Source organism: Zosterops lateralis (assembly GCF_965231275.1).
Source record: "Zosterops lateralis genome assembly, chromosome: Z".
Lineage (NCBI taxonomy): Eukaryota > Metazoa > Chordata > Aves > Passeriformes > Zosteropidae > Zosterops > Zosterops lateralis.
In genome coordinates this window covers 935,493-1,179,285 of record NC_139800.1, presented here as the reverse complement: position 1 = coordinate 1,179,285, position 243,793 = coordinate 935,493, and the positions used below count along the sequence as shown (strand labels likewise).

Here is a 243,793-nt window from a genome sequence, read left to right as displayed (position 1 = left end):
GGCTCCAGGCAGAGCTCACAGCCCCTGCCAGGGCCTCAAGGGGCTCCAGGAGAGCTGCACAGGCACTGGGGACAAGGCCTGCAGGGACAGGACACAGGCAGTGGCTTCCCAGGGCCAGAGGGCAGGGCCAGATGGGATGTGGGGCAGGAATTGGTGGCTGTGAGGGTGGGGAGGCCCTGGCACAGGGTGCCCAGAGCAGCTGTGGCTGCCCCTGGATCCCTGGCAGTGTCCAAGGCCAGGCTGGACAGGGCTTGGATCAATCTGGGACAGTGTAAGGTGTCCCTGCCCATGGCAGGGGGTGGCACTGGATGAGCTTTAATGTCTCTTCCAACCCAAACCATTCCAGGTTTCTGTGACATATGCACATGCACAAGGGGTGGCATTTCCCCCCCTTTTCTCCACTCATTTACAATGGCTCTCAGTGCCATAACATTCCACACACAGTGAATTTCTAATTAGCTGCCAATATTTCAGCAGCTCTGAAATCAAGTTATAACTCCTAAACCTTCCAGTGTCATAAGTCAAAGTGATTTGCCTAATTTCTGTTTATAAACTACTTAGAAATGCTCCCATTGGATGGAAATATATATTTAAAGGTGTTATTTTTTGCATTTTTGACCAAGAGCCATGATTACTTCAAAAGTGTTTATTTCACAAATTTTTTTTATCCCCAGCTGAATATTACAGTGACTATTACAAGCATTTTCTTATAAACAAAGGTGTAGTTTACAGATTTGTTCAAAATGGAAAAATATTTTATAAGCAGTAGTATTTCATCTACAGTATTCACTCATGTGTATCATTCAACTTTGACAGCAGCTATACCTTCTGCTCGTTAAGGTAATGACACTTCACACCACAAAAAAATAAAAATATCCCCAAAGATTTCAATATAGTAGCACTTTTTAAATATATTTTCCTTTTTCTAATTTCAAATTGATCTGAAAGTCTTTGTCCACTGGCATTCACACTTTGAAATAATTTGGATACTCATCAGGGTTATCTCTCCTGGATTGTTTTACTTAACATCTACCTTGCTAGAATTTCTCTCAGAAAAAGAAAAGATCAATTTATGACTGTAATATATATGTGAATCAATAGAGTTTGAGGAAAAAGCTTCACGGAACTTCATGCAATTAATTTTAATTCGGTTCTATTTATATTGCAATGATAAAATGCTGATTTTTTTCAGTTAATGGTCTGAAAGAATAAATTTGCACAATTTTATTCCTTTACTATTGACAATGGAGGAAAACAACCATTGTTTCAAGTGCAGCTTTTTCATTTGTACCTTTTGCAAACCACACAAATGAGGAGTCATGTCCTGCAAAGACTTCAGTGTTCAGGTTGCAGGGTGAGGAAAAGCAGTCACTATGCTTAAAACATGCCCACATTTTGGTACTCTTTCACTAATATGAAGAAACCCTCGTAGATCCAGTGGAATTAACTGCATGAGCAAAAACAATGTTTGTAATGTATGATTGCAAAAATTCAGTCTTGAGGCCTAATGTTCCTTTTCTACAGTCAACTACAGCAGCTTTATCAGATAAGATAAGCAATGTCAGCTACAAAATTCCAATTTAAAAAGAAGAAGAAAAGGAACTTTCTGGTGCAAACGAAACATGGATGTTGTCCTGGATGCTTCTTGTAGGTCAGCCAGCACATGCCTGAAACTCTTATTTGAAGTGTTGGTTCTGTAATGCTGGTGATTTGGGCATTTTGATGGTTTAATTTATTTATAAATTTAAATAGTGCTTTTCTGAGATATAAGCCATCATATTTGCAAAAATCACCATGGATCACTGTTGTTTGGGTTTTTTTCTCCAAGAACTTCAAAGTGTTTTTGCAGACCTCCTCAATGTAAGATTTTTTAAGTAGACTTTTATATCCATAGACAACTTTTTCCAAGACAGAAAAATAAAAATATTCCAGTGTTTTAATGCTTATTTCAGAGTGGTTGAGCTAAACAGCTAAAGGCACAGAGTGGGAAAATGCTAAACTTAATAATCAATATTTAAAAATAAAGACAGATCTGGAGAAGAGCCAGCTTTCTCTAAGCCATGCTTTGTGTTCACCTTGCTTTTTAAATAAAGAAGTGTAAATCTGAGGAAAGAAGGCATGCTTGAGCATAGCAATTTAACTAAATTAACATTTAAATACAAATTTTAAAAACTGCTAACAGAAAAGTGAACATATATTAAAGGTAAGTCATACAGTGTTTTTTTCTAGATGGATCTCACCGGATAAACTACGTGATCACGGATCAAGATGTGAAATCCCAGTTCCCATCTACACATACTAAGAGTTTTTAAGAAAGAATATATAAATTACGATCCTGAAAGTGCCAGTGAAGGACCATTATCCCCTAGAAGACCATTAAGCACATTTTACAATGGTAATCAGCAACAAAGCCGCTGCAGAAGAGGATTCTGCAGCAACCTGTCACTTAGTCTGAGTGATAAGCACAGGTTTAATCAATGCATTGGGAATTGTACTCCAAATAATTTATATCAGAAAGAGGTAGAGACCTGAACTGCCTGAAACCGCTGACCTAACGTGAATCCTGAGCAACAGCTCTCTGTTTAAACCACCTCACAGAAAGGCTGCATCCTGCTTTGAATTATTTATTTTTAAACCGTGACGACCGTTGGGAGCGTGGAAAGGAGGGAGAGGCGACAACTGAAAAAAAAGTCAGAGCACTGCAAAGACATTCGTTGTGAGAAGAGGTAGGTGAAAATAAATAAAGATATTGTGGATGAGTGGGTGGCAGGGCTTGCTGGGCACGGACAGCAGACTGGTGGCATGACCCTCATTGTATAGCAAGGGGAAATGAAGGCACTACTGAAGACACAGCAGAGGTGAGAGCTCAAGGACTGCAGTTTGGAGGCAGCCCTGGCTCTATACAAGCAAAATATCTATCATTTCATGGGTGGCAGTTAAGGGGGAAAAAATTTTACTTTTTAGTCTGAGGTCTGTCCTTCAGTGGTAACAGTTGCTCTAAACTGTAATCTCAGTTTGAAACAAAGTATTTTACCCACTGGAATAGACCTATATAATTCCGCACAGCACTCAACAGTTTATTTTTAAATGTGCTTTTTTTTTGGATAGTAGTATACATGTATAGTACATACAGGACTACTGCAGTTTGTATATACACCAATTATATACATGATGTCTAAATCACAACATGCCCCTTGCCTAGAAAGGAGACTGCAGCAGATAGGAGTTAGTGTACCTTCAAGAAACACATTCCACTTTCAATTTCTGAGCAGACAGCATACCTGGCCATAAATTTGCTGTTTGGATTTACACCAGCCAAAAAGAGTCAGATGGAGAGAGGGAATTTTTCTTTGAAAGCTCTTAGTCATGATGGAGCTGTGGGCCACAGAAGGAACCACAAAAGCAGGTGAGTTAAGATTGATTTAAACAAGATTATTGTGGGAGTGGAGAAGACAGAATGCTGGCAGCCACACATTGTGATTGCAGTTTGGCACATTGTGCTGTGGCAGAAGCATCCCCACATTGAGCAGCTGTGGAGCAACACTGACTATCAGGAATCCTCAGGAACCCACCAGGAACCCACCAGGAACGTTCTCCCCTGCTCAGTAGCCACCAAGAACTCAGCATGTGCTGGCAAGGACCAAAGAAAAAACAATGGCTGGTCTCCTTCAACATCTGTGTGGTGAGGTCAGAGGGTTGGTTTGGTTTAGTTTGTAAGTCTGATTAAAAAAAAAACAAAAAACCCCCTAACAAAGTCTGAATTTAAAGCAATTATTCATTTAAGGTTGTTGCAGACAAAGAGTTTGGGTTCACTCTTAAAGAAATGGCTTACATTATTAACATACCACCTGACAGCTTGTTTTTTTGTGTGTGTGTATGTTAGAACATTTAATCTCTTTTGGAACTTGTTCAATTTTTAAAGTATTCTTCATTTATCCAAGCCGTGTGTTTGCATGATTCTTAACATTTTGTATGGCTACTGAACTGAATGGAGTTTTTCCATGGACAGCTAGGATTAACCCACTGAACACAGGTAGGGTTGGATGGTTAAACTGGGTTGCCTTGGCATGATCTATGCATGGGATTCTGATACTGGCCATGTGAGAGGTCCAAGAACCTTGACAGCCACTGGATGAAAGTGTTTGACACTTGAAAGCACAAGGAAAGCCAACAGCAGGGATCAGGATGATGCTATACTGGAAGCAGAAGGCTTAAGGCAGTCCTTTGCATCATGATTATTTCACTGGGACAAAACCTTTGCTAACGTAAATTGGGTAATGTAAGAAAGTCCTGCCAATTTATTTAAATTTCCACAAAGCAGATGCACTGAATGTATTTAGGAGAAGCAACAGCATTTCTCAAACATACAATTTGTGACAAATTCCACATCAGTGGAAACAAGCAGCATCCCAGCCCTGTTACTTTTATGGTGTGATAAATATACACCTTCTGCAATTTACCTTTTCAATTCACTATTGTGAATGCAGTTACTAGCAAAAACTGAAGGCAGAACTGCATGTTCTGTTATTCATACACACAAGACCACCTGCTACTAAACAAATGACACATCCTTCAAGGCAGCACAAGTGTCTCAGATTTTGTTTTTGTCATAGACACCTATGAAGATCAAAACAAACTGTCTCCCACTTCCATCCTTTTTTGTTAGTGGCTTTTGGAGATGATTATGGGCTTTGAACTATGTCAACATAAAATCAAGCAGTAAAAAATAAACCTATTTTTCAAGTATCCTTATTTCCGAGCTGCAAATTACTAAAAGAAAATCACATACAGACCAGTGTCTTTTTTAGTGTACATTTTAGCATCCATTTGTTACTGTGTACTGGTTCTTCCATAAGCCTGTTTGGTCCATATTTAAAGAGCTCTTGAATTCTTTTTATGATTTTTTTTTTTCTTTCATTGCTGTAAGTCTCTGGGTGTGAGAGGTGAGCTTAATTCTACTTTCTTCAGACTTTATTGAGAAAATCCAAGTTGAGAGAAGCAGGGAGATGAATGGAGTCCATGGTGATGGCAGATGGGTTGAATGGGAACAGAACTGGGAACGTGTGCTTGAAGTCTAACAGCAGCTGTGGAGGGTCATTCCGTTCTTGCAACTGCTTCTGTGGGGTGTGGGAGAAGAAAACAAATTTAGCATCAGTTGTTCCCTTTTCTTGCTGTGTTTAACACCATCAAAGGTTTGAGAATGGGCATCATATTGGACATACTGCAGAGAACAGTGACAAGGACATATTTCGTTCTCTTCTGGAGCAGCTTTCTTTCTGAGCAAGTATTTACAGGAACTTCTATACAGACTGTAGGAAACACTCCTTCAGGAGAACCTGATTACATTTTCTACATGACCACAAAGAAAAATATAGGACCTGGAAACAAGATGACCCCCTTGGCACAGCAAAGCCAGGATTACAAGATACCAGCAGACCAGCTTTGATTCAGCTGCTCAGCCATGGTGATATGTTCTGGGAGTAGCTGGACACAGGTCCTTCCTTTTCCTCCCTGCTCCTTGTGACCATTAAAAGGCTTTAATTTGTTTATTTTTCTTTTAGCTGCCAATTTCTACCTCCTATCTCAGAAGCAACTCCATTTCACCAACACTTTGTTGACTCCTGCAATCTTAATCCTCAGTTGTGTTGCTGCTGAAGAGCTGAATTAGCTGATCTGGGGATTTGGGTGCTTATTGCCCTCTGTGATTAACAGCCTGGTTATCCCTGCAGCTGTGTGTTGTAAGTGTGTGTGCACACATAGAGCACTGAATTCAGGACAACCTGCAGCAGCATGCCTTTTATGAAATGGCTGAGCTAGCAGATTTAATACAGATGTCACTAGCACTACAGAGATGTCATTTGTGCCCTCCAATTAACAGCCCTTTAAATTTACCTGTATGTTTCGTATGAAAGCTACTGTCACACGTTCTTCAAACTCGTTCACAGGAGTGTAGAGATTAAGTATCTTTACAATCTGTTGAAAACAAAACACGGTTACAGTCGTGAGAAGACAAACTTTTCCAGAACCACCAGCAGTTTTTCATGATATGGCCACAACAAGTCTGCCATGACAAAACAGAGAAAAGAAGCAGCAGTGTTTTTCTTGGCCCGCTGTAAGGTATTGCAAGATCTGTGGACCTATCAAAAATCACTTCTTATGGGAACGTTTTTAAATTGGCAACAGACTTGGACAACAGGTTTATACAGGGACTCCACTTGGTTGGCACATGGTGACATGGATGACTTCTGATGTCACCTCTGAAATACCTCTCCTGATGCTCCCTCACTCCCACTCCTCCCCTCATTTTCGCACAAAATGTGTGTTCAGGACAGGGTGATACAGATACATTAGAATGGCTCTCCCAGAACCACTGGAAATCAGCTCACACCTCTCACTTCACCCTTCTACAATATTATCAAATTAAGGACAGGCAATCCAGCAGTAAGAAACGTGAGTTTATATCCTCCTGGAATGGAGTCTCAAAGTTCATAGTCATATCCAACCTAGGTTGGCACTTCTCACCCTCCTGGCCCAAACAGGAATCCCTGGTGGGCATCCTGCAGACAAAGCCAGTTTAAGACTTGGCAAAAGACAACAGGCAGGTTTAAAATGCAAAAAATCTGACTTGCACAACAAACTCCTCGGGGCTGGGTTTCACCTTTGCACATTTCTGGGGCTCCAGTGCCACCAGTGGCACTGTAAGAGTGGAGCCACCACAGTGACCACCTCTGAGAGGGGCCAAGATGTAACATCAGCCCTGAAAACCACCAGCTGTGCCCACTGAAGGAATGGACACTGAGGCTGGGCACTGAAGGGCTGGCAGCAGGAGAACACCCTTTCCCACTCCTTAATTACCCTGTGCTGTAATCCCCTGCCCTGCTCCCTTACCTGCTGGGTGGTGAGCGACGTGCACAGGGAGCAGATGGCCTCGGCATCCTCTGAGGTTTTCTTTTTCAGCTGCAGAAGCTGTGCTGCCTGAATCAAGGGCTCCAAAGTTTGTGCTGCTCCACTCTGCTGCAGATTCTTCCCACGCAGCCATTCCTCCAGCTGGCTTATGTTAAACCTGGATAAGCAACCAAGACAAGATGTGAGCTGAGAGATAAGAAGTAGCATCTTCCAAACTCCTCTTTGGGGCCCAAGATATGTTGCAGTGCTGATGTTGTGTGGCTTTTCGTGATGCATATTTGTGATACACGTGGCAAGAGACAATCAGGCCAAACTTAATACTCAACAACTCAGAGCAAAATACACACTCCAAGTACTTTACAAATAGATGAACCATGTAGCAGCCAAACAGCACAAGGGATGTGCTTTTCTACAGCATCCAGATTCCTCCAAGTTTCAGCTATTAAAATGAAGCTTTTAACCAGCTTTTAAATGGAAGCACCCAGATATCTTTGAGAATATCTATACAGAAAATGCTTTTGCTGTGCCCACTGTCCAGCTCAAGGGGAACACAGAAAGATCCAGAGTGGGAAGGAGAGAGGGTAGCAAAAGGCAGATTTAACTAATTTGCACTGACAAGTGCACTTTATTTTCCTATTCTCCACCAACTTACAACATTAATTAAACTTCCCTAAGCAGGCAGAGCCCTGCCCCAAGCCCCAGCCCCACCTCAGCTGCATGCCCGTGCTCCAGGAGCAGACATCCTTCCTCAGCAGGAGGTTGTTCAGGGCGATGGCATTGATCATGTAGAAGAGCTGCTTGAACACCTGCTGGATGATCTCTGGGTCCAGGCCCTGATCACACATGATGGTGTGGAATGTGTTCAGCTGGCGAATCATTTCATCCAAGCTGTAGGAACTGTCACCTTCTGCCGAGTTGGAGGAGTATTTCCTGTAGCCCATTGGTTTGACACCGGAAAGTCCTTGGATACTCTCATTTTCCAGCACAGCAGACACTGAAAAGAAGGGGGAAAATGGGCTAAAAAAGCCTGTATCCATCTATTTGTCATTAGAGAAAAAAACTGATCCCTCTGTGGGCTGCAATGAACACAGATCAATCTCAGTGATGCAACACCATGGATGGTGTGAGAACTGAGAGCAGGGCAGACCCATGAATGGCTGGTTTACTCTGACAATACAAAGCAGTTAAAAACACACAAATATCCTAGAATTATACAAGAGTTTGGTTTAGAAGAGGCCTTAAAGGCCATTTAGGTGCAACACCTCTGCCATGGGCAGGGACACCTTCCACTATCCCAGGTTGCTCCAAGCCCTGCCCAGCCTGGCCTGGGACACTGCCAGGGATGGGGCATTCCTCAGATGAATCTTCTGGGATTTGGCTGAAGAAGTAACTCTTCTCGTATCTTCTCTCACCCTCAAGAAACAAGGTCTTTATGAGTCTTTTTTTTCTTCTCAATCCTCTCCTCCCTCATAATGTACATTGCCATTCATAAAATGATTAACCACAAACCTGGTCTGGAGGGGAAAGCAGACCCTCCAGCACAACCTCCCCTCTTCCACTACCTCCCCAACAGAAATGACAGAGATATTTTCTGTAGTGGGAGGAAAAACTCTCATCCCTATTAGCTTCTATCACAGGGGAAGATAAAAACTCTCCTGGGTCCTGCTGGCACTGTGCAAAGGTGTGAAAAACAACTGGAACAAATAATCTGGGCCAAGGAAAAACCCTACTAAAGGGCAGCTGTGAGCTCACCGGTCATGGGCTGCAGGATGCCCCCTGCAATGTTGATGAGCTGCTGGTAGATCTGGATGGAGAGCTGCCCCAGCACCTGGCGGTACTCGGTCAGGTCGAAGTTCTTCAGGCAGTGCTCGTTCTGCTTCGCAGTGTTCTGGGTCATGAAAACCTGAACAGGAAATTGAAACACCCAGGCTCGTTATCCCACCCACTGACAGTCCATCACAATCACTGCATTGAAACACCTCTGCACCTTTACAGTACAATATACTAAAATATGTTATCAAAGTACGTTATAGAAAAGATCGAAACTCATAAATCACCTTTGATTTACTCAGCCATTTGTTCATAAATTATTACTAGAGGAATACCTTTTGAAGAGAATCATTAAACTACCAGTTTTTCATTTTATCCTTAGCAAGGATCTGCACATTTGTATTAACTGCAACACATAAGATTAGAAAATTACATTTCAGGCCCTCTAAACCTACATTTTTAGCTACATGCTTATCCCTTAGAGTTCCAACTGTTTACAGGAAACAAAATATTTTGAAATTAGGATTCTACAAAATTGAAAAAAAATGTCTGCATGTTATGTGTTTTGACAATATTTTAAATTGTTCTGAAATTCATAAATCTCCCCAAATTACTGAAATTGTTGCCTGCCTTTTGCTGATACAGCTGGTCTCTGATCCTACATTTGGCTGCTGTAAGCCCTCACTTCTGGGCTCAGATATTAATACCAGTTTTAGTGGCAGAAGCCAATGAGATGTTTTCAATAACACAGATCCTTTAATTGCCCAGTCATATGGTCTTATTTGGTGTGAAAATGAGAACCATGAAATTGTTTTTGTTGGTTGCTGACTAGCAAAATGCAAAAATACAACATGTACCAATTTGAGTTGATTTCACAATTTCCCCATTTTCCTGACTAATCAAAGAGCATCGTGCTTTTCATGTGACAGGACTACTTGTGGGTTGGGATTTTCTTTTAGACCTTCTCTTAAAAATAGGCTGGATTTAAAACTAAAGATAACCTTATCTCACAAACTGCTCAGAAATATTTCTCCTCTCTGTATTTTACACCAAGCTGCCAATGGAATTTGTAAACAGCTGGTTCATTTAACACAGTAAATCACAGCAAACCACATACAATTTAAGACTGTGTTTTAACCCAGCTGGTCTCCTGGGGATTTTCTTTAAATGCAGTATTACTATCCAGACAGAAGAGGGCAAACAAGAGCACAACTGCTAGTAAGTAGTCCCGAAAATATTTTTTAATTTAACTTTTAATTTTAAGCCTTCAAAGTCCAGTGCTGAAGTTTTACATGCAAATCATTATCTTTTGAATGACTGAATAGTTAATTTAACTTCATGGGTTTTTTCCTTACAGCCTGAATGCTCAATATCTAACAAAAATCAAGACTAAAATTACAAATAACACTATTTGGGTCTGTTGAAAATTTTAATATGCAGAATACGTAGCTGTAAGGACAGCAGTGTGTAATATTCTAGGAAAACTGTGATAATCCTATTTTTTTGAAAAGGATCAGCTTTAATAAAACTTATTCCAATATTTCCAATTAAATATTTTTCATGAAAAGCTGTGGGACCAACTACAACCAGGAGAACAGCCTTCAAAACAGCCCACCAGAAAGAGCATAGAGAAGCTGGCAGAGCTGGGGCTCTTCACCTGCACAAGAGAAGGCTCCAGGCAGAGCTCACAGCCCCTGCCAGGGCCTCAAGGGGCTCCAGGAGAGCTGCACAGGCACTGGGGACAAGGCCTGCAGGGACAGGACACAGGCAGTGGCTTCCCAGGGCCAGAGGGCAGGGCCAGATGGGATGTGGGGCAGGAATTGGTGGCTGTGAGGGTGGGGAGGCCCTGGCACAGGGTGCCCAGAGCAGCTGTGGCTGCCCCTGCATCCCTGGCAGTGTCCAAGGCCAGGCTGGACGGGGCTTGGAGCAGCCTGGGACAGTGGAAGGTGTCCCTGCCCATGGCAGGGAGTGGAACAAGATGATCTTTAAGGTCCCTTCCAACCTAAACCATTCTGTGCCTTTAGGAGCTTTTCCAGGAAAAGCTAGCCATGCTATACCCACAATAACCAAGGAGGAGAGGCTGAGTGTCCCCATCTGACACTACCAGGAGGATACAGGACTCTCTCTGCATGGATCCCCCCCAGGCTGGGCTCTCACCTCTTCCCCACTGTACTGCTTCAGGCAGTGCAGCAGGCGGCAGGTGTTGGCCAGCCAGAACGACGTCATCTCAAAGTCATCCTGGTGCTTCTGCAGACACAAAGTGAAAAAACGTGTGAGATCCACCCACCCCTCCCTTCCACCGTGGGGAGGTGATGGCATCACAAAACTAAACGATTTTGAGTTTCCCCACCCAGAATCAGGCAGTTTTCCCTCTGCAGCTGGGTAATGTTGGCTCTTTTCCCCTGCAAACTTTTTTTTAATCTCCAAATTCACACAGTTGTATTGCTAAAACCACAATTCTCCTTGCTCCTTTAAAAAGGGAAGCTTTACGAGTGATTTGGCTTGAAAGGCACCGTGAGAGCTGAGTGTCACACACTTGGACAGGGTGTATTACCATCTGACAGCCTCTCAACCCCGAGACAAGAGCAAATGGACACCTGCCTTCAGCACTTTCTTCACGCCGTTGATGCTGGAGGTGAGCAAGGAGTGCACCTTCTGGTCATCATTGATGTAATCTGCATGTCTGATGCACATGTAGAGGATGTAAGCAGGAAGGCAGGGAACGGTAGCAGACACTGCCTGGGGCTTGAGATCTAGAAAGAAGATTTGACAATTAAAAAATAATTTAAAAAAATCACAAAAAAGGCAAACTTAAATTTCCCCAATTGACAAGGAAAGCAGAGAATGCCAGAGCTGGAGTGTACCCAGGCAAAACCCTCTCCCCTCAGCTCTGAGGAAAATGATATTTTGGCTCTGCAACTTGCATCCCTCTCTGCAGAGTGGACAGAGCCAGAGGTTCAGCTGCAGGACAGAGGCACCTGCACTAGGGCTTAGGAAGACAGTCCTGCCTGCACTGAGGTTTGTGACACCACCCCACTTCTCCTTATGGATGCACACTAGAGCCAGAGCTTCTTTACCCTGTAAAACTCTACCCCAGCAGCACACAAACCACCTTAAAACAGCTCCCTGAAGCTTTCAGGAATACCTCCCACTATAAATCCTCTCTCTGAATTGATCACACATTAAGTCACTCTTTCCCTCAAGATACGGAATCCTAATGGCATCTGTGGGCATTTGGAGCCTCTAAAGAACAAGTTTGTCTGATTAGGGGCCCTTCAGTGCCCACAGCCATGGGCTAGCACTGCTCTGTGAACACATTTTGGATCCTCACCAGGCTCTGCTGGGGTTAGAGTCACAGTAAATACCAATACCTCGGGAGCCTGGCTTCTGAAACAGCACTGAGTGAGGGGATGCTGCAGCAACTCTGACCAGACTGTGCAGTGCAGAGGAACTCACAAGTTCATTATCTGTTGTCTGTTATTACCTCATGAACCAAACTACCTCTGTTCCACTGCTGTGCCAGATCCCAGGGGTCTATCCTTCTGCCACCCCCTCCCCATCTATCACTCAGCGAGTTACTGCCTGCTCTAAAAAACTGTAGCTTTGCTTTGCATTTCCCAGTTTTTTGTTATCCCTAAGGGATTGTATCCATACTGGTCTATCTGCTTAGTGTGGCACTACCTTACCTACCCAAACTGCCACCACCACAAACCTGCAGCCCCAGAAGGGATTAATTGAGAAGATCTATTTGTCTACCACAATTTTTTGATCTCAAGTCTACAAACTCCCCCAGGCACTCCTGGGAAGGAGCAGCCAGGCAGAGAAGCAGAGCAAGTTCCCCACCTGTAATGAGATTTCGGATGAGGAGGGGCTCATCTTCTTTGTAATATTCCAGCATGCCCTGAAAATCCTTCTCCTTCCTCTGGACAGCAACCTGCATGTTCCGCTCGTGCGGCCTCCTCTCCGCTGGCACCGTTGTCTGGGATGCTGTGGAGAGAAAAGATGATCAAAACCTGGCTGGCACCTGGAAATCAGCAACTATTCAGGCCCTCCACTGGCCTTCTTAGTGCAGACACCAAGTCAAAAAGTTATATATTAAATTCCCAATGATGCCATCAGCTTTGGCAGACTTATCAAAATACAAACATTCAGGTCCTGGATTACCAGTCCACAGAGTTCTGACTCTGAATGAAAGAAAAAGTGCAAAACTTGAACTTAAAAGAGGAAAAAGTGAAGCCATTTTTTATTTTCCAAGAGACCACAGGCTAGAAGGCAGCAACTCTAGTGTATGATTTTCATAGAGCAGGGTAAAAAGCAGGCAGGCAATGCAAAATCCCTAAGTGTGGCATCTTCTGTCTGCCTGCAAAGCTGCAAACCACGGTGGCACACTGCTGAAGTGTAATAAAGCAGAAGAGACCAGCATGCAAATACTGCAGCAAGCAGCATGCAAATCACACTGACAGAGAGCAGCTGGGCGAGCCGTGGAAACCCTCCAGTTATTCAGCTTAATTTCACTTAATGCCTGGTTTCCAGAAATTAACTCATGAGAACGGGGCTCTCTGATTAATCACGGCTTCTCCAGAGAACAGAAAGTGCTTTCTACACAACACAGATGCCACATTTAAGGTGCTTTCTCATTAAGCAGAATATACATACACATTTTAATACCAAAGGGTTATAATCCCCCTTTCAAAATTGACAGGTCAGAGAATTTTCCTGCTGGCCACTGGGCTCCTTTCTGAATCTCTGCCTGGGTCACTGCACTGACTGCAATGACAGCAAAAAACTTTCCTTAAATATCCTCCAAACCCTTGTTATAGGGTCAGTGTCACTCAGTGCCTGCTGCTAGTTCACTGCCAGAACAAGCAAAATCTTACTTTCATAGAAAGAAAAAGAGAAAAAAAAATTCCTTCAGCTCTCCAAGGCTGGCCAAAGGATTGAAACCCAAGTGCAGTTTCCCCAACCCAATGCACAAATCACCTTCAAAATCTTGGACCTTCTTCATGTAAATCTTCAGCTGCTTCTTCAGCTTCTTTTCATTCTTTTCCAACTTTTCCAGCAATTCTTTAAGATCCTGAAGGACAGAAGATGCATTTAAAAGAACTCCCAACATTAAACCCAAGAACAACTCATTTGGGGTGAGTTAGAGAGTGGAGTCTGGTCTGTGCATCACCAAGGCATGGTGTGAGCAGCTCAGTGGAAGAGGATCACTACCTACAGCATTTAACCCTGGCTGTTAATCACATTTAAACAGTTTTATTTAGATCATGGAGTTGTTGAAAAAAGGCAAAAACTCAGGAGGTGCCAACATTCCCTCCAGACTTTGCACATAGATACAGAAGGGGAGAAAGGGGAAAATTATGATTATCCAGGGCAAATTTTTGGAGTGGGAGGTGCCTTTCCACACTTCCAATAAAAGCAAGTAAGATGAAAGGCCTGTGCTGCCTCTGTGCCCAACACAGTAGAGGGGTCCTCAGTGATCTCATTTGGAAGGTGGTGACACAAAGCAGACAGGCTTAAAAAAACATTTAAAAAAATTTAAAATAGTGCACCTATGTGGTCACTAAAGTCATACAGCCATGGAAGATCAGCTCAAGGCCAAGTACCAACACTCCAAAATGCACCAGTGGGAGACACTGATGGATTCTGCAGAGTTTAGGAGGGGGTGAAAGAGATCCCAGTGCCCTTCCCTCCCTGTTAGGCTTCCTATCTCCTTTCTCTCAAACTGTTTTTTGCCCTCTTTCTGTGTTTTCAGCACAGCCTCTTACCAGGTTTTCATTGGTCAGACGTGTAATTTCTTGCTGAAGTCCTAACTCCACCTGGACCTCTGGAGAGAGCTGCAGAGTCTGCAGGAATGCCTGCTGCTGGTTCTCCAGCTCCTCTTGCATTAAATCCATCTGGTTTCTCAGAGCTTCCATCTCCTCCTCGTGCTCCCTCCTCTGGTCCTGGAGCTGTGCTTCCAGCAACCTGAGAACATGACCACACTAACTTTATAAAAGCATGCTTTCAGGGAAGATTCCTGGATGAAATGTACTAATCATTCCCTGGATTGTTTTGTGTGGTTGTTGTTCTTGTAGCCTTTAGAAAATTTAACAACACAATCTCTACTCCCACCTTCCAGCATAAGACAGAAAAGCATGTTTTCCACCTATAGAATCATGGGCAATAATGCAGTCAGCCTCATAATCCTGTCAGGATTTATATTCTTAATAGGCTTGGAAAATACAGACCACCATGAAATAAGTATTAAGTGCTTGATTTTCATTTTATTTCTTCATACTGGGATTAGTTTGGATTCAGTCTGGATAATCCATGAGACACCCTCAGAAGAACATGCTCCTTCTATGAACCTGGGGTCCTACTTTGCTTGGAAAAACACATGAAATAATCTCTGTTATTTCTTCCTGTCACTGTCACTGTCTGGTTTCACTCTGATACTTCTAGATGTGACCACTTGACACTACACACAACATTGAAATTTTTTCATCTCTTTAATGTCCTTAAAACTTTAATAAAAATCATATTTACTAGAGCCTCACAGCCACCAAGCACAGGGGTGATGCAGGATAAGAATCCAGGAGGGATATTTGCCCAGCAGAACAGGACCTGGGGAGAGCTGTGGAACGATGGCACCTCGTGTTCACCATGTGCCTTTCTCACCCACAGAAAACACATGGATGGGAGCACCAAATCCCCAAGATCATGCAAAGGTGACAGCACTGAGATACAAGGACAGGTCCTCCCCTTCCAACAGGTCAAGGATTGGGAGAAAACACTTCCAAGAGATGCCATGTCTTAGTGCAAGGGAAAAAAAAAAATAAAACAGGAGGGGTTTTTTTGCCTTCTTGGATATCCCAGCTTCCCAACCCCTTCATCACCCAATTTCCCATTGATGTCACATAATTCTTACTGGATCAAGCTCAGGCATTAGTGACAACAGCCACCACCAGCAACAGCCAGCTGGAACCATGACTCCTCTGAAAATCACAGGGGGGGTCTCAGTTCCTGCAGTTTGGAAATCCTGCCCCCAGCTGCTCCCAGAGAGGACAGAGGGCCCTGTCCAGGACCACGTGGCAACAGCAGAGCAAGAGAAAGAAACAAGAGGGGAAGGAAAAGGGAGGAGAAGGGAGAAGCAGCAGTGTGGAAAAAAATAAAGTGTTTGACCTGGCAACTTGCTTTAAACCTTGATAAGCCAAGCCGAGCTCTCCATCTTCATTGAGATACCCCCAGTCCTCAGTCTTGCTAGAAATAAAGGACAGAAAAAGGAAACAAGAGGACAGAGAAAGACAAAAGGTCAATTGAAAGAGAAGGCGGAAAGGTGCAGAACCCTTATTTATTTCATTCAGTATTACTTTTCAGAGGACACTTTCATCACATTGCATTTCTTTTTCCACCACAGGAAAGGAGAGCCCTGCCCTGGTTGTGCCCTGTACAACAATTTAAAAACAAGTTTCTCCATCTCTTTCCCACTGCAGCAATTCCAAATGTTCTAAAATAAATTCTCCTCCTTCTACTTCAGCCAAGGGTTTCCTCAGCATTTGAGTCAAACACATCAGTCTTTCCTCAGAGCAACCTTTGGTCCAGACACCACATGCATCCACACGAGATCCATCTCCTCTGTATACATCCAGGCAGAATAATGGCCAGAAAAATCTCATCTCACTTTAATACTTTTAGCAGATTGATTTTTTTTAGTCTCCTTTTAGCAGATTGTTTGGTTTTGTTTTTTTTTTTTTTTCAAGTTATATGAGGCAAGAAGCTGATTTATCTTTTTTAATGAGGTGCTGAACACGTTACAAGTGAGTGATGTCAGCTGATCAACTTGACCAGAAACACTTGTTAAAACAAGATTTTACGTGGCTCTGGTGTCAATTAGACAACAGAGTTTATTTTAAGCAACAACAATTTTAAAAGCAAGCAAGGAAACCATCAACTTAATATATCATCACATTTAAAAAAAAACCCCAAAAACCAAAACACAAGAAGAAGAAAGCCAACACACATTTTGAAAAGAGCTGTAGCAGATGCCATTCCCTGGCAAGGGCAATCTGCATATTTCAGTGGAAAAACACAACACACAAACATTCATGAGCGAATTTTCACACGAGGAAAGCAGTGAGAAATGTGGTGCTGCAGAACTGCTCTGAAAGGGCTCTGGAGGTGCCTCACCACCACAGACAGCTCGTGCACCCCTCTCATGCCAATGCTGGGGCCCAGCACTTCTCAAAACTAGCAAACATTTCAGGCACTGACATTTGCAAAGTTCATCTGTTAGAGCCACATATATGAATTTAAATTAAAGCCTTGTTGCTATCCCATGTGTAGCAGGTTTCCAAAAGGGTCTGCAGGCTGACAGATACAGGGAGGTTTACTGGTCTCATTTGCATGAACTTGTTAGTAAAGTCTTTTTTTTTTGGTACATATAATCTAAGCAGGACATGTCCTCAGGCACTGAAAACCAATGGAAAAAGCAGGAAGCATCTCCACTATTTATTGCACATCAGAAACCTGTGAAATCTCACATGATGAGCAGCATTTTTAAGAGATACTCTCCGTGGAAAAATAGCTTTCCTTCCTGTTTTAATCACAGGCATTGAGGTAAATGAGGAGAGCTGCTCAAGAAAGTGCCATTACAAGATAAATATATAAAAATGCTGATTTAAGGTAAACTTGCCCTGGGAAATAAGGACTCAGTCCACCTCCATCAACACAGCACTGACTCAGATATCACTGCACTCCCCCTTCTCCCAGAAGTTCATCTTGACCAAGACATAAAAAGGGATCCTTTAAATGTAATTAGAGTAATTGGCATGTGAAATATAATTTCCTAAAATGCTGGGTAAATCCTATTTTCAAATAAGGCTGGAGAGGAGTTGAAAGGGCTGACTCACAAAGTCGTGTTTCCCCTTTATCCTGATCTTGGAGGCACAGGTCTGGGGAGCAGCTGGGAACTGCAGGCAGCAAAAATGTCCTCATCAGAAGCAAAAAATTCCTGCCCAAACGCTTCCCTGCCCGGTGAAAGCAGCTTAAAGGAGCTGTATGTACCCTAAACCCAGATATGTTAATTTCGGCATCTTCAGTAAATTATCCTCTCTTGGTAAAGAAGAGGCATTTCACCTTCAGACACAGACACACCTTGTTGTTTTAGTTAAAAGGAAAAATAATGTGCATCACAGACTAGATATACATGAGTGTGGGAAGACACCCACTGGAGAGTGGGAAGCAGAGATATGATATGTCCACATGATGGCCTCTCCCAGCTGCAAAAACATCCCTCATGTGAAGCCAGCATCAGCTCCTGGCTTTGCACAGCAAGCTGCAGGTGGGACTTGCCCAACAGAATTTAAAAAAAAAATAAAAATCCATGTACTCAACAGAAATCACTTGGAAGCTATCATGGAAGCTAATTTTAAAGACACAGCCTCATTTACTTTGAGCTGCCAGGTATTATCTCTTAACATCATTACCTGGTCTCTCACTGGGTCTGCATTTCCAACAAAGGAAGATCTCAAGAAGTGAAATAGGGAACAAAAAGCCTACTTAGCTTCCAATTAAGTTATTGAAACAGACAATGAGGTAGGAACAAACTTGATGATTTTCCCCTTAGCAGCTGAAAATCAGCAGATTTTTTTTTTTTTTTTAGAAAAAAGAAAGAGAAAATATGAAAAATGGGGGTGCTTCTTTAATGCATCTATAAAGAAAGGGCTGCTTTCAGTTCAAACTTGCCCTTGACCTGGAGTCAAAGGGCTTTCCTCCAAAAGCTTTGTGGAGAGAGAATTGCTACATGGGCAGGGTTAGCAGCACCTGGCAGAGTTCTTCCTGGCTTCCTCCTGCTGTATTTACAAGTGCTGCATTATATAGACATGGGGAAAACGTTGATCTCCCAAAACAAAGCCATACTCTAACCTCAGACTAAATAGCTAAGACATGATGACTTGGAGCTGGGAACAACTGTTGGATGGAGCAAACTTTTACCACACCTGTCAGCCTGGGCTGGTAAAGAACCTCCACCTGGTCAAAAATCACCTCAGACTGGGGGGCAAAGAGCAGCTGACATTCCTCCAGGACTGGGCTACCCACAGGGTCCTGGACAAGCCCAAGCTTGGGTAGAACCTGATGAGGTTTAACCAGGCCAAGTGCTGGAGCTGCACCTGGGTCAGGGCAACCCCGGGGTCAATCCAGGCTGGGGATGAGCAGAGGGAACAGCCCTGGGAGAAAGAGCTGGGGGTGCTGTGGGGGAGAGCTGGACCTGCCCCAGCCTGAACCCCCCGTGCCCTGGGCTGATCCCCAGCGTGGGCAGCAGGACAGGAGGGGGATTGTGCCCCTGTGCCCCTGTGCTCAGGTCAGAGCCCACCTGCAGAGCTGCCCCAGCCCTGCCTCCAACAGCACAAGGACGTGGAGCTGCTGCAGCCAGGCCAGAGGAGGCCACGGAGATGCTGCCAGGGCTGGAGCTCCTCTGCTCTGGAGCCAGCCTGGGACACCTGGGGCTCTTCACCTGCACAAGAGAAGGCTCCAGGCAGAGCTCACAGCCCCTGCCAGGGCCTCAAGGGGCTCCAGGAGAGCTGCACAGGCACTGGGGACAAGGCCTGCAGGGACAGGACACAGGCAGTGGTCCCAGGGCCAGAGGGCAGGGCCAGATGGGATGTGGGGCAGGAATTGGTGGCTGTGAGGGTGGGGAGGCCCTGGCACAGGGTGCCCAGAGCAGCTGTGGCTGCCCCTGGATCCCTAGAGGTGTCTAAGGCCAGGCTGAACAAGGCTTGGAGCAACCTGGGATAGTGGAAGGATTCCCTGCCCATGGCAGGGGGTGGAACAAGATGATCGTTAAGGTCCCCTCCAACCCAAACCATTCTATGAAAGAGAAATGGGAGTGCTTCTTACAGAGAAGATGAGAAGAAGAGGTTCTTGCTTATAAATCCCACTTCAGAACTGCAACCCCACTAGAAAATTTCCCATTAAAATATTTATTGATCAAGATTAGAAAGGGAAAGCATTTCTGTTTCTCATGCTGACACCCTTGGGTATAGAGCTGTGTAAGTACAAATGCAAATTTGTGCTGGGGGAGGGAATGTTAATTTATGTCCATAAACACAACAATCCAGGCTCCCCAAGCGTTTGTCTTCATCCACTTTATTGCCATCAACACCAGCCTACAGCTTATAAACCAACCCAATAAACAGACAACTGCACAGGGAACCTTGTAATGGGGAGGCTGGTGGTGCTTAATGAGCCACTGGATAAATCACTGCAGAAAATCAGGGTGAGAGCATATAGAGCTACTGCTGCTCTATTTCAAGAGCCAAGCTCCAGTCAAGCTTCACAAGAGAGGCAGATGAGAGAATAATGAACTGACTCTGGAGACTGCAGATTTCCCCTCCCAAAACTTAAGAGGCCAAAAACCACCAAGGCCAGATCACATTAACTTCTTAAAATTGCAGCTCACCCTCGTGCAATTGCAAGGAAAGAGATTTGTATTCCTGTGGAAAATTAGATCCTGGGAACTTACAGGCTCTGGAGGGATTTAAAATCCATGTGGATGTGGCATATGGTTTAGCACTGGCCTTGGCAGTGCTGGGGAAAGAAGAGCTGGACCTCAAGACATCTTTTTGAACTTTAATTATTCTACTCTTCAATTCTTTCTGCAGAAGTGTGGAAACAAGAATGTCTGGAGGAGGACTGGAGCCTCCTGGCAGCTACAGAAGACAATGTGCACCAGTTTGGCCAGATAACCAATTAATACCAGTGACACCCCTGGGTCACACGTGTCCTAAAAAAGCAGCAACCCTTATTTTGACTCCTCTACCAACCCCTAAACACAACCTTCCCTACACATTCACACTGGAAAATTTAGGGAGTAATTAAAGTTGTGCCCAGTAATGGCACTTCACATCTTGTATGAGCACCCACAGCTCCAGGAGAATGTTGGAAAAAAGGAAAAAGAAGGAAAGAAGAGAAAATTCATAGAATTCATTAAGTCACCAAAACCCACTCCTTGCTGCAGGATGCACACTGAGCTCCAATGATTTACTGACAAGAAGGTGATGTGCAAATTAATCTCATCACCTCTGCTGCAGGAAGGGCAGAAACTTCATCAGCAAGCTCACTTCAGGAAAGCAAATATTCAACAGCAAATGGAAAAAAAAAACCCACTAAAATTAGTGTTTTAGATAGGCAGACATGATGCCCAGGTGAGAAACCAATGTCACCGGAGTCCTGGACCTAAACAATCCCCAGCTCCAGGCCTCCAGATCTGGTGAAAGCTGGCAGAACAGCCTGGGCAGAACCTCAGTCCAACCATCAGAGTCTGAGTTCCACTTAAATGGGGCCTTCCTCTTATTCATACAGGTGTGAATAAAATCCTCATTAAATCAGGTCCCAGCCTGGAATGTTAACAACCTTCTGCAACCACTCTACAAAGTAGCAAACCATATTGTGTTATTAAAAGCCATTAATCCACAATGGCTGGGTCTTTTTCCTTGTCTGAATGGAAATTATTTAAGGAAAAAAAAGCTTCAAACATCTGTATTTGTCAAGAGAAAAAAAAAAAAAAAAAGATAAACATTCAATTTCCTTGAAGTAAAATAAAAATTTACTTTTCATATTATCTTGCTGTTTAATCCATGTTATTTTTTCTTCTTGTAAGATATTGCTTTATTATTTTATATCCTCCTGGGCAGCTGCAAGGACTGATATAATGCTTGACAATATCAGCCCATTGTTACTGTCAGGACAGACACATGTTCAAAGCATTAATCCTCATTGAGGTAAACCTGCAATAAAACAGTTGCTCCTGACACTCAGTTTGGGTGCAAGAAAATCAATTATGTATTTCCAGGGCATACAGCATGTTTGTTAGTTCAGTTAACCACAACAGGCTTTTGCCTTTGGGAATATCAGATGGAAACGCTGGAGTCTTCCCAACACGGTGTGAGATACCCAAAACAAATACAAATACAATCCCAAATCTTACTCTTGCTGCTGGAAGCAAAGTCAAAACCCAGTTTTGCTCACTTCCATGTCTGCTTTTCCACTTGCTCAGTACCTGGCTGGAACTAGACGATCCTAAAGTTCTCTTTCAACCCAAACCATTCCGGGATTCTACAACTCCGTAAGATCTGTGTCTTTGGCTTCACCCTCCTGGCCCACCCTTGAGTCCGTAACACAATCCAGAGGCTGCTAAGCCCTCTAAAACACCCTGATTTTGGTGTGGATGCATCTGTCACACAGAACTCCCCTGGTGCTGGAGGGGTCTGTGCCACACTTACCGGTTGGTCTCGCACATGCCCTGGTAGGCTTCGATCGCGTCCTCCTGGTCAACGTGCCGGTCACTGTTGGGCCAGCTGGCGTTGGGGGAGATGTTCTCCTACAGACAACGTGCAAAACAGCCATGTGACATCCTGCTTTAAAACTCTGCCTGGCTCTAGAAGCTCCTGACACCAGACAACTCCCATTAAAAGCGTCCCTGGGGCATCCGCCACGCTACTGAGTTTCTATGAATCCACACACGTGCAGCAGGAGAGATAAGAGATGGAAGATGCAGTGATAAGAGATGGGAGAAGGATGTAGTGATAAGAGATGGAAGAAGGATGCAGTGAATTTTGGAAGAAGATAAAGCAGGGTGCTTGGCTTGGTCTGACATAAAAACCACACCAAAACCTTGAGGAATGATTAGACAGCGAATCAATAAATATTGAGTTTCTGGAAAACGTGTCCTTCCGTTGGAATGTGCTCTAAATACAAATCCCAACACAGCTGTTTGAGAGAGAGGCTCCCTTCTTGCCTGCATGTCAGAAAGAAACACAGCTGCACCAGCCCAAAGTGGTCTAGAAATTCTTTTTCCTCACGCCATTGGCTTGTAGAAAAAGATAATTTGCTGCAACATGTTACCAGGAACATGCTGAACCACACACACTGCTGCAGGGGTTGTGTGGGCTGGGTTATCCTCATCAGGTATGGGGGTAAGCATCCTAGGGCAGTACCATGGCACAGAGAGTCCTGGGCTGTCAGAAATGCCAGGGACTGCATCTTATCCCCAGGCAGGACCTCCTGTATCCCTGGACAACCTTCCACAACCTCCCTGTGCCATCCAGCCCACCAGAGCAGAAAGGGCACTGCTCAGCCAGCAAGCAAATCTCCACCAACAGAGAGGAAGAAGGAAGAAGAGAAAATCCATTACCCTCTCCTTTACCATGTTTTTCCCTGTCTCCTTCTGCTGGGCTGCCTTCATGATCTGTGACCTGAGGATGAGCACCTCCTCCTTGCGCACCTCCAGCTCCTCGTTGGCCGATTTCAGCTGGTTCAGCAGGAGGTTGTAGCTGTCCTGCACGTCATTGGAGGAGTTGTTCTGTGTGGCATGGTCTGCAATGGCCTTCCTCAGCTCATTGAGCTCATTCTTCAGCTTCTTGTTCTCCGACTCCAGCTCTTGCCTCTGCAAAACATCAAGCCATTAAGGAGTTTAGATAAACTGCCCTGTGGTGCCTCATCCTATTCTGAGATGCCTCTAAGGTGACTCTAAGTTATCGATGATTATAGATCAATGCAAGCCAGGATCTGGGTTTTGCTGCCAGCCCAGCCATCTGTGGTTCAGGGAAGGATTTTGCTTTAGTCAGCAGTTGCTATTTAATAACAACACCACAGGGTGACCTGGGGTATTTTTTTATTTCTTGACACTATTTCTAAACACAAAAGCAGGCTGTTAAAGAAGCCAAACATGCTCTTTTCTCCTTCACCTCTTTTTCTTCTGAATCAGTAAATCCCACAACCCCCACAACGTTCAGCTCACCTTTCATATTTATGAGATAAGCTGGAAGATGCTGATTTACACAAACCTTCATCATGGCAGGCATCCCTTAGGTGAGCCATGGATCTGTGAATTCCCTCTTCATTTCTCATACAGTTTATAATTCCCCTACCCCAGTGCATTGTTTATAGCTGGAGGATTTCCTCACCCTGATGTCTCCTCAGCCACTGGCATTTGACAGGCTGTGCTAGTTTGATGCCAGCTGATTCTCCTGAATAACAACATCTTTGCTGAGGCAACTGAAGGGTTTACTCGCTTTTGCACGGCAGCAGAAGACAGAAGAATAGAATTCTGGCAGCTGAGACAGTCTTTATTTTAGTCTGCCACCACAAAGCTTTATTTGCAGGTGGCAGCACAATGTTTGGCAGCTCTTTGCCACCACCCAAAGCCCACCTGGAGGATCCTTGCTGTTAAGAACAGCTTTGGTCCTGCACATGGTGCAATCACAGAATCATGGAATGGTGTGGGTTGGAATGGACCTTAAAGCTCATCCAGTCCCACCCCCCTGCCATGGGCAAGGACACCTTCCACTATCCCAGGTGGCTCCAAGAGCCATCCAACCTGGCCTTGGACACCTCCAGGGATCCAGGGGCAGCTTTTCTAGGTAACCTGTACCAGAGCCTCACCACCCTCACAGCCAAGACCTTCTTCCCAATATCCCACCTAAATCTACCCTCTTCAAGCTTAAAACCATCAGTCCTTGCAGTGGGTCACAGACTGGGTGGGAGCCAGACTCCTGGGGTCCTATTCACAACAACACACCCTCCCTTTGCCCTAACCCTCCACCTCTGGCTGCTGCAGGTGGCACCCAGGACCGCTCCCTCCTGTCCCCAAACTCCCAGACTTCTCAGGTAATGCCAAACCCCAACAAAACCCTTGTCCAGCATGGCACAAAACAACACCCCTGCACGTGAGCTGACAAATTCTGCTATCTGATGTGGGGTCAGCTCTTTCCCAGGGACCAACCCCCATCCATGTGGATTCTCCAGTGTCTACAACAGCACAAGATAATTCCCCACTGTGTCTCATCTCCCTGCTGCTTACTGAGCCTGTCCACAGCTTCCCTTCACAACCCCTCTTATCTCTGGGATATCTGCTTCATTATCAGCTTGGGCTGAGTCAAGCTAATGAATCCAAAAATGGCTGGGGGGGATGCAGGCAATTTATACAATTTACAAAGTGTGTAGTTAAGCACAGCTGTGTAAACCCCGTTTCCATAGGAAACGGGTGCTGTAATTATAAATCCTTACAAATTATAAATAGCATGGCTTATCACAGCAGAGGTGTGAACAGAATAGCTGATCTGGCATCTGGGCAGCATGCTCCTAGCTGAACAAACAACATCAGTAATGGGGCACATTCAGGTACTTTATACCATCTGTCATGAAAAAACCAAAAGGATAAGATATGCCTCAGATCCATCAATTCCTCCACATTAAGCACTGCAGAGGGAGTATATGAGACACGGGATTTTCTCTAACTGGCATTTAAAGGAGGAGTTGGAAGTGTGTGCATGGTGGGAATTGATAGCCAAACTGGGTTTAATTCTTCCTGCTATGTGGAGAAGCATCACTCCTCACTGATTGTGAAAGCAGTTACTTGCTTTTCTGCTAAAATAACTCTTCCGTGGGTTTTGTTATTTGCTGTGTAAGATCTTTGCTTTCATTTTCCTTAATCTTCCTCCTGCTCCTCTTTGTATCCCTTTCTCCCTCTCTTTTTTATCATAGGTCAGCCACACTACTAACTCCAAGGATTGGTCATTTCCAGCTCTGCTCTAGTGAGAAACAAGGTTATTGCTTTCTTTCCTGGTCTTCCTGGCTTTGTCTAACCTGGTTGTTTAACCAATAACCCTGCTCCAAGAGCCCCCACCATACACTACTTTCAAAGTTTACCTATAAATTTATTCCCTAGTCCTTTCTGTGTGGATTTCATGGAGCAGTGTTAAAACACCTTCTGTCCCCAGCTCATACACACTTTTTGCATCAGCACTTGCCATGGAAGATCAGAAGCTAAAATAAAATGCTACGGACGTGGAAAGAGATTTCTACTGGCAGAGTGAAAAATGCTCTTTCTTCAGCATGGTCCAGTCATGCTGACTTATTTGACAAATATCTGACAAACAAATTTCACCAAAAAATTTTGCAGTCAGGATGCACTGAACTTGAACTCACACTTGCCCCAACATATGCAGTGTTAAAGAGCTCTGACAGGGGTACCCAAGCACTAATGGTGATGGCAATAGCTTCAGTCTTTAGCAAAGGGCTTACAGAGCAGTGCTGGGGGAAGTGTCAGCCTGCTTAAGAGGTTAACACTGACATTCCAGGATTTTACCTCCTCTCCTCTTTGCTGGTACTCTGCTGGAAAAGAAAATTAAATCCTCCATGCAGCTCATTGTATGATGAGCTGCCAAGTCTAAGGGATGAAACAAACATCCCAGCTAAGCAACGAGTGAGAAACTGAATTATGCATCATGCTCCTGTTTGGAATCCAGGAATGTGTGAGTTAGGAAGGCCACTCTGTCCAGCTGCAGGCACAGCTTCCACTAGAACAGGTTGCTCAGAAACATGGAGTCAGAGCAAGAGCTCCTTGGTGCTTTCATTCCCACTGCCACTTTCCCAGCTTGAAAAAACAAGGAAAACACATTTTTCACTGGCGTGTCTGAGGCACATATCTCCCTGTTTTGCATTCCTGGATAATGATTAACCAAACATCTGTCTGGGTGTATTTTGGGACAGCATTTTCTGAGAAATGTATTTATCCATTACGAAGCACAGGTAACTTCTGTCTGTAAATTTATCAGCATTAGCTCAAGTTTCACACATTTGTTTTCAGCCTTACAAAATTAAAAAAAAAACAGATGAGCCTCTCTAACAGAGCACTGTGCCTCACTCACCTCCCTCCATCAAAACCTGCATCAAGAACAGGCTCCCCACCAGATGATATCCCCAAGGCAAATCCCTGCCATCATGGGTGTCATGACAGTAATAATTACAGTAATAATTACACCAAGACACCAAGCTGGAGGAGAGAAGATACCTATGAAGTATCAGACCATGTGCTGGTTGCAGAAGGCAAACCATCCAGCAACACCCACACCTTGTATTGCCCTGGTTGAGGGGCTGAGAGTGACAAAAATGTCTGAAATGGGACATGAAAGTATGGAATCTCACAACAGCAGAAATAGTTTGAGTTGGAAGTGACCTTAAAGCTCATCTTGTCCAAACTGAAAGACAGAAGGTTTAGATCAGAAAGGAGGAAAAAAATTCCTGGTTATGAGGGTGGAGAGGCCCTGCACAGGGTGGCCAGAGAAACTGTGGCTGCCCCTGGATCCCTGGCAGTGTCCAAGGCCAGGTGGGAGCAGTCTGGTCCAGAGGAAGGTGTGCCTATCCATGGCTGACTAACTGGTACCTCACAAGCCATCCAAGAAAGACTGCCCTGTGTGGAAGCTTTTAGGCACCTCGAGACTATTTCCTCGAGATCAAGTCTGTTCAAGTTGGTAAAAATTCATATTCACAAGCAGCTCCTAAAGGAGCCAGAGACAGCAGAAATATTTGAGATATATATTAACAGGAGAAAGAGAATAGAGGAATAGCTTTGTCATAGCCATGGAAGTAGCTGTCAAGGGGGAAGTAGGGAAAAGAAGCCCTCAAAATCAGCAGTAAGTCGCTCTTGCCTTGCAGATAGACTTGAGGCTGTATCCTATGTTCAGATGTGGGGAGAACAGCAGGGGAGTGCATTTTTCTCTTTTTTTCTGTGCTCCTTCTCAGGTAAACACTCCTACAGGGAATGTGAAATCCCTGCGGGTTCATTTTTCCACCTGTTTTAGACTAAAGTTTAAAGAACGCTGCATTTTTAGCAACACATGCCACCTATTTTTATGAAACAGTATTAAAATTAAATGGCAAAGTTTGTTATATATGTAGAACTATGAATGCTAGTATGTTAGTATGCAGGAAGTAGGAAAATCCAAAATTAGTATTTCCATTCTGAACTTCCACGGTTAAACCTTGAAGAAAATACGGTTTGTGAACTCACACAGAAGTCAGAACTCGGTGAGCCATTTAAGGAGCTGGTGGTTCTCACCTGCTGGGTTTTCCCCTTCCAAACTGCAACTCCATTTTTCTCTACAAGGTCAAGAAACTTAAACCTTCCACAAGGATGTTTAACCAACTGGAAGACACCTGGGCAGTGACCTTGCTTCTTCTCCAAAGGGCTATTCAGAGGTACTAAGGAAATTCAGGGGGGTTTCCCTCCATCACAAACAGCACATTTATCCAGAGCTACACCAATATCATGCTAGGAAAATAAAATTGGATTGATTAAGTGTCATAAAAAAATCTAATGCTAGAGATAAGAATTTAGTGAGGGCTGGACATCCTTTCCATCTCTAATTCCTGCTTTATTTTGCATCCTTCTGAGGAGATGATGCAGAAGCAAAATTTGATATTACTACTGACAGATGGTTTAGCATCATGTTGTTCTGGAAAACATATGTTCCTCTGGACTTCCCAGTTGCATTGCAATATTTGTTAAGGGGATAGAGAGAGAAGGAACATCAGAAAGGTAGGTCTGCACTGAAAAAACAAAAATTCCTTACTCTAGGAACTGGTTTTCTGGGGATAAGCAGGACATAAGAATTGGTCTAAAACCGTCAAGGCCAGAAGTGTTTGAATACAGTCAGAGCAGGAGGATAGAACACACAGAAGCTGCAATAGGAGCCCAGGAGGTTTCAGTTGCTTTGACTGTCACAGGGAGAAAGTGATGGGGACAGAAACTGTCAGGATTTAGAGCTTGGGGGAAAGACAAATTCTAGGGTAGGGAAATAACTGAGAAAAAACAGGATGACTGTGGTCAGACAGCACTTCTGCTGGGAGATACAGGCTAATACTGCATATCACACCACAGATTTATCTGAGTTTAACCTGAGTGGCACCTTGGGACAGCACAGAAAGTGGGTAAGAAGCACAGGTGGAGGCTGGAACAAGAAACAGCTGTAAGAATTTACACCTACTGCAAAGCTGACTGCTGAGACCTGCAGTGCCCCATCAAAGGGAGCCCAACAAAGTCCCAGAGGGAATACCTGCCATGGAAAAAGCCCCCTTCACCACGAGTGGGTTCGTTACCTCCATGGATTACTCAAGAGACAGGTAGATCAGCAGAGAACAGATGTTGCCCCAGAGAGAAACATCTGTGAGCAATCCCAGGCCCAGGAGCTGATGGAAAGCTGCAGCCTTCCAACTGCCCTCTCTAACAGAGCTGATTACAGCAGGTTTTGGATTATTATCACATTCACACCATTTGTTTGGGCTGCTGGAGCCATGCAATAGGTTCCAGCACTAAGCAGAAGCCTCTCACTCACCTTCAGGCTGTTGTACGCAAAATCTTCATGTTCCGAAGTCACTTCAGTCTTTGTTTCAATTACCTGTGCGGATTAAAGAGGTAAATTTGTATTTAGGAGCAGGCAGAGGAACTGGCACACAGCACGGGGTAGCTGGGCACGTCTCCATCAGCATTCAGCCCTGCCAGCCAGCTTAACCACAATAAAGTCATTAATTGCCATCAGAGAGCATCCCAGCAACACCAGTGGGGCAGAGGACACTCCAGGAGAAATGGGTTTAATCTCTCATTAATATCTTGACAACTGTGCCTCGCTGCGGCTTTCAAACAATGACAGTCATTAAGGGAACAATCTTCAACACAGCAGTTGGAAAACAGGTTTTTAATCCTCCTGCAGCAGGAACGAGAGGCTGGGGAAGTCTCCCATTTCATGCGCTCCCTGCAAATTGCTAGGGGTGATCAATAAGGATATCTAGTGAAGCAAGTAAATAATTACTGTTGATGATTTTGCTGAGTCTCTTACTGCATTTGTTCAAAGGTACACTGATCTCACACTGAAGAGCAATAACAAAAATAATTCCCAAACAAAGCAACAGAAGACCCAGAGATTTCAAATATGTAGGCAAGAGGGGTGGCATTTGCCAAACAATTTGTAAAAGAGCATCTTCAGTGCTTCAGGACACCAAGCACACGGCACTGCTGATTCACAGCACACAGAACCTTGGCTACAGATGGCAGGAAAAGCACATACAAGATATCTGCTATTAAAACCCCCCATCTCAGAAGTCAGCTCATCACGACCTAGGGAGTTGTTTTTCAGACTTACGATTCCTGTCCCCTGAGTTACCACTGAGCTGCCAGTAACCTTGATTTTTTTAAATATACATGTTTTTAATTTGCTTTCAAGCAAGCAACTCAAACTGCAGGAAGTTTGGTTTTGGTGGGGTTTTTTGACAAGAAAGGAAGAGATATCTTGATAGTTCTGATTTAATACACTACTTTTAACCTGTATTCCTCTCTAGGATCATTACTGAGAAAAAAAAAAAAAACCAAAAACATCCAAATCACATAGATGATAAAAAATAAAACCAAACTGAGGGCACCAGCCTGACTGACATGTGTCTGAAGTGCTTTTCAGCTCCTGCCACACACTGCTGGATGGGGAGGAAGCCAGGACAGCAAAGAAATGCTTGAACAACAGAAATCATGCAAAAGGGAGGGTTGTTGAACATGCAGGGAGCCACATGTGAGACACACAGGGTCAGTGTTGGTGGAATAACCTGTGCCAAAATTGATTCTACATTTCATTGCTTTCAAGAAGGTTAAGATATTGCCCCAAATATGTTTATAACCAGTGTTGTATATAATCAGTGTTGTATATAACCAGTGTTGTATATTACGAGTTTGTCTTAACAAATAAATAAAGCAGTTCTCCCGTCCAATTGTCCCTAGCTGACAAAAAAAAGGTTTATCTCCATTTTCCAGATGGATTTGTAGCCTCTTATGTTGAACTTGTCCCTCTCAAAGCTAAACTCCTACATCATGTGGCCTCAGGCAATCAAGGAAAGCCAGTTACAAATATGAAATATTAGTATCCATGAAAAGATGCCTCTTGCCTGGGATTTCTTGCTTTCTTGCTCCTTTTTCTCCAGCTGGGCTTGCAGCTTCTTCCTCTCCAGCTCAAGCTCCCTCACTCGTTTTTGTAGCTTTAGGAAGAGGGTCATGTCCATGGCTGCCTTCTCCATCCCAATCTCCTGGAAAAAACAGGAGGGAGGGGAAAAAAAGAGAAGACCTCAGTGTCAAGTTTTATAACTGTGCACAGTGCCAGATGCACCCTGACTGTACATCAGCCACAGCCAGGAACAGGAGCATCCTAAGAAACAAAGAGCAAATCTACATTTTAAACACCTATTTTTCATGTCAGTAAAATACCTGACTTGTTTTGATAAATCACTGAATGCTTAATAGCCCAATAGATGAGTAGGTGATGTTCTTAGGGGGCTAAGAACATCAAAAATGCCCTACTGGGTCCTTTTTAGTCAAGTGCTTATTTGGGGTTTTTTTTTTAACTGCCTTCACTCGGAATATTTTTATATCAAAGCACAGTCAATACTGATTATTTTGATTTCAGAAAATGGTTTCAGAGGAGTTTAGAAATACTAAAGTAATATAACACAGCAGCCAGCAAAGGGGGTTTCTGCAGATATGGTATCGGTACACAAAGTATGGTCTTGCCAGGGGGTGGCAGACCCCAAGAACATTCATCACCCACAAGTGCTTTCGAGTCAGGAAAGTGGAGTTTAAAAAGCAGCCTATTCTATCAGATGTAAGTAAAAAACACATTTCCCTTTTCCACAGGATTCCTGATAGCCAAGGAATAATTTGTGCTGCTCTTTTCTGCGTTAGGAGACTGTTGATTTGATTACAGGGGCTGTGCTGGCCAGCAAAGCATCTGTGAAGATGCATGGGAATGAAAACGCTCAGGGCAAGAGAGCAATGAATTCTGGTGTCCTTGCCCCCATCACACGGTCATGATCCATCAGTGCTGGGTGTTAACTGCTGTGATGAATTTTCATCAGTCTTTAAGCTGGTATGGCCCAAAGACAACACTGCGTTATTTTTAGAGCCCTGATGCTGCAAACAAGTAGAGTTTGCCAGAGCACCACAACCCTGCAGTCCCTCTGACACAAGTAATATTGTGTTTCTACAGCATAGAATCAATTTTATCCATCATGCCTTGTTACTCAACCTGGACTACCACCCTGTGCTACAAATCCTATACCAAATACCCCAAAACAGATCTTCTCTCCCCTCCCCTGATGGCCCCTTAAACCATTTACAAAAAGGGTTATTTTCTTCTGGGAAATGTGCAGCCTGGAGGCTCCTTCAGGTAGCAATACTCTCCCTCTGGGATTCTTCTGAAGAGATTTCTATCAAGCTCATGGTGAGCAAAGTGTGTCAAATCCATGAGCCTTTGCAAGACTATGTTAATTTGTTACTTCCCATTGGTTAGTTTCCCCAGTTCCCTGGTTTTTACTCCTGTTGATTGGTTCTTTTTGGATCCTCTCCTTGATTGGTCCCTTTCCCAGTTCCTTTCCCTATTGGCCAAGCTGTAAAACCCCACCCCCTGGCTACAGTATATAATCCCTGCTCCCTTGAGTTCTTTTAATTCTTCCTCCTTGAGGTTCTTCATTCTTTGGGCTTCACTGAATAAAGAAAGCTCCTGAAGACTTGAAAAGCCTGTCCTGTGGTTCTTTCTCCTGCATCACCTGGAGTGGCAATCACAGCCCTGCTGCCAAGGCAGCAGTCACAAGAGAGCTGATCACTCTGAGTGCCTGTTCCCGTGCTGAACAGGGTCTTTCTGAAGACACTCCTGGCCAGGAAGGTGACAGCTCCTTTCCCCCACCCAGCCCACGACACCCGCCCTGCTGGTTCACTGTACCTCCACCTGCTGTATCACATCCTCCGTGTCCCCGATCTCAGAGGTGCAGATGGATGGGTTATTGGAATCAGACTCCAGGCTGCTCTGGTTGGATGGGTTTCTCCTGTGCCCTGGTGTCTGCTGCCAAGAAATGATGTAGAACCAGTGTTAAAGGATTCCTTCTTGGAATGTTGCTTCTTTTGAGCAAATACGTGACTGTATACTTAAGCTACCTTACACATTTTAAGTTTTTATGCCCTACCCTTAAAATTCATATCAACACTTCAAAGTGCAAAAGTGATATAGAAGCTCGGTTTAAAAATTCTGCATTAATTAAAGGCTCTTCATGACACCAGATGCCTAGTAAGTGTGAACATGCAAATCAGAGCTCAGGGTTGTGCTGCTGACAGCACCCTCCAAGACCCTCTTTAAACACTCAGCCTTCCATCAAATCCAGCAGTACTCTGATTTTCAACAGTTTTTCTAACACTTTAGCAATGCTAAACCTAAAGAAATTCTGATTGGGTTTTGAAATTCTGAAGTCATATTGCTGGAGGGTTTTCTTTTTGTTTGTTTTTTTAACCCAACACCTACACATGAACATCACTGACACAAAAGCAAAACAAGAACAAGCATGAGCCAGCTTTTGCTGAGATTCACAAACATCTCTAAGCATTTCACAGAGTGCATGGAGGACCAAGCTCCTTTTTCAAGGCATGCAAATACCAGTGCAGAGAGGTATTCTTAGAAATATCAAACAAAAACTTCCCACTAATGGCAGCTCTAATTAATTTTTTGGGGGGTGAGTGAACCACATTATCCAGGCACCAACATCAGGTCCAGGGCACAAGAGAACAGGGATAATTCCAGTTTCATTACCTTAATAATAGTAATTTCATCCCTCAAGTTGTCATATCTCTGCTCCAGACTTGCATAGTCTTTCACCAGGTTCTGATAACGAGACCTCTCTTCTTCCAGCTCTTTCTTCATCTGGATATTTTCCTCGACTGTGTTTCGTGCAAATTCATCTTTAAAATAGGAAGGTTAAAAAAAAACCAAAGAAATTATGAACTTTAGGTCAGAAACGAGCTTCTTGTAAACATGTATAACAACAACTAATGAACAAAAATACTCTCAGCCAAGAAACTTTAAAATCCAAGTAAGCATTCACTAATATTTGGAGACCATTATAATCTGTATTTGTCTCCTCAAGATTTGAAACAGCTTGAGCTGTTCTGCTTTCAGAGCAGTCCTTTGCCTTGAGTTAAAGAGAAGTCTCCAGCACCAACAAACCATCATTTAAATGTGGCAGTTCCAACTCCCATAGGCCAGCCATAAATTGACTTAAGAAAAGACCAGCACAGTACAGAAATACATTCATGTTGAAGAAGTGATATTTCCTGCATATAAAAACTTCCCTGCCTGCTTCTCACCAGCAGCTTTGGCACGGGAGCAAATCAACAACAGCAGCTCCTTCTCATGTCATCACCAACCATTTACCGTGGGGCTTCAAAGAAGTTTATATTCAAATAAAATCAGCTATTTGTTGAAAATACCCCTTGGAAGCAAACCCATTCCTTCCTCTTCCTAAGGAACCAGGTAAATGTAGCCTGTGTGTTGTTTTAAATGGGTGAACAACAAACCAACCCCCTCTGCTTCCTTTCTCCCATCTTTGATGCTCCAAAAGCATCCTGTAAGGGATGAATAAATATTTGCAGCAATTTTCTTCTTAATATGTTATCTTCATTCCTTTATTTTGTGTTAGGCTAGGAGCAAAAGACACTTCACAAGTACCACAGAGCAGTGATAGCTACATCCACAGCATGTAAATCCTGCTGCAAAATCAAAGCTGAAAAGGATGACAAAAAATAGAAAAGCTCAATACACGCATGAGAGTCCCTTTTGTGAAATGAGTTGCTTCCCCTATGTATGACTTGTCAGCTATGTCTGTGCTTTTAAAAAACACTCACAGGCTCATGTCACACTATAGAAATCCTTTGGCACAGCTCAATAATGTGAATTTTACTACCCCTTGGATCCCTTATTAATCATTCTTGGGACACTGCTATTCCCTACTCCCTCAGCTTCACTGCCTCCCACAGCTTCTGCATGAAATGCTTTAACACAACTGAACCAAAAAGCCTTGCTAAGAACTTTTTTCTGTATTTCACCAATTAAATTGGCCTCTGGCCTATCACCCACTGGTAGGACAGCATGAACAGAACTACCTGCACAACAAAACAGAGACAAAGGCCACAAGGAAAGGGTGATGGGAAGATTAGCTCTTTTCAAAGCAGGGAAAACAAACTTCAGGGGAGAAGATTAAGGCCTTGTTTAATGGAGGCATGATGATGCTACAGGCAGTTTTTCCTACCTTCAGACTGACAGAGAATCCTGCTGTTCAGCTCCTCCTTTTCCTGCTTCAGGAGAGCGTTTTCTTCTTCCAGGTCGGAGATTCGCTACGGAACAAGGCAGAGAGTTACTGCTGGCTGCAGGGCAGAGCTCCTGCAGGGATTAATTTCACCTGGCAGGAGACAGGGGGCTTTGTTCGGCCTCTTTTTGCTCTTTAAAAGATCTGTTCCCCTGTGCTTTGTCCCTTATCCTTTGTACACCAGCAGCAGAAGCACAGGAGAAATGCACTGTTACAACTTTCCCTTTCCTGAGTGCACCTCTCCCTTAAATCAACGTTTTCAGCAGAATCTTACAAAATACTGTGCAGCTGGACTTGGTGGCCATGATCTGCAGGAGCAAAGTTCTTGCAAGTGATCAGGTCATCAAATCAGAGGTTTGTTTTTACATCTCAATGGGTTTCATCGTTGTCTTCAAGTGACAGCACTGAGTCACAGCTGCTGGGGAAATAAATCTGCTGATTGTTCCCAGAGATGCAGCACTTTGGGAGCTGAGATGGACACGGTGTATGTGAGCCGAGTGAACAGGTCAGGCTTTTTTTACTTCACTGTCCCCAGTCCATGCAGCACGATGAGTCACTTCAGTGCTTCCCACAACCACAGAACCTCTGGTACAGTGAGGAGTGACATGCACCAGGGCCCTTGGCAACACAGCAGCAGCACATTTAGCAGTTATTAACAACAACAACTGCCTCGTAAAAAATAATGAGAACAGGAACTAAATCCTGAAAAACGCTATTTTCACTTGTCACAACTGCAAGGCTGGACTGATGCAGACAGCAACCAATCCTGGGACATTACTCAGCTTCCTGAGTTCTGGTGTCATTCAACAGCGTTATCTCAACACACACCACCATCACATTGTCAAGTGAAATAGGCTGCCACAGCTAAGCAGGGTGATTCTGCTGCTGTCAGGTGGGAGAACACACATCCCCCCAGCACGTGTCATTCCCTATGCCTGCTCCTTCACTTCCTGTAGCCACTGCTTAAGGAAATGGCTACACACAGCAGAAGGATCTCAAGGCGCCAACGATAAACAACACTGCAAACACCATAATAAGAGTTTTCAAAGCCCAAGAGTAATAATTTTGCTGTCACCACTAGATTAAATTTATAGGCAGCCCAGCTAGTACGCATTCCTAGCACAGATTTCAGTCTTCCACACAAGCGTGTTCAAATTAAGGCATTTTATCAAACACTGGCTATGCCAGATACATACTAATGATGAGGACAAAAGCACAGTGAATATCTTCTTGTGAGTCACAACTGAATCAGTCCTGTTCCGTGCACAAAACTGAAAAACCTCCCCACTCATTACTCTCCCTGTTAATTTACTCCAGCTATCTGCATTACATCTGTCTGCACCTCTCCTAGAAGGCTGGATGTACAACCAGAAAGTGAAAAACCCCTCAATTTAAGTATACAGAGCTACTGGTGTTCTAAATGCTGTGAACTGAGCCATGATTTTAATATTCTGTGCCAAAATCAACTGCACTCCTTCACCATAAATCACATCTGCCATTAGATCAGCACTAGTGTCTTCAAGGTGGGAAGAATTCCTTAAAAATTGGAGAAGAGATACAGGAGTGGTGGAATGGAAAGAAAACCAGTGCTGCAATGGGACAGGAAGGAACTCTACTTGCTTGTCCCATCAGTGGGATTATTTTACTAATGCTTTTTATTGGGTCCTGATAAGGAATTCTCTGCCCAAAGCTATGATGGTTGGAAAACAAAACTGGACAAAAATCTTCAGTATTCTCAGCTGTGCTGAGAGGACATTCGGAAGAGAAAGACTTAACAGAATCTGTAACAATTATTCCCAGATTTTAAAATTTCTAATTCAGATTGGGTACAGTGGGAATGTGAATGGTCCACTACACACAGGGAGAGGCAAAGGGAGCAGCACCAACTCCATCCCTGGTACCTACACAGACAATTTTTGTACCTCCTGCTTATCTTTCCACAGGAAGCAGATCTTTAGAGGTGCTTCAAATGCAACAGCACCTGCTTGGAAAGATTTCTGTAGAATATGCTGTGCAGGTGACGGCTGCAGCTCTTATCTAAGTGTTACTCTGCTCATGAGATCTGCCTCCCCGTCCTCCCCCAGTCTTGTAAGGAAAGGATGATGGCATTTGGCACTTTCCTAATGAAATTCCTGGCCAGGCTGTGAATTATTCTAGCTCACCACATGAGAAGATTAGGTGCTACCAAAAGCCCTAGAAAGAGCTGTTGGTACTTACCCAGATGATTCAAACTATATCACAAAATTAAATAAGAAGAGCTATTCTAAAATTAAGGATTTGGAGAGAATAGCTATGACAAAGAGATTAAAGGACTTTCTTCCAGTAACTAAACATAACTGACATAGATTTGCAGGGGCTGCAGAAAAATTAAAGGCCCATCTCAGTCTCACTGAGAAGTGAGATGTCTTTGGGAATCTGTCCCACTACAACCATGTCCATGGTGTCATCTTGATACTGAAGGTGAAAACTGTTTCTCAACTGAATTTAGCTTCAAGACGCTTCCCAGCTTCTAGGAGATATTAGAACAACTCAAAAAACCTCTTCCCAGAATTTTTCTTGGGAATCGTTCTGGCTAAACTAATATTTTCAGAAAGGAAACAGGTCCTCTCCATCTTCCCACTTACAAGGAGCAGAAGGGAGCAATGCAAAGCTAATGCCAGAAATGGGAGCCTGAACTGCTCATTAGGAATGTTTTATAATTAAACTGTCTATTTTCATGGTGAAATGCACAGTATTTGCTCTGCTGTAGGCACTTTCACAACAAGGAAAAGCTTCTGCTTTGTTTTCATGCTTTTTAAAGCATTTCTTCAGTCATTAAGCCAACCTTCCATCCAAGTGCTCCAAGGGGATTCACAGTCAAGAACAGAGACACAGTTTATCCCCAGCTGCATCACCTTTAAAATCAAGCATCCTTTCAGGCCCTAAAAGCCTGTGCTGCACCCAGCTAATGAACAGAGAGCCCTGCACCAAAAAGAACCTTGTAATTTTAAAAGGAAGTCACTGATTTCACATATCCCTGTGTGGGTACAAGGAATGGAGTAAGTGATCTCTCAGCCCAGCCAAGGACAGCCAGTGTACAGACTGTCCACCTCTTTGAGAAGCACGCCCAAAAATGCATTTCAGTCCTGCCAGAGGTTCAGTCCTTCACCACAGCTTCTCAGCCAAACCCACCACCCTGAGGGCTCAGCCTTGAGGGGAGGTTGGCCACAGCAATGGTGCTGTGTGAAGTGCACTAGAAGGGCCTCATAAGACTATTCTACCACTGTAATAATAACACAGCTAATTCTAAGCTTTTTTTGTTTAAATTTCCAAAAATTACTCATCTTCAGGTTATCACACACCAAGTACTGTTCTAGAGTAACAGCTGCAAAACAGCTTTTTATTTGTGATTTATTGAGTAGAAAAGCCTTAAACTCTTTCCAATAGCAGGATCAAAGATTCAATTCAATTTCCGGTGCAGAAGAGGTATCACGGATTTAACTTGAGCAGCCACAAGCATTTGCAGAAGGAAACTGAACTCTCGTGTCAAGTGCCTCAGGTTAAGAGAACGGGTGTTACTCAGAATTAATCTGATCAGCAAACAAATTCAGGGCAAAAGGTCCATCTTTGCTATCTGCAAAACAAACTCTACACTCTGAAGTCTCTTTCTCCCACTAGAATGCCTTCTTGTACAATGGTGGCAGTGTGCACTTGCACCCCAAGGGATAAAGCACAGGAGCTGCACTTGATTGTCCTTGTGGTTCCCTTCCAAACCAGGATATTCTGGAGGTTTGCATGAAGAAGGAAGAAAAAAAAAATAAATCTGTTTTGTGTTGGGGGGGAGGTTGGTCCACACATAGGTGACCAATATTTACATCTTCCTAATATTTACAGCATCTGTGACAGCCCTCGCCAGTAATTTGCATTACACACCACGAGGAATCACTGCATACACTTGAAGCTATGGCATACATGAATCTTAGGACAAGAAAAGCAGCTCCAAGTTGTGCCAGGGCAGGTTTAAATTGGGTATTAGAGAAACTTTTCTCACTGAAAGGCTTGTAAAGCATTGAACAGACTGCTCAGGGCAGTGGAGAAGTCACCAGCCCTGGAAGTGTTCAAAAAATACAGGGATGTGGCACTTGAGGACATGGTTTAGTGCTGAACACCATGGTGCTGGGCTGATGGTTGGGCTTGGTGATTTTACAGGTCTTTTTGAACCTTTACAACTCTGTGATTCAATGATATTCAGGGTTACTATGCATCCTGATTTCCAGATGTGTTTGGGGTGTTTCCTTGAGGTTGGCAGCACTAAAGGCATCAGGTTGGGGTGCCCTGACACAGGGCAGCCACTGCTCCTGCAGGGACATCCACCTGTCCTTGCCACCCCCGTGAGCTGGCTGAAGATAACTCCTAGAGGACTTATCAGAGCAACTGAAAATAATAATTTCAGCAACAGAAATAATAACCAAAGGACAGACACTCCCCTCCAGAGCTGCAAAGAGCGAGCTGTCAGCAGTACGGCCCAGCTGCAGGAGGCAGCCTGAGGCAGACAGACAGACAGACAGACAGACAGACAGACAGACAGACAGACCTTCCTCAGCAGGTCCCTCTCCTTGCCGTGGCTGTCCTCCATGACCTCCCTCTCCCCGTGGGCTCTCTCCAGCTCCATCCGCAGCCGCTCCAGCTCCTCCTGCAGGCTGAGGAGCTGGTTGCCATCGCCCCGCCGGCTCTGCTGGAACTGCTGCAGCTCCTTCTTCAGCTTCTCCACCTCGGAGGAGTGGGCCGATGCCAGCATGGACAGCTGCTCGTTCAGAAGCTTGTTCTCCTTGTTCTGCAGCCAACATCCCAAAAAAGAAGGAAACAAGAGCACAGGTGACATCCTAGAAAAGTAACCACTCAAGTCCTCAAGCATGGTGGGGGACAGACCCCCAAAAACAAATGTTTCCATGCAAATGCTAATGAAGTTCATAAAGCTAAAAGCTATTTCTAAACTGTGACAAAAGCTCAATAATGTTTTGGCAATGATGACTGAAGAATTTGTCAAATTGGTATTATGCTGATACCACTCTGAGCAGAGGCAAACAACTCTTGGTAGCACTGGCAACCAAACCAAAATACTACACTTCTACTACAGCTAAATGTGATTGGTTTGCAATTTTGGGGGAGTTTGTAGTATTCCCTTTGCAGTTTACCCTTCTATTCCTGAATCCCATGCCTGCAGAAACCTGGAGTGACTATGCAGAACTGCAGCCTCAAGCACAAGGAGCTCCCAAACCTCCAGTTTTAAGTCATGTGCCAGCTCAGTCATCCTTTCTAAGCACTTAGCAGTGATTTGTTCCCCAGTTTTGAGAAGTGAAACATTCATCAGACTTAGCTGAGTTTTGGGCTTCAAATCAAAGTCAATGGGCACTACACTGTGACTAATAAAACATCATCGTTATTAGACATCTCAAGGCCAAAGACCAAGAGCTTAATTAAGAGCCTACTAAGCTGTGCTGACTTTGGGTAGATAATCTTGATACCAGAAGAACCATTTTGAAACTTAAAATGAATTCTCGTTTTTAAAGTTTGCTCTGATCATCCTTCTGGCCCCTCTTAAGGTGCCCTCCCAAAGCACCCCCTATCACTGCATCTCAGTGCTCTGAAGCAAGATAAAGACACATCTCAAATGGAAAAACAAGTAAATGAGGCGTGTTAACTCTTTTTTTCCTTTGCTCTCTAGTAATGAATTATTAATGAACATCAAAATTCAGCATTCGTATCATATTAGGAAATTATAATTTCTGCATGACCAAAGGCTTTTCACAGAATCCCAGAATGATTTGAGCTGGAAGGGACATTAAAACCCATCCACTCCCAGCCATGGCCAGGGACACCTTCCACTGTCCCAGGCTGCTCCAAGCCCTGTCCAGCCTGGCCTTGGACACTGCCAGGGATCCAGGGGCAGCCACAGCTGCTCTGGGCACCCTGTGCCAGGGCCTCCCCACCCTCACAGCCACCAATTCCTGCCCCACATCCCATCTGGCCCTGCCCTCTGGCCCTGGGAAGCCACTGCCTGTGTCCTGTCCCTGCAGGCCTTGTCCCCAGTGCCTGTGCAGCTCTCCTGGAGCCCCTTGAGGCCCTGGCAGGGGCTGTGAGCTCTGCCTGGAGCCTTCTCTTGTGCAGGTGAAGAGCCCCAGGTGTCCCAGGCTGGCTCCAGAGCAGTGGCTCTAAAGACATTTCCAAAAAAATGCATTTTCAGTACCTTGTGTGCATGGTTTTACACACCACCCAACTGAGATTTTCATGAAAATACAAGATAAATACACAGGAATGGTTCTGGGATTTTTATTAACAACTAGAGACACAAGAGACCATTTACTGGGTTGCTCCCCACTGCAACCAGAGATTGTTCAACAGACCCTATTGAATTTGAACTTGATTTATTTTGAATCATTATCCAGCCCTGCAGATCTGAGACAGTCCTGGTTTCAACTCAGGCTCTGTGAAAAAAACTTGTTTATTTTGCTACCAAAGGCAGATGTAACAAATTCATCAGCTTTTTACCCAAACTAGTTTTATTCACAATAATGCTCACTAGAGATAGCACTGCTTGCAGGGACAGTGTAGAGAGCTCAAAGTGTGTCTAAATATTGTCTGCATAAACAACCAATATGAAATTAGACACATGCCTTATAAGTATCTCAGGCAATTCCAATAAACAGATTTAAAGAAAACAAATTGAAGAAAAAAAAGCCAGAGGGGAGGGGGGAAAAAAAGGAGGAGGAATTGGTCCAATGTAAATAGAAAAGAAAGTGCTCCAGCGAGGATGTTTTGCAGCAAAATAGATCAAAATCTTTCTCCTGTGTGCAAAAAATCCCTCGCCTGATTAAAACACTTAATTAAATAATTCCTGTTACAGATGCCAGAGCATCTGAGCTGAGGCTGACGTACAATAATAGGTTTTAATGTTTTCAAAGAAAGATCTCTTCCTTAGGGGCACAGGGAGGATTTCATCTCTACTCATGCATGAGCTGAAGTAGCAGAAATAGAAACATTTTCTTCCACAGCTACTCAAGAAAGGATATACAACTGCAGCTCTCCAGGTTACCTGCGACATACTTTTTTTTTTTTTTTCTTGGAAAGTTAATTGGTATTTTCAAAGGTTGTGTTTATAGATTAGAAAGGACTGAAAGCAAGATCCTTCAGGGAAACTATGATTCAGCAAATGCACCGTGCCGGAAAAAAACGATTCAGTGTACTGAAAATAAAATCTACTGGAACGGTGCTCATTAGCACTTCCAAAGCATCCCAGGGAAACTTGGCAGCCCTGGAAGGATGGTTAAATTCAGCTCACTGGACAGACCACCACGTGTAATCCAGAGCAGGAATTCTTTCCTGCAATAGCTACACAGAAAGCATCAAAGAAACTTCTATAAAATGGTCTGTGGCAAGAATAAGGGAGAGCAAGATGAGCTCAAGACCATTATTTCTGCCTGGTTAAAAGCTCTCCATGACTCCTTCCCTAAAGCAGATCCTTCTGCTGCTTTCATAACCCATGGCAGGAAAGCCAATGCTAACCAAATAATGTGGGTTTTTTTCCTTTACTGTTCCACTGCCTTCCACCGCCACACTTCTCCCAGCAAGGAAATAGGGAAAAATAAAAACTAAGAAATACTACTGAAGTTCCAGTGTCAAGTCCAGCAGCTCAGCAGATCCAACAATGACGTTCACACTCCTTGCACGACTTCAGCCCAAAATACCTGGACCTGGAATGACTCATCCTATTCAATTCCACCAAAATACCTCCTGGATGAAAGGTCATATCAAACCTTCTTCTGACACTTTTCCATTCCTGAGCTGCTGTTAGCAAAATCTAAGTATGGAAACAGGTGTTTTAAAATTAAACACCAGTGTCTGAAAGCTGGGCCCTGTTGTGGTGCAGTTAATGCACTGCAGGCAATTAACACTGCAGTGAGGGTGGCCACAGCAATGCAAACCCCTGTGTGGCCTGACTCTGCACCTTGTGAGACAACACAGAGCCCCTTGTCATCCCCTCCAGCACAGGAAAGCTTGTGTCATACTGGGGTGGGGAGATTTCAGGTGGTGAGGGAATTTTGTGGGATGGACAAGGGTCCCTGACAGCATCTCAGAATGATAAACTGGAATTATCACAAACTGGTGCTACAAATACGGGGTAATCCTCACTGAAGAGAATGTTCTCCTACCTGTAAAAATTCAGTTTAAGGGCACAAGTGGATATGAATTTCCCTGTTGATATTAGTCAATACAACCAGGTCCCACTCTGCATTTCTTATGACCACCCCTCCTCAATGCCTTGTACAGCAACACAGAAGGTATTTAACAGAGTAATTAGCACATATTAGTAGGTGAAAAAATTATTCTGCTATGTGTGTAAAATCAAACCATTATTCTGTAGCTTATTAATGGCAAATGGCTACTGATGAAAATACCCCTTTGATCAAAGAGTCACTGTAAGGTCATCAAGTCATCCCACACAGGGGTCTGTCACATCACACCATCCCACCCTCCCCTTACTCCTAGTAACACAAACATGCTCAAAGTAAAGTATTTACCCAAACTGCTGTTTATCTTCCAGGGAATGTGACTCCCAAGACACACAGTTCATAACACCAGTGGTGGCAGACACTCTGCACACTTGGTGCTCACAGAGAAGGGGCAATTTAGCCACAAACCTGTGACACCGGAGATGCCCTGGGTTTTCAATCAACACCTTCCACACCTGCCATTCTATCTTCCCACTCTCCAAGCCCTGCAGGGCAATCCCCACAACAATTCCAGTGCGGTTTGTGCAACTTCCTAAGCGAGTTGTGTCCCACCCTGACGAACCCTCATCGACCACCACCCAACACCACGAAAAGGCACAAATCTGAGCCAGGCCCATCCTCAGCACCCACCTGCTCATCCACCTTCCTCTGCAGCTGCACCACCTTGTTCTCCATGCCGATGTTGAGCTTCTTGAGGTGCTGTGCCGAGCGCGCCTCGATGCGCAGGGCCAGGAGCTGTCGGCGGGCCCGGATGCGGCGCCAGTGGCTCTGCAGCACCACGGCGGCGGCGCGAGCACGGCGGAACCGGGCGCGGGCCAGCCAGCCCCGGGCGTACCTCTGCAGGATGGTGGCCTTGTGCTCCGCCAGCATCTGTGAAAACACGGGGGAAATCAGCGCAGGGAGTTGTGGAAATTGCAGGGCGGTTTGGGTTGGGAAGATCTTAGAGGTTGTTGTAGTGTGGGAAGGGATGACTTCCACTAGAGCAGGTTGCTCTCAGACCCTGTCCAACCCAGCTTTGGGAACTTCCAGGGATCCTGGCCTGTGCCAGGGCCTCCCCACCCTCACAGCCACCAATTCCTGCCCAATGTCTTCTCTAAATCTACTTTCCTTCAGCTTAAGGCCATTCCTGGAAGGTCACCAGGATGACTTGGCCAACACCTGCCGCCTGCTGCACTGCCTGAAGCAGTACAGTGGGGAAGAGGTGAGAGCCCAGAGTGGGGGGGATCCCTGCAGGGAGGGTCCTGCATCCTCCTGCCAACAGTGTCAGATGGGGACACTCAGCCTTTCCTGCTTGGTTAATGTGGGTATAGCACAGCCAGTTTGTCCTGGAAAAGCACAGAATGCTTTAGGTTGGAAGGGACCTTGAAGATCATCCAGTTCCACCTCCTGCCATGGGCAGGGACACCTTCCACTGTCCCAGGCTGCTCCAAGCCCTGTCCAGCCTGGCCTTGGACATTGCCAGGGATCCAGGGGCAGCCACAGCTGCTCTGGGCACCCTGTGCCAGGGCCTCCCCACCCTCACAGCCACCAATTCCTGCCCAATGTCTTCTCTAAATATACTTTCCTTCAGCTCAAGGCCATTCCTGGAAGGTCACCAGGATGACTTGGCCAACACCTGCTGCACTGCCTGAAGCAGTACAGTGGGGAAGAGGTGAGAGCCCAGAGTGGGGGGGATCCCTGCAGGGAGGGTCCTGCATCCTCCTGGTAGTGTCAGGTGGGGACACTCAGCCTCTCCTCCTTGGTTAATGTGGGTATAGCAAGGCCAGCTTGTCCTGGAAAAGCACAGAATGGTTTGGGTGGGAAAGGGACCTTGAAGATCATCCAGTTCCACCTCCTGCCATGGGCAGGGACACCTTACACTGCCCCAGGCTGCTCCAAGCCCTGTCCAGCCTGGCCTTGGACATTGCCAGGGATCCAGGGGCAGCCACAGCTGCTCTGGGCACCCTGTGCCAGGGCCTCCCCACCCTCACAGCCACCAATTCCTTCCCAACATCTTCTCTAAATCTACTTTCCTTCAGCTTAATTTCTGGAAGGTCACCTGTGTACAGCAACTCTGGTTTGGCTGCAACAAATACTAAACATTTGCCAAACTGCCTCAGAGAGGGGCTTCTCCTCCAAGGAATGTCCTGGTAGATGCTGGGGCTGATGGCTGGAAATGGAGGCTGTTGTTTTGCACCCCCTTTCATGGGCAGTACTTGAACCCTGTTTGTGGAGGCTTTTCCAGGCAGTGCTCTCCACTGAGGCAGGCAGGGCACACCCAGACCTCTCCTGGGAGCCTCCCTGGTCTCAAAGTAAAGACCTGCTTGGCAGTGACACGAGGGAATACAATCCTGGTTGTGAGGACTTGGTGGGAGCAGGTGACACCTGGGCTCAGGTGTGACTTTGTGGACCACAGAATAGTACTGAGATCCACCAGAGCCACAGCTCCAGAATAAAGCCATTAACAGACACACCCACATTTAGCAATGAACTCACTGTCCCCTCAGCATTCAGACATCACCCACATCAGAACAGATCTGTAGATTTTTTTTTCTGTGTTCCACCTCTGCATTATGATAATTTTTTTACTGCAGATAAATGCTGTCCTGATGGGATTTCATATCATGTGGATAACCTTCAAATAAAACCATGAGTCCTTTCACTACAGTCCGCAGCCAGTTCTCTAGCACAATTCAACTCCTAGTAATTTTTATCTGTTTTCATGAAGTTTCTGGCATGTTTACACTGTATTTCTTCCCCAAAATTTACAGCTATCTTGCCAGTCAGTGACAGTTCAATTTTGTCCTCAAAAACTGAAGGCTGACATTTTAGAGATACAAACAGCATGTTGTTAATAGCTTCCTTATGCTTCAGTCTGCTAAGGAAATAAATAGGAGAATTTGAAGATCACAAGACATTTTATTGTTATTAGTTTGGGTTAAATTGTTTCAGAAAAGGTTATCCTATCAGCTTCTCTTACAAATATTTTGTTTCATTCTTTGCAGCTGCAAGTTTTAATTCACAATAAAGGGATTATATGAATTTAGGATGCAGCAGGAATGACTGTGAAATGAGCTTTGTATGTCTCCAGCCTCGGCATTCATAAATGGGGACAGCCAGGAATGCCCAAAGAGGTAGAAGAAACCCCACGACACTGTCTTTTATTTCAGCTTTACAGCAAAATTTTGGTGGGCACTGGGCATGCCCTCATCCCACAGATCATCACCCACAGCCCTGCATCTGTCTCTGAGCACGCACTGGAACCAACACCTATATCTAAAACCTATACCCAGATGCTCCAGGGATTAAGGATGTTTAGATTTGAGACATCAGAACTTCAACCAACTTCTACATCTTGTTAAGATTTGTGTGGTCTTGAATCTCAGAGAGTTTAACTTCTGGACCAGCTGCCTCCCCCTGCAGAAGCTTCCAATTTAAAAAATAGATGCTGAAAAAGCAGTGGCAGCAAAAATTCCTTATCACCAGCTGCTGGGTCTCAAAGGACAACCTTGGTCCCTCTGGGAGGTCACCAGGTGTCCAGGTAACCTCAATTATTTCTAGGAACAGGCTTATCCTTCATGATGCCTCTCAGTTCTTGGAGTAGCCTCACAAGCCAGTTGGGCACCAATTTAGGTTAACTACCAACACAGTGGTGGGTCTGAGGAGTGGACAGAAGATTCTCCAAAGCTGTTCTCAGTTTCCTGACAAAGAGTAGCTGGAGAGGGGCTGGGGACAAGGCTTGGAGGGAAAGCAAACAGGGAATGGCTTCCCAGAGCCAGAGGGCAGGGCCAGATGGGATGTGGGGCAGGAATTGGTGGCTGTGAGGGTGGGGAGGCCCTGGCACAGGGTGCCCAGAGCAGCTGTGGCTGCCCCTGGATCCCTGGCAGTGTCCAAGGCCAGGCTGGACAGGGCTTGGATCAACCCAGGACAGTGGGAGGTGTCCCTGCCCATGGAGTTGGATCATCATTAAAATCCCTTCCAACCCAAATTCTTCTATGATTATGCGATTTCAGTGTTCAGCCTTCTTCCCTGGAGCATCTCAGTTCTCATTTCACAGAGGGAGAATCTCCACCAGCCCAGGGAACGAGGGAGGGAGGAGGTGGGAGATGCTGGACACAAAGTTGGGGTGGGATGAGGGGATCTTTAAGGTCCCTGACACCCAAACCACCCCAGGATTCAATGATTTCTCACCAGGTCACTGCTGTCATGAAACTCTCTATCTTTTGTGTCCCACTCCTGGTTTAACACAGAAAAGCTAAAGGCGAGACCTATCTAAGAAACTATTTTTATCAATAAATAACTTACTGCCTTCTGTGACAGACCCTCCTTGTCTTCCTACCCTACTGGGAACAGCCCCTGCATGCAGCTCCAACACACACTCAGTGGGATGGAGAGGTTTTAGCAGAGCACAGGTTAGATCAAATGACATCTCCCCATCTCCACAAGGCCTCCCAGCACCACAGTGACTAACTCCATTCAGCTGCTCTGCTGAGGTGCTGCTGCCAAAATGTTTTTTTGCTTGCACAGCTTTAAATAGCAAAGTTTGTTCTCCAGCAACACTGGGGGCTGTCAGCTTCACAAACATCAACACAGCCACAACAAGCACACATCGCAGAAGTAAACAAAAAGGTTCTTTCCTGATGCAAAGGCCCTCCCTGGAGGCGTACCTGGTGGTAAATCCTCCTGACAAACATGCCCCGAGCAAAAGCCTGGATGGTGAGGGTGGCGTTGCGGACCCTGAGGAAGGCCCGGCGCATCCGCAGCATCCGGTACTGCCTCTGCAGGATGATGGCAGCCCTCGTCCTCCTCAGGTGCTCAAAAAGCCTGAAATGCACAGGAGGGAGGGTAAGCAGGGAAAACAAACTCCACTTCTTTCAGTAAGTTTTAAACCAGGGGGAGAGGAAAACCTTTTGTCCAATGCGGTTTGATGGTATTCAGGAAAGACCACCCCAACAGCTGGGCTAAGAAAGGCACCATGCCATCAGACAGCAGCCATGGAACCCAGGAGCACTGGAACCACAGATCAACACACCTCATTGTTCCCAAACAGCACCAAACCCAAGTAATTCCCCAGCTTTTCCTTGGTTTGAACTCTCTGCCTTGCGTCCTTGCGCCAATCAGCGCCCAGGTTGGCTCCATCACTTCCCTGACTATAAAAAGCACATGTCACACAGGCTATCTACTGACTCAGTGAAAACAGCAGCAAATTGATTTGACATTTAAACTGGTGTGCACTGCTTTGGCAACATTCCTGAGCAGAGCCTCGAGCAATTCACAGACAGTAAATAATGAGGGATGTGGTCAACTCTGCACCACGTTGCTGCCATTCTCCAGCTGAACTCATGTTCAATTTGCTGTTACACTGGTTAATAAATGCCCATAAACCCTCCATTTAATTTGATAATTAGCTTGTTTTGCTGAATTTATGATTCATTTATTGCTCTCAGCGTGCAGCATTATACAGAAATTTGATCCACTTCTTTTATTTTGTGAAAAGCATATCAACACTAAGAGCCACATTGGATTAGTTTATATATTCCTTTGATGGAGGCAAATGGCTTCTTATTAGGACCCACAGTGCCACGGCTTCCTGAAGAGGATAAGGGATGGGCTGTCTCCAAAAACAGACAGTAGTTACTCAGATGCCATCTAACCCTACAAACCCTGCACAAAGAGGAAAACTGAAAAATTATGTAGAAGAAACTCTGCAGCAGCTGGTTCTCCCTGTCACCAACCCCTTTCACAACCACAAGTAACACCACAAATTCAGCTGGTGTCTCTGATGTTCTTCTGCTGATTGTCTCAATTGAAGAAGGGCCACAAGAAGGGAGCTGGCCAGTGTGTTTTAGGGTGCTGTTCCACTGCCTCTCTGCTCCCTCACACCCACCCCACACCTGCCACAAGCAGCCCACTCTCCAGCAGTGTTACCTACAGAAACCCCAGCAAGACACTGACATGAGGGAGCTTGAGGTTCCTGCACAGAAAGAGTTAACACTGGGCTCTGTTATTCTCTACTGTACACAACCCCCCTGCCAGTGATTAGGAGTGATTTTCCTCATTATAAAGGATACAGCCAATCAGTCCTGAGAACTCCCCCCGGACATCACAGAGACACAAACCTGGTCCCTGCAGGGGAGGAGTGCATACCAACTAGGCAGCTCTTCCCTGGCTGATCTAAATGCCCTTTACCAAAGACAGTCCCAGGAAAATATTAGTTCTGTGAAACACTTTCACCTAAATCTTTCACAGTACTACAGTCATCTCATTATAACCAGATTGTCTGTGTTACGACCTTGGCCCAGCACATAGAAATTAAATCAATGTAAATATGAAAACAGTTCGACAGTTTGAGGCAAAGAATTTTGATCTCTTGGCCCTAAATAAAACTGGAGAGAGAGGCCAGAAAGAAGTCCTGAATTTAGCCTAGAAACTCTCACTCCACACACACATTACACATCTTGCTTTCAAGCAAGCAGAGCATCTTCAAAGCTCCTCATATGAAACCTTCAAATTGAAGTTCTTAAAAGATGCAACAGAGTGAAAACACAGGTGGCCAGAGGTGTTTTCACATCACCTGGTCCCTCTGAGGCTCCCCAGGACCCACCTGCATGCCAGGTGCCCATGACGTGGCACTGCAGGGTGAGGGTGGCTTGAACCAGGAAAATATTAGTTCTGTGAAACACTTTCACCTAAATCTTTCAGAGTACTACAGTCATCTCATTATAACCAGATTGTCTGTGTTATGACCTTGGCCCAGCACTGCATTTGAACTAGAAATTCAACTAATATAAATATGAAACCAGTTTGAGGCAAAGAATTTTGATCTCTTGGCCCTAAATAAAACTGGAGAGAGGGGCCACAAATAAGTCCTGAATTTAGCCCAGAAACTCTCACCATAGTGTTACCCACACGCACATTATGCATCTTGCTTTCAAGCAAGCAGAGCATCTTCAAAGCTCCTTATACAAAACCCTCAAATTTAAGTTCTTAAAAGATGCAACAGAGTGAAAACACAGGTGGCCAGAGGTTCCCCAGGACCCTGTGAGGCTCCCCAGGACTCACCTGCGTGCCAGGTGCCCGCGGACGTGGCGCTGCAGGGTGAGGGTGGCCTGCCTCAGCTGCCGGTACCTGGCCCTCTGCAGCCAGCCCCGCACCGTCTTCTGGATCATGATGGTGGCAGCTCGGAACTTGTCTGCCCTCAGCTTCTCCAGATATGCCACCTGGCCTGCACGGAAAAAGATCTTGGTACGGCCAAACTGGAACTTGTCTGGATCCTTTTCAAAAGCATAAAGGAAACTACATTTAATTGAGGCAAACATTACTTTTTATTTTTTTTCTCATTTTTTGTTTTCACTCTAAGTTGATCAGTAGAGACATAGTAAAGAAATCGCTTTGAATCAAATTTATCAAATCACATCTGTTCTTAATTGGGTAATGAAGGTTTTATTAGATGTATTATATTATTAGACTTATTAGACATTATTAGATATCATTAGACTTACTAGACTTACTACACTTGAGCATCTATACACCCATTAAGGAATGGAGCACTAGGACTCAGTCTTAAAACTCCATATATTTACACAAATTTTGAAGGGGTTTTGGGTTGCATTTTTTGTGTTTTGTGGGGTTTTTTTGCTTGGTTGGTTTGGGTTTGGGGTTTTTTTGTTGTTAGATTTTGGTTTTTTGTGGTGCTGGGGTTTTATTTGTTTGAGGGCTTTTTGTCTGGTTTTTTGTTTGTTTGTTTTGAGGGTTTGGGGTTTTTTGTTTGGTTTTGTGTTTTTGTTATTTGTTGGTTTTTACGTAAATAAAGAAATCACAGAATCACAAAATTGTTTAGGTTGGAAGGGACCTTAAAGCTCACATATATCCAACCTCTCTGCCATGGGCAGAGGGATGCCCTCCACTAGACCAGACTAGAAATGCAACACCAGAGCACTTAATGAAAAATATTTATTTCTCAAGAAGACTCATGTTTAGATCTGCCAAGTCATACATGTGCTGCAAAAGGCTCTGCAGCCAAGGGTAACACTGGGTGCAAAAACCAAAAGGAGGAACCCAATTGGGTAAATTTCTTAAAATCTCACAGGAAAACAAGAGATCGAACCTTAAAACCTGTCTAAGGTGCCATGCACATTCTGAGCCACTCAATAGCAACAAACCTTTGCATGCACATTTGTAAATTAAAAATAATGCATATAGGCAAGCAGTAAAATTTTGCTAAGGAGAGGTGGCAAAACCTTCTAATTAGTTTATGGTAAAAAAGTCCCAATCTGTGGGATGCCTCTTCCACACAAGGCTATTGAAAGTCTCCCATGCATCAAGATAAGGAATTTACTGCCCTTTTCCTTTACTCATTTGTGCAAAGAGGCACTTAATGATTGACTAAGGTTTATGACGTTGTCCCAGGCTGGACCTCTGAAATGTGCTCCAGTTGTGGCTAGACAAAACCAGGAGTGACACATTTTTTTAAAAGTGGCCAATCATTCATGTCCAGCCAGTGACAGCAAATTCTGAACTTCACCAGCGTTGAAATGACTCATTCCTCTTGACCACAACCACGAAATCCCATGTCCCACTTGCTCCTTCCACCTCCCCACAAGACTCCCTCATTTTGGGAAAACTCCCAGGCTGCCTGGGGTGGAGAAGCACCTGCACGAGCAGCAGGTGAAGCTGGGGCAATTTCAGACCACATCAAAGCCATGATGAGCTCTGTGCTTTTAAAATCGCTGACAAAGATCTGGTCCCAGCTCACCTTAATGAGGTCTTTCAGCAGGGTCTGGCAGATCTGCTTCTTGTCATTCTTAGAGAGGTCTCTCTTGTTCATCAGCACACGGTACCTATTGAAAAAGTCAGGGTAGGACCACCTGAAAGCAAAGCACACACTGGGTTAGTCTGCATGTCAGGCACTGCTTCTTTAAAATAAAATTAGGAGTTGTAGATGAGTCAAAGTGTGAAATATTTCAAGGATTTCTCATCACTACCCTGAATATGGACCAAAGCCACCCAAAAGGAGCTACTCACCCCCAGCCTGGCCCCAGTCTCAGACACTGAATGACTATGACCATGTCAGGGCCTTTCTAGGCTAGAACAGAAAGGCCACAGATCACCCTGTTTTCACCCCTGACGTGCTTCCCAGTCTGCTGCTCTTTACCACTCAAATGCAACAATGCTGTCCCTGCCAGAAAGGAGAACCTAACTTTGGAGAAATCACGGATCTCACGACTGCCCAAAAATAAAAATTAAACAGCAATCTTGATAAAGTTATAGAGAATTAATCAAATAAATATTCTTTGTTTTTCGTGTTCCCAAACTCTGCTGAATAATAATTTGAATCAATTGACTCACTAATTGCTCCATCTTGAGGTCTGTGACTGACACCCTTCAAATAAACTCAAAATCTTTTGGCTCTGGAAAGACAAAGCAGCCCCTTGGAAGATGCCTCACTGTCTCCAGCAGCAAAGCTTCCTAACGGGCAGCAATAATTGAAGGAATTAGAGAATTGCATCCTACTGCTAGAAAATACCATCTCCTGCTGCTGGTGATAGATGTGGAGTCTGCAGACTGTGATCCTAAAATTGCTTTCAGCATCTGCCAAGTTTCAGCCTTCTCTAAATTAACAGAGTGAGTTATAAACCCCTCAAAACCCAAGGTTTTAATTAACACTAGCTTTTTCCAGAAATGTCAAGAATGACCATTGATATTTCAACAAAATACGCATAACAAATATCAAAGGGAGACTGGGGAGAATCACAGAGAATTTGATTTCTGCCCTCACTCAACAAAACCACCTGTGAGCCTGATCCATTACCTGCAGGGATGCTCTGGCAACCAGGACGAGAATAAACTGTGAAGAGCTGCCATACAGAAACATCCTCTTCAACCAGAAAGCCTTGTGCACATCTTAATTTTTGCATTACTGCACCAAATTCTTCCCATTTTTACACCTCCAGGGATTAGGAGTGTGGGAGTGAAAATAAACTGCAAAGGGCCAGAGCAATCCTTGTGACAGGCCGTGGCCAGTTTGCCGTGGTGAGGCTGAACAAGACCTGTGCACACCTTAATTTTTGCATTGCTGCATCAAATTCTTCCTATTTTTACACTTCTGGGGATTAGGAGTGTGGGAGTGAAAATAAACTGCAAAGGGCCAGAGCAATCCTTGTGACAGTGGCCAGTTTGCAGTGGTGAGGCTGAGTGAGACCTGTGCACACCTTAATTTTTGCATTACTGCATCAAATTCTTCCTATTTTTGCACTTCCAGGGATTAGAAGTGTGGGAATGAAAATAAACTGCAACGGGCCAGAGCAATACTTGTGACAGGCCGTGGCCAGTTTGCCGTGGTGAGGCTGAACAAGACCTGTGCACACCTTAATTTTTGCATTGCTGCACCAAATTCTTCCTATTTTTACACTTCCGGGGATCAGGAGTGTGGAAGTGAAAATAAACTGCAAAGGGCCAGAGCAATACTTGTGACAGGCTGTGGCCAGTTTGCAGTGGTGAGGCTGAGTGAGACCTGTGCACACCTTAATTTTTGCATTGCTGCACCAAATTCTTCCTATTTTTACACTTCCAGGGATCAGGAGTGTGGGAGTGAAAATAAACTGCAAAGGGCCAGAGCAATGCTTGTGACAGGTCACAGCCAGTTTGCAGTGGTGAGGCTGAGTGAGACCACCTGAGCAGTCACAGCTGCCAGCTCTACAAAATACTTCATGAAACAGAATAGTTCAGCTGGAAAGGACCTGCACAATCATTTACTCCAGCTGCTGATATCTCTCATGAAACACCTTGAAGGCTGAAAGAAAGCTCTGGTATTTGGAAAGATAGACATATTGCTGATTTCAAAACACACAACCAGCAGAGTTTTGTGTCCCTTCAGAAAAGGCAACAGGGGAGGAAAGCCAATACTTTTTTTTTTTCATTAAAAGCAATGCTCTAATTAAAGGACAACAGCAGAAGGAAATGTTTGCAAAAGGAATGAAGAGAGAAAATGGGGGAAAAAAAGGTGGACTGGTAAGGACTGTGAAGCCACAAATAACTCCTGCATGGACACACAGCACCCAGGACACAACTAGTAAAGAATTATTAGATTTATTAGACAGGACTGGCAAAAACCAGAGTACCCTTAGGATTGCACCTAAAGCCAAGGTAAAATGGGAATCTCCTGGAAGCAGAAGCATGAGGGAAACTGTGATGAAAGGATTTCCCAGGCTCAGAATGCCCAGATTGGTTCTGGAGCAGCCAGATTTAGTGCTGATTTAATCTCTGTCTCCAGGGGCTAGTCTTGAGGCCAGGCAGCTAAGGCTACCCACCCTCAAATAACCAAAACTACTGGATTACCACTAAAAAAAACTAAGATATCAGCTATGGAGAGCTCCCTCGGGGGTAAAAACTGAACACAAAGATTATGCAAGACTACAAGCTTGTGTCCTGTAAGGTTTAACTTAAACTTGCCTTCTCTTTGCTTCCCCAGTGCCTCCGTTTTATAATTACATTTCCCATTTTGCGCTGTGCAAATAAAACCAGTTTTCATTTTAAGCACGCCCGGGGTTTACACAGCTCCAAATCAAACCTGAGAGGAGAAGCAGAGCATGCAGTGCCCGAGGCACCCAGCCAGGCACACGAGGCTGGCTCTGGTAGTGCTTGAGCCAAGAAAAGCTTGGGAGGGAGGGAAGAGAGAAGGAGGAGTATTCCCATCAACCTGCCAGAGTCAGCCCAGGCACTGACATTATTAACTGCTGATATCTGGAGAAAAAAAAAATATCCCCCTGCAGGTGCCACCCAGGCTCTTCCAGCAAAGAGCAGATGGTGAAGAGGCAGAATATGAAACTCAGGGCACAGGTCCAAGCTGGGCAGAAAGCACAATCCATCATCTTCCAGCACCAAGGCAGAGATCCCACAGCTGCTCACAAACAAGAGTCAGACCTGCAGGAATTCCTTAATAATAGATCATAAGTCACTACGCAGTGGGTCTTCCTCCAGAGCCTGTCATTCTCATTTCCCAAGGTGGCAAAAATTGATTTTCCACATCCATCCTTAATAAAAATGACTCACTTTTCAGGAGTAAGTCGCAGATGAGACATTGGAAGAGTCGGGGAATACATTCCCTGGTTTCTGCCAAGGTGTTTATCAGGGTTGGTGGCATCCACAGCTCTGTATCCACATCTCCCAGAGGTTCACAGCCCCACACTGCACCCCCAGGGCACAGGACTGCCTCACTCGTGCTCTCACCACTCTCTGATTTAGTGGGGATGACAGCCCTGACACCACACTGCTCCTGCATTACTGCCCACAGAGCACCAACACAAAATCTGTGCCACGCCAGGGCTCAGCCAGCCCCTCAGGAGTTTCACTGGGATATTTGCCATCCCAGCTCACCAGCAAAAGAAAGCTGCAGGGGTTCATAGGTGCTGCTACAGAATCCTCCCCGGAGAAAGGAACAATTAAAGCACTCAGGTTTAATGTAACATGCCTCATTGAACCACTCGAGGCTCAAAGCTGTATAGAATTTCCTTACAACTGTGTGCTCGGAGAGAAACAAACATGATCCCCCAGCCCTGCAACAGAGATTTCTCCAGTGCAGAAATACTGAAGCTCAGTGCTTTGCTGTACACACATTTTTAAATTATTTTTCTGTACATACTTTTTTTTTTTTTTTTAGGTACAATGTTTTCATTTTCAGCGGGGAAAAGGAAAAAAAAACACAAAATAAATAAAAAAATTTTAAAAAAACAAACAAAACCAAAACAAACAAACAAAACAAACAAACAAACAAACAAACAAAAAAAAAAAAAAAAAAAAAAAAAAAAAAAAAAAAAAACCACCACCCTGAATTCATATTTGCCAAACCACACACTGACTCCCAGGAGGAGATAAAGGATGTGCCATGTTACCCCACAGCTTAGCAGGTCAGGATAGACATGGGGAAGGGTACACCTCCGTTCAACTTGTGGACAGGTATCAAATAAAAAACAGATTTCAGGTGCTTGGTTTGCTGCCACACAACACACAGCATGGGCAATCTGGGCTGGAAACCACCAAGAGACACTAAATAAATAGAAATCCACATTATTATCAAGTTTTAAGATCCAGATAAGTGATGCAGAGAAAAGAGATGGAACCAGGGGGATTTTTATACCTGCACAACTGAGAAACAGAATGAAGGAGGCACAAAGGACTGGGCAGATGCTGCTCAAACTGAGATCAAGCCAACCTCAAACAGCTGAATTTTGCTTTAATGTCAGCACAGGTCACTAAGGGGAAAAGGCAATAAAAGGAAGGGAAGGATGCAGGAAAATAACTTATGCCTGTGGAAAAAAACCCTCCTTGGGCTCAAGCAGCAAGGAGGATGGTTGGCTGGGAGACTTGATCGCCCCAGAAAAGTCTTTGTCATCTACAGGAAACAGAGGGAATAAACCGTAGCACACATCACAGATTAAGTTTTTTCTGTAGTTTAAACAACCAGATTTAGATGTTTTACACAAAAAAATGCAGCCAGGTACAAGCAAAGGGGTTGCTCCTGCCCAAAACTGAGGGGTTATGAGCCTGAGCAGAGCCAGCTGGGTTTATTACATCCTCAAAGTAACGAGAGAGCATGGGTAGGAAACTGGGGGTGACATTCTAAGGAAGCCTCCGAAAAACATCTTTCCAGGCAGTCAGCAACTGCCCAAAATATCCACAACCCATTGTTTCAGGGTTATTACAGCAATGTCACAGCAGCTGCACTGAGTGAGCAGCTGAAAGGAGTGTAAGAGGTCAAGAAAGCTTCAAATCAAAATATGGTTTCTCTTGTACCCTAAAATAACTGAATGTGAAATGTTCCCACTCACTGTAAACAAATTCACTGTCTCCATCACCCAAGATCATCCCAGGTGCTGAACAAACTCAGTTTTGTGTAAGAAATCCTGGCAGCACCACGTGGCACCTTCCCCTGAAGGGGTCAGTATTTTAAGCAGGAAGGAGTTGGACGATATTGATCTTTCCAGAGGAGTCAAAACATGTCTGGAGGGGTGCAGGTTCAATCTCAGAGCCAAGATTTGACATGAAATTATTTTAAAAACTGCAGTTCAGGGAAAAAAAATTCTCTTGCCTTGTTTACTGCAGCAGAACAGATATGCCTTTCAATTATCTCCAAAACATGCAGGCTGGCCTGGCTTGAAATTAGCTGGAATATATTCAAAGGGAAAAATGAGGGGGGGAAACCCCTCCATTTACATATTACACCTTTGTTAGGAGTGGGCAAACAGAGCAAAGCAATTTATAGGTCTTGTTATCCTGAAATAACAGCCAGACAGCTAAAGGCATATTCTATTAAAAAAAAATTATATATCCAAGGATGCCCATGATAGTTTTCAATTATAAGTGTTTAATGTTTATAGAGTTTAGCAGCTGGGATTTCACACTGAATTGATACAAAAATGTTGCATCTGACAGTGAGCTCCAGCAACCAGAGGAAGCAGCCAAATGCCAAGGATACTTAAAACTATAAATACATAACTAGAAAGAGGGTATTTCAGAGAGAACTGCAGTGATGAGGTTATTCAGAGTGATGGCACGGTGCGAGACCACTGCTGCTGGACCATGAACTGGAAACCACCATTAAAAAAATGGAAAAAAAATTGTACAGTGTTGCAATTTTTTCCGTGGATGGCAGGGACAAGGAACTCTGCAGAGCTGAGATGTTCTAGAAACACGTGGGTTTATTATTCCAAGGGTGGTGGGTAAAGAGGGCTTTGCCTTCAGCCACCAGCCTGGGCTGGAGCAAAGCCCCAAAGAGAGAATGGGGAGAGAGAGAGAGAAGAGAGCTCAGGGGGAAAAACGGGACAGGAGCAGGGGAAAAACGTGGGGAGAAAACAGGAGCAAGTGAGGTGAGAGAGAGGAGAGGAGATGGGCCAAGAGAGGTGAGGGAAGAGGGTGAGAGGGCCAGAGGAGAGAGGTGAGGGCAAAAGGGAGGAGAGCCAGGACAAGAGGGGAGAAGAGAGAAGAGAGGAGAAGAGAGGAGAAGAGAGGAGAAGAGAGGAGAAGAGGGGAGAAGAGAGGAGAAGAGAGGAGAAGAGAGCAATTCTCTTGTTACAATACATTACATCTTTTTTTCTGTTGAATATTCTAATTCACATTGACCAACCAGCGTGAGATACAAAACCTACAAACTTTGCATGCAGCCTATGAGAACGACTGCATTACCATGTCATTTTACTTTCTAAGCTCTATAGACTTCTTTCTTATGCCCTTGTTCCCAGATGTCTTTGCCAAGGTGGAAAGGCAACATTCTTGTCTTTTTGTCAGCTCATCCCCGTCTTCCTGCCTGCCATGCTCACATCTCCAAACTGGCTTTCATTCCTATTTCACTCAGGTTTTACATCTACAGTATTTCTTGCCATGCAGTCATATCCATAAGTCCTTCCTGTCCCGTCTTTCCCGACAGTACAGTTTTGATAGAACCAATTTAAAAACTTGTTTTAAAGAATATTTTGCTATTCACAAAGGTCTGCACCAATTAGTCCTCTACAGACTCATCTCTATGCAGCCGGCTTCTGTAAAGAAGATGAATGGTTTTACAGCACAGAGACATCTTCCACGCTTTGCCCAGGGAAGCTGATGATAGATTTACTACCTACACACCTCAGACAGTCCATTCATCACAGTCGTTTATGTACATGCTAACAGATACACATTTCTTAACTGCTGAGTAACATTTCAAAAGCAAATGGTACATTTTCAATTTATTTCAGACACGGCCAGAGTGCAGCCTACCATGGAAATGGTAAAATAAACCCAGGCACACCCTAAGTGGGGAGCCCAAGGCTTCAGATTTCTGTGACTTACATGGCTTGGACAACCATGACTTGAATCAAAAATTATTTATTTTCTTAGAGGTTAAAAAAAAATAAAATTAAAGACTCAAAACATTGAACTCCTCAGCAGCAGGTGGTTTCATCCAGAGAACTCTGACTCAAAGACACATTATCCTCAAAAGTTAACTCTTGTGACAGTATGCTGGAATATATTCAGAGGTAAACGTTACAGGACAAAAATAGGTGGTTTTCTACTGTTTCTGCATAAAACTTTGAGATAGCATTGATATAAACAAATTTGGGAATTCCCTGTTGCTTTATGGGTAAATTGCTTACACCCATGTAAAGCAAAAGTCACAAAGGTCAAGTTTTCTGTTATTATTTTAAAGTATTCCATATTTAGAGCCTTCACATGGGGTTCAAACTTAAAGCAATGACTATCCTTTTTGGGTTTATCCTTAATCAAGCAACATAAACTCAACTAATCTCAAAATATAAGGAAACAGAGGAATAATCAATGCTCACTGTGATGAAAACAGAGAGAGAGAGAGAGATCCCATATAAAACTGCAGAAAGAACTAAAAAGTCCAGTACTTTTCCTACAAAACAAGATCCCATGGAAGCATCTTTTCCCAAGGTGGTCTATGAAGTAAATTTAAATACACAGATTATTCACAAGCTTTCAATGACATCATCCAGCTCCTGGGTCTGGATTTTCAAGACTGGAATTTTGTGAGTAAGGAAGGTGAAGAGCTACCAGAGCCCAAACTGAGCATTATATTTGGTGGAGAGCTGTTCCTATACACAATTATATCCCAGAAATATTGAAACACACAAAAATCTGTCCTTGAAGCGTCACAAACTTTGGAGAAGGTCATTCTGAAAGGCTGAAATAGCTTTTTGCACCCTTTTTTTTAATGTCCCCGGAGGAAGAAGAAGAGCTGACAAGTTGCAGTGATGGAAGAGTTCTGAATTCTTCGTGTCCTGGGAAAAGATCTCATAACCAAAAGCATGCAAGCAGAGCTGAGAGCATCACTTTTTATTTTGTCAGGGCAGAGAGGTCCTTGCACTGGTCAATTCTTTGCTGTCAATAGATCCTGGCTGGTCTCCAGGTGCTGCAGTGGTTTCTCCCCTCTGCTCCCCCTCCCCAGTTACTCATTTGACATTGATTTTACTGCTGTAGGGTCTAAACTGCAGTTAAACGAGCAGAAATAGAAAAACGCTACAAATCTGCAGGATAATTATGAATGGAGAGGAACAGGGTATCTGTGCAGCCATGGTAATACCAGAAACAAACCTCACAAAACACACAATGCTCAAGGCAGAGCTCCCCAAACTCTCCCAGGACTTATCACAGCAGAGCCAGGGCCCAGACTGCACTGGGCAGTGTGACTGCTGGCTTGGAGAGCAAAAAAACAGCATTTCCCTGGCTTCTTCCACATGTAAAAAAAGTATTTTTCATTGTTTTGGGGCTTTTACTACAAGAGGACTGTCAAATTTTGTCTGGCAACAAAGATGGTAATAAAAGACAACCCATGGGCTGGAATTTTTGATTCCACACCATGGCTTAGTGATCATGTAATGCAGAAGCAGCTTTTTACTGGCTACTTCCACAGAAGCCCTCAAGACTTCAGAGATGTGAGCCAAAGGTGATGCAGGGTCTTCTAACAGGGTCAGAATCCCAACATGAGGACCTGTAGTAATGCATTTCCACACCCAAGCACGTGTTTCTATATAAAGAAAAGAGTTTCAGTTTATCTCTGAACTTAAAAGGAAAATGGACCAGAATCTCCAGTGATATTCTCACTGTGGTTGGTCCAGTCCCAGCACAGAGGCACTGGCTGGGCTTTAGAAATGTCTCTCAACATCTATGGCTTCTATTGGCAACAAGCCAAGTTATGTCCCCTAAATTGTTTAGTATTTATAGGGGTGCACATTTAGCAAGGTGTTGGGCTTCTCTGACATCTGTGCTTGTTTTGGTTTTTTTTTGTTTTGTTTTGTATTGGCTTTTCTTTTGTTTCTGTATTGTTTGTTGTTTTGTCTTTATTAAACCTTTTTACTTTACAAAACACACCTGAAGAGCCATCTCACTAAATTATTTTAAGCCATTCTGAGAAGTTCAAGACACCCTCAGAGGGTTGATAAATCTTCACATAACTTATTCCATTCTGGCCACGTGTAAGATTTTATCAAGGACCCAGATCTCCACCCTCCCACACCGGCAGAGGACAGAGAGAAATTGGTTTCCATGAGACTTTTCTTCTCATTCCTCTGTTTTCCCTTCTTCCTCCTGATTCAGCTGGCCAGGGGGAAGCCCACCACCAGCTGTGGGCTGCCCTTGGAGGTCCCTGGCCAAGGGAGGTGAAGGGCAGCAGAGCCACCTCAAGGTGCAGCTGCTGCCCTCGGCTGCCAGAAACTCTCTGCAGCTTTTCAGGAGATGAGAGGAGAACACTCCTCCCCAAAATCCGGGACAGGGAGTTTCTCATGGTGTTCCACATCACGCTCAGCCAACTCTTCACTGAGCATATTTATAACCTCTTTGTTCCATATAAAAAGGCTGATGGCTTTGCTGACATTAACACAAAGCTTCTTGGCACTAAAACGCAATTGATGCATTTTTAGAATTATTTGCCCTTGTCATCTTCAGGACTTATGTATAGTCTATGTTTTCTGATTTATTAGGCCTTAAAAACCTCTTTTGAATTTTATATCTCAATCAGCAGGAGCCACACCACCCGTAATCCTCCTTTTTATGATGCAAGGGTTTGAAGCCTAGGATGCTCTGGATGTGCGGTGTGAAAGTCCACAATAATAATTTACAACCCTTATTTTCTTTCTCTGCAAGTAGAATGAAAAATTTTTTTTGGCTGAAATGAAGATTGCAGCAGATGTCTGAAGCTAGGAAAAAAAGAAACCACAAAGGAAAGCAAATAGAATAGTAGAAGGGGCTTCAGGCAAATAGGGCAGGAGTTCTTTAGGGCAATGCTTGCTTCCAGAGCAACTTGATGTCCACCTAAGTATGGGATCAAAGCTGGATTCCCTTGTCTGCAGGCATTTTCAGCTTTTTCAGAGGTTTCATGAGAGCAAATTATCTCTCAGGACCAAACTGAAAGCACCAGCTGGAACACTGGACACAGCACAACACACCCTCTCTCACGCCCCACTTTGCAGCTCTTCCCTTGACAGTGAATCTCTTAGACTTGAGGAACCCAGCCCATAATGGGAGTTTTGCAAAATGGAAAAAAAAAATATAAAAGTAGAAAATTCTATCCTGGATATAAACTAACCTAAATAAACACTCAGAACACAAGTGTTTTCTTCTCCCTTCCTTTACCTCAGATAATCACAGAATGGTTTGGTCTGGAAGGGTCTTTAAAGCTCATCCAGTTCCACCCCTGCCATGGGCAGGGAGACCTTCCACTGTCCCAGGCTGCTCCAAGCTCCGTCCAGCCTGGCCTTGGGTACAGTGAACTTGCTGAGTAAATGACAGGAGCAGCACAGCCCAGGGAATTCCCAGCCCAGTACCTGGACGGGAAGCCAGCTGCACTGATTCGGATGGTCTCCAGCACTCCACAGGCTCTCAGCTGCTGCACTGCTCTCTTCGGATCAAACCTGCAATTACATTTAGGACAGACATTAACACACACTGAAAGGGGACCCACCTCAGCACCCCACCTGATAGTGACTCTTCCAGAGACAGGAATTACCTCTCCTCATTACTCCTCATGCACAGATGTCACACGTTTGTTTTCTCTGCGTTTCACAAAGGTGTTGTGATTTTCAAGTCGCTTGAAACCTTGCTACTACTCTCAATCAATGCCAGGTGTATTATTGGGACAGGATGACCAGCTGCTGCAATTAATAAGTGCCTACACCCAGAATATACCTGGCTTTGTACAGCAATACAATCACAATAAAGAAGGGAACAGGCTACCCCACCACAAGTTGCCAGAAGAACCAGGCAGTATTAATCCTGCAGCTATCAGGGCAACAATGTATTTACAGAAATCAAATTCAACAGCAAAGTAAATCTGATATATTCAATTCCATACCAAAACCAGGTAATTAACAGGTGCCACAAGTTTCTAGACTAAGTTTTTCAAGAAGAGTGGTGCTCGTGTTCCAGGCCAATGACTTTGGTAGGCACCACATAGAAATTCAAGGTATTTCTCCCCTCTTTTTTAAAGCTTGCATTACCCTTTACCACTGGCATCTCATTTCCATCAGCAATTTGTGCCAAAAACACTCATGACTTCCAGCTGAATACTTGGGCAGTGTTTCCTCTGGTTCCTGGCAAAAACTTACTTCCAGATCACACTATCCTTGCACAGAGTGAGTCCAGCTACCAGCATATCCCATGGCTGCTCCCTCATTCCACCCTGACTGTGAATGCACAAGGATGCTCCTGCTCTCCAGCTTTTCCCTTTCTGAAAGCCCAAAATATTTCCACCTGCAAGTCAAGGTTGCATGAATAATTCTGTCTGCTCTCTGCTCTACAAAAGCAGCATGAAAAATAGTCCCCTTCCTCTCTCTCTCTGCTTTTTTTTAATTCCCTGGACCTGTCAAGTCTACAAGCAAGTTATTCACTGCAACACCACAAACACTGTGCAGGGTGAAAAATCAGTCTGGGCTGTCACTCACTTCAAGGAATAACCCACAAGGGTGCAATTTCCATAACAATAAATAATAAACAGGACTGGCAGATCGACAGGTAAGCGTCAGCCCTGGAAGATCCCAGGGCAATCTCTGTCGTATCCAAGGGAAACTCTGCAAAGCAGCAAAGCCCTGCTCAGTGGGGGTGAGATGCAGTCACCAGAGAGGCTGCAGTCATCTATCAGCAACTGCTCCAGCTATGGGCTAATGCTGAAATTAAGACCTCAAAAGCGGGACAATACACCTTATTACAAACTCCTTTTCCTTGCCATGGCATGTAGAAGCACCTGGCAGGTTGCTTTTGGCCTGGAAACCCAAGATAAAGATCCCAAACCCTGCCTGAAACAGACTCTAAAAGGAAAACTGACAGAGGAACAACAACCTGAAGTCATGTTCACTCTTGCACGTCTCTCTTTGGAAGCCTTCTCCACCAGGAATTAACCTCAGACCCAGCCTGCAGCCAGATGCAGCAAACATCCCTGCTTGGTGCAAAAGTATCCTCCAGGATGGGAGCCTGACACCCCTCAGCCCCATTACAGATCTTATCTTTTCAGCAAGTTGTGAAGTAAGAATGCAAGGGCGCAAGAAACCTGAGGCAGTCTCCAGCCTAACCCTCTGTGTTCAAAAGCTGGGACAGCTACAGGACAGACCCATAGCTCAGGTGTTTATCCAGTCAAAACTGACAGAAACCTCCACAGATGGAGGCTGAACAACCTCTCTGGGCAGATGCTCCATTGACAGACTGTCCTCAGAGAGAAAAAGACATGTTCAGTTATCCCCAGTCTGAACCTCCCATGTCAATTTGGGGCCAATGGTTCCTGTCCTCCCACCACACACCACTGCTGAGAGCAGGGTTTTTTTCTCTTTGAAGCCCCTTTAAGTACTGAAGGGCTGCCATTACATCCTTTCTGCTCTCCAGGGTAAGCATCTCATTTTAGTAAAAATGTAATGCTCCTGTGAGCTGAAAAACGTTACGTTTTAGAAAGAGAAAACTTGTTATCTCACTGAAAAACAAACATAACACCAAATGTTCTGCATGCTACAGACACCACTTCAGTGCTAACCTGGGGCAATACTGATGACGTTTCCCTTCACAAATGCTTCCCAGCACTGTGCACTTTCCAGCATGTGTCTCTGGATCCCACTTTTACACATAAGCAAATAGATTTTAGAGAGCAAGTCCTGCAAGGAGGAGCAGAGGGAGCTGGGGAAGGGTCTGGAGCCCCAGGAGGTGCTGAGGGAGCTGGGGAAGGGTCTGGAGCCCCAGGAGGTGCTGAGGGAGCTGGGAAAGTGTCTGGACCCCCAGGAGGAGATGGGGAAGGGTCTGGAGCCCCAGGAGGGGCTGAGGGAGCTGGGGAAGGGTCTGGAGCCCCAGGAGAGGCTGAGGGAGCTGGGGAAGGGTCTGGAGCCCCAGGAGGGGCTGAGGGAGCTGGGAAGGGTCTGGAGCCCCAGGAGAGGCTGAGGGAGCTGGAGAAGGGTCTGGAGCCCCAGGAGAGGCTGAGGGAGCTGGGAAGGGTCTGGAGCCCCAGGAGAGGCTGAGGGAGCTGGAGAAGGGTCTGGAGCCCCAGGAGAGGCTGAGGGAGCTGGGGAAGGGTCTGGAGCCCCAGGAGGGGCTGAGGGAGCTGGGAAGGGGCTGAGCCTGGAGAAAAGGAGGCTCAGGGGGGACCTTGTGGCTCTGCACAAGTCCCTGACAGGAGGAGACAGCCGGGGGGGTCGGGCTGTGCTCCCAGGGAACAGGGACAGGAGGAGAGGGAACAACCTCAGGCTGTGACAGGGGAGGCTTAGATTTGATATCAGGAGGAATTTCCACATGGAAAGACTGGTCAGAAATTGGCAGAGGCTGCCCAGGGAGGTTTGGAGTGCCCATCCCTGTAGGTGTCCAAGGAATGCCTGGATGTGGCACTGAGTGCTCTGGGCTGGGGTCACAGTGAGATCAGGCACAGGTTGGACTCCATGATCCTGGAGCTCTTTTCCACCCTCAGTGCTCCTGGGATTCTGTGACTTTATTTGAGCCAGGCTAAGGATACAAATTCCTCAAGCTGGTGGCAGCAAGACCAACCTTGACCACGATCCACAGGCCACAATCCCAATTAAGAAATCCATGAGGGGGGAGAGTCTCTTGCAAAACCACCCACAGGAGACACCTGAACCCCCTGTGGATGAGGATGAGGATGCAACCCCACCACCACAACATAAAGAAACCTCCTCCAGAACCATCCTTGTGCCTATTTTGGTCTGCCATTTGTTCCCAAAATCCCAAGCTTGGACATTCACCACTACTAGCACCACACTGGACAGAGCTATCACTTGGACTAGGAGCAGGCACTGGCAAAATTATCCTCCTGGTGCTTGCTACCCATAAGATCTTAGGGATGCAAATGAGTTCAGTCAGTTACTGCCCCCTGAAAACCAGGAGTTTGCACATTCATGGAATTTTATTAACTGTATCCTGAGCATCACATGAAAAACTGAACTTGAAAGTTCAAAGGCAGAGAAGTGAAGAGGCACGAGCTGAAAGGAGAGCCAAGCAGGGACATGGAGTCTTGGAAACACTCCTTGGAAAGATGAAGCCACTTCACCACCCAGAGCATCTTCCACACTATCACTACAGCAAGTCAGAGAATAACTTTGTGCTTCATCTAAAGAAAACAGTCAATCACACAGTGTAATCCTGAATTTCATTTAAATGAGCACCCCCTGCAAAGGGCAACAGGAGACCAAGATCCCAAGCATGACCAGTACCTACAGGATGGTGTGTGAGACCGATCAGCAGAGCACAGGAACTGCCATCCCAGCCCAGACAGACTTCTCCAGAGCTGTCACCTACCTCATCTAAGGCATCAGGTAAATATAAACCAGTTTCTGAAGGCCTTGTATTGATTAATACCCCTCACTTTGCTGTTTGCAGGGAGAGGAGAGTCAAGCCAGGCAGCTTCCCCAGCACATCATGATCAGGGGTGAGCCTGTTTAGAGGAGTTTTTCCCTCCTTTCAGGACACTGTTGGAGCTGTCTCTGCACCCCAAAATGGCACTCTGCTCACTGGGAGCACTCAGCCTGCATTGGATCAGCTGGAGGGAAATGTGTCCCTGCTGCTGGATTACATTTACAACCTTCTTCCTAAACTTCACCACCTGCATTTTGTGCCTTTCGAGGACATCACATCTGTAAGGTCCCTGCATACTAATGGCCAAGCTTTCCTGGAGTTACAGGGAAGAAAACTGGGCACAAATCCATGACCAAGAGGTCAAACAGGGCTAACAGATACCTGCTCACAGTGTTTGCTGCCTGTGATACATCTCTGAATACAGAGGATGATCAGGACTGCCCTTTGGCTTCAGCTGCTCACTCACCTGCCTGAAGTTGATACAAACCACATCTTCACTTTTTTCTGCATTTATTTTGAAAGCACTAACATTTTTGTTCATTTTTCAACCCCACTACTTATCTCTGCTTCTTCATTTCATTCTCTTTTCACTGTTTGGAACTATAATTATTTAAATCAAAGCAATTCTAAGAGGAAAACTGCACAAAGACCCTATTACTGCAAAGCAAGGATGCTCAGCATTAGCAGAGCATATCTATGAATTATCAGAACCTGAACTAGTCTTCATTTCAAAGGCACAAACCCCAGATGCTGAAACCCAAAAAGGTGACTCCAGCAACCCACAGAGAGCTTCCAGTTACAGGAATATTAAAAGGAGGGGGCAAGCTCTTCAAGCAGGAGGAAGAGCCCAAAGCACACTCTGCTGCTGATGCCAAAAGATTTGGATGTCTTCATTGAAGACTACAGAAGATGGGTATTTGCAAAAACAAAGTCCTTTATTGCATTGTTAAATCAGCTTCATAAAAGCAGAGTTGTTACAGTCTGAGCCAGAATGTAGAGAGCCTTCTAAGAGTCCTTAAGTTCTGAGCAGAAGCAGCAACTTCTTATCAGTAGTAGTCGTAGCAATAGAAACAACCGTGCCATTCGATCAATATTTTTCATGAGCCTACTAGTATTCTCAAAGTAGTGTATTTTATTCTATTTTTGGCCAATTAGGTTAAAACATTTTCTAAAGAAAATTCTGTAGAAAATGTAGAAAATTCTATAAAAATGTTAAAACATTTTCTAAAGTGTTTTCTACATCCTTGCTAGACCTATCCTAAGCTAAGACCAATGTGCAAAGGCAAATGCAAGTCTCACATAAATTCTATGTAAATAATTCTATCTGTTCCACCTACGAATGTCTAGCAAGGTAACATTGTTTTCATTATGTCCACAACTTGACTATCATTGCAAAACCCAATGCTACCGAACCTTAAACTAGATTTTAAATCTTTTTCTTACTAAATAATTCAGTCTCTCATTTATTAAAACTACTTAAAAAAAATCCTCTACTTAGTTAAAACTAAACCTACATTTTTACTTCACGTCTGGGTGGATTTAGCCCAGGCAGACCTGCTCCCCAGCCTGCTGCTGTAAAGCTGAGCACATTTGCTGCTCTGCAGGGGCACTTACTTGAAGGGGAGTTTCTCATCATTGGGCTTGATGCAGCGCACGTAGTGTGGGGTGGTGGCATTCAGGGTCTCCATCAGCAGCTGCAGGGAGTTGCGGAACTGGAAGACAAAACCACTTATCTGGAGGAGGGATTAAAGAGCTGTACCCCTGCAGCCCCAGCCAGCAGGTGCCACAAGCCACCCGTGGGTGTGACACAGCGTGAACCTCCCCATGGACATGGAAAAGGCAAGGGGAATTCAAGAAAGGCACTGTGGGGTTGAGGGCTTCCGGCTAAAAGAGGTTCATGAGTAACAAAGCTCATGGCTCTGCCCAGTTGGGTCTTTGAAACGTCTGCAAGGATGGAGACAGCATGACCTCTGTGCCCCTGTTGAACTTTTTGACTGCCCAAAGGGGGGAAAATGCTCCTTTTCTGAAGTTGTTTTAATTTATGGGCCCGATAGTATATTGGGACACCGTCCAGTGAATCCCAGTGGCCTCCTCCCTCCCTAGACCATGTCTCAGCTGCCTTCAGCCAAGACTATTCAAATCTGCTGTTCCACTAGAAGTCATCCAAAATGCAGCAGCTGAACAGAGAGATCATGGGAAAGTCTCTTTCCACCCCCAACAGCTTTTTATTCACCTCTGCATCAAAATGAAGCAACAAGATCTTAACTGGATTTCTCTGTCATTTCTGACCCACTCAAACCTCACGTTACCTGGTGTCCCACTGTTTTCCTGTGCTCCTTGTTGGCAGCTTTGAAGGCTGGCCGGGCAGAGCGGACGCTGATCCGGGGCGCTCCCTTCTGCATGGCAGCAGCAGCCACAGCATCCTTCTCCTCCTGGAACAAGTCTGCTACCATCTGATACTAAAACAGAAGGCAGCACTTGAGCATCTCTGTCCCTGCTCGCTGGGGAATGAACCCACCCAGCTCCCTTTGCTCATTTCTCACCCATCCCAAACCTGGAAGGGGAAAAAAAAGCGCAAGAAAGTGACAAAGCAAGAAGAGCTGCCTTCACAAACCACATGAGCAGGACAGCTGACCATTCTGTGCTGCACTTCACGAAATCTTGAAATGTGCACATTAAATCAAACTAGCCAAAAATAAAAAAAGAGCCTGGATTGCTGAAGGCTTGCCAAGGCACAAACCCTCCTGGACACGAGGTGACTCTTGCTCCCAAGGCTTTGTTTCAGGGTGTTTATCCAGCCCTGCCCCAGCAATGAGGCTGCCTGCATTGCACATACCCCAGGAACAGGATCTCCTATGAGGACAGGCAGCAGCCACCACAGCCCCAGAGGCACCTTTGCTTTTCAAAAAATTAAGGGAAACAAACACTTCTTCCCTAATTACCCACCTTTCAGGGCAGCACTGCCATCCCACAACCCTGGAAGCACCATGTCTAGCCCAACAGATCCCTAAATCTGGGATTTCTGGCAAGCCAGCAACAACATTTCCACTTCGTGAACAACAGGTGAGCTGGCAAAAGCAGTTAATGCCTTTTTTACTATTATTATTATTTAGGGAGCAGGATATTCAGATTTACATTAGGCTGGGGAACCTGAACATTAAGTAAGCCACCATAAATCTGGTCTAGTTAGCAGGGCTGTTGAATTTTCACATCTTGAATCCATCTATGCACCCACACTGTCTGCTGCCACAGCTGCACCTGCATTCAAAGGGGAGATCCTTAAATGTAAAAAACCTCTCTGTCAGCAGGTGGGATGTCATGTACCATCAGCTGAGCTGGGCTCCACCCCAGTGACCCTGCCAAAACACCCAAGATGCCCCCCAGCAGCACGGATGCTGGAGCACCTGAGAGAGAGAATCCCATTCCCCACATCCATGGCACACCATGCCAACACATCCACCCCAAAACCACCAGCACAGGTCAGTGGCAGCTGCACAGCACTCTTGTCCCCACCTCAGGCTCCTCCAAAAGCCCAACCTGGCTGTATTTCCATTAAGATCCCAGGATGTCCCAGGAAGAGTGCTGTGTTTAACCACTTTTTAGACATAAGCAGACAGCCCTCTGCTGTGAAGGGCTGCCTGGCTCTTTGCCACATCCCTGGCCTGAGACAGGAACACTTCCAGCCCAGTCCTATGGGCTGTTCTCACAGCCTGTTGGTACAGCAGCCTCAACACCACTGGGAAGGAAATAATTTGCATTACACGACCAATTTCTTGTAGGTTCCACAATCCAGCTAAGGACATGCTTCATACTCTCAGCTTTCACTGCTATCTCTGCAGTTCACTCAACTCCCACCAAAAAAAAAAAAAAAAAAAAAAAAAAAAAAAAAAAAAAGGCTCTCTCCTTCTCCACCTGACCCTGTGTCTCTAAAAATTACATCCTGACAGTGGTTGTGGATGACACATCACCATCTGGGATGCTCTGACTCCTGCAAACACAGGAGGTATGGATGGCACATGTTCTGATGAAGACATCCAACACAGGCTCTGCATCACCACCTCACACCTGACAAGGTGGTAAAACCCCTGGATATAATTTTGGCTTTCAAAGTATCTTCTCAACACAACTGGGAGTGCCACTGATCCCTCCATCCACTTGGTATTAATAACAGCAGTCCTTGTTCCTGAACAAGTGCTGGAGAAGGATCTCAGAGCTGAGCTCTCACCTTGCATGATGCAACCCTGGTGGAACTGGGATCATCCATAGCAGGAACCATTCCACAGCTTCTGGGGCATAAGTAGGAAGGACAGATCCCTCCTCCCCAGCTGGCAAAGTCAAAACCATTGGTGCATTATTTGTAATTACAGAGAACTGGAAAATAATACCTTCACAGCATGCCCATATGCTTTCCATCAGCATTCAAATAATTTCCCTTAATTCCAAGAACATCAGCTCTCAACAGTTTTAGCTGACCAGAACTAATTAAATGCTTTATGAAGTCTCTTTCCCCACCTTGTTAATGGCAGTAATTGCATTCTAATTAGCAGAAGGCAGTTCTGCCTTGGTGGGAGTGCTTCATCAGCAGTGGCTTGCTGACAGGGAGGTGTCCGGGTCCTCGCTGTGTTAAATTCAGTGTTCCCTCTTGCCCTCTGTGCTGCTTTAGTGGGAATGCAAAGAAGAGTGCAGGGAATGCTGTGTGCCAGCCTGATCCTAAGGACAGGACAAAGTCCTCACAGCACAGCCCTCTGCAGCACAAATCTGAGCTTTAGTTAAATTTACACATTTGGGTAGTGGACTCAGCACTGTTGCTGCTGCTTTTTCTGGTTCAGAGAGACTAGGCTGCCTTTTGCACCAAAACAAAATTGGTTTTAACTGTTTATAGCCCTGGAGGGCAAATGGCAGGCAGGAGGCAAAAGTTTCAGGGTAACAATCTGCTGGCAAATGGGTCAGGGGCAGCAAGAGTAGATCATCAGGTGCTGAAGGATTTGAGAGAGGAATGTGCCAATGCTGCTGCTCTTCTTCCCAGAACAGCACGGGATCAGCACAGGCTGATAAAAGCCACTGCTCCCATGTCATTAAGGGAATGGCTTAAAAGCAGAAATTCATCAACCCATCTCCCAAAGGTTCTCAGACCCAAGTGTATTTCAGAGTGTTCTGGGCTGGGTAAGGAGAGCTGTGGCTGCCCCATCTCTGGAAGTATCCAAGACCACACTAGATGGGGCTTGGGGCAACCTGGGGTAGTGGAAGGGGCAGGAGTGGCACTGGATGAGATTTAAGATCCCCTCTAACTCAGCTATTAAAAAAAAGTCCAGCCTGCTCCGATATCATATTGTGGTCCCCATATATGACAAGAGAGCCTTACTTTATTATCTCTGTCTTTAGGGAATGATCTCCAGGGTCTCCACCACTCCACACCACACTACTCCAGTGAGTTACAATCTCTCCTCTACACCAGCAGGAAGAAGTCAAACAGAAATCCTTATCAGACACTGCCAGTTCTGCAGCACTGACTCCAACAGCCAGTTCAGCACTGGCTAAATAATTAATCATACAGCATCAATTATTCCTGGAGGTTACCTGGCATTTCTAATGAGCTCTAATCACGCCCAGTTTTTTCCCTGGGAAGCTTCCTGAACATGCAGAGCTCTTGATTTGGGCAATATTAAAGCCCAGCTTCACAGTTATTAATTTCACAACTACTCCCATGGATGAGAAAATTGCTCATCTTGCCATCTTCACATGAATTCCTTGCTGTGAAACAGGCCAAGCCACTGACAACATTGAAATAATTTCCCATTCTCATCTCTTCCAACTTTGACAGGAACAAACTCCTAAAAATAATGTTTCCTCCACCTCCCCTCATCCCACTCTTCACTCAGGGTGGCACTTAGAAGGTCACAGCCAGCAGCAAACCCAAGGGTGTCACAAAGAGAAGTCTGAATATGAGAAATATTTGCTTGTAACATGGAGAGGGCCTTAAAATCTTTAATGCACTTTATTTATTTATTTATATACTTATATGTATAATATGTCTATATAAAAACCACCAACTTAACATGCTGGCCTATGCTGTGGAAGGCTTCAAAATGGTTTTGAGGAAAGCAGATGAACTCCTTCCTTAAACCACACACCAGGTTTGGAGGAACAATGGTGTCTCAGAGTCACATGGCCTGGATTTTGGCTGCAGGATGGTGAGTTGGACTTTGCAGAGTTGCACTTTCACACCAACTGCTTAATAAAAGCTGCCCTTGGGAGAGATGAGGTTGCTTAAAGTTCCAGCTCATTAATTGACAATGAAAGACTCAAGGCTGCAGGGAAGAACTTTTGGTCTGGTTTTTAAACAACAAGGGTTTGGAATTCCTTAGCTGTCTGTGCTATTGACACTTTTAACCTAACCTACCCAAATGCTCAGAGAGAGCAGGAGTGTGGTACTGGAAACCAGTAAAAGCTGCTCAATTTATATAGAAAACTGTAAAATCTCCGACTTGGAGCCCACTGTCAAATACTCATTTACTGCAGTCATGACCCACATCCACTCCAAAGCCTCCAGAGCCCCACAGCTCTTCTGCTTCCAACATCCCACTAAATCTCCATATGAAATTTTAAACACCAAGGGCCAAAAGACCCTGTACCAGGAGACCTGGCATTCAAAGCCAGTCAATACATCCCTGCTGGCACTTGGTAAAATGAGATGCTGTACAACACTCGAGAGAGAAGGCACATGAAACAAAACCTTGTAACATCAAGAGCGATCATTAGTACCTGTTAATTTGTTAAAGTTACAAATTGGCAGCGATGTAAAACAGTTCCACAGCAGCTGGAGTATCTCAGAGTTCATGTAACATTTCCAGCATTCTGTAGGAACTCTAGTTTTCACGTGGTAATTACTGAAGTAATTAGAAGTCACAGGGACAAATAGAATGGATTACAGACAAGAGGAACAGATATTTCTACTGAAGGGGGGATAGGACCAGCAAGGCCAGCCAAAATATACAAACTATGCTGGTGACAGTGGCTTTTAATCCCAGATCCCCATGCTTTTAACAAACCTGGTCTAGTGGAAGTGTCCTGGTGAAACCCTGGAAACTTAGATTTTGGGGCTTTGGGCTATAGTAATGTCTGTAGGGCAAGATGGAGGATTTGGGGCATTGTCTAAGTCCTTCTTCTTCACCTTCTTCTTCTTGGTTTACAGTGTTTTTTTCTAATTGGGTGAAAAGGGTCTGCATTGCGGACCTTGTGTGGTCAATTATTGGGTTAGAAGTATAAATAATATAGGTGTCGTCTCATTATTGGGTGATCAGCTCTTAAAGAACCTTGGGAAGAGTTTGAGACGCCTCCATTTTCTACCTTGTTAGAGCTCACAATTCATGAGACTCTACTATAGATAAAAGTTAATAAACATCTGAGTCCAAACATGATGTGACTCCCGTGTATTAATCTCAGCTCTAACACGAAGAAAAGAAGATAAAAAACTTCACAGTGTCCTATGGCAGGGGGCTGGAATGAGATTATCCCTCAATTCTCATCCAACCCAAATCATCCTGTGATTCTGTGGGTGACAGGTGGTTGGGTGATGGGTAGGGAGCTCCAATCAAGAGTTAAGTGGGATTTACAGCGCCCAAAAACCACCTGCTCCTAATTTTGGCCCTTGGTGACCAAAAAAGAAGAGGACCACCAGGTTTGGAAATTATTTTTGTGATGCATCTTGACAGGACACCAGCACCAGAGTGAAGGAAGGCAGACAACCACCCCAGGCACACATGGATGTGCCTCTAACCCCCAGCACTCTCCTCTCCCCACTCTTCCCCTGCTCCACACCCCATTGATTTGGCTCCTTGGCTGCTGTCAGTGGCTGGAGGCAGCTGCACATTCACACCCTCAGCCTGCTTGGCATGGCACAGGGATGCACAGCTCAGCTCCAGCCTGGACAACTGCCTTGAGTGGCTGCTTTTACCTTGCTGGCTTTCAGGATGTTGATCTGCTCCTCGTACACGGTGTCCCTGTTCTTCTCCAGAAACCCCTCGCTCTGATACTCCACCTGCCAGGACACAAAGGGAAGACGATCAGAGGGTCAAATCCAAACATGCAGGGACAAGGTGCTCCCACCACTCCCCTGATGTCAGGAGCTCACTCAAAACACCTGAGAGGGTAAAGGAACAACTGGAATTTAAAGGTCACTTTTTATTGAAAGAAGTGAAACTGAGAGAGGCAAAATCCTTATTGCAAACACGGATTGTTTCCTAGTCACTGAATTGCTGTGTGTGGAAGACAGGGGTAAAAAATGCAAGGATCATCAGTAACTCTACACACTCTTTTGTTCACTCCTCAACTCCTTCTGAGTTAATCAATAAACCTCAAAATACGCCCTGCCTAAGTCTCTTCTTGTAGGTCTCTTGGGTTTTGAAATTGCAGATAGTTAGGATGTAAAAGGAATTTTAAAGAATAATTTTAAAAATATTTAGAAACAACGAAAGAAAACTTCTCCTTTTTTCACATTAAAAAAAAAAAAGGATATATTGTTTATGAAGGATCCATATGCAAAACCAGCTGCCTCAAAAAAGGTGAGTATCAACCTTTTCTATGCCCCTGGCATCCAGGGCAAATCTGGTTAGGAGAAACACCTGTATGGCATCACAGCACCTGGATGTTGGGCAGCTCCTCAGACATTCCTGTGTTGATCTTTTAAATTTTTTTCTTACAAATGTGCTTTTGGGGTAGCTTCAAGCCTTTGAGATTCCTGTTTGCTGTGAATGAAGCTGGAGCCCATGGAGAAGACCCCTGAGCACCAGGGCTTTGGTTTAGTTTAGTGCCCCAGTTGGTATCTCCTCCCTCAAAAAGGTAGGATCTGCCTGGAATCACCTCTCACCTGCTCCCTGCACTTTGCCTTGCTGGCACTCACAGCTCCTGCTCTTCAAACACAATTCCTTTTTCAAGCACATTTTCTGCCAAACTGCCCTCACACAAATCCCTTTCACCGCATCTCTTGGAAAGGGGATTTTTCTCTCCTGCAAAAGCCACGACTCACAGCTCAGAGGAAAGGCTGAAGCTCTCAGGGGTGATCCAGATCTGAGCCCCTGAGCCACGATCTGACCCACCAGGCACTGCAGTTGCCAAAAAGCAGGTCATGGAGTCTCTGGTGATCCCACAGGGAACACTCTCCCATGAAGAATGTGCAGCCTTTAGGCTGGTTCAGAGCATAGTGAGCTCCCCTTGGGAAGTTACCTTGGGAAACTTAGCTCATGGTGAGCAAAATGTGTTAAAACCATGAGCCTTTGCAACACTATGTTAATTTGTTACTTCCCATTGGTTAGTTTCCCCAGTCCCTGGTTTTTACCCCCATTGATTGGTTCTTTTTGGATCCTCTCCCTGACTGGTCCTTTTCCCAATTCTTTCCCATATTGGCCAAGTTGTAAAACCCCACCCCCTGGCTAGACTATATAACCCCTGCTCCCCTGAGCTATTTTGTTCTTTCCTCTTGGACTTTGCTGAGTAAAGAGGATTTCTGAGGACTGCAGGACCCTGTCCTGCCTCTTCACCTGGAGTGGCAATCACAGCCCTGCTGTGATCAGTCACAGGAGAGCTGATCACTCTGAGTGCCTGTGCCAAATAGGGTGGTGTCTGTCTAAAGACATTTCTGGCAAGGAAATATCATGGCACCTTTCCATCACCCCAGACCACGACAGGGGTTGTAATTCTCTGGGGGAATGGTTTCTCCTTCACCAGATAGAGTGACCTTTCCTTCCTTCTCTGACCCCATTGGCTGCGGTCCAGCTATCTTTTTCCTGAGCATGGGGCTATATAAGCCTCACCTTTTCTTGTTCTGTCTCTTTCCCCCCTGGAATTTCAAAGAATAAACACCTGGAACAAACATCCTGGGGAAAGAGCCTCTTCTGATATCTTTTATCTCATTCCTGGTATAACTCCCTCCAAAGCCTCCTAATAACTGAGCTACCTAAAGCCCCCGGAGGCGGGCAGGGGGCATTTTTACAGACAGAGGTTTATCCACTGATTTATTTCCCTGCAGGAGAGGCTTTCCTGACCCTGCTGAGCTCTCCCAGGGCAGGTACCTTGTCGGCGAAGTGCAGGACGATGAAGGAGGTGTTGGACATGCGCGGCTTCTGGAAGTGCTGGCTGGCGGCGTGGCGGTCGTACAACTTCTGAGCCCAGTTCTGGTCCGTGCCCTTGGGCACCTGCACGGGGACAAAGAGGACAGTGACAGGGCTGTGTGGTGCTCCGTGTTCGCGCTCTTTAGTGACAAGCACACCAGAGCTGCGTTTCCAGCAGGAAACACCCAAATTGTGGTTCTGTTCTAGTAGCCGGAAGGGTTCTTGCAAGAAGAACAAAAAAACCAAAACAAACCAACAAAATGAACCAACCAAACAAAAAAACACAAACAAACATCACAAACTCCCACCAAAAAACACCCTAAAACAAAACAAAAACAAACAAAACAACAAAAACAAACAAAACAACAAACCCTCCAAAACAAACAAAAACCAAACAAAACCGAAAAACCAAACACAAAAACCCCCACAAAGAAACCCCTCAAAATAGCCACCAAAAAAACAAAACCAAAGCAAAAATCAACAAAAATCCAAAAACTTCTCCCCTACCCCCCCCCCAAAAAAAAAATCAAACAAAAAGCCCCAACAGAAACAAATACAGAACCAAACAGAAAACCCCAAATGGAAACCAAACCACAAATATACACAGACACAAAACTCCTTAAACAAGAACAAAAAACCTCACTAATTAAAACAGAAATATTAAAGATGTGTTTTTACACTTAAGATACATTAACTACTCAGGCACCAACGTAATTTTTTAATGCTGTTTTAGGTGATTGAATAATTTCCTGAAACTGCCACATGAGACCACAAGTATGAATTTCTGGTTTATTTCACAGTGAAATTGTTCCCCTTGGGGTCTGAGAGCCACCACTGATGGGGTTCATCCCCACCCCATGAGCACAGAAATGGCTGCACATACACCTTTTTTTTTTTTTTTTTTTTTTTTTTTTTTTTTTTTTTTTTTTTTTTTAACAAAAAAAAATAGGCAATTGGGTATTTAGGTTAGAAAAATAAATGATTCAGAAGAAAAGTCTCTGTCAATATTTAAACTTATATGGGACAAAGCCTAGAAACCACAGAACAACTTTGCAGCAACAGAGAGAGCTGTTGATGATACATCAGGACTTTACATAGGCCTTTATATGAAAAATGACAGAGGCAATAGAGACAGGGAACAGGAAGATGGGGAACATGAGACAGGTAAGGAAAATTTCTTCATGCTGTTCTGAAACAGCTTTTGATTTCATGACAGCAAACCAAAACACACCAGAAGGGTTCTGGACACAGGGATAAGCATCTCCTGCCAATCCCTGTAATGAGGATGAATTAAATGCAGCAGCCACTCTACACAAGCTGTGCTCTCCCACATTTATTTATATTTTACAGTTTTTAAGTGTATCCAATTATGGATACACACAGAAATAACACAGACTATCTATAAATATTGAAAGGCACTTAGCTATGCAATTATATACATATTTTATTTATGCAAGGTAAGACTCGCATGTTTAAACCTTGGGGTTATTTAAATTGAGATGTGTTTCTTTTCATGGGTTATATTTAATATTTGCATGCAAAAACATCCTTTCTGGAGGTATCACTGGGTGCCTCCTGTGCAGGACTAAGCCACAGGTGCAGAGCAGGAGCACTGCCAGATTTATCCTGCACCAGCTCTCTTCCAAGGCATCCACTTTGCTGAAAAACCTGCTTATCTCAGAGTTGAACTTCAAAGGCATCCCAGAAAGAGGGTTTGCACTACCCTGCTCACCCTCTTGCAGCCTGGGTATTTTTAGCTGCCTGGGAAGCACCTGATAGGGACCAAGTTCCAAAGATAAAAACTAATAAGGCCATTATCTGCACTATTATAACAGCTTTTGGTATTACCTTGGCAGTTTGAGGCCCCCACAGCAACTGAGAAAGTTATTTAGAGGCTATCTCATCGGTTTTTTAGGGGATGGGAGAGAGGAAAAGAGATTGCCTTGCAAGTTTTGTACGGAATCTTTAAACAGGATAAAGCTGACACCAGGAATTGCACAAGGTCACTGCTTGTGTCCTCTGTTCCTGCCATGCCTCTGCCTGTCACAGGAAGAGTCCCCTCCCCTCTGGATTCACTGTCCCTGGTGCTGCCAGGAGCTCCTGCAACCACAGTCACACCCATCCACTGCAGCCAGGGCCAGCCCCACGGGATCCATTCTACATCCCAGGACCCAAAAACACACCAGCCAGGTGAGGAGATGCTTGGGACTGTCTGGACTAAAGGCTGAGATTCCTTCCACCACCACCTCCAACGGAAGGACAATTAAATGGATAGAAGAAACAAAGGTCAATGGCTTAAGGTGGAGGAGGGTAGATTTAGGTGAGATATTAGGAAGAAATTCCCCTCTGTGAGGGTCTGGCACAGGTTGCCCAGAGCAGCTGTGGCTGCCCCATCCCTGGAGGTGTCCAAGGCCAGGTTGGATGGGGCTTGGAGCCACCTGGGATAGTGGAAGGTGTCCCTGCCCATCACAGGGGGTGGAAGTGGATGAACTTCAAGCTTCCTTCCCACCCAAACCATTCACAGATTCTGCGATTCAAACCTAATTATCTAACAGCCAACCTTCTGAAAACACAGTGGGAACTATTCACATTTCATTTCTTTACTCCTTAGCACTCCAATATTAGTTAAAGGTTCACAAAGGCTGCTTCTGCACTCCAGAAACACGTTCCCCTGCAAGTGATGTGCCTGACTTTGAAGCCATCAGAGCTGACAGCGTGACGTCGGGGAGCCGCTCTGCCCACGGCTTGGGCAGCCCATCCTAGAGGAAAGCCCAGGGGTCCAACCTCTGTGTATCTGCTCGTGGAGCAGAAACCCCCCCGGACAGGAAGGCCATGTGCTAACTCCTGATGTCCAAAAAACTAACGAGCTCAGACAAGGAAAAAAGCATTTTCTCAGATCCCCAAGTTGGCGGCGATGCAGGGAGACAAGCGGGGTGGAAAAGCGGTCGGCCGGGAGCGGAGCACAGCATTCCTGGCACTTGACAGAAGGACACAGCAAAGGTTAAGGAGCATCTTCTGAACAGCATTAGAAAATGCATTTGGCACATTAGCAGCATAGCATGGTGGCAACGTGCCATGGAACAAAGAATGAAGCCACAGAGGAGATCAAGAATGTGAGGGAGTTTGTGGGTTTGGTGAGACACATCCCCCTTTGGCAGCCCCAGGGTCAGGCTGCTCCACAAGCAGAAAGATCCCTCACAGATCTTGGACAATGATGACAACATTGACATTTGAACCTTTCCAATCAGCCTGCTTCTTGATTGAACCCTTTTGGTTGCACTTAATGGAAATGGGCACTTGTTTTTTCATTAATTTCTTCATTCTCACTCCCATGCCAAGGCGAAAGCAAGGAAACAGTGAGGCAGCAGGACTCCTTCTGGAGAAATCTGGGCATCCACAGTAACCTCTGACTGTACTCCCAAAGAGAACCACAGAATATCCTGAGCTGGAAGGGACCCACAAGGACCAACAATGTCCAACTCCTGGCCCTGCACAGGACAGTCCCAAAAATATAATCCTATGACAGAGAGCACTGTCCAAGGCACTTGGGAAGTGCCTGGAAGACAGGCAGCACGCCCACATGGCATGTAGTTTCAGCCTGAAAAGCAGGACAGCTCACCCAGCTTTGACAGAGGCTCAACTGCATTTCTGAGGGTTTTCTGTTTCCTCTAAGGATAACTTAAATCTCTTGAAAAACCAACCCCAACTGGCTGCTCCTCTTCAGAGAGTGCAAGTCATTCCACGTGTTTCCTCAAGAATTCAAAGCATTCAAATCCTTCCAAAGAGTGCTGTCCCCCTCCACCAAAGTAATTCCCTCCATGAGTGCAATACCCTAAATCTATTCCAGATATCCAAGCAACCTTCCCTCAACCAGCTTTAGAGAAGACAGCCTCCATCCTTCATTTCTTCTGACAGGCTCTACTCCTTCCCCAGATTATTTTCCCCTTGGCCCCATGGTGACTGCACCCACTCTTCACAGCTGACCAGAGAGGAGGTTCTCCTGGATGTCCTTCTGCCCCTTCCCACCTCTTTGGGCTCATCAGTTTGAGCTACAGTGTCCCACCACTGTGGTGGCCTTGGCCAGAACAGGGGACACGCCTTTTCTGAACAGGGGACGTGAACTCTCGTTGTTCCTCTGGCATCAGAGCAAAATCAAGAGGTATTAAAAGCTACAGATCCAGGCAGGTGAAATTCCAGTGCAGAAAAGAGGGAAAAGGCTCTTCAAGGACTCCAGGGTCCCTCAGCAGAGGACACAGGTCCCAGTCCAGACAGATTAAAAGGGTTTCTGGGCACACCAAGGATGTAACAGGACCAAATGTGCTCCAGAAGCCACTTCCAACCATAATAATTCTATAACAGCTTCTAAAATATAATATTTCAAAGCTGTTTTAAAAAAGCTTCATCTCCTTCCTGGAGAAGGATTTTTCCCAAAGACATGGAGTGACAGGATAAGGGGGAATAGCTTCCCACAGCCAGAGGACACAGGGCCAAATGGGATATTGAGAAGGAATTCTTCCCTGTGAGGGTGGGGAGGCCCTGGCACAGGGTGCCCAGAGCAGCTGTGGCTGCCCCTGGATCCCTGGCAGTGTCCAAGGCCAGGCTGGACAGGGCTTGGAGCAACGTGGGATGGTGGAAGTGGTGGGGGAGGCAGTGGAGCAGGATGATCTTTAAGGTCCAGACCAAACCATTCTGTGATTACACAATTCTAAATCCTAAAGTCTGTTTCAAGAAGTAGAGGTTTTCTCATTAGCTTTCATGAGACAGGTTTAGTCCTTAACACTCCAATCCCAGTTCAAGAGCCCTCTCTCTCACTGCCAATTCTTACGTCAATTTTCCCCTAAACAGCAACAAGCCTCTCCTGTGACCTACACTGCTTCAGCAAGTACCCAGCCACCTCCTCCCCAACCACACATTAAGGATTTTTAAAAAAAACCCATACTGTGAAGCAAGAACATTAGTGACAAACCCTCTGCATTTGCACTAATGTTTCATTATGTACCAAATATTCCCCTGACGCTGTTCCACATCCCGGAGTGTTTTTATCCACTGCTGTACGTTCTAACGAGGTGGCGTGTAATTACCTTATTGTGGTGCCACCCCAGGAGGTGAAACACTGCCGTGGGGGTGAGGGTTTTCATCCATAAACTGCTGCTTTCAGTTGACAGGTTTTGCTGAAATTTTCATAAATCTGGAGAACACTTGCAGATTGTTATAAAAGAGGCGATTACGGGACCGGTAATAAGGGGCCTGTGACTAATGACAGCATCCCACCACTGACAGGTAAACACCCAGATAATTGGCGTTTGATGAGAAGGAGGAGGGAATAAATCTTGTGGGTTTGTGGTTTTGGGGTGGTTTCATATGGGTTTTTTGGTCTTTTGTTTTGTTGGGTTTTTTTTTGTTTTGTTTTGTTTTGTTTTTGTGGGTTTTTTTGGGGTTTTTTTGTTGGTTTTTTGGGTTTTGTTGTTGTTGTATTTTGGTTTTTTTTTTTTTTTTTTTTTTTTTTTTTTTTTTTTTTTTTTTTTTTTTTTGTTGGTTTTGGGGGTTTTTTTGTCAAAAAATAAGTGTGGATGAAAAAAGTAGTACCAGGTACATCTACTGCTGGCACATGGGAGCTGCAATGTCACCACCACCAACAACCAGTGCCAGGTGCTCCAGAGAGGAGCCAAGGGTGTTACTCCCCACACCAGGGAAACTTCTCTAATGGTCCTCACAGCATCCAGGAGACAATTCAAGCCTGCAAATTTGAACTGGCTTAATCACACAGACACCAGACGAAATGGTGCTGAGTATCAAGCAAATAATCTGACCTCCTTCCAAACCAGCACTGGCTGAGATACTATTTTTAAGGACATCAAATTAAGTCTAATCTGTTCTCATTTTTAAGGAGATTTCCTGAGAGCAGACTTGAACAGGGCAAAAAGCCCCAAACTCCAGCTCACCCCACAGACTTAGCCAGAGTGTCTGTAGCCCAGATCAGAGTTTAGCTGGTGGGATGTGCAGGCTGAGACAGCCTTGTTATGCTTGGGAAGGCAGCCCTGGTACCTGGAGGACAGCAAACACTTCATACATCATCCCCCCTTTCAGACAAATACTATGTCCTTGTCCAGGAAAACTAGTCTAAAAAAGAGATCCCAACCCTTTCCCTCTGATACCACACAACACTTGTATTATTGAGCCACCAGATCTGCCCTGTGCTCATGGACCCAATGACACAACAATTTCTTGGGTCCTTCTTACCTTGGCTACACTGGTGAGGGCCCCTTACCTACTTCAGCTCTCCCAACACTTTATCTCACTCTTTCCTGCCTTTGTGCAAAACCAGTCAGAGCCCTCCCAGAGACATTTCCTGGCACAGAATACATCCAGGTCTCAATGGAAACCCTTCCTGAGGACAGTGTGTGTCACCCCACAGCAATACCAGGTGAAGCTCCTCAAGGCAGCCACACCCAGCAGGAAGGCAGACCCCATCTCCTTCCAACAGGACATCTCCAGCTTCAAAAGAGGAATCCCAGCTTTCCAAGGAAACTTGTCCTCTGACATTTGTTGTTCCTATGTATATTGGATTATTCATGACTGAACAATGTGTGAACAGGGAGTCCAACTTTTCTTTTGGATTGTCATCAAGGTTTGTCAATCTGGCTTTTCTTCTCATATTTCAAACAAGATTTCACTTTGGCCAGTAGGAGAGAGAGAGGGCAAAAAGAGAGCAAACTGCTCTCCAACATTACAGCTCTGAAGTCTGCACACTAAATCCAATGAGCTTTACCCTAAAGAGCTGCTGCAAGAAGACTCAGGTTTCCCCTGAGACAAAATAAGGCTTGAGAGGAGCTCCAGCTCCTGGGCTATGCCAAAGACATCAGGTCTCAAGCAGTGGCTGTTCCTCAGTACAGCCAGGCCAGACACACGAACACTGGCTGCACATGGTGAGTGCAGATACCAAAGTTTGGACCAAACACCTGCCCAGGAGGCTCTGAAGTGTTCCAAACCAAAACAAATGCCAGCTCAACCCCACCCCTGCTATGAGCACAGCAGCAACACAGGCAAAAGGAGATGTTTACCCACCTGCAAGACACCACAGATTAAAGCCCCTTATTTGATCTTTCACAGAAACAAAGACACCAGTGAAGAGGTGGGAGCTCTTCTTTACCTTGCACTCCTCATCCAGCAGGTCCAGGATCCCAAGCTTGGCCTCTATCAGGTCTATGCAGGGCTGGTTGTCGTAGAAGTCTATGAGAGTCCAAGGGATTCCCTCCTTCATGTACTCTTCTTGTTCCAGCTTAAACACGTGCTGGGAGAGGGAGAAAGCAGAGTCACCGAGTGTGGCCCCATCCAGCAGAGCACAGCCCATTCCCCCTGTCCCTGCTGGAGCTCAGCATTCCATGAGCACATCCAGAAGCCACAGAGGCTCTAGGTGCCCTCACTTCCAACCTGCACAGGCTCTGCCATTCACACAGCCCAGCTCCTGGCAGGGAAAATAAAACCATTACCCTGGGAAACCACGGCACAGGGTAAAATAAGGCTTGAAATGACTTTCACTACAAAATGACTGAAGCTACCATTGCAGAGAGGTGGAAGCCACATACTGATGTGGCAATGACACATATATCTCCTGGCTTGACAAAAATCCTCCTCTGCTTTATTGCTCTGCTGATTAAAGCAGTGACCTGAAGCAGGTTCACGAGCTGGGAGCCCAGCCAGGGCTGAGAGTCCATGTTCCCCATCTGTGAGCAGGGCTTCACAAAGAGCACCCTTCATCCCCGAAGGGATATCAGCACCAGCATCTGACTGACTCAGGGACACTTCAATTGAAAATTCCTATTTTAAAAAAAGTATAATAATAATAATAATAATAAAATCTTTGCATAGCTTACGTATCTCAGACCTCTGCCCAAGCAGATAAATTGTCTCTGGCTATTTCTGAGATACTCTAAAGCATATTAAAAAATGATTTTTCAAATGCACTTTTTTTTTTTCCCCTTCAAAGATAGCTTTTTAAAATCTCTTCAAACATGTCATCTTGGAGTTTGAATTTATAAGCTTCAGAAGTGATAGTCAGACATACCCAGTAAGATATGAATAGTGCAAATACAATCCATAATTTACTTTTCATTTTTAGCAGCAGTGATCTATCTGATGCATTAGATAGACTGCAAACGCTCATGTCCATGCATATGATATGGTTTCAAAGGGCCAAATTAATCTGCAGCACTTAAATGCTCAAATTTAACAAGTTTTCCCCTGTATCCTGAAATTAATACTCATTTTTTCCCTACTTACAACCAAAGCAGAAGACAACTCCTTACTGGTTCCATTTCCAGTGAAGGTAAATGCTTGTTTCTAATAAAATAGGAACATTTCTGTGTTTTGTGAGGCATGTCCAAGTGAAAAGCGGGGAGTGTTTCCAATCCTTTTATTTAATTCAGAGTCCTCATCTCACAGGTTTAAGCCATGCTTAATGGGAATGTTTCCACACTCATAACTTAATTTAATTCACACTGGAAAACAGCATGAAACCATCCAGGTTTTGTTTTAGGATTGAAACAGCACCAAGGAAAAGGCAAATTACATACTTATTCAGAGTAATATGTGAGCCTTTGCACAAACCACATACAGGATCAAGTTTATACATCAACTAAGCAACATTTTCCAACTTGATAGGAATATCTAGAACCACTGCAGTGAAATGTCTGGGAGAGAGGCATCCCAAGGATGATCTGCCCAGGCTGCAGGTAAATGCTGTTAAGCCGAAGCCAGGCACACCACAGTCCTGCCTTGCTACATTTTCTGCTCAGTTTTGTGGAACATTTCCAAGCTGACCTTACCGAGTTGAACTGCTGCTGGAGCTTTTCGTTGGCATAGTTGATACAGAACTGTTCAAAGCTATTCACTTCAAAAGTTTCGAACCTGCAAAGCAATGAATAAATCAGCATTAGGCGCTGCTTTGTCTCAAAGTCTTTTTTTCTTTCTTTTTTTGTTTAATTTTTCCTGCAACGGTGCCATCTGTGTGATGGGGAACACCAGTTACTCAACAGCCCCTTCCATTCCTCCTATCCCAGATTGCACTTTTTTTTCCTCAAAATACCTCTGCTGGGCACAACTCGAAGGATTCAGGAGGTCCCTCCTGCTACACAAGAATGAGACATTTGGCACGACTGCAGCTTCCTGCCCATCAGCTCTGTCTGAGACAAGAAATGTAACTGCCTCTCCCGGGGAAAAATATTATGAAATATTAAGTTCCAAATACATTCACTGCAAAGGTGATGAAGAAACAGTAGCTGCTGTCTTAGAAGACCCAGCATGCTATTTTTAATGGAATTTAATAGAGCAGAAAAAGAAGGTATTAAATTTGTAATTATGGCTTTCTGTACTGCATCCCTGTTAGCAAAAAAATTAGACACACGTGAGTAAGCAACCTCTGGAAGGGAGAAGGGGGAAAAACGGTGATTTCAGCTCCAACTCCACATTCCTTAGAGGAACCTTGGAGGGACCTTGGTGCTGGACTCAGTGATCCACCTCTTCACCAGGACTTCCACAGCTCCCCACACCAAAACATTATCCTACCCTGCCACAGATCAGCTGCAAAACAGGTCCAAAAATAGCTTCTTTGTCACAATTAGAAAGGAAAAAATAAGCAGTTTTAGTAGGAAAAAACCACAGGTAAGTAGCAGGGAGTCAGCGAAGCCCCTGAGGCTGAAGCACACAACATCCAGGGACAGGCACAGGGAAGCCAGGCTTGCTCTTAAAACCCAAAGAGGGTATTTTGAGCTACCACTGGGAATTATGTGTTTTATATTTCTATTTTTAAGGCACAGTTGGAAGGGGGAAGGGAAAAAAAAAGCCTTTGACACATGATTGTAAGGATTAAACCAAGGGGAGAAGTGGGAAGGCTTCCTGTGTTCAGTGAGTAAGCTGCTGTAATGATAAATATGTGACTAAATAATTGTATGGGTAATAGGCACTGTAGGAGCTGGGAGAACAGCTTTTAAACACTGAAATAAATGAAGCCCTTTCTTTCCAACCTCTCTTCCTCAAAATAATCAGTACTTGTGCCACCTCCTGAGGACCACCCTGCTGTTACCCAGGGGATGCTGTTATTCCATGGGTACTTCCAGGTGACAATGCCGCCACCAGAAAATGCCCGTGTCCCTGTGGAAATGCAATGCCAAACAGCAAAAGGAAAAGGGGAATGGGAGAAATGAGCTGGTTCTGTGCTTTTATCACCCCCACAGTCCCTGAGGAAACCTGGGACTGCTTTCCCTCTGCCTGCCCAGCACTGCCCCCGCAGCTGGTGCCACCTGTGCCAAGCAGAGGATGCTTAATCCATTTCCTTTCCCAGAAACTGGACTTTACAGCCTTCAATGCAACAGAATCTGGTGCCTGGGACAACAAATGTCTACATTAAACACTCAGAGATGAGTGTGTGTCCTTGAAGAGCTCCCAGTGTGCTTGATCCCAGTTATATGGCTGACCAAATGGAGCCTCTCACTCTTGAAACTCAAGGAATGTGACATCCCAGGACTCTGGAAATACCAGCTTCTGCAGGCTCATTATCACAGCAACAGGGACAGAAATTATTTCATTAAAACATAGAAGGAAAGGCACAGAGAGCTAGGTGGCAGGCAACGAGGGCAGGAGTACACGAGGAAAAGAAATCAGAGTAGAAACTTCTCTCCTTCACCAGATGTGATTTATCAACCCTCCCAGCGAGTACCAGCCAGGGGCAGAGCTGCTGTACAACTCCAGCTCCAAGGGAGATCTCACAAAGTCGCTAATTAAGGGACTCTACTAGCACAATTTGCTAATTGACAAAGCAGATTTGTCGCCAGCCCTACATGTGTGCTCACCAGGAGGCCCTACCTGCTCAGAGTGACTGCACTGAGGCAACATCCTGATGGGGAAAGCAAAGCAGTGCCTGTTTGGTCTCTATGTATTTTAGTGCACAGTTATTTGGTGGAAAAAAAAATAAGTGTATTCACCACTCCAGCCCATCACTGTGGCTCTCTGGAAGGCACATCCAGTCTGGAGACAGCTCATGTAAGTAGATTTTCAAGGGGAAAATGCTATATTTTGGTTTCTCTGCTGCTTCACATTCTGCTGTGTGTCTGGTCTCTCCTAAGTCCTCTGCAGCACCAAGGCTTGTATTAAAATATTTAAACTTCATGAATAAGTCCAGCACACAGCTGGTCGCCTGGGTGTTCACACTTCACATGGCAAACAAGAGGGGGAACAAACTGTCCCCACCAAGTCCAGGAGTGCCACGTGAATCCACTCTTCTGACTGACTTCAGTATTAGTGCTACAGCAAATAACACCATTTCAATAAATACATAAAGGCTTTCAAATGCTGCACCCTCTCACCTCAGGGCTGATAGAGAATTAGGGATGCAAAGTCAAGCGTTAGAAATTTGGAAGAAAAACCCCTACAGCTTCTGCACTCTCTGGATCCCCTCCCTAGAAATCCCACAGGGATAGTCCTCCCCCAGGAGCACCAGGACAGAGAAGCTCTGAGGATGTCAAGGAACTGCTGCAAAGCTGGCTGCAGGCTCCCTGCCTTTCCAACTCAATCCCTCTCCCAAAGGAAAAGGGATATAACTTTTAGAATACATGGTTTTACAGATCGTATTCTGCTCCTTGTTTAACATAATAGAGGGAAGCATTTTTTAAGGCACTAAATCTGTTCACTCCCAAAATAATCAAGAATAAAATTCAACCCAGACAGTCCAGCAGATCAAGCAAGAGAAGCTGAAAGTCAGAAGCTCTTCTCTCTTTAACAAGACAGAACACTCAGGGTGACTGCAGAAAAGGGAAAAGGGAAAAGGGAAAAGGGAAAAGGGAAAAGGGAAAAGGGAAAAGGGAAAGCTAAAGGGAAAATGGAAAGGGAAAGGGAAAGAAAAGGACAACATCCATTGGGGGGGTAAGGGGGGAAAATCTGATAGTTAGAAAAACGCACGAAAAGCTCAAAAAACACACGAGTTAGGAGAGCCAAACCACTATAAAGTTCAGCAGAGTCAGACTATCATCACCCATATTCCCTGCACTGTTAATTACTCAGCATTTAGACAGCAATACCCATTTACGAAAGGGATTTATGGTCATTTTAGGACACCAGACTCCCACAAGAATTTCGGCCAAGAACATGGACACCTTCCCCTGCAAATCTGCCTCTCCAGTAGGGCCTGCAGGTCCTTGTGGAAAAGCCCTGCTGGTGTCACCAGGGCTGTGAAAGCATCTGCTGCCCCACACACTGGACATGATGCACAGACTGGTGGCTGAAGGAGGTTTTTCCTCCACGCTAACAGATTTTCAAGACCAGCTTAATCTTTCATCAGCCTTACCCTCAAGTCTCACTCCCTTCATTCAGATTTCTGAAAGTCTGATCCTCTCACTCAAACATCCAGTTTTCTGTATGGACCCACCATCACCCACAGGGCTCCATCTCAAAGCTTTATTTATCATACTGCAGCCTGCAGAAATTTCTGTTTCTAGGGACAGAGATGAAAAACAGCTTCTCTGTCTCATACAGTCCTTGAACCAGACTGTGCCATATTTAAGATTTTCACAAGAGAACCCAGAAACCTGCAAACCAGAGAGAGCAACCTCATCACCTCAAGCTATCCCACTGAAATCCCAAACCAAACAGAACTGTATTGTTATCATCCTTGACAGCAGTGTTCCTGCAAACCTTCCCATATGACAGCAGTTATTGATGGAGATCAGCAGCCAGTGGGGCTGCACTGGTGCTCCAGCACTTTCTGGGATCCTTTCTGCTGCTGTGGCTGTCCTGATGTCAAAACCAACATTCCAAACACCAGCAGCTGTAGAAACCTCGTGGGAGGGTTTATACACAAGACCCAGTTCCAGCAACTGTGTAGGTGTTATAGCCCTGAAGTCACTCTGCTTTTTTTGTTCTGATCCAGAACTGCTCTGGCAGGATTTCATTCTGAACCTGAGGTTCTCCTGGAGCTGACAGACCTTCAGAGGACACAGGATTTGGGAGTGAGCAAGCACAGCCACTGCCTTGAGTTAGGGACTGATTCCTGGAGCAGCTGCAGCTTGTTCATTCCACCTTCCCCTCCAAAACAGGAGCAGTTCAGCACCTTAATGTGTTAAGAGAGAGCAGGAGGCCACTGCTGTCCCACTGAGAACCACAGAATCCCAGAACAGTTTTGGGTTGCAAGGGACCTTTCAACGTCATCCAGTCCCCACATGCAGGGACACCTTCCACTGTCCCAGGTGCCATCCAATCTGGCCTTGCATGAACCTGCTGCATGGACCCGTCCAGGCCACCTGGGACTTTCCTCTGGCCCTTCCTGCCCAGAGACACACAACAAAAAAAGAGTGCTGAAAAAATGGAGGGTAAAACCCAAACACACACGATCTCTTTCCTTTTCCACCCCACAACTGACAGAAACCCTTCCTTTCTCTTCCATCTTCTGCTTCTTTGCATCACTTCAGCTCAGATGAACTCAGACAACTCTCACATCCCTCTTCTAGCATCACTCAAGTGCCAGGATGACAAACCAGGCAGTAAGGGGTACCCAGAACAATTTTAAAGTGGCTCATTGCCCCTGAGGGCACAGGCTGCAAGCCTTGCAAGAGCTTTTTGCACCTTAAATCCCCACCACAGGTTCCCAAGCTCCTCTGAAGGCTCTGACTGCACCAGGATCCTGCAGCAGCAGCTTCACAAATTAAGCAAAGCAGTGTCCTCAAACCCCACAGCAAGATGAGGCAGCCTTTGGTCTCCACAGCAGCACCTTTACCCCAGCTCATCTTTAAGGTTATTTTAAACAGCCCAGGAGACAGAAATCCCAGATGGGAAGGGCGTGGGAGGCAAATCCCAGAACCCAGGGCTCACACAGACCCATGTGCACCGTTTTGTGCTGAAGGCTGCACACTCAGAGGGAGGATCAAAACTCCAAACTACACAGTACTTTTTTGTGTTCCTTTCTATCATTCCCATCACCTGCCACCAGCCAAAGCAGTGTGTGCTCTGCAAGAAGGGGAAGACAAATTATAAAGGACTCATTGAGTGCTGGAATTCTGGAAACACAGAAATTAAGATTTTAGTATATAGTAGTATTTGTGAAGCAATATGGAGGATTTGGGGCATTGTCCAAGTCCTTCTTCTTCATCTTCTTCTTCCTCCTTTTTCATTGGTTTGGGTGGTTTTCTGTAATTGGGTGAAAAAGCTCCACATTGCGGGTCTTGGGTGGTCATTACTGAGTCAGAAATATAAAAAATATAGGTGTCACCTCGTCACTGGGTGATTAGCACTTAAATAACCTTGGAAAGAGTTAAGAGGTACTCCGTTTTACCTGCATTTTTTAACTTTCTAGGTAGAGCTCACAGCTGGTGAGACTGTAATATAGATAAAAAAAAATAATAATAATAATAATAATAATAATAATAAAATAAAATAAAAAAAAAAAAAAAAAAAAAAAAAAAAAAAAAAAAAAAAAAAAACCAAAAAAAAACACCGAGTCCCAACACGAAACTGCAGCTCCCATGTATTAATCCCAACTTTGGCAGAGGAAAAAGAAGCCAGAACGGAAGGAGTTAGAGGTACTCTGTCTCCCCTTACTTTTCTAACTTGCAGCTTGTGAGACCGTAATATAGGTAAGAAATAATAAACACCAAGTCCCAACACGAAACTGCAACTCCTGTGTATTAACCCCAACTTTGTCAGAGGAAAAAAAAGCCAGAACCATCACAACTGAGCCAGCCTGGCAAGCTGAGGAGGTGCCTTACCCGTAGATGTCGAGCACACCAATGAAGGAGTGCTGCTTCACCGTGGTGTGCAGGGCCTTGTTGATGTGCTGCACGATCCAATTGAAGAGCTGGGCATAGATGTGCTTGGCCAGGGCGTTCCTGGCGTTCACCACCTGGGACAGGGACATGCTCTTGACGTAGGTCTCGGCCGTGGTGACGAGCTTGCGGTGACACAGCCAGTGCTGCATCTGCCCCTGCTCCACGCCCAGCAGGCTGCAGAAGTTGCTCAGGTGCTCGTCCTCACTCTGGGAAAAGAGGGGGGACCAGAAGGAAAGTCAGTGTCTTGGGTTGCAATGGAGTATGTAGCCAAAAGTATGCATTGTGTTCCCAATCTGTTGAAGAGGTGTTTTTTTCTTTAGCTCGTAACTCCAGGGAAGAGGGGGCAGGTGTCTTTCTGTTAATGGGCCAGGTGGAACAATTTTCCTTATCTCCAAAACCAGAAGGAGCAATGTTCTTTATCTCTTCCACAACCCTTCTTCCCTCCACAGGAATATCTGCTGTTAATGGGCCATCGAGGCTCACTGCATAGCTGATAAAATTACATCATCCCACTGGGAGATGCTCCACCCAGGGGGAGGAGCCCAGCATTCCTACCTGGATAAAAACTGAGACTCAGACCAGCAGCGCAGCCTGTTTTATTCTGCTGGATTTCCCAGAGGAGGACTGGACCCATTGGACCCATCTCACCAGCACTGGACCCTTCTACAGGATCATCTCTACCCCAACAGAACCACATCTGTCACTGCAGGAGGATCTATTTGGACTGCTCCCAACACCCTGACCAACAGGGTGTCAGGTCATATTCTGACTGTCAGGGTTTCTAGGATTTTTGTCTATTTGCTTGGGGTTTTTTTGTACTACTACATTTGTAATTTTTAATATTCCTAGTAAAGAACTGTTGTTCCTATTCCCATATCTTTGCCTGAAAGCTCCTAATTGCAAAATTATAATAATTTGGAGGGAGGGGGTTTACATTCTCCCTTCCAAGGGAAGCCCCAGCTTTCCCTGGCAGACACCTGTCTTTTCCAAACCAAGACAGGCAGCAGGTTGGTGACACCCCAAATTGGCAGTTTTACACCCAAATTCACAGATATGCCTAAGGAATGGCAGCTTTTTATCTGGGCACTATCTAGGGAGAGCTGTGTCCCTCTGTGGGGGACAGGAAAGCAGTGACACCTATCCAGTTGTGCCAGTCCTCACAGACAGGGTGGGACAGCTCACATGGAGCTCTGTGCGGTGGAACCAAGGCTTGGCCTTGCTCTGGTTATCTTTGAGCTCTCAGCTTTCACAAGGAGCAGATTTCCACAGGAAAAAGAATTCACCTCACTCCTCCTCAAGCTGCCACTGCACTCTCCCCCAGAGCAACCCTGGTTATGCCTCAGACTAAAGCTTAGGGTATGTCATGGCACTATGCCTTTTACAAAACAACTTCATCCTGAATAACAAAGTTATAAATCGTGCATTACCAGAAGGGCTTAGGCTATGCACAATTAATAAAATGAAACATGAAATTCATTTTGTTTAGTGCAATGTATTTCCCCCCCCACACCCACGCTGCTCTGAAATTAAGACAAAGCAGTTCTGAGTCTCTATCACTGTCAGATAGCAGGCACTGCCTTTTTGGAAAATGAGAAAACTTTCCCCTTCCTCTGTGTAATAACACATATCTCTTGGAAGTAAATTGTTTCCAGTTAGGTAAGTGTACTTAGAAATGCTGGATAGGGGTTGGGGTGCAGAAAAAAAAGTGCATTTTACAAGAATTCTAGGATGTTTTATTGCTACGATACCTTTCTGACCACAGAGTCAAGGTTGTACCAGAGCTGATTTAATACCTTGCAATTACATTTGAAGGTAATTAAACAACATGAACTTCATTAACAGAACTCAACACTGTTGAAGCAGGAGGCTTTCACATATCCATGCTGCCAAATATCAAGTAAATTACTCCCAGCATCTCACTCATTGAACACCGCATTATCTCAAGGGCAACACTAAAGTGTGTGCAGAACCCTTTTAATACTCTAATTAGCAACAAACGACCCAGCCTGGGATGCAATGATAATTTACAGGACAGTATTTTCCATATAATTGTTTTACTTTTCCCCACCTCTGAACAAACACAGAAACAGAAAAAAGCGCCTCTAAGGCATCTTTAAGTGTTACTTATTTTTGCTAATTAACTATGCAGTGCTCTTTTGGCCACATTACAAGAAGCAGCTCCGTGGCTTTGCCTGGAGGGAAGTGGTTGTAAATCATCACACTTTCTACTGGTGTCACCATCAGTGTCACAAGTCCCCAAGACCCTGCACTGGGTGTTCTGAGGGAGCAGGAAGAGTTAAAGGTGGATTGGGATGTAAAGATGTAAAGGATGCAGGCAATTTTTTGAACAATCTTGCTTGCAGGCTGTCTGAAGAGAGGGAATAATGCATTATTTCCCAGGACAAACAAAGCAAGTAGCAACTTCTGCTTTTTTTTTCTTTTTTTTTCTTTTTTTTTCTTTTTTTTTTTTAACCAAAAAAATGTGTGTTTACAAAAAAAGCCAAGGAAACCAGGAGGAAAAGGGCAGTGCTGTGAGGCTCAACACACGAACATGGACTGACTCCTGAGCACACCAAGCTCCCCACGTGCCTCCTCCTGAGAGTGACCTACCGACACATTGCAGACTTCCCCGTCCCGTTCCCCTTGGATTTCCAAGTTCCCCAGGTGCAGAATGGCAGCGATTATCCTAAAAATGGTCATCTGATGAGACTCCTTCACCCCTGCAGGAACAATTGACAGCTGATTGTTGCAACAGAAAATGAAATGTGATTTTAAGTTTATTTGGAGGTGGCTTGCAGTGTTTGATTTCCTTCTGAGGCAATGGGTTTTCAGAATCATGGGGCTTCTTCCAATAAATACACTCAATTTTAACTCTCAATTTTAACGTGGATGGGTTTAATACACAGAAGCCCAAGGGTGCTGCTCCACAGTGATCAGAGTTATAGGGGCTCTGCAGCTTCCACAGAACAAGGAGTTGTTTGTCTGTCATCACAACCAAAGCACAGAAATTACAACTTATTGCAAACGTCCCACAAAAGGAAGGGGAAATTAAAGCCCTGCCAATGCCTCCAGACTGGTGGCACAGCTGGATGCAGCAAGGAGGTGATGGGGAGCTCTGCCTTACCCTCCCCAGTGTCTCAACAAGAGCTACGTGCTGTGGGTCTTCACTGGGGGTGTAAGATGCTATTGCTTTATATATTTTATTTACATATTGCTTGATCTATTTACAGGCATTCCCACGATTTACAGGCATTCCCAGCAGGAGCTTTGCTCAGCAGCAGCCTGCACATGGCCTTCTCACTGTATCTCGCAGTTCTTTAACATCCCAGCTGGGTTTCTGTGTCCCTTTTGTGCTCAGGGCTGGTGTCCTAATTACCCACCCAAGGTCTGAGACATCACCTGCTGGTTTGTGAATTATCCAGAGCTTCCCTTTCTCTCTCTCTTGGGACTTTCCTGTTATCAGCACAGTGGGAAATGTTTCAAGGTTACTAAAAGGAGCAATGCTCTACTCTTGCTTGGAAACTCCTAATTGCAGTTTAGCCTGGCTGGGATTGGGGATTTGCAGACCAATTTCACTTCTTATTACACACAAAAAAAGGCAAAACTGGAAACTAGTAGTAATTTCACCAGGCCCTGAACAGAAGAAGAGCTGAGAAACACTGGAGGAAAATGAGGAAAAGCAGAGACAGAGGAGCACCTGAAGAACAGAAAATCCTCACCAGAGTGGCCCCAGAGGAAGATGCTCTCACAGGGACCAGCAAGGAGACAGGGGAGCTGCCTGGGGAGCCAGAGAAGGAGAGCAAAGAAAGACTACACATGCCAAGGGGGTGGGGAAAGAGTTCCCTGAGGATTACAGTCCAATGGGCAAGTTTGCAGCAAACAAGAATCATATCTTTTGAGCAGTTAACAGAAGTCACACAAGTTGAACAAGAGGAGAGCAAAGACGAGACCCCAAAGGGAAAAGAGATTACACCCATCTAAAACACAAAGAGGACAAATTTTGGGGAAGCAATTGCAGTTCTACAGCTCTCAGCGAGTCCCCACACTCACTGCAGGCACAGGGGATTTCACAGGCAACTGTGAATATCATGAGCTCCTTTCCCAGCCTGTGAAATGCAACCAAAGGGCACCGAGACTGACCAGGATTTACAAACTTGGTTTCAAATAAATACAAATAAACCGGGCAGCTTTGCTCTTCCAGGTTGTTTTTCCTTTTGAAGGCTCTGCTCCCCTGCTGCCTGCACGGGGGCTGGACAGAGCCACAGCTCCTGCAGCTGCCATGTGGATGTGGACTCTGCACAGCAGGGATGTATTCAGCTCATTATTTCCAGGAATCAGCTACTCGGTACAACGCTGTGATCCAAGAAGTGACATCACCCCCAACCACAACACAGACTGAACTGCAGAGTAATAGCTCTTTTCCTGCTTGTAAACAGGGTAAAAAAATAGCAAGTCAATACTGCAGCCCTGCTTTGACTTCAGAATGGTTTAAGCTCCTCTTAAATTCTGCCTCCTTCTCCATTTCACTGCTGCCTCACAGACAGATGCTGGAAACACTTCTGTAGCTCCTACTGAAGAACAAAGTAAAGCCAAGTAGGTCAACAGGAACGTTATAATTCAGGCAAAACACTGAAAACAATTGCAAGAGACTCCTGCAGGGCAGGCTTCAAGCAGAGCAACCCCTTACCGAGCAGGGTGAAGGCATGCCTGGTTTTCTCAAAGTCATCAGCATCATCCACACCATCGATGGACGTGTCACCTCCCTGAGAAGTGTAGAAAAAGTCTTCAGCACATGCTAGGAGAGAAAAAAGAGGAGAAATACATCAGCAAGCAGTGCTCCCCCCATGCAGCCACTGCCCAGAACTTGCACTGGGATGCTCCCTGTCCCCCACCCCTGAAGGGCACCTGTGTCCTTTGAACCACAGTTTGCTCAGGGATGGATGGAGCAAAACCTTGGGAAGTGGCTGTAGCTGCTTCTTGCAGTGATGAAACCTCTTTTCCAGGCATAGCAAGTTCAGCCAGGACAGCACTGTGGTGTATTTGGGATTCTGATAACAGCTCCAGCACATGGGGGAAGACCATTTCAAATACCATTTCAGCAAGTCCTCATCCCATTTTACACATCCATGAGTGAGTCAGGTACTTCAACACCTTTTCTACACAAAGCCTTAATCCTTGGTAGCAAAGGGAATGGAGAATGGCTCACAGTGCCTGCACTACACCACTTGAACATCTGTGCTTTAGCAAAGTTACTCCAGCATGACACCAATAAATCCTATGGAGCCTGAGAGGCATTTCCAATGCAAACGCACCGAGAGGAGATTGCAGGATTTGTGTCCACTTAAGAAAGCTGCACATGTAATCCCACTCCTTAAAGCAAGCCCCACATGAGGCCCAGAGCAGCAGAGTGTGCCCAGAGCTTGTCCCCTGTCCCCTGCTTGTCCCCTGTCCATCCCTGCACAGCCTCCCCACCCCACCCAGAACCAGCTCTCAGCAACAGCCTGTTTTGAACTGAGTAGGAGTCATTTGCCAAAACACACTCATTAACACAGACAAACGTATTTCCCAAGCACCATGAATATAGAGAAAAAGCCTACTGTGTTACATACCAGCCTAGTGCTAACCTTTAAAGTCACTGCAATCTGCACGTTTCCTGACTCAAATCGCCACCAGAAGCTCCCCATCCCCTCCCAGGCCTCCCACAGGCTTCTGCATTAACTGTGCTTTCAGGCTATAAAGAAAAACACTTAATTCTTTTTGGCACACAAAGCCCTGCGACCCAGAGGTTTAGGTAATTCCACTCATTGCTGGAGCATCAGGAACAAGAGGCAGGAAATGTTGGTTGGGGTCAGGCAGACAATGCCCCTCCTGGTCCCCCAGCACAACAGGAGCTCACCCAGCCCATGGTGGAGCACATCACACCCACACAGCCTGATGCTGCTGCATTTTGCCCTGAGAGATGAAGCCAGGGCATCTGGTGGTGGCTGATGGGACCAGGACATCAATTCTAAACATTCCCACTGTGGGATCTGTTTCAGCCTCAAGTTCATCCCTGGCACAACTGACTTCAACCTGCACATTTCAAGATCTCCGTAATTATTTTAACGACCACGCAAAGCCTTTGATTCATTGCAAACAAATAAAACACATTCCCGCCTTGCACCACTGCCCAGGCATCATTAGGCCAGACACCACACTTCAAAAGGCACTTGCATTGCACATCACCGTTTAAAGTCAAATATTTACTTTCTAGTTTAAAATTAAGCCTTCAAGATCACTCTGACCGAGGCCAACACTGGTTTGCTCTGCTGGGCTCGTGTGTGTTTAAGAGGCTGTTTTTGTTTTCCAGCATCTTGCAACATAAAAGGAAGTAATAACAATTCTCTGTATGTGCAAGACCCAAAGGAGAAGCAACAGCTCCTGTTTTATTAGATGGAAAAACATACATCCTTCTCCATGAGTAATAAAAAGTGGATTTTCACATCAAGACACCTCTTGTTTTGTACAAGCCTTGGGAAGATGACATTGACAGGTAAGTACAGCTCACACGGGGAAATAAATTTGAGTTCTGACTAGTCATCTTCAAGCAGGCCAGTAAATCCAAGGCAAAGTTGGAAATGAAAAACATCACTCAAAAGAAAGAAAAGTAAGTGAATTGTGCACCTCTGCACCCACAGATCTCTGCCCAGCAACCCCAGAGGCCAAGGCAGAGCCTGTGTCACACCAACAGGAGCAGCTCACAGACCCTCACCCCTGTCCCTACCCAGTCTGTGAGCAGCCCCACATCTGACAGCCACCAAAACACTTTGGGGAGGTGTTGTTCAGCTATTGCAAGGTGAGAGGATACAAAAACACCAAGGACACAAACCTCCACCTTTGGAAAGAACTGCTTCTTTTCCAACACCTGATGGGCACCTGTGCACGCTGTGACACAGCAAATGCAAAGTGCCACGGAGAGCAGCTGGAGACTGACAGGCACTGGCACCAAATTTTGATTAGAAATGACCCAAGAAGGCTTCCCTGCAGGCTTAGTGGCCCTGGCACCCACTCCTCCTGCACTGCCAGCTGTTACTATTACATATTCACCCCCGAGATGCTGAAGTCGAAAGTCACAACAGCATAAACATGTCCTGGGTGATGCAGCAGCACAGCAAAGCCCTCTCAGCCTCCACTCCTACCAGTCACCACAAACACAGATGATGCTTTTAGAGGGCTGTGATGAGTAAGACTGGTATTTCCCCTGATCCACATGTTCCCAAGAAGTGTGCAGTGGTTTCACAGCTGGAGCTCTCACACGCCAACTCATCTCCCAGACGGAGCTGAAATAATTTGTGTCTGAATTTTAAGATGCCAGCAGACATCATTGTTACCCAGGGTGTGTTTTTAAAAATGAAGCACGCAACCATGGAAGAAACTCTTGGAAGTGGTTGAAGTGATGTGCTCTGTGTGGGCAATGTGACCCAAAAGGTCATTAAGACAAGCTCAGAATTACCTAAAAACTGAAAGCCCTTTTCTTTATCTGCCATTCCACTTTAGTATGAATGGCAACTTCTGCAAGACCCTGTGGTGGGACCAGAAAATGCTTTGCTCACTATTCAAAAGAGGTGAAAAGCCTGGTTTAAACCTGGCTTTTCTCTCTAAGCAACAACAAATATTCAAGATTAAAGAATAATTAAAATTCATCCCTGCACCATCTGCTGCGAGTGCAAACCCTCTGAATTAGGTGTTCTACAGAGGTTTTGCTGCAAATCCTGGGGAAAAAACCCAACCCATTCCAGGAGCTAGCCATTAAAAAAAAAAAAATTAATTCAAAGGAGACAACCACTCCTGCCAAGACACTGGCCAGATCAGCCCACACTCAGGTTTGATTTAAAATACACACCTCATGCCAGGTTGGTACGGTATTAACACATGATCTCCCTGCATCACCAGGCATATACCACAGCAATGTAGTTTCACTGCAGCTCTGCTGCTGATTTTGCAAAATCGCACAGTCACAAACTCCTTCTGGGTTGGAAGGGACCTTAAAGGGACACCTTCCACTATCCCAGGGAGCCCCAAGCCCCATCCAGCCTGGCCTGGGACACTCCCAGGGATCCAGGAGCAGCCACAGCTGCTCTGGGCAACCTGTGCCAGGGCCTCTCCACCCTCACCTGACTTGCCACACCCCTGGTGATGGGGTGAGCACAGCTGTGCTCCACCCAGCAGCAGAAGCCCTTCAATCTCACCTCCCTCCCCTGCTCCCATCACTGCAGGGACCTGCATTTCTGACCCCAGCAGGTTCCCCTGCTGCCCTCAGAGGCAGGCAGCAGCCAGCAGCGCACAGGGATGTGCCAGCACTTACTGAGTCCAAGGTCTTTGAATTCTGGGAGGCTTGAGGAGGCACAGAGCTGGTAGAAGATGTGGTAGTTGCGTTCGTCCTCTGCCTGCAGAGAAACATCGAGTCACCAGAGGCACAGAGAGGTCACAGCAGTGTCCCCACCCTCACACTGGTGGCCCCCGAGCCAAGGACCATCCTGGTACCACCCCCTGCTTCCCACCACCGAGACTCTGTCAGTGACACCAGCACAAGGACATTTTCCCTGCCACCTGGGAGAAAGGAGGTGCCCAGCCTGACCAACACAAGTCGCCTATCTGGCAATGAAAGTAAATAATTCTGTATTACCTTCCACATCTAATCCCTCTCTGGAATAGCCAGGCTAAATGAAGCAGCAAGCACTGAGGTGCAAAATCACAGTAATATAAAAAAAAGGTATTTTTACTCTTCATGGCTTCTCAAAGTCATTAGTTTTTTTAAGATTTTTGTAGTTGGGGCACTTTTTTTTTTTGTGTAAGGACAACATTTTTTTGCGGCAGCTTCTGATCTACATCCCAAGCAGAAACCAAGAAAGCCTCTCCTAAGCCTGCACAAGAAACCCAAGGGATGTGCTGTGGTAGAGACATCAGCCTTCTCGGCCCCAATCCTGCCTCATCTTCGTCTTCAAAACTGAACACTGCTGCCTGCAATCTGCTCTCCCTGGCTCTTCATCTAAAAAGTCTCCCAGGTACATCTTAGCCCAGGACGAGGGTCATAAGGCTGGAATCATGACTGGAACATAAAAAGACGTGTCTTTTGAACTCCAAGACTGAGTTCAAAAGACATATCTGGAAGCTGTGTCCACCAAGAAAGTGATGGACAAGAGGAAACAGCCTCAAGCTGTCCCAGGGGAGGTTTATGTTGGATATTAGGAACAATTTCTTCATGGAAAGAGCTGTCCAGCCCTGGCACAGCTGCCCAGGACAGTGCTGGAGTCTCCACCCCTGGAGGGGTTTAAAAGCCATGTGGAGGTGGCACTTGGGGACATGATCACAAGGAAGATGGAGAGGGACTCTGTACAAGAGCATGGAGGGACAGGACACAGGCAGTGGCTTCCCAGGGCCAGAGGGCAGGGCCAGATGGGATGTGGGGCAGGAATTGGTGGCTGTGAGGGTGGGGAGGCCCTGGCACAGGGTGCCCAGAGCAGCTGTGGCTGCCCCTGCATCCCTGGCAGTGTCCAAGGCCAGGCTGGACAGACAGGGCTTGGAGCAGCCTGGGATAGTGGGAAGTGTCTCTGCCCATGGCAGGGGTTGGAATGAGGTGATCTTTAAGATCCCTTCCAACCCAAATAATTCCATAATGATGATTCTGTAATGGGTATGGCAGTGCTGGGAAGACAATTGGATTCAATGGTCTTAAAGGTCACCACCAACACCTGAATGATTTTGTGGTTCTACCTCTAAAGGGTTTTTTTTTTGGGTTTTTGTTTTGGGTTTTTTTTGTTTGGTTGGTTGGTTTGGTTTGGTTTTTTTGTTGGGGTTTTTTTGTTTGTTTGTTTGTTTTTTAAATCCGTAGAAAAGACCCAGACTATTGAATTCCTGGAACAGAACACCCAAAAGAGAAAAAAGGAAAAAAAGTCCCACAGCTCCTCACCTGAAATACAACCCGAGATTTTTCCAGCAGATAGGTCCTCATGTTGGCACCAATGATGTGGTATCTTTTATCAAAGCCAATCTGAATGTACTTCCCAAAGCGGCTGCTGTTGTCATTCCTGGTTGTTTTAGCATTTCCAATGGCCTGCATAAAACAAACAAAATTAAACATTAAATTTTAATTGCATTTCTGAGGTTTTTTTTAAACACTCGGATTTGCAATCAGTGTTATGTCAACAGTCATAGGAGGATTTGAGGAAAACCCCTTGCCAGATGCAGAAGGCAAAGAAACAATGTGATTTTTGGGGAGGACTCTTCACTGAAAATGTGAAGTCTCCAGAGTTTTTATGGAAGAAAAATGTATACAAACAGAAATGACTGTTTGTATAGTAATTAAATAATCTACATTCCAAAAAATTCAAAATTCATGTTCTTCTCTATAGGATGCTCCCACCTTTGCTCAAAGTCAACACCAGCTTCCCTGGATGGGCCTCCTCCCCCCACATGCACAATTAACTCAGGGTTTTTCTGCAAACCAGGCAGTTTTCTTTTATGTTTTTTTCTGCACAGGCAATGTTCTCATCAATTTCCAATAAAGACAGGCAGGTTGCCTGGCCTCAGCACTTAGAAATTACAGCCAGAACTGAACACGGGCAGGAAAATTAGAGCAATAAAATTCTGGGGTCATACAGAAAAATAGTGTGCACTATCAATTTTTTTTTCTTGGATGGTTTTACGTGCCCCCCTGGTATTGCAGCTGCATTTCACAGAGGCAGGGGGAGATGGGTGAGGAAAGGAGTAAGGCAGCAGATTTACCAGGGGTGAACCTGCAGGAAACCAGTCAATTTCCCCCATCAGCAACACACCTGCTGGCTTCTCTTACTGCTGACCTGCACCACCACTGCTCTGGGCACTGGTGCTCACCCCCATGGGGCAGCAGGATGTCAGACCACACATGCTGCCTGCCAGGCTGCTCCTCACCCTGGATCAGCCACCACCTCTCTGTCTCTTAGACAATTTGGCACGAGGCTCCCTAAAGGCTGAGCCAAGCCTAAGGTGAAGCACTGGACAACACCACTCTCCACTGAAGCAGCACTGCTGGCTCCTGCCTTGAAAAGGAAGTCACACAAGAATTGCTTCATGGACTTTGGAGAAGCCCAAATCAACTGGAAGGATTTTGTGCTCCCAAAACTGTTTGGAAAATGGGATTTAGGCACTCAGACATTTATTTTCAGCATCTGGCTTCAGTGAAAGGAAACAAAGCTGCTTTTTCCCCTTTTTTTTGTATTTATAAGAAGAATTCCTTTCCTTCAGAGCAGGGGTTTCCCTATAATGAGACTCATTATTCCTCTATCACAGATCAATTATATTGAAAAATTCACCCCAGACCACTGAGTCCAAGTTGTCACCTGATGGCCACAGTGTCACCAGCCCAGAGCACTCAGTGCCATGTCCTGGTCTTCCTTGGACACCTCCAGGGATGGGAGTTCCAACAGCTCCCTGAACAGTCCTTTCCAATGCCTGACCACCCTTTCCATGAAGAAATTCCTTCTAATATCCAGCCTGAAACCTGCCCTGGCACAGCTTAAGACTATATCCTTTCTCCTGTTGCTATTGCCTAGGCGAAGATGCCAATATGAGATTGATAGCAACAGAAAACTAACAAAAATAAAAATGAATTTAAATATCTCAAGTAGATTAATCCCTTTCTTTCCTATTCCATGTTTGTACAATGAAAGATGAAGATTAGGAGGCACCACGCAGTGACAAGGAGGAAGAAGATGATAAAGCACTAACAAAGCCAGCTGCACTGCTTGGGCTCTCCACTCTGGAGCCCCATCAAGGCCCAGTTCCTGGTGGTGTGCTGGGGATACTCAGGCTCAGTTTTAAGACCATCAAACACAGGTGCAATTGGGGTGGTCTGAATGGAGGCTGTCAGTGCATTTCTGCATTTCAGCCCAGCTCCAGGACTCTGTTTAAGCTGTAAATCAGACCTGTCCCGCAAATCCCTGGGGGTTCTCACTGTACTTGTGACTTAGAGAGTGAGAGGAAAGAGTTAGGGAGAGACAGAGGGATCAAGGCAAGCAGGACCAAGGACAGGGAGCAGGTTTTACCTCCATGATGGGGCTGGAGGCCAGGACTTTGGCCTCGATGTTGGTCTCGCTGGCGGAGCCCCCGACGGTGGCGAAGAAGCGCATGGCGTACTTGGCAGAGACTGTCTTGCCTGCCCCCGACTCCCCACTCACGATGATGGACTGGTTCTTCTCATCCCTGGGGAGCCAGAGCAGCAAAGTTAACAGAAGCTGAAATTCTCTAAGCTAGTCCATTATCTTGTCAGCTGTCTGCACCCTCTTCGCTGGTCCCTCACCCTGTCGTCACCTACGTTACAGACTTTGGGTTTCTCCTGGACTACAAAAGTGACAGTGAATAATACACAGCTGTGACACTTCCCAGAGAAAACATAAAGGACACTGAACATCTCCAGAACATCTCCAGAGGCCCGCAGAGACAACAGGAACAGAACATGAAGCACTGCTGCCTCCTTCATCCTGAGACTCTGGGAAACCCATTTCTTACACACCACAACACCCAACCTCTGCTGCTGGACATTTGTCTGGAGAACTATTAATAGGCACTGGCTGAGTATCAGCTCCTAACACTGGATATTTAATTCTCCCCACCACTCAAGCATTTGAGATTTTGCTCATTGTAACACAGTCAACTCGTGAAACTTGCTTTTAAAACACAGTTACCCACAAAGATCCCTCTACACTCAAAACACGTTAAAAATACTGAAGTTGTAAAATCAAGCATCCTAAAACTGGGACACAGAAGAAATCACTTGATTCTCTAAGCAATTTATATGAATATCAGTATTTTCACACAACTCCCAACATGTGGTTAAAACTTTGACAACAGCAAAGCATGCCTGACATCAGACTCACAGCAGCACCTCATCCCTAAATCCTGTGACATTGCAAAGTCACTGATCTGAAGTGCAGAGGTGCTTCACCAGATACCTCCAGGGCACAGGATTTTGCATGGAGAAGCTGAGGATGCACCACCTCACGCAGCTCCGAGCCCTGCACAGAGCACAAACTCTTCCAAATGCCTTTTTTCCACTTGCAAAATTAATCATTCATACAAAACGCATTGCACAAGTCACCATGAAATAGTCAGTCCTTCCCAGCATGGCACCCACCAGACACATCCCAGTAATTAATCTGTTTAACATGCTTGAGCTGCAAGGCAAAGAAAGGGCCAGGGCAGTAAGAGGAGCTCATTTTCAGAACTACATCCCTCCAGGAAATTATTTGCTGGCTCCAGGGCCAAGTGCCTCTGCTGCTGTGGGATTCACTCCCTGGTACATCATCAGCACACAACAAACCCAGCACCTCTGCAGTTTGGCTGCAGACTTTGAGAAGGGCAGAGTTTTCACTGCAGGATTTGCTATAAGCTGCCAAAATACCCGGGCTCTTGGGTAAGCTGTAGGGACGTAATTGAGTGTGTTTTTAAGTAAGATCAACTTAAGCTTCCCCAGACTCTGCCCTGGCTTTCATGAATCATGGCTGAAAGCAGGCACAGAAAATCCCATACACAAGTACAACAATAAATTTATACCTTGCAGTTCTCTTGACATCAGGAAACACCATCAAAAGACATTTCAATTTAAGATACTCAGTTTGAGTTTGTACCAAATAAAGACAGAGGCTAAATGATTGCCATACACCCCTTTTGCCCTTCCAGCACAGACACACCACACCATTACTTCCCTCCACTGTCAGGCACAAACATCTTAATTCCTTCTAGGCTCAAGGTAATTGGTTTGACAAAAAAAACCTCAGCCAAGTCACGTGTAACATTGTGGTGTAAACTCTGAGACGCTTTCAGCAGCAGCAGACTGACAAGAGAATTTCCAGCTCTCTCTACTTTTCAGACACCAATTCACCAAGCGTATCTTAATCCCCCAGCCAGCCAGTTCTCCTGGATACCAACCACCAGGAAGGCAAGAGGAGCTTTCATCCACCCCAGCAATCAGGCAGCAGTGCAGAAACACGGGCTGTGAGTGGAGCATGCCCTCAGCCAGGCAGCCAACATCTCTGAGCCTGTGTTCCTGGTGACTCATCCAGGGTGGGGACAGCTTGGTTATTGCTAAGTCACAGCACCGTGCCCTCAGCAGGCCTTGGCAAAGCCACCAGGGCTCTCCCAGAGCCAGCTGGCAGGATCCAGGCACGGGGCTGCCAATGTGCCAGCCTCACACCTCAGGACTTGCACAGGTGTGCAGCAAACCTCTCCCAGCAGTACAAGCCACCAGGTGTGGGCAGCCAGCAGGGGAAAAACAGTGCCAGCTCCACAGAGGGGAAGGGAAACTCAGCACCAGCCCTAGAAAAGAGCTGGATGAACCTATAGTAGCTGGGACAGCTGATGGCTGTAATAGTTTACACCTCTGGCTGAACTCTGATTGAAGCTCCCCCTCATGCTTTGATCATCTTCAGTCAGGTGGGTTTGATCATCCTCAGTCAGGTGGGTTTGATAATCTTCAGTCAGGTGGGTTCTCAGTCTTCCCTTCCAGGGAACAAGGGAAAGGAGGAGAGGAAATGGCCTCAAGCTGTGCCAAAGAAGGGAAAAATTTCTTGGTGGATGGGGCTGTCAATCCCAGCACAGCTGCTGGGAAGTGATGGAATCCCCATGGCTGGAAGTGTTCAAACGAAGTGTGGATGTGGCACTTGAGGACATGGTTATGGTGAACATGCTGCTGGTGCTGGCTGACAGCTGGACTTGATCTTAGAGGCCTTTTCCAGCCTAAATGGATCCATGGTTCAGTCACTCGTGGACACCCTCCTGCTCAGCTCCATCAGTGGAATCCCACACTGGCCATCAGCAGGATCCAACAGACAGGATTCCTGCCAGCTGCCAAGAAAGGGACAGACAGAGGCTTTGGCATGGGCTGCAAGGGTGGATGAACAGGCTGCCCTTGGTCAGAGGTGAGGCAGGAGCAGAAGGGAGAGGTGAAAACCAAAATTCCTGCAAAAGGAGCCCTGCAAATGCAAAGCTGGCAGGGCTTAGAGCTACACTTGACTTAAAGTTATTTCAGAGTTATTGTTTCTCACTCTGCTCTGCATGACAGGTATGGCCCAAGTGGCACATTTCAGATTACATTTCCCTGCCACTTTTCTCTTAAAGCCGTAAGATAAAAGCTCCACCCACCTGGGAGTGAGTCTCCAGCTAAATGAGGCCAAAATCTCAAAAGATGCATTACCTGGCATCCAGACAGCACTGCTGCAAGGCAGTATCTGGTAACCCATTTTTTTTTTTTTTTTTTTTTTTTTCAATTTAAGATTCACAATTATGAGTTCTTGTTACCAATTTTGGCCTCTTTTATAACTTCTTTTACCAACTACTGGGGTGGGCCAGGCTGGGGAAAGCAAGAGACCAACCCACCTGAGAGCCCAGCCAAGGACCAACCCAGACCCACAGAGCCCCTGGGATTCAGATCCCATCACAAAAATGCCTGTATAAGTGGCACTGTGAGTGCTTTATGCCTCCCCCTGGCTTCTCTCTCTTTAAACAGACATTTGCCAAAATACACTGAGCCTAATGACAAAACCATGGCCAACACAATTTACTGCTACTGCAGCCACTCTGCCAGGTCCCATTTTTTTCCAGAGCTCCTCAAGAATTTGCCCTAATGGCTGATGTGCTGCAACATGAAATAGGCCAGGTGAGCTCTCTGTGGCACAAGAAAACTTATGGATTATATCAGTAACATAAAATGAAAAGAAAGCTGCTCTTAGCAGGCCACTCAACCGCCTACACTTGCAGTAATGTGTCTCTTCTGAGTTTTCTTGGTGGATAATGCATGTTCAGACATTTATTTTCCAGCTTCAGGAATAAAAGCCTTCAGGAATAAAAGCCTTCAGGAATAAAAAAAGCCTGCAGAGCCCTTCCTTTCTTCAGTGTACAAGTTAACCAACTGCTGGTGCCAGCAGGGGAAGATCGATGAGCCCCACGGAGCAGCTGGCAGCAAACAGAATGCTCAGGCAGCAGAAATGGTTAAAGCCAGGCAGGAGGTGTTTGTGTTCAGTGTGGAATAAAAGACCCTGAAATGTTTGGCCACCGTGCAGGCACAGTGTGCAACAGAGGCTGCTCAAAATACGTTCAATTTTGGCAGTGCCAGCGCAAGGAGAAAATTATTGTTGAAAAGAACCTGGATAAAATGAAGTTTTTGTGGGTGAATATTGCCTCTGCTGCAGCATGGCAGTGCTGCCCCAGCTCCTCCTGGGGCTCAGGGGGCTCCTGTGCACCTCAGGGCTGCCACCACAGCTTTTTATGCTGCCACAAAGTGCATCAGGGCTCCTCACACAATGTTGGAAAACCAGCACCATGATCTGGGCTGCAGCCACTACCCATCAGGGAGGCAAAAAAAAAAAAAAAACCAAAAAAACCTACCAAGGAGCAGAAGTCCAACCAGAACAAAATCCAGAACTGTTTCTTCAATGCAAGAGGCAAGAGCAGCTCCAGAGGTGCTTTGGAGGTGGGTAACACACCTTTTTGCAGGGATTTGCCATATTAAGAGTAACACCCCTCAATACCACACGCAGTAAGAGATGGGTGAGGTCTCCAGCCCAGCAAAACTAAGAGGGGAGTCAATGGTCCTTTTACAACACATGAAAAATATCATGGAATGATAGAAATGCTAGGGAAGGACCTTTAAAGGCCATCTAGTGTAGAAATTTCCATGGATGGTTGGGACAAGGAACTTTGCAGAGATGTTCTAGGAACATGTGGGTTTATTACAAGGGTGGTGGGTAAAGAGGGCTTTGCCTTCAGCCACCAGCCTGGGCTGGAGCAAAGACCTAAAGAGAGAATGGAGAGAGAGAGACAGAAGAGAGAGTAAGGGGAAAAAGGGGAGAGGCAAGAGGGCAGAGGGGCAGAACAGGAGAGTAAAGAGAGGAGAGGGGAAGGGCAAAAGAGAAGAGCAAGAGAAGAGAGCGATCACCTTGTTACAATACATGATATCTCTTTTTGTGTTAAATATTCTAATTTACAGTGACCAACCCGTGCAAGAAACAAAACCTACAAACTTTGCATGCAGCCTATAAGAACTACTACATTACCATGGCATTTTATATTCTAAACTCTAAAAGCTACATTTCTGATCTGTTTTCTACCTGATGCCTTTGGCAGGGTGGAAAGGCAACATTCCTGAGTCCTTTTGTTTTCCTGTCTTTCAACCCATCTCCAGCTCATCACCATTTTCCTGCCTGCCATGGTCACATCTCAAAACTGGCTTTCATTTCTATTTCACTCACAGGTTTTACATCTGCAGTATTTTTTACCATACAATCATATCCATCAGTCCTTCCTGTTCCATCTTTCCCACAATCTAGCAAAGGCCATGAGCAGGGACACCTTCCTGCTACTACCCCAGGTTGCTCCAAGCCCTATCCAACTTGTCCATTTCCAAGGTTGAGGCAGCCCCAGCTGCTCTTGGCAACCTGTAAAAATTCCTTCTTTATATCTACTCTAAAAGCCTAATAGATAACATTTTTTAAAGGCAACATCTAAAGGTGCTGCCCAAGGCAAACAAGAGTCGGTTGGCTGTGAAGAAAAAGGGCACTTGCTGATTAGCACTGGCTGCTAATTGCCAGCCTTTACATCAAGGGAATGTATTTCACTGCCTGTTTAAGCAGTCAGTGCTTCACTTCCAGCAAGGCAGAGAACACTGCTGCCCTCAGAGGAGCCTGCAAACAGTATGGGAAAGGTGTAGAGAAGGATCCACACCCCCAGCTGCCCAGCTGGACACAGCTCTCCACTGCATCAGAGCAATCTCAGGTGTGACACTGCCCAGTGCTCCCATCACTTTATCTAATTAAGCCAGGACAGAACATCCCTGGAAAATCCTCACTTCAGAAAAGGGGATGGTCGAGCCACTGCAATAAAAAAGGGTTTGAATCCAGGCATGGTTCTCACCATCCCTCTGCCTGAGACAGAAGAAACACCTCAATGCAGATATCTACACCCTCAGCCTTCAGAAACACTGCTGGGAAACAGTATTTGAGGACAAACATACCCCAAATGTTCTTCAGGCACATACCACCAGTCAGAATTTTTCCAAAATCAGCTTTTTCTAAAGCAATAATCCAAACACATGAGAAGGGACCTGGAACATCTAGGATTTGTTTTCCTAGCCATCCCTACAGAAAACCACCACTGGCACAAGCAGCTTAACTGCACAACTTCATCCCAGTCTCTGCAGCAGGAGCAAACCCAGTTGCACTAAAAACACAGAGGAAAAAGGACCTAGAATAAATGAAGGCAGAGCCAGACCCTGTGAAAAATTGTCAGGGGTCACTCCAGCTTTAATCCCAGATCTGACACTAATTCTCTGTGTCGTGGAACAAGTCAGTAAGTCTCTCCACCATGGAAATCATATTTAACCTACTTCTTTCAGGTTGCTTGGAGGATTAGTGTTCATAAAGCAATCTGAAGATTAAAAATCCTTTAAGCACTGCAGCTTGAATTGAGCCTGACCACAATGAGAACCCTCACAAAAGCCCCAATGCATTTCTCCATTGACAGTGCTGCAAAGGCTAAGAATGAGCATTGCTACTGCACCCTGTTGTTAGAAATATAAAAAAATGAAATAATTTAATTACCAGTGGATTGCATCCCTCGAGTGCTAGTGACAGTGATGTAAAATTGAGACAGCACAACTCTACTTTCAAATGAACAAACAGAAGTTGCACTCTGGAGGTGAAAATCAGAGTGTTGTAGTGTTGTAATACAGAAAAAAGCCATCTCTGAAACAGCCTCTGAAGCCAGGAGCTGTTCCCATTTCTGTGGGATAACTGGAATTTGGGGCAGAATCACTGCTGAGAGTGGCAGCAGCTTCTTTTATTTGTTGGCTCTAATTTTTAGAATCCCTGGCATTGTCACTCAAGGCAAACAGAAAACCACAACTTAGGGGCAGTTACACTTTTCCCTCAGAGAAACCCAAGAATATATTTTTTATCCAGTCAAACAAGAATGTTTCAAGACTTGTTTTCTGTTTGCATTTTCAAATATCAGCTGCAAATGCACATTTTATGCTGCAGCTGCTGAAGCCAGCAACACAATAAGGACAGATTTTCACAAGCTACACTTTCATTTGGGTCATTTTTTACACTGCATCTTTCATAAATGGCTTGGATTACCCTATACAACCTTTCCTTGGTCTTCTTTTTTTTACACAGAAAACTATATTTAACATAAGTAATTTCTTTTTTACAGGGATAACTTCTCATACAGTGGCATGTACCAGTGGGGGAAAATAACACTGTTTTCACCAGCAATCTACACCCACATCAGAGCTCCAAAGTACATTCTGGTCACAAAGAAAGAGCTGGATTTCAAGGAGAGGACTTGAGTTGAACTTGATTACCCTGGTGATACCTACTCTAGAAGTCTAATAGATACTCATTTTTAAAATGACTATTTTAAAATACTCATTTAAAAGTCCCTTGCAGCTCAGCATATTCTATGACTCTGAGATGAACTGGGGGCAATGCTTCCCCCAGGATCCACCCTGCCCAGCGCTGGAGCCCATTTGCTCACACACCCCTGGGTCTCAGCAAGGAGCCAGAGAGAAAATGTGGCCTTCAATGCCCCATTTGCTGGGAAAAAGCCTAAAAGCAGAAGTTTGGCCCAAAATTGGCAAGAATAAGTGTAGCAGTGTTATTTTAGATGGTGGAGCTGCTACCTATTTCCCAATAATCATCTCCTGTGGAAAAGCTGCTTGGGCAGGATACAGGCAAAGCAGTCAGGTCCATGCATTACACACACACACCAAAGCTCAGCAAAAAGAGGCAAGAAAGGCTTTTTATATGATCAGTTCCAGTGAGGTTTATTCCAGCATGCTGAAAGGGAATCAGGGACAAAAGACCTGGCCATGTGCTGTGCACAGGCCTAAACAGAGGATAGGAACCAATGGTCTGAGGGCACAGGGGTAAAAAGGGCAGGGAAAAGGGCAGTGACCTACAGGGGACACGGGGCTGGCCACCAGGGATACCATAACCAATGGGGCACTGGGGAAAGAAGAAACCATGAGAACTAGGGGTATGGGGAGAGAATAAGACGGGTAGATTGCAAGGTGCCATGGAGGAAGTTTTTTATTTCAGCTTGGGTGGAAAACTCTATGGTAGATTGTTACAGTTCTGGTTTCTTCTTCTCTGCCAAGGTGAATAACATGGGAAACGTAGATTCCAATTTCAGCCTTGGTTGTTTATTATATCTTATCTGTTTACAGACTCATGAGCTGTGAGCTCGATTCAGCAAGCTAGAGACACAAGGTAAAATGCCTTACCTTTCTATCTCTACAGAGTCTTTCCAAGGACAACCTGTCCAATTATGAAATGCCACCTAAATCATTTTCACTTTAAACCCAATAACTAACTACCTGAAGCCTGCAATGTGGACTCCATCAACCCACTGCAGAAAACCACCCAAACCCATGAAGAAGAAGGAAGAAGGCGGTGAAGAAGAAGGACTTAGACAACACCCAAAATCCTCCACCTTGACTCACACACATTACTATATTGTAAAACCCGAAAATCCAAGTTTCCAGAATTCCAGCAGTAGATTTTTCCAGGGCAGGACTCTGGGGAATGCCCAGAGAGGTTGGAGGGGTCCCACAGATGAGCAGGCAGAAGGATGCCTGGACACCAGGCACAGCAGTCACCACCAGCTCAGCAGGCAGGGCTGCTCCCCCTGTCCCACACTGGGACCCATCCATCCAGCATCCCTAACACCAACACCAAACCCCACAGAGCAGATCACAGCATCTCTGCAGAGTTCAGAGCCTTTCCATGAGGTGCTCCAGCTCCCCAAACCATCCCCCACAGGAGTGCTGAGCCTCCCACAGGTCCTTTAATGCCCCTTCTCCCCCAAAGGCTTCACACAGCTGGCTGGAAATGCCTCTCCACCAGCACAGAAAACCCTCAGAGCTCCATGTTCCTGCTGGGCTGTCTCCAGTCTGGATGACCTTCTCTCAGCACTGATGCTTTGCACACCCTGTCAGGGAGGAACACAAGCTCCTCCTCGGCCTCACGGAAACGGGGTCAGCAATTCTTTTGTGTGTTGTTCCCAACGAGGGCAAAACACGCACCCGGCCGGTTTTCTCGGCTCTCTGGCACCCTGATGTTCTTTTCTGTGCTGGGATCACTCCACAGAGCATCCCTGGCTCCAGCCCAGGCCACCTGCAAGCTGCTGGAGCACTGCAGGGGGAGGAGGCTTGGGACTGTGTCCTCCCAAAAAAGCACCACGTGCAGGAAGGAACCGTGGGGTGCTGTGCCAACAGAGCAGCTTTGGAGCACCAGGAGGACAAGCCAGTTGTTCTCCCACCCCATGCCAGTCCCAGAAAGAAGGTCCTTCTGACTGACCACCATCCTAAGCTATTGCTGCCTGGAAAGCTCCCACATCACCATCTGACTAACTGATGAACAACAGGAAAACCCCAGAAAGGGATTTTCAGAAACCACGCTTGGGGTTCCCCATCCCAAGACCCAAAAAAGTTCACTGAGGATGGGGGGGTGGCAAGCAGTGACTGGGAGATGGGCAAGGCCCATCACAAGTCTTTGGGTTCCGTTGTAATTATGCTCCTCATAAATGCTGTTTTGAATGTTTAATGATACTTGGTGTTACAGCTGTCTCCCCTCAGAGCTCCAATAGTTCTGCATCACAGCAGTAGTTATATATTCCATGTAGGGTATTATCCCTCCTTCCTGGTCAGTGATATTTCACACACACACGCTCATTACTCTCAGTAAGGCACTGGCCTTTCTCTACCTTAAGCTTTCCCATGCCAGTTCTGTCCCATTTATGAGTATTTATGATTTTTCTATAAGAGATGTCTCATTTATTATTAAAACTGCTAGCGTATAGCACAGCCCTTATTCTAAATTGCCAAAAAAGGAAAAAAAAATTACATTTAAAAGAAGTTCATTAGTTGGCCACTTATCTCCAGAATATCTCTGTTCCCTCCTACAGCAAGTAAGACTGAAGGGTCTCTCCTCCAGTTCTTGGGAAGCACTTCCTGGAGTGTCTCCCAATTTTATTTTTTTTCCTATATATCATCTCGGGAGAAGAAAATCAACCCCTGAGGTCTTACATCAGCACCAGCATGTTCATGGGACAGTTCTTGCAAAACCTCCTCCCTCCACCCCTATCTCACTTTTAACTCTAAGCAGAAGAGAACCCCCTCAGTTTTGCGACTTCCTAAATTCAAGGCTCTCAAATTATTTTTCTTCTGGCTCCCTTTTTAGACCAGTGCTTTATTTTTGGGATGATCCCTGCTGCACAGCCCTGGTGAGCTGCAAGCCCCCAGCCAGCCTCCCATTCCTCTGGAGACTAAACCCTTCCCTGCCTTTAATACAACACAGGATTCAGCCTTATTTACTGTGCCAGTCTGATTCCCCTTGCATCTCTGTCGGGGGTTAATCTCTCTTTTAACTCCTATCCACTCTCTCTTTGTACGGTTTTAAATCCTCCTGTAAAAGCCTGAAATCTGAAGTGTGATGAAAGGACATCCCCCACCGTGCTCATACCCCTCCCTGAGTCTATTTGCTTGTGTTTTTTGCAGGGTTGTTGCTGCAATTTCTGCTCTTTTCCAGCTCCAGCATTGCCCCCCACAGCAGAAAAGAAAGCAGTGGTCACCTCAGGCAGCCCCAGTGGCACCTGTCTTTCTGCAGGACACTGACATTTCCCCTCTGGCAGCAGGGAGCACTGATTTTGACAGTGCAGTGAAAAGCCTGAGCACACTAACTTCCAATAAAAATGGAAATCCACTGCTAAACAGAGTTACCTGTCTGCAGCCCAAGTGTTTGAGCACTTGGTGACAGAAGCAGCGTGTGGGCAGTGGGGCTGAAGGGAGGAGACACCCTATTCCCATACAATATACAATTCAGGAATTACACAACAGATGCTGAGCCTGGTTGGAACTGCAGACACCAGGGGTTATCTGGTACCCACTGAGCTGCAGTTCAGACAAGATATGCAGAAGTTGAACTCATCCATCAAAACACTCCTGCATTTCTTATTTTATTTCTTCTGCAAGAACTATCAGCAACACTGTGAGCAGATCCTCATGCTGGGAGGGAGGAACTTCCAGCCTAACCAACAGGTCACCAGGACAATTTGCCTTGCCACTGACATTGCAAGGGTCAGTTAAGGTCTGCAGAGCCCTTCCACCCTCCTGGCAGAAAACCACAATGTTCTGCAATTCAGATTCAGCAGTTTCATGTGAAACCAAGATATTTTTGCCTGGCCACATGGAACAGCTTTGCAGGGATGCACCTGCAAAAGCATCGGCCAGATGGATGCACCAGGGAATAGAGCCCAGGGCACTTGACCCAGTCCATGAACTTCTCAGGAGGCTTTCACAGGCTTTTACTACCCGAGATCTCTGTCATAATAAGAGCTGAACACTGGATTCTCCTTTCTGTTCAATACCTGAGGTGGGCTGCTGCCATGTCACACCAGGTGAGAGGCCACACAAGGAGATAATACTCCTATATTCTTACCACATATTCCTATATTCCTACCTCATATTCCTATATTCCAACCTCATATTCCTATATTCCAACCTCATATTCCTATATTCCTACCACAGTGAGACCCAGAGGTGCCACACAGAAAACACACAAAGAAGGGGCTGACAATACCTTCAGTATTTGATTTATGATTTGAGCAAGATCACCTCTGCCACCTGCTCCCTGCTTTAGCACATGCCTCTCTCACCTAGTGCTGTCCAAGTCTGTACATTATTAAGTATAATGCCTGGGGTTTATTTAAATAAATAAATACATTTATAAGCACATCAATCAATCAATCAATTGAAACCCACCACAAAACAACAGCAACAAAACTGAAACAAAACACACCAAGAAAAAAAAAAAAAACTCACCAAACCCAAAAACATTAAGAAACTTGACTTGGAGTAGCAACCCCTGGCTTGTGCCCAGAATGAGCCCAACTGGTACAAAAGGAAGAGAGAAGGGCCAAAGACAAAAAAGTCACACAAATATACCCACTGCAGTGATTTTCCTAATAGACTCAGCCCAGCATCACATGAAAACATGGTGACCACAACTGACAAGTTGAACTGGGATGAATTAAAGTGGAGCTGCAGCCAAGACAGGGAGAATCTAACTAAAAATACACCTAAAGCTCCCAAAGGCTGGGAGGGGGAAGCTGGTGTTGCACTGTCACCATCCAAACTTCCTCCATGGAGCTGGCAACAACTAGTGGGTCACATTCACAGAGAGGGACAGGGGTCAGAGCATGAATCACAACTCTCTAAGGTTGGAAAAGCCCTCCCAAGACCACAGAGTCCAAGCTGTGCCCAATGTCCACCATGTCCCCAGCCCAGAGCACTGAGTGCCACATTCAGGCCTTCCCTGGACACCTCCAGGGAATTCCTGGCCACCCTTTCTGAGGGAAATTCCTGCTGATGTACAACATGACCCTCCCCTGTCCCAGCCTGAGGCCGTTCCCTCTCCTCCTGTCCCTGTTCCCTGGGAGCACAGCCCAACCCCCCCGGCTGTCTCCTCCTGGCAGGGACTTGTGCAGAGCCACAAGGTCCCCCCTGAGCCTCCTTTTCTCCAGGCTGAGCCCCTTCCCAGCTCCCTCAGCCCCTCCTGGGGCTCCAGACCCTTCCCCAGCTCCCTCAGCCTCTCCTGGGGCTCCAGACCCTTCCCCAGCTCCCTCAGCCTCTCCTGGGGCTCCAGACCCTTCCCCAGCTCCCTCAGCCTCTCCTGGGGCTCCAGACCCTTCCCCAGCTCCCTCAGCACCTCCTGGGGCTCCAGACCCTTCCCCAGCTCCCTCAGCCTCTCCTGGGGCTCCAGACCCTTCCCCAGCTCCCTCAGCCTCTCCTGGGGCTCCAGACCCTTCCCCAGCTCCCTCAGCCTCTCCTGGGGCTCCAGACCCTTCCCCAGCTCCTTCAGCCTCTCCTGGGGCTCCAGACCCTTCCCCAGCTCCATTCCCTGCCCTGGACATGCTCCAGCCCCTCAGTGTCTCTCCTGTCCTGAGGGGCCCAGAGCTGTCCCCAGCACTGGACGTGTGTGTGGCCTCAGCAGTGCTGGCCACATGTGCAGCTCAGTCCAGGCTGACTGCAGCAGAAATGCAGGTTTTCAAGAGGGAATTTTTTGCCAGACTCCAGGCTCCTGCCCAGAGCGATGACACACAGGGAAATCAGAGCCAGGATGTGGGCACACAAGGGCTCTTTTGTTCCTCTGCAAGAAAAGCAAGAATCAGCCAGGGCATCAAAGAGGCTGTGCTGGCTCTCCGTGTGACCATGGCACAGCTTTCAGATGCTCCCAGGAGGGCAAACACCTTCTCTGGCCACCCAACCCCACTGCACCTCTCCAGGACAGGACCCTGGGCAGAGGAGGTGCCTGCACTGTCCTGCAGACAATCCATGTCCCAGGGCACTCATTGCTTCCAATCCACAGCTGCTACCAATCACTAAATGATCACAGAATCACAGAATGTGTAGGTTGGAAGAGACCTTCAAGATCATCGAGTCCAACCCAGCCCAACACCTCAATTGGATCATGGTATCAAGTGCCACATCCAGTTTCCTTTTAAACACATCCAGGGATGGTGACTCCACCACCTCCCCGGGCACACTATTCCAGTAATTATTTAATTATTAATTTAATTTAATTATTAAATTATTTATTTAGTTATTAAATTAATTTAATTATTAATCACTCTTTCAGTGAAAAACTTCTTCCTAATATCCAACCTATATTTCCCTTGGTGCAGCCTGAGACTGTGTCCTCTCCTTCTGTCAGTTGCTGCCTGGAGAAAGAGACCAAACCCCAGAGAGTGATAAGGATAAATGATCCATCCTTGCAGCAAGCCCAACACTTGACTCCACTGCCTCCAGCAGCAGCACTTGGAGCAGATTAACTCCATGCTGCTCATTTTTGTTTAAAAACAAGACTGTTTCAGTGAACTGAGTGTGTTTAGTCCCACATCAGGGGTGTGGGGAGTTTTTAAAGAGCTGGTCACTGTAAAAATTGGAGGATGTCACATATGAATTTTAATCACTTGCCTTTTTTTTCGTTTGGTTGGGGTTTTTTGAGCTGTTTCGCATGCAAGTGCTGCAAAACCACCATCTTTGTGAAAAGCTCATAGTTAAAGGGCAGTTTTAATGCACACTGAACCCACTGTAGGTGTTCAGGTGCTTTATGAACAATTTTGACTCAAAAAAGGGATCTGCATCCCCCTTGTACAGACTACCCACAGCTTTCTTTTTTCTTTTCTTTTTTCTTTTTTTTTTTCTTTTTTTTTTTTTTTTTTTTTTTCTTTTCTCTTTTTTTTTTCCTTTTTTTTCTTTTAAATTGGCATTTTCTGGTAACAGGACAAAAGCAAACACAGGATGTCACACAGTCACCTGTGAAGGTGCCTCCAGTCTCATCTCTTGGGCACTTGAGCTTCAGGCAGTGAGAAAGCACAGGAGCAGGTCACTAACACCTGTACTCACCAAGTGCCTTACACTCTGCCCTGTCTCTGCACACTGGAAGCTCAGAGAAATAAAAATCTAATGACCTCCAATTTTTCTCATTTAACAGAGAGTTTTAAGTTTTGTGCCCTTTTTCCCTTGCCATCCACTCAATCCCATTCAATCCCCTCCACTCTGCTCTGAGCCACTAATGGGGATAAAATATTCCAAAACCCAGAAGACTGGCGAGATTCTTCTCCTGCTCCCAATCACCTTGCAAGTTTGACCTTCTGAGATGGCAGGCTTGAGTTTTATTCCTGATCTATAAGGACGCACCAGATATAATCCAATTGTATAAAAGCTGAACTGCAAAACAAGTGATATTTTTGCACCAGTTTAGGTTTAACAAGCCATATCCCACCTCACCCCAAAGGACTAAAGCTGAGCTGCAGACACAAGGCATCCCACAGAGTCAGCATTTCAGCTGGAAAAGGGGAAAAAATAAGTCCTTTTCAATGCCCTTTTCCCATCACCCAGCAGCTATGCCATCCACACAGCCTGCTCCAGCAGCTCCACCTTGGAGCACTGTGGAAGGAAAAGCTCAGATCAAACTGCAGAGAACACAATACCCACCCAGGAGTGCTCAGACTTAAAGCTCTGCGTGCTACATTTTAAGGCACATTTCAAATAACCAGGTAGAGTCCTATAATCCGTGTCCCAACCTCCTCTGAGCCCCGTCTGAAACCCTCTTTTGTACCCAAGCCTGCAATTACCATAATAACAGCCCAAAACAGAGAGCACCAGAGGAGCACTGAGCACCTTGCTTAAGAGCTCTGAAGGTGGTTATTTTCCTGTCCCCTTGAAAACAGAGCAGTCTGAACCACCCAGAGACAGCAGTCACACATTATGAGCTGTTGTCAAAAGTAGCTTTATTCTGATAAGGAGGAAAGCAGAGAGAAGCATTGTTGGTAGAGCTGTTAGCCCACTGCCTGCAAAATTATTCAGGGATATGGGAGAACAGTCTGTCTTCCCTAGCACAAACTTCAGCAGAAAAGCGAGTTGTTGCCTTATATTTTAGGCATTTTCCCTGGAAAACCCACAGATCCTGTCCATGCTGTTCAGCAAAACCTTGGTATCTTCTAAAAAGAATCATGCAGCTTGCTGCTCAGTCTGGAATCACACAAGGAAATCCTTCTTCCCCTTTCTACAGGCAGCTCCCCAAATTCCTGAACTCTTCTCAAAGAGGTTTTCCCCAAAGCACAAGCACGAGTGAACTGCAGGATGGGCTCAGTTTGGATCCATCTGACCTCTGGCCATGGCAGTGCTCCTCCAGATGCATTTCTGGATTGAACTCTGGCTCATTTTTATTAGAAATGTATCCTAACTCATCACCAAAACCCAGACACAGCAGAAAGAAGGTTGTAACCCTTGGAAAATGGTTCACTGCTTACTCTTGCTATTGAAAGCCAAGATTGTACAAAAATCTCAGCTAATCCAGAAGCAAACATAAACACACTGGGTGAGTCCTGACAACTATAATAAAATGATCCCTGGTACAACAATTTTCAGTTTCCTCTCCAATTCTCTTTTGGATCATGACTTACTTGTTAAGAATAAAATCCTACATTTGTCCCCAGCAACACAACAAGCATGGAAATAAAGTAAAACTCTCACCATGTCCATCTGGTGAAGACACCACTTTGAGGGATCCATAAATATCTCCAAGTACTTGCCAGTCACCATCTAACCCAAAATCCCATTGTCTCCATAAAACAACAACCAACATTAGCTTCTGGATTTAGTTTGATTATCTCACCTAATTATCTGAAATGTGGTTTCCTCTAAGCTATTAAACACAGCATTTGCAGAGCGGTTTGAATTTCTTCCAGGAGACTTATCCAAGAAGCAACAAGAGAGAGGGATGCCCCATGAAACCCCTGATTTCCTGAGGACCTCAGGGATCCCCACCAGCCTGGGTGCAATAACAGGCTGAAGCCATTAGGCAGAATTAATTAGAAAAACCTGACCTCCAGCACACTCTCTTTTACGACTTTGCTTTCATTGAGTATATAGACCATTTAATGGCATCTTTGCCCACTTTCCACCCAAACTTGGGTCCCTACTGACCTGGCCATCTGCTTGTAGGCTTCCTCGGCCACGGCAAAGATGTGGGGGTCCATGTCCCCCATGTTCTGGCCGCTGTAGGCGTAGATGACATCCTGCTCATAGATTGGCAGCTGCTCATAGGGGTTGATGGCCACCAGCACGATACCTGAGGGCAGACAGACAGGCAGGTAACTCACAAACCAGGCAGGGAGTTGGTATTTCAGGGTTTTCAGGGCTTGTGTTGGTTGCTTCAATGAGGTTTTTAAAATATGGTGGTTGAGAGTTAACAAAGAAAGGTGAGCAGTGAATGGGGAAAGGCTTGGAATTCTTATCTCAGCATCTCCTTCAATAGCAGTAATCCCCTGCACAGCTACAAAGGAGATGCACAAAAGTGGCGAGAAGAGCGAAAAAAAAAAATACAATAATCTCCATTGTGTGAGGACAGACTTTGCAGGAGGGGTGAGGAGACATCAACACACCCTGAGCCAGCACTACAGAAAAGCAATTCCTGTGCAACCAAAGCTCTGCTAGACCCAAACAAACATCCCGGGTTTTCCCCTGGCTTGGGATGCAAGCAAAAATGCCTGACAAAGAATGTACCCAAATCAAACTGAAATACATAAATCACAGCAAAGGAATGCCAGAGCCTGCTCTGAGGCTTTAATGTCTGCCTCCTTTCCAGCTCTGGGCACGCTGCAGGAGGCAGTGAGCTGGGAGCTAATGAGAGGCCAAGCCACACGTGGTGCTCCCCGTGGGCTCCAGGGAGCTGCTCTGCACCCAGGTGCTGACAAAGCTCCACCTCTGAGGAGTTTCAGGTCGGGCAGGTCTCAGCTGTCCCTGCAAGGAGCTCCAGGAGCATGGCAGTGGGGTCAGTGCTGTGCTCCCAGCCCAGCTGCTTCAGGGCTCAGCTCACTCCAATTACAGGAGCACAGGAACTCTCAGCTTGTAGCACACACCAGGAGTGTGACTTAGCCCATCACAAAAGGCAAAGGTCAGGGACTGTCACATCACCTGCCCCTGCAGGACATTGACCCAGCTGCTCCACCTCCCCAAGCCCTGTTTCTGCCTCTTTGCTTCCCGGTTCTGCTCAGGTCACCTGCCAGTTTTCCCTTACTCACCAAAACCACGCTGCAAACCACTCTCCTCCCTTCAGACAAGCACCTTCCTGCCCTTCCCAACCACTTTATAACCAAAGCATGAGGTATGCTGCAGCCAGGCAGAGCTTTGCAACTAAACCTACACAGCCCAAACCCCTGTTATCTCCATTAATGCTGCACTGGGGATGGTCATGAACCTTCATGAGAAGCTGCCCTCATGAAACTTCACTGGTTTTGGGTGACAGCAGGTGACTGAAGGCTGCAAAAGGCTGCAAGCTATGCCACTAATCCAACACTGCGCACCATTAAATACTGAAAGTCAACATTACTAAGAGCCACAGAGGCTATGTATTCCCAGGGCACTGTTTTAAAAAGCCATCTCCTCCTGCCAAGCATTTCCTCCACAACACCAAGCTGCAACACAGCCACAGCTGTACACACTAGCTTTAACAGGACAAGGGGGAATGGCTTCCCATTGACAGAGGGCAGGGATAGATGGGATGTTGAGAAGGAATTGGTGGCTGTGAGGGTGGCAAGGCCTTGGCACAGGGTGCCCAGAGCAGCTGTAGCTGCCCCTGGATCCCTGGCAAAGTCCAAAACCAGGTTGGACAGGTCTTGGAGCAGCCTGGGATACGGAAAGTGTCCCTGCCCATGGCAGGGGGTGGATTGAGATGATCCTTAAAACCGCTTCCAACCCTAACAAGTCTGGGAGATTCTATGAATTGCCCTCCTTTCTTCTTAATTTTTCAAGTTGCCACTTGTTGCTGTCCATCCACAGGTAACTGCCATCCTGAATAGTTTTGGCAAGGCATCCTCCCCAAAAATCACAGAGCCAAGTTCACACCTGCCCTCCTCCTGCTCTGAATTCGGGAGTTAGATGATTCCCAAAGCTATGAAGAAAAGGAAGGAAATGGCAGCACTGGAAGCTTTTTTTTTGCCATTTTTCTGGAGGAAAACCTGGTGTGGACATTCCTCAGTAGGATCACTCTGTCTAGCATGATGCTATTCACTGTTTTTTTAATTCCTACTTTTTCCCTGTGGGGACTGCCAAGCACATGCAAGGCTGGCCTCAAACTCACCAAGAGCAGGTGGACCACGAGCTCAGCAAGTCCACACTGCACCAGCCCTCAAAAACCACCTCTGGTCTTACATCCCATTAAGACACCCTCATGCCTCCCACCCACCCTAAACCCACCACCCCCAGACTTCCTTCAGGCTGCAGCCTCTGGTTTATGGTCTCAAGGGGTTTCTCTGTGGCCCCACAACCTTTCAGGAGCTGAGTGTGTGGTCTGGACACTCACCACAGTAGGTGTAGATGTGGTTGGACTCGAGGAACCTGACTTTGAGGTTGTGCAGGACGGCAGGCTCGTGCAGGTAGCTGAGGGCTGTCAGGTCATTCTGCCCCACCAGGATGTCTGGATTCCGCAGGAAGGGCAGCTCATTCCCTTGGAGGTCCACGGGATACTCGTAGAGCTGAAGAGACACACCAGGAATGCAGCAACATTAAAAAAGAAACAACAGCAGCTCCTTTAATGGCTTGTCACTTTTCCATGCATAACTCCTGCTATTGTAAAAACACTTACACGCCCTGATCTACATTAAATCATCATCCTGGATGATAAATGCTATAGGGACTCGGATGACCATCCTTGATGATAAATGCTATAGGGACTTGGATGACAGGTGCCAGGTCACCCCTCTGGTAATGGCTTTGAGTGACCACCACACGGTCCTGGCGGACACTGATGGTCCATAAGCACCAACCTGACCACACCTGAGTCATCCTCAAGCCAGCCTTGGGGCAAACAGCCTTGCAGCCACCTCTGAGCAGTGACAGGCACCGTAGAGAAACCCACAGCTCCATCTGATCTAAGCACCTTCCTGCTTTTGGAAAAGCAGCTTCATTCCAAACTAGACCATGTTCTTACCATCACAGTATTTTCTCAGCTCATTTTTAATTCAAGTTACTTTTCTACCTGAAACCTGACACTCCTCGAGGCAGGGAAAACTTGGAGAAGCACGGGGCCCCTGCTGCTGAGGTGTCTGAGGTGCCAGGTTATGCTGCTGAAGCTGGCACATGGGCAGCCTTATGCTGATTTTGACACGTCCCCAGATGACCAAACAGAGCCATCAACTCAAAAAAAAACTGTATTTTTTTTTTCTGTACAGAGGAGGGAAAAAAATTGCCAGTGATGCTGCTTCCCACAGGGTGCCTCAGAAAGGAGGGGTGATGCTCAGCTCCCAGCAGAAGGGAGGAATCCCAGTTTCCAAACAAAACCACTGCCACTGCACTGGATCACTGCCCGTGCAAACAGCACAAGGAAAGCTGACCCAAGTGCACGAGGACAGGCTCCCTCAGCATGTCTGACAACTCCAGGCTGGTTTTATCCTCCAATTCCACGTTGTCAATGCCAATTTTCAAGAGTTTGCACTCAGTCTCACATCTTAATGGCAAACACACCAGGGATGCCTTGTGATATTTAAAAGTCAGCTCCTCATTCAGAGGGAGTTACTCCTGCATACAGAGCAGAGCCAGAAACCACAAAACCCATGAAGATTCACTTAAAGCACGAGGACAAAAGGAAGCACTGAACAGCTGGGTAATAATGCGTGTTGGCTGTCAGGAACAAAAGGCTTTCTGCAACTTTGAATCCCCTGAAGATATGTGTGCTGGGTATCTCCAACCTGATGCACACAAGTGCTGTTGCCCTTTGCTAGAGCTTTACAACCTGACACCACAGATCAAGGCAATATTTAATACAGGAAAGCATCAAACACGGCACTCCCAGAGACCTTGGGTCTCTTGCACAACCCCAAAATGAGATGTTCCATGTTTCACCATGACTATGACATGGCTCATTAAGCCACTACCTACAACACCTGGTAATCCTTTCATCTCCTCGTACTTTATTGTTGCTGATCCTGAACTCAGCTGTGCAATAAGATTAGACCTTGCAGGACTCCACAGCCCCTCCTTTAGTTTGCAGGGAAATGTCCAGATTAAACAGGAAAAAAATAACTCCTGCCCAAGTACTAAAACTGAAGGAGATCTAAGTTGGAAAGGGAGGATGGGGGTTAGTAGTGCTCAGCAACAGGAACAGGTGTGCTTTGGCAGCCTGAGCACAGGTGGGAAAAAGGAGCCTCCAGCCCTGCCTCCAACAGCACAAGGACGTGGAGCTGCTGCAGCCAGGCCAGAGGAGGCCACGGAGATGCTGCCAGGGCTGGAGCCCCTCTGCTCTGGAGCCAGCCTGGGACACCTGGGGCTCTTCACCTGCACAAGAGAAGGCTCCAGGCAGAGCTCACAGCCCCTGCCAGGGCCTCAAGGGGCTCCAGGAGAGCTGCACAGGCACTGGGGACAAGGCCTGCAGGGACAGGACACAGGCAGTGGCTTCCCAGGGCCAGAGGGCAGGGCCAGATGGGATGTGGGGCAGGAATTGGTGGCTGTGAGGGTGGGGAGGCCCTGGCACAGGGTGCCCAGAGCAGCTGTGGCTGCCCCTGGATCCCTGGCAGTGTCCAAGGCCAGGCTGGACAGGGCTTGGAGCAGCCTGGGATGGTGTAAGGTGTGTCTGCCCATGGCAGGGGGTAGAATGGGATGAAGTTTAAGGTCCTTCCAACCCAAACCATTCCATGATAAGATGATGATTCCATGCCTGGTGCTTCCAAGGGACTGCAGGGTGGCATCTCCTCATCAAGACTTATCACTGTGGAAGGTAAAGAGGCATCAAGCATCCTCCACCTTTTATCCTCTCCAGAAAGCTGCCCCATGCTGGAAGAGCAAACTGGGCAGGACAACAGAAGCAGGTGAGGCCAAGCCAGGAAGGAGCACCAAGCACTGGGTGCAGATCCCAACATCAATAACATTCTCTGCAAACCTGGCACACTCACACACTGCCCACAGCCCATGCCTGAGCTGCTCTGAAAGAAAAACTGTTTTGATGAACTGCCTAATCAACCACAGCTCATTCCTGTTCTCCATCTCCCCATTAGGCAATATGGTGAAAATGCTCCCCACAGTGTGGAAACGTCTGGCTTGGAGGGGATGGGAATTACTCGTCCTACTTGGAACATGTGGATTTGTAGTAGGTGGTCTCTACTAACTCTTGTAGACAACAGAGCAGATCACACCCCAGACAGCTCAGGAAACCCCACCTGCCCAATGAAGAAAGACGGTTTAGGTGAAATTCTACGTGAAAAATGTATTTATTCTTCCTGCTGCACCAGGCAGCTCATGATGGGTACAAAACACTGCTGCTCCCCTCTCATAAACTGAATTTGCAGCTGATGCAAATGCCGTGGTTAACTTCATCTGCAATTCCCTGCTGTCACCCAACGTGCCACTCCACGAGGGTTTTGTGTGGAACAGAGAGCAGCTGCTCCTCCCCAGCCTCTGTCCTGCTCTGGGGATGATAAATTGCTGGCTGTACACACGCTACAGCCCTGGCTGTTCCTGCATTTGGAACCAGCACTGGCTGGAAAACATCTACATTTAAATGGGTTTTGTGTTTTTCTCTTCTAAAAGCTTTTCTTATTTAAAAATAAAGCAGAGGAAAAAAAAGAGATTTACGTAAGATTATACTCAAGAGAGAAACACCAAGGCGTGGATAAAGCTGTTGCACAGCAGTCACCTCTGAGCTGTGTGTGGGTTTTCCATCAGCACCTGAGGTTGAGCAGATGCCACCAGCTGTGCTCTCCACAATTTGTTCAGCAGCAAAAAGCACAAACTGGCATTTCTGACATGCTGCTGCTGCTGCTATTAAAAAAAAAAAAAAAAATAATACACCCTGATATCAACAGACTCTTACAAGTTTGCCAGGAGATGAAAAGAGATGATGGAGGTCAAGGGCTTTTCTGGGAACCTACTGTAATGCAAGTGTCTAGGGAGGGAGCAGGCAGGGAAAAGCTGGAAGTGTTAAGGCAATAAAACACATTTTAAACCACTTCACAGGAACTATGAGATGGATCAGGCTTCTTCACACATTAATTCGAAGCTTTAAATTACTAAAAAGAATAACGACACTCAAAAGCTTACAGTTTCATCTTCAAGTTTCAGCTGGAGGCTTTTATCTCCCTCTTTGTAATGCTTGATAATTTCTGCCGATCTCCAAACTTCATCAGGGTCAGGAATCCAAACCCTAGTGTGCTGGAGAGGTGAAAAAAGAAAAGAGAGAAAAAGTTTAGACACGACAAAACCTCGGAAAATTAAATGAGAAATAAATTAATTCTCCATTTATACAGTCTCACACTCATTGCAAAGTCAATGCAGCTAGACCATTTATTTTAGCAAAAGAAAAAAACAAAACTGGTTTTAGTTCTTGGGGTAAATTACAGACCAGAAAGCCTAATTTTTCAGTCTAATTTTCTCCTGGACAAGGTGTACACTGGCTTATTACCAATCTAACAAAGCAGGGTAAAGTCTCAAGGTAAATGTGGAATTTAATTTCCCTGAAAAAAAAAAAAAAAAAAAAAGGAAGAAAAAAAAAAAAAAAAAAAAAAAAAAAAAAAAAAAAAAAAACAACAACAACAAAAACCCACCAGCCTTCCAGAAGGCTTTTATGAAACAACACAATTCACCCCCAGCAGACTCTACACCAAAATATGTTTATTTTGCTCAAAACAAGGCAGTTTGGTCCCCACAGAGCAAGCCCTGACCCAACCCCACAGCCAGGACAGAGGGAGGCAAATGACAACACCAAAGCCAAACTCCTTCAGCTGGAGGTGAACACACAAACAGGCTCCAGGAACAGGCTTAAATTTAAACGAATTAATGAATTACGATAAATTTAACTTTTTTTGCATCTACAAAGTTAGGGGGGAGCCCCAGAACAGACCTGTGCAGCCCAGCCCAAGTGTCCATGAGGGATTTTGGCTGCTGGACTCAGGGAGCCAGGCTGGTGCCAGACTCATCCATCCTACACAGCCAACAGGAACCCTCCAATAACCACTAATTTACTGGCCTTTTTGGGGCATCTCTCCCCCTCTGTTCTTCCTGTTGCTTAAAATATAATCTTATTCCTACTCAAAACACAAGGGGCTGAGAGGAATCCCAACACATCCAAGTGACAGCAGCACCCCAAAGGTGGTTTTGGCCTTCATTTGAAACCAAACCCCAGCACACAAAAAGTCCAAGTAGCACTTTGTAGCAAACAAGGAGTTAACGCAGCAGCAGCCACCACCTGACAGGCCACTTTGCAGCTGAAAAAGCAATAGATTTTTATACTTTATCACACGTAATTATTTTTAGAGCTGCTCAATAGCTACAGCAGCAGGAGGAACCTTTAGATGTTAATGGAGCCACACAGTCATATTCCCAGAACAACAGTTTTACCAGGGAGTAAGGGGAAAAGATGTGAAAACTTGAATTTTGTCAGCACAGCAGCTCCAGCACCTCATGAGCCTTCAGTGCTCTCCCTGCCACAAAGAAGGGAGGCTGCAATGGGGAAGGGGCTGGTTGGGACCCTTCCCAGCCCCACCACTGTGGATTCATCCAGTGCCAGCTCTCTGCTGGCAGAAAGTGATACTCAGAAGTATGCTCTGGAAGTGCCCAAAATAGCCAAGGATCAGGATGTACCCAGCTCAGGAAAGCTTCAAACACAAGGTGTTGCTGGCCTTGGCAACCTTGCAAATTTTCCACCTTCACACAGGGCTGGGCTGAGCCCTGGACCTGCCTGGACAGGCAGGGACACACTGACCCCAGAGCCACCTGAAATGGGGTACCTGTGATTTCAGCTTTGTAACTGAAATCTGGGTACAGCTCCAGCAGCACCAAGAGGTCCCTTGGGCCACCCTCTGCAATTTGTCACCAGCCACGGCCAGGAGCCACCCCAGAGTGACAGGAGGCTCCAGGGGTGACAGCTCCCAGCACCCACTGCCCACAGCCTGTGGTGGAAGGTTCTGTATCCCACCAGCCACACTGACCACAACACTACACGGTTTTAATAATAATAGTAATAATAGTAATAGTAATAATAATAATAATAATAATAATAATATAACTGATTTTGTGCACACACACACACACACACACACACAGGGCTCACACACAAGGGCTCACACAGGACAGAGAGCCACCCTGACCACAAAACTACAGAGTTTTAATAATAATAAAGGAACCAATTTTCACAGATTTTATGCACACACACACAGGTGCAAGGGGCCACCAGGCAGGACAGACTGCACCAAGGAGGACAGATGTGTTTGCAAGGCCTCAGGAGGAGGTGACAGCTGCAAGCACCCTCTGCCCACAGCCTGTGGTGGGAGACTCTGTATCCCACCAGCCACCCTACCACAGCACCACAGAGTTTTAATAATAACAATAATAATAATAGAACTGATTTTGTGCACACACATGTGCAAGGGCCCACACAGGACAGACTGCACCAAACAGGACAGACGTGTTTGCAAAGCCCCAGGAAGGGGTGACAGCTGCCAGCACCCAGTGCCCACAGCCTGTGGTGGGAGGCTCTGTATCCCATCAGCACTACACAGTTTTAGTAATAATAAAAGAAACCGATTTTCCCAGGCTTAATGCACACACACACATACACACACATGTGCAAGGGGCCACCAGGCAGGACAGACTGCACCAAGGAGGACAGACGTGTTTGCAAGGCCCCAAGAAGAGGTGACATCTCCCAGCACCCACTGCCCACAGCCTGTGGTGGAAGACTCTGTATCCCACTAGTCACACTGACCACAGCACTACACAGCTTCAATAATAATAATAATAATAATAATAATAATAATAATAGAACTGATTTTGTGCACACACACGTGTGCAAGGGCCCACACAGGATAGACTGCATCAAGCAGGACAGACGTGTTTGCAAGGTCTCAGGAGGAGATGACAGTTCCCACAGCCTGTGGTGGGTGGTTCTGTATCCCACCAGCCACCTTGACCACATCACTACACAGTTTTAATAATAACAATAATAATAATAATAACAGAACTGATTTTCCCAGACTTTATGCACACACACACACACGTGCAGGGGGCCACCAAGCAGCACAGACGTGTTTGCAATGCCCCAGGAGCCCTGGCTGGCAGATCCCAGGGGCGATCCAGCACTCCCCACACTGAGTGCTCCCCATGCTGCTGCAGAGCCCGGGGCTGTGAGCACAGGCTGCTGTGAATGCACCTCCCCAAGCATCCCTAATGCTGTCCTCTCGTGCGTGCACACGCATACATCCAACCAGGGGGAACACCATTCATCCTGCTGTGCTTTTCCACCACCCTCCCCTCCCTGCTGTGCTCATGGCAGGGCAGGCTGCTGCACACAAACCCCCATCCAAGCCCTCCCTCTCACACATAAATCCCAGATATGTCAACCACACAGCGCTGGAATAGAAGCACTTTGTCACTGGTACATCTTTACAAGGCCAAGCTTTAATTAGAACCTGAGGGGGCCTGGGGGCAGCCCTTGGTGGGGTCACACTGGGCTCACCTCCCCTGCATTCCCCTCCCCGACCTCTGCAACCTGCTCCCCCCCAAAGCAGCTTCTCGCCCCCTCTTTTTGGCAACCCACACAGTGACAGTCACAGTGCCCCCAAAGCCAGTGCCCACCCAGGCGTGGGGAGAGCATCCCTGTGACCTGCTGCCTCCATAATCACATTTCTAGCATTATTTTACTACTCCACGAGCCTTGTCTGGGCTTCCTGAGAGTTTTAACAGCCTCTCCATCTTCTGGAGGAGCTTGTAATGAGGGAGAGGGCACACAGGCCCATCTCAAAGCACTGGGAATGAAGGATTAACTTGACTTCGGGCTCAGGAGACGCAACCCTGGCCAAACCACTCAACCTCCAGACACTCCAGGGTTTCCATACATTTTCTCATATTTTTTTCTAGAAAAATATTCCTTCGGTCCTCAAGGATGCCTTTAAACAATATGCTAGAATTAACTAAAAAATAACTCCACATCCTTAGCCTCTAAAAAAAATATTTTAAAAAATGTAGTTTACTTTGTGATTTTTTTTAAACCACATCCCCAATAAAGCTGAAGCCATTCATCGCTCTCACAGCCTCTTGCATTATTCCACCCAGCTTAAGCAGAAGCTTAATAAATTCAATCCCCACCTCCTGATTTGATTTAGATTTTAGCAGGCTGCCACTGCGGATGCAGATTAAAACCAACATTAAATTAGAAGAGGCAGGTCTTGTTTCAGTGTTTCAAAGCCCTCGGTGCTGGCCAAAGGCACTCCCAGCAAGCTCTGGGCAATGTGCTCCATCTCAGCGAGAGGAGATGCAGCTCTGCAGGCAAGGACTTACAACTCTGCAGACAGAGCATCATTCTCATTACATTAAGAAAATTGTATAATCTTCCATTAAGTAAAAAATATTAAAACCCAGCGATCTCAGTTTGGTCTGCGCCGTTTGGCGGTTGCAAGTCTTCATGGCAAGCTGGACATCAGCAAATCCATCTTTATTATTACTGGGTTTTAATCCCCTGAGTTATTTCAGGAATGTCAATACTCACAGCTGACCCCTGGGAAGTTTTCATTGCTCCTGGGTCAAGGGCATTTTTCCAGGGGCATCCTTCCAACAAACTGCAGATAGAGGGAGGGCATGGCAGAAAACCCACAATATAGTGGCAATAAAATACCTCACCATTAGGAATTCAGCAACAGAGGTGAAGACACAGTATGTCATGATAAAGGTTCTTCCACACAGGTGAAGAAAATCTTATGAAAGGACTTTAGTTGAAAACAAAAACAGTGATTAAAAAAAAAAATCAAAGGTGAAGGTATAAATGTAAACCAGAACAAGGTGGAAATTGGGACAAATCTCTGTGTATTTTTCTCTGTAAAGCAAGCACACTTCTACTTTTCTCCCTTTGCAGTGGGCTTATTGCTAACCTCACTGTATGTTGTCCAGTGTCCAGTATTGCTGGATGTTTTTGAAGAGGACAAAAAATACACACACACAAAAAAAAAAACCAGAACAAATGTCAGCCCTGGCTTCCCAAGAAAATTTATATTTACACGCAGAACATGTGAATGGTCAAGCAGCTTACACTCAGACCAATACCCACCTTCCAGCTCTCACTCACAAGCTATCTATTATTAAAACTGAAGTTTTCCTAAACTGTGCTCTTCTCAAATAAGAGGAAAGTATAACCTGTACTTGGAATTAGAAGTGGCCATATCACACACTCTGGGTGTCATTTTTCTGCTCCTGATTTTCCTTTTCAAACTGGAATCGAAGACCATTTCCCAGAGATAATTTAAAGAGGTTCTGGCAGAAATTAAAAAAAAAAAACAAAAAAAAAAAAAAACAACCCAGAATACTTTACTTGCAGCCCCTGTCTGGATGTTCAGCTTCTCTCTCATCCTCTATGCTAAATCAAACATTAATTATTCTCTTCATTAATTTTTATTAATACAGACCTGGGCTGAGCTGGGGTCAGCAGCACAGGTGGTTTGGCTGATGCATTGCCACCGTGCCCAAAGCTGCAGGGTCCTACATTCCCCAGGAATTACAGGTGGTTATAGAAGGAGTCACCCTGCCGTGGTAAATGTGTTTGTGTTTGCAAACCTACTGCACCTATGGGTGCTGGAAGAGCCACTGGATGTGTGCAGGAGGACAGAGACATGGAAAGGGACCAGCTCTGTGGCTCTCCTGGGTGCCCTGCAGCCTTAAAGTTCCCTTCTGCCCCACTTGGCAGTGAGTCAGGTGAAAAATCTGCTTCGCCCGTGACGCAGCAAGGCACGGGTGAGGTGCTCTGGCAGCCGGGCAAAATATCTCCATTAGGGGACTTGTGGATCATTACCTTTTTTATTATTATTTACGGTACTGAACATCGAGGCAGATGGCAAACCATAATCCTCCCTTTCCCATCCTCTGAATGAGATTTTCATCCCAGCAGCAATTTCTCCCCTGTCTGACAGACGAGCAAAGCTGATATTTAGGTCAGGGTTGCCCTGTGACTCCGGGACCTGCTGACCCCCGTGTCTCACCCTGGTCTGGATTCTCTGCCTGCTGATGGGTACAACCAGCTGGCAAATCCTCAGAGGGGACAGGAGGGGCTGGCAGAGGGTGCCCCTGCTCACTACAGGGTGGGCAGGGATGTCCCAGAGTTGTGCATCTCTCATCTCTCCCCTGCCCAGTGCTGGGGAAAACACAAATGCAGCATCTCCACCACAAGCCCAGAGGGTATACTCTCAAAACAGCAGCAAAAGACCAACTTCTTCCTCACCCTAAATCCCCACAAACACCAAAAAAGACTGGCAAATCATCATTTCAACTCTGAGCAGGGAACACACACTACGACAGCGTCATGCGCTAGGGATAGGGGAAAAAGTAATAGGGTTTTATTTCTTAAAAAGTACAAAAAACGTCGTTTTGAGCTACAGGATGCAAGTGCTAACCTGCTGAGGGTGTTAAATGTAAAGAGGAAGACAGTGGCATTCTGCAGGAGCGTCTCTAGTTCCTCAACACGAGAACGAGCAAACTGAGTGTTTCCCAGGGCTGATAAAAACTTACAAAACCAAACAGCAGAGCCAAGGAAGATGGGCATTATCTACGCCACCTCTCATGTTCCCTATCATCCTCATGCTAGTGGAGACAGACCCTGGACAAACACACAAATGCACACCTAGACAACGCCTCCTTTAAGACATGGCTGCTAAATTTTGGAAAGCACCTCTCCATCCCTGAACACTGCAGGGGCCCCTGAATTTGATCAAACCATGTGCTTCACTGATGCCTTCGAGGCACAGGGATATTCTCCTCTCCTTCTGAAGAGCTGTGACACTGATGGATGGCTGCAAGTCTCCCACCAGCACTAAATCTGCTCTATTTCTCCTTGCGGAATTTTATTCCCCTGCCCAAATTAACTCCGATGACGATTTGCATAAAGTGTCACAGCAGCTGAGCAGTGCTTGGACAAGCAGCATCTGCAGCATTTATCCACTGGCTCATTAGAAGCATTTCTAATGAAGGGGCATTTAAAAGGCTTCAGGTCATCATTGCACCAACCTCATGCCACCAAAGGCAGATGGAAAACTGGCACCAAGCACAGGGGAGCTGCAGGCAAGCCTTGACACCAGGACAGAAATACTGGGGGGAACCTTGAAGGCTTTCCTTTAATTAACTGTGATTTTCAGGACGATTTCCAAGACTAATCAATAGTCTTCTTACATGTAACTAACAGCCAACTCGTGCATTCCCAACATCTCCCCTGCCACTCCTTCCGTGGCATCTCGGCGTCGCTCGTTACTGCAGGTTTAATTAGGAGTGACAAGTTCAGCGTCAAGGTCTTGAGTGCACACACAGCCCTGCTCTCGCTGCAAAATTCCTCTTCCAGTAAGTCATCAGATGCTGGAAAAGTAGGTAAAGCCCCAGGTGCTTTGGGACAGTGCAAATAAACACTGGTCTTAATTTGGGGCAAAAAACACAGTTCCTCCTGGGCTGGGGAGCAATTGCCTCGTGGGCTGTGACACCATGATTTCCTCTGGGCAGTGCAGCAACCTTCTATTTTCACTTTGCTTAAAAGCAACGAAACCAAAAGCAGGGTCAGCAAGCCTCCACCCACAGGGGATGTGCACTGTCACCTGCACCACCCTGACAAACACCTCAGAGCAGCCCAAGGTGTTCCGGGGGAGATCTGGGCTGGGTGAATTGGAGCTGGCAGCACTCCGGGTCACTCTGCAGCCCTCTCCAGGATGGGCTGAGCACAGGAACCACTGGGAGGCTCTGAACCAGCCCTGCCAAGGCTGGGAGCTGGGTGCAGCCTGATGAAACAGCGTGTAGGGCAGGGCTCTTCCCTCTGCAGGGCTGAGCCTGGAGTCAAAGCATGTGTTCCACAGCAGACTTAACTAAACCCTGCCAAGCCCTTCAAAATGTTGGACCAGAGCAGCACCAAGAGATGCCAGCACCCCAGTGTGCTGCTGCTGGCAGTCCCCTCCCCAGCTCCTCATCACTGCCCCACAGAAAGCACTGTGTTGCTCTCCTGTCAGGCCTGGCTCAGCCCTGCACATGCCCCCCATCTGCTCTGCAAGGTGCTCACCACCACTGTCCGCCCCCTGCCAGGAACAGGGATGCTCTGCAAGCCCCCAAAATCTCTGCAGAGTCCCTGAAAACTACAAAAATCTGGTGACAAAGCCAATGCAGGTAACTTGACTTCACTTCCAGATCTCCCTGGAAGAGCTGTGGGGTTCAGAATCTTGGAGCAGGGAGCTCAGCATCCCTTCCCCAAGCATCTTGCCTGGTTCCAGCACCACCCAGCCAAATCAGCTCCTCCAGGTCTACTCACCTCTCCCTGCAGGTGATTGATTTAAAAATTCCCCCATTGCACAGGATCACAAAAAAATCCTTGACCCAGGATGAGCCTTTCACACACAGCTCAGCCATGCAGACAATTTTTTTTAAATTAAAGTAAGGCTTATTGGGGTTTTACAGACTCAGGTTTTGCCTTTTTTTAACTAAAATCTCCATGCAGAGGCCAAGTGTCCCCGCAGCACGACTTTCACCAAACTGCCTGTCATAATGCAAGAGTGAAATCCTTCCAGGCTACTTTCTGCAAATCCCTCTTGATTGGCATTAATTACCCTTCTCTCCTGTAATTCTCAATTAATCAAAAACCTTTAGCAGTGCTGTGATGTAACCTTGCCTTCATTGTCCTCTTTTCCACCCGAAATCCATGTGAGTTCACCACTCCTCGGTGAGCATAAGCTGGATCCAAAACATGCTCAATATCCAGCATTTACAGCTGATTGGTGATGAATAGTTAAAAAAACAGCCTTTGGGTTTAATTAAATAGTCAAAAATGTCCTTTCACCCTGGGTTTTCAGCGTCCTCTATCTCTAACACAGATGCTTCAGGGAAATTCACAAGCACATCCACTTCCCAGGGCAGTGACCACCCCATGTTACATGATTTTGGATGAAAATGGTCCTGGGAGGAGCCTGGCCAGCTCTGTGGTTGCAGGGATGCAGCCAGGGGACAGCAGGGCTTTCAAATGGAAATGTTTAAAGCAGTGGCTGCTCCTTGGCTGTAACTGCAGTGACACAGGTGGCATTCAGGGTGTGACCAGCGCCTCCCAAAATCCAGGGTACCACAGCATGTGCCCCATCACTCCAGAGCTCAGCCATCCTCCCTACAGGGCACCACTGTACCCAAACAGCACCAAATTCCACCTTTAATTGCAGTGCAACCCTTCCACCAGGCTGCACTGTTAACTTTATTCAGAAGAAGTAATTGGATTAATCAACCTGCACAGTAACCTCTCACATCTCCAGAACTCGTGTATTAAAACCCCTCTTGGAACATCACTCAGGCATAGTTAATTCAAAGGGGTTTGACTTAAAGTTACAGGACATTTTTCAGCATTTTCCAGCAAGAGGGTTATGCTGGAAAGACCCCCGGGGCCACTTCTGCATCCTTTTCACTGCTGAGCCACTGAAGGAAAACAAATTGATCACCGGGGATTTAAATGAGCAACACATTACCAGAGGTAATTAAAAAAATCCAGCAATGAGGTCTGTTAGCAGGGAGACATCAGACACCTGGAGAACAGCACCAGTGATCAAGACACAAAGCTGGAATAAACATGTTCAATTAAAGTAACTGAAGCAGTGAACACACACTCAGACACTCCCAGCTGCTGAGGAATGGGAGGGCAGGGAAAAGCCTCTCCTGGAGGGAACCACTGCTCCTGCATTTTCATACAGAATGGTTTGGGTGGGAAAGGACCCAGTGCCACCCCCAGCCATGGACAGGGACATCTTCCACTGTCCCAGGCTGCCCCAAGCCCTGTCCAGCCTGGCCTTGGACACTGCCAGGGATCCAGGGGCAGCCACAGCTGCTCTGGGCACCCTGTGCCAGGGCCTCCCCACCCTCACAGGGAAGAACTTCTTCGTAAATTTCTTCGATCTCCTTGCAGCAATTTCCAGGTATTTGGGAATGTGATTTGTACTGGCTCTGCTGCTCCCAAGATGTCTCTACACCAGATCTGAGCACTTCTATCATGAGTTACTCCATGTTAATGTACAGACTCTGTCTCCTCTCTCCAGATCTCAAATGAGCACTTGTATCACAAGTTATTCCATGTTAATGTACAGACTCTGTCTCCTCTCTCCAGTGAAATAAATCGGCAGGGTTTTGCAATTGCTGAGCTAACGCTGGCTCAAAACACTCGTCTGAGGAAACTCAAACAAAAGGAGGTTTTCTTTTTAATGTATAAAATGCAAGGCACAACATGGTCTGACAGTCAGCTGTGTTTTCCTTCTCATTCCCTCACAGTTTCAGCTGTCCAGTTGAAATACTGGGATTTTGGCTCTCCAGATCTTCCCACATTAACATCTTGCAGCCTCTTCTTTACACCACACAGCAACTCCATGGAAAAACATCCCCTAAATCCCATATCCAATCTCCTCCAACAAAGGTAGGGGAGACAAAAGCTCAAACAAGGAAGGATGCAGGAAAGAACATCTCCATCAAACCATGGATTTTGAATCTCAGAAGGTGATTTGGGAGGTGGTGCCTTTAGCAAAGCAGCATTTGTGTCCTGGTGGAAGGGCTCAGGGGAGGGAAGCAACATGCAGGACACTATCCAAGTGGGCAAATGGTTGCAAGAGGGACACCTGAACCCACTCAAAAAAACCTAAAACAAAACAACAAAAAAACCAACAACCAAAACCAAAGGGGAACAAAAAAAACCAGACAAACAAAAACCAACAAGCCAACAAAATAAAACAAAAATCACCACTATGAAATGCATCTTTTCTAGCCTTCACCTTCTGGTTTGAATTTTGATTTTTCCCCCTGATCTGGCAACGTCCCCAGAAGAGTTGGGCAAATCCAAGGTTCTTTCTTCCCTTTGGAAGGGTGGCTGTCACAGCTGCACACAAACACACACCTCCAGGAAGACCAGACACAGCTCTCAGGAAACACTGAACTGTCCACAGACCAAACAGGAGGAGAAAATAAAAACAGACTAAAAATAAAAACCAAAATAAAAAAATAATTTTAAAAGATTAAAAATAAAACCCAAAATAATCTATCTCAGCCATAGGGTGCTGCTCCTGCCTTCCCCATTCCCACAACACAACAAAGCCACTTTTGGGTGGGCACACAGGAAACCTCTACCCCACCAGGAGATGTATTTACTCACGTGAACATCCCTTCCTGTGCTACAGGAACATTTCTGTATTCCCCCAGCAGCCAAGGCTCCCTCTGGGCACAGGCAGAGCTGCCACCAAGGCAAGTCTCAGCTCTGGCTCTTCCCACCATCACAGGGACACCCCAGCTGTAAGATTTCTGTTTCCATTCCCTGGCTCAGGCCCAAAGAGCTTTTCCCAACACCAGGAAATGCAGTTCCCACCCAAGGGATGCCTCTCTCTCCTTTGGGGAAGGACATGGAGTTATGGTCACACAGCAGCTGATGCCACTTGCCTTGAAGCCATCAGGTCCCATCAGCTCAGCTTAAAGATTTAGCCTGTTTCAAGGCTTAGTTACACTCACTCTTACCACCCAAGGTGGGGAAAACAATCGCTATTATTAACTAGAAAAGCAGCAAAACAAATAAAAATACATTTTGAAGTTATAGTAGTTTCAGGGTGCATAAAGACAACGTATGAGGTCACTCAAATTAGGGCCAAAGAGCAACTCAAATCCACCCCTACCAAACACTGCTGTGCCACTTTCCCCTCTCCTCTGAGGGCTGACCTCATGCTTTGCTAGGTAGATGAATGAAATGAAGAAGAAAAAACTAAATTGAATAAACATTACATTATTCAAGCTGATTTTGCTGTAAGAGCAAAGCTTTTGCCAACCACGCTGAGAGATCCCAGTTCAGAATGTGCAAGACCAAAGGTTTCTGCCCTTTCTGACAAAATACTCAGTCCCAGTAGCTGAGTTCCTCCAAACTGTAAGGGTCAGTGGTTGGACAGGGGCAGCTGAACTCACGTGCCTTCAGTCCCTGCCAGGGGCCAACGTGCACTCCTGGTAACCCACAGCATCACCCACAGCATCACCCACAGCTGGGCCCCAAAACACAGAACCTCAGACTCATCTCAGACTTATCTGAGCTGGAAAAGCCCCCAGATCATTCCCCAGTCATTCCCCAGCACTGCCCAGGCCACCACTGACCCCTGTCCCCAAGTGCCACATCCACACATTTAAATCCCTGCAGGGATGGAGACTCCACCACTGCCCTGGGCAGCTCTGCAAGGGCTGAACAGCCCCTTCCACAAAGGAATTTTCCCTATATCCAAATGCATCAGAAAAGGTGTTGGTGCCCACGCACACTCATGGATGCACGAGGGATTTGGGACCCTGTCCAAAGGGGATGTGATCCACAAAAAACAGAGATGTGAAGCAACTCATGCCCCCTCAAAGCTGTTCTACCTTCCATCCCACACTGGGGTGAAACTGGAGGCTGCTGCAAACTTTCCAATGAGCACTCTTAGGTGCTTTATTAAGAAAAAATTAAAAAAAAAAATTAAAAATCCCTGTTTGGATCATGGCACGGTGGCGTCATCATGCAGAGATTCCATCCAAGCTTAACACCACCCTCTTCACCCAAGATACCAAACCAGCCTTTGCCAGTGTTTGTTTCCCTCCTCCCTGTGGCACCTCACACCTTGGTGCTCCCTGATAAGGCAGCAATGCTGGCTCTCCTTCTCCCTGCCAGGGGCAGCCAACCCTTATCAAGGCATTATTAAAGGTACTGTCAGAGCACAGCCTCCCAATTCCCAGCTACGGTGGAGATAAGACCCACTTTGTATAAACAAAAATACTCCGGTAAGAGCAGAGACTCGAACGTGAGAGAAGAGGGATCTATCAGAGCATCAGCGAGATGCACTCAGCTGCAGAAAGGCAAATATTTGCTTTCCCCTCCTCTCCCCACCCTCCCCTGTGTTGTATTTGCAAATCAGGGTCACTTCCAACAACGGGATGTCCCTTGCATTAGGAGGGAAGCCACATGCCAAGCAACCCTACAGAGATCCAGCCCAGAGCTCACCTCCTACCAGATTCTTCTTGAGGCTTCCAATCATTGATTTCAATTACTGCACAGGCACTGGGGACAAGGCCTGCAGGGACAGGACACAGGCAGTGGCTTCCCAGGGCCAGAGGGCAGGGCCAGATGGGATGTGGGGCAGGAATTGGTGGCTGGGAGGGTGGGGAGGCCCTGGCACAGGGTGCCCAGAGCAGCTGTGGCTGCCCCTGGATCCCTGGCAGTGTCCAAGGCCAGGCTGGACAGGGCTTGGAGCAGCCTGGGACAGAGAAAGGTGTCCCTGCTCATGGCAGGAGATGGCACTGGACGAACTTTAAGGTCCTTCCCACCCAAACCCTTCTGAGATTCTGGGATTTCCCCACAGAGGGTGGGCAGAAGCCTACAGAAGTATTTCCATGCTCCTTCAGTTGCTGGCATTTCCAGCTGTAGGATTGTAGATCTGAGCTCCCAGGCTGATGCATTTCAGAGCAGCCACCTGGTCCAGGACATGACACATCCCAGGTCTTTGCAGGGTCTGCAAAGACAGCACCGGTGGCCCCAGCAGTGCAGGACCTGGGGACAGCCTGGCTGCCACCCACAGGCACAGCACGTCCACAAAGCCAGCTCCTGGCTGCCAGCACTGATGTCCCAGGGAGGAACCCCAAGGGACTGGTTTTCACAAAAGCTCTTTTCACAGGAAAGCAGTTTAACCTGCTCAAAAGGCATTTTAGCCTGTTCAGAGAGGAGGTTTCCCCTCTGCCCATCTACCAGCAAAGCCCTGACAAAGGCCTGGGCATTGTTTCAAAGGAGGCCAGCAAACCTCAGCCTCCCCACAGCCTGTTTCCAGCCAGGAGCACTGTCTGGGAAAGCTCATGAGCTGGGATTTCCCCACTCCTCCAACATTTCTGAGCTCCTTTCGGGGTTTGCATGTGCAGGAGAAAGCCCACATCTCATTCTGCACTGACACAGGGAAAAACAAGCCACAAATCTCTCCTCATCACAAGACAGAAAAGGATAGAGGCTGCTCCAGCAGTGAGACAGACTGCCACAGTTAATATCATTATCACTCCTAACCTGTGTTTTATTGCCGCAGTAAATTTATCCCCAGTGCCTTACATTCAGTCTGCAGGAATAAAATGCAGGAGGCATCCCTAGAAATTGCTTAAATCCCTCAGAGTGGGGAGGGGTTTGGGAGCACTGGGATGGATGTGGAAGGGGTGTTTAACACAAGCAGAGAGTTCAGCAGCTGCTGATCCCACCCAGGGCAGCTCGGGGGGCTCACAGCATCCTCAGAGACCTGAAAGGTTCATGCCTGGTGGGAGGGACAGCCAGGGACACAGCTGCAGGACACCACCCCAGCACCACCAACACCAGTGTGGCTGTTGAAAGGACACATCACCCCTGAAGAGACCCACCAGGATCTCAGGTGTCACTCCAACCCCACAAATATTCACGGCTGGTTGAGCAGCCAAAGGCCACGGCTGTATTTTCACACCCACACCCAGTGCAGCCCCGGGTTTGTGGCTTGGAGGACACACCACCCACCCCCTCACTGCTGGTTTATGGCCAGAGCACAGAACCCACACAAGGCTGCGCTGGCAGCTTCAGTTTTCCCTGAGCTCTGCCTGCAAATAAAGGGTGGGAAAAGCCGTGTCTCCATTTTTAACTGGCCTGCTTCCATCCAACAACTTAAACATCCTTAATGCATCTCAACCATCGAAGACAAGCCCTGTGCATGGGCACTGCAACTCCCAGGAGACTCCTCCAAGCATCAGTCATGGACAAGTGTGTTAACAGAGCAGCCAACTTTCAAATCAGACATCAATTATGTACAAAGCCTGTGAGAGACAAGGGTCAGTGCTGTTTATGAGGTTAAAGCAGGTAAGGCAGATGCAGCCAGGGCCTCTTCCATCTGCTGGGGTGTTTCAAAAGCTCTTCAGCTTTCAAAATATGAGCCCTGCTCTAGATCTGCACTCATTTGCTCTGCCCTGACTTGAAAAATTACATTTGTTTTGTGTGAGCAGGAGGAGTGCAGCCAAGCTCTTTCAAATCAGCCTTTTCCCTTTCCAGACAAATTAACTATGTCGAAGTTTAGCCTCACGCCAGGACAGGTTTGTCCAGGTCCCAGGTATATTTTAGCTGTTCCAGGAAGGTGAGGGTGAGCAGGGAGGCACCAGGGGAGGCAAATCCCCTGCCCAGCCCGAGCCTCCCCATCACTCCAGAGCCACTTGAACATCACACCAGCTCTGGGCATCCAACACCCACTGCTAATGCTGCAGAAATTCCTCTTGAGTCACTCATGGGACACAGGGAGCCCAGAGCCCCCAGTGACCAACTCAGACACCCAGAGGTGCGTGGCAGAGGAAATTAATTCATCCAGACAAGCGTCAGGGCTGCGTCTCTTCCAGCGATCTCTGTAGCCGCTCGTAAAAGCAGCGTTTATCAACAGGGACACATCCAAAAAATGTCAGTCTGCTGGCTCTGGAGCTTGAAGGCAGAAGGAACAAGATTTTTAACCCCAGGAAGGTGCTAACTTGCTGGGTGAAGAGACTTGAAGCTTATTTCTAAGCTTCAAGTTATGTTATAATGTGGCCTCTTCAAAGAATAACGTTTGGGGAACAGCTCAGAAAGCGAGAGTGGGTTTTGTAGTGTGGAAGGAGAGCAGTGGAATCCTGGCTGCAGGCAAAAGCAGAGCATTAAAAAACACCTACACCTGAATGATCACACAAGAGCCCGTTTGCAAAAATAACAACAAAGGTTAAAGACTTGGAGCCCCCTCCAGAAACCAGCAGCAGTTCCAGCTGGTCTCTAGAGTGGACTTTCTGCCCCAAAATGCTTCCCATGCAGCACAGCCCATCTTCCCATTTTTAGGTGGGCTCTGGCATGGCTCCATCACATTGGACACTCACACCAGGATCTTCCAATACCCTGTACCTGCATCTCAGCAGCACCTTGCAAATTGCTACAACGTGAGTTGAGCTGCAATATGAAATTGAGGCAGAAGCCTCGTTGCCATACTCCAGAAGGATTACAGAACTATTTTTAATAAGGGGTTTAATAAGCTTTAAGCAGAGTAAGTTGCTCTTTCTCAGCTCACATGGCTGCAAAGATAAAACCCTGCACAAAGCAACAGCCACAAGCTGCTTGACAGAACTTGCAGCGCTAAAAAAATTATGGAGTTACCTCTTCAAAGAATGTTCTCCTTTGTTGCCTTTGAAGAAAAAGTTTATATACTACAAACTGAGGTTTGGCTATCTCGCAGTTTTACAACATCACAGAGCTGCACCTCTGCAGTTTCTGTTTGGTTTTGGCCAGACAACTGTAGGATCAGGAATGAGCAACACTGAAGGTTTGGAGCACGAGAAAAACATTTAAATCTGACTTTGTGGAGTAATATTTTTTCTGTATTCAAAATGCACATCATCAGGGCACCCCATCCTGAGCTGGGACAGTCAAAATCAATTCCCAGACCATATTCCACATCCCCAGCCACCTCTGGTCACCCACAGCTGGACCAGAGCCACATCATGCTGGACCACAGCTCCCAACACCCTCAACCACATCCCAACATCCATCAGCCACATCCCAAAGGTGACAGGGATGGTCAACTCCAGATTACACACATCTGTTGAAAACCAGTTAGTATCAGTATTATCTTTTTCCCAGAAAAAATAAAAAAGAAAACAGAAAAAGAAAGCAAGCCCATCCCCAACCCAGGAAAGGGTCAGCACAATGAAATTCAAAATTATAAATAACTATTAATTTTCTTCTACTCTGTGAGCGTTTCTCCCTCCCCCACACCACTTAGCACAACCTCTATTGTCTGAAAAGCGTTTAACTGGAAGTGGGTCATGTCTCCTGGCATTACTAAATCTTCCCAAATTTCCCCCGATTAGTCAAATGCAATATCCTCCCTGACATCTGAATGATTGAGGTAGTGTGTAATGCCATTTTTCCCCTGAATGAGCCACATCAAAGAGGGTTATAAGCCTAGAGATGGCACGCCAGATAAAAGAGTCGCCAACAGATTGTGCCCAAAATATTACCGAGGAAAATTAAATGTTTTGTTGGAAGGTTTCTCCCTTGGAAACACTCAGTCGTTAGTATTGAAAGTGGAGAGACAAGAAACTGCTTTCAGATTTGCTAGTTGTGAGCTGAGTGGCCTCATAGTTAAAAACACTTGTGCACACAGAAGATTTTCTGTCAGCCACAACATCCAGCCTGCTCCTCACACAGGGGCACCAAAAACCATCCTGCTGGGAGTTAATGACAGCCTAAATTTGGGTAATACCCCTCAAATGACTGAAAATTACAGCAGAATAAGATCAGACAGGGGAAAGAAAAAAATAAATAAATAAATAAAAAATAATAATAATAATTAAAAGAAAAATAAAAATATTTTTAAAAAGAAAGAAAAAAAAAAGACAAAAAAAAAGCAGTAAATCTGCCACTCCAGAAAAAGAAAGCACCATTTAGTAACTGGGATGTAACAACAAACAATCGCTCAGGCATGAGTTATATCCAAAGTGTTAAAAAATACCCTCCTTTGAAGCAGAAGGATGCCAGGACCCTGGAAGGATCCTGGAACAAGAGCTGCTCCAGTGTTTAACGGGGGCTGAGCTTTTTCCTCACAGGAAAAGAGCTGGAGCTCTTAAATACGTGTCAGGTTTGTGATTAGGTGAGATCCGGGCAAAGTTTAGTCAGTAACAGCAGGGTTTGCATTCTGCTGATTTACCTCACGTGACCTCTGGGTGCTGAAACTTTGCTCCAGAGCAAAGGCTGGCAGGAGGCAGCACCTTCTGCAGTCAAAAAATAAAGTCATAAATTAATTATTTTTTTTTAAAATAGTGAGAGTGACCTTTTTGGCATTGACAAACAGAATATTCTGTTTCTGAGAACTGCCTTTTTAATGAAAAGATAAAAAGCGTGTGAGGTGGAGAAATCCATATTAAAAAAAGGAAAAAGAGGGGCCCCAGGGAGGTTCCATTTGGGTGAGAACGCTGTTTCAAATGCCTGCTGGTGGACTTTGGGATGCAAACCTCTGTTTTGAGTAGAGCAGCGCTTGGGGAGGAAAACCCTGCTTGCAGCTCGTTTTTGGGGACTGCAAGTCACTCAGCCTTCTCCAGCACAGAGAAAGGAAAATTCTGGCAGGTTTTAGGCATCCAGCTAAGGATGGTTCAGGCCCACCCTGATGGTCAGGCAGGTTCAGGTTGCTCAAAGCTGGTGAGCTGGTCAAGGCTGGTCACTTCTCGTGCCCACCTGGCACCACAGGGATGGTCCCCAGGGATGGGAGGGCTCCCCAAAACCCAGGGGTGTGAGCACAGCCATCCCTCCTCACAGGAACAACAGCGGGGAGGGCAAAGTGCAGAGAGATGAAGATTAGCTCTGACAGCCTCGACTCTGAGTTTAGTTTGGCATGGCAAGAGCACACGAGGCTTCAAAGCAGCTCTGACGAGCAGGGGCTGGGCAGCAGCCTCTGCCCCAAGCTGAATTCCGCAGCCGTCCCTGCCACTGGTTGCACCCAAAGCATCAGCCCTTCAATCCTCAGCACCAGGGTTTTACACAGCTGAGACCTGCAAGGCTTAACACACCTCGATTTTTCTCCTTCTCTCTTTTTTGTTTTCAAATGAGGAGTTTTATTTAACAGTTCTGCCCCCATCCCCTGTGGTAGGGCAGACAAAGCTCCTCTCACCACTCTGCACTGGGAGGAACAGCTTTTCTCCTTGCTGGGGCAGGATCCAAACTAAAACTAAGGCTTTGTAAAGGAGATGAAAAGGAGAAAACAAGCAGGAGGAAAAGGGAGCAACAGATTTCAAACCTGGTGCTTTTAGGGTTTACAGGAGCAAGGTGTGAGCTGCTTATCTCTGGCCAGGGCCGTGAAGCATGAGCTGCAGGAGAGCCAAGGGCAGGTCTGTCACCCTGGGACCTCTGTTCCCCAAAAAATGTGGGAGAAAACCCCACCTCAGAGGAGCTGACACCTGCAGACACCCCTGGGGGCAGCTCTGCACCAGCCCACAGGTGAGATGTTCACACCTCACTCAGACCTGCCTTCCCCAAGAGCTTTTCCGTGCTGTTACAGGTCTTGCTTCAGCTAAAACATTCCTTGTTGGTACCATTATTTGTAAGATGATAGTGCAGGTGTTCACAGTCTAACCCAGCAGAGAATTGATTCCTTCCAAGGCCAGGTGAGACAGGAAAGCAAAGGGACACCACAAAATGAGACACCAACCAAAATCTGGATAAGCAGCAGAATTACAGCTCTTTGTAAGCAGCTCTTTTTCTTCAATTTCTTTCATTATTTTATTTCTTGCCACTGAGCATGGCAGTGAAAGAGGCATCAGCTAAGCAACAAACAGGCATTCCATAGCTGTGGGAAGGGCTGGCAAGAGCCACACCAGAACTCCCATGCCCACCTCCCACCCAGGACTGCGTGGCTCTGGAGCAGAACCTTCTCCTCCAACCTGTTCCCAAAACAGGACACGTGCTCCTACAGGAGATGTGGGACCAACACAATGCCACAGCAGTCCAGTGCTGCCAATAAAAGCCACCTCCAACACTCCATGCCCACCCCACCAGGAGCCCCACACCATGCCCAGGGCACTCTCTGTGCAAAGAACAGCAATCCCCACAGCACCCAGAGCTCACAGTAATTAAGCTGCATAAATCCACAAGGAGTTACTCAGCTTAATTAGATTGGAAATTACAACTCCTATCATCTCAGCATCTTGGCATCCACTGGCTGCCTTGAGATATGCTTGTACCAACCCTGCCTGCCTGGGGTGTAGCACCAAGGACCAGCTCCTCAGCAGGCACAGGGATCAGATTTTGTTATTTTTATTTTATTTAAAGCCCTTTTCAACACTCATTTGCTAACACACCTGTCAGCAGCCCCAGGTGTTTGCTCACACCCAGCCTGCTCTGGCAGCTGGAGGTGTGCCTGTGCCACCTGAAACCATCCCTGTGGGGCTTCCAGAAGAAACAGGACATTCCCATGATTTTTAAAATGCCATCCAGGGTCTTTTTCCCCTTTGAAGAGCAGTGACTCGCTGGGCCACCTCCCTGAGGTGTAACATGCTATTGTGATAAGTAGTGGCCGTGATTCAGGCCCAAGACATCCTGCTGCCAGCAGCCCTGTAAGTGGTGGTTAGCACATCCTACCAGCACCCCACACGCCGTGACACTTCCAGCAGGGAGCCAGGGCTGTGAATCACGGGAAGGGAGAGGGTTGGCATTTTCTGGGTGTAAGAGCTTCATCAAGGCCTGGAGACACCAAGGGAAACCCATCCCTCCATGGGATGCCCGTGGTCCTTCAGGGTGGGAATTAACTGTCTGTGGTCTGAAATGGCTGGGCAACCCCAGTGTGGAAAGGAGGTTCTCTCCAGGAACAGCTGAGCTGGAAGCACGTGGTGAACAGAGGTTTGTGGATGAGAGCCAAGAGAAACATCCAAAAGTCAAAATGGACAAAGGTTTCACAGGGGTGTAAGTTCCCCAGAGAAGCTCTGGCTGCCCCTGGATCCCTGACAGTGTCCAAGGCCAGGCTGGCAGGGTTTGGAGCAGCCTGGGATAGTGGAAGATGTTCCTGCCCATGGCAGGGGCTGGAACTGGATGACCCTTGAAGTCCCTTCCAACCCAAACCATTCTAGGATTCCATGACACAGCACATCTCCCACTGAGGATCCACAGAAACACCAAACACCTGGAGCACCCAGAGAAGGCAAAGCCACCACAGTGGTGTGAGAGCATAAAGAGAGGGAGGTGAGGGCTGTACATTAAGGGGGACATGAACAGGGTATCCCACAACCTGCCCTGCACATCCAGAGCCAGGTAGGGCAGCCAGAGGGGTTACACTGCTGCTGCTGATCTGCTGGAGCTGCCACAGCAGGGCTTGAAGCACCCCTGGCTTCCTGGGGACAAACACAGGGGACTGAAAGTCATCATCACAAAAAAAACACATAGGGAGGATAAAACTAATAATGAAATCTAACAAAGAGAAATTGGGGTTTGGTTAAAAAATGGCAAAGGATGGTGGCAGAGCAGGTCAGGAGCACACACTGCTGGAGGAGCTGCACCACCACTCCCCACCCTGCACCTTGCCATGGGCTGGGAGTCATCACCTGCAATTAAAGGCTTGCACTGCTCACAATGAGGGTTCATGGACCTGTGCTGCTTACAGTTCCTGTAATCCCACAGTCCATCCTTGGATGGACTCATTTAACTCATTCCCGTGATTCCCAGGTTTCAGTCAGCCAGAGAAAACTTCAGACAAAGACAAACCAAGGACAAAAGGAGAGCACAGCTGGAGAAAGAGTCACATTTCCAGGCTGCAGGCTCTTCCCTGTAGGGATGCTCTTCTCCAAACCCTCATGGATACCACAGTGAAGGCAAAGAGCAGAAATACCAAACCCTCAAAAGCTTCATTAGTACAACTGATGAGTTTACCATGACCCAGACCCCACATTAGAGTGTTCACGTGAGGAAAGCCACATGAAGCCCATCCTGGTCCTTTCCAGCCCTGACACCATCTCTGGACAGGTCCCTGCTCATGCCAAAACCCAACCCAACCCCACAAGATGTGTCTTAGAGCAGCCCAGAGGTGTATGAGGGCAACTGCTTTACAACCAGCTCGAGACACAGAAAGCTTGCAGAGAACTTTTTTCATTTCTGCTAAGTGGCAAATTCTTCCCTAAAGTGTTCTGCAAACATTTCAGGTGTCTGCCACAGCGTGAGGTTTCGCTGCAATAACAGCAGTCATTCTCCTGACCTGGATTGCAGTTCACTCTGATGTTCCTTTAACCACCACCAAACGCCTCCGTGCACACGAAGGGTCAAAGATCAGGCAGCAGCACCACACAAAAACACCCAACTCAGAGTTTCACCTGCATTACCTGATATTTATTACACCCGTGGCTAACTCAGAAGGTCCAAAGTCCACCTTCATGCTCAAGTGGGGCTATTCCTGTGGATTCCCTGAAGGACAGCTATGCCAGTAAGATTACATTACTCCTGTTTTGGACAGGGCTTCAAATTAATTGGTGTGTAAATTAAAAGTCCAACACATCTAGAACTGCACTGCTTTACAGCAAACTGGGAAGTTTAAACACATGTGTGTAAAAAGACAGTCACAAACATACACAGCCTTTCTTCCTGATCACCAGAAGAGATGCATGAGTTCACATTCAGGGTCATTATTTTCTATGCCTGGTAATTGGCAGCCAGAAAGAACAACAAAGCAAAAATCCTCCCCTGTAAATACATTCCTCAACAGCAGCCAGGCTGCCTGTAACAAATAACCTCGGATAAACTCCTTCCTCAGGGCAGGAAAGGGCAGGAAGGACTCATCCCACCCAATCCCATAAGAACCAGCACAGACCCACTGCTGTTCCCATCCTTCACCCTGGAGTTAACCCAGAAAATCACTGCAACTGGGGCTTGCCTGCACTGGGATTTCTACACCACAGTTTCACACCCTTGGAGCAGAATCAGGGCAGGAATTCTCAAAAAACAGATTTTTTGAAAGAGCAAGCTGATTAATCCCAAGCAGCAAGAGGGCACACAGCTGGGATCCAGCTAATTAACCCTGCTGGAACCATTCCTGGGGCTGTGCCCCAGCACCTGCACTCAGCTCCCTGCTCCTTGGCTCAGTGGCTTTCATCTGACCCAAGCACAGGGGCTATTAAACGCACAACTGAGATGAAAAACTGCACAAACAGAGGAGAAAATGGGGTTATTTTTGCAGCACAGAGCCCCTGGGGCAGCCTGCCCTGGGGTGGGATGTGCACCCATAAGGTGCCAGGAGACAACTCTGACTGTCCCCTGCTCATGGAGGGAGGGAAATGCCCCCCACACCACAATCTCTCACCTCCCTTGGATCCACTCAAGGCCCAGGGGCAGTGGACTGGAGGATATTTGAGCCCCAGGCTGGGCTCTGCGTTCCTCTCCCCGGTGGCACCGTGGGGAAGCTGAGGGGGCCCCGAGCGGCTGCGGCGCTGGCCGTGCCCTTGGCACAGTCCCCAGCTGCAGAGAGCTGGCTGGAGCAATCAGAGTTTACATTTCAATGATTTTCTCCCTGCCACTGCAGCTCGTAATGAGGCAGGATCAGGAGAAGCCCGGGGATGCCGACAGACCCAGCTCCTCCAGAGGGAAGGACCCATCCTTAAATAAAATCCCCAGCGTGGCCTCCAAGCTGTCCCTGCCCTTTGTGGTGTGACCAAGACGTGTTGTCACAATCTAAAATAAAGAAGGAAAAATGACAAAAACCCTCAGCTATAACCTGCTTTTCCTAATAGGAGCTGCAACGGCAGCAGCAGCAGTTCAGGAGCTCTGCAGCATCCTGTGGATGTCCTGGGACTGGACCCCAAACATTCCCTGTCCCCAACACTTATTCCCAGAAATTTGTCCTACACAACCCAGAAAATCTACAGAAAATTTTCTCCTACAGAAAATCTGCTCTCTCTTTCCCAGCTGCTCCTCAGCCCCAAACCAGCTCACAGGCATACACGCTAAGGATGAATCCTCCCCGAGGCTTGCAGGATAAATAATTTTCAGAAGGTTTTATGCCAGAAGGTTTATGCCAATTCATTGACTCAATCAGTGTGTGATCACACTGGCAGCATTTATGCACTTTTGAAAAGTTTCTCCCCAGGGTCAGAAACCACCAATTCATTCCAGCTATTTCATTTAATACAACTTTAAGCGAAAACCAGAGAGTTTTCTATACCCAACACTAGCCATTAGGAGAGGATTTTTTTTAATGCATCAAGTTCCACAGTCTGGAAGAAAATACTTGGCAAATAGCAGCCACTTTGCACAATGAGAGGGGAAAAAAATAATATGGAAAAGAAATAAATACCCTGGTTTCTTATTTACCCAAAGCTTGCAAGCTTACCTTCTGAAGAGCATATCTTGAGCTGCACAACAGCCCAGGAGCAGAAACACACAGATTATTGCCTGGCAGAGGCACTATTTTGCATGAGGTTCAGAGGCTATACTTACAAAGACAATTAACATATTTTAAGAAGCACCTTTAAGAGAGCTGAACATCAGAAGCCAAAGCAATTACAGTTGGTTTTGTCACATGAAGAGCTTCGCCTTACAACACAACAAAGGTCAGCCACACAAACAATTCTAATTTCTGGTTTAGTGCTGCAAAATCAATCCCACTGCTGGTGATGGCACCTTCCATGGGATGCCCCCGTCCATCCTTGCTGCCCAGTGCCCAGCCCAGAGCATCCCGTTATCCCATGGCAGGGTCACTCTCACACCTGCACAGGCTCAGGTACCCCATGGCAGGGTCACTCTCACACCTGCACAGGCTCAGGTACCCCATGGCAGGGTCACTCTCACACCTGCACAGCCTCAGGTACCCCATGGCAGGGTCACTCTCACACCTGCACAGCCTCAGGTACCCCATGGCAGGGCCACTCTCACACCTGCACAGGCTCAGGTACCCCATGGCAGGGTCACTCTCACACCTGGACAGCCTCAGGTACCCCATGGCGGGGTCACTCTCACACCTGCACAGCCTCAGGTACCCCATGGCAGGGTCACTCTCACACCTGGACAGCCTCAGGTACCCCATGGCGGGGTCACTCTCACACCTGCACAGCCTCATGGGCTCATGAGCTACCTTTGCCCCCTGCTGCAGGCAGAGAGGATTTGACAAACTTCCCTGCCCAGCAGCATCTTGTTTTTGCCTGGGCAGCACAGTGCTGCAGCTGGGCACATCAGGGACAGGGCAGGAGCAGGAGCAGCACAAGCTGCCTTAGAAAAGATGTTTCTTGGGCAATGAGCAGATTAAGCAAAGTTCTTCTAGTTCTCCATCTGGAATGGGTTTTTGCAGGCTGGAAATCCTTGAAACCACTACCTGCCCCATTTCTCTTGCACAGGCTGGTGCCAGCAGCTCCAGGACCAGGTCTGCATCCTCTACTACAGAACTCCTTTTCTGCTGGGACATGCACAAACTCCTGTTTGATTCTGCCACAAAATAAAATCCACAGCCACATAATCCCTGAATCCACAGGTGAAGCAGTGGGAGTGAGAAGAGAGAAAGATCTCTCCATAACTATTTATCAAAGTGGAGTCCTACATGCCTGAAGGTTGAGGCATTTTGGGAACTACTCTTATGGTCATAATTAGGCAGAGCTGTTAATTATCCTGCTTGGTGGGGGCTGTTGAACACCAGTCAGTCCTGATCTTGAAGGGGCACGGTGAGGCATCCCATGGAGAAGGGCTCCATATCTGTTGGTATTCCCAGGATGGGAACATGGTGTTCCCCCAGGATGGGTTCCTCTCCTGCCTAAGTGCTCCTCAGGCCAATCTAACACATCAAATTCATCAGCACTGATTATTTTATACCCCAAGAAAACTATTACATGTCCCCCACAAGGTGCCAGAAAACCTTCTCCAAGCACCACACGGAAGTTAAGGGCCCTCTCCACAGCACACACCAGCTCCCGTTGCAGTTCAGCAGGAAGGAGACCTGAGAATCCCCACCTGCACGCCCAAAAGTGGCTCCTCAGCAGTTTCTCTCATCCTGGTTCCAGCAGGAGGAGGAATGACTCAGAGGAGAGTGCATTGTGGCTGTGCTAACACAACAGCACACGTGGGATCAATAGGCTCTCAGCGAGACAGCTGTATTGACTGCGGATCATCCACCTCCTCTCCTCTCCTCTGCTCCCCCCAAACACCCACCAGAGACCCTCACCCTGCACCTGGGCAGTCAGCTCCTGCAGGGGAGCACCAGGACCTTCCCCAGAGACCAACACATCCCCTCCACCTCGGGGATCTGCAGCCACCAGCACCACCAGGCTCAGCACCTCCAGGCTGCTGGGTTTGTTGTGGGTTTTAAGCCGCCTTTGATCTTTTTCTTGTACTCTCAAAGTCACAGGAAACATTTTTCCTGCTGCTTCAAAGGCCAGAGCTGGCACAGAGGCCCCATGCAGCAGACAGCCCAGCAGGACAGTCCTAAATTTCACCGTGACTCAGCTGCACAGACGACCCCTGAGGGTTCCAGCCCATGGTCCCATCACCTAAAAAAACAGCTGCATCCCTAGAATGTTCCTGCAAAACAGCAACAGCAGAAGGGCCAGTGCTGAAACACCTGCTCTCATCGAGAAACTTTGTTGTTATTAAAAATAAATTCAAGTTAACAACACACACGGCTGCCACCAAATCCCCAGCACTTCCTCGTCAGAAAGTCCCTACACAGCAACAGGATCCCAAGCAACGGCCCAGGAGGCAGCTTACACCTGTTCAACACACCAACAGGAACAGAAACCAAGGCAGAAAAAAAAAAAAAAAAAAAGACCACACAGGTTAACTACCTGCTCATCACGTTAAAAATCAATTAACCGGGTTGATTTAATCAGCCCATCAACAGGGATAACACAGCACTGGGAGCCAGCCTCCCTCCTCCTCAGGGATGCTTGCCATCACATCCACACACTCATCCTGAGATGAGATGCTGTAGCCTCCACCTCAGAGCTGCTCAGCCACAGCTTCACTTCTGCTCCTCTCTGGATTTTCCAAGGAGAATAGATTCTCCAAACTTTGTTTTTAAAGTGTTCCTGAGAAGGATGGAGGTCATCCCGCTCACAGACAGCCCAGCTCAGTCCAGCAGGGCTCCTGCAATCCCCACAGGCTCCGAGGAGGATCTCCCATCCATCCTGCATCCCTCTGAGAGCGACGGCCAGAGGAAAAGAAAAGTGGCAGCCCCCGACATTACATTAAAAAAAGCTACTGGCAAAACGAGTTACAGAAACAGAAATCTGCAGCAAAGTTAAGCCCGAGGGACAGAAGGCAATTCCTGGTGCCAATCTGGCAGCACAATGAGCTGACCACGGTCACAGGAAGAACCTAAACCGCCAAAATTCTCATTTATGACAGCAGACGATGCTGACAACTCTTACGCAGCAAAACCTTTCCTGAAGCCAAGCTGTCCTCGCGGTGAGCCCCTGCCCGGCGCTGCTGATGGCTTTGGGGGAGAGAGAGAGCACATTCCCGGGGCTTTGGGAGAGAGAGAGCACATTCCCGGGATCGGGAAGATGCAGAGCACAGCGAGAGGGCTCCCTGCACATCCGAGAGAGCTCCCAGCCCGGCGAGGAGCCCTTTCATCGGGACAAGTCAATCGGCAAAGATCTCTCTGGACACAAGCCTCTCTCTCTCCCTGGGAAGAGGAGCGGAAAGCCCTGAACTGTGTGGGAGGCATCCACAGCCTGGGGCTGGCCAAGGGCTGGGAATACTCAACTATCCCACAGCCACAAAATAACAACAACAGCAACAAAACAAAAAAAATTAAAAAAAAAAAAAAAAAATCAAACCCAAAGTGGAAACAGTGATTTTTTTTTTCTAGCGCAGAGCTCAGACTCTGCTTAAAAAAAAAAAAAAAAAAAAAAAAAAAAAAAAAAGATCACCTGAGCCTCCAATTACCATCGCGATCACTTTTTTAAGAGGAAACCTTCCCTGTGGGAAGCGTGGGGCCCAGCCCAGGCCACCAGCCGTGTCACCTTCCCTTGGCTGCCATGAGGAAGCGGGTGCGTCCCATCGCGCCCCTGCCAAGGGATCACGTCCAGGAGTTGTGGAACAAAAAAAAAAGGACTCGGGGAAAGCGGACACCTGGGAAAGCCTTTCGGTGAGTTACAGCACTAACTCTGCCATTCTGTGATTCTAAGGGACTGCACCTTCCTCCCCCCTCCCTCCACCCCCGCGGTTTAGGAGCACCGGAGGGAAGAATTATCCCGGGGGATTTGGGGAGGATTTGGAGAGTGTTTTGGCGGCGCAGGTGGCGGAGCGCAGGGAGGGCGAGGCCAAAACCGCCGCCACCACCGCGACCCGCGGGCGAAGTTCACCCTCCAGCGCAGAGAACCCGGGTGGGTGACACCCCAGGGGACCGGGAGGGGACCAGGAAAGGACCCGGAGAACACCAGGACCCCGCAGGGGGGACACCGGGGATGCCCCTCCGCATCCCGCGCACCTGCGGCAGGTGCGGAAAAGTTGCGGGGTCTCTCCAGGAATGGGAAGAGCCCCCCGCAAAGGACAGGCGGGACTCGGAGGGGTCCCCGCAGAGCCCCCCGCGCCCCCTCCCCGCTCACCTTGGTGTAGAGCTGCGTGGCGGACATGGCCGGGGCGGGCGGCGCTAGGCGCGGGGCATGGGGGCGGCGGGCGGCCGGACCCACCGCCGCACGGACACACGGACACTCCTCCGACCTTTACACCCGCCGCGGCCGGCCGGGCGCGGGCACGGGAAGCGAAAGGAGCGGCAGCGGCAGCAGGAGGAGGAGGAGGAGGAGGGAGAAGAAGGAGGAGGAGGAGGCAGAGCCGCTCCGCCTCCGCCGCGCCCCGCTCAGGTATGGGGAGGCTCGCCTGCTTTCCTCTCGCTTCCCTTCGGTTCGGCTTGTATTATTATTTATTTTTCTAAAAAACCGCTTTTTTTTTAATAAATATTTTTTCATCCCCCGCGGTCCTCAGCATCCTGGCGCCCCCCGGCACCGTAGGTTGGGGCTGCGTTTGGGAATGTTTTTTTGCCTTTTATCCATCTTCCTTCCGCACAGAAAAAGAGTAATAAAGCCCCATGCAGGTGCCCCTTGGTGGTTTTTTGGGTCTCCCATCCCCCAGTGGCCTCTGGGGATCACCCACAATTTGGGGAGTGAGGGACATTACTGGGGTGTCCTTTGGGAGCAGGACACACCTGTTCCCTGTTTCCTCGTGGACCCACTGGAAACCCACTCAATAAATGTTTCAGGGAGAGTGTTTCCTCTGTCTTCTGCCTGCAGGTGGGTTTGGCGTCCCACCAGGGCGCGGTTTGTGTGTCACTCTCCAACACCGACGGCAGGAATTGCAACTTCCACAGCAACAGCCGAAAATTGATCCCAGCCTGTCAAATCCCTGGCCGTGCTGCTTCCCCTCCTTCCCACGGGAGCACCCTGTTCTGCAATTCATGCTTATACGGCACTTTCAGAGCCTGAGAAGGAGAATGAAATGCAAAGTGTTCCTAATTAACCGCTACTGCTATTCTTTATCATTCAAGGTATTTTGCATATTAACCGAGCAGGCAGAAAGGCAGAAACCACACTCAGCGGATCCTGTTCTCTGTCACGGTTGTTTACTCCGTCACTGGGATCCCTCCTCCTCTGGTTTCAGGCTGTGACACTCGCAGGGCACCCACAGCTTTTCCTCAAAGTGATCACTGGTGGCATCTCACATTCTGTTTCTTGTCCCCCGCGGGATAAAACTCTCCCCTTTGTCATATTTTCCCTCTTCCACCCCAGAGCCTGGCAGGGAGCAGTGCTGATTTGGTGGAAGGACAACCAGCATTGCAGATACTTCTTTTTTCCTGCTCTGATATCCTTCATAAATGGGAAAAAAAAAAAAAAAAAAAAAAAAAAAAAAAAAAAAAAAAAAAAGGTGCTGCAGGTGGCTCTGGGGGAAGAAGTCTGGGAAGGAGGAAAGAAGAGGGAGAAAAAAAAACCAAAACTGCACCATGTCTAGAAATTACCCTGGGAAAATTTGACAGTGTAATCTCTGCAAAGCCTCCAAGAGAGCTTTGTCAGGCAAACAAAACTTGCTCCTCTCATTTCATTAAATCAACTGCAGAAACAAAACGTGGAGCACTGGAGCAATTAGGAGTGAAGCTTTCAGTGAAGCTGGGGTAGCAGTGATAGCCCTGAGGCAAGGCACAGCCATTCCCATGAAATACCAGCTGGTGTCACATGTGATTCTCCATTAATCTAAAACTTTAATTAAACTCAGAAACTAAAAACCCCAAAATACATACAGAATCCCTGAAGTACATCCTAACTGCTGAGTTGCTGGAAATGGTCCCCTCCAGGAGATAGAAGCTTCTTTCCACTTGGGAATCAAAACTTGTGTTGATCAAATTCAACAAGCACAGCCTCTTATATACCAGTTTATGATACCCTTTCTTTCATTCACATGGAAGGCACCTTGAGGTAAAAATTAACTAAATACCAGGGTGGGGGTTCCCCTTCAAGCAGAGCCAGTGGATTCTTTACAAGTGCAGGATGGGTGGGAGTTCATTTTAAGGTCTCAGTTTTGTCCCTGTATTGTAATGACACATGGAGACCCTATGGATGGATGGATGGATGGATGGATGGATGGATGGATGGATGGATGGATGGATGGATGGATGGATGGATGGATGGATGGACAGATGGGTGATGGCACAGGCCAGTGAGGAGCATCAATCCCAACAGCTCTAAATGTCATCAGAACAGAGCTGGCTGTTGCTAAGTACAACCCCAGGCCCTGAGTTTTTGCAGGCAAAGATGTCCCAAAGAGCTCAAATCTGGGTTTCACAGAAGTCACCCCATGCCACATCTGGGCACAGTCCTGGGGTCTGGCAGAGTCACTGTACCCTGGGCGTGGTTGCACTGGCTGTTTCTGCAGCAAGGGTTCCTACCTGGGTTACAGTAATAATACATTATACCAGGTGATGAAGCAATGAATAATTAACATTCCTGCAAATAGAACTGATCCTGTCCAAAGCCCTGCAGCCCAGCCCCAGGGAGCAGGGACCAAGCCAGCACCATGCCACAGGGCATGGGGAACCACTCCAGAGATCATCATCTTGCATGTGGCCAAAAACATCACCATGGAAAGCCCTGGGGTCAGTATAAAAGCCCTTGTAAACAGATGGGTGCAGGCAGAAAAGTCTTAAAGCCTTGGGAGATGCTGAGGCTTCAAACCCTGGAGTGAGTCTGGGATGATGTTGATCAGGGACTGGCATTCCCAGCCCTGCCACAGGCAAGTCACCCACACGCTCCACACCCCTGCTCTTCCTCTGTCACCACGACAAGTTTAATTAAGAAATCCAGGGAAGAATATTTTGCAAAGCTCTGTTACGTGTCTAAGTGGAGAGGCTGTAACTGCCAGGTTTCTGAGTGCCAGTGGTTCTGTCTGTGCGTGGCTCAGAGCCCTGGTTGCAGGGCAAGCTCCAGCCCGAGCCAGGCTGCTTCCCTCCCCAGTGGTGTCCCTGCGCTCGGGGTTTAATAGCTGGTTTGCCTGCAGGGTTGCTCACTGGGGCAGGAAATGCCACGGGATTTCAGGAGCAGCAGCAGCTAATGCTCCGGAGGCTCCTGGCAGCACCTGCAAGCCACAATTCCAGATGTGTTTGGCTCTTTACTACCCGGTGATCTGTAAGTCAGAAGTGTAACACGAGCCCCAGGCAGGCAAAGGCACGGTGCTTGAAGCACGGTGCTTGGTGCCCTATTTGCCCAGCTCACTGCGGGGAGATCCAAGGAGCTGGAAGGAGATGGGAATCAGCAGGATTAAGGAAACCTTTCAGTCTGGACAGAGAAAATCAGTTCTTACTGCATCGCTCACCTGATAGGGGCAGCAGGAAGGTGCCTCTCAGAGAGGCTCTGACCCACCCAGCCTCACCAGTCCTTCTGGACCAACCTGAATCCTACAAAGCACTTGGCAGCAAAGGGTTCAGCCCCAGCAACACGTTCCTCCACCAACAGGTTTCTCTCAGAAGAGTTTAGTTGCCCGTTATCCCATGGGAATTCACTCCTGCTGAAGGCAAACTTCTTCCAGTCTGATCTTTTAATCTTGTGCAGACCTCATGTTCATTGCAGAGGAAATTTGCCTCCAGGAGCAGGAGCTCAGACAGTCCATAAATGTTTGATAGCTCTGACCACCTCTTCTGAGTTATTATTTTATTTTAAAAAGGAGATTTATTATGGTTCTGGATGACTTGAATTCACAAAGCTCACCAATGTGGTATTTTTTTTTTTAATCTCTCATATCAGGTGTACCCAACAAATGTCACAGCCTTTAATAACATGCTTTAATTAATCCTGGAATTCTGAATGTGCTATTATCTTCATTTTTCAAAGAGAGGTCACAATAGTAAAGGAAAATCTACATTGCTTGCACGGGCTACTCCAGGAGTCTGCGGCAGACCAGGAAATTAATCTCTTAATCATTCTGCCAATTTGACTCAGTGGTGAGAGCACGGACCTATGACTACCTCAGCTCTCTGCACTGATGAAACTAATTTCTTTATCTGGGATGGCAAAACAGGAGCAGCTCTGATGTCTCCTGTGCAGCTTTGGAGATGGCTGCTGAAAAGCACCATGCAAGGGCTCGACATCCTGGCTACCAATCTACCTCTCCCAGCCTGATGCTTCACCTTTTTGGAAGGTTCCTTCCTCAGTATTTGTGGAAAACTTGTTTGGATCCAAGGAATTCAAGCCCTGAGAGGCACTGTTCTGGTCAGTCTGGTTCCCTGTTGGGATGGAAACTGTTCCATCAATTCCAGCCTTGTCTCTCTCCCATCTGGTAGCTCAGGAAGTTTTGTCTCTAAGTGAGGATAAAATCCCACCACACTCCTTTTCCTCTCAGCAGGGACAGGTTCTTGCACCATTTACACCAAGAATTAGCTGGGTTGCTGAAAGACCACTGATATTCTTTCAGATTAATACATCTCCACCTGGCCCTTTTCTCCAGAGGGGACAAAAAAACATTTGTCCACTTGGTGTCTGCTTTAAAACAAGAGGACATAGCTTTGCAGGGTGTTTATTCCTGATTTGTTCCAAGATATGAGACATGGGGCTCCAGAGCTCTGATCCCAGCTATTTATCAGCTCCTCTGTGCATCCATTCATGTCCTCACATAACAAAAACACAACCTGGTTTGCCAACAGGGAGACAGATGCTGAAAAGGAGGGTGGGAGGACAAAAATGACAGAGCACGTGGTTAATGAAAGACGGAAGTTTTGGAAGGGTGAAAAAGAAGGAGCCGAAGGAAAGATGGCAAAAGCTGAAAAACTGAAGGAGAAACAGCTGCAAATAAGCAGCAGCAAAGACTCATATAGAAAAATGAAAAAAAATTAAAATATTTCTAAATCCCACGAAGTCTGTGAGCAAGAAAGGATGAGAGGTTTTACATGGATTCTTCACTCCCCTCCTCTGAACGGGACAGAGGAAAAACTGATGAAATACACATGGCAAGGAGCTGGTGAAGGGCAGCACTGTTGGGAGCAGCTGGGTCACTCCAACCGACACTCCTCACATCACCCACTGCTCCTCCAGCTACCAGAATCTATGCAAAAGAGTATCAGCTTTCTAATGTTCACTCCACAGTAAAATAGATTCAGTTCTATACTTGGTATCTAAATAGAAAGAAAGTAATTTTGCAAATATTTTCAGTTTGAAAGGCATTTTAATAAAGGTTTGCTGAAAGTTTTCTACAAATTTTCTTTGTGCAAATTTAAAAGAATGCCTGTGCACTGTTCATGTCATAATAATACACTATTATATTGTAGAGGGCAGACTGTATAATTAAAATGTCAAGCACTTTGTATTGGATCAGATTTGTCAAAAAAAAAAAATCCACAGGGGAAAAATAAACTTTAAAATACTATACTTCTTGTAATTTCCAATTAAATGTTTTGAGTATCACAGTGGAGAAGGTTCTTCCAACTCAAGTCAGGTGTAAGCAACCTAAGAAAATGTTTTTTTAAAGGCAACTGAGTGAGCTAAAATACCATAGTGAGTGATGCCCTCAGGAGTCTGGCATTAGTGCTTTCTTCGTAGTGGGGGGCTTTATTACAGATTCGGTGGGCCTTGACAGAATAAACTGTATCCTTTCTTGGTACCTTCTCTCTGCTTCCATATTTGATTCATGTTCTTTCTTCCTCTCCTCTTCCTCAGCTTTTTGGAGCCGCTGTTGATAGGCAATTTGAGACATGAGCTGATCTCTGTATTCTTTGGCCTTCTGTGCTTTTCTGGAAATGCCAACAAATAGGTTATTTAAGCAGTGTGGGTAAAAAGAATAAACTTTACTATTATTATGTAATCTGTTAGCGTTTGAACTTAGACTAAAGAACCATTCAAAGCTCCTTCTAGCAGTTAAGAATAACTGCCACTATTAACCAAATGCTACATGCTAACCTGACGTTCTTCAGAGAATTAACTGCATTCTGTTGTATTCTATAAAGCAGAGTGTAAAACTGGTGCTGGAACAGGAAGAGGGAAAGAACAGCTCCTGTAATCAGCGTGCCTTCCCTGCTCCTCACAGCCATGGTGGGAGGATAGAGAGTGAGGGTGCTGGGTCTCAGCCTGGCTCGGGCTCAGCGCTGCTGCTGACACCCATCCTCACCCTCCTTCTGAGAAGAACAAGTTTATGCTGCACTGATATTCCTGGAAGTGGCTGTCAGGAGACATCAATCTTCCATTCCACCTCAGGACTCGTGTACTGCTTTCACTACCCTCTGGAGAAGCAGAGGGAGCCTTACGTGTTCAGGCCCTTCTGGAGCAGGAGTCACACAGACACTCAGATGCCGGCAGAGCAGTCAGGATTGTGCACTAACTCAAGAGAGCTGAGCCACAAACCCTTCCTGACACCGCTGAGTGCCATCTCTGATAAGTGGAGCACATCCCAGCTGGAGCCCTTGTGCGTGCTTCCTTCACCAGGGTGACATTTCTGCCACAGCCAGGACACTGTTCCCAATAAAGCCTTTAGAGAACACAACAGACACCAGCTCAGGAAGGAGCTACTTGTATCCCCCGGACAGGAGTGGAGAAAGGGTAGGAGTACAAAAGTAAAGTGAGATAAGGCCGTTTGCCCAAGGCTTTGCATGACACCCAGAGGAACATTCCAGCTACTGCGTGTAAGGATCTTCTGCTCATCCAGAGGCGCTGTGGACACGGAGAGCCCCGTGGTGTTGCAGCCCGGTGTTTTGGTGGCGGGCACAGGACTGTTCAAGGGATGTCTGTGGGTGGAGTTTAGCAATAAGCCCCGACACACTTGTTCTCCTGGGGCAGGAAGGAACAAACCTTTCATTAACCCTCCTCCCCAGACTTCTGCCACTCATAACAACAGCTCAGAGCATGAAGGGGATGTGTTTAGGAAATATGATTAATGTAAGTCACATGATGACCCAAAAAGACCAACACAAGCACCATTATTTCCTGAGGTCAGAATTAATGACTTAATAACAGATGCAGTTTTACAAGTCTGCTATCAGGCAGTATGGAACTGATAAGGTGCATGGTGGGAAAGCTTCTCTAAGTAGAAGGAAGTCCACCCAGTGTTCTAGAGTTATCGGAAAAAAAGAAATAGCTTGCTCACAAGTTTAAAAGATCGATCTGCAAAGAAGTGAGCTGATGACCTAGAAAAAAATTACCTTATACGTTCTTCTTCTTCTTCACGTTCAAATTCTCTGATTGCTTCAGCCATTGCCTTCTTCTCTTTATCAATCTCTATTTTCCTCTCTGTTTTTTTCTTCACTAGAAAACAAGACAAAAAATACTTTTAGAAGGTAACAGCTCTGCTGAGTTTGAAGGGACAGTAAGGCAGCATTTGGGCCAAGTAGCCTAAATAGCCAGCTTGAGTTTTGTTGCTTCTGAAGAGCCACACAAACAACAGCAAGTGTATTCTCAGCTTGTTTCTCATCCACTCAGAACTGGAAAGTTTTCACATTCAGGATTTCATATTAATATAATTAATAATAATGACTGTTTGCCCATGCAATCCTTACTTTAGCAGGCTTTGCTCTGGTGATGGCAATGGGGAATTAGTGTGCATTTTGGGAACGGGTTCAGGGAGAGTCACATTGTTGTCCACTCTATGACACAGTGTGTGCAGGCTGTTTTACTGCCTCTGCCCAGATGTGCTCACACTTACATTTCTCCTCCATCTGTGACTGCCTTGTGTGCATGACATCTCTCAGCAGCTGAAATCGAGTCTCCCTCTCCTGTTTCATCTTCTCAACCCTCTCGGCCCAAGCCCGATCTCTCTCTTCCTGGAAGACCTTCTCATCTTCTTTTTCTTGCTCCTTCTCCCTCCTCAGCTGTTCAGCCAGGTGATCCAGGTAAGTCAGCTGCTCTTGCAACAGTGCTTTCTGCAAACACACAGACATTTGCAGGTCTGAGTAAATTAGTTTAAAAAAGCTTTTCAAAGCCTGAAGAGAAGTGGTTCACAGCCAATGTGGGAGCTGGGAGCCCAGAGCTCCATTCCAAAACTGCCATGGGAAGGAACTGCTCAGAATCCTCAACCTGGCCAGACAACAAGGCAAATACAGAGGGATTCCTTTCCTCACAGCAGCTCAGCTGCCTACAACACACCCATTTTACAAATTTGCCACAGCTGACCAGGCTACTCCTGGTCATCTGCATTAAGTATAATAATATAATATATATAACCTCCTGTAATTCTGCAGCAAGGTCTAACATTGAGTTGCTACTACTTTCCTAACCTACATGAGCTTCTAAACACCTCTCTCCTGTGTCCTAAATACCCTGAGACTCATTTGAATGCTGAAGTTGGACAATGTACTTAACTTCAGGAAATAACAGAGACATCATTGATTCATGGCATCTCTACAAAATAAAACATCAGATTTTGTATCTATCTATATATAGTTTTAAAATATTTAACAGTTTTTTACTACTCATTAATTACAGTAAGTTAAATATTTCCTTTCTTCTGCAGTTACAAATATTTACCACCACAGGTCCATGAAACAAAAAAATAGTTTTCCAGCCTCTATTATGTCCATTCAGTGAAAGGATGATAAAGCTCAAGGAAATCAGCATGGAGGGACAAAATTCCAGGATTTCTTGAGAGCCCCCACTTCATTTATCCAGCCTGGTAGCCTTGCTGATTGCAAAGCAGGTTTAAAGTGCTGTGTTTGAACAGCTAATGGGCTAATGGGCAGAGGTGCAGAGCACTGGCAGAAGAGGCAACAGGCTGTTCAACAAAATAATTATTTTTTGCAGGGAGAAGGGCTCATGTCTGTTCTCTCTTACCCTGTGCAGCTCACAGGGCCACAGAACTAGTCTAGATGAGTTACTGCCCAACAGTTTCACAATTAAACACCTTACTTTCTTTTTTATTATCTCCTCATAGTCCCTGTCGGAGTCCTCAAAATCTTTTTCCAAGAGTTTCTTCTCTTCAGCCAGTTGCAATTTTTTTTCTGCTTCAAGATGCTTCTTCTTGTCCTGCACTGCTTTGAGCAATATCTCCCTGCATTCCTTCTTCTGATGTTGCCTCTTCCTCTCAAGCTCTTCATTTTCTTCTCTAAGCTCGTGCATCTCTTTTTCCTACAAGGATAAAAGTAGCCAGTTTATAAAATCATTGCATAATTTCAAACTAAGTGGTGGCTAGAGTTTGTTTATTGCAACATTGAAGAGCAAAGCCTTACTGGCAACAAAGAATTAATGTTATCCACTAGACCTAGTAAAGCCTGAACATTTTATCATATCATTCATTAGAATTCAGGATTTTTATCTGCAATTATCATACACACTTCAATACAAAAACTGTATTGTGCCTGGTGTTTTCTAAATATTTCAGGCAGATAGACAGAGCCATCTCCTCAGGGAAATCAGTATCATGCAGCACATTTGATCTATATCGATGTTCATAAGCACTGACAAATAACAGAGCCACGTGTTCCTGCTGTTTCTGTAGATATTATCTGTCCTGTGCCTGTGCTGGGTGTTCAGAGCACTGCACCTCTGCTGGTCATAAGGCTGCACCAAGTCAGTGATTGGAACCTGGTATTCTGATGGACAATTACTGAATTTCCATGGTTTCAAATCATCCCATGTCATATTGGAAAGGACTTTGTATTCCACTTTATACAGGAAAAATTGTACAGTGTAACTGAGTCCTTAAAAAAGAAGCAACGACAAATCAGAAATGCGGATTTGAGATCAAATAGGTATTTGTATATTCAAGATTATTTAGCCCCCAAAAAATTCAAAAGTAGCATCATTAAGTAATTTATAAGCATAATTTCTGGACATCTTGCAACTGAATAAGAGTACAAGCACAACTGCACTGAAACATAGTCATAACACAGTATGTGTCTATCATTAGCATTGTATTATCTCAGAAATCATCCTTCAGCTGTCTCAAAGGCACGCAGTTTTTTGTTAACCTGTTTTTAAATTGAATGTCTCTTTTGTGATGTGAAAGACTCCTTTAAAATGCCTCAGCAGGTCTGTCATAAACAGCATGTCTAATCTTCCCCATATGGAAGCAGAAGCTGCACTCTCTAAGGAACATCCCTTTTTATGCTGGACATAAAGCACCCACGGGTTCTTGCAGTATTTCAGAGCCAAAGCTGACTTTGTATCTGCCTGAACTGTCAAATTCACTTTCAGAAGCTGGTAAAACAGCTTTTAAACTCAATATATACATAATTTGAGGAATAGAACTAGTAATCCAAAAAGCTTTGAACAGCAAAGGTGAAAAGAAGGCAGAAATAGTCAGCAGTCTGCTGTGCAAGTTGGCACGTGCCTTTGGATGAATTCTAACAACAGTGAAGCTGTGTGAGAGCAGCCAAGGATGGAATCCATGGAAGCTTGTTCATTGGGGTAACACAACGTTGCAAATTTACAAAGAAGTGGTTACCAGCCACCCTTCTGCAAACCAGGACCAAAGTGCTACAAGAGAAACTCATCAAACTACAGTCAGGATAACAGAAACACTTTCCAAGAAATCACAATTCTTTAAGGGAAAAATAAGACAAAGGAGGAAGACGGATAAGATAGGTAATGTGGCTAAAGCAAAAATTGCTGTCTCTGCTCTGTCATCCACTTCTGAGATATCCTGGTGCACTCATGTGGTCAACCACGCCAAAGGTGTGAGTTTTCCTTCACTAAATTTTCATTGCAACGACCAGGAGAAAGCTTTACAAAACCTTTAAGAAACACTCAGCTGTCCATTCATCCAGATGAAACTCCTGGTCATTAGGGGCTACCAGTCTGCAATGAAAAACTTGTAATGAGGCCATCTGCCACATCCCCCTTCTGCTGAGAATGGATTACATCCCATTTTCCATGCAGAAATCCTTCTTCAAGGAAAGTTGTTTGGGTTTTGTTTTTCAGAGACTCAACCACTTCACCAGAAATGTATCTCCTTGACAGAGCCCCAGGCTGCTGTCTCCTGGGGAAGATGGAGTCTTCTATTCTAATAGTGATTTTCTGAAAGGGCCAGTTAAGGAGCAGCATTCTTCGCCTGGGAGGTTTGGCAGTGCCTTAGAAGTTGTTACAAGAAAGCAATTCTGTTCTACATGTTTTTAAATAAGCAAAACATTAGTCTAGCTTGGAATAAGCACTCTATGGTTTCACAGCCAGCATTTCCAGAGCTTTAGCTACATTATTGTCTCATTTTTATAAAATGGAGAAGTATATATGATGCCAGCACCAGCTTCCAGTGTCTAGCAGAGTATCCTGAGTGATCATTCCGCCTCTACATGTAAATAGCTGCAAAATGAAGACTGAGTCTGAGCTAAATAGCCTCCCATAATTCAAAGTCAATGCAGAATACTGATCTAGCAAGCTGCACTAAAGCCAGCAAAACTACAGCAAGAGAGATGGAAAAGGGTGATGAAAAAAAGAGGGTAGTGGCCAAGCAGCTTGGCCAAGGTAGCCAAATGCCTCCTGTGATGTGGGCTCAACAGCAGCCAGGTCTAAGGTGAAGGAGCTTAGGTGCTGCTTGCTAATGTGTTTAAATATATATATAAAATAAATATTTCAGCTGGGAAACAAGGCTATCCTGAAGGAAACTGGAAATCAAAAAGCTACAAAGATATTTGGCAAAAGTTTAAAAATGCTTCCCTTTCCCATAAGGGCTCTGAGAGACTGAGCACCAAGACCCTTTAGAGTGCCGAGTTCCAGAAGATGTATTTCCTCTGTAAACGGGAATGCCTTTTCCATGGCTCTGGGAAAGAGGCTTAGCTTAACAGCACAGGCTCAGATACTAATGGCATCAGTGAAGATACAAATAAGGTATGGATTAGTCTAAATGTCTAGTAAGCCTATCCTTAGGAGGGCCTTCTGCAGGAGCCTGAGTGCAGAACGCTGTGGAAATTACCAGCCGTTCAGCCTCCTTTATCGTCTGCTCCTTCTCCTCCTTCCTCTGAGCCGTGTGCACGGCCACCTGCGCTTCCCGCACATCCACCATTTCCTGGATCCGCGCCGCCAGCTCCTGCGCCCTCAGCTCCTCTTCGTGATCCTTAGCCAGCAGCTCCTTCTCGCAAATCTCCTCCAACTTCTGCTCCAGCATCCTCTCCTCCTTTTTCAGCACCTCCTTCAGAGTCTGCTGGGCCAGCTGGCAGTCACCCAGCTCCTTCTCATTGCGTTTTTTACAGTGTATGCGATACTCCTCACATTGGTTTCTGGAAGGCAACGTAAAAGTTTTTTTTTAAAAAAGTCTCAAAACAATGCAGGTCTGGAGGTGAGGGGTGAATGAAGGCTCCCAGCTCATCACTGCTCAAAACACAGCAAACCAGGACTCCAAGTTATGCCCCTGGTCTGACACTGATTCCTTGTAGAACCTAAGGAACCACAGAGAGCCTGATTTAATGGAGGTTTTGACATCAATGAGCTGCATTATTTGAATTTGTCTAAAAAGCCTAAATCGACTTCCTCACACAGGGAAGTGAAGAGGCAGCAGTGATCTCTGCTCCCTGTGACAGGGACAGCACCCAGGGAATGGCTGGAGCTGTGCCAGGGAGGTTTAGGTTGGATATCAGGGAAAGGCTCTTCCCCCAGAGGGTTCAGGCACTGCCCAGGCTCCCCAGGGAATGGGCACGGCCCCGAGGCTGCCAGAGCTCCAGGAGAGCTTGGACAGCTCTGCCAGGGGTGCCCAGGCTGGGATTGTTGGGGGGTCTGTGCAGGGACAGGGGCTGGACTCTGCCAGAGCTCCAGGAGAGCTTGGACAGCTCTGCCAGGGGTGCCCAGGCTGGGATTGTTGGGGGTGTCTGTGCAGGGCCAGGGGCTGGACTCTGCCAGAGCTCCAGGAGAGCTTGGACAGCTCTGCCAGGGGTGCCCAGGCTGGGATTGTTGGGGGGTCTGTGCAGGGACAGGGGCTGGACTCTGCCAGAGCTCCAGGAGAGCTTGGACAGCTCTGCCAGGGGTGCCCAGGCTGGGATTGTTGGGGGGTCTGTGCAGGGACAGGGGCTGGACTCTGCCAGAGCTCCAGGAGAGCTTGGACAGCTCTGCCAGGGGTGCCCAGGCTGGGATTGTTGAGGGGTCTGTGCAGGGACAGGGGCTGGACTGGATGATCCTTGGGGGTTCTTTCCAGCTCAGCATATTCTGTGGGTGTAAATGAACACATAATACATCCACAGATAACGTAGACAATGTGTACTCTACATGTAGCTGGAACATGGGGGGGTTGTGTGTAGATAGACCTTTTATTTACACGTAGAACACATGCATGCTACGCTTATTTAAACATGTAGGTTGGTCTCTATTCAAATGAAGACTTAGAATAGGTTGATAAGTCACCTGAAAGCTCATTCATATTCAGAAAATACTGCAACTGTGGAAATGTGGGTTACACGGTTGAGCAGGAACCACTAGGAATTTATTAATTTTTTAAGTTAAGTTCTGTGGGATAATTCAGACAAGTTGCAATAAAAGCCTGGAGAAGGTAGAAAGTCAAAAAAGTAATGCAGCTTTCAATTTTCATTTACTCTCTGTAACTGAGTTGCATATAAAGAGGTAATTTATCTTCAGTTGAAGAACACTGAACTAATTGCAGATTCTGCTTCTACTTTTGCAAACAAAGCACTATGGAGATCAACACATGCCATCAAACATTATTTAATTTGAGCAGTCTGCAAGCATTTTAATTCTGTTCTATAAACAGGATATAGATTTTCATGAAGTCAGAACGTGAAACTGGCAGACAAAGGTGAAAACCTGAAAGTGTGAAGGATCTATAAGCTCTGAGGATGTGTGACAGGCACATGTGAATGCTGTGGAGTGAAAAGATATCTCACCATTTAATGCTGAATGCAACCATCTTCTACAGATTATTGCAAAGGTATTTAAGAATTCACAAAAGATTTCATATAGAATCATGAACATCTTCATGGCAGCACAATGTGAAATACTCTGACACTAAACAAGCTTTAGCTGACTATCCTCTGTAACGAAAATATTAAATATTCATAAAGCAACTACCTCAATGCTATTACCAATCTCCATATCAGGGCTTGTAGTATTTAATTTTCAGAGTCTCACCACATTTTCTCCCTGCTGGCATTCAACAGTTGCTGCCTCACATTTCACTGGGGACAAGGACATCTCTGTTCCTGCTCTCAGCTAAAGCCCCCAGTGCCACGGAGCTTGTGCTGAAAGGTGAAGGGCACTGTACACAAACAGTGACAGGGACAGCACTGCTGTGAAAACATTTCCATTCTGCTTGGTATTTGCTGGACCTGCCCCAGCCTGAACCCCCCGTGCCCTGGGCTGATCCCCAGCGTGGGCAGCAGGACAGGAGGGGGATTGTGCCCCTGTGCCCCTGTGCTCAGGTCAGAGCCCACCTGCAGAGCTGCCCCAGCCCTGCCTCCAACAGCACAAGGACGTGGAGCTGCTGCAGCCAGGCCAGAGGAGGCCACGGAGATGCTGCCAGGGCTGGAGCCCCTCTGCTCTGGAGCCAGCCTGGGACACCTGGGGCTCTTCACCTGCACAAGAGAAGGCTCCAGGCAGAGCTCACAGCCCCTGCCAGGGCCTCAAGGGGCTCCAGGAGAGCTGCACAGGCACTGGGGACAAGGCCTGCAGGGACAGGACACAGGCAGTGGCTTCCCAGGGCCAGAGGGCAGGGCCAGATGGGATGTGGGGCAGGAATTGGTGGCTGTGAGGGTGGGGAGGCCCTGGCACAGGGTGCCCAGAGCAGCTGTGGCTGCCCCTGGATCCCTGGCAGTGTCCAAGGCCAGGGTGGACAGGGCTTGGGGCAGCCTGGGACAGTGGAAGGTGTCCCTGCCCATGATAAAGATGACTTTGAAGGCCCCTTCCAACCCAAACCATTCCATGGTACGACACTGTAGTTTAGTGGCAGTTCAGGCTGGTGAAAAGCGATGGCTGTTTTTGGTCTTGGACAAGACAAGGAACCTCCTGACTACTGTTTAACCCAGCAATAAAAGCAGAGAGCAGCACAGGGATGTCCATGCCATGAGGCACGGCACAATCCAAGGAGTGCCCCTGCCTCCCAGCCAGCCAACAAATGCACTGCGTCATTGATGGTTTTCTTACATTTTACCACTGGAATCTATCTTTCATCTCCTGGGTTGGAGTTAGTGGTGACTAAAGACCATAGAACTAATTAGCATTCATGAAAAACATATTTCTCAAATGTTGTGGGGGAAACATGCCATTATTAAGATCCGAAATCTTACACCATTAGCAATAACTGTATTACCGTAACACAATGGGTTCAAAGATCTCCCAGCATTGAAGGAATAAAGAACTAGTTATTCTTTTCTGTGATTATAAACTAATCTGATATTTATTGAATTCCCAGCAGGGAGTAGAAGTTAATTATGTTCAGCATTGTTAGAATTTTAATATAAAATAACCCTGTAATTGCTTGATTTCATCAAAATAATTCCCTCAAAGCAGCTTTTACACCAACCCATAAACATCTGCTCCCCCAGATGGCAGGTTTTCTTCCTCACTTTACTATCCTAAGCTTCTTAACATTAAAACTGTGCCTGGATGTGGCTACTTCCCAAAGACAGAACCTCCCCAGTTATTTATTCATTTTAAGGCTGCAGCAAGACATTGCTGGGATAACAGCATTCCCCATATGGATGCTTCTGATGTTACCACAAGAAAGAGGACGTGAAATGTGTTTTATGCAAATTTCAAGACGCTGCAGTTTTCTTTAAAGTCAGCAATGACGAACATGCCCTCAGGCTAGCCCTGCTTGAGTCTCTCCTCTCAGACAAGAGGTAGCCTTCCCTGAAAATGAATTCCAGCAGGATTCCCTCGGTCCAAGCCTCGTCCCCTCTGTCACCTTGTGACAAAGGACTCCTCCTGGTTAACATTGCTACTGAGAAGCTTTTACACCTGTATCCTCAGGCCACGGCAACCAGCCCACAGGGATGATAAAAATGCTGCCTTTTAGTGCTCTGGAGTAACATATGACAGTGTAGGTGCTCCTGGACCTCAAGGTTTGAGAATTCATATCTGCACCTTGCTTGGGGTTAAAGGAAATACAAACAGGTCTGTATCAGGTTTCAGAAAGACATTCAAAAGAGTTGTAAATACACAGGCAAGGAGAAATGAAATCATGTGCATATCCACCTGCTACTGGATTGACTGGCCAGGGCTCCTCGGTGTGCCCTGGAGTAATGATCTCCAAAGGGGAGGGTGTGCAGGAAGAGAATGTTTTGTACCACTGATAAATAATATTTTAAAAGTAAAAAATAGCATTTATTTCATCTTTACCTCACCCTTTTTAATGTCTGTTTGTGCATATGTTTTGAAATGTACACAATATACCAGCACAGTATATTATTATCCATTTATATAGTTGATAAATAAACATATTGGGGTGAGTGTTAAAAGTTTTTACAGCTGGGGGATGCAGTCAGAGGAGTGGAGGCCATTGCCTCAGAGGACAGGCTGTGGCACAATTACAGACTCCTGCTTGTGGATTTTCAGTAAGTGTTGCTCTCCTGAGCAGCAAATCCTGCTCCCAGATCTCTGCCTGGACCAGGATGGTTTAGGAGGAGGAGTAACATTTAACAGCCAGAGAGTTACATCTAACAGACCTGGGGCTACTTAAACAAGACAAATACATGCAGATTGAGATATCAGAAGTTATCAATCTAATCAGAATCAATTACCACAGCAGAGGCTTCCTTTCTCACTGGAAAAGGACAGAGAACAAAAGACTACAATACAGCTAAACAGGCCCATGTCACAGAACTTTTGTCAGGTGGTGTTTATCAGAGTTCTGTTCTTTTATAGGAAACTTAATTTAAAAGTAGAAAGGGACCCAGCCAGAGGAACCAGCCATGGAATTTATTGCCATTACATCAGGACAAAGAGAAGACTCTGCCCTGCAGGATGAAGATCAGTTTGCAAGGATATCCCAAGATTGCCACTCACAACAGCTGTGAAGAGAGATGGTTTTGCTGCCTCTAAATCCTCTGAGAACAGGCAGCCAGCAGAACACCCACAGGAAAGCTTCAGCAACACTTTCTAACAGGATGCTGTGTGGTGTGAATATGGTTTAGACCCCAGAGCAGAGTGGGAAAGGTAAAAGGATAAAAACAGGATGAAATAATCCCATGAGACTGAGTGAACCATAGATTAACAGGGCTACACTAGGAAGACAAAGGACCTGAGACATTAAGACAGGCAACTACGGCATGAAAGTTCAAGTATGTGTCACCAGATGATGCAGTTCAGTGGTATGATTCATTTTGCAATTAAAATGTCTAAATTTAGACATCTAAACAGTAATCTGCATATGTGCTAAGTTCCCACTCTGATCAATGAGCACCTAATTAAAGCAGGTAGAGGCTGGGGGTGCAGTTCAACTGACAGGTCAGGATAAACCTGTTTGAGACTGACTTCAGGTTCCTGTAACTGTCCTGATTCCAGTGAAGTTTCAAATAGAACAGGAATGCAGATTCCCAGTGAATATAAAGAAACCAACACTGAGACATCTGCCTTTAGGTGTCTGTGTAACATCTCCTCGGTGTGTAAAACAAGCTACAATACAAAATAAAAGACACTCCAGCAGCACCCCCTCCAGACTACTGTAAAAGTGAGTTTCAACCACTTTGTGTGATAGAGAGAGAACAAAGCAGAAGCTGCAAAAGGCAAGGGCCACATTTTCAAACTACCATGTGAAGTCAGGCGGTGTATGCACTTCTAACACCTGTCTAAGTCAATAAACCCCACATTTAAACAAACATCTACCTGTGGAATGAGTTAATTAGAGTTTATGCACAAGTGAGAGTGAAAGTTGATTTTTATCCCAAGCTTGTGCACACTGAGAGGCAGGTGTTGTAGATTTCACAGTACCGTGGGAGACTGGGAAAGGCACATCAAATGATCACAATTAAATAACATTACTATTTCTTTCATCCCTCCCTCGGAAAACTGGATTTCCAGGAATGGGACAAGGCAGATTTCATGCCAAGGCCTCAGTACCTGCAAGTTACTGCTTTCAGTCAGAAAGACTTGGCACAGAACTTCAGGCTGCATTAAAACCTTAGCTGCAGCTGGTTTTATTTATTTATGCAATAAATAAAAACACTGTGTCTTTGGACAATCTTAATGTTTCAGGAATCTTTGATGTATAAGCTTAGTAAGCTTGATTTAGGCCAAATTAACCTTCCATGCACTCTGTTCACTCCAACAGTGTAAAGCTGGAACAGAAATTACAAAAAGGGTTGACTTGGCAGGTGGAAATGCAGTGATGCTCATGTGGGACAAGAAGGACACACTATACTTGCAAGAATTAAATACTTTGATTTTTTTCTATCTTACTGTTTCAATCACTTTCATCTTTCTTTCCTCAGTTTATTATTGCCACCCTCTTTTTAAATTGTCCCTATATATATTTACTTTGGGCAAATTCTCTTTCATAAGATATTTTTATGGCAATACCTGAACTGTTGGTCTCGTTTTTCAGCCACCACTTGTAGTCTCTCTTGCTCCCTCTTCTCCCTCAGTAATTTTGCTTTTTCCTTCATCTTTACTTCTCTATTCTGCGCCTCTTCTTCATCCAGTGCCTTCACTTCAGCAAAGTGCCTGTTTTCCTCTGCCTCCAGAAAGTCACGAAGCCTGTAGTGAAAACATTTGAATAAAGGCTAAATCAATCCTTCTGTTGAAGGACAAAGCTTTAGTTTATTTGTTATTAACACAAAGTGGGTACTGGGCTCCTTTCAACACCTCTTGCGAATGTCAGAGAAGTGAACATCAAATTTTACCTCGGGGATCATTCATGTTGTGTCCATCTTACAGCACAAGATGAGTGATTCTGTCCAGGAACAGTTTAAACTCCTGATTTTATAAACTCACTTTCAAAGCTGCATTATGACTTCAGTTCCCCATTCACCAAATTCTTCTGATTCTCAGACTACATTTGTCACCATCTGATAACAATTAGATTTTGTACTATTGCTATCCTTCAGCATAGACCATGGAATACCCTGAGCTGGAAGAGACCCACCAAGATCATCCAGTCCAGCTCCTGGTCCTGCACAGACACTCAATAATCCCACCCTGTGCATTCCTGGGAATGCTGTCCAAGCTCTCCTGGAGCTCTGGCAGCCTCAGGGAGCCTAGGAAGTGCCCCACAACTCTCTGGGGGAAGATATCAGGATATTTCTGATATCCTCCCTTCTCTGTGTATCTATAATTGTATCTTCTCTCAAACGACCTCTGGCTATTTTAGCATCACTCCACAAAACACTTCATCCTGAAATATCTTTGATGAGAAAATTATGTCGAATAGGCAGTTTTCAAACACACCATCATCCACCTCTCTGTTAATCTCAGCGGTGGGAGAGCTGAGGCTAAGGAATCTAGAAATTTCAGCCCAAATACCAGAGTGTCTCAGCAGAAATGCACCTGGGGGTCCCGGCAGACAAGCTGAGCACAAGCCAGCGATGCACCCTTGTGGCAAAGAAAGCCACTGGCAGCCTGGGCTGCGGGAGGAGGAGCCCTGCGAGCGGGTCCAGGGAGAACATCCTTCCCCTGGGCACTGCTGGGACCCCACCCCGGGTGCCGGCTCCAGCTCTGGGCTCTGCAGCACCAGAGGGACAAAGCCTTAGGGGAGGGGAGCCCAGTGGAGGGACTGGAGCATCTCTCCCAAAGGGAGAATCTCTCCTGAAGTTCCTTCTCTCCTGAGAGAGCTGCGACTGCTCAGCCTGGAGAGGAGAAGGTGCAGAGGGATCTTACCAAGGTACATAAACTCCTGAAGGGAGGGAATGCAGAAAAGACAGACACCTACTCCTCAGTAGTGCTCAGTGACAGGACAAGGGGCCACAAATAAAGCCATGTGAAATTCCAGAAAAACATTTCGTTTTCTTTTTACTGTGAATGTGGTCAGATATCAGACAGGTTGCCCATGGAGGTGATTCCATGTGCGGAGACAAGCAAAACCCAAACAGACACACACTCCTGGGCACCCTGCTCCAGGTGGCTCTAGGGTTGGACCAGATCATCTCAGGAGGTTCCTTCTAACCCCAGTTGTTCTGTGGAACCTGTGTACAATTCCCCTGAAGGCACCAGGACACCAAACTGACAACCTTCACAGCTACAAAGTCACTTGACATGAAAGAGTAACTGAGAAATTGCATCACGTTATTTTTTGCAAAGATCAGTACAGCCCAATTCTGTTCTTTACATGGCAGCAATGTGCTTCACCTTTAATATTTTTCAAAGACTTCTGGAAAATTTTAATTTTTTCAGCTGACTGTGCTGCAAAGTGTTATTTGTAGGACTTAAACATCAACTTGATGAGTTTGCAACAAAAGCCTCAGTGATACTGAACTGAGGGAATTTCTGACACTTTGCTACCCAGAGAAGCTGTGGATGTCCACGGCAGGGTGGCTGGAATTAGATGATCCCATCCAGCCCAAACCACATTCTACAATCCAGTGCCCCATTTCTGGAAACGTTCCAGGCCAGGTTGAGACAAAGTTTGGAGCAACCTGGTCTGATGGGAAGTCTCCCTGCCAAGGGGCTTGGTACGAGATGAGCTTTAAGGTCCCTTCCAACCCAAACCATTCCATCATTTTATGATTATATCAAGCTACTTTTCATTCCCTTTAAAAAACAGGCAATGAAAGTGCTATACTACTACTTCTATCCTTCCTTGCAGCAGACAGGTGGCTCCAAATGCCACCTCGGCTACACGGGTTCCTGTGTTTGAACACACATCACCGGTGCCCGAACTTCTGAGCACACGCTGAAAACAGCAGGGGCGCTGCACTGGAGACTTGTTCGCTACCTCTGTCTTCTCACATCGATCTCCTGCAGGTACTGCTGCAGCGTGGCCCGGACCTTCCTCTCGGCAGCGCGGTGCATCCATTTGTCCTCGCCGCCCTTGTGCCAGTCGCGGACGTTGCAAATGCGGCTGAACTCCCGCAGGGCAGCTTCTTGCTCATGCTGGCCTTCCTCCCACCGCCTCTCAGCCAAAATCCTCTCCTCGACGATGTCTCTCTTGAGGGGCTTGGCTAGCTGCGAGAGAAGGGAAATGGAGAAAGTGTGGAGATCTCATAGTGCCCTTCCAGAATGTGAAAGGGCCTACAGTGAATCCAGAGAGGCACTCTTTACAGGAACTGTACTGACAGGACAAGGAGTAAAGTCAAAGAGGGAAAATTTGGCTAGATGTAGGAAGATATTCTTCTTTGTGAGGGTGGTGAGGCCCTGGTACAAGTTTTCCAGAGAAGCTGTGGCTGCCTCTGGATCACTGGAAGTGTCCAAGGCCAGGCTGGACAAGGCTTGGAGCCACCTGGGACAGTGGAAGGTGTCCCTGCCCATGGCAGGGGGTGGCACTGGATGGGCTTTAAGGTCCCTTCCAACCCAAACCATCCATGAGTGAAAATGCAATCTATTAGTCTGCCTGTTTTTCAGTTGAATTCATGACTGTGCAAGTACATAACACCAAATGTTGAATTCGCGGTAATTATGGGGTAATCACAGACTCAGTGAGGCTGGAAAAGAGCTCTAAGACCATTAAGTCCAAGCTGTGCCTGATCCCCACCTTGTCACCCAGCCCAGAGCACTGAGTGCCACATCCAGGAGTTCCTTAGACACCTCCAGGGATGGGGACTCCAACACCTCCCTGGGCAGCCCCTTCCAAGGCCTGAACGTCCTTTCTGTGAAGAAATGCCTCCTAAATTAGACAAGCCCTGCCTACAACCCCACCCCACGTAGCACCGGGCTCCTCAGGACTCCCAAACACCACACCGGACATGGCAGGACCCCTCAGACAGCACCGGGCACCCCGGGACCTCTCAGACAGCACCGGGCACCCCGGGACCCCTCAGACAGCACCGGGCTCCCCGGGACCCTCAAACAGCACCGGGCTCCCCGGGACTTTCACACACAGCACCGGGCACCCCGGGACCATCAAACACAGCACCGGGCGCCCCGGGACCTTCAAACACAGCACCGGGCGCCCCGGGACCCCTCAGACAGCACCGGGCTCCCCGGGACCCTCAAACAGCACCGGGCTCCCCGGGACTTTCGCACACAGCACTGGGCGCCCCGGGACCCCTCCTGGCTGCTTCCAGAGAGTCCCGCCCCAGCCGGCCCCGCTCTGGGGCTTCGGCCCCCGAGTCCCCGCAGCTCCCCCGAGCGGAGCAACACCGGCGTGGCCCCTCACCAGCGCCAACTCGTACGGCGCGGAGCCAGTGAACTCCCGGCGTCTCTGGATGTGACAGCAGTGGGGGGGCTGGGGACGGGGCTGGGGACGGGGCTGGGGACGGGGCTGGGGACGGGGCTGGGGACGAGGCTTGGGCCGCGCTGCCATGGCGGATGGAGGCGCCGCCGTTGCTGAGGGGACGCGCGCGGGACGGAAGTGGCATCATGGCGGCGGGGGCGCTGAGGGGCTGTCCTGGCATGGCGAGGGCGCTGAGGGGCTGTCCTGGCATGGCGGGGACGCTGAGGGGCTGTGCCGCCATGGCGGGGGCGCTGAGGGGCTGTGTTGGCATGGCGGGGGCACTGAGGGTTTTTCCCCGCATGGCGGGAGTGCTGACGGGTGTCCTGGCATGGCGGGGACACTGAAGGTTGTCCCGGCATGGCGGGGGCGCTGAGGGGCTGTGTTGGCATGGCGGGGGCGCTGAGGGGCTTTCCTGGCATGGCGGGGGCTCTGAGGGGCGTCCCGGCATGGCGGGAACGCTGAGGGGCTGTGCCGGCATAGCAGGGACCCTGAGGGGCGATGCCGCCATGGCGGGGGCGCTGAGGAGATGTCTCGGCATGGCGGGGTCGTTGAGGAGATGTCCCGGCATGGCGGGAACGCTGAGGAGATGTCCTGGCATGGCGGGGCAACTGAGGGATGTCCCAGCATAGCGGGGGCGCTGAGTGGCTCTGTTGCCATGGCGGGGGCTCTGAGGGGCGTCCTGGCATAGCGGGGACCCTGAGGGGCCTGTTGGCATGGTGGGGGCGCTGAGGGGCTGTGTTGGCATGGCGAGGGCGCTGAGGGGCTTTTCCGACATGTCGGGGGCGCTGAGGAGATGTCCCGGCATGGCGAGGACCCTTAGGGGTGTCCCGGCATGGCAGGGGCGCTGAGGGGTGTCCTGGCATGGCGGGGGCTCTGAGGCGCTGCGCTGCCATGGCGGGGGCTCTAAGGATATGTCCCGGCATGGCGGGGGCTCTGAGGGCTGTCCCGGCATGGCGGGAACGCTGAGGGGCCGTGCCGGCATAGCAGGGACCCTGAGGGGCGATGCCGCCATGGCGGGGGCTCTGAGGGCTGTTTTGGCATAGCGGGGACGCTGAGGGGCCGTGTTGGCATAGCGGGGATGCTGAGGGGCTTTCCCGGTATAGCCGGGACCCTGAGGGGCCGTGCCGAGCTCAGGGGATCGTCACGGCTGTAAGAGACCCTCCGGATGATCCAGCGTGCCCCGGCACCCCGCGCTGCCGCCCTGACTCCGCACCCGGCACCCCGAGCCACAGCCCGGCGCCTCCGGAGCACCTCTCGTGCCAACGCCGGCCCGCCTGTGTGCGAAATGCCGAATGGATAAAAGTTTCTGAAAAAAAAGGAATTAGGATAAATGGGTATGATCCGTGCTGGCAAAATTGAAACAGTAATCAATATTTTTAAAACAGGAGTGAAAATGTAAATTTTTTTTTAGGGAGAAGAGGGAGGGGGGGAAGTCTCTCCCCGGCTTCTCCAGCAGATGTTCAGTAGAGAGGAAGAGACTGAGATAAGGAAGCTGAATTTATCTGGAGATGGGAAAGTTCTGGGGGAAATCCAGAAAAACGTTAATTAAAATAAATTTATTGCCTTAGTGTACCATTAAATTATTCAGATGTGCAAATATAGTATTTACTGACATAATATAAGCTTAATACGCATGTGTAACCCAAGGGATCATTAAAAGGACAATGAGGAAGACTCTGAGCCTTCTTCACAAATGACCCCCGAAGGTGAGGAGACCCCCAAAAGGGGATGGTGGAGATGTGCACTAGAGCTGGTGATGACTGGAGATAAGGGCAGTGATGTAACACTTACAAATCAAAAATGGGAGGAGATGGGAGGTAACACATATGATAAAAGGGGTCAAACAAATTATCTGTGTGTAGTGTGGCAAGGGTCCTAGCCCTGCTCACTTACTCCACAGTATATTTTTTGCTCATTGTATTATTTTTAGAACCAATAAATATATTATTCATTATCAGCAAATTATTGTAATTTTTAAACTGCTCCAACTAAAATTGCTGCTACGTTTAACTTCGTTTGGGTGTTTGTTTTGTTTTTTTAATTGGATAATTGGGCAGCACAGGCATTTATAACAGGGTGTTCTTTAACCATAGAATCATAAAATATCCTGGGTTGGAAGGGAGCCACAAAGGGCCCCGTCCCCACAGAGTGCAGCCCCAAGTGCCACTGCTGGAACATCAATGGGGACAGGCTGGCACAGGAATGGAAAGGGTTTAGGTTAATGAGTCATGTCTTATGGAGCCAGCCCGGGACACCTGGGGCTCTTCACCTGCACAAGAGAAGGCTCCAGGCAGAGCTCACAGCCCCTGCCAGGGCCTCAAGGGGCTCCAGGAGAGCTGCACAGGCACTGGGGACAAGGCCTGCAGGGACAGGACACAGGCAGTGGCTTCCCAGGGCCAGAGGGCAGGGCCAGATGGGATGTGGGGCAGGAATTGGTGCCTGTGAGGGTGGGGAGGCCCTGGCACAGGGTGCCCAGAGCAGCTGTGGCTGCCCCTGGATCCCTGGCAGTGTCCAAGGCCAGGCTGGACAGGGCTTGGAGCCACCTGGGATAGTGGAAAATGTACCTGCTCATGGCAGGACATGGGACTGGATGAGCTTTAAGGTCCCTTCCAACCCAAACCATTCACGACTGAAAATACAATCTATTAGTCCGCCTGTTTTTCAGTTGAATTCATGACTGTGCAAGTACATAACACCAAATGATGAATTTGCCATAATTATGGGGTAATCACAGAATCAGTGAGGCTGGAAAAGAGCTCCAAGACCGTCAAGTCCAAACTGTGCCTGATCCGCACCTTGTCACCCAGCCCAGAGCACTGAGTGCCACATCCAGGAATTCCTTAGACACCTCCAGGGATGGGGACTCCAACACCTCCCTGGGCAGCCCTTTCCAAGGCCTGAACGTCCTTTCTGTGAAGAAATGTCTCCTAAATTAGACAATTCCTGCCTACAGGATAGGGCTTGGAGCAGCACCCTGGGTCACAGTAAGGTGTCCCTGGCCTTGGCAGGGGATGGAATGGGCTTTGAGGTCTCTCCCAACCCAAACCATTCTGTGATTCTGTGAAATGGAGTTAATGACAAGGAAGGGCTCCCTGTGCCCACATCTCCCAGGTCAGGACTATCACAAAGAACTTCCTGCAGCACATCCTGCTGATGCCAGGCTCCAGACCTGCCTGGGCTGGAGTAAAATGAAAAGTAAAACATTGTGCATCAGTGATTGCTTCAAGCTCATTGCCCTCAGAGGAGTCACAGGAAAAAGCTGCCGCTGAAGCTTTGAAGCTCTGGAACACACACACAAACTCTGCCAAGAACTTTGCTTTCTTGCAGATAATCACATTAGCTTGGCTGATAACAAGTTGAAAAAAATGATCCCAGGGAAGAAAGGTCAATGTTTAACCTGGCTGTAGAGCTTGTTCTCATCCAATTAAAACCCAGTGCAATTACTTCTGGTGTCAACGACGGGATCTTTGCATAGTCAAACACAGCAGTTTGATACACGGGATTTGCATACTGGAGTATGTGTTATACCACCACGGTAGAGCTTGAAATGGAATCTTTTATTTCAGTAGAGACTTAATGCCATCATACTGTTGCTGACTTAGTCTTTGAGATGTTTGTGGGAAACAACTTCACTTTCCCCCTGAAAACTTGAATTTGAGTGGAGGGAGGCCTGAATTTCTTGGCATTTTATAGCTTTGCCTAGCATTTTATGGTGTGTTTAATGGGAAATGCTGCATTAGTCTTAAGATCTACACAAAACCAACAATCAGTTTTATGTGTAATAGCCAGTGTACAAATGTGCGGCACTGCCATCTGTTTGAACTCCAAAAATAAACAGGAATGTGTGGATTCTCTAAAGGGCCCATTCTTCTGTGAAGTCCCTTCACCAGCTCTGAGAACATTTCCTCCTGAAAAAGCTGGCTTTATTCCAAAGACATTGCAGATGGCTTGTGACTTTGAGCTTATTTTACATTAATGTTTGATGAAACAACAGATTCTCCTTAGCTTAGCTTAGCTCCCTAAGAGGACCCTGGTCACCGGCTTTCCTTACTGATAATGTATATGGGATATAGGATATACATAGGGATATACATAGGATATTATCTGTTCTGGATTGGCTGGATGGAATTCTCCTTTCTGAAACCCCTCTCTAAGGAACAGCCCATAAACTTAATGTATTCACAGAACCACAGAATGCCAGTTTGGGTGGGTGGTTTGGGTGGGAAGGACCTTAAAGCCTGTCCCATTTCACCCCTGCCAGGGGCAGGAACACCTTCCATTATCCCAGGGTGCTCCAAGCCCCGTTGGCAGGAGGGAAGGGCTGGGAAGGTGTGGAAGGACAGCACATGCTGATGGATGGAGTGACTCAGCAAACCAGAGCCCATTGTCAGGAGCAAAGTCTGTGGTAGGAAAATCTGGCAAGGACGGTAGGGCCTTTCTGTTCTTCAGGGAAGTATGAGGAATTGATTGGTATCAACTGATGGACAGTCCCTCTTTGTACAAAAGAAACTTTCAACTTCTTCCCCTAGAAGGAACATTAACTCTATTTAAGGGAACCAAAGTCCTTCCTATCCCTCGTAAAGGCAATCTTCCCTTCAATGGCTGCCTATTCTCTTTGTCTGGGTTTATGGTTGCTAGATGAGCCAGTGCTTGGGCACACCAGGCCCCTTCCCTCTGCAGGATCAAATGTCCTTCTGTCCTCCAGATGCTCCTGGCTTCCCAGGCCAGGGCTTTCAGAAGTTACCAGTTCTCTCCAGCTCTGAATCCCCTTGAGGTTTCCTCACTGGTCACACTCCACACCATCTCAGTTTCCTCCAGCCAGGTTTTCTTGTGATTCTTCCTCCAGGCAGTCTTCAAAGCACTTGCCATGACTCTTGGCTTTTTTGTGTCTTTTGGGTACAATTTTCTGAAGGTTTTTTTTCTTTTGTGAGGGATTTCCTGTTTGCTCAGATCCACATGACTGGCTGAGTCAGGAACCCAAGAGTCACATAAATCCGCCTACAGTGACACACTTTGCATTCAGTAGCAGAGCTCAGAACTTCCACTAATGTATTTTAAAAATATAAGTTAAATATAAATCTTCCTCTTACGTCACTGGTCACAGGCAGTACAACCACATGTCCTGGTGAAGAGCAACACAGGCCTGGCTGTGGCAGGAATCACAGAACCCTGGAATGGCTGGGCTTGGAAGGGAGCACTCATCCACCAGTGCCACCCCCTGCCAAGGGCAGGGACACCTTCCACTGTCCCAGGCTGCTCCAAGCCCCGTCCAGCCTGGCCTTGGACACTGCCAGGGATCCAGGAGCAGCCACAGCTGCTCTGGGCACCCTGTGCCAGGGCCTCCCCACCCTCACAGCCACCAATTCCTGCCCCACATCCCATCTGGCCCTGCCCTCTGGCCCTGGGAAGCCACTGCCTGTGTCCTGTCCCTGCAGGCCTTGTCCCCAGTGCCTGTGCAGCTCTCCTGGAGCCCCTTGAGGCCCTGGCAGGGGCTGTGAGCTCTGCCTGGAGCCTTCTCTTGTGCAGGTGAAGAGCCCCAGGTGTCCCAGGCTGGCTCCAGAGCAGAGGGGCTCCAGCCCTGGCAGCATCTCCGTGGCCTCCTCTGGCCTGGCTGCAGCAGCTCCACGTCCTTGTGCTGTTGGAGGCAGGGCTGGGGCAGCTCTGCAGGTGGGCTCTGACCTGAGCACAGGGGCACAGGGGCACAATCCCCCTCCGTCCTCCTCATGCCTGGAGCCTCCAACATATACACACATTTTTCATGTATCTAGTGCAGTTTCCCCTGAGACAGCAGCCTCACATCTTGGCTCTCATCTCTCACCACTGTGATTAATTTAAATTCATGCTGGCACTAAGTTCTGCAGCCTGAGAATCCCACAGATGTTTCTTGGTGGAGGTTTAAGCACCATTGACTCATCGTTGAGGTATCAGCACATGTTTCTGTTGCATCCATGTATCTTCCCCGTGGAATTTAATGGCAGCAAGATTCAAGTTTCTAGCACTGGCACATGAAATTCAGGTAGTTCTTAATATTTCTTTGACTCTGAGCTTCACAGGAAGACTGAGGGGTTTGGGTTGGAGGCTGAAAAGTGCTGTGTGAACTTTGAGCAAATGAAGGAGGCAGCTGATGGGACACCATGGCTGATGGTGTCAGCTGTGTGCATCAATCCTGCTTGGTCACTGTGGTCCAGATGTGGGAGTGCAAAGATCAGAGTCCTTCCCCGACCACATCTGAGCCAGGCGCCATCTGAAAAATGCTCCTTTTTACCCCAAATCCACATGGGGGAAGGCAGTGGGAGGGTGGGAGGATCAGCTGCTTCCCTCTTTCTTCACCCACGGGCGAGCAGGAAAGATATTTTTCTCCTTCCTTTTTCTCAGCCTTGAAAGAGCAAAGGGTAACCACTAAAAGGGAATGTGATGTGAGGTAGGGGTGAATAATTCCAGCATGATTAGAATAGAGTAAATCCCACTAGAGGATTTACAGTTTTATTTCTATAAAGCTGCCTGAAGTCCTTCCCTTCCTCCCTGCCCCAAGAGCTGATCTATCTCAGGAAACATCTCCCTGTGTGTTCCAGGTTTCACCAGGAAAACTACATCTCCAAGTTGCTTTATCTGTAATTTGTAATTAGAAGGGGATATCACAGAGAAGCTCACAGGCATCATTTGGGGTTTCACCACCTACGTCCTGCCTGGCTGCTCTCCCTCACCAGCTCAGCAAGTGGGTGAGATCAGCAGTGAGGTTAAAATTCCCTTCCCAGCAAATCAGAGTCCCTGGAGCAGAGCAGAGCAACAGGCTCCAGCTCCCTGCAGGCGCAGCTTTCAGGTTTGGGGCAGCATTACCTGTGGCAGAGTGCTGAGGTGTGGCAGGAATCAGAATTCCAGACTAGTGACATGGATCCTTGCACATGAACACCCCAGGGAAATGCTGCTCTGCTGAGCTCTCTGCTGGCATGGGATGGAGAGCCAAGCACAGTTCTTCCCTTCCCAATCCAACTCCAGGCAGGAACAATTTCCCTACTGCAATAATGTGAATATTTGTGCTGGGAGACACACTTCTTTTCACATCTGAGACAAGAATTGAATGTGTAACGCAGCTGGAGTGTTCAAAGAGGAACTGAAAGTATTTGAGTTGAGTTTTTCAGACTTGGCTACCTGCTGATTTTATTGTGTCAATAAAAGATTATTTTATTCTTTTTAGCTAGAAAGCAATCTCTGCTGACTGTAAATTTTTCTTCCTATTTTTACACGAGTGTTTTCAGCAGACCCAAATGATTCCAAGAAATAAGGTCAAGTACTATAAAGATGCTTCTGTGTCATCCTCATGTGCCAATCACAGAAGACTGATATTCTGTCATTGCAGTGGGGGGCACCAGAATGTTTAGCACAATCAGCAGCTGGCACAGCAAAAAGGAGGGATAAAGGGCTAAAGTCAGTGGGACGATGAGGAAAGGGCAGGTTACACAGAGCTTTTATCAACTGATGATTCTCAAATGAACTTGGTGGTGTGGGATTTTTCCCAGAAGACTTAGAAAGTGAGTCCAGCCATCTAAGAGCTGTTTACAGTGAGGCTTTAGGAAGGGAAGTGAGGTGCTGGCAGACTGAAAAAAACCCCCAAAAACATTTGGAAATTACAAGCCAGTTAACTTCAGTTCCTGACTAACAACATCAAAGAGACCATGGAATAACTGGGAAATCATGTGCAGAAAATACAGACACAAACGCCAGCAACATAGATATGTCAAGGACAAATGGTTTCATGCTGATCGCATTTCCTTCTGTGATGGGTAACAGGCCTTCTGGGGAAAGAAGGAGTATATTTAATATGATAAAGGTTTCTAACACATCCTTGTGCCCCACAGCACCTTCATCCCCATGGCCTGTCCAGAACGACCCTTAGATCCCCCCCACCTGTGGCTCGGTGTCACCTGGGTTACTGTCCCACCTCTTGTGGGTTTAAATTTCAGTAATAACCTGGAGAAGAGAACTGAGAATTTTTTACGTGGCGAGCACATGGTGGTGTTAGAAATAGAGTTTCCAAGAGATATTAAGGGTTTGGAGAAAAGGGCTGAAAAATCAGACACGGTGCAGAAGGGATGAGGGATGCAGAGACAGGACACAGGCAGTGGCTTCCCAGGGCCAGAGGGCAGGGCCAGATGGGATGTGGGGCAGGAATTGGTGGCTGTGAGGGTGGGCAGGCCCTGGCACAGGGTGCCCAGAGCAGCTGTGGCTGCCCCTGGATCCCTGGCAGTGTCCAAGGCCAGGCTGGACAGGGCTTGGAGCAGCCTGGGACAGTGGAAGGTGTCCCTGCCCATGGCAGGGGGTGGCACTGGATGGGCATTAAGATCCTTCCCAGCCAAACCATCGGGATTCTTGTATTCCATGACACTGGCAGGGTTGCCCACCTGGACAGGGGTAATCAGAAGTGGATGGGGAACAGCTGACTTGGAAGCAGTTCCTTTGGCAGGAATAGATGGTCACAAGCTGGGAGTGAGTCAGCAAGGCCAGGGCGCTGCAGGAGAAGGCAGAGAGCTGTGTGACCTCCTCCTTACAAGCCTTGGGGAACACGCTGTGTTTCCAGGCATTTCAAGAAAAATGAAGCTTAGTGGGGAGAGAATGAGTTCTGGAAAGTATCCGAGCTGACAAGTTGTTTAGTCTAGCAAGAATAAAACAAAATAGAGATATTTCCAGATAGGTGGTCTCATGTGCAGAAAGGGATTTTTTCTTTATGTTGTGGTTGTCTGGTGGATAAGGGGAAATGTAAATATCCTTTTCCTATCACATGTTACAGCTTCCAGTACAAACCATTGAGCCACGCTGCTGAACATGCAATAAATAAATCAGTGGGAAACCTGTTGTTTTTCCATCATGTTTCCTAAACTGATCTCAGACTCAAATTCAGCAAACCCAACCAATTTACCCAGGGCAAGAGATCTATGGCAGGCAGCAGCTCTGGAAACGCAGCCTCCTTTGAGGCTTTGTAAGGTTTAGTAGTTTTAATTTCCTTTTTTCCCCAACTCCCTTCCAAAGCTGGCTGTGAAAATTCCAGCTTACTGCTGTTTTAAAATCTCACGTTCAAAAGGAATTTCTTGATGTTAATATTAACTTGGTAGGAAATGGTGCAGAATATCATAACCAGGGCTGCTTGTGATGTTTGAGATAGATCTCTGCGGGCACTTTTTGTTCTGGCAAGTTACTTTCTAGATCACCTTTAATAAAAAACCAGCCACTGTTGATTTTAAATAACACTTTGTTCTGAAACAAACAGCATACAGGTGGTAATATTTTATTAAGGATCCTGATTTTTTATCACCGTGAAAATACCAAATTTTTATTTCAAATTAAAAAGTTCTAGTGAAATAAAAAGTGACAAAATTGGTAACAATATTTGGATATTAAAGAAAGGTGGGGCTTGACTGGTGTTTTGGTTGGTTTTGTTTGTTGGCGTTTTTTTTAATTCCTTTATATTCACTTTAAATCAAACATCAGACTTTACCCTTTCATTTTCCTTCAAACTATTCCCCCCCAGTAAATCATTCCTACAAAACCAGGATAAATTGTTTCCAGGTGATTTTTTTTTCTTTTTGCTTTGTCTGCCTTCCGCACTGCAAGAAAAAGTGAAAATGCTTCTTTTCTTTCTTTCTTTCTTTCTTTCTTTCTTTCTTTCTTTCTTTCTTTCTTTCTTTCTTTCTTTCTTTCTTTCTTTCTTTCTTTCTTTCTTTCTTTCTTCCTTCCTTCCTTCCTTCCTTCCTTCCTTCCTTCCTTCCTTCCTTCCTTCCTTTCTCCTCTCCTCTCCTTTCCTTTCCTTTCCTTTCCTTTCCTTTCCTTTCCTTTCCTTTCCTTTCCTTTCCTTTCCTTTCCTTTCCTTTCCTTTCCTTTCCTTTCCTTTCCTTTCCTTTCCTTTCCTTTCCTTTCCTTTCCTTTCCTTTCCTTTCCTTTCCTTTCCTTTCCTTTCCTTTCCTTTCCTTTCCTTTCCTTTCCTTTCCTTTCCTTTCCTTTCCTTTCCTTTCCTTTCCTTTCCTTTCCTTTCCTTTCCTTTCCTTTCCTTTCCTTTCCTTTCCTTTCCTTTCCTTTCCTTTCCTTTCCTTTCCTTTCCTTTCCTTTCCTTTCTCTCTCTTTCTTTTCTTTCTTTTCTTTCTTTCTTCTTCTTTTTTTTTCTTTTTTTTCATTAAAAAAATAGTCTACAATCACACACTTTGTTAATATCTAGTGCTGTAATAGAGACTTTGATGGCAAAGAGAGGCTGGCTGGTAGGAGGAGCTCTGTGAGCAGCCCTCGAGTTCTGACTTTGTGCTGATCTTTACTCTCCAAGGAATTTAATTTTGGATATCAGCTTCACCCTACTTTCAGCATGGGGATTTCTCTTTTCAGCAGCCAGCACAGACAGTCTGCTCCCTTTCAAAGCAGCTGCAGCTTAAATTCAGGGGCTGTGGTAGAGGCTGTCCATAATCTCCCTTTCCTGGTTTCCTGCTGGAGAGCTGGTTCAGCACATCCCCTCCAAAACTCATGTCCCCCAGAAGATGCTGCATCACAGCAGTTTCTGCCAGGAAGGGGCAGCGGCAGGAAACTCGTTATCTCTGCATCCTGCAGCCCCGCCGAGGGGTGGGTTTAGTTCAGTTCGGGCTGCCAAAGGTTTTCTCTGCAAGGCAAACCTCCGGCTGCCAGTCCTGTCGTTTGTAAAAGCACAAATAAAGTGGAAATAAAGTGACATTTGCAGACCTCTGCAGCCATTGAATTCCAACACCTCTCCCTTATAGCTCAGCCTCACATTCCAGCGGTTGGGATGTACTGCTGAGTGTCCAAACCTGTGTTGTGGAGTCACAGAATCACAGAATGGTTTGGGTTGACAGGAACCTCAAACACCATCCAGTGCCACCCCTGCCATGGGCAGGGACACCTTCCACTATCCCAGGTTGCTCCAAGCCCTGTCCAGCCTGGCCTTGGACACTGCCAGGGATCCAGGAGCAGCCACAGCTGCTCTGGGCACCCTGTGCCAGGGCCTCCCCACCCTCACAGCCACCAATTCCTGCCCCACATCCCATCTGGCCCTGCCCTCTGGCCCTGGGAAGCCACTGCCTGTGTCCTGTCCCTGCAGGCCTTGTCCCCAGTGCCTGTGCAGCTCTCCTGGAGCCCCTTGAGGCCCTGGCAGGGGCTGTGAGCTCTGCCTGGAGCCTTCTCTTGTGCAGGTGAAGAGCCCCAGGTGTCCCAGGCTGGCTCCAGAGCAGAGGGGCTCCAGCCCTGGCAGCATCTCCGTGGCCTCCTCTGGCCTGGCTGCAGCAGCTCCACGTCCTTGTGCTGTTGGAGGCAGGGCTGGGGCAGCTCTGCAGGTGGGCTCTGACCTGAGCACAGGGGCACAGGGGCACAATCCCCCTCCTGTCCTGCTGCCCACGCTGGGGATCAGCCCAGGGCACGGGGGGTCCAGTTGTTAACCCAATGGATGCACATATTCCCACCACTGATCCACACATTCCTGCTGTTCATGGAGCATGTGATGGAGAAGATCAGCTTCAGATAGACCGAAACAGACAGGCTGGATGAAGGGGAGATAGCTGCGGGTTAGCAATCCTGGGAGGGAAATCCGATGTGAAACCTTTGATCTGCAGTGAGAGCTTTTCACAGGGCACAGTGTAACTTCTCTGAAAAGTTGCAGAAGTTTTGGAAAAAAAAAAAAAAAAAAAAAAAAAAAAAAAAAAAAAAAAAAAAAAAAAGCGCCATCAGTAACTTGCTTTGACATTTGTTCCCGGCACTCCCCACCCCCGGCTTGGAAACCCGCCTGTTTGGCCACGGGGAAACGCGTCCCGTGGGTGGGCAGGGCTGGGCTGGGCTGGGGCGGGCCGGGGGCGGCCCCGCGGGGAGCCCAGAGCCGGTGCAGAGGCACAACCCCAGAACTGCGCCCGACATGGACTGCGGAGTCATCACCTCCAAGACCGTGCTGCTGCTGCTGAGCCTCGCCTTCTGGGTACCGCGGGGGACGGGGGCTCTGACAGGGGGATGCGCTGCTGCGGGACGTGCCCGCCAGCCCGGGTTTCCCCTGGGGAAACGGGCATTGAGCTTAGCTCTGTGCAGGTGGCTCGTACATGTCTGTAGCAACCCCTATTTGCGTGTTTTTAAAGAGCAAAGAGATTTGGAGAACAAGGAGATTTAGGGGTTTAAGTTTCTAAGAAAACAGAATAAGGTCAGACCTTGTTAGTTCTGTTTGTTTGGTTTTTGTGGTGGTTTTTTTGTTTGTTTGTTGGTTTTTGTTTGGTTTTTTGTTTTTTTGTTTTTTGAGGGGGGGGGTTTGGGGTTTTGTGGGGGTTTTTTGTGGGTTTTTTGGGGTTTTTTTGTTTTTTGAGGGTTTTTTTGGTGTTTTTTTGGTTTTTTGTTGTTTTTTTTGTTGGTTTTTTTTTTTTTTTTTTTTTTTTTTTTTTTGTTTGTTTTTGTTTTTTGGTTTTTTGGTTGGTTTTTTTTTCTTCGTGGCATGTTTTTAATGTACCCAGGGGTTTTTTTAGTAGTGTTTTTAATTAAAGCAGTATATAACCACATTTTGTGATCAGAAGCAAAAGGAGCCCCATGGCGAGATCATTGTTCGAGGTCTCTGCTCCATATTTGAGGCGAGGAGACTTTTAGGGAGGAAAAGCTGCTGAGAACTTTGTTCCAGCTGTGTCCTTGGCACAGTTGCGGCTTTCCAAATCGCTTCCGCGATAATTATTTACAAGCGAGTGAAAAAACGAGGGTGGTTTGTGTACTTTTTAGCCTAACCCGCGCTGGTTTGGGGGTGTCAGCATTCAGAAATTCGTGGCACGGCTGCCTTGGGCTTGTGGCTGTTCAGAAGAGCTGGGGGTTATTCTGGTAACCAGGCTCGGGCATTCCCTGGCATGGGGAAGTTTGGAAAAACCCAAACCATTTGGGAAAACCCAGAATGGGTCACCCAGAACGACCGCCCTGGGATTTGTGCGCTGCTGTCAAGGAAGGGCCCTGTCAAACCTGGTGTGGGTTGCGGGCTCAGGGTGCCTTGTAGCACCTGGGTGTTTTCCAGAGGGAGTTTTCCAGGGATGCCTCCAACCTGCTTGGCCCAGGCTGGGGCTCAGTATAGCAGCATCCCTTGCTCTGGGTGTAACAAGGGCTCTTCCTGAAGAGAAGAACCAGAGTTTTCCAAAGAGAGACGCTACATGAGGAGAGTAAAAAAAAAAAAATAACAATGCAAAAGAAGGAATATTGCTCGAATTAATCTCTGGGCCTCGTGGGGTGTGGTGCAGTTCTGTAACAACATGACTCGCTGCTGGCTGTGGTGAGGAGCTCGTCCCTTCTGTCCCGTCTCTCCTTTATGGAGGCCCGGCACAATTTATTTATTTGTTGCTGCGTGTGCTCCGTGTAACTCCCGAGCCACTGGCACAAATGGAGCTGCAGGCCGAGTCTCTGCTGCACGCCGGGTAACACGAGCTCACCGTGTCTGCTTGGTCTGTGATGATGGGGTTTTTTTGGTTTGTTTTTTTTTTTTTTAAGTAACCACAGAGAAACTTGTAACATCCTCTGTTTGTATGTGGAAAGCCCCTGAGCCTCAGATGGGCTTTAGCTCCAGTTAGCATCATTGCTTGGGCTTTTTAAAAATGAAACAACAGCCTTACATCCTCTTAGAAATGTCTTTAGTGCTTTTTCTTCTGCTGTAGGAGAACTTTCTAACCATGTTTTGTCGTCTGCCTCCATGGACTGTCAGTAACAATCCTTCTGCCTGTCTGTGGCCTCTTTGGGGTGATCCAGACCAGCCCTTTGGGCTGTTTTTTATCCCAGTAGGAGCAGTGCAGCCCAGTACCTGTGGCATTTAGATGCTGCTGCCACCATTATGTGTGGTAATCACATTCCAGCAGCAGAACTGCAAAACCTGGAATTCTGGTTTCAGGAGGGTGGAGATGGAGGGACTGATTCTTTTATGCTCCTTCAGAAGGTTTCTAACAGTCAGGGCTCTGTAAGTACAAGGCTCCAGATGATTGTGAAGACACAGGATTTGCAAAGAACATTAGAGCTCTTCTCCAAGGAGTAATTCGTGTCCAGACATTGCACGATCCAGATCTTTCCCAGCTTGGAAGTGATTGTGGAAAATAATTCACCACCTGCATAGTCAGCAGATGGTGCAGATGTGGTTCTTTGACAGAAGTTATTACTTAAGAATATCCTAAAAAGGCAAAAAAATCCTCTTTTGGATTTCTGATTGTTATCGTGCAGAGTGAAGGAAGTCAGATCTTCCACAATGACAAATCGGGGCTTCCTAAATGAGGTGAAAAAAACACTTCTCTCCTGAGCACCAGGCTCAGCATAGTACATGCAGATTATTCTGTGGATGGGGGATCAGTGCATAACTCCCCCCAAAAACTCAGTGATTAAAGATTATTTAATTATAAGGTTACCAGGTGGTGCTTTGGGCTGTGGGAGTTCTTCCCACCGCCTGTTCTGCTCTTCAGCACCTACTAATTAGGTCCAAGTGAGTGGTTGTTTTGGTAAGTGGGTGTTGCTGCTCTAGGTGAAGAGTGGTATCTCAGAGGAAGGGTCAGAGCAGACCATGATGTTCTTGGCAATATCCTCTGAGAGGACTGGGCTTGGTGGGATGTGATGATGCACTTTTTGAAGGAGACAGGTGAAATGCTGAGATTCACTTCCTGGTCCAAGACAAGAAACCGAGAATCTTTAAAACTAGATGGAAGCTTCATGGTCCAATATTTCTGCATAATGTGTGGTAAACACCTTCCTAGGTTGCTTTTAACTTCAAAGCATCCAGCATCTTGTCCCTGCTCACCTCCAGCTTCGTTGTCACTAAACAGGTCTCTGCCTTCAGAGGGGGTTTGGCATCCACTGGTGGTCCTGGGGACTAGGAGTTGGACTTCCATCATTCTTATGAGTCCCCTCCAACTCAAAATATTCTGATTAATCACCAAAGGGCTTCCTTAGGCGTTCCTGCAGTGAAAATCCTGTTTGGCCAGATGTCCCGTTCACTTTTAAGCAGAGATGAGCACTTTCCCAGCTTTTTTGCTTTACTTGCCCAACAGAGAAGCATAAGGACAAGTTACTGCCCCAGGGGGCTTTATCAGGACCTGGGATTTGAGAGAGCAGCATTTCATCTGCTGACAAGAAGTGCAGCCCCCTGCCATGGTCTGGAGCATCTTTCACTAGACCAGGTTGCTCAAAGAATCACAGTATTGCTGTGGTTCACTTTAAATATTTTTTAGTAATTTGGAGGTATACTCACCCACAAGAAAAATTTGTGTATGTGTGAATGGTTTGAAATCACTCATGCCAGTACTAAGTACTTTGGGAATATTGACTCTGAAGTCCGGGAGAAATCTGGATACTTTCAATGATCAATGTATTGAACAGCAAAGATTGCCTGGAAGAAGGGAAGGGGAAGGTGGTGGATTCCTTGGGAGTTGGAGCTAGGGTGGTTTTTAAGGTCCCTTCCAACCCCAGCCATTCTGTGACTCTGTGATTTATTTCTGAATGGTGAGAGAAGAGCAGCCACATGATGCAGAGTGGTCACAGGATGGGGCTGATGCCTGGACTGGGCAGTTTGGTGTGACCCTGATGAGCTTGCCTGGAAGGGTAAAGTTCCTCCTTGTTTTAAGTTATTCTGCCCACAATCAGGAAGCAGGACTGAACTGACTTTCAGGAAAATGGGCTTTTCTGTATTGCGTAGGGGTCTCACAGAGTGAACTAAAATGAAGATGAGGGTGCTGTGTGGCCAGCACAAGGGGAAGTGCTGGGACAGTGATGTGGATTCAGAGGAACAACCTCAGCCAGACTGTCCCCAGCAGTCCCTGTGGCTGTGAAAGGATCTGCTGGATAGCTGGGCTGTGTATCCATCCCTAAAGGCACTTGGATCTCTTTGGAGGTCTCCCAGTGTCCAGGTCACCAAAACTGGACATCAGATGTTGACTGGCCGAGAAGGTGGGCGTGATGAGGAAGTTGTGTGGAGACCATGTAACAGTCTTCCAGAGTCTGAAAGGTCTACAAGGGATTATTTTTTTAAGGGATTTTTCATCAGGAGCTATAGTGATCAAGAATAGTTTCACACTGAAAAAAAAGGGAAATTTACAGTGGATATTGGGAAGGAATTGTTCCTGTGAGAGTGGTGAGGAACTGGTACAGGTTTCCCAGAGAAGTGGAATTGTCCCAGGCCAGGCTGGACGGGGCTTGGAGCAGTGGGAGAGTGGAAGGTGTCCCTGCCCATGGCAGGGAGTGGAGCTGGACTTTACAGGTCCTTCCAACCAAAACCATCCTAGATTTCTGTGATTCCGTGTTGTGGAAGTGCATGTGGTAATTACAACAGCTCAAGAGGTCCCATTTTGGTACCTCTTTAGCGAGATTTAGGATTAGCTCTGCTGTGGTTTAGGTGCACCTTGGTTTAGTTGCAAGGTCTGGTGTCTGAGCCAGGAACAGCTGATTGAGAAATTGGGGTGGTTCCGAAAGCAAATATTGAACTATGGGGTGTTTTGTGTCCAACAAACAGGCTGCTCAGATCCAGAACAGCCTGGCACTGGCTGATAAATCAATCCATGCTCAGCTGAAGTTACACTCCCTGCAGTCTGTGTACTTGGGGTTCTGACAAGTGAAAATGTGGGTTCTGCTTTCTCCTCCTCCTGTTGCCTCTGTGGTTGTGATTAACATCAGCACTCTAGCCCCAAGGCAGGGGTTCAAGCACTAGAAGTTGTAGGAGTTGGGGCAGGATTCCTTGCTTTGCTCTGCTGCACAGTGTCTCCATGAGGACATCCCACCATTTGTGCTTTTGTAGGGTATCTGCTGGCTTTTAGGGATGGGAAAATAACCTTGGAATTAGGCTTGGGGAACAGAAGATGTGCTAAAACAACTCTTAAGGCGGACATTTATTTAATATAACTTGAAAACAAGCCCACTATACCCAGAATCCCCTCTGAGTGTGTGGTTTTGCAGCATGTAAAGACTACAAGAAATGTTTGTTTAGGTATAGGATTTTTTTTCCCTGAAAGAGAAACATATGTTTTCAGAGCCTTTGGCAGCTGCTCATTGTTTTCATTTGAGGAAGAAAAGGAAAAAGCAAGTGCTTTCCCACCCTACCCAGCAAGCAGCCCTGAGGTGTGTTTTGAAGGCAGGCTGAAACATGCCCCGCAGTTGTACATCCCAGCTGAATATTTAGGTGTAACAGACTTTGATGAGTCTGCTGTGGCTTGATGTGAGTTGTCTGGGTGCTGTCCCACCTCTGTAGCTCACATGAGGAAACTGTGCTTTGAAGGTTTTAGTTTGAAGGTAATGACTGCCATGAGATTGGCAGGAATTCCCACCTGGAGCTGCTGGAATCAAGGGCAGCCTGGCAGGAGCTCACAGCTTTGGTGCTTTTTGCTTCAATCCAAAGCCAACTTGCTGAGTTCAGTGTCTTTTGTTATTTTGTAAATCTGATTTACAAAATCAGAAGGATCCCTCTGATTCGTCAAGATGTGAGGATGTGAGGGAACGCAGCAAGTTTGTGCACTAACAGGAGACCCAATCCTGCCCCAGCCCTGCCTCCAACAGCACAAGGACGTGGAGCTGCTGCAGCCAGGCCAGAGGAGGCCACGGAGATGCTGCCAGGGCTGGAGCCCCTCTGCTCTGGAGCCAGCCTGGGACACCTGGGGCTCTTCACCTGCACAAGAGAAGGCTCCAGGCAGAGCTCACAGCCCCTGCCAGGGCCTCAAGGGGCTCCAGGAGAGCTGCACAGGCACTGGGGACAAGGCCTGCGGGGACAGGACACAGGCAGTGGCTTCCCAGGGCCAGAGGGCAGGGCCAGATGGGATGTGGGGCAGGAATTGGTGGCTGTGAGGGTGGGGAGGCCCTGGCACAGGGTGCCCAGAGCAGCAGCTTTGCTCACTCCTCTGTTACAGCCTGTGCCCAGATGATGCTGTCAGTGTTGCCCAGTGACAGAACCAGTGAGCACAGGATGATCCTTCTGAACATCCTTTTTCCCGTAAGAGTGACCAAGCACTGTCACATGCTGCCCTGGGGGGAAGCCAGAGAACACAAATGTGGCAATACCTGATTCATCATTTAGAGAAATGAATACCAAAAGCAGGGTAGGAAACGGTAACTGAAGCCAGGAAGTCCCTTCCAGCTGGCAGAATTTTAAATCTAGGATTAGAAAAGGGAGAGAAAATTGTGCATGTGGGATGGAAGGGGCTGAGCTGGGGACCCTCTCATTGCTGGGAGAAACCAGCTTTGCCTTGGGCCATGGGAGACCTTCAGGTCTGGGAAGTCTCTGCTCCATGTGGGCCAAGAAGAGTTTTGAACTGAGGATAAAGTGAGGAAAGCTTTCTCAAAAGTGCTCTGTGTCTTTCTTTTTCCCTAAAGTCACTAGAATACCTGTTGACTCCCTGAAAATTAAGTAGTGCAGCAGCCAGGGAGGACTTGAAACTCCGGTAGTGAATGGGGAGAATAAATCTTGTAGTACAATAAATCAGCAAGGGAGCCAGATAGTGATTCCCTTTGCCATGCAAGCTGGCTGTTGGGTAATAAAATACATTATTTATGGAGGAAATGTGCAAAACTTTTCAGGCAGAAGATTTACTTGTCAAGGTAAATCAAAAACATTTCTTGTACACAGAAAAAAAAAAAAAAAAGCCAAAAAACAAAGACATGGAGAGTCTTCTGTGTTAAGGAGAGGATGGGCAGCTGTAACTGAGACCAGTGTTGCTGGGGGATGATTCTAGATATAAGAGGCATGAGGGCAGCACAGTAGTAATAATTGTAATTGGCAAAGTAATTATTGAAGGTGACATACCCCACTCTGTCCAAACTGCTGAAAAGGTGATAGCATCCCAGTGAATGTCGGTTCCGGATGAGAAGGAAAAACAAAATTGGGTGTTGCCCTGGGTGAGAAACCTTGGCTGTGGAAAGATACTGGTGAAAAAAGTGTGGTTTGAGCCTTAAAATTAACTCAGGCAGCTCTGTGAGCTGACTGTCTAGTGATGAATTAGGTGACAGTGGTTCAGAAAAGGTTTGTGTGGATATCCATAGTTCTTCCAGTTTGCATTTGCAGTAGTTTGCTGTAGAAGACAAATTTTCTTACTGTGTCATGAAAAATTATATTATTTATCACACCTGTCTTTGCCCATAAAATTTTAATTATATAGTCCAGCCAGCCTGAGTTTTGTGCTGTGGTGGTGCTGGCCCTGGGAAAGTCCCATTGGACAAAGGAGAAATGTCTTTAAGTCTCACAGCTTCAATTTTTACTGTAAAAAGGCTGCATCTTGCTGGACACATGGGGTGAATCTGGAATTCACCCTGCTCTTAAGCTTCTCCTTTTTAACACTAAAGCTTTGTTACTCTGTATTTTTAATTTCCTAGCCTTTTAAAAGGAAGGTCTTATGCCAGTTTACAATAACAGACTGAGTCCTAGAATCAACACTGAAGTGGGCATATGCTGGGAGGAGAAACCTTCTAAAAAGTACCCCAAAATCCTCCAACCAGCAGACACTGCCTTTTAACATCACAGCTGGTAGTTTGGCACCTTTGCTGTACCTTATCTGGGTTTGGCAGGGGGCAGAGAAGGCGGTGCTGATAACTGTGAACGAACACTAACCTCTGTTCTCAGCCATCACATAAGGTTGGCCTAGGAAAACAGAGAAGTGAAGGTACAAAAGCACCTGTTCTGCCTCACTGATAGAAAAAGGAAGAGATATAGATAGTTATAAAAAATTTGCATGTATTTCAGAGCAGTGGTACAGGGGAAGCTTTAAGCAGCCCCTTCTATGTCTGTGGTTAGGTAGCATGAAGTATTTGCATGGCTATAAGCCTCCTGAAAAGGGCAGTGGCTTATGATCATCAGCGTATATAAAAACAGTGGAACACAAAATAAGATGTTTGCTGTATTTTAAAAAGTACATATAATTAGTGTTTTCCAGCAGCTGTCCTGTTCTGCATCAGCAAGACAGTCCAGGCTTGAGTTTCATGGGCAGGATTGAATATTCACAGTGCTGTGTGTGTGTTAAATGACTGAGAGTCCCCCCTTGCTGTGTTTGTACTCTGTGCACCTGCTTCCCTGGCTCAGCTAAGCCTGGAGGAGCGTGGTGAGCCCAGGCCCTGCCCAAACCTCAGCCTGGGAAAGTCTGGTGACTGTCACAGCTTGGCTTTCTTCTCACTCAGCCCCAACGAGTTCACTTTTTCACGCTCAGGTAGTTTTTCTGCTTCCTGTCAAGGGCGTGGGATATGAAAAATCAAGTGATTGTGGCGTTAGGTCCTTGAAGGGCCATGGTGGGTGAGGCAGCACAGGCAGCTGCAGCTCTGTTGCCCAGCTGTGAAAAGGGGTTTTCTTAAAAAATTTCCTTTCGCCTCATCTCATCACCTTGTCTTAAGGAAGTCATCAGCATTGTAAAGAGACAGCAGCAGTTTCCTGGAGCTGTGGTGAGTCAGCTGAGGCTGCGTGGGGAGGGCAGGGCCAGGCGTGGTGTCCTGCTGATTGTTGGTGGCCCGGGGGAGGTGGTTCTGTGGTGTCCACCCAAGTCACTCTCTGGCTGCCTGTACCACGGTTTGTGCCCTGCGTGGCCTGAGCCTGCTGGACAGGGGGCTGGCTGAAAGTAAGCTGCCAAGCAGAAGGCCAACAAAAAGAGTGAAGAACAATAACCATTTGTGGTGTGAATATCTTGGTGTAATGCTACCATCCTTGTGTATGATTTTAGAAGGGCTTGAGAATGTGGTTGACTAATCGTGAAAAAGGAGGAGTGTTTGATTTATTCCACCTCAAAAGTAATCGCTCAAACTGGCCTTTGTGAGATTGTTTTCTTCTTGAGATCCAACAGAAACTTAATCAGAGATACTTTGAGATCCATCTTTTGCAATGCAAAGGACTTCTAGAAAAGTACGTTTTAGTACATCTTCATCTTAGATCTAGGAAAGGGCTGTAGGTTTTGTGATGTTGGGGTGAAAAAATCCCTCCAGTGGATTTTGAATTTGCCCTAAATTCTGGAGAGGCTTAAAGGAAGAGTTCTGATTTAAGTTCTGAATTATTTTTCGTCTTTGCTTTCAAAACTTGTCTCTGGGACTCACCTGCAAAAATCAGGGAAAAGATCATTAGCTGTAATATCTTCTATTCCTGAGTGACCCTGCTCTTCAGACTTCAGGATCCTTCCCACTGAATTAAAAATCATGGGTGAAGTTGTGGCAGTCATTTTCCCAAAGACTTCTGGTATTGCCTCATTGCACTTCCTTTTTCTGCTTGGAAGCAGAAGTTTGGAATTTTTAATAGACTTCTTGCTGGTTGTGTTTTGTCTCTGACCAGAAACAAGACAGTCCTGAGTATTGCAATAAAACCCCCTGTGAAAGTGCTTTGTATTTGAGGTCCTTGAACTTAACACTAGACACTCTGATTTTGTCTTGCAGTCATGGAGCTTTGCTGGTCCTGGCTTTAGGGGCCTTCATAATTTTTTTTTTTTTCCTTCATTTGTGGCAGCCTTTTACTTGCAGCACAATTTTTCTTGGCTCCCCACAGCTGGTTGGTCTTTAGCATGCCCTGTGCTGCTACCTTTGTATTGCATGTTGAGTGCACTGGAAATGGATGGAAAATTAAGTATGGATGAAAAATGAGGAATGTTTCTCCACCATGGTGGAGAGGGACTTTGGACAAGAGACTGGAGTGACAGGACAAGGGGGAATTGCTTTCCACTGCCAGAGGGTGGGCTGAGATGGGATATTGGGAAGGAATTGTTCCCTGATGGCAAAGCACAACTTTGCTCGCCTCTCTGTGACTGTCCTTGCCTAGATGATGCTGTTTCAGAACAGAGAATAGGTGGACACACATGTGCATCCAACCTTCCAGGCCAGAAATGCAGGATACACTTTTTGAGTCAGGCATCTTCTCGTTCTTTTTGTGCGACCGAAGGCAAAGGAGGGTGGAGGTGACGTGTCCCCATCTCCAGCTTTACTGCTGCTGCCATTCCAATGACTTTTCCTGTCCCACTTTCAGTTCAGGAGCTGAGTGTTGAAGGAGAAGGTGAGGTTGCTCCTCCTGAACACCTCACTCCTGTGGTGAAGTGAGAAGACAGTGGTGCCCTTTGAGATAAAGCAGTCCCGTCCTTTCTCTGTATCCCTAAAAAGGGGTGGCAGGAAAAAGCCACGGTCACCCTACACCCACAGACAAAGGAAATAGGAAAGAGATTTTCTTCAATGAGAGGAAAAATGAAAGGAAGCTTTAGGAACTGCTTTAATCATTAGCATTTCTGAAAACCCAATGCATGTGGAGAAGGAAAACAACCTGTTGAGAACTGGTGATGATCCTATTCCTTTTCCTGATATCCCCCTTTGTAGAGGACCTCCTGTATCTGAGCCCCAGTGCAGCAGCACCTTTCAGGTCATGTGTTTAATGTCAGGCTTCATCACTTGGTGCATCTGACCCCAGTAATTCTGGAGTACAGACAGCATCCAGGAATGCGAGATTATAGGATGGGAGCTGTCTGAAACAAAGGATGTTCCTGCATTTGGAGGTAATTGAAGGGCAGGCAGCAGACCTGGCTGGAGGGGAAAGAGCCAAACAAGGTAAAGGAATTAGCAAGTCCTAGCTCCAGCATGAGGAGCGTTTGATTTAATTAAAACGTACAGTGCTGGGGAAGTAACAAACTGCTCCGAGGCTGTGTGATGAAATCCTGCTGTGACCTGCTGAAAACAAACCGGCTGGTTTCCCTGGAGCTTCCAGAATGTGAATATGGAAGGTGCTTATTGTTACAATTCAGGACAGCTCATGTAACAACGCTTAGAACTCCGGTTCTTCGGAGGGCTTATAGCACCAGTTTATTAAGAGACAGACTCTTTTATACAGTGTTTCCATACAATTAATAGGATTGGTCATTTAGAGCAACACCTCAGACCGTCTTGTTACAAGTAAACAAGTTAGAAAAACACCAGGTGTCAGGAGGAGGATATCTACAAAATTGTTTTGGGTTCCTCCTTATGATTTCCCAGGCCAGAGTGAGAGAGTTCTGTACTTGGCTTTCCCACAGGCTTCAAGGTTCTGCCTGGAGCCTAAGAATCCATGTTCTGACCACTGTCAGTTCCCACAGGTGCTTCATTTTCCTTGTGCTGCAGGATTACAGAGGGTGGATGAGCCATCCTGGCTCTAGAGAGATTTTTTTTGTGCTGTTGGTGAGGTTTGGCAGGGCATGACTGAGTCTTTTGGTGTTGTTTCCAGGGCTGGAAACTTTAGTCCAAAGGGTAAAAGTTTTTGATCTCCAGGGCAGCTGCCACTGGTGCTCTCTACCTTGGCCTCACTCAGCAAAACATCCTTCTGGGAGAGAGATTATTTTAGAGGTTGCAGAAATCTGTTTCCTCCAGGAAAAGGAGGGACTCTGTTTTGCTGAGACTAGGTACATTTGTGCCTGCCTTAGTGGTTAATGCTGTTGTGAGAGTGTGAAGGATGAGTTTTTCTCAAAAAAAACCAAACAGAACCCCCAAAGCAGCAACCAACTGTGGTGATCTGATTCCTGCAAATGCAGCCTTGGGTGAGATGTAGTCACCTCTGGCTATGCAGTGTGAGTTTGGCATCCTGCAGAGACACTGATGCAGGTCTACAGACTCCAGCCTTTCAGCTCGGCTCCAGTGGTGCTTTACTAGCAGTGGAGTCATACAGTGAATTTTGTCTTCCCTGTGTTCAAGTTTGAATGCATAGCTAGATTAGGTAATAGTTTCAGATGCAGCGTTTTTTTTCACCTAATTCTTTGCACACCGTAGCCATGATTTCTAAAATCACTATTAGAAAACAACCCACGATTAGTTTTCCAGGTCAGAGGCTTAATAAATAACTGCTGACCACTTTTCCTTACTGCATTTCAGGCGGCAGCTGCAGGCCTCAGCTATGTCGGAGCGTACGTCATCAACACCTACAAGAGCTACGACAACTTTCTGCAGGACAAGTACGCCCTGCTGCCGGCTGTCATCATCATTTGCGTGGCCGTGGTGATGTTCATCATCGGGCTGATCGGCTGCTGCGCCACCTTCCGCGAGTCCCGGGTCGGCCTGGGGCTGGTGAGTGGCTCCTCCGTGTGCGTCGTCTGCCTCCCGCTGGCCGGGAAGGTGCTGGGAGGGGAATCACAGTAAAAGGTTGTTGTGAGTCACACTGTTTGTTTGTGCGAGTCACCCGCAGCTGAGATGTTCTGAGTCCCCTCAGCTGGCTCAATGAGGATGAGTGCAGGAGGCAGCGAGCTTTGAGGAGTGTGGTGGTGAAAGAACAGAAGGAAATGCAATATTCTAAGCAAGCAAATCAGATGGATATCAGTTTTTCTGATGATTTTAGTCCTCTGAGCGCTGAAAGTACGGCCTTGACTGCTCATAGAATTCCTTTTAAAAATCCAGAAAGGTTCACTTAGAGTAATTTTATGCGCCAGGTCATGGACTGAAGGCAGTGTGAGCCCACCAAGCAGTACAGAGCACATCTAACTCAGCTGCTGGTTTATCTGTGCACTCTCCCTTTTGACATCCACCTTGTGAAGTGTTCCATAGGCTCTTCACACAGGTCATGTCATGCCAGTGTTCAGGATCAGGCACAGAGCTTATGGAGCCACAGTCATTGTCCCAGCCACTCACAGTAATCCCCAAAAGGTTTGTGTTGGAAAGGACATTAAAGCTCATCCAGTTCCAACCCCTTTTCCATGGGCAGGGACAGCTTCCACTAGACCAGCCAATACAACCATGTTGCTCCAAACCCTGTCCAACCTGGCCTTGAACAATTCCAGGGGTGAGGCAGCCACAGCGTCCTCTATTCTAATTTATTTTCTGGGAACTATTTTGACTGGAGAGGCAATAAAAGAAACAATCACTTACTGCTGTAAATTAATGTGAAGTGTATTGTGCAGTTGAATTCAAGTGCTGTGGGATTCTCACTTACTGTCTCTCTTTTTTATTTTCAGTTCTTGGCCATTATCCTGGTTATCTTCATTGCAGAAGTGTCCGCTTTTGTCCTGGGATTTGTTTACAGGGAAAAGGTAAACAAAGAATTACCATCTCCATCTCAACATAAAAGTGAAGAGCAGATCTCACGTTGTTTGATCATTCCAATTTATCTGGGGGTTTTTGGGGTTTTTTTACCTCATCCCCTGTCCTGCAACCTGCAGAGCAAATGGGAATGTCTTTGCAGTGTTATTCACTATAACACAGTGAATATATAAAGTACCTGGCAGATACCACAACAGTCTCTGAGTTGGATTAAACAGTTGTTGATTCTCCCAAAGGAGGACTTTTCTATTAAGGGTGGCAAGCTTCTACCCAGGGACGTGATTCTGGTTAAGTGTCACCCAAATTTTGTCTAAAACGTTGCTTGATTTTTCTTACTTCTTATTTCCCCCCTACTTACTTGGGATACAGATCTTTTGCAGTTTCCACCAGATAAAATTTTCAGCTCTCACATTAAAACCATCTGCACTGTTTTTCTCTCTCTCTAAACAGGTAAAAACTGATGTGCAAGGTACAATGCAATCAGTCTTTGAGAAGTATGATGGCAAAAACCCAGAATCTAAAGTTGTGGATTACTTGCAAGAACAGGTAAGAAAATATTTAAGCATTGTTTGGAAAAGAACAGTTGGGTCCTAAACAAGGAATTCAGGCTGGGAAGGAGGGGAGAGGATGAGTGGGGCAGTATCCTGGAACTTGGCTCTGTGTTTAGCACCCAATTCTCCAAGGCAGCCTGAGGGTGCTGCTCACTTTGCTGGTGTGCTCAGGCTCCGGTGTGAAGTTCATGTAACTAAGGGATGTGGTTGATATGAGTGACATTTACATCAGAGCAAATAAGTGCATATGAATAACTGCTGCTGAGAACATTGCACCATAAAATAGCGAGATGATGGAAGACTCTACCCTGCAACTTGTCACCCTCCTATTGGAGCTTTCACAAAGAATAAACTAAGAAGGATGTAATAATCTCTGAAGGAGATTGATTTATTATATTTATTGTTCTCCTGAAGCACCGCTGCTTGTAAATCTGCTGCAAACTAGTGGCAGCTCTGGCCCACTATGCCTAAGAGAGATTTAACTCAACATGAGCATTCATATATATGACCATATATAATATATATAATATACATGTGTATAATCTTATGTAAAAAATAACTGATGTGTAACTGTGCTGTGTTTGCAGCTTCAGTGCTGCGGGGTTAAGAACTACAGTGACTGGACAACCACCCAGTGGTTTAACTCCTCTGGGAACCACAGTGTCCCCCACAGCTGCTGCCAGCAAGAGGCCAAGAACTGCACAGGGCATCTGGACCGGCCACAGGAACTCAACACCCGGGTGAGGATGAGGGATTTGTTTCACAACTGGGACATGTTCTTTTTCAGCCAGGTGGAGCTGTGGAGGGAAGCACACCAGGCAGAGTTTAGGGACATGCCCATAGCTGTAGTTATTTAATCAGATCTGGGGCAGGGGAACAGACTGATCTGGGATTGATCATGCTGAATCTAGAGGATGACTGCTCCCAGGGCTGGAGCCTCTCTGCTCTGGAGCCAGCCTGGGACACCTGGGGCTCTTCACCTGCACAAGAGAAGGCTCCAGGCAGAGCTCAGAGCCTCTGCCAGGGCCTAAATGTTGCCTGTGAGGAAGATGAGATCAAACATTTTAGCAGGGCCTGTTGCACCAGGACTAGGGATAATGGTTTTAAGCCAGAAGAGGATCATTGTGGATCAGATATGAGGATGGGGAGGCCCTGGCACAGGGTGCCCAGAGCAGCTGTGGCTGCCCCTGGATCCCTGGCAGTGTTCAAAGCCAGGCTGGACAGGGCTTGGAGCACCCTGGGATAATGGAAGGTGTCCCTGCCCATGGCAGGAGATGGAACTGAATGGTCTTTCAAGTCCCTTCCAACCCAAACCATTCAGTGATTCTATTAACTCTGTACCAGGTTCTCCAGTCTGGGGCATAAGTTGACTTTTATAGATACCATTGATGGCCTTCCAGCTCTGAGTTTTGGGCACTTGTTTAACCTGAGCTAGAGGAAATTCAGATGCAGCAAATGTCAATAGATTGCTGTTTGTCAGTGCCTCTCCTCATGCAGGGGGAAATAAGCCATCAGGTCTGGAAGACAAGAGTGGAGTTCCTCAGTTCTGCAGTGCTGGTTAGACAGGCCTTACCAGGCCTTGCTCCCTTGGGAGAGCTGGGCGTGGGGGAAATAATAAAAAACTTTGATCTGGGTGAACACGTTTTAACATGTTTTTACCTCTTTCATGGCAGGGCTGTGCACAGGAGCTGGAGTCTGGGCTGCAGAGCGTTATCAGCTATGCCATGCTTGTAATCCTGGGGTTTGCCATCGTAAAGGTAAATGTTCCCATCTCTTCCCTCATGGAAAATAGTACTGTTTGCCCTTGGATCTTGGGTCTTTTTCATCTTCTGTCCCAATAGCCTACAGCTTTCCTCTGCCTCTGAAGTAGACTCAGTCCTATGTTCCTCACTTGTTTTTCCAGGTTTTTTCATTTCATCTGCCTAGCAATGATGGGAGGGATGCAAAAGATAGTAAGGGGTTTGGGACAGAAATTCAATGTGGAATCCATTTTATCAGAGTCACAGAATCCCAGGATGGTTTGGGTAGGAAGGGTCCTTAAAGCTCATCTCATTCCAACCCCTGCCATGGGCAGGGACACCTTCCACTGTCCCAGGCTGCTCAAAGTCCATCCAACATGGCCCTGGAAACTTCGAGGGATCCAGGTGCAGCCACAACTGCTCTGGGCACCCTGTGCCAGGGCCTCCCCACCCTCACAGCCACCAATTCCTGCCCAAGATCCCACCTATCCCTGCCCTCTGGCACTGGGAAGCCATTCCTATCACTCCTTGTCCACAGGCATGCTTAAATATTTTGAAGAACTCATCCCAGAACAATCTTAGCCTTTCACTTAAATTTTTCGCATGGCAAGATAACTAGTAATTAATGAATGTATTAATTAATGGTACAAACCAGAGAGGAAACACTCAAGCCAGAACTATTACTGGGAATTGGTATGTAAAAAATAACACTTTCTGTAGATGTATTTTTAAGTGAGTTTTTTTCATCTGATGAAGTCATCCGCTATGTAGGTGTTTAGTCTGAGGACAGAAACAGAAATACAGCAGGACTAAGTCTGTTGTGCCCTCCTTCTCTTCCAGTTCTTCGGCATGCTGAGCGTCTGTGTGCTTACTTGCAAGAAAGAAGAAAGTGGATACCAGCCTCTTTACTCAGGGGTGTTTGCTTAATAAACTGAAAAGAACAATCTTGCTTCTCGATGATGACATTGACTTGTGATCATACCACAGCTTTCTGAAACATTATGCTAAGTTTGGACCTGTGACTAGAGGTGGTGCAGTGGGCTTCAGAGAGAAACTTTCTTCTGACCTTCTTTCCTCTGCCCCCAAAACAGCAGAAACTTTATCTTCTAATCAGTAAACTGGTGGAGACCACAGGAAGGGTGTCAGTTGTTTGCACCAACCTCAGATCATTCCCATGATGTGGTTTAAACAACAAAAGAAACTTCTGAATGCCAGGTTTAAATACTTTTCATAGACACGGGGATCTGTAGTATTTTTTTCCATATAAGATGGTGCGGTTTCAGGTTTTTTCAACTTTTTTATGTCATATGTTGTAATTCTGTTTACTGCAGAGGTCATTAGTGCAAGACAACCCCATGTTTAAAGTCTAGAACAAGCATTTGTGTGGTTGCTTGGAGCAGCTAGCAAACATGAAAAACCCCAGGTTTTGAGCTTTTGGACTCAGAACACTCTTTTGTTTTTAATCTCTTAATTATTGACATTAAAAATTCCTTATGTAGCAGAGCTTTTGGACATTTTCTTCCTCTTTTTTCTGTGGTTTGGCTTGGGGAATTAGTGCCACATTTCCGCCCTGACCAGGCTTCTCCGTGAAAACGTTAAAAAGATGCATTCTTGTACAAACCAATTTCAATAACTTGCTGTAGAGCTGCTTTTGCACATTTTCTGTTCTCCTCAATTCTGCTGGACACAGTCACTCCTTGGATTGCATCCCTGCTTTAACACAGTCCTTCTTTAACTCGTTTGTATGTTAATCTGTTTATAAGCACTTACATGGATTTTGGGGATAGAGAACAGAGGGAACTGTGAGCTTTTATGTATCAGGGAACTGTGGAAAAGCAACAGAGATTCTGCTGATTCCTTCCTTGGAGAGATAAGCAGCCTATCCTTAACAAGACAAAACTTTATATTTGTAGCCAATTAGAAAAAAAAAAATAGCTTGGGATCAGTGTAAACTGTTTGATTATCTCCATCCCTACTCCAAGAGAGAAAAGAAAGTGATGAGTGACAATGTCCTGTAGGAGACACACCAGCATGAGCATGTGTATGTTGAAAACTGGGTTTTTACTGAGGGCTTTGTCTTCTGTTAAATGCTGAAATAAACTGAATTTATACAACCAAGTAATAAATGGTGTGGCAGTTGTTGCTGGATGCTATCACAATTCCCTGCAGAACTCGGGGGAGGAACCGGAGCGGGCGCCTGTGGGCGCTGCCTCAGACAGATCCCGCCCGCTCCCCTCAGCGATCCTGCCTTCCCTTCCCGCTCCGTTCAGGGATCCTGGCTCCCCTCAGCGATCCTGCCTTCCCGCTCCGTTCAGGGATCCTGGCTCCCCTCAGCGATCCTGCCTTCCCGCTCCGTTCAGGGATCCTGGCTCCCCTCAGCGATCCTGCCTTCCCTTCCCGCTCCGTTCAGGGATCCCGGCTCCCCTCAGCGATCCTGCCTTCCCTTCCCGCTCCGTTCAGCGATCCCGGCTCCCCTCAGCGATCCTGCCTTCCTTTCCCACTGCCTTCAGGGACCCCGGCTCCCCTCAGCGATCCTGCCTTCCCTTCCCGCTCCGTTCAGGGACCCTGGCTCGCCTCAGCGATCCTGCCTTCCCGCTCCGTTCAGGGATCCCGGCTCCCCTCAGCGATCCTGCCTTCCCTTCCCGCTCCGTTCAGCGATCCCGGCTCCCCTCAGTGATCCAGCCTTCTCTTCCCGCTCCGTTCAGCGATCCCGGCTCCCCTCAGTGATCCAGTCTTCCCTTCCCGCTCCGTTCAGGGATCCCGGCTCCCCTCAGTGATCCAGTCTTCCCTTCCCGCTCCGTTCAGGGATCCCGGCTCCCCTCAGTGATCCTGCCTTCTCTTCCCGCTCCGTTCAGCGATCCCGGCTCCCCTCAGTGATCCAGTCTTCCCTTCCCGCTCCGTTCAGGGATCCCGGCTCCCCTCAGTGATCCAGTCTTCCCTTCCCGCTCCGTTCAGGGATCCCGGCTCCCCTCAGCGATCCTGCCTTCCTTTCCCACTGCCTTCAGGGACCCCGGCTGCCCTCAGCGACCCTGCCTTCCCTTCCCGCTGCCTTCAGCGATCCCGGCTCCCTTCCCACACGGCTCCGCTCAGCAATTCCGCCTTCCGCCGTTCTTTCCCGCTCCCCTCAGCGAGCCGGCCTCCCTACCGCCTCCCTCAGGGATCCCGCTTTCCCTTTCCGCCCGGTTCCCTGACCGCTTCCCTCAGCAATCCCGCCTTTCCTCCCCGTTCCCCTCAGCAATCCCGCCTTTCCTCCCCGTTCCCCTCAGCGATCCCGCCTTCCTTCTCGCCCGGCTCCTCTCAGCGATCCCGCCTTCCGCAGTTCTTTTTCGCTCTCCTCAGTGATCCGCCTCCCTCTCTTCCAGTTCCTGCCCTTTCTGCCCTCCTTCCCTTCGCAGTTCCCCACCTTCTGCCCTTCCCTCTGGTCAGCGCCCCCGCCTTCCTTCTCGTCCCCTTCCCGTTGTCCTTTATGTCTTTCATGGTTTTTTTTCTCCCCTTTTGTAAACATAACTTAGGTGAAATCACTTGTAAAAGAGGAGTGTGCCTAGTGAAGGAAATAACCTGTTTCGAGCCGTGCGTTAAGATTACATCACCCAAATAAATGTGTATTAGGCGGGCGGAGAATATTAAGTAAGCGGGCGCGTTCATGTGAATTTTACCGTATAATAAATGTCACTTTCTACCCCTTGGCAAGCTGATTAGTAAGGAGGAACTGCGCTGAATAAACAATGTCTCTTTTCTAAGGCGAACTCTGTGTTCACAGAGCTCCTAAAACCGACACCACCTTCCGCGCTCCCGCTCCCCTCAGAGATCCCGCCTTACGCCCTTCCTTCCAGTCCCTCCAGACTCACAGAATTACAAGTCGGAAAAGACCTCCGAGATCGTGCCCAACCTATGATCGATCCCTTTTTGCCACCCAGCCCACAGCACTGAGCGGCATGTCCAGGCATTCCTGAGACACTTTCAGGGATGAGGACTCCAAACTGCTTTGGGCATCCCCTTCCAACGCCAGAACGCCCTTTCCATGAGGAAATTCCTCCTGAAATCCAACCTGAGACTTCCCCTGACGCAACTTGAGACCATAACCCGTTATCCTGTCACTTTAGCCGAGCCCGACCCTTTCCTACCCTATAACCTCCTTTAGTGTCCCTCATCCCTCCCCGGGCTCCCCTCAGCGCCGCTCCCGCCCCGCCCTTTCCGCCCGCCCCTCGCGCTCCCCTCACCGCGCACGCGCGCTCCCCGCCCTCCCCAACGCCCGCCCGAGCGCGGCCGATTCAAACCGCGGCCCCAACCCGGCGCTCGGAACCCGCGTCCTCCTTCTTTCCCCCGGCCTCGCTTCTTCCTCCTCCCCAGGCCCCCGCGGCTAAGACAGTGCCACCGGGAAGAAGAGCGGGAAGCGCTGGCGCTCCGCCTGGTGAAACCTGAGGAGAAAACGGGCGTTGCCGCCGGGCGCCGCGGGTGAGCTCGGTCCCCTCAGGGTATTCCCGGTCCGCCTCAGGGTGTTCCACGCAGGTATGGAGGGTGGAGAAGGCGGCTGGTGTCTAATAACGGGTTTAATAAGGGCGGTGGCTGATAGTATTTTAAGTCTAAAGCGAAATAAAGGGGGTTTTTAAATTTTTTTTCCCAGTGTGAGCCGCCGGAGGGAGCTGTGTGAGCGCTCAGTGCTGGGCCACAGTGTTGATGTGGGGGTTTGTCACATTGCATAACTTTTTCTTCTAATCAATCCCTGCCTATAATAACTCTGTTATTATAGATAATATGGCAATCGGTATATAATGCTCTTTTTGATGCCTCCAGACTTCACTAAAAACTCTTAACACTTTTTTTTTGCATAATTAGGTTTTTTTAAAAAACACACCTCTTTAAACATCTGTCATCTGATGTAGTCTCCCTGAGACAGCTTTCTAAAACTGCCTCATATAAGCCATGTATTTCTTGGTTTTTGCAGTAAATTCCATCTCCTTGTTTAGTGGATACTTCAATATAACAATGATGCTCCCAGTCTCATGAGGAATTTCTGCACTGATATCACACTGCATTTATCTCCAGAGTTCTGGGAAACTTATTGGCTTGTCTAGTGCCAGTCACTTCATGTTTCCTTTCCTGCCTTCAATTTACTGTTTCATTAATGTTCCCTTTGCTTCTTTGAAAGATCAGGGTCCTTCTAAAAATTCTGCTTTTGTAGGCAATGTTTGCAGCTTGGGTCTTTGTTAAATTCCTGCCTTCATTTTTGTCCTCCTTCAGTGTGATGATGAAGGACACAGCATCCTCAAGCCTGGAAGATTTATGCTTCCACATCAATGAGAAGATTTCAGATATTAAAAAGTGTATCCTAGTGAGAGACATAGGTAAACAAGACCAACAGTGGGGTTTGGTTTGCAATTCACTCTAAGAATGACACGGAGGGGCTGGAGCATGTCCAGGGCAGAAAACTGAGCTGGGGAAGGGTCTGGAGCCCCAGGAGAGGCTGAGGGAGCTGGGGAAGGGTCTGGAGCCCCAGGAGGGGCTGAGGGAGCTGGGGAAGGGTCTGGAGCCCCAGGAGAGGCTGAGGGAGCTGGGAAGGGGCTGAGCCTGGAGAAAAGGAGGCTCAGGGGGGACCTTGTGGCTCTGCACAAGTCCCTGACAGGAGGGGACAGCCGGGGGGTTGGGCTGTGCTCCCAGGGAACAGGGACAGGAGGAGAGGGAACAGCCTCAGGCTGGGCCAGGGGAGCCTCAGGGTGGACATGAGGAGGAATTTCCACATGGAAAGGGTGGTCAGGAATTGGCAGGGGCTGCCCAGGGAGGTGGTGGGATCCTGATCCCTGGGGAGATTTAAAAGTCATATGGTTGCTACATGTGGGACACAGGTTAGTGGAGGCCCTGACAGTGCTCTGGGGGAATAGCTGGACTTGGTCCCAGAGGGCTTTTCCAAACTAAATGATTCCATGAACTCTGTTGGCTGGGCAGAGTACAAGGCTGACTGTTTGGCTTGCTGCTTCTCCTGGATGGATATGGTGCCTGGGGAGGAGGGAGTTGGATAACCACTGATTGTGAAGGGGAGGAATATCAGATTTTGGTTTTTTCTTGGAGATTTTGTAGTTTAATGTTCTGTCTTTTACAGGTGAGGATGAAAGCCACAAGTCTGTGCTCTGTAAAATACAGAATGAGGTGATCCTTGTACATGAGCTCCTGAATAAAATGGAAACCGAAGTTAAACAGCAAGAAAAACTGAGAGATTTGCTAAAAGTAATCTTTTTTATTTTCCTGTTCATAAAATACTGAAAGATTCAAAGAAATCTTTGATACGTATGTCTCGGGTTTTTCTCCTAGATCCTTAGTGACATTTGGATGCATGTACTTATAAGAGAAACTGGGGCTTGGAATAGGCTTGCTGATGGTTTGTTAAGCAATTCTCCAGAACAATGAACATTAAAAGTTATATTTTTCCAGGCTTATACATAGAGTTGTAGAATGGTTTGAGTTGGAAGGGGCCTTAAAGCCCATCCAGCCACCCCCTGCCACGAGCAGGGACACCTTCCACTGTCCCAGATTGATCCAAGCCCTGTCCAGCCTGGCCTTGGACACTTCCAGGGATCCAGGAGCAGCCACAGCTGCTCTGGGCACCCTGTGCCAGGGCCTCCCCACCCTTGCACAGAAAAATTTATTCTTAGTATCTAATCTAAGTCTATCTTACTTTATCTTAATGTCATTAAAAGTATGTCTTTGTCACTGGCCTTGTAAACATGTCTTTATCATAATAGGTACAGTGATCTAAAGAGCTGTTACACTTACACATCTTTGCAATAGCTGCACAAAGCATTCGATTAGAATATTTGTCTGTTATTCTGTTGTGTGTTTGCACTGCCTTCGTTAAGTGTTTTTTGGAAATGTAGTTTGGGGAATGGAGTTGAGTTTACCATAGTATCTGATCTTCACTACCACCATTCCCCTGGCCAGACCTTGCTTAGGGTGTATTGCTGAAGTTCCTTTTGGTTGCTCAAGTTTCTCTGACATTCTGAGGGCAAGGACAGACACTCCTTCCTGTGTATCTTTACTAGTTTTCCTGGGGAAATTATGGGGTAAGGAGTGAGACAATGGGGAGAGAATAAAGAACACCTCTTAATAAAGCTGAAAATGAATTTAGCATTACCCCAATATAACTTGCTTGATGTTAGTGTGATCAGGTCTCTGATATAGTTTCATATTAATTTCAGGACATCCAGAAGGCTGCTGAGAGAGATCAAAAGGAAGCACAGCACCTCCTCGAACATGTTCCACCCTACCTGCCTAAACCAACCCAGAGCTGGTATGTGGTACCTGAGCCTGGAGGATTCAGGCTGCTCCTGGCAGTGCTCAGTGGCAGGGCTGCTCAGCTCTGCTCCTTTCACTCCACATTAACTGTGAAATTTCAGGAGCCAAAGTCGTTGTGTGTATTCATTCTGGAGTTGGCTCTTGTCCAGGCTTGTACTAGCACTTCAATGAATCTGTCAGGTCTATAAAACACCAAGTGTTCCAGCTGGAGCTTCCAGGGATAGGTGGGATGTAGTAGAAAGCAAATGCTTCTCTGAGTCTGAGCATGCCTTCCTTTAGAGTCACAAACACACTGGTTTTATAACTGCACTGCCTACTGCAGTCATAAAGGGTTAGTGACCCAAATGCTGGGTCACTAGAACTGAAGTTCACCACTTCTCTTCCAAATACAATTAAGACACAAAAGTCCTCTAACTCAGTCGTCTTTCTGTGGGACTTTGGATTGTGTTTGTGGTCCTTTTGTTCTCTTCCCTACAGCAATCTTGTCTTTATTTCAGCTAGCTGTGACATCCGCTTGCCTTGGAAAGGGCTGTGGTAAGAAGCTTTTCAGAGTCAAGTAGCTCAAGTGTGTGAAAATGACAAGTATGTGAAGTAACAGCTGTTACTTGGAAGGCTTTTAAGCGATTTTAGCTCTGAGTTTCTCATATCTGTCTCTTTCCTGTTAGAGCTGCTTTTTTTTTCTGGAGTGATGTTAGTGTACGTCAGGTGGGGTCACTTGCAGAGTCCTTTTAACTGAGGATCCCAGAGTTTCTTCCCCACCTTGTGCCTTGTCAGAAAACAGTGCATTAGCTTGAATTCAGTGCTTCCAGAATGTGCTCTGGATCTACCAGCCTTACTTGGTCTGGTTCCTAATGCCAGGGAACCCTCAGTCTTGAAACATGACAGACACATTCCAGCAAAGTGAAAAGTTAAATGTGTGGAAAGAGGGTTCCAGAAGAGAAAAATGAACTGTAATTTTTGTTGGTTGTAGCAATATGGTCATTGGTGTTTGTATTGTATAGGTATTGAAACCATTAAGTGATGAAGAGATGACTTGTGCAGAAGCTTTTTCCTTATTCTTCTCTTATTTATTTATTTTCTTATTTCTTTAGACATGAACCCCTTAGTTTAGGAAACAGCCTCTCAAAATGTCTCTAGATGTATCTTGTTCCTTTTCAATTCAGATATTGTTTTTTGTGCGTGTGCAAGAATTGAAGTTTTTCAGAAATTACCACTTGGGTTCTCCCTTCCTGTCATAACTTACTTCCTTATTGTATGAAATCCTTTGTCTTAAGTTTCTGTTAGCGCCTGGAAATTGTTTAGATGTAAATGAGGCTTGTTTGGTGATTGTGCCACACTCCAAAAGATTCTTTGGGATGCTGGTTTCCCTTGCAATCTTGTGATCAGGAAGTTAATTGTGATATGACTTTAGCCAGTTTTTCCCTTTCTAGAGAGAGCCATAGTGTGTAAAACCAACCAAGCTTTTCTGATCATTTTCTACAGATTTGGCTCAGCCAGCTCACAGCTGCTGTTCTGTCAGTGTCAGCTTGTTGCTGGTTTTTCTTGAGTAATAATACATTGTATGATGATGCCATTTGTCAAAACATACTTTCTCCTTTTGTCCCCATTTTGTCACTTCTTTGTGTTTACTGTGTTGTGCAGTGGAGGGTCAAGGAAGTGTAAGAAGGGACATAATTGTTCAAAAACCAATGTATCAGTGCAAATATGTTTTCAGGGCTCTTCCCCAAACTTTCCTCTCCTGGCTGCCTCCCTCTCTGTTCCTCTGTGTCCCCAGATCTTTGGGGCTGTGAATACTGGTGGGCTGTTGAGTGATTTTTGTGAGATAATGCAGAAAGCAGAGGAGCACTTGAATGCTGTTGAGACAGGCCTTGAAGTCCCTGGGAAGATGAAAACACCCACACAGAGAAACTGAACGATTCATAGCTTTAGCTATTGTTTCTCTCCTGTATTCTTGGGTTTTCTGTTCTTGTTTACCAGAGGAATGTCACTGAAATAAAGAGCAAGTTCAATATCTCTCAAGCTCTTTGTATCCCACGTATTTCTTGAGAGCAGTTTTTCTCATTCCGCCAGAGCCAGATTTTGTAAACAAGCATCAGTTCTTCCTTTCCATGGTTCAGGTCAGTGGTGAACTCTGTCTGTACCACCTCACTGCAGCAGTACAGGGGCAAGGGAGTGGGTGGGAATACAAAGGAGTGGTGCCTGGGGCTGAGGAATCATCCAGAAAAGCTTTGTTGCAGTGTGATAGACAGCAGGAGACTGGAGCGTGGGAGCAACGAAGTTTCAAGATGTGAACTTACTTCCCTTGGTTCTTGTGTTTATCCTTTCATTCCAAACCTACCTCCACCAGCTCCCAAAATCCACCCCCCTTCCCTTTCCCTCCTGTTTGCTGACATTCCCTGCTAGCTGCCGGGTGCCAGGATTTCACTTTGTTGTTGTTGTTCAGCTGCAAACAGATGTTCTTCAGATGATGACATCTGAGTGAGTTTGGCCGCAGATGTGCTGGGTGTCAGGAGGGCTCTGTGTTGTGTCACGGCCCGGGGCAGAGCTGCTCCTGTCGCCGTGTCACCAAGCCCAGCAGGTGGCACTCGCTGTCCTCTCCAGGCACTTGTGCTCCTCGGGGGTGGGACACTGGGGCACTGTCACTTGTCACATTAAGCGACACCTCAAATCCTGGCCCCGGGGTCGACAGATGGGGCACTGCTGTGCTGTTCGCTGCTGTGGGACTCCACATCCAACAAGGATCTCTTGTGGGACAGTCAGATCTGAGCAAAGGATCATTTCCTTTGAAATGTCCAGGTCAGCTCTGTATTGCTTTAGGTAATTCAGCTGCACATCCCACTAATGTCCCTGTGCTCTGATTACAGTGGATTTGGCCATCTGTATCACCTTTGCTGTCCTGCTGAGGAGCAGCTGGGTGCATGGCTGGCAAATCCCTTGGGGTTTGAGGCTCCAAGCTGAGGGTTTAGAGGAAGGGTGTATTTATAAAAATAATGTTCTAATAATCAGGAATAAATCAGGAAATTCTTTGACCTTTTGGATCTTGCCTAAATTTTTTTTTTTTTCTAAAGAAAAAACCCAGTCTGCTAGGTGGTGTTGAATTTCTTTGCTTCAAATGTTTAATGGATGAGTCAGGCTTCCCAAGATTTGAACCTGTTTCAAAGAGCTCTGAAGTATTTCAAATCTGCCTGTTAAGGCTGCAGCTCTGTGCTGTGTTTTATCTGATAAAAAGCCAGGCCTTGCGTTGTGTGAAATGTAATGGTACATTGAATTCTGAGCTGTGCCGTGCTGCACTTGGATTGCTTCCAACTCACCTGCTGGCAGCCTCTGTAGCAGAGAAACCAAGAGCTGTGCTGAAGTCAGCTGAAGGATATGATTTGAAAAGGAGTGGGCTTGCTTTACTGATGTTTCTTTTGTGAAACATTATTAATTGTGCTCATCCAGCCTAACAGATAGGCTGGGACTTAGGTCTGTGACTAAGCAGCCTTGATAGTGTAGTGGAATTCTCCTTCCTACTTACATGCTCTTTATATACTGAATATTCCTTCATTTTACAGCGTCACGGTGCCAGCTGTGAAAGATGAAGGACAAACAAAGCCTGTAGAACCCAAGCATGCAAAGAAACCTGCAAAAGAGACAAAAGTCATTAAGGAAGCAGCATTAATTACAACAGAGGAGTTTCAAAGTGTTCCTACGTAAGTAAGCATGGCTTCCCTCACACCCTGGCATATCAGTTTGGGTGAGAGTCACCTAACATCAATCATATATTTGAGTGAGAGTCACCTCCTGCAGAACTGGGACTGACAGACATGAAATATTTCATGGGGTGAAACATGACAATAGCTCCAAATATTTTAAATGCAATGCTAGCAAACATGAAAATTGAATGGAGTTAATTGAACTCTTTGTTATGCTGGTATTGAGAAGATGAAAACTGATCTGTTAAAACCCAAACCTCTTACCTCAAAAGTCGCTGTAATTGTATGAATAAAGATTTATTAGCTGACAGGTGAATCCTCATCTTGTTTTGAGAACTGACATTAAAAAAAAAAGAGCCATCATCTCATAAGATGAAGGGCTTGTTTACATATAGAAGGAAAAATAATGATAAATGCTGGTTTTATTTGACCCAGCTATTGGTTTCTGGAAACTTCAGGTCTTGACTTACCAATCTGTTTTGAAAGAGGAAAAGCAGTCAGACTTAAAAGCAAAAAATCACTGTGCACTGAAATTCCCATATTCTGGAATAGAAAGCTGTGGGTGTTTTCCCCTAACATCAGGACCTGATTAATGGATATCCTTGTCTGAAGTCTGACATATAGGAATAACTTCTTAAATGGCATTTGGGTGGCATGGGTAAATGTTTCTGCAAAAATAAGAAATCTCTCTTGATGCCTAAGGCTGAATTGTTATTGAGACTCTAGATTCTCTGTGTTCCCTGACAATACCTGTTCCTGTTTCAATAAGAAATATGGTTTTGAGTCTGTACTTTACTTGAGGCTTTCCAATATTTTTTTTTTCTATAGCCTTCAAAATTTTCAGTTGAGTAATGCCTGTTTTCTTCCTTATCCTGAATGCTGAGCTAATGATAAAGGACTTCTGGTTACTTCTTAGAAGAGCATACACCTGGTATTTTTATTCTGCAGAACTCCTCAGGTATTTTGTGGATTTACTCCCTGAGGTGGTTCTCTCCTGATAAAATTATGGGAGGATAAAGCTGGAGCATGGGAGTTTTTTTTTGGTCTTTATCTCTGCTGTGGCAAGAGAGATAGATACAGACTATTGCAGCCAAATACTGTTTTAACTTCCAGTTCAGGCTGTGATCTTCCACACCACAAAACAGGTGGGAGGACACCTGGGGGCAATGGTTTAGTGGTGGCCTTGGCTGTGCTGGGAGACAGGCTGGACTCAAATGATCTCAGATGGCTTTTCCAGCCTAAAGGAGTTCATGATAATTCTTGAAAGTGGAAGGTTTTCCACTTCTGTTCATGGGCGTGGAGGATGGGGACAGAGGCCAGGCTTCCTTTTCATTCCAGATTCACAAATCCACAGAAAAAGCTGAGTTGGATGGCACCCGTTGTGGAAATGTTGCAGCTGTGTTGGAAGGCACCCATTATGGAAAGGTTGCAGCTTAGACTGTGCTGGTAGAGCTCTAGAAATAATTTAATTTTATTCAGATGGGAGAAGCATGTTTGTTCTGTGGAGGAAAATTTACATGAATTTCCATAGATCTATTAATCTACCAGTATTTCTGTTGCCTGGCAATGTTGTAGTACAAGATTGAGGGAATACTTGCAATTTCACATGCTGATTGACCAAATCTAAGCAGCAAATACTTGTAATACAAATTCTCTTACACTGAACATATTCTCTTGGAAGAATGAGAATTTGGTTCAGGGCCCAGTTCTTCAGGTAAGCACTAGGGGTGGCAGGTGGTCACTGAAAAATTGAGGCTGTTTTCACTTGCCTTGTGCTGAACATGAAGAAAAAGCTATTCCTAATACCATCACTAAAAAGGACACACAGGCTTCAGTGACTTCACAGTCCTAGGACTGGGCAGCTGGTATTTAGCAAAGGTACACACTGTGTTAGGGGCAGATGTAGAGCACCTGATCAAACAGAACACTTGGCACAATAAAAAAAAACTTGCAAATTATCTTACCCTTTCAAATCTGTCGCAGGAAGGTGCTCTTTGGAAGAAAATAAGGACATTTCAAAGTGCTTGTCTTTGTTAACTTCTGACTTTGAGGCAAAGGAAAATGCTTGCTTTATTCTGTGTCTGGAATTCTGCTTTCTAAAAATCTTACTGCTGGAAGTATTTTAGATTCTGTGCATTTATTGTAACTCTCAAGTCTCAGAAGATGGTGGCTTGTGAGAATACATGGCTATTTCAGCCTAACCATATTTGAGAGAGCAGGGGGTGGCCATTACAAGTGTTATCTCTTTTAGAGTGGTATATTTGTGATATATTGATGTTATTCTTTTCTCTGAGGAACACAGCACTGTGCTCTGGTTCTCATACCCAAAGAAAAATGCTTTGAAAAAGGGCTTAAAAAGAATGTGGATTAAAAAAAGAAACTGACCAGATTTTTTTTTTTTTTAAAGAAGAATTTTGTATTTTATTGCATTTGGAATAGGGAAACAGATTTTAAAGTTGAAAGATTTTAACAGATTTTAAATCTAAATTAAATGCCTGAATTTGGAACTTCTCAACTTTGTATTTTTATATGAGTGTACGTATGGACTGAAATAAATGTCAGCATTATTGGGTTTGCCAGCCACGGTTGGGTAGAAACATGAGAGGGCTGTGGGACAGCTGGAGTTTTTATGAACCTTAGTTATGCACAGAATAAAAATTCCATTTGGTTTTGACAGAGTTTAATTTCAGATTAAAGCATCTTGGAAGCCTGAGGGCCTCTCAAAAGAGCATTTGGTTTTCAGGTTTAGGCAACCCAGTCCTGCCTCTCTGTTTCAGCTTCAGGATGAGCTGCTCCCTCGGCTTTATTCAGTGTGTTCACCATCTGTGTGTTGACAGTGGGAGCACAGGAACTTAAATAAAGGTATTTTATACCTCTGGGCTTAGCCTTCTTCGCTCTGCAGGCTCCCCTGAGGCACAGGGAGGCAGAGAGAGCAATAAACACAGTTAATGCACACAGGCAAAGCCTTGCTGAGGCTACAGGCTGTGTTTGTGCTGTGGCTGCATTTCAGGGGTGGTAGTGCTGCTTTTATTACTGTGAAAAGTAGAGCCTTTTTTATAACTGCGAGATGGCTGCATGTCCAGTGCTGAATTAATCAAAGTATCAATAAAGTTGAAGGCTGGTTGCAAGTATCTTAGTGGCTAATAAGTTTTAAACTCGATTTGGAGGCAGAGCGATTGCTTTGAATTCAGTTTTTACACACTTCCTGCCGGCCTGTCTCCCTGGCAGGGATTGGTTGCTGTTGAAACCTACAGCACTTAACTTTGAGTTGGCAATTGCAGAGTGTCTGTCCGAATTCTGGTTTGGAATACTGAACTTGTAATTGATTATCTGTTTCTGCTTTGAATTCTTTGTATGTTCTCCAAAGCTTGAGGCTGTCTGCTCAGATTAAAATGAGGAAGGAACTTGCTGTCCATTGATCTTTTCAGTCTTGCTGTCCCCACAGCTTTTAGCCACCTGCTCTCCTGACCTAAAGCATTCATTCTTAAAATGAATTGTAACACTTGTGTGATTCCTCATGTCTGCAAACCAATTCTGAACAAGACACAAGCAGCCAGGTTTGGTTTGTTGCAGGAGCTGAGTGAAGGCCACAGGACAATGCAGGTTGCAAGGCTGGCCTGACTCTTATTTCCATTTTTGGGGTGTGGGGGTTGTGTTGTGTTTAGCTTACTGCTTGTCATTTGAGTTTCAGATTTCATTTTTATATAATGGTTTCTCAGTGTGCAGCACAGTTCCTTTTCCTTGAAGGCATGGCTTTACATCTATAAATACTGAATAGCCTTACTTGCAAATATTCCAGTGTTCTAGTATTTCCACATCACTTTGTTCCTTATCTTCTGTGCTTCCTGTACCTCTAGGCTGTTATCAACAGACCTTATTCTTCTAGTACCAGTATTATGAAATGCTCTGAGAGTTCAGAAACGGATGCTGGTGGTGCAGAACCGTATCTGCACAGCTCAGTAGGCTGCACAGCCAAATACAGAACGCAACACAAAACTATTACTTCTTCAAAAACCCCCAAATAATCACTGAATCACAGAATGGCTCTTCTTTTTCTGTGAGGCAGAAGAGAGTTTGCTCCACTCTTTATGCCTGAACTTGGAAACACGGGGGCCTTCTAAGGACATCACCAAGCTTGACATGTGCAGCACACCCCTCCAGGAATAATTACATACTTGTTCTCAAGAGGAAAGGCATGCCAAAAAGGAGATTTTAATATCACAGATCCACTGTGCCATATATTTTTGGTATATGCCCTAACACCTCAACTAAACCATGGCACTGAGTGTCACATCCAACAACAACAACAAGAAAAAAATTAAAAGAAAAAATAAATAAAAATAAAATAAAAATTAAAATAAAATATAAAATAAATGGCTCTGGCTCTACTCACCGCACCCGCTGCTGGATTATTTGGCTCAACTGAACAATAAATGGCTGTAACATCAAACACAGGTTATTTGTGGTGATAATATGAACCAAATTGTACTCCTGGGCAAACATTTCATTTCATGCTGTTTTCTGCAAAGTTATTTTTCTGTGTTTGCAGATTAAGCGATGCTCTATAAAAGCAACCTTTATTCCATTTTTAAATGCTTTTTACAGCTTAAGCACTGAATACATTTTGCTTCTTAATTTAGCTTTCTAATATTTTATCTTTCTGGTTTAGGTTCTGTCATGGCCTTTTTGCCTTCAAGATTGTTAAACAATCAAGGAAATTAACAGAATTAATTTCTACATGTATTCATTAACACAAAGCAGGAGAAACTGCCTCTAATTAGGAATTGTTCAGTTAAAGCTGGTGAAAGAGAAGAACAGACACGGAACTTTGTGACTTTCTGGTTACTGATCCTTATTTTTATTTGCAGGTATATGAAAGGCCGTATAACCTATGATCAGATTAATGCAGTTGTTCGACAGATTAACAAGGCCGTGGTGGACAAGTACAAGATCTTGTATCAGCCTTTGAAGTCTATGAGTGTACCAGCCAGAAATCTCTACCACAGGTTCATGGAAGAAGAAACCAAGGATACAAAAGGTAATTTTTTTTTGCCTTTTGTTAGTACCAAACTGGTAACACTTGGGTGTTGCAGGAGAAGTATAAAAGTACAGGTCTTTTTTCAGTATTTCTCTCCAAAGAGTTTCCCATAGTGATTGTGTCACTTTTTGAATATTTTCATTGAAAACACTTCCCTTTGATGTCAAGGCAGAAACTTTGAGTCCATAAAGATTCAGTTTGGAATCTAAGTTCTGGAAAGTTTTGATAACCAAATCATAGAAATGTGTTCTCAGATCTTAAATGTGATGGGACACAAATTATTAAAAATTTGTTCTGAAGATGGGAAATCTGGCTAATTAATTGTGCTGCAGTGGCTTTGTGGAAAAGATAAGCCTGCCTGATAAACTTAAGAAGTTTTCCCCTCTTAAAAGCATAGAGGGAGTGAAAAACCAAAATACCTTTCTTTCAATTGAAAAGCAAATTGCACTTACAGGCTATTTTTTCCAAAAATATATGGCACAGTGGATCTGTGATATTAAAATCTCCTTTTTGGCATGCCTTTCCTCTTGAGAACAAGTATGTGATTATTCCTGGAGGGTTGTGCTGCCCATGTCAAGCTTGGTGATGTCCTTAGAATGCCCCCATGTTTCCAAGTTCAGGCATAAAGAGTGGAGCAAACTCTCTTCTGTCTCACAGAAAAAGAGCTCTGACAACACCATGGCACTCTCCTTCTGTTTTTGCCCTGGACAGAGTGCTAGAACTTCTGCCCTGAGCATTCACTGGGTGCTCAGGAGTCCCCTGAGATAAACTACAACCCTTCCCTTCCCTTCCCTTCCCTCCCCCCTCCCTATTGCTCTTCAAGACTGGATATTATAGTATGATGATATCAGTGATTTGAGCATGGTAAATGCAGCTTTTCTGTAAGGAGGGAATTCTGATCTGATGGGCATGCTGGCACTTCGAGACCTGTAAGATAAACACAGAATCACAGAATGGTTTGGGTTGGATGTAATTTTCAAGATTAGCCACTTCCACCCCCTGCCATGGGCAGGGACACCTTCCACTGTCCCAGGCTGCTCCAAGCCCTGTCCAGCCTGGCCTTGGACACTGCCAGGGATCCAGGGGCAGCCACAGCTGCTCTGGGCACCCTGTGCCAGGGCCTCCTCACCCTCACAGCCACCAATTCCTGCCCCACATCCCATCTGGCCCTGCCCTCTGGCCCTGGGAAGCCACTGCCTGTGTCCTGTCCCTGCAGGCCTTGTCCCCAGTGCCTGTGCAGCTCTCCTGGAGCCCCTTGAGGCCCTGGCAGGGGCTGTGAGCTCTGCCTGGAGCCTTCTCTTGTGCAGGTGAAGAGCCCCAGGTGTCCCAGGCTGGCTCCAGAGCAGAGGGGCTCCAGCCCTGGCAGCATCTCCGTGGCCTCCTCTGGCCTGGCTGCAGCAGCTCCACGTCCTCCTCATGCTGGAGTCACAGGGCTGGACACAGGATTCCAGATGGGATCTCTGTAGTCATACAAGGTTCATTGTTGTAAAGCCCTTTATTAAAAGCATTCTAAGCATGTGCAGCTGGATAACTTCATGTGACTGACTTCTGGTTTGGGCTGTGCTGGTTTGGTTTCTGCCTCAGCTGAACAGCAGCTTATATTACTCTGGGGTTCTTAAAATACTGGCTTCATTAATTAAATTTACAACATGGTTTTGGTATCACTGTTTGTATCCTGAGGACAGTAGTAAGGACTTTGAGCTCACAGTTGTAGAAGAGAGGATGAACACTAGAAGGTCCCTCCTGGGCCTGGAGTGCTGCTCAGTCTGCACTGTGATCCACAGTAGTCCTGTTGGCAGTGAAGAAGCCATTCTAGCAACCTGAGAAAGCTACAGCTGGTCAGAGAATTTTCTGTCTGAAAGCTGGGGGTTAAGTCTGAAAAACTGAACTGCTTAATTTCCTCAAGTATCAGAGAAATGGTCTTTATTTCTTGTTTATCTTGGGAAGTTCAGTTAGGAAATTAGGACATTCAGCATCTGATAGAGCGTGTGTATTTGTGTGGTAGATGGTTTTGTTTAGGTTTTTTTTGTGACTAATCATTTAGAAAGTCTAGAGAAAAGGCCTGGCAGGCTGTCAGATGGTTCTTATCTGGCCAGCACAAAATGATTAAATGTCTTTATCCATTGCATTTATCAGGATGACGTTCCTCATTCATTGATTTGTTTGCTTAAGTCTCTCCTGTGAGTGTCTCTCTGCTTAGGATTCCCACTGGTTCTCAGCCTGGGCTGATTGCCAGCTGACCTCTTCTCTGATTTCAAGATGAGAGAAGATGCTGCCTGGTTTATCAGGGCCCCTTCCAGCCACTCAGGTGATTCAGTGAGTTTAGCTGTTTGTTTAGTGCATGGACCAAACCACCGCCCTTCACCCAGCTCTGATTTCTTCACAGAAAAGATCCTGCTGTGCTGAACGTTGCCACTCTGATTGTGAGCCAATATAACAAGGAATCTTGTTTTATCAAAATTCAGGACATTCTGATGCTCCCCCAGAGGTAACAGACTGTGAAGGCAGCCTGCAGGTTATGCCTGGCTTCCCAACACTACTGTTGGGGTGTATTGGTGTTCCTGGAAGTTGTAAACGGTCTCTATCCTACAGGAGATCTATTTCGAGCAGTCGTGCACTTCTTCTTTCTTTTCCTAGTAAACAAACTTCCTACTTCTCATCTGTATGTGGATTTGGTGGCATTACAAGCTCTGAGATTCCAGCAGAGTTCCTCTCTGGGGAAATAAATATCTCTAGATTTTGACAGTTATTGTCTCTGGAAGATTCTACTCCCTGTGAGACATGTGTGTCACCAACTCTCATGAGAGGCCCAGGCTGTGAGAAAACATGATCTGTTATCTCTCAGCTCTGTCTAAGCAAGATTTTGGGGGACATTACACTTATGAACATAATTTTTGGACCTTAATTCTTTACCAGCATCTTCAGCTTTCCAGTTTGGATTAGCTATTTCCCAGAGAAACTGGAAGGACTTAATAGGAGGAAGAGATGCTCCATCTTTTCTAAGATGTCACTGCCTCTGTGTTAAGAATAAAACAAGGAGGGAGAATGCTATCTTCTTTTTCCAAGCCAGAACACCCCTACCCTTGTGTCCTCCTTCCCATTAGACTTGGAAGCATGATACTACACAAAATTCAGGAATCATTTAGGTTGGAAAAGGCCTCTAAGATCACAAATTCCAACTGTCAGCCAAGGACCATGTTCACCACTGAACCATGTCATCAAGGGGCACATTCACATGGTTTTTTGAACACTTCCAGGGATGGTAACTCCACCACTGCCCTGGGCAGCCAGGATTTAATGACAGTTTTCTTATGGAAGTAATTAATCAAGCACAAGGAGGGATGAGCCCTCAGCTCTGATGCAGGACTTCCCTGTGCCACTTTCTTGGAGACACAGGGACGATGCTGTTGCAAGTGGTTATAGTGTTTTCCTGTAATTTTCTTAAGTAATGATAAATTATTCTTTTCCAAATCTGGCAGAAGTCAAGAGAACAATGGGCTGCATAGCTCTGATGCATGCAGGGCTCTGTCCTTATGGCAAAGATCTAATTCCAGAACCTGAATGCCTGCTGGGAGTCAGAGCTCATGGAGCGGGGCCTGTGGATGATGCAGAGCGGCTGAACTTCATGGGAAGGGTGGCAATTCTCTTTCTGATGACAAATTTTAAAAGTAGAGATGTTGGGGAAGATGAGTCAGGGAAAACTTTATAAATATGATTGCTTAGCAAAAGATTCTGAAAATATGAAACCTATAATCGAAATAAAAATGGAAGCTTACTTTGAGTTGTAGGATACCGAGTCTTAGTTACTATATAACCTAAAGACAATAGCCTAGCCAGCTGAAGGAGAATCCCTTTTGATTGAACAATACCTTTCTGCTGGCTAAGAGATCCAAAGGTCAATGTAGCAAAACAGAAAAGTCTAAAGAGTAGTTTTTAAGAGTTTAAAATATGGTAATGTAGTAGTTCTTATAGGCTGTGTGTAGATTCTATAGGATTTTGTGTCTTGTATTGGTTGGTCACTGTAAATTAGAATATCACAAAAGGAGATAGAATGTATTGTAACAAGGACCTCACTCTCTTTTCTCTGCTCTTACCTCTGCTCTCTTCCCCCTGCTCTCTGACCCCTGCCACCTTTCTCTCTTGCTCCCCTCTTCATAGCTCCTACCCTCTTGCTCTTTCTCCCTCTCCCTTTGGGGCTTCCCTTCAGCCCAGGCTGGTGGCTGAAGGCAAGGCCCTTTCTACCCACAACTCTTGCAATAAAACCACATATTCTAGAATATCCTGGGTCAGCAGAGTTCCTTGTCCCTGTAATCCAAAGATGCACCTACATAGAACAAAGTTCCCAATATAGTGTGAAGCCATCCTACATCTGCCTGTAGAATTATGAATTGTAGAATTACGAAGAAGAGGCTGCGCTGTCACTTGTGAAACGCTGAGCTGTTTCTGTAACAAAATCATTGTTTGTTTTCCAGGGGTGTTTTTTATTGTGGAGGCTGATATCAAGGAGTTCACTCAGCTGAAATTGGATAAGCGCTTCCACAACATCCTCAACATCCTGAGGCACTGCCAGAGAGTGAGGGAGATTCGCGGCTCGGGGCTCATCCGCTACGTCATCTGCTGACCAGCCCCGTGTCTTCCTGCCCAGCAGAGAGACCTGACACCTGTGTCCTTGTCTCCAGGGACAAGGAGTGCTTTTCAGGCACCTACCCTAAATTAGGGGTGGCATTTAAGTATTTGAGTTTTGTTTTGTGAAGTTGAGAAGAGCTACGAACACAAACCAGAAAGGCAGCTGGGTACAGGCGGTTCATCACATTTTCTGGTCAGCGCATGAAAGTAAAGCATGTTAACATGCTCCTTTGGTGCTTTTGTGTTTCTGAGTGTTGGAGGTTAGGATTTTTTCTTTTTTTCTCTCAGAGAATTTTTCTCCCGTTTGTTGCCTAAGAGATGGGAACGATGGATGCTTAAAAAAAGACAGAAGATGTGGCAAGGGAGGAGGGGATTGTGGTGGAGGGGGAGGAAAAGGGGCGCAGTTTTCTACGTCCCTTAGTTGGGGGGGATTTCTCTTGGGAAATGCAGAGATACCACGAGCCTGGGGGTCAGGATCTGGGCTTGGCCCTTGTGTACTCTCGTGGTCAGAGGGGAGGCAGGTGGGGTTTTGGACATGGTGAGGATTCACTGCTACTGCAGGATTCTGTCTGCACTGCTGCTCCTTATGTGAGTAAGTGAGCCTTTGCTTTAAGAGCAGCCACTGAACTGGGACCTTTCCAACACCCAACCTCACTGTGAAAGACCTTTCCCATCTGCTTGGGGGCCTCAGGGGAAACCCAGGACCCCAGCCCCCTCAAGAGGGAGAGGGAGAATAAGAATAAGGGAGAATAAGCAGCAGGAGCCGAGCCACCACTGCCCAGTCCCGCTGTTCTCCAGCATCACTTCTGGCTTTTTGCTGCGCTTAAACCTGATCTGGTACCCAGTGACTGGCCGGACCCCCACAGCTCTGGAGCCTCTGCTGCACTTTGTTCAGCACCCTGAGTGTGCCCATCTCTGCTGTCGCAGCCCCTGTTGAACCCCAAGGTTCCTGCTGCAGCCATTGCACCATTCACCATCACCACGTGAGGGAGGCGGGGCCGAGCGGCGCCACAGCGCCCCCTGCAGCCCTGGAGGAATCATTGCACCCTTGCCCGGCCAGGAGCCAGCAGCGCCCCTGCTGGCTGTGTCCGGAACTGCACCGACACAGAAAGGTTCTGACACCAGGACTGGGTCTGTGGTTCTGCTTGGTGTCTCTGCTGTTTGTTTGCCCTGTTGAATGTGTTCTAGTAAAACCTCGGGTTGGGTTTCTCACCCGAGAGTCAGGTTGTTAAAAGTCCTTGGCCCTCTAAAAGCCCCAAGTCACGTTGTAGAAAAAAAACAGAGTCTTCGAGGCCTTCTTTTCAGGTTTCTCATGTTGTTTATTATTTGATATCTCAGAATTTTCTGCGCTCCCAGCCAAGGTCCAGACAGTATCTAGGATATGAAGTGACTGCCTGCTGATGGGGCGTTGCTTTGCTTTTATACAGATAGCTATGTGTCTGTTATTTACAATTTCATACCAATGCCTAGTCCCTATACTAAAAGGGTCATTTCTACTTTGACCCAATCCTCTCAAACTACTTTGTGTCATCACCACCTCAGAAGATGGAGGACGAGGAAGAAAGAGATAAACTCAAGGCACCACTCTAATTTCTCCATTTTCTCTCCCCACTTACCTCTATTCTATGAACCCCAAAACTATTGAATTTTTCATTTTGTGCTGTGCTAAACTACTATTTTCACACCTTTGTGGTTTGTAATTCCTCTCTCAGTGTTGGAAGCCTCTCCCATGGACTAAAATCAAAGACTGTGTCTTCCTGGGCTCTGTGCCAGTCTCCAAACCCCCTGGACCATCTCCACACTCTCCTGTCCAGGGCTCAAACTCCCTTCCTCAGGTCCCAGGTCATCCAAGGGATGACTCTGACATCTCCCCCTCCTGTTTGCACCAAAAACACCTCTTTGGCAGTTTTGTCCATGACTTGCCACATGCATTGAAACAAACACAGCACAACCATGAGAAAAATGACAAACCCCAATAGAATACCTACACCTGTTTTCAAAATCTCCTCCTTCTCCCACCTTTTTGCCTCAAAGCCCTATCATTTCAAAGTTATAATAATTCGGAGGGAAGGGGATCATATTTCCCAACTTCCTTGGCAGATGTTGATGCCTTAAGTTTTAGCTTTCATGTTTGCCAAATTCTGTACTGCATTAGTGTGTAACTCTGAACTTCATATAAAGTTAGCAACTTCTCTTCACAGTTTTGTTAGACAAAACAACACTTTTCCAGCCTGAGAACCGAAGACATGGTTGCAGCTTCAGGCCCAAAAACAGCACGGAATTGAAGTGAGAAATCTGGGAGGATGGGACTTCATCACCTGAAGCTGTAATTGGACAATTAACCCCAATATGTAAATGGACCAAAACTTATGAAAGTATGAAAACTTGTGACCCACTGTCTATCTTGGGTGGAGCCACAGCTGGGCTCTTGTACTGCCCAAGGTGTATCCTTTGAAGGCCTTTTTAATAAATACCTACTTTATTCATTTTAATAAATACCTACTTTATTCCTTTAGCACTGTCTAGCCTCTGTTCTAGGTGGCCTCTCAAGTCATCAACCCCTGTCCTTTAAAACAATTGTATTTTAAACCAATACTATGAGTTGGAGGCTGTGTTTAAGATTCCATAGCTACTCGAAGCATCTGATTCTTTTTTTGTTTTTCAATGTCTCAAACCAATTTCCAGATTTCCTTTTCTTAATCTTTCTTCTTACATTAATTGTACTTTTTGGAGTTTTCTACATCACTTGAACAGGAAGATCTGAGGTGGTCCAAAGACTTCTGGACTGATTGGTAATTCTTTTGCTCCTGTGCTTTTTCAACTTCATCATGCAGAGAGATTTTTACCTCAGATACTCAGACTGGCCTGAAACAGTAGGGGTTTGAAGTGAAAATATTCACATTTGTCATGAAAATTCAGGTCAAACTTGTCCTGTTTTTATTACAAAAGTCTTTATTACAGCTTTTGTTATAGAAGGTTGCTTTCAAACGACTTACTAGCCTAGTAAAGTTCAGAGTAGATCTATTGTGATAAATATAAACTCTGCAAGTAATAAAGCCCTCTTTGATAAGAAAAGCCGTGTTCTTTTTCTTTCATGAGCCTGTATCTGCTGTTATCCTAATATTTAATCTAAAATGCCCCTTCTTGTACCCTGTCAGCATTAACATGAAATTTAATGTGCAAAATACCTCAAATTATCTTTGAACTTCGTCAACAAAGTAATTCTGCTGAGTTTTTAGATCCCCCCCCCCTTTTTTTTTTTTCCTGTAAAGTCCTGTCCATTTTTTTCTCTTCAGATGTCACTAAACAGGTTGGTTTTTTTTTTTATTTTCTTAGTACATGTTTTGTTCTGGGTAAGCTTGGTCGCTGCATGAATTTATGGGTTTTTTCCTCCGTTTCATGTTTTGTTGTAGGGATTGCAGTTTTTGCTTAATTAGATGTTTGTTAACAGCTTTTGGTCTGCTACTATGGAGTTTTTAATTTTCTAAACTATTTTCCCTTGGGCAGATTCTCACAAATGTGCTCATTATTTTAATTCTCTGTCCTAACATTATGTTTTCCTTCTCCCAAGGAGCTCTGCCCGTGGATTGTGGTCACCCACTGTGCCGTTCCACTTTTCTTCCTCCAAAAGCTCACGCTGTCCTGTGAGCTGGAAAACAGCAATTCCCTGGTGTCCCAGAGGCTCGGTGAGCACCTGCCTCCTGCCTTGGATGAGCTTTTTGCTTTGTCCAAGGCATTTTGGGGATATAACCTTCGCCTCCAGGAGCTGCCTCAAAAAAATGTCTATTTTCTGTAGGATGTGCACTCATTTCTGCTCCCTGAATCACTCTCCAGCAGACAGCAGCCACAGCTCTGGGTTACCAGCCCTGCCAGATGGTTTAATTTAAAACCCCTCCAAAATAACAGCCCCTGTGCAGCCTCCCAGGGCTCACTCACACTCTGCCAGCCGCTGGTTGGTAGCAGCTTCTGAAAACCAGGGAATAGAACGGAGGCAACACCAATTTAATTGCCTGATGTACGAGGAGGGAGCTGTAATCTTCCCACAGCCTTAATCTGTCCTCCTCGGGTCGGTGATTTCACCCCAGTGGCTCTGTGTCCCACAGGCAGCAGGAGGGGTGGCTGATGAATTATGTATTTTATGAGCAGAGGTGCCTCCTGGGCCAGTCCAGGCAAACAGGGACCCTTGATGTGGTAAATGTCTGGGGCAGAGATGGAAGAAGTGTCTGCTGCATCCTGCCTGCCTCGATGGGTCAGAAATCAAACCGTGCAACTGAGGAGGGGAGAGGTGGCAGTGAGAAAGCAGCAGGAGCAGGGCTGAGGAGCTGCTGGACTGTGCTGCTTGGACAAGAAAAGCACCACAGGTCTCAGGGGACTTGGCTTTTCTCCCTGTCAGAGACCAATGCACGCCCCCAAAAAGTTGAGACAAAAACCAAGTTGGTTTTAAAAACGCTCTTTGTTCCTGCTGCTTTGTTGTTTTGTCGACTAAAAAAAAAAATAATAAAAGAAAAAAAATCTTTTTGTTCTGCTTAACTCCTCCTTTGAAGAAGCACTAATGGAAATAATTATCTGCAGAAATCAATGCTCGGAGCAGCTCGTACCCCCTGAGTATTTAGTGCTGCGTGTTGTTTCAGGAGGCAGTGATTTCCATCTGTGAGAGCACATGTTCCCTTTCACTGTGCCCGTGAGGAGGAAGAGAAAAGAAGCATTTCATGTCATTCATGGATCTTTGCTTGTAGGGAGCTGATACTGAACAGAGCTGGCAAGAACTGCGTGAGGGAACTGGCTAAAGAAGGGAGTTGATACTGAGGAATATCACAGTGGAGTCTCTGAGCTGGAAAAGGTTTCTCCCCCATACAGGGTTTTATCAAATTTTTCTCTTCATTAAAAAAAGAAAAAAAGAAAAAAAAAAAAATAAAAAAATAAAAAAATAAAATAAAAAAAAAATATATATATATATAAATTAAAAAGTATAAAACCTTTTGTCCAGGATGGTGCATACTGTGCCTCGTGGGACTGAATAATCCAGACAAACCACAGTGATTGCCATCAAATGTCTGCTTGCCTTCCTCTGCCTGTGAAATTTGGGATCTATGTGTGTCACAACCAGGGTAATATACAGTTAAGCAGTTGCAAAGCTTCATATCTCGTAATTAGGCTAATCATTTTCCACAGTAGGGTACAACAACAATGCTGCTTCCTTATTAAGTGGCTGCTTTTTCTTTTTTTTTTTTAACCTAACTTTTGTGTCATACAGAATTTCTTGGGAATTGGGATGCAATTAAAATGCGTGAAAACTTGTTTAAACAAAACAGCTTTAAACACACTGGGGTTTATGTACAGGCAGAGGTACTTTAACATTTTATTTACAGACAGGAACATGAAACAAGTTTATTCCTGCACGTGTTGCTTTCAAAGCTGAATAAAACTCAGTATTTTGGAAAGCTGGGATCTCAATCAATTAAGTGTATTTGTATTTCAATGTTTCAGGTTGTAGTCTCATTTTCCATGGATGGAGAATTGCAATAGGAAAATCGGTTTTTCCACTGCTTCAATTTTTTGTGAACTTACCAAATGCAGAAAAATGAGTGGAATATCATAGTACTGAATAGCAACACAATTTTTTGTTTCTATTTCAGTTGAGTAGTGTGTCTTATTTAATTGATGTGAGACTGATACATGATAATGAGTCCAGGCCTCTTCATCACTTCCTGCACTGAAGCTGCTTGGACTCTCCTGGCATTATTTTAAGGCTGTTTCTTGCTTAGTAGAAGTTTCATGGATTGATCCAATTCCAAGGTTTGCTCTTACCCCCCGACCCCGTTTTTATTTTCCTTTTCCCCAAATTTCAGGGGGAATTCATTGCTGAGAGAAGCTCAGCTCCTATTCCCACCTCCTTTTTTGTGCTGGCCAGCCCCAACTCGCTCATCCCTGCTGATGCAGCTCCTCCTGCCCTGTGCTGAGCAGCGGCGTTTCAGTTATGAGCTAATGTCTTATGTTTGATATTTATGCAGCAGCTGAGAAACCTAAATAATTAAATTTCCCTGTGGCCCGAGCAGGAGCTGGACGAGCTGCCTCGTGGATGTGAGCTGTGTGCTGCCCTGTAGGATTTGCTGGCATCTACCTGTGTGTGCTCATTCCTTCACAGAAACTGCCCCACTAATCATGAATAATTCAGCCGTGGCTCAGCACGTGGGGTTAACCTTTGGGAACACACCGAGGCTGCTGCTGCTGCTACGTGCAACCTTTGTTCTTTTAAAGCAGGAAAATCATTTTCTCTGAGCAGGGAGAGACCTGCATCGCCCATCTGGAGGGGTCATTCTGCGGCAACTAAGCATGACTTAGTTGTTGTGCAAGTCTGAGATTTATTCGAGCCGTTCAGATGTTTGATTTAATAATCCGTCTTTTCCCTAGTTGTTTTAGTGGTCTGGTTTTCTGAAGGCAGTGCTTTCAGCTGTGTCACAGGTATGCAGGGGTGTCAGGAAGGGTGAGAGTTGCTACAGTACCCACTGTGGGAGCATAAATGTGCTAAATCCCTGTCTTATTGATTTTATCTGGGCATCCTTTTTTCCTCAGTTACAAGCAGATGTGATGAATTATCCAGATGTTCAAGGTGCTGTGTTGGTGAAATTTGTTAAAATCCAATGTCCAGACATCTCTGCTTCCCTACCTCAGGCATCTAATGCTGCCTCCCCTTCTCCTCATGCCACGTCCTGGGATGATGGCAGGCAGAGATACCCATGGGAAAGAGAAACTTTGCAGGTGGGGAATGAGTCACTTCAGAGGTTGGGAATGAGCTGGCCAGCAGTGGTAGGTCAGAGGAGACCTGGTGGTCACAGCAGACCACAGATTAAAGCAGGAATCTGTTCTTGTGGCTATTGCAGAGGGAGCCAATAAACACAGATAGGATCTGGGTCTGCCAAACTGTTAGCAAGGGAAAGCAGTCAGTCATCCTCCTAATTATAGGTGAGAACTAGGCTTGGACTCTCTCTGTGAGGTCCTGCCTGCCTGGTGGGAGAAATTCAAGAGAAGCTGTAAGATTGGAGTGAGGATGGGCTAGAAAAGTTAGGAATTAGGCTTAGTTAATGTAGAGAGAGGTGCAGAACCCTTAATGGTGGGTCCAGTTTTACCCTCACAGACCCTGAGGGTGATAAAACACGGGAAGGTGTGAGTGCAGAGGGATGATGCAGGAGCACAGGAGCTGGCCGTGCTCTAGGTTGCGCCAAGCCTGCAGCAAGACCTCAAAGAATTCATCATCTCTCCTCTCAGACATGTAATTTCAGAGTCTGCTAGTTCAGGCTAATTGTTCCTGGAACGGGCTTGTTCCTCCCTTTGCAGTGGCAGTGGCATTCCGGACGTCCTGCCCTTCCCTCTGCGAGATCTGAGGAATAATTGCGAAGGGAGAAGAAAAAGGCCCATTAACCTTTACTGTCTGTCTTTTTCTTGATGCGATCCAGTTGGTGTTTGCCTTGATGGCGATAATTACACAGAAGTATGTAATTGCAAGACAAATGTTTAATTAAGAGCAGGTTTGTTGCTAGTCTCTTGTCTGCTTCCATCTGGGAAGAGCGTGGTTGTGCCGGTTGTCTTGGCAGCCTGGATCGAAGGTCTGACGAGCCCGTTCTGCACCTCTTGCTAAAGAGGAAGGAAATAAATGGAATTAAAGGATTAATGGGACCCTTCAGTTCCCTCCTGCTGCCACGAGAGTTTCTAATTTCTCTACAATACTTTGCTCAAGACTCACGTCTTTAAATGATGCCCAGGGTGGATAAACCAGGTTTATTTGTTGAAATAATTCGGGATAGTGAAGCCTGGTCAGAGCTTCAGGAAAGCTTGTAAGGAAAACTGCTCTTCTGGGTGCTGCAGTTATCTGCCTTCAGATGAGCTTGAATCAAAATTACGTTTTCCAGCTCTTTAGCAATGCCCAGTAATGTACTCCTGCAATATCTTAGGAGTCAGAAGGCTTTTAAACTAAAAAAAAACAAACCAAAAAAAACCACCTTGGGTTGAGAAGGTTACTTGTTTAAGCACATCTGAATAAATAAGTTGTAAATACTCAGCCTGTGCTGCCTCTTGGGAAGACTCACGAACGTGAAGGTGGCCCTGTAACCCGACTGCACAGAGAAATGTGTGAAATGGCATTAAAAATATCCCTCCTCTCATCACACCCTGGTGCAGAGCGTGTCTGGGGCAGAGCTGCCTCTCTGCCTTACAGTAACAGCAGCGAGCAGCAGCTGCCGAAATAATTTAAATATGTTTTCCCTCCGGGAAATCACACTGATCTTAATAGAGTTTTTTTTTAATTAAATAATACGCTGGCTGTTGCAAGCTGGAAATTCTTCGTGTTTTGTGTTGATTCTTCGCAGCGGCGTTTTCCTTCTGGTTGTCGCTTGAGGAGAGAAAGGCTTGGGAATTGCTTCCCGCTGGGAAAAAAGCTCCAGGAGCTGTGCACAGGCAGAGGATGGGAGATGGGAATACACAGAGGAGCTGCTGAGCAAGTGATGGTGAGTTTCTGCAGGGTCGCAGGGTCACAGGGGGCATCCTCAGCCCTGGGGTTCTCCAGCCGGCAAAATTTGGGAACGGCCGGCGTGACTTTCTCCCACTGATGATGAAGCAAGTAATTAGCCAGGACAGCCAAGGTTTCGCTGGTTGTTTTAACACCCGGCGAAGATAAAGCTCAGCCCGTTCCATCCCACGCTGGCGCATCCCATCCAGGCAGGGATAACAGGGCAGAGGCTGGGAAGTGCCATGGCAACACCGCCGGCAGGAGCTGGTTGGGTATGGATGTACACGCACACGCCAATTAAAATTTAAACAGCTTCTGATGTGAGGAGAGAGCCCGCGGGGCGGGACCCTCGCTTGTGAATAAAATATGGGATTGTTGAAGGGATGTCTGCGCTGGTGGGCACCCACGAGTCCCCCTGGCCCTGGGGATGCTTGTTCTTCCCTCCCGGAGGGGTTTGAGGTGTTTTGGCAGCTCCATCCCCTGCCTTGATGGGTTTGTGGGGTTTTTACCTCTGTGGGTATGAGCTGAGCTCTCTGTCGAGCGCCTGTCCCACCCCAAACCCTCACAAATTGTTTAAATCGCTGATATTTTGTGCTGCCCGGGAAAGGTTCTCCTGTGATTATGCCTATAAATGTCCTGGGTGGCTCCTGAGCACGGGTTAAAATAGTTATTATCCCTGTTGTATAAAAGGAAGGTGAGTTGTTGAGGCATTTAACATTCCCACACCACGAGCTGCTGGTTAAGGCTGCACACAAAGTGTTTTGCCCCTGGCTGCCCCCTCCCCACATTTCCAAAATCCCTGTCTGAGGAGCAGTGCTTTTTGCACATGGACTTGACAAGCTCCACGGTAAAACCTCTTGGCTGCACCTTTGCTCCTTCAGCTCAGGAATCCCTGATGTTTCTGCCTTAGCGGGAAAAAACCTCTCCCAATATCCAGCTTAAATCCAGCCATGGTTGAGAGAAACCTCTTGTCCTTGTGCCTGGTCTTGGGGGCTGCTCACTGCAACCTCTGGCCCTGCATTTCTCTCTCTTTTCTGAGCCAGACCTGCTCTCCTTCCTCACCCTGGTGTCTCCTCTGGCAGGGATGCTGCTGCCAGGAATTGTCAGGAATCTGCCTTCCCACTTGGCTCGGTGGGATTTGGTGACACTGTCTGTAGGGACAAACATTGCAAACCCCACTCACAGACACCGGGCTGAAAGGGGTGAATTTTCTACCAGCATCATCCCATGACTAGTGGTTTGCAACTTTTAATTTGGGTCCTTATCTGAGCATGCAGAATGTGCATATTCTGAGATTTGGAGGTTTCCTCCACATTCATACAGTTCCTCTGGTTCTTTGTGATCGTGGCTTTGAGGTGTCTGGGCCCAGAAGTGGGGAAGGAATGGGAAGCAGGTAAAAAATGGGAAATTTCACCATCTCTGGGGCTCCTTGTCTCCAAATCCCACGCAGATGCTGCTGCAGGAGCTCCCATGCATGTGTAGCAGAAGAGCACTATGTGCTTTCCTACTTCTCCCACCTGAGCTGCAGATTTCCTCCCTCGGACCTTGTTTTTCAGCCCCACAATCAGAATTTTTACGAGCCTTCAGAAGATCGCCTGGAAACAGAGCGCAGGAAGGAGAGACACTCCGCAAAATATTATCAGAAGCATCAGAAAACAGCAAAGCAGACTTTTTCTTTTGAGAGCTGGAAGCACGCAGTGCAGAGGTGGGGGTGGGACGCAAACCTGCAGAGCTTTGTGGAGCCAACTTTTGGAGCAGATCGAGCTTAAAGCGCAGGTTTTGGAAGGCTTTGCTCAGCTCAGCATCGCTGGGAGCTGTTTTGATCCCGGTTTCGGTGTTTCCATTCATCTGCCTTCAGCAGGGATATTTTCATCCAGCCAAAGCTGAGGTCTCAGGGGTTTTTTTGCAGCCTGGGAAGAAGCCAGGCTGCCTTGCATGAAGGATGGGGAGCCCATGCAGGGAATTCTTGCCTCGGTGGCTTGGGAGGACAATTTTTTTCCACCTCTAAGAAATGCCACTGCAAGGCACAAAGAGCACAGAGGGAGGTGTCAGAGGAATGATAAGATGGCTTGAGCAGCATTTCTTATCCTTTGCCTTTCCCTGGTTTGGTTCCTTATCTCCTAACCCTGGTGTGGGGTAATACAAAAAGTCTCCCAAATGTTTTCTCACCCCAAAAAGCAGTGAGGAATGGGGCTGGAGCTGTGGCTCCTCTCTGTGCCCACATCTGGGGGATGGTGCCTGGGAGGAGACCTGGGCAGTGGTGGCTGCAGGGAGGGTTCTTATAAAGACAGTGAATTCTAATTAATTCCCATCTCTGATCTCAGAGGCAGGCAAGTGAACCCCCAACAACCACAAGAGGGTGCCTAGAAATCTCCACCTTTTACAATGATCCACTTCATTGTAAAAAATCCTCCAAACTGCACCCAGATCCAGCCACTGAAGGGTCCTTCCTGCTTGGTGAGGCCACCAAATCCTCTGTGCTCCAACCCTCAAGTGTGTCCTGGGCTTCCAGGCCCTCAGTCCCTCTGGTTTTGTGGCTTCCTACATGTGCCCACAGAAACCATCAGAAATATGATCTGTGTTTTCTTTATTCTCCTAAAGCCTTAATTAATTTTCTCTGTCTGCTCTTGCTGGGCCTAATATCACCTGAACAGCTCACTTGTGTGAATTATCTTGATTCATGGCAGCACCCAGACACAAAGCTCCTCAGCCTGCTCATGCTTTTCATGGGAGTATTCCCAATCCCTGATTCTCCTTTGCCAAGGCCAAGCTTTAGTCTCAGCTGTTGGGAGCAGCAACCCACAAAAACACAGAAGAATATACAGATAGAGTTCCTCAGATGAGACAGAATTTCCCTGGCTGAAAACATCAAGTTACGGATTGAAAAATAATAACATGCACATTATTAAAAAAAAAAAATTTAAAAAAAAAAATTTAAAAAAAAAAAAAAAAATCCTTCCGTGCCTTTCCTGCTCCTCAGGCCTTGTCATTGGCACTGTGGCCTTTAGTGACAGCCACACTGAGGTGCTTTCAGGGTCTTCTACAGGCTGCCCTGTCTCTTCCACCTCCATCCTGTCCCTGCTGTGGAAGGAATGGCTCTGGCAGCAGCTCTGGCAGCTGGAGTCTCCTCCAGACCAAAGGCTCCAGCTGGCACCAGTGACCCAGCTGGTAATTCTGGTTTGTCCTTCAGCTGGAAATGTCTGCAAAGCTCGGGAGGACCAGAGGGATGAAAGCACCAGAAAAGTGTGCAGGGCTTTGTGTGTCCAAGTGATGCTTCCCTCAGCTCCCATAAAAGCAGCCCCAGACCATTTCTCAGGGATGAAAACTTGCCTGTTCTTGGGGGGCACTGAGAGGAAAAGCTCAGTGAAATTGGTGTCCTGGTGAAACTGGATAGCCCTTGCCTGTTCTTGACGGACACTGAGAGGAAAAGCTCAGTGAAACTGGTGACCTGGTGAAACTGGACAGCCCTTGCCTGTTCTTGGGGGGCACTGAGAGGAAAAGCTCAGTGAAATTGGTGTCCTGGTGAAACTGGACAACCCTTGGCTGTTCTTGGGGAACACCGAGAGGAAAAGTTCAGTGAAACTGGTGTCCTGGTGAAAACTGGACAGCCCTTGCCTGTTCTTGGGGGACATTGAGAAGAAAAGCTCAGCGAAACTGGTGTCCTGGTGAAACTGGATAGCCCTTGGCTGTTCTTGGGGGACACTGAAAGGAAAAGCTCAGTGAAATTGGTGTCCTGGTGAAACTGGACAGCCCTTGACTGTTCTTGGGGGACATTGAGAAGAAAAGCTCAGTGAAACTGGTGTCCTGGTGAAACTGGATAGCCCTTGGCTATTCTTGAGGGACACTGAGAAGAAGAGCTCAGTGAAACTGGTGTCCTGGTGAAAACTGGACAGCCCTTGGCTATTCTTGGGGGACACTGAGAGGAAAATCTTGACCATGGCAGCCACAGGTTGAGGGGCACAGCCCCACACCAGCTGTCCCCCCAGGGTGTGGCAGTCACAGGCTGAGGGGCACAGCCCCACACCAGCTGTCCCCCCAGGGTGTGGCAGTCACAGGCTGAGGGGCACAGCCCCACACCAGCTGTCCCCCCAGGGTGTGGCAGTCACAGGCTGAGGGGCACAGCCCCACACCAGCTGTCCCCCCAGGATGTGGCAGTCACAGGCTGAGGGGCACAGCCCCACACCAGCTGTCCCCCCAGGATGTGGCAGTCACAGGCTGAGGGGCACAGCCCCACACCAGCTGTCCCCCCAGGATGTGGCAGTCACAGGCTGAGGGGCACAGCCCCACACCAGCTGTCCCCACAGAACAGTGACACTTTTGCCTGCAAACACCCAGAAAAAGAGAGGTTGGGAGGAGCAGCCCATATATCCCACACAGCAGGTCCTGCAAGGACCAGTGAGGACACACAGGGCTTGCTGGCTCATTCCAGGCACAAAAGCAGTGGCTGGAACCACCAGAGAAGACAGCAGGGAGGTGTGTGCAGGGCAGTGAGCAGTTGCCTGCACATGGATTTTGGACAACTCCTCCAGCAAAATCCACCTCCAGGGACCTGTGAGGAGGAGGTGTCTCAAACTGGGACAGATGGGGACCCTCAGCCTGGCCCTGCCCCATGTACCATGCCTGATTTTGGGGCTCAAGCCCCCCAGTGATGGCCAGGGCATGCCAGCCTTGCCCAGGCCCATGTGGCTGGTGGCTGGTGGGGCAGGGCAGGCTCTCAGCTCTGCCATTATCAGCAGCATCTCATCAACAGCCAAATTTTCCTGTGCTGCCAGGGGTGCTGCCACATGCCAGCAATCCACAGCATCACTGCCACATCCCATCCTCAGGCTGCTGGACCTCCTGGAAGGGCGAGCTGCTGGAAGGGAACACCTAAAGTTCCTAAATGCTCATGGCTGGAAGGAACTGCAAGATCAGAGAGTCCCCAAAAAACTCCCGAAGTTTTATTAGTGAAGCACACACTTGGCATGGAAAGTGTTGTGTTAGTCCCTGATCTGCCAGAGCAAGCACACAGCAGTGGGGGTTGGACAAAGGGATGGGGTTGGATGTAGGGTATCCCCATGTCCTCAGCTTGGGGTGGAAGAGAACAGCTCTGCATCGCTGCCTGCCTTGCCCTTGTGAATCCTCAGCCAAGAGCCTCTAGAAAAGGCACAGCAGTATTAATTGAAGGCTCATTTCTCAAGCTACCACCTTGGGCATTGTCTCAAACGTTCTCCCCATGGGACATTCAGATGCTGCTCACAGTGTTGGGCTGGGAAGCTTCTCTGCAGGGAGGTGGCCACCAGTGCCAGCCCCTTGATCCCTGTGCATTCCCAGCTTTAGAGTGTTTAGGGCCGAGTTGTGAATTCCCCCCTATCCCCATTAGGGATGGATATTGCTCAGCTTCAGTGTGTCTTGGGATCAGAGAGGCTGGGAGTGATGGGCAACTTCCATCACCTCCAGAGCAGGTTCTTGAGCTTCAAACCACTGTTTGCAATTAGAACAGCAATGCAGGGAAATGGTCATCCTTGGGGGAGTTTAAAAAAAAGGCAAATTATATCGCTGTGCATTTGGCATTGGTGTTTTCTGGCACTGGAATATTCCCAATGCATTGGATCTGGAGCACAGAGGGCCAGAGGAGGCCTCACCTGGGCTGTTTTTGGGGGAGACAGCCTCTCCTGGCACACACAGCACAGCCTGCCCAGAGCAGGCTGCTGGAGGTCACCAGAGAACTCCACTCATACAGTTCACACAGCTCCTCCCTCTCTGCCATCCATCAATCCCTCTGCCCCAGCCCCTCAATACCCACCGAGGCTGCTGCAAAACCATCCTGCTTAATTGGGACCTCGGGGAGGCAGTTCCCCTTCTGAAGCATGCTCTGTTTTAATTAACGGGTAAAATAATCCGCGAGTAAATAGGAAGGCCATGACTAACTCCCATTTTTATTTCTCTTCTGCTTCCCGTGCTTCTCCCAGATAATTTGGAGCAGTGCCTCATGAAAGTCCACGCAGTGGACAACCTGGCTGCTTGTTTTCTGCAGGCTCAGTCCTGAAAACTACCAGGGATGCAAATGCTGGGAGCTGGCAAAGCACATGAATGCCCAGGTGAGCAGTTCCTGGGATAGCTCATTTGTTAATTATCAGCTGGGATCCAGGCGTTGCAAGGGATTTACTCCAAAGGGTGGAGGAAAAAAAAAAACCCAGCAGTTTTGAGGTGGTGCTGTTGGACCTGGGCATCATCTGCATCTGACAGGCTGGGGACAGCCATGGCAAAAAAAAGGCCTGACACAGCCATGGCAAAAGAAAGGCCTCTGCTTTCAGGATGAAAAACACCACTTTAGAAATAATGCCATCCATTTCCTCTCTTGTGGTTGGATTTCTGTTGTACAGTCAGGAAGGCACCTGCACGCAGAATTGTAAAGCTGCACCCTGTGTGGAGCCTCCCTGCTCTGCCTAGGCTCTCCCTGTCCATTAGAGCTTCAGTGTCCAGGGCTAAACCAGGAACTGTGAGGGTTATGAGCAGGCAGAGACTGTGCTTTTAATTAGAAATTTCATTAATGAGCGAAGAAGTGCCAGGATAAATGTCTTGCGTGGCAAGCTGGGAAGGATGCTGGGATGGAGGGAGGGGATGCTGTGATGTGAGGGATCTCCTCCTGCTCAGCAAGAAATGTTCCTGGCACTGTCCCTGGGCTGTGGCACAATCTGGGGCCATCCCTGGAGCCCCCAGCACGTGGAGCTGGGAGCTGTCACCTCAGGCAGGGGTGTCCTGCCTCTGCTCCCACACGCTCTGAGTGCGTAAAGCCTGGGTACAGAGCACGTAAAAAAATGACAGCAGGAGGTGAAAAGTGATGGGGAACGTGGGTGGGCAGAGAGGAGCTGCTCCAGCGGCGTCCCCCAGTGCCAGGAAGTTGTGACAAGCTCGTTCCCAAGGATTTACAAAGGTGGCTGCCTACGACATGAGAGAGACTTCATCTTTTTTCTTCGCCTTGGCAGTTTTAGGTCAGTTTAATAGAACAGAAGGAAAAGGAAACCTTCAAGGAAGTTGATGCTAAATTGGTGACAGTTGCGGAAATCAAAAGCTCTTCTTCTGACTAGTTTTGCTGCCAGTGAGGTGGAAGGAGCAGGCTGGGATTCCTCACAGCTGGGGAGTGGCAATGCTCGCCACTCTTGGTGTAGGTGGGTGCTCTGATTCCAGCATTAAATCAAATGTGATGTGAGAAAATGGAGGGAGAAGGGAATAAACTGTTATTTCAGGGTGCCAGGGGGCTGGGTGCAGCTGTGGGATGGGAAGGAGGGCAGCAGGGGCAGGTTGTGAGGGCACAAAGCGTGAACAAGGATTTGAAATAAATAAGAAGTCGATAGGTTGTGCAGTGGTGCCACTGTCTCCACACAGCCCCAGCCCCAGGAGCTCCACATCTGGACATCACATCTGCTCACCACTCCATCACTCCTCACACCAGCTGCTCTGTGCCACCCTCTGCCACACCACCCAGCCCTGGATACCCAGTGCTGCTCCCAAGCCTCTCCCACCCCTCCTCCTCCTCCTCCTCCACGCAGCTCTCCATCCCTCACGAGGAGGAGCTGGCAGGGCTGAGGGCAATTCTTCACTTGTGCCTGGCAGATTTTTTGCTCTGACACTTCCTCCTTTGAAATATTCCCATTTCCAAGAGGCAGGGTGTGTTAGGAGCCCTTTCCCCCAGAGGACAACCCTCTGGAGTGCCTTGGCTCGTGTCCTGGTGTCCAGCAGTGGTCTGAGCCCAGGGACAGCATCTCTTGCTGCTGTGGGCAGGGCAGGGGGGTCCTCACACACCACCACCTTTGCACCAGGTGAGCCAGGCCTGCAGCAGCACCTCATCCCTTCAGGGAGGTACAAACCCACTCCCCTGGGCCTGTCCTAAAGGTAAGGACACCTCAGGAAGGTGATGCCTGCCCCCAAGGCTGGTGTTTGGTGGTGATGCCCCCAGCCCCAGTGGGACAGGGAAGGGTGGTGCTGCAGCACCGTGACCTGACAGGTGCAGGGTGGGGCTGCTTCACTCCCTGCACGGCTCCCCACCTGCACAGCTGCCCTGCAGACACTGATATTTAAGTATCAATCTGATTTATAACGCTCAGGGGAGAAATCAGGGCGCGCGTGAAGGATTGAACGGAGCACGCGGCGAGTCGCGGCAGTTTTATTTCCCCAGATTGGCACTCGCAGCATTTTCCTGTCCTGCTGTTTTTAATTTCCACTTTATTCTTGTGTATTAATGCTGCTCTGGGGCAGCTAATCACACATTGCTGTCACACATTCCCCCGGAGGATTCATCTTTTTCCTGGTGGCAGCAGCGCAAAGGCAGAGCAGTTTCAGAGGTGTGATAACCCAGGGCTGATGCAACTGGGCCAACTCAAGGGGAGCTTTACCCCGACGTGCAAACCACCCCCAAGGCTGTGCCAGAGCTCTGCTAGGCAGTGCACCTCTCAGAAGCAGGCAGGGCAAAAAGGGTGCATGCATTATTAAATGGCATTTTTGCTCCGTGTGCTGGAAATACAAACTGACCTTTATGAAGGCTTGACTATGAAACATGGGCATGAGATGCTCGCTCTGGCCCAACCATCCATCAGCCTCTCCTTGGGTATTCTCGTACGTCCTCTTCTGCACGAAAGGTTAGGAAGTCAAAAGAGCTTTTTTTAAATGTTTCATACTGTCCTTTTTTTTCCCAGCCTCTGTTTAGAGAGCTGTTCACTCAGAGCAGTTTGAGGTTGAGGCAATGACTCAGGCAAGCGCTGTACCCGGCTCTCTCTGTAGGTCTGTGTGGCAGCTGGGCTGAAATCAAAGGATCACAGAACCCTTGAGGTTGGAAAAGCCCTCACACCATCGAGTACAACCATCCCCAGCTCTGCCAAAGCCACCACTGACCCCTGTCCCCAAGTGCCACATCCACAGGGATGGGGGCTCACCACTGCCCTGGGCAGCTGTGACAGGGATTGACAGACCTTTAGATAAAGAAATTTCCCCCCATATCCATCCTGAGGCTCCCCTGGCCCAGCCTGAGGCCGTTCCCTCTCCTCCTGTCCCTGTTCCCTGGGAGCACAGCCCAACCCCCCCGGCTGTCCCCTCCTGTCAGGGACTTGTGCAGAGCCACAAGGTCCCCTCTGAGCCTCCTTTTCTCCAGGCTGAGCCCCTTCCCAGATCCCTCAGCCTCTCCTGGGGCTCCAGACCCTTCCCCAGCTCCCTCAGCCTCTCCTGGAGCTCCAGACCCTTCCCCAGCTCCCTCAGCTCCTCCTGGGGCTCCAGACCCTTCCCCAGCTCCCTCAGCCTCTCCTGGAGCTCCAGACCCTTCCCCAGCTCCCTCAGCTCCTCCTGGGGCTCCAGACCCTTCCCCAGCTCCCTCAGCCTCTCCTGGAGCTCCAGACCCTTCCCAGCTCCCTCAGCCTCTCCTGGGGCTCCAGACCCTTCCCCAGCTCCCTCAGCCTCTCCTGGGGCTCCAGACCCTTCCCCAGCTCCCTCAGCCTCTCCTGGGGCTCCAGACCCTTCCCCAGCTCCCTCAGCCTCTCCTGGGGCTCCAGACCCTTCCCCAGCTCCCTCAGCCTCTCCTGGGGCTCCAGACCCTTCCCCAGCTCCCTCAGCCTCTCCTGGGGCTCCAGACCCTTCCCAGCTCCCTCAGCCTCTCCTGGGGCTCCAGACCCTTCCCCAGCTCCCTCAGCCTCTCCTGGAGCTCCAGACCCTTCCCCAGCTCCCTTCCCTGCCCTGAACACTCTCCAGCCCCTCAGTGTCTTTCCAGCCTGGATGGGGTGGTTCTCCATGGGCTCCCATCTGTCCTGGCCCCAGATTCCCCACAGCTCCCCTCGCTCAGCCTGGTGCTGCTCCCAGAAAGCTGGGATTTGTTTACTATGCACCAATTTATTTCATTTTCAATTTAAAATACAAAAAAGTACGTGGGTTACAGCAACATAATTTGCAGCCTGCTGATTAATAATACAGCTGACAGAACAGAATTGGGCTGCGAGCTCGAAGTGCTGAGGGAAGCTAAAATTTAGCGAGCAGCACTGTGGATGTGGGGTAGGCCAGGCTGCAGCTGGGAGAGGAGGCTGCCCGGGCCAGAAACACTGTTTGCTTTTTTAGCTGCCTCACACACAAAATCTGGCTCTTACATCTCCCTCACCCAACCCCACCCTACCATCATCCACGCTTGGAGATGGTCAGCACTCAACTGGAAAACCCTGTGAGGAAACTGACACCAGGAGAGCAATTCCTAAGGGTTCCCCACTCACACAGAGAGAAGGCAACCCACGCAGTGTTGATTTATAACTTTTTTTTTCCTGCTTTTTCCACATTTATAATTTTTTTTTTTTCCCCTCGAGGGTACAGAGATTCTGCTCAGAAGACAGGCCTCTTAGCACCTCTGGAAATCTGGAAATTTGGCCAGTTTTACACCAGTTTTTCATTTTATAGAATTTCTTCCCCACCCCAAAAAAAAAAAAAAAAAAAAAAAAAAAAAAAAAAAAAAAAAGTAAGTCTTTATTCTTTTTATTCTTTTATTATTCTTTTATTCTCTGCCTGTTGTGTCTGGGCCTGTGAAAGCACTAAAGATTCGTCCCAGGCTGTGCTGCTGCAGGTGGGACCAGCTCTGCACCGTGTTCCAAGGGCTGATAAAATCCCAGGGATGTGCCTGGAAAAGGTGGAGGACGTGCTGAGTGTGCTGTACCCAGCAGGGAAACGACAGTGCCAGCCTGACTGGTGTCACTTCACTGGTGTCAGCACGCCCAGACCTGGCAGGGGATGTCTGAAACTTGCTCCTGATGAGACACTCGAGTCTTTTTTTATTTTAGCAGCCAACGATTTAAACCCCCGAGAGAGGCTGAGTGCCTCCTGTAATGGGAGACAGAGTGATACTGTGCAAGACAAACGTTTTGCAGCGAGCGTGGCAGAATTTTTTTTTTTTTTTGTACAAGTGCAGTGAAATCCACCCCTGGGCAGGGCACAAGCCCTACAGAATGGTCTGAATGTCACCCCCGTGCCTTGGGGTGCCTTGAGAGGGGTGATTCTCTGGATGCAGGACAAAAATGCTCCCTCTGTCCGGGGAAATAAGTGTTGGACATGGAGGTGGGAGGTGGGGGAGAGAAGCATCCTCTCTTCCTGAAGGTATCCATAGCCCACACCTGGCCAGGCAGGGCTAAAGCCACTCCATCCTTCTGGGCAGGGCACAAACCCCACAGGACAATCTGAACATCACCCTCGTGGTGCTTTGGGGTGCCTTGAGAGGGGTGATTCTCTGGATGCACGACAATAATGCTCCCTCTGTCCGGGGAAATAAGTGTTGGACATGGAGGTGGGAGAGAGAACCATCCTGTCCCTGAAGCATCCATAGCCCACACCTGGCCAGGCAGGGCTAAAGCCACTCCTCCCTGTGTTTGCCTCACCTGTGCTATCCCATAAAGCGGAGGGACAGCCTGGATGAAAACCCACACCGCCCCAGTGTGACAGAAAGAGCCGCTCACAGCCCCCGACACTGACACACATTCCAGACACCCTCTGATGGAGCGCGCCCGCTCC

At 46.6% G+C, this 243,793-nt stretch overlaps 4 protein-coding genes across 5 annotated transcripts; 2 read left to right on the top strand and 2 right to left on the bottom strand.

Annotated features, from left to right (window-relative positions):
• Positions 1 to 635: 635 nt before the first annotated feature.
• Positions 636 to 153,885, bottom strand: MYO5B (myosin VB). 2 transcript variants are annotated; one of them, XM_083882829.1, is made up of 39 exons: positions 153,812 to 153,885; positions 125,822 to 125,932; positions 122,094 to 122,265; positions 119,717 to 119,861; positions 103,218 to 103,374; positions 101,105 to 101,248; positions 99,500 to 99,581; positions 95,843 to 95,950; positions 93,766 to 93,875; positions 91,096 to 91,361; positions 85,171 to 85,252; positions 83,496 to 83,636; positions 76,307 to 76,429; positions 74,194 to 74,277; positions 68,549 to 68,698; positions 67,854 to 67,951; positions 62,228 to 62,314; positions 51,667 to 51,778; positions 49,974 to 50,185; positions 47,579 to 47,735; positions 43,563 to 43,802; positions 39,236 to 39,475; positions 34,606 to 34,690; positions 33,111 to 33,259; positions 32,253 to 32,372; positions 30,427 to 30,564; positions 28,833 to 28,895; positions 22,850 to 23,101; positions 21,939 to 22,036; positions 14,445 to 14,643; positions 13,657 to 13,750; positions 12,520 to 12,663; positions 11,278 to 11,429; positions 10,834 to 10,923; positions 8,659 to 8,809; positions 7,615 to 7,900; positions 6,889 to 7,063; positions 5,893 to 5,973; positions 636 to 5,117 (listed from the first exon to the last, which is right to left on the bottom strand). In XM_083882829.1, the coding sequence occupies exons 1-39, from the start codon at positions 153,836 to 153,838 to the stop codon at positions 4,965 to 4,967; spliced, it is 5,478 nt and encodes a 1,825-aa protein (XP_083738955.1). In that variant the 5' UTR covers positions 153,839 to 153,885; the 3' UTR covers positions 636 to 4,964. The 2 variants fall into 2 exon arrangements, with proteins under 2 accessions (XP_083738955.1, XP_083738956.1); XM_083882830.1 differs by having other exon boundaries at positions 22,862 to 23,101.
• A 4,051-nt stretch (positions 153,886 to 157,936) lies between these two features.
• CFAP53 (cilia and flagella associated protein 53) lies at positions 157,937 to 165,674 on the bottom strand. The gene is made up of 5 exons (XM_083882832.1): positions 165,570 to 165,674; positions 162,569 to 162,787; positions 161,370 to 161,586; positions 160,870 to 160,972; positions 157,937 to 159,468 (listed from the first exon to the last, which is right to left on the bottom strand). The coding sequence occupies exons 1-5, from the start codon at positions 165,657 to 165,659 to the stop codon at positions 159,246 to 159,248; spliced, it is 852 nt and encodes a 283-aa protein (XP_083738958.1). The 5' UTR covers positions 165,660 to 165,674; the 3' UTR covers positions 157,937 to 159,245.
• A 22,045-nt stretch (positions 165,675 to 187,719) lies between these two features.
• On the top strand, positions 187,720 to 205,258 carry LOC310923068 (tetraspanin-36-like). The gene is made up of 7 exons (XM_083884148.1): positions 187,720 to 187,854; positions 199,689 to 199,880; positions 200,762 to 200,836; positions 201,297 to 201,392; positions 201,985 to 202,137; positions 203,071 to 203,154; positions 203,977 to 205,258. Exons 1-7 carry the CDS (start codon positions 187,795 to 187,797, stop codon positions 204,061 to 204,063), a joined length of 747 nt encoding a protein of 248 aa, XP_083740274.1. The 5' UTR covers positions 187,720 to 187,794; the 3' UTR covers positions 204,064 to 205,258.
• Positions 205,259 to 208,321: 3,063 nt separating this feature from the next.
• On the top strand, positions 208,322 to 224,128 carry SKA1 (spindle and kinetochore associated complex subunit 1; the record flags this gene model as incomplete). The annotated part of the gene is made up of 6 exons (XM_083884139.1): positions 208,322 to 208,481; positions 209,234 to 209,358; positions 210,327 to 210,418; positions 213,978 to 214,115; positions 218,987 to 219,156; positions 223,629 to 224,128. 6 exons carry the CDS (start codon positions 208,322 to 208,324, stop codon positions 223,775 to 223,777), a joined length of 834 nt encoding a protein of 277 aa, XP_083740265.1. The 3' UTR covers positions 223,778 to 224,128.
• Positions 224,129 to 243,793: the final 19,665 nt, after the last annotated feature.

What these genes read in the sequence shown, in the direction of transcription:
- MYO5B (XM_083882829.1), bottom strand. Translation starts at nt 153,838, where the DNA reads ATGTCCGCCACGCAGCTCTACACCAAG. An exon ending in CCACGCAGCTCTACACCAAG is followed by an intron (nt 125,933 to 153,811) that starts GTGAGCGGGGAG and finishes TCACCTCTCCAG; the next exon opens with CACACTAGGGTTTGGATTCC. An exon ending in GCGTGAAGAAAGTGCTGAAG is followed by an intron (nt 10,924 to 11,277) that starts GCAGGTGTCCAT and finishes TTGTGTCTGCAG; the next exon opens with AAGCACCAGGATGACTTTGA.
- CFAP53 (XM_083882832.1), bottom strand. Translation starts at nt 165,659, where the DNA reads ATGGTGGATGTGCGGGAAGCGCAGGTGGCCGTGCACACGGCTCAGAGG. An exon ending in TAAAGGAGGCTGAACGGCTG is followed by an intron (nt 162,788 to 165,569) that starts GTAATTTCCACA and finishes TTATCCTTGTAG; the next exon opens with GAAAAAGAGATGCACGAGCT. An exon ending in GTCACAGATGGAGGAGAAAT is followed by an intron (nt 160,973 to 161,369) that starts GTAAGTGTGAGC and finishes CTTGTTTTCTAG; the next exon opens with TGAAGAAAAAAACAGAGAGG.
- LOC310923068 (XM_083884148.1), top strand. Translation starts at nt 187,795, where the DNA reads ATGGACTGCGGAGTCATCACCTCCAAGACCGTGCTGCTGCTGCTGAGC. An exon ending in TGGATTACTTGCAAGAACAG is followed by an intron (nt 201,393 to 201,984) that starts GTAAGAAAATAT and finishes CTGTGTTTGCAG; the next exon opens with CTTCAGTGCTGCGGGGTTAA. An exon ending in TGGGGTTTGCCATCGTAAAG is followed by an intron (nt 203,155 to 203,976) that starts GTAAATGTTCCC and finishes CTTCTCTTCCAG; the next exon opens with TTCTTCGGCATGCTGAGCGT.